Source organism: Lynx rufus, unplaced genomic scaffold (genome assembly GCF_022079265.1).
Source record: "Lynx rufus isolate CCGP_SWC_20201006 ecotype Redwood Valley unplaced genomic scaffold, mLynRuf1.p SCAF_29, whole genome shotgun sequence".
In the NCBI taxonomy this organism is placed as follows: Eukaryota; Metazoa; Chordata; class Mammalia; order Carnivora; family Felidae; genus Lynx; species Lynx rufus.
Window position 1 is genome coordinate 8,249,075 of NW_025814844.1, and position 288,358 is coordinate 8,537,432.

General features: G+C 39.3%; 1 protein-coding gene across 6 annotated transcripts; it reads right to left on the reverse strand.

The window, feature by feature from the left end:
- Positions 1-11,075: 11,075 nt before the first annotated feature.
- Positions 11,076-208,238, reverse strand: ARHGAP28 (Rho GTPase activating protein 28). Of its 6 annotated transcripts, XM_047090295.1 has the most exons (19): positions 207,983-208,051; positions 188,665-188,759; positions 102,332-102,534; positions 91,926-92,143; positions 80,223-80,315; positions 70,914-71,003; positions 60,318-60,402; positions 58,286-58,428; positions 55,565-55,730; positions 55,372-55,463; positions 52,986-53,063; positions 46,875-47,037; positions 40,241-40,323; positions 37,443-37,640; positions 36,982-37,095; positions 28,288-28,344; positions 26,362-26,522; positions 16,701-16,765; positions 11,076-14,533 (listed from the first exon to the last, which is right to left on the reverse strand). In XM_047090295.1, exons 3-19 carry the CDS (start codon positions 102,498-102,500, stop codon positions 14,439-14,441), a joined length of 2,070 nt encoding a protein of 689 aa, XP_046946251.1. In that variant the 5' UTR covers positions 102,501-102,534; positions 188,665-188,759; positions 207,983-208,051; the 3' UTR covers positions 11,076-14,438. The 6 variants fall into 6 exon arrangements, with proteins under 6 accessions (XP_046946251.1, XP_046946246.1, XP_046946247.1 ...); XM_047090290.1 differs by lacking the exon at positions 188,665-188,759 and having other exon boundaries at positions 207,983-208,236; XM_047090291.1 differs by lacking the exon at positions 188,665-188,759 and having other exon boundaries at positions 26,362-26,486; positions 207,983-208,235.
- Positions 208,239-288,358: the final 80,120 nt, after the last annotated feature.

Here is a 288,358-nt window from a genome sequence, read left to right on the forward strand (position 1 = left end):
TCTGAACAGACACGGAGTTCTTACGGATCGTCAGGTCCTCTGAGGTCGCGGCTGGGCTTTAATGCTGGCCTTACCCTCAGTCTCCTGTATTTCATCACTGTATCCCCACCTCCGCGGTCACAGCGGAACCTTCAATAGCCTCATGCCCACCGGTGAGCTTTTTGAGGAGCACCGAAGTGTGAGGAACTCTTTCGCAAATTGTGTTCATTCTTCCACAGACCAGGCCCAGGTATTGACCTGGGACTTCCGTTCTCCTCTGTGTGTGGATTTTCCTGACTTCAGACAATTGTCCTTAGTAGGACCTCAGTGACAGCTGATTCAGGATCGGTGATGAGCTGGTCGTAGCTGACGCAGGCCGAAAAGAATTCCTATAGTAAATGTGAGAGTTCATGCAGTTTCTCCAGATGGGGCTTGGAGAGTTTGTTTCATTAGTAGGTTTTTCAGACTGTCTTTGCTCTTCATGAACGCTGGCATGTCATTTCCTCTTCAGACAAAACTTCTGCCTCTGGTGCATGTAGCTCTATCGTGGGGTATTGGGGGAAGCAGGCTAGCTTCAGGTGGAGGCTTCTGGCATGTCATTTCGCACCTCTGTGTCCTGATATGTCTTCTTTTACTGGTTTATTTTGATCAGTTTATCTTGAGCAAGTGTTCCTCACTAAAGGCAGATGGATAGAGCATTTTCCCCCAGAGGAGGCAGCAGCCACGTCTCCTCTGGGGAAGAATCCATGATTGGTCTGGTTTGGAGGGCACCATCAAGCACTCTACCCCAGGGGCCAGCCAGCAAGTGTGGGCACCTGCGGGGGCCCTCTTCTGATCCAGGTGAGCGCTGGAGTTTCCCTGTTCATTTCCAGAGTCACAGAAGGCAGACATCCTTGCGAGGGTTGTCTGAGCAATGTCACCCTTTGCCAATGGAAGGCCAGGGGCTCTGTCTAGCAACTTTATGCAAGCCCAAGATGCAAGAGAGCACAAAATGGGAAGACTTTCTAAAAACCCTTTTTTCCTAGTTTTAGGCCTTTTTATAAGACTATGCATGCCGATTTTTGTTGGGAAAACATGTTTAAGAAACTTACCCCTCTTGGGGACTGAAATCTGTGTGGGTGGTTTAAACTGTCTGCTTTCTTGACCCACTGTGCTGGTGGTTGGAAGCAGTTTTCTTTGTTTTTTTTAAATATTTTTAAGAGAGAAAGTGAGCAAGCAGGGGAAGGGGCAGAGAGAGGGGGACAGAGGATCTGAAACGGGTTCTGCTCTGATAGCAGTGAGCCCAATGCGGGGCTTGAACTCATGAACCACAAGATCATGACCTGAGCTGAAGTCAGTCACTCAGCTGACTGCGCCACCTGGGTCCACACCGGGAGCAGTTTTCTGTGTGGACCGCGTTGACCACACCGTCTCTCTGGAAGGAGCTCATACTTCCTGTTGCAGAATTGTTCTATAGCAGTAACAAAAGTTCCTCTGTATCTGTCAAAGGCAATGTAAACTTCATCTCTTCTAACACCTACAGCAGTTGCAGGGAAGATCAGATAGGGTTCTTTTTGTCTAGCGCTTCAAGTTTCATTCCCCTCTTAAATTATTTAAGGCTGGCTTTGATAGTTGCTTCCTAAAGAAGGTCAAATTGTGGTTTCAGATCCATTTAGAATTCATAAAAGGAACATTGGCTGAGCTGACACATTCATCTGGAACTCGAAGAAGGCTAAAGCAAAGCCCTATTTATACCCCCATGTGTCCCAACAGGTTGTGTGTCCAAGCAACCTATAGGCCTCCTAAAGTCATTTCCATTGTCACTGTGATCCAGTGCTAACTGTGATCTGGCACCTGTAATTCCGACGACTGTAGCAGTACATGCTGAAGAAACAGTGTGAAGGTAACACACTTCTCTTTCAAACTAGCTTTGAAATCGTTAAGCCTGAGGAATCTTGTACTGTCTGAAATACTGGGAAGGAGCACACAAAGATCCTGCCTCTTTCCAGAAATTGTTCCACTGGAAATTATCATTTTTCACAGGAGTTATTCTCGACTGTCCTTCTTGACAGTCTAATGATCTTAATACTTTCCCTATGGTAAGCCTTTTCTGGCGTTTTCTCATTAATGGCAGTGGGCAAAGCACGGTTCTCTCCCAGGGTCCATTTGGCATGGGAATTCAACGTACCGCCGCCATATTTCAGGGTCTAAGCACAGAGCCCAGGCCTAATGTTTTTTACAGCTTTACTGAGGTATAATTGACATACAATAAACTTCACATATTTAAAGTGTACAGTTTGATGTGTTTTAGCATGCGTATACCTCCCTGCAACCATCACCACATTCAAGATACTGGACATATCCTCATGCCCCTTTGCAACCCCTCTCTTCCCACCCTCCTCTTAAACCTTTAACACGCTATTTCAAAGTTGAAGCCAGAAAGTGGGAAAGCTACTCTTCCCATTCAGCAAGTCTGGTATAATCCCAGCTTCGAGACAAGGTGAGGAAATTATGACATTTACAGACCCAATGTTACTTTTGGATCCAGATGTGAAGATCCTCAGTGAAATACTGGTTAATTAATCAATTATGGAAAAAAACAGGACCAATTACAATTGTATCCCATAGACTTCCCTTTTTATTCTCCAGTGTATTTTTTCACTAAATCTTTGTTCATTTTTCCCCAGTTTTTCTTTCAGTTTCCTCACAGCTTTAGCTTTAGTTGATATTCTCATTTTATCCTGACATTATAAAACAAGATGGCTATTTTCTCATAAGCTCCTGGAGGGGAAATGTGTGCTAGATGAAGAATGGTTGCTAGTTGGTAGCAATCACCCACATTTCAAAATGAAAGGAGCAGAGCAATGAAAGAAGTTATATTCAATTACAATTTTCTTAGTCCCTTCTATTGCTTGTCAATCCCTCGAGTCCCCGAGAAATACCACTGAAGTTGTCAAGGCATTCATTTCCCAGGTACTTCGATTTGTGTCAAAGCTCCTAAAAACAAAGCCTCCTTTACCAGGAGGATAGGGCCCAACAAATAGGTCTTCTGTGATAAAATATTAGATAGACTGAATATATCCAGTCCATCTATGCAGCTGTCTCTAACATTCCTGCTATTTAGGAATGAGACATGATTAAATATTGAACATTTCTCAAATGTTTATCAATTAAGTGCTAACTTAGCACTTGAACTGGATGGCAAGATGAAAATGGAGAAAATGCTCTATGAAAATTGCTAGGACCAGGGCATCTGGGTGGCTCAGTCGGTTAAACATCTGGCTCTTGATTTCAGCTTGGGTCATGATCTCATGATTCATGAGATTGAGCCCGCGTCCAGCCCTGCCCTGACAGTACAGAGAACCTGCTTGATAATCTCTCTCTCCTGCCCTTCCCCTGCTCACACACACTCTCAAAATAACAAGATGGCTAGGACCAAAAGGCATATGTGCACCTTAAAACACTATCAAGTAAAGGGCTAAGTTATGGTACAGTGGGGTAGAAAGGAATGGGAAGGCTCTAAAAAGGTACCTGTAACTAGTATTGTAACTAGTATTTGTAGACTGTATAATAGGAGCACTTCTAACAGCCCAGCGGACAATGTACTTTCACTGTAGTAAGGGGACTGTCGCGGACAGGGTGGGTGGTATTAGGACATGAGAGATCTAAGTTCCCTAGTTGAAACAGGGACCCTGGTGTAACGGGAAAGAGTACTAGGCAGGTCGGGCCTGATTGTGGAGGATCCAACAAAATTACCTCCGGTCCATTTCCAGTCAGCCCCTCGTATAAGAGGCTATCACTTTTCTGATAATCTATCACTATAGATTTTCTTCTGCTGCTGAATTTCAGGTGAATGGAATCATGTAGTACATACTCTTCAATGTTTGATTTCTTTCACACAACACGGTTTTGAAATTCGTATTTTTGCATGTATTTAAAATTCCTTTTTAGTCAGGGGCACTTGGGTGGCTCGGTTAAGCGTCTGACTTCAGCTCATGTCATGATCTCGTGGTTTGTGAGTCTGAGTTCCATGTCTGGCTCTGTGCTGACAGTGAAGAGCCTGCTTGGGATTCTCTCCCTCTCTCTCTCTGCCCTCCCCTGCTCATGCTTACTCACCCTCTCTCTTTCAAAATAAATAAACTTAAAATGTTAAACAGTACCCTTTTTACCCTTTTCCAACTTCTCTCTGGACTGTCAGAAAACACGTCATTTACCACCAGAAAGGTAAGAGAAATGTCTTATGGGAGCCCCTAGCATCCCTGGAACTCCTGATTCTTTTCAATCTGCTTGTATGCTTTGCCAGAGATCTTTGGAATTGAGGTAACTCCCTTGCCTTCCCTGGCACAGTTGATCCAACAGAAATTACAACTGGGCTCAGAACATTCTGGGATGGCCAAAATAAGACAGCATGTACTCCCTAGTGAAGAACCATGGGAATAGATAATCTAGATGTGTCCTTGAAGAGGTTAACGGGGTGCCTAGGAATGACTGCTTCATTAGCCATGGAACAGAAAAAAAAAAAAAAAGCCTCATTTCAACAAGGCAAGAATCTGTACCATGGGAGGACAAATCCATTAATCTTCCCAACAGATTAACCTGATGCCCCAAGAAAGAGAAAGGGTGGGGAAAGCACATCCGTTTGTTTTTCAGTGTCCATTCTCTGTGCCAGGAGTTACATCCAAGGGAATAAATGAGCCATTTGGAATGAAGCCATATTTGTGTATTGTGTGGGAAAGAGACTCAAAAAGAGACAACCCAGTCTGTTCACCTTGAGAGAAGCTGAGAAAGACAAGGAGGGCCTTTGAGCTGCAAGAGATAGATGCAGCCCTTCTAGAAGCGTATAGTCCCCACATTTGGGGCTTGAATCTAGCAGTGAGCAGCAGAGATAGTGCCAGCCCTCACTCGGGCTCCCATCTATACTGGGGGGCTCAGAGCCCTCTGCCCACTCCAGGAGAGTTTCAAAAAAGCAAATGGAGTGCCACGTGCCTACCTAGGGCATAGGCATCTGAGATGCAGGGAGGAGCATGAGGAAGTGCTCCCTGCCCACCTCTCTCCCAGTCACCCCAAAGTCCCCCAATGTGCTCCTGGGTGTGTGACCACAGGGCGCCTGACTTCAACCATGGCCTTGGGAAAAGCTTTAAAGGCCCTTCATCCCCCAGTCCCCGTGTGAGGGAGTGATCTGAAGAACTTCTGTCTGCTGGAGAGTTCAGTTCCAACACAAGAGGACGACGACAGCAACGAAACCTCAACTATTCTGCAGCTCAGCTGGCACCAACCGGTACTGGAATAGAACCCGAATCCTCTGCTGCTGTCCAGTGACAGACACCAGGAAAGTGGAATGTTCTCTAGGATAATGACAGGCTATTTTTAGAGGTAAAATGACAAAATCTAAATGTTGACAAGTTCAAGCCAGAAGGACTTGGGCCTACCTGTGTTCATTTAGGACTGGGATGTGGCTATGCTTTCAAACTTGGTCACCCCCATGGTTTACTGAAGGGTTGATGTGGGCTGTGACAAGAAAGGATCCAAGGGACTCAAGAGTTTTGACTTGAGGAACTAAAAACTGTTGCTCTTAACTGAGATCTTAAAAAACTAACATATGGTTAGAATGGATTTTGGCATAGGGATTTAAAAATTCACTTTGAGACATGCTAAGTATGGAATGTTTTAAAGGGGGATATTTTTGCTAAACTGGATAAAAATTTTGCAGCACCAAGATTTGATGGGTTCAACTATCATGTACTCTTAGTTGATGTAAAAATCCAGCATCTCCAGGATAAAGATAATTGGAGCTCTATTAAGATTAATTGGATATACAGTAAATGGATTGGTAAAGAGATGAAGGGAAGATTGCTGTCTGATGGAAAAAGCCAAATCCTAATGATCATATATGTATTCCTTGTATATTTGTATGCTAATTGGGTTGAAAATACATTATGGAGGGAAAGACTGTAAAAAAAAAAAAAAAAAAAAAGGTTGACGTGACCTTTTCTCTGTCTCTGTGGAAATCTGACCTTAGGTTAACTTTCTGGCTTCTTGCTTCTGGGAACCTGGTAAGAGAATATGTTAGTTGTACTACTGGGGAGCATTGTTTTTAGTAAAAGGTAGATCTTATGATGCAGATCTATGCTTTCAAACCATGAGTTTTGTAACCTTCTCCTCCTGGAACAGAAAACCCTTGCCTCCACATAATGGGCAGTGCAGTGTGTGGGTATGTGGTTCTGGATCTATTGGGTACAGAAAGACCAAAGAAAAAATAATTCCTCAGACTCATCCCTCTGTATGAATTACGGAGGAAGAAGACCCAACGTCAGAGAAACACCTGCGACTGCTCCATGGTGACCTCTTTGAAATCTCCGCATAATGATTTTACATGGTGTCCAAAAGATGAGCGAGTTACTGTTATTTGTTGTTGTTATCTGTTTCTTGTCAAGCAAGCTTTTGAAATTTGTAAATTCTTACGTTCCTTTAAATAGAGGTTGCTAATGGCACACAGGTGTCCTGAGATGTGTTTGTTTGTGAACCTTTTGGTTATAACTATGGGCAAAATGTCATGGAGTGATGTTAACTTGCTAAGCTGACATGGAGGGTGTTAAATGTTTATGTTCAGTATATTTTGTGTTTATTATATGCATCACTATATAATACTTCTTGAACTACTGTATTGCTGAATCAAGAGTTGTAGTGTTAGAGATTATATAACTGATAATATAATTGAGAATGGAATAACTGTGGCTTGCTTGTTAGAACTGGCAGGTTACTTTGTAACTATTTCCAAAACATCTGTTATTTAAACTGAAGCAATAAGTCACTCCTTTAAAATAAAAAGCAATGGGGCATCTGGGTAGCTCAGATCTGGGTGGCTTAAGCATCTGACTCTTGATTTCAGCTCAGGTCATGATCTCACAGTTTGTGGGTTCGAGCCCCATGTCGGGCTCTGGGCTGACAGTGCAGAGCCTGCTTGGGATTCTCTCCCTCTCCCTCTCTCTGTCCTTCCTCCACTCATGCGCACTCTTTTTCTCTCTCAAAATAAAAAAAATAAACATTAAAAAGTAAATAAATAAATAAAATAAAAAGTTGTTGCATCATTGAAAGATTTAGGACACTACAAAATAGCTTCTGCAACCCTGTTTGGCAATGGATTAGTAGAGTGGTGGATTCACTGATTATTAGTGATGGGTATGTTCTTATTGATTTTGGTACTTTTTTTTTTTTTTAGCATTTATTCATTTTTGAGAGTGAGAGAAACAGAGCATGAGTGGAGTAGGGGCAGAGAGAGGGAGACATAGAATCCAAAGCAGGCTCCAGACTCCAAGCGGTCAGCACAGGGCCCGATGCAGGGCTCGAACTCACGGACTGTGAGATCATGACCTGAGCCAAAGCCGGACGCTTAACCGACTGAGCTACCCAGGCGCCCCTGATTTTGGTACTTCTATGTTCAGATCGTTGTTAGGTCATTGGGTTGGAGCCCTGGGGTGGCGTGGAGTGAGATGTAGTGAGTGTGGGTCACTGATGGGAGAGAAGCCCCTGTCATTTAAGGACACAAATTACGCCCCAGCACCGGCCCGCAGCTGCACAGTGAAGAAACTTACGGTGAGGTTGCTAAGCAAATACTCGGAATGAATTACTGTTACCTATAAGCTCATAAGCAAATTGTTAAAAATACACATGCTTGCTAGTTGACATAGTTCAGATAAAACTTTTCAAAAGCATACTCTCCTCATTCCCTTTGCTTCTCACCCCCACCCAGAGCAAGTGTAATTTACTACAGGGAAGATAAAAAGAAACATCTAAGGGGAACCCCAGCATTGCCCAAAGTCCTGATTCTCTTTAATCTGCTTTTATGTTTTTATGTTAAGAATTTTTTTTTTCAAAATTCTACAGAAAATTTCAAGCGTAGAGAATATTACGTTGAATACTGGTATACCTACTGCCCTTCCATCGGAAGTATTTTACTATATTTGGCCTGAAGCATATCTATCTTTCTATTGATTCATCAATCTATCTTATTTTTACACATTTCACAATAATAAATTACAGACACCGATACACTTTCCCCAAAATGCCCCAGGATGCATATCATTACCTTAAGTTCAATATTTCTTATTTGCAAATTATTGTCTTTTGAGGTAGCATTTACATATAATGAAATGCAGGAATAGTAAGTAAACATTCACTGAGTTTTGACAAATATATACATCTTTGTAACCCAAACACTTATCAAAATATAAAACAATACTATCCCATAGAAATGTAATGCAAGTCACATATATAACTTAGAATTTTCTAGTAGTTACACTAGAAAAGTAAACAGAAACTGCTGAAATTTATTTTACTAATACATCATTTTAAATATACAAAATATTAGAATCTAACATGTAATAGTAAAATATTACTAATGAGATGTTTTATATTCTTTCCTACTTACGTCTTCAAAATCTGGTGTGTATTTGGAACACATCTCCATTCAGACTAGTCACATTCCAAGTGTTCAACATGCCCATGTGGCCTGGCCAGTGGTCCTGTATTGGATGGCACATATAGAATGTTTTCATTGCCTGGAAAGGACCCATGCCCCTTCCACCCAGTCTCCATACCCACCCCCATAGAGGCTCCATCGTTCTAGGTTTTCTCCCCTCTCACTGATTAGTGCTGCCGGTCCTACCATTTCATGTCAATGGAATTGTACAGTATGTATCTTTTGTGTCTGGCTTCTTTCACTCAGCATAATGTTTCTGAGATTCATTTATGTTGTTATCTGTACTCAGCAGCTGGTAGTTGTATAATTGGTCTGAGAGAAACTGCTAGACCCTTTCCAAAATGGCTGCCCTACTTTATATCAGCAAGTATAAGAGTTCTGATTCTTCCACCCTCAAAGTGATCAATCTGTTTAATTTTAATCATTCTGGTGGGTATGTAGTGGTATCTCCTTGTGGTTTGTTTTGCATTTCCCTAATGACACATGACGTCGAACGTGTTTATATCTGCTTCTTAGCCATTTGTGTTATCTCCTTTCATGTAAGTATCTGTTCAAGTCTTATGCCCTTTTCAAAAATGTGCTTGTTTTTCATTAGAGAATTCTTTATATATCCTGAATGTCAGTCTTTTGTCAAACATATACTTTACAAATATCTATTTTCCTAATCTATGGTTTGCTTGATTTCTTAATGGTCCCCTTGGATAAGCAGCAGTCTTAAATTTTGTTGAAGTCTAATTTAGCAAATTTTGTTTTCTTTTAAAAGTGTTGCTTTCTGTTCCTAAGAAAGCTTTGCCTATTCCCAAGTCACAAAGCTAGTCTCCTGTGTTTTCTTCTAAAGGCATCATTGTTTCAAGCATTATAATTAATACTCTGATCCACTTTGGATAAATTTGTGATATGTATATCTAGTTGCCCTAGCCCCTTCTGCAGAAAGTTTCCTTTCTCCATAGGGTTACTTTGGCAACTGTGCTGAAAATCAAATGATGATGTAAGTGAGCACCTCCTTCTGTGCTGTTTTGTTTCATTGATGTAGGTGTTGACCTTCATACTGTATCATATTATCTTAAGAGCTGTAGCTTTATAGTAAGTCTTGAAATCCCTCATTCTAAATGTAATCCCTCATTCTCTTTTTGGGGTAAGATTACTTTAGATGTTCTAGATCCTTTGCATTTCCATATAAATTTTATAATTAGTTTGCCAATTTCTACCTAAAAAGCCTACTGGTGTTATGATTGGGATTGCATTAAATCTACAGATCTATTTGTGGGGAACGGACATCTTGCCAATGTTCTTCCATCCATCTCTTCCCACGCAGAAACATGATCTGTCTATACATTTATTTAGCTATTCTTTAATTTCTACCAAAAGTATGTTTTAGTTTTCCCATAAACTTTTTTGATGCTATGGGAAATGGAAGTTAAAACCTTTATTTTCTAATTGTTTGCTAATATAAAAAATACAATTGATTTTGGAGCATCTGGGTGGTTCAGTCGGTTAAGTGTCCAACTCTTGATTTTGGCTCAGATCATGATCTCAGAGTTTGTGAGATCAAGCCCCACCTCGTGCTACACTGACAGCATGGGGCCTGTTTGGGATTCTCTGTCTCCCTCTCTCTCTGCCCCTCCCCTGCTTGCTCACATTCCCATGTGTGCGTGTGCTCTGTCTCTCTCAAATAAATTAAAAACCTTCAAAAAAAAATACTATTGATTTTTACGTAATAGGCTTATATGCCATGACCGTGCTTAATTATCTTACTAGTTCTAATAGTTGAAGATATTCAGCCTTTTCCATATAAATACTCATATCATTTCCAAATAGAGACTGTTTTCTTTTTAATCTTTTGCCTTTCTTTCTTGCCTTTAGCACAAGATATACTGTAAAATGTTGAATTTACAAAAAAATATCATGAATTAGTACTGAATTTTGTCAAATGTCTTTTCTGTATCCATTGAAAAAGTTTTTTTTTGTTGTTGTTTTTTAAAGACACATTAAAAACAACATCATAAGCATCCATTACTATAGTGCCACATGGGTTTTGCACAAGGCCACCATCCAGCAAATGAGTGACAGAGTGGGCTCACACATGTGCCTGCTGACTTGAAAGCCCTGTTGTTGTTTTTTTTGTTTGTTTTTTTGAGAGAGAGAGAGAGAGAGTGCAACCTCGAGAGTAGGAGAGGGGAAGAGGGAGAGAGAGACAGAATCTTAAGCAGGCTCCATACCACCACAGAGCCCATCACGGGGCTTGAACTCATGACCGTGAGATCATGATCTGAGGTGAAATCAAGAGTCGGATGCTTAACCAGCTGAGCTACCCAGGCCCCTCAAAAGCCCCCATTCTTTCACCAGGCACATGGTGCCCTTAGACTGGTGGAACATAAGAATTCTTGGAACAACGTTTTTCTTTTTTTCTCTTTATTTTTATGGATAAATGCAACATACATATTATATTTAACAATGGAAGCCAAGACAAAAGAATTAATATTAACTTTTGCAACGGGAGACAACATAAAACATTGGCATTTCTTGTGACATTAAATCATTTTTTAATCAGATCACACAGTTTTAGAAAATAGTTGAAAAATGGCTGAAAGATTTGTTTTTAAATTAAGGTTATGTGTGTGTGTGAAACCATTTAAAATGTTTGAAAGAAACATTTTAATCCATGTCACACTATTTTTTATTAAGTGACATATTTATGGAAAATAGCTGAAAATGCCTGTCAGAAACTAGGAACTATTTAATCCCACAATATATATTCTTTTCAGGCATGTTAAACATTTGTGAAAAACAGTTGAAATATGCTTGATAGAAAGAAGGGAATTTCAATCTCATGTTGCTTTTCTGTCAAGTGCAATATGGGGAAAGCAGTTGAAAAATGCCGGAAAGCAGAGATGACTCTTAATTCCTACACTTGAAAACCTGCACTGCAACATGGTGAAACACACAAGACAATGACTAAGGGACACGAATTCTCTCAGAGTATACCACAGGTCACAGTTACAGAGTATTTTTGGCTTTAAAGCTTTTGCTAAAAAATATTTTACATCATCAAATGTGTATTATTAAATGCACATTGAAAGCTAACTGAAGTGACTTAAATAATAATAAGACTCAGGGACAGTTTGTAACAAAAACTGTTAAAGTCCATTAATTTTTTTCCCAAGAAAGGCAAGTGAGGTAGTTTATACTGTATACCCATTGTAATGAAATTAACATTCCAGTTTATTTGAAGATCACTGAATCCAAGAATCATATCCTCCAAGAGCTGTTAAACAAAGGGATCCTCTTCCACAGAATGCAGAAAACAATGAGCCAGCTCTAGGTTTATTTTCTGGGTAAGTGTCACTAAAATGTTAACTTCCTCTAATACTTTCCTGGATATTATTTTCCTAAGTGGGAAGCTAGTGAGAACTGAATCTAGAAGCCCGGGATCTGAGTCTTCTCTTGTTTGCAAACATACTACTCAATTTTACTGACTACTATAACTATTTTAAAACAACCCTTGAAAAAGCAAAAATAGTTTCAGTAATTATTTGACAGACATTTTTGAATTGTAATTGTAGAGGTTTGTTTATTCTTTAAGAATAAATTGAGTAAAAAGAACCTCTACTCATACAAAATTAGTCTGTATGTCTACTGGAAGTTCTCCTCAAATCAGTCAGTTATCCTAGGACAAAGAACAAAAGTTGTATCCAAAGATAGTGGTATTGACATGGCCTTCCATATCACATAGCTATTTGAAAGTTGTCACACATCCTTAAATACATTCAGGTGATTCATTTAAAGCTATTTACTCAGCTGAATCTTTGACATCTGACACCACACAAAGGGGGGTAAGAAACTCAGAAACTTACTGTTTTTCACCTGTCATCTGTTACCCACTTATTTCAAAATGATAAGTGGAGTAAATCTCAAAACGTTTAGAACTTATGTATAGGTTCTAATGTGTTTTCAATTCAAAGATAGGAAAATTCTCAAAAAATTAAATGAATACGATCCGTAAATCTATGTAAACACGGTAGAATTTAATGATTCTGAAATATAGGAAACAATAAGAAAAACCAGTCCCTGTTTTCATATGTACACGGAAGTATAAGATAGCTAATTTGAAGATTATCTTCCATGTGTGTGGGCATAAATTACCGCCATCTTATGTCCTGGAAGTTAGCAACTGCATAAAGTAAAATGTTTACTCCTGTAGTCTGAATTATAAAATGATAAGAGCATTTTTTTGGACTCTTGAAATTCATTATGTAAACTTGCATGCCATTGATTAGCCAACCATGGAAAACTGATGAAATGTAGGAATAAATAAAAACTGATAAAACGCATTTATCTCAAAATGGGTTTTCAGGCACAGGAAATAAAAATCCTCAAACAAATAAAATGAATGGATATTTGAGTTTTTTATAAAAATATAACAAAATATTAGTGGCCAGAAACACAATTATCTACATGGTGAATACAAACAATGTTTTAAGAGATATCAAGGCATAATGCAGCATATAAAAGATTTCTTCTATACATGGGCTTCAGTTATCATCACGTTACGTTTTGAGAATTGGTAAGTAGATGAAATGTCTTCTGTATCTGTGAGCAACTTTATTGTTTGAACTGCAAAAGAGAGTCATCTGGGCATTAAATCTCATTAAAATTGATACAAATTCATCAAAATCTCAATCTGTGGATTCTAATCCAAAGCATGCATGTGGGATAAATGAGATTTCTGTCCCCAATTCTACTGACCCTAGAAGAACTGTATCTGCAGTCTCAAGATGAAAGGCAGAGCCGTCTGACCCCTTGGCACATTTCAGATTTGCTCTCCATTAGCTCACGGAGAACTGTATGTCCTCACCAAGTGCCGGTCTGGAAAATGCCTCCACAGGATCTTCACAGTGAGACAGTTTCCAGCTCACCAAAACTGCATCTGATTTTAAAGCCTGAGGCTAGTCCACAGTGCTTGGCCATGTCTATGGTTGATGAACAGAAACAAAATATGCTTTTACAGCATATAAAATCTGGATATGACACTATTTTTCAGTATTCTTGGATAAAGAACAGTTGGATAAAGGCAGTTCTATATTTTTAAATTGGGGTGGCAGAAGTGACTATCTACAGTTGTGAAATATAAAAAATGATATGTTTGATCAGGAAAGGAAATCTGTGTCTGGCACAGAGAAAGCTATTCGTTGAGCACCAGAATCATGAGGAGAAAATAGTGGTTCTGTGACTATTAACCGCGCAGAAGGTCACGAAAGAATAAGGACACCCTCTTTCAGACTAACCTTTCTATACGGATCAGTGCTCATCAGAAAAGCTTTAAAATTATCAATTTTCAATAGTCCACGATAGAGAAATGGTCATTTGCACCAGAATGCTGATAGTCATAATACAGTACAACATACATAACAATACAGTGTTCCTTCAACAGGAGTTCGCCCTCCTCCAATTTGGGAGCAAGTCAGAGCATAAATATTGTATGCATAACTTTAGGAACCGATTCCCTTTGAAAAGTAGATCTGGATTATTTTACAGAGCAAAAATTATTGATATTTCTGGCATTCTTGTTCAAAAAGGTCCACCTATGTATATAACACAGGTATGAAAACAATTCTCTTCTACCTCTTGTCTTTGGTAGCATTTGCTACATAAAGAAGTGTTTCTTATCTCTAGGCATAGGGCCAAATTCATTTCTGATATGAAACCAAAGTACTAGAAATGATTAGAGTTCCACATACTAGATTGGCCTTTCTTCTGGAAGGATCGCATCATCTTTCCTTCACTCTTATCAAGGAATCATAGGAGAAAGCCCCAGCTCAAACAGCCAACCAGTGCCTCCTCCATGGTTCATGTTGACAACGCTGGGAGACACCACTTGGGCTGAGAAACACCAAGAGACTTATTGGAGCAAAGATGTCAAAAGTTGTCTTGTTTTTTTCCCTACCACATGCAGAATCTTCTTGGCATGTGATACATGATAGCTGCCATCCTGGAGGGTGTTTCAAAAACGTGGTTGGGGTTTAATCACCCACTCTGCTTGAGGATTGACATGATATACATCCAATATATAAGCATCTGGATCCAAGCAATGCTGCCCTAAAGGAAAGAGAAAATCAGAGGATGTTTTTGATGGTGCACACTTCTATGTGTGCATGTGCATGTGTGTGTTGGTAAGTTCGAATAAGGCTAATATCTCAACCAAAAGTAAGTAGATACATATTAAAATTTCCTTAGCAAGGCTAGTCGGCCTACCTTCTTGCTTCCTCTATCCCTTCTTTGTTTCTTTCTGACTGTGAAATACTTCACATAAATCCCATGCAAAATTGTGGAAAAACAGAGACATACCAACTACAGGCAAACTGTTCCCTAGACTCACCACATCAAGTAGGAAAATCTGGAAAGAACTTATTTAAGGTATAAACTGATCATTTATAAAATAATACACGTCCTCAAATGGTTTTACAGATAGTAACTTGACCAGGACTAGAAAAGATTAAAATTACGTTCATTTTAGGAACGGTCATTTTGTTTCTTTACTATGGATGCAATGCCCAAGAGCAGGAGACCTAGAAATGATAACAACAACAACAACGACAACAACAACAACAAATCATTCCATGAGGCAAATACATTTGAAAATCTTTATGTACAGTGTTTGAAATGTATACCAAATTCTCAAACAAAACTACCAACATTTGATTGCTTGCTTCATTCACTCATTCATTTATCAAATTGTTCTTGAAAGTTACTATATTCCGGGTACTATTCCAGGGGCTAGGGCTACAGAAATGCATCAGATAATCAAAAACACTTGCCCTCGGGGCACTTACATTCTCAAAGTGGTAAAAGGCAACCAGCAAACTAGCAAGCATAATATAAAGTAAGTCTGGCGGTGAGGAGAACATGAGAGAACAAAAAACCGGGAAGGCACACCTAGAGAGGGTGAAATCCTGGAAGGTCTCTTTGAGGTGACACAGAGGCCAACACCTCCAAGAGGTGAGGGAGGGAGAAATGAACACTCTAAAGGAGAGCATTCTGGGAAAAGAGCACATGCAAAGGCTCCATGGCAAATGTGCCTGGTGATGAGCTCTGCAAGGTTGGTGTTGAGTGGAAGTCTGGATAGAATATGAGAAGCATCTGCATGCTGGTGTATTTAAAGCGATGTGACGGATTGGGCTCACCAAGGAAGTAATATGTAGGTAAGAAGAGCTCTGAGGCCTGACCCCACAGCTTTCCACGTTGAAGGTTGAGAGGATGAGAAGTAGTGGGCAAAAGAGAGTCAGAAGGAGCCACCAGTGAAGTGGAATGAAACCCAGAAGCTTAGGTCGTCCTTGAAACCAGGTGAAGAAAGTGTGTTTTCAAAGGGAAAGATCAACTCAGCAGGCAGTTATCAAGACAGACGAAAGACTGGATTTCACAACATAAGAGTTCTCCGGTGGCCTCAACAAGAGAGCAATTTGGGTGAAGTGTTGCGGGGTAACGCTTGCCTGGAGTGGTTTCAAGAGAGAACAAGAGGGAGAAATTGGAGGACAGACAACAGCTTTAAGGAGTTTTTGCTGTAAAGTGGAACACTGAAATGGAAGTGGGCTGGAAGGGGGTCAAGAGAGATTTTTGGAAATTTCTCTTCACAAAACTGTTCATGCAGTTGGAAATAATGCAGCTGGGAGGGAAAAGTTGATGGTGCAGGAGAATGGGGGACTGGAGCAAGGCTCCGAGTGGCAGGCGGGGACACGAAGCGAGGTACACACAGAGGTGCTGGCCTTCAGTGGAAGCACCGGTCGTTCATCCAGGCTGTGCAGGGTGCAAGCAGAAGACATGGACGAAGGGGAAGGTAAGGACACAGATGAAAGCAGAGGGTATTTCCCTTTGATTCCTTTTTGCTCCCTCTCAGGGAAACAAGAAGAACGAACCCGGGTTGAGGGTGAAACCAGGAAAGTTCAACAAAAAGGGTGTCACGATTTCAAAGTTCCATGATGTTTCTCTGTTTTGCAGGGATCTCTAGGAAGAGACTTGCCAACTCTGAGGCACATTGAAAAGACCCACAAGTCTACTTCATGTCAACTGGAATATTCACATGTAAAATTTGGGTATATTTTAGGAAATTCATACAAGTGTTCTCACATGAGATTAAAAAATCAGAATCTTACTGATTTTGAATTTGTAATCTAAGAAACCGGTAAAATGTGCTGTTACAATAATAGCATCACATTTCTTTTAGAGTAATCAGAGAATTTAGGAGTAAAGACCGTTAGAGAATGCTTACCTATATTTCCTCCAATTTCATATAACCGTTGGTTCTGAATCTTAATGCATTCTGACGAACCATAACTGAAAAAAAAGAAGGCAATGTAATTTTAACCCTGTTCTATGATCTGAGGTAAATCTGTGGATTAAATAACCATGGCAACAAACAATTCCTTCTGCCTTGAGTGAAATACACCCACAAATCATTATTACAATTGAAGTTATGATAAAAACTTATTATTATTATTATTATTATTATTATTATTATTTTACTTGTTTGACACAGACGAACATTCAAGGCACAGAAAGGATGGGACTATCTCAAACCAAGACGGATGCTGCTGTCCCCTGCAGCAACCTGGAGCCCATTCTGTCCCCAACTGACAGCTTCATTTAAGAGAGTAAACTGTTAGAGACACGCCAAGGCTGGCTAAGGAGCAGCTGGATGTTTCATATTGCCTTGTCATGGGTCACATTACTCTCGGTTCGAAAGAAGTCAGGTTTCATTTCTCTTTTTGCCAGAAACTGAATGGGATTCTCTCCTCTGTCCATGCCATGTTTCTAAACTTGCCTAAAGCTTTTCAGACTGTCTAATGTTGACTTCATTGCATGTTTCTGCTCTATGGTGAAAGCAAGTCAGAGAAAATAATTGCCCAGTTTAATTTCAGCATCCTGGAATACTGCAGTAGAAAAGTCTAGAAAGACCATTGCTGATCTCCACCTACATGAGGAATGACTTTCAGCTTGGTTTCTTCAAAAAGATTGCCTTCAGCTCTTTGTGAGGAAGAAAGATGTGTGGCCTATTTTATTGTTTACTTAAACATTTTGAGATAATTGTAGATTTGCATGTAGTTTTAAGAAATTATACAGGTAGATCCTGTCTACCCTTTACCCAGTTTCCCCCAATAATAACATTTTGCAAAACTCTAGTTTGCTACCACAACCAGAATGTCAACACTGATTCAGTTAAGATACAGGATATTTCCATCATCACTAGATCTCTACCTTTTACAGTCCCACTCACTACCCTCTCCATCATTACTACGCTCATCCCTTGTCCCTAGTAATGTCTACTCGATTCTACATTTTCTAGAAGCTTCTAATTTCAAAAATGTTACACAGAGTAAATGGAAACAGAGTACAGAGCTTTTTTTGTATTCGTTTTTCTTTTCTTTTTAAATATAACTTATTGTCAAGTTGGCTTACATTCTGTATGGGCTTTTTTTTCTAATCAGCATAAATCACTGGAGACTCACCCAAGGTGTTGCATTTTATTGATGAGTAGCATGCCATGGTATGGATGTACCAGTTTGTTTTTCACCTGTTGAAGAACATCTGGTTTTCTTCCCCCAGTTTTTTACTATTTTAAATAAAGTTGCTATAAGCATTTGTGTTCAGGTTTTTGTGTGAATATTATCTTCATTTCTTTGAGCTAAATTCTCAGGAGTGTGCAAGCTGGATCACACGGTAGTTGCATATTTAGTTTTATGAAAAACTGTCAAACTGTTTTACAGAGCAACTATAGCCTTTTACATTCTCACCACCAATGTAGGAGTGATCCGGTTTCTCTGTATCTTTGCCAGTATTTGATGTCATCGTTATTTTTTATTTTAGCCATTCTCAGATGGTTTAATGACAGTCCTTGTGGCTCTGCATTTCCCTAATGGCTACTGAACATGTTTTCATGTGCATATTTGTATCCATATATCCTCTTTAGTGAAATATCTGTTCACATCTTTTGCTCATTTTTAATTTGGATATTTTTATTGTTGAGTATTGAGTGTTCTCTATATATTCTAGAAACTAGTCATTTGCTGGATATAAGGTCTGTATACATCCTTAGTTTGTCTTTTCAACCATTTCACTGAGTCAGTATATAAGTTTTCAGTTTTGAAAGATGTCCAATTTATGGATCATGCTTTTGATATCAACTTTAAGAACTCTTTACTAGCCCTACATCACAGAGGTTTTCTCCTGTTATTTTCTAAAAGTTTTATAGTTCTACATTTTAAATTTAAATATGCACTATGGGTTAATTTCTTTTCTTTCTTTCTTTTTTGTCTACAGATATTCAACTGCTAGAGCACCATTTATCATTTGTTGAAAAGGCTGTCCTTCAGCCATTGAATTGCTTTTGTACTTTTGTCAAAAATCAGTTATTAGAATAGTCACATTCATAGAGACAGAAAGTAGAAGAACAGTTACCAGTGCTTGGGAGAGGGAGAAATGAAGAGTTATTGTTTAATGGGGACAGAGTCTGAGTGCGGGATGATAAAATCTTTCTGGAGACGGATGGTGGTAATGACTGTGTAACAATGTAAATGTACTTAATACCATTGGAATGTACACTTAAAATTATAAACTTTATGTTATGTGCATTTTTATTTCTTCCTTTAAAATCTGTATGCCTGCTTGCCCACCCACCCTTCCGTCATTCTTCCCTTCTCCCTTCCTTCCTCCTTCCCTCCCTGGCTTTCTCTCCTCCTCTCCCCTCTCTGCCCCTCTCCCCTCCCCTCCCTCCCTCCCTCCCTTCCTTACCTTCCTTTCTCTTTCCTTATATTGAGTGGCTTCATCCTCCAATAGTATGTTGAACACAAGTTACAAGTAGTGTTTTTTTTTTTTTTAAGTAATTTTCTTGATCTTGGAAGGAAAGCATTCAATCTTTCATCATTAAGTATGAGGTTCGTTATAGGTTTTTATAGATGGTAGTTATCAAGTTGAGGAAGTTCTTCCCTTTTGCTAGTTCACTGAGAGTTTTTATCATGAATGGGTATTGGATTTTGTCAAATGTTTTTTTTCTGTATCAGTTAATATGATCTATGATTTTTCTCCAATCTGAGGATGGATTACATTACTTTCTGAATATTGACCTAAACTGAAATGAATCCCACTTGGTCATGGTGAGTAACTCCTTTCATATATGTTGGATTAGATTTGCTCATGGTTTGCCTAGGACTTTTATCTCTAAGTTCATGAGAGATATTGGTCTGCAGTGTTTGTTTGTTTATTGTCTTTGGTGTCAAGTCAACACTAGTTTCATAATATGAGTTAGGTAGTGTCCCTTCTTCTCTTCTATTTTCTGAAAAAGAATGTGCTAAATTGCTGTGAATTCTTTAAACATCTGCTAGAATTCTCCAGTGAAACCATCTGGGCTTGGAGATTTCTTATTTGGGGAAACTTTTAAATTAAAAATTCAGGGGTGCTTGGGTGGCTCAGTCGGTTAAGTGTCTGACTTCAGCTCAGGTCATGATCTCACTGTTGGCAGGTTCAAGCCCCATGTCAGGCTCTGCGCTGACAGCCTGGAGCCTGCTTCAGATCCTGTCCCCCTCTCTCTCTGCACCTCCCCCCTCACTCTCTCTCTCTCTCTCTCTCTCTTGAAAATAAATGTTAAAAAACAAACAAATTAATTAATTAAAAATTCAATTTCTTTAATGGCCTCAAAACTATTTCATCTTGGTTGTGTTTTGGTAATCTGTAGTCTTAGAAGAACTGGTCCATTTCTTTTAAGTTTTCAATTTTGAGCATATAGGTTGTTTATAATATTTTCATATTATCCTTTTAAGGGAAATATTACATACAGTGATATTTTTTGCTTTAAAATTAGTGATTTTTTTTGCTTTTCATTTCTAGAAGTTTATCAATTTTATTGTTTCTTAAAAGAACCAGCTTTTTGTTTCACTGATCTCTATCATTTTCCTGTTTTCAATTTCACTGATTTCTGTTCTTCTATCACTTCCTTCATTTTGTGTTTATTTTGCTCTTATTTTTCTAGTTTCTTGAGGTAGAAACTTACTTGATTATTCTGAGATCGCGCCCTCTTTTTTTTTTTTTTAATTTTTTTTCAACGTTTTTTATTTATTTTTGGGACAGAGAGAGACAGAGCATGAACGGGGGAGGGGCAGAGAGAGAGGGAGACACAGAATCGGAAACAGGCTCCAGGCTCTGAGCCATCAGCCCAGAGCCTGACGCGGGGCTTGAACTCACGGACTGCGAGATCGTGACCTGGCTGAAGTCGGACACTCAACCGACTGCGCCACCCAGGCGCCCCACTCTCGCCCTCTTTTTTAATGCAAGCATTTACTGCTATACATTTTTCTCTCAGCATGGCTTTAGCTGCACTGTTTGGTAAGCTGCAGTTTTATTTTCAATCTATGTACTTTAAAAAAATCTCCTTTAACACTTCCTCTTTGACCTGTGGAGTTTTTACAAGTGTGTGGTTTAATTTTTAAGTATTTAGAGATTTTCACGTTGTCCTAATGTTACTGACATCTAGTTTGATTCCTTTGTGGACAGAAAAGATACCTTGTATGATTTAAATTATTTTAAATTTACTGAGGTTTGTGTTATGGCCCATGATATGGTCTTTTATAATTACACCTTGATTTATTTACAGAATTTTTAAATATACTACTTTGTATTTTGTGTGTGTGTGTGTGTGTGTATGTGTGTGTGTGTGTGTGTGTGTGTGTGTGTGTGGTTTCTCAGGCATTACAATACACATATGTAACTTATCATGGTCTACTGGGATTGAGGTTTTACTACTTTTAGTGATGTGTAGAAACCTACTTCTGTCAGTTCTCTTTATCTTCATACTTTAAGAATAAACATTTAATTCTATTTATTCTTAGTTCTTTGAATTAAAAATAACATAAGTTAAAGGAAGAAGACCACTAATGCATATATTATTTCATTTTTAAAACAGAAAGATAATCCTGATATTCTAGCATAACTAAACTTTACCTATTTACTTTGAAATTACTTTACCATTAATAACCAGTAAGTAGTTCTCCTAATTGGTAGAACCCTAACAAATTTTACAAATAAACCTAATTTTAGAACTTTTAGATTTACTTAAAAATTGTGAAAATAGTATAGACAGTTCCATATTCCCCACACCTGGTTCCCCCTATTATTAACATCTAACATTAATATGGTACATTTGTCACAACTAATGAATATAATACATTGTTATTAACCAAAGTTCATATTTCATTCAGATTTTCCTAGTTTTTACCTAGTATCTGTTTTCTGTTCCAGAGACCCACCCAGAGTATTGCAATATATTTAGTAATTATAGTTGGTTGAATAGTGTCCTTTCCAAAATTAATGTCCACCTGGATCTTTAAGAATGTGACTTTATTTGAATACAGGGTATTTGCTGATGTAATCACTTAAGAATCTTGGGATGAAATCATCCTGGATTCAGAAGATGCCCTAAAATCCACTGAGTCTTTACTAAGAAGGGAAGAAGACACAGAGAAACATAGGGAAGAGGATGATATGAAGATGGAGAGATTGAAGTGATACGTCTATAAGCCATGGAATGCCAAGGATGCTGGCAACCACCAGAAGCTAGGAGAGAGGCATGAGAAAGACTCTCCCTCAGAGCCTCCAGAAGGAACCAACCCTGCGGACATATTTGTTCAGACTTCTGGCCTCCTGAACTGAGAGAATACATTTTCTGTTGTTTTAAGCCAGAAGGCTGAGGTTATTTGTTATGCAAATACTGGGAAACTAATACCTAGTCATGTCTCGTTAGGCTCCTCTTGATTCAGTTTCTCACCTCTGTCTTGTTTTTGACATCCAAGACATCCTGTCTTGTTTCAGGAAGACACATCAGGTATTTTGTAGAACATTTCTAAGTTGGGATTTATCTGATGTTTTTCTCATGTTTAGGCTGAAGTTATATGTTCTTGGGAGGAAAGCAACAGATGTAAAGTGCCATTTTCATCATTTCTTATCAAGGGTACATACTATGAGCATGACTTAGCATAGTTGATGTTAATCTTGGTCACCTGGCTGAGGTCAGATTTCATGACTAAGAAGTTGTTCTTTTTCTCTCTTTACATACTGCAATCTTTGGAAGGAAGTCACAATGCAGACAATAAGGGGTGCTGAGCCTAAACCCTTCTTAAATGTAATTACCTTAAATATGTCCTCTACCTACACTGAGCAGCATATCAGATGTAAAAGTTTTTGCTTCAACCATTAAATATGATTTAAGAAATGCATAACGAGTAGGATAATCTCTTACATTTACTACTGTTTACCTATTCTGATGTTCTCTTTTCCTTTCTGATGCTCCAAGCCTTTGTTAACATTTTCTTTCTATTTAGAGAACTTCCTTTAACCATTCTTTATGGTAAGTGTGAAAAATCTTAGTTCGGCTTCACCCAAGAATGTCGTTTCCCCTTCATTCTGGAAGGGTATTTTTTGCAGGACTTAGAATTCAAGGTTGACAGTATTTGCTTTCAGTACTTGGAAAAATGTTATGCCACTTCCATCTGGCCTCTAGGGTTTCAGATAAGAAATCTGCTGTCATTGGAATTGGTGTTCCCTATAAGAAAGCCATTGCTTCTCTCTGAATACTTTCAAGGTTTTTTTCTTTGTCTTTAATCTTTACAAGTTTAATTACATTGTTGTGCCAAGGATTTCCTTTGGTTTGTCTTATTTGGGTTCACTTAGTTTCTGGAATATGTCAGTTTACACCTTTTGCTAATTTGGAATGTTATCAGCCACTGTTTATTCAAATACTTTTTCCGTTCCTCTCTGTTTTCTCTACTTTCGGTGCTGCAATGATGCGAATTGTTAGCTTTCTTATTATAGTCCATGGATCCCTGAGACTATATTCATTTTTTTAGGTCTGTCTTCTTTGTTCAGAATAAATAATACTAGTGATATGTCCTCAAGTTTACTGATTATATCCTCTGTCAATTCCACTCTACTATTGAGCCCAGCGAGCGAGTTTTTATTTTAGTGATTCTATTTTTCAGTTCTATAATTTTCATTACATTCTCTTTATAACTTCTATTTGTTTGCTGAGGTTTTCTATTTTTTCATTTTATTCAAGAGAATCATAGTTGCTTGTGGAAGCCTTTTTTTTTTCCTTTGAGATGGCTACTGTAAAATTCTTGTCAGATTAATTCAGACATCTGATTCCATTTAGCACCAGCATTTGTCAATTGTCTTTTCTCATTCCTATTGTGATTTTCCTGGGTTTAGGTATAATGAGTGATTCTGTACCATACTGCAGACACTTTTGATATTATGAGACTCTGGATCTTATTTAATCATCATTTTTGGCAGGCAGTCCTGTTGAAGTATAGCACAAGGTCTGGGTGGGTGTGTATGTTCAGCTTTTTGCTGGGCCCCACTGACACCTGCCCAGTGAAAGTGGGACACCAACTGGCACCGTTCTGCTGCCTCTGATTGAGGGTGTAAGATCAGCCGCCTGCTGGGCTCTGCTGCCACCAGGGAGGGGAAACAGAAGGCTGCCTCAAGCTGCTTTGCTGCTGCCGGGTGAGGGTAAAGCTCAGCTTATCGTTGGGCCATACTGACTCTGAGGGTGGGGTGAAGCTGGGGGATACTGTCTGCCTCGCACAGACTCGTCAGGTCTCCCCGCTGCTGGGTGGAGGTGCTGACACTAACGTGGCTGGGATCTGGATCACTAAGGGATTCTGCTGGGTGGGGCATGCACATCAGTGGCCTGCTTGGTCCCACTGAGACCACAGGCGTGATGGTGTGCTCTTCCAGTTCCTGTTTGGTTGGAGTAGGGTAGGTACTGCCAGAATGGTGCTTTGTGGTTAGACCACCCTCTCCCCAGTCCTTTGGCTGGGAGCAGGCTCTTCTTGGAACTCTTTTATTGTCTGCGTCTGTGCCACGTTGGAGGTTTCTGCAGTTCCTGCCTGGATATGTGGCAGGCAATAAGGAAACCCAAGAATTCACCGCCATGTTGTTTCAGAGGCCCGATGTCCTTAGGTGGTCAGCACTCGTTTTTCTACCTTTCAGTGTCTTCCTACACTTGTCGTTAGGTTATGTCCAAGGGTTTTCAGTCCTAAAAGGGAGGATCTGGGAGAAGGAGACTTCTCTCTTCTTTTTTTTACTTAAACAGAGCAGCCTCTAGTGAAACAGGCAAAAATGGGCCACTTTACAACTAAACTGAAATTGGCCACAGTTCTAACTGGTGAAGAAAATGGACTGGACAAAATCTGTTGAAGAAGTTCATACAAAGAATTTGCATCTGTCTGCAGTCACTGATTCTGACTTACTTTTGCCAGAAACATTTTCATTCTACAAAAGGTCTACGTGACAGCACAGAGGCAGTTTTGTCATGCATGTGACTAGGAATCTATTGTGTGTTCAAATCCCCCCAGTGGAATTTCAAGTCTTTCTATTACCATCTAGTGGTAACTACTTATGGTGTCTTCACAGTGAAGAGAAGTAAGTTTTTGGGGCTCCTGTTGGCCCCTATTATTTTCTTTTTTTATATAGTACATACATAATATGCACATATCCTACATAAAAACACTTGAAGAATTTTCACAAAGTGAACATACCATGTAACCAGCCCCCATAGTCCAAAAAAAGAACTTCTTAGAAGCCACTATCATGGCTTCTTGGTCACTATCCCTTCCACCCTTACAGAAAGCCACTAACCTGGCTTCTAATACTACAGGTTACTTCTACTGGCTACTCCTGTTTTTTTTTTTTTTAACTGAAATATTTCTATCAAGTTAGTCGATTCTTACACGTATGAAATATAATATAGAAAGATGCTTCATACTCTTTGCCCACTTTTCCCAAAATGGTAACAAAAATACAGTATAATGCTAGTTAGAATCCTGACATTGATACGATCCACCCATCTTCTTTAGATTTCCCATTTTACATGTACTCATTTGTACGCACGTGTGTACTAAGTTCAGTACAACTTGTACAGGTTCTTATCTACCACCAGAGTCAAGATACTGAGCAGCTCCAATATCTCCAGGTCCTTGTGTCACCCTTTTATGACCATACCCATCTCTCTCCCATGATCTGCCCTCCCCAACTTTTGGCAACTGCTAATCTACCCTCCATTTCTAAAATTTTGTCATTTCAAAATGCTATATAAATGGAGTGTTACGGTATGTAACCTTTCTCAACTGGCTTGTTCCCACCCTCAACATGGGTACTCCTTTTTAGTATGATTGGAAAGCTTCTCTTTAAGAACCTCCATCAGTTTTACTAGAAACCCTCAAACTGTACCTGCTGTCCAATGGACAGATTTAAACTAGTGCTTCTCATCTTTTAAAAACCTCAGGGCAAATGTTTATCCTTTAATAAGTATGCCTAGACAAAAATTATCCTGATTTATGGTGTTTCAAGATGACTTAGGGCAAATGAGGAAAGGATTTTTTTTTTTTGTAAATAGAATTCTGATCTCAAGATTAATTAGCAGTAGGTTTTAAGAAAGACAACAGCAATGATGCCCGTTCAACTACATAAGCTTTATGTATAGGCTTTATATATAGGCATATTGAAGCCCAGTGAAGCCTGGAATGGTATTCTAGGTATCTATAAAACTAACTTGCTATATTTTTTATTCTAATAGAAAGTAAACTCATTGAGTAAATGAAACCACCAAGATAGAAGCTATCTATTAAGAATTCTATTTGTAGAAATTTCTTCAAAAAATACCCCTCCCCAAAAGAAAAAGAAACAAACCAAACATTTCTGTTATCAACAACTCTATGGTCTACTTAATTTCTTTCTCTACTTTTCACTTACTCTATTGGTAAAGTCCCCAAAATAACAGGTTCTAATTTTTCAAAAAGGCCAAGTTTGTAAATGCCTGGGAGTTACTTATCTGATAAAAGATCATCTTCCTTGTACAGAGACCTATACTCACTTTTACTCACCTGTTCTCATATTGAAATTTTGCCAGTATGTCTTTGGCTTTGGTGTGACTATTGAGTTGAATGGCCATGGACACCTTAGAGAGAAGCGGAGCATGGACCCTTATGACTCCTTCCGGCACGTCAGACTGCCAATGAGGAAAAATTCGGTACATTCTGTCAAACTAGGATGAATATCGCTTTAATGATTGCACTTTAAAGATGTGAAAATCAGTGGCATTATGAATTAGGAAAACATGTAAATAAGACCAGTATTTAACCAGAATGAAACACTGCTTTCTTTTTAACAGGAGATTCACTAATGAGTAAACTTAACCTGGGATTTTACTTTTGTTACATACTTAAGGCACTTGCTATAGTCCCTTAAAATAATAAGACAAGTAACACTAGGTTATCACAAAATCTCATGTTTCTATCAGTTCATTTTGTGCCCTAAATAAGCTTACTTCAAGCAGGAGTCTGTATTTCAGTATATTTTAAGAAGAGTCACCTTCTGAAAAATTTGAGAATCAATTAGAGAATACAGCTTTTTAAAAATCCTTTTTCTTTAGTTAGTAACAATGATTGGCTGGCCCAAGTTGAATTCCAGATGGGGATTTAAAACTTGATCCCTCAAAGTGTGCTGATAACACTCTGAAGAGCAGGTGTGGACTGCTGAGCATCTCTGCTTTCATATGACAAGACTGGCCTGGAGACCTACCTTGGAGCTCTGATTAAATGAAATAGTCAGAGAATGGCACTTAGGTCTAATTAACATCAACTGATTTTTTTTCAGGACTGGAAAATTTCTTTTGTTTCAAAATTTGGAATGTTTTAAAACGAATTCTCCATCTAGATATGAATGGAAATAAATTTCTACCTGAGGATCTGGCTACTCTTTAGGCATTTTATCAATTTGAACATTCTCAAAAAATGGCATTGTTGATATAGAAAGTTTATGTTGAACTGACTCAATATATACCCTAGAATGAATATATTATGGAAGGAACACCAAGGATTGCTGGCATCACCAAAAGCTAGGAATGATGTCAGAAACAGGTCCTTCTCTCAAGGCCTTCAGAAGGAACCAACACAGCTGACACCCTGATTTCAGAATTTTAGTCTCCAGAACTGTGAGAGAATACATTTCAATTATTTTAAGCTGTTTAGTTTGTGGTGCTTTGTGACAACAGCACTAGGAAACTAATAGAAAATATTTTAAAATACAGTCAGTTCTTACGGTCCTTTTCTACTATTACCAGCAAGAACCAGGATGGCATGCCAGGGAATGGATGCTGAGAAAGTTGGACTTGGTGGGGGGAGGTGCAGAGCATCCCCAGAGTCTTGGAGTCAAGACTATACTCCTAAAACCCTCTCTTGGTCATTTCATGCCCTTCCTCTCCCAGCTCCCCAGAAGCCTCTGTAAGATAAATTCCACATTCCTGACATTACTGAACCTGTGATCATAATCACATTTTCCCTATTAATATTTATAGTATTCATACTTGCGTACAGAATGCCTAGCCATACATTTTGAGTCATAAGTTAGCATATTCTCTCCCTATACTATTCCTTCATGTGCCACATGAAATGCTAAGTCTGAAGGATGTTTCATGATCAAATTAAAAAAAAAGATATGGTACAGGGTGCCTGGGTGGCTGAGTCGGTTAAGCACCCGACTTCAGCTCAGGTCATCGTCTCACAGTCCGTGAGTTCGAGCCCCGCGTTGGGCTCTGGGCTGACAGCTTGGAGCCTGGAGCCTGCTTCAGATTCTGTGTCTCCCTTTCTCTCTGCCCCTCCCCCATTCATGCTCTGTCTCTCTCTGTCTCAAAAATAAATAAACATTTAAAAAAATTAAAAATAAATAAATAAAAATGATATGGTAAATATATCCAGAGAATATCATGTAGGGAGTTAATACTTAGGAAAGGAAATTACTTATTTTCTTACCATTCTTCTTGAAGAGGGTGATTTTTGTAGTACCTTTGAAGTCTTGGGGCTTATAACCTAAATAAAACACATTTAGTCCTCAGGATTAACATTAGGAAAACGAGCACATGCTGCTATTAGAAGTGTAAATTGTCACAGTCTTTATGGAAAATATTTGGGGAATATTTATCAAAGTATAAAATGACCCAACAATGTCACATCTGTAAGTTTATCCTACAAATATACTTCATTTGTGAGAAATAATGTCTATACAATTTTGTTCACTGATGCATAAATCTTAATAGCGAAAGGCTGGACATGATCTCACCTTTCACCAATATGAATTGCTTACATAAATTAAGTTACGTCTACAGGATATCATGCAAAAGAAGCAAAGAAGGCTTTGTGAACTGATATAGAATGAACACCATGATTTCTTAAGTCGGTATAGCAAGACAAAGGACAACATTTCATGTATATTACCGTTCATACTAAAAGGGGGAAGAACACTATTGAGAATTCAGCTCAGCTATCCATGGTGTTGCTGCCTTAGCATCCATCTTGTTTGGCCAAGCAGCCTGCAGTGACCTTAAATGGACAGTATTCCCTTGTGTAAGCCTATGCCCTAGATAACAGCCCATGGAGTCACAAGCAAATCATAGAGTGCTGTTATGACTTTCCCTGTAGCCCTTCTGATCAACAGTCTCCCCACCTCCCAAGGTTGTGCCCTTGTGTGAGCCTTAGATAAGACCATAGTGGGATTCACAAAAATCCCACTCTTTTGGTTTGAATTGACCAAATTGGCCTTAGCCTGGGAACCCCAAAGCATTGCACCCATCGACTCTAACCAAGGAATGTGCCCCAGGTGCTGTGGCTCAGTCTACTTCTTGCCTTGACATGCACTTACAGCTCCTTGGGGGCATGCTTTATACTTCCTCCAGAACCTCTGAGTAATAAACTTTTCTATTTCAATTTCTCTTATGGTTTGTTTTTGAGCTGTGATTCACCACCCAGTGCCTTTGTTCCACTTAACAAATGTTAATTTAACAACATCATAAGAAACATATATTTATATTTGCTTGCATGTGCATAGTGCTTCTTTGGAAGTATATATGCCTGCATATTCCTGGGCACACCCACCCTATCATGGTGACATGATAGTAAGCTCATGGAAGCTCATGGTAAGCTCATGGAATAGACTTCAGTAGCCACACAAAACAAAGAATTCAAACTTTACGAAATTAGCTCAGCAGAAAAGTAATTAAACAAAGCAACAACAGCTACAACAAGAAGCAAGAAACCCTGGGGAGGAGGGGAGAATCTTATTTCCAGAGTTGCCACATTATAATATTTAAAATGTCCATTCTGCAACAAAAAAATTATGAGACAGACAAAAAACATCAAGAAAACGTGGCCCACAGACAGGAAAAAAGGAGTTCCAAAAGTTTCAAAAGAAACTCCTTTAGGAAACCCAGACAATAGACTTGCTAGAAAGAGCCTTTAAATCAGATATTTTAAATATGTTCAAAGAACTAACGGAAACCATGTTTAAAGAACGAAAGGAACCATGAGAACCATATCTCACCAGATTGGGAATATCAAAAAACAAACAGAAATTATAAATAAGGAATCAAATGGAAATTCTGGACTGAAAAGTCCAACTGAAATAAAATATCCACTAGAGGAGCTCAACAGCAGATTTAAGGATGCAGAAGTAAAAAATCAGTAAATCTGAAGATACGTCCATTGACACTATCCAGTCTGTGGAACAGGAACTAAAAATGAAAAAAATAAACAAAACCTAAGAAGAATTATAGGATAACATCCACCATGAAGTGCACCAACACATACATAATTAAGAGTCCCAGAAGAAGAAAAGGAGCAGAGAATATTTGAAATAATAATGGCTGAAAACTCCCCAAATTTGCTGATAGACATTCATCTATCGATTCAAAAAGCTCAACAAACTCCAAATTGGATAAATGCAAAGAGATCCACAGGAAAATACATCATCATCAAATTGCCAAAAGACAAAGAACCTTGAAAGCAGCAAGGGAAAAGCAGCTCAATACACACAAGAGATTTTCAGTAAGATTAACAGTGATTTCCCAGCAAAAATCACGAAAGTCAGAAGACAATGGGATAACACACTCAAAGTGCTGAAAGAAAAAAAAAAGCTGTCAAGCAATATTTTCTCTGGCAAAACAATACTTAAAAATTAAGAAGAGGCCTTCTAGATGCCATCCCCCGAGAGCTGCCTGTGTTGCCCACCCATGGTCAACCCCTCCATGTTCTTTAATATTGATGTTGCAATGTTTTTCCTTTGAGCTGTTCCAAATTCAACAGAAAACTTTCATGCTCTGAGCACTGGGGAGAAAAGATCAGGTTACAAAGGTTCCAGCTTTCACAGATTATTTTGGGATTTATGTGCCAGCGTGGTGGCTTCCCGTGCCATAATGGCACTGTCAGCAAGTCTACCTATGGGGAGAAATTTGATGATGAGAATTTTATCCTGAAGCACACTGGTCCTGGCATCCTGTCCATGGCAAATGCTGGACCCAACACAAAGGGCTCCCAGTTTTTCATCCGCACCATGAAGACTGAGTGGCAAGCATAAGGTGGAAGAGGGCATGAACTCTGTGGAAGTCCCAGAGCACTGTGGGTCCAGGAATGGCAACACCAGCAAAATCATCACCACTGTTGACTATAGGCACATCTAATAAATCTGACTTATGTTTTGTCTGAACCACCAGACCATTCCTTCTGTAGCTCAGAAGAGCACCCCTTAACCCCATCTGTTTAAAACAGCCTATGATCTTTGTGCTCTTGACACAGTTCTTTAGCTTCCATATTTTCCTTATCCCCCTCTAAGTCCAGCTGATTTACAAAGTTAAGTTTATGATTATTAAATAAAAACTAAACAATCAAAAAATGAAGAAGAAATTAAGACATTCAAAGATAAATAAAAGCATTCCTAGTAGTACTGCCCTAAAAGAAATGTTAAGATAATCAGTCCTTCAGGCTGAGATTAAGGAACACTAGATAGTAACTTGAATCCGTGTGAAGAAATAAAGAACACCAGTAAAGAAAACTAGGTAGGTAAATATAAAAGGAAGCATTAATGTATTTTTAAAAACTCCGATTTTTTTCTATCTAATTTAAAAGAAAAGTGCATAAAGCAATAATTATAAATCTGTGTTGATGGGCACACAATTTGTAAACATGCAACTTGCGGCAAAAGCAGCATAATGTAGGAGATATAGAGGTCTCTAGGGAGAGTATTTATATACTATTGAATTGAAGGTGAAATTAATATGAACTAGATTGCTACAAATTAAAATGGTACTTGTAATTCCCAAGGCAACCACTCAGGAGATAATTCAAAAATGTGTAGTAGAAGAAATAATTGTTTCTTTCAACAAAAATATATAGTAAAATAGTTTAAGTAGTATATTAGGAAACACTTATACACAAATGAAGGCAGTAATGGAGGAATTGTGGAACAAAAATCATATAAAACATACAGCAAAAAAAACCCCACAAAGAATTGAAAGGATAAATAGTTCTGCAACAGCTAGAGACTTCAATACCTCACTTTCAATAACAGAAGAACTAGGCAGAAGATCAGAAAGAAAACAGAAACCTTCATCTAGACATAACAGACATCTATAGAACACTAGCAACAGCAGAATCTGTTTTTCTAAAGTACACATAGAACAGTTTTCAGGATAGACAAAATGTTTTTCAGGCCATAAATCTCAGTGAATTTAAAACTACCAAATTAATATAAAGTATATTCTCCACCCACAATGGAATTAAATTAGAATTCAGTAACAGAAGGTAATCTAGGAAATTCACAAACGTGTGGAAACTATACCGTACTCTTAAATAATGAATGGGTCAAAGGAAAATTAGAAAGTACTTTGAGATGGACAAAAATGATACACAATATACCAAAACATATTGGATAGAACGAGAGTAGTTCTCAGAGGAATATTTATAGATGTAAATGTCTACACTGAAAAAGAAAGAGCTCAAGTCAATAATCTAACTTTCTATAGTAAGAAACTAAAGAAAAAGGACAACTAAACTCAAACAAGCTTAAGAAAATAAATAATAAAGATCAGAATTTTAATAAGGAATAGAGAATAGAAAAACAAGAAAATCAATGGAACAAAAGCTGACCCTTAAAAAAAATCAATAAAATGGACAACCCTTTAGCTAGACTGATGGTGTAAAAAAGAATGAAGATTCAAATTATTACTCCAGCATATAAGCAGGGACATTACCACCAACTTTAGAGAAATAAAAAGAATTATAAGGGAACACCATGAACAACTTAGATGCTAATAAATTATATGCCAACAAATTAGATAATGTGGATGAAATAGACAAAATCCTAGAAACACACAAACTCTCAATACTGGCTCAAGAAGAAATAGTAAATCTGAATAGAGTTATAGCCAAGTAAAAAGATTGAGTCAGTACTCAAAAAAATTCCTACAAAGAAAAGTCCAGGACCAGATGTTTTCACTGGTAGGTTCTACTGTAACACCAATCATTCATTCTTAAACCCTTCTAAAAAACAGAAGGGGGGGGGCGGGAGGGGGTGCCTGGGTGGCTCACTTGGTTAAACGTCTGACTTCGGCTCAGGTCATGATCTCACAGCTTGTGAGTTCAAGCCCCACTATGGGCTCTGTGCTGACAGCTCAGAGCCTGGAGCCTGCTTCGGATTCTGTGTCTCCCTGTCTCTGCCTCTCCCCTGCTCGTGCTCTTTCTCTGTATCTGTCTGTCTCTCTCTCCCTTAAAAATAAATAAACATCATGGGGTGTGCCTGGCTGGCTCAGTTGGTTCAGCATCCAACTTCAGCTCAGGTCATGATCTGGTTCGTGAGTTCAAGCCCTGCATTGGGCTCTGTGCTGATAGCTCAGAGCCTGGAGCCTGCTTCGGATTCTGTGTCTCCCTCTCTCTGCCCCTCCCCTGCTCGTGCTCTTTCTCTGTATCTGTCTCTCTCTCTCTTAAAAATAAATAAACATCATGGGGTGTGCCTGGCTGGCTTGGTTGGTTCAGCATCCAACTTCAGCTCAGGTCATGATCTGGTTCGTGAGTTCAAGCCCTGCATTGGGCTCTGTGCTGACAGCTCAGAGCCTGGAGCCTGCTTCAGATTCTGTGTCTCCCTCTCTCTCTGCCCTTCCCCCGCTTGTGCTCTGTCTCTTTCTTTCTCAAAAATAAACATTAAATTTTTTTAAATAAATATTTTTTAAAAATTAAAAAAAATAGAAGATGGAGCACTTCCTAACTCATTCTAAAGGCTAGTATTTCCCTGATACCAAAGTCAGACAAAGACATGACAAGAAATTAAAACTATAGATCAAGATCCCTTATGAATGTTGATGTAAAAATCCTCAAGCAACCTGTCTAGTAGCATATTAAAAGGACTGTATACCTTGACCAAGTAGGATTTATCCCAAGAATGCAGGATTAGTTCAATAAATGAAAACCAGTAAGTGTAATACATCATATTAATAGAATGAAGAGAAAAAACCCAATGATCATCTCAACAGATGAAGAAGAAGCATTTGACAAAATCAAACACCTTTTGATGGTAAAAACACCCAACAAATTAAGAACAGAGTTTTCTTGAAGCCCATCCATGTTACCACAAATGGCAAGATTTTGAGGGCATCATGCTAAGTGAGATAAGTCAGACAGAGAAAGACAAATACTGTATGATCTCTCTTACATTTGGAATCTCTAGTTCATAGATACAGAGAATGGACTGGTAGTTGCTGAGGTGGGGAATGGGGTACAAGAAGGAGAAATGGGTGAACTGTTTTTTGTTTTTGTTTTTTAAACTACATAAATTGAATTTTAAAAATGTAAGAAAAAAAAAGAATGGAATTTTCTCAAACCAATAAAGGCAATCTATGAAAAACCCACATACAACATCATACTTAATGATGAAAGACTGGGCTTTCCCCTTAAGATCAGAAAAAAAACAATGATCTCTGCTCTTGTCTTCTTATTTAATATTCTACTGGAGTTCTAGCCGGGATAATTAAGCAAGAAAAATAAAAGGCACAAAGACTGAGAAGAAAGAAGGAAAATTATCTCTATTCACAGATAACATGACCTTATATGTAGAAATCCTAAAGAATTAATAGACATAAAACCAAACTTTTAGAGCCAGTAAATGAGTTTAGCAAAACTGCAGAATACAAGATCAATATACAAATATCAGTTGTATTTCCATACACAAACAATTAGCCATCCTAAAATGAAATTAAGAAAAACAATGCCAAGGACACCTCGGTGGCTCAGTTAAGTGTCCGACTTCGGCTCAGGTCATGATCTCGCGGTTTGTGGGTTCAAGCCCGGCATTGGGCTCTATGCTGACAGCTCAGAGACTGGAGCCTGCTGCAGATTCTGTGTCTCCTTCTCTCTCTGCCCCTCCCCTGCTCATGCTCTGTCTCTCTCTCTCTCAAAAATAAATAAACATTAAAAACAGAAAAAGAAAACAATTCCATTTGCAATAGTACCAAAAAGAATAAAATACTTAGGAATAAATGTAATCCAGAAAGTGTAAGACTTATATATCGAAAACCATAAAACATTGTTAAAATAAATTATAGAAAACCTAATAAATGGAAAGATAACCCATTTTCATGGGCTGGAAAATGTAATATTATTAAGATGGCAATATTTCTCAAATCGATCTACATATTCAATGAATCTCTATCAAAATCCCAACTACTGTTGTTTTTTTCTTCCAGAAATGAGAAAACTGATCCTAAACCTGATATGGAAATTAGGGGACCCCAAATAACAAAAGTTATTTAAAAGAAAAAGTTGGAACTCTTAATTTTCAATTTCAAATCTTAAAACAAAGCTACAGTAATCAAAACAGTGTGTTGTTGGCATAAGGAGAGACATATAGATAAATGTAACAGAAGTAAGAGTCTGGAAATAACTACTACATCTATGGTCAATTTTCAAATGGTCAAGACCATTTGTTGGGGGAAAGATTCGTCTTTTTAACAAAAGATGCTGAGATACTGGATAGCTACATGCAAAAGAAAGAACTTGTATACTCCTACTTCATACTACAAATAACTCAAAATGGAAGAAAGATGTAAATGTGAAAACTAAAACTAGAAAATTCCTGGAAGAACACAAAGAGTTCAAATCTTCATGACCTTAGATTTGACAAAGGATTGTTTGATATGACAACAAAAACATGACCATCAAAAGAAATAGTAGATAAATTATACTTCATCATGACTAAAAACCTTTGTGCATCAAGGGACACAAACAAGAAATTGAGAAGACAACCCATGGAAGGGGAAATAATATTTTCCAATCATACATCTGATAAGGGACTTGTATCTAGAATATATGAAGAACCCCTACAACTTAATAGTAAAAGGACAACCGAATCAAAAATTGGGGAAGAAGCTAAATAGACTTCTCCAAGGAAGATCCACAAATGGCCAACAGGCACATGAAAAGACGCTCAACATCATTAGTTTTCAGGGAAATGAAAATCAAAACCACAATGAGGTACCACTCTATGCCACTAGGATGGCTAGAATAAAACTTTCTGATAATAAGTTTTTGTGAAGATATGGAAAAATCTAAATCCTCACACACTACTGGTCAAAATGTAAAAATGGGGCAGTTGCTTTGGAAAACAGTCTGGCAGTTCCTCAGATGACTCAACATAGAGTTGCTTTATTACCCAGCATACACCCAAGAGAAGTAAAAACATATGTCCACATATAAACTTAAAAATGTTTGTAGCAGCATTATTCATAATAAGCAAACAGTATAATCAACCCAAGTGTCCATCAATAAATGAATGGATAAAAAGATATGTGGAAATCCATATAATGGAATACTGTTTGGCCATGGTTCATGGATGAACCATGAAATATAATGCTAAAGAAAATATACCAGTCACAGAAGACCACATATTATATGACTTAATTCATTAAAAGTCCCAAATAGGGAACTGTATAGAGACAGAAAGTGGATAAGCTGTTGCTTAGGACTGGCAGGAGGAAATGGTAGAGGTGTGCCTAGGGCGATGATAGCCAAAGGGTATGGTATTTTTTTCCATGTGATGAAATGTTCTAAGGTTGACTGCATTGATGATTTCACATATCTGTGAATATACTAAAAACTATTGAATTTTACACTGTAAATAAAAAACTGTATGATATGAGGATTGTATCTCAATACAGTTGTTTATTTGTTACACAAACTATGCTAAAGCAAAAATTCTTTGAAATGCAATGAAGATTAAAGACTAATCTTGAAGACTAAATATTCTTTTATTATCCAATCACTAGAGAAATCGTTCTCTATTTTTTAGACATACTAGATACTGGAATGCCCTAATTCTAGTTCACACGGGACTAAAAGGTTGACTTTTATCTTTTGTGAGAACCATTTTAGACTTAAGTACTTCACAGAGTATTAAATAATCTTCCAGATAGACCTATTTCAAGAACTTAAACCAGAAGCACATATTTCAACAAAATGGAAAGACCACAATACTCTGTTATGAACACCATTTCCATAATGTTTATGGTCACAAGACTGATATTTTGTGAGAATATTTTGGTTATAAATTACAAGCTACTTTGTGTTATGCTTTGAGGAATAAAAACCTGGGCAGTAACAACATTTGCGCCCTTAGTTTCTTGCCATTACCTCTCGTTCTATGGTCTTCCTCCTCAGCAGCTTTCTGACACTTGGGAGCTGCTTCTTTAACAGCATCGTAGCTTCGTTCATTCTTCTGACTTGCATGATTAGGAAAGATGGAACCTGGAGAAGAAACACTACTTGAATCGAAAGGAAAGTGTTTGGATTAAAACTCCCCGGCAGACTCCATCTTCAGTTATGGTAACTCCTTCTGGCCACTCAGTATCCTGGAAACAGACTGGCATTTGTCTTTACATTTTAGAGAAAATGAGAAGCACTCCTGTCTAAGAGGGGAAACATATTCAGGAACAGTCATGAAAGTATTTACAAAGATGCCACAGGCAGCCTGGGATGATCTTCTCATATTTCCTCCTGTGACTAAGGGTATCGCTCGCTTGTGGAGTCTTTACATTTCCTGGGTGCTGGTGGACTTCCAAAGAAAACATCACAGACATCACACCGTTACTCACCTTCCACAGAATCTTTTGGTATTTAAGCATTAGGCGGATGATGTGGGCTGCAGTGTTTGCTAACTGTAGTTCTTCATAATCAGAATGTTTGCTTCGACTGAAGAAAAGGTTTGGTGCCATTACAGTAGAAATGTTCCATACACTCATTCGGTTTTTTGATTCGTTGGCAATCACTTTATTGAAGAATGTCATGAGGGCCTAGCAAGAAACGGCAGTCACACTATTGTAGATTATCAAAAAGCACCACTAGGTGCTGTCATTCATTTCTATACCCGTTCATGGTGCCCTCTAGAAAACTGTCAGAACTACAGCATGGCTGTATAGCATGACTAAATGTGTAATGCTGTCCCCTTTATTACTTAAAAGTGCTAATGAGATATGTGAACTGTTCATTCAATTGTCTGCTTCATGAAAGTATTCCATTTTTATAGAGTTTATTATATTGGAGTCTCTATAAGTAAAAGTTTACATTGTTTTATTTTCTTTATCCAAAATGAGGTTGACAAATATTAAAGTTATGTAGTAAAACCGGGAAGAGGAAACACTGCAATTCAAATAAACTTGAAGTGAAGTTTTGTTATGAAGGAAGAAAAGGAATCCTTAAAAACACCTTAATTAAAATAAAAATTAATGTTTATTTATTTTTGAGAGGCAGTGAGAGAGAATGAGCAGGGGAGGGGCAGAGAGAGAGGGAGACACAGAATCTGAAGCAGGCTTCAGGCTCTGAGCTGTCAGCACAGAGCCCGATGTGGGGCTCAAACCCATGAACTGTGAGATCATGACCTGAGCCCAAGCGAAGTTGGATGCTTAACCGACTGAGCCACCCGGAACCCCTAAAAACACCTTAATTTAAAGCATTGTCATTGAAAACTACTTACTGTTTCCTTGGGAAAGGAAAACCCATTAAAAAAAAATGTGTATCTCATTAGTCAGTCCAAATGTAAACTCAATTGAAAAATTAAAAAATTTTACTTTCTGGGGGTCATTTTTTCATGCTTTTCAGTTTTCAAATCTTCAGCAGACCAAAGGGAAATGCTTACATGAAGTTGTTCTTGGCATTTAAAAAGAGAGAGAGAGGGAGAGAGAGCGAGGGGGAGATTTGAGAAAGCTTAAAGTTTGGCTAAGCCACCAAAGTACAGATACTTATCAGAACCGTCTGAAATTCACCAAGAGGGCTGAAATCTTTAAAAAAGAAAGAAAAGAGAATAAAAGATATTCTTTAGTTTTTCAAGTTTGAATCTGCTGTAGTATTCTTAATGAGAAAATGGGTAGCACATACTAGTAATTAATAGTTAACATTAATTTGAGGGTTTATTGTGAGCCAAGCATTATTCTTAATACTTCATATATATCACTGACTTTGTCATCATTACAAACCCTGTGAAGTGGGTACTATTATTAATTCTGTTTGACAGGTGAGGAAGCTAATGAAAAAATTAAAGTAGCTTCACCCAGTGTGAATTAAGTAAGTGGCAAAGCCAGGATTTGACCTGAGGAAATCTAATTCTTGAGTCAGAGCTCTTGACCTCTACCACACCAGCTTCAATCCTAGATCTAGTCACACTGTAGAGTGGGAAAAAATTTGTGTGTGTGTGTGTGTGTGTGTGTGTGTGTGTGTGTGTGTAACCTCTTCACCAGTCCCATGATGTTTTTGAGGATCTTGTTAGAAAAGTATCGAATTACTTATTTCTGAACAAAATATCTAATAGCAGATGCATCCTTTTTTCCCTTTATATATAAAAGAACATTGTTGAACACAAACCCCAAAAACAAGCTAATAAATTTCCAGCTTTTGAAAAATTATTGAATTACATTAGACACAGACATTCTTATGTCATATCCAATTCCCATCCTTGGGCTGAGGATATGATATAATTGACATACATTATAATTGACCTAGATATTTTTATTAGGTAGGAGGAAAGGTCCTCACCAAATTGAAATGTCTGATAAGAGGCAGCAGAAAGAATCACCTTTGTTTTCAAGCGTTATGTTTACTGGCCTCAAAATTACGGGCTCTTTCCAGCTCATCTTAACTCAATTTCATTTCAAAGATTCCAAACACCTGTTGTACTTATAACAAATTTCCCACTGCATACAGAATCATTACAAAATAACAAGAGGACCTTTTGATTTTTGCCAACATACAGCAAAGAAATAAATCTGAAATAAAGCAAAGAATATTCGGGAGAATAATGGAGTATGATTCGATTACATGTTCTATTATATATTAATGGAGACATTATTTTTCTGAGTCTAATTTTCCTAATCTGTAAAATGAGGAGACCCTATCGGGTGATTTCCAAAATTCCAAGATCTTAGGATTCTTTAATTAAATTATTTTTGTAAACTTTAAGACCCAAACATTTTACAAATTTCATTTAAATCAGTGATTTCAAATTTCCTCCATGAGTACACTCCTTGGATCTTTTGCCACTAGACTGGAGTGAGCAGCTTATAAAGTTTTATATTCTGCAGCTTACATAATGGTCTCATTTACTTCCAACATTACGTGCTTCTCCTCCTGCTAACCCTAGCCTGGTGCCGGGCACTAGACAGATACTCAGTACCTCTTAATGGGTTGAATGAATAGAACTGAAATGTTCAAAGAAGATTCCAGGATTTACATTCTTTCCTGCCTTCCTCAGGAGAACACCAGTGGGAACGCGCAAAGACAATTATAGGTTGGCAGTGTGCTGAGCTGGCTTAGTCAGTTGTCATCTTGGGTTCCATTTTTCCATTTGAACCATTTTCTCTAAGAAGGGCCAATCACAGACCATGAGGTTGATACCACATACCTGAGCTGTGTCCCTGTTGGCATCAGGCAGTGCCATGACCATGAGGTGTAAAGCTTGAAACTGTACTTTGATGGGAGGCCCTCCTAACAAGAAAACAGAAATAACCACACATTTTGAACAACACTGAAGCATTCTGACAGCATTTCTTCCTAACATCTGGTGGCACAGGAGGGCTCCTGACAGCTTTCAGTGGTAAAGACTCAGGTTTTGTGCCCAACAATGTAAATTTGTTAACGTAGACAAGAGCCTCAGTCTATCAACTCCTTTTTCACATCCCATGATGCCACTGTAGAGACAGGTGGCCAGTGAGAGCCTCAAAATAATTCTAGATTTGTATAACATTTCCCTTTTCAAAGTACTTCCAGTGGCCCTGCTTTACTTGTATGCTATAAACAGAAGGTTTTTTTTTTTTTTTAATTTTTTTTTCAACGTTTTTTATTTATTTTTGGGACAGAGAGAGACAGAGCATGAACGGGGGAGGGGCAGAGAGAGAGGGAGACACAGAATCGGAAACAGGCTCCAGGCTCTGAGCCATCAGCCCAGAGCCCGACGCGGGGCTCGAACTCATGGACCGTGAGATCGTGACCTGGCTGATGTCGGACGCTTAACTGACTGCGCCACCCAGGCGCCCCATAAACAGAAGGTTTAAAAGCTCAAGTCAACAGAAAGTAAATCTTGTTTCCACATGATGAGGCAGCAAAGTATAATTATTAGGAGCACAGATTCTAGAACCAGGTTCAAATCCTGCATCTACTACTTAGTTACTGAATGACCTTGGGCAGGCTATTTAAGCCCTCATTGCTACTATTTTACCATCTGTAAAATGGGAGTAGTCATACCTACCTCACTTGGTTGTTACAAAGACTAAATGAGTGAGTATGTATAGCGTTTGCATCAATGCCTGTACATAGTTACCTCTGTATGTGTCCGTTCTTTTTATTATGATTAATGACACTTATTCTAGATCTACAGTTGGATCTCCAGAGATTCTTGAGTATTTTATTCCTGGATAATGACAGAAGATGGCGCCAGAGGGCTGGCATTCATACTTGAGTATTCTCAAAGCTGGCTTTTTTCCCCATTTTAGGGAAAGAATTTTAGGGATTCCATCCACAACTGGATAATCCACAACCAGCTGTGCTGAAAATGTAGAGCATATCAGAGCATTCTAGGCTTTTCTTTGTCTCTCTGTATTCTCTTCACAATGGTCTCTTGGTGGGGAGTTCCTGAAGGGAAGCATTATGTTCTAGCATCCCTGGAGAGTTTTCAAGTTGAAGGAAAATCTATTTATATTCAGTGGATAAAAGGTAGTCAACTGCCTGTAAAGCTACTTAGCTTTACAGCAGTGGAAACACTCTTGTGACAAGCTACTGGGTTACAGGAGATGGTGCACATCCTAGTTAGCAGTAGATGACTAATGTATATAATCATGTAACAGACAAACAGTTGGGAACATTATTATAGGGCTGTATCATTCTCTTGGCATAATCCCCATGTGGATTTTTGGAAATTTATGTAAAACTTGTAAACAAGAATGACACAGGTTCAGGATATTTTTGAAAATGGCCAATGTACACTGATGTGAGTTTACCTGATTAATAGGAACTATCAGGAGCATATCTCAGTATAAAGCACTGAGGGACACATAAGGCATTATTTTAATGCATAAACTGCAGGCTAATCTTCTCATGCAACCAAAAGTGTTCTTTGGCTGGCTGGGGGAGCAACAAATGTAGCTGCAGGTTCTGTATTTCTACTAATTTCAGAGCAATTATGAAAATACTTTTAAGACTAAAACTCTGTAAACTGGCAAATAATCTATTTTCATTTTATTTAGGTAACTTGCCCCTACACCATTCGTGGTTAACCGTTTTGTAGTTAATTCATTTACTGCACCCTGGTTAGGATTATTTTCCCAGGAAGTTATTAAACTTTTCATAAAAGCATCTAACACTTGATGGATGAACTATTAGTGTTTTAATTTTGTGGACAATTTTGGGGCTGAGTTTGGGAAGAGAAAGCAATTACACTCAACGATTACATTCTCCAAACCCCATTTTAGAGAATAAAGAATGGCAGCTTAAACACACGTATCCAGAATTTCTTCCTTCAGAAAATCTCGTTATAACTAGAACTTACACTAAGGTAGCAAAAAGGCCATTTTCCCTGCTGGTAGGAGTCCAGAACTCTGGGCTTCCTGTGGGGTCGGCTGCTATCAAATCAATCACTGCAACATAGTATTTTTCACTTTCAAAGTCATACAAAGAAACGTGGACTCCTCTGTGAACCTTTTCAGGATATTTTCCAGATTTTCTCCCTTCAATGAGGTGTACTGGCTGCGGTCAGATGGGGAACAATGATGCTACAGAAACTAGTGTATTTGTATACCTTTCTTAATAGGATTCTCTGACCAGATCTGGCATAATTTTATAATACCAAGAAGCCACAAACACAATAAAATCCTCTGTGGCACCACTTTGTTTTAACGAAATTATTTAGTATATACATGACAGATTAAAGTAAAGATAATACTTCTGCAGCCCATTTTCCAGGAGAGCAAACTATGCAAAAAATCCTATTTTGGGGGGGCTTATAAACTGAAGGGAGGAACTCTTGCTTCTGTATGGCTGAGTAAGCTCCTTCCTGACCAATCCTCCTGAAGGGAACTATAAACGCTGGACAAAATACAAAAAACAACTCCCTAAGGCAGTGGAGAATTAATAAAAGCAGGCAGATTCAGAAGACTGGACACCTGGAATTAGAGAATGGCACAGGGAGAGTTTCCCACTTCTCTAGCTTTTAGTCTGAGGTCAGGCTATAGTCAGTATTGCATGAGGTAGCTAAAGCTCCAAAAGAAAATTCCAGTCTTTCTGTCCTCAACAGCTAAAAGACAGGATTCAAGATGCCTACAACCACTGGGAAATTATGGGCAAAGGCCCTGATTCTGGCATAAAGTCCTGGCTGACCTAAACCAAGAATGTATGGAGTAGCACAGGTAAGGATTAAATAACTAGACTGATGGTTGAGCTGCTTCCAAAAGACCACTGGCAATTTGAGTTCAATTTGGGTCGAAATAAATGGTTGGCTTAAATACAAACAAACAAATGACAAAAACCATAACAGAACTCCAAACCTCACTCTTTGGGGAAATTATGGAACACAGAGCCTCCAAAACACAATATTTACACTGTTCAGGATACAGTTTAAATTTACTTGACATGCAAGAGTGGTGCATTCTCAAGGGAAAAGACAATCAACAGAGACCAACCTTGAGATGACCCACATCTGTGGGGATTAGCAGACAAGGATTCCGAAGCATCTATCATAACTATGTTCAGTGATGTGAAGGAAAGTATTCTGATAATGAATGAAAAGATAGGCCATCTCAGCAAATAAATAGAAAATACTTAGGGGCGCCTGGGTGGCTCAATCGGTTGAGTGTCTGACTTCGGCTCAGGTCATGATCTCACAGTTCGTGGGTTCAAGCCCTGAGTTGGGCTCTGTGCTGACAGCTCAGAGCCTGGAGCCTGCTTTGGATTCTGTGTTTCCTTCTCTCTCTGCCCCTCCTTTACTCACTATCTGTATCTCTCTCCTTCAAAAATAAACATTAAAAAAAAAAAGAAAATACTTAAAAAGGAGGCAAGAATATGACAAAAGAGGCAAAAATATCCAATGAGGAAAAGATAATCTCTTCAACAAATGGTGCTGGGATAACTGGACAGTCACATAAAAAGAATGAAACTAGACCCCTGCCTTATACTATACACAAAAATGAACTCAAAATGGATTAAAGACCTAAATGTGAGACCTGAATCCATAAAAATTCTAGAAGAAAGCACAGGCAGTAATCTCTTAACATCAGCCATAGAAACACTTTTCTAGATATATCTCCACAGGCAAGGGAAAAAGAGCAATATTAAACTATTGGGACCACACCAAAATAAAATACTTCTGCATAGTGAAGAAAATCATCAACAAAACAAAAAGGCAACCAACTGAGTGGGAGAAGATATTTACAAATGGTATATATGATAAGGGGTTAGTATTCAAAATATATAAAGAACTTATATAACCCAACCCCCCAAAACCCCAAATAATCTGATTTAAAAAATGGGCAGAGGACCTGAACAGACATAAAAATGGCCAACAGACACGTGAAAAGATGCTCAACATCAGTAATCATCAGGGAAATGGAAGATCAAAACCACAATGCGATATCACCCTACACCTGTCAGAATGACTAAAATAAAAAACACAAGAAATTACAAGTGTTAGCAAGGATGTGGAGGAAAATGGACCCTCGTGCACTATTGATGGGAATGCAAACTGGTACAGGCACTGTGGAAAACAGCATGAAGGGTCCTAAAAAAATTGAAAAGGTAAATACCATATGATCCAATAATTCCAGTATTCAACTAATAAAAATAAAAACACTAATTCGAAAAGATATATGCACCCTATGTTTATTGCAGCATTATTTACAACAGCCAAGACAGGGAAGCAACCCCAGCATCCACTGATGGATGAATGGATAAAGAAGATGTGGTGTGAAAAATAAAATAAAATAAAATAAAAAAAACACATCTGTGATGTGTGCATGTATGTGTATATACACATTCGATGTATACCATGTGTGTATGTATTATACATACAATGGAATATTATTCAGCCATAAAAAAAACAAAATCTTGCCATTTGCAACAACATGGATGGATCTACAGGATATAATACTAAGTGAAATAAGTCAGAGAAAAAAAGGGTCACATAATTTTACTCATGTGCAATTTAAGAAACTAAACAAATGAACACAGAAAGAGAGACAAACAAAAAACCAGACTCTTAAATATAGAAAATAGGGGCGCCTGGGTGGCGCAGTCGGTTAAGCGTCTGACTTCAGCCAGGTCACGATCTCGCGGTCCATGAGTTCGAGCCCCGCGTCAGGCTCTGGGCTGATGGCTCAGAGCCTGGAGCCTGTTTCCGATTCTGTGTCTCCCTCTCTCTCTGCCCCTCCCCCGTTCATGCTCTGTCTCTCTCTGTCCCAAAAATAAATAAACGTTGAAAAAAAAAATTAAAAAAAAATATATATATATAGAAAATAAACTGGTGGTTGCCAGAGGGGGGTGGGCAGGGAAGGGATGAAAAATATAAAGGGGATTAAGAGTACACTTATCATGATGAGTGCTGAAAAATGTATGGAATTATTGAATAATTACACTGTATACCTGAAACTAATATAACACTGTGTATTAACTATAATTCAATTTAAAAAAAGCACCAACTAGAAACTCTACAACTGACAAAACACAGTATCTGAAACACAAAAAGAATGAAGCTCTTTGAGAGTTTCTCTCATAAAACAAAACACTACCTCATACGAAGAAAAGAGATACTGGTCACAGATGGCATGTGAATTAAAGCTTAAGAAAAAAACCTGCCTTGCCTATCATATTCTCTTCTATGAAGACCCAAAGGATTATATTATGAATCTGGTTTAGTTAAAATTTTTACAGACTTAGAACCTATTAATATTTAGGACAAGTTTTGCCATAAAAATTAGAACCTGGCCATTATTTTCTTTCTGGTGGTTTTAAGGATTTTATACTTCTGGTAAACCTGCAGAAAGCTGTAAACTGGCAGATATAGATATCATTTGTTAGGCTCACACAGTGTTTTCACATTTGAATCTGTGGCTGATATTTTCAAATTAACAGTTTCCCCATTAAAGTGTGGATTTTGGCTCTCACTCCCGCATGGTAACCATTATCTGGAGTTGAGCAGTGGCCAACCTCTTTATATGGGGTGTGTCCTTTCTGTTTGTCCCTGGTGTTTTCTGTCCATGTGGAATTGCCATTTATTTAAGGTTTGTACACAGTTAGGCTTGTGACCCCCGAGTTCCTCAGGTTAGCAGGCAAAGCCCCCATCATGTAGCCCCATTCTACTTTCCTAAATTTCTCTTTTGTCACATCTCTATAATAGTCAACCCTGAGGCTGAAACCATGCCAAATTATTCCCTCACTGCCAAATACAACACACACTTTCCAGTTTCCATGCTTTTATCCAAGTTCCTCACTTAAGGCCTAATCTAGGGGACTGTAATTTTCAAAAACACTATAGTGATATTGTAATTTTCAGAGACAAAACATCTTCTGTGTAGCCTATGTTGTGTGTTACACATCATCAAACCCAGGACTTCAGATTTAAAGAAAGGAGAGACCTTCTATATTTGGAAGGACTATTACACATGAGGCACAATTCTAGATGTCTTCATTCAATAACCATATCAACCCTGACAAGCAATTATTATACGTAATTTGTAGGTACAGCAATGAAGCTGAGAAAGGTTGATTACATGGCTAACAGATGGCTGAGCACGAATTCAAATCTCAAGAGCCTGACTTTCAACATCTTCTCTTTTAACAATTACAAACCCTCTAACTTTTATCTACCAAACTTAATATATAAATATGAAAAGAGATGATTGTCTACCATCGAACTCAATACTTCACTAAGCACTTCCAGGAAATAGCAAATCTGTACATTTACGACCACATGTGATTATGCATTTTTCTTCTGCTCTGTGGCACTTTATTGACCTGATATGTCAGTCCATTCACACTTAACTTCTTCTACCTACTTTCCATTAGAGTGATGAAGGCAGGTATATATTCCACGGGGAAGAGAGAGGTGGGTAGTTCTCTGAAAAATGCTTTCAACATTACTGCAGCTTCTCTATGGCACATTCTGTCCCATTTAAATTTATCAGAATTAAACTTGGCATCCAGTTCTTCACGGTATTGCTGAAAATCAAGAAAAACAGTCAACATTCAAGGCGTTTTTTTTTTTTTTTTTACCACCTGACCCCCTTTTTCCCTTATAAAAACTGTCATTACATAAATTATTTTTGTAAACAGATTGAAAAGCCAACATCTCCAAAGCCTTACTTTTTCAACATAATTAATGAACTGAAATAGCTATTTCTGAATGAATTCTTCTAAAACCTTTTAAGAATAATGTTAATATGGGGCGCCCGGGTGGCTCAGTCGGTTAAGCACCCAACTTTGGCTCAGGTCATGATCTCGTGGTTTGTGGTTTTGAGCCCTGCGTCAGGCTCTGTGCTAACAGCTCAGAGCCTGAAGTCTGCTTTGAATTCTGTGTGTGTGTGTCTCTCTCTTCCCTTCCTCCACTTGCTCGCTCTCTCTCTCCTAGAAATAAATAAACATTTAAAAAAAAGAAAAGAATAAGGTTAATCTTGGGACCCTTGGGTGGCTCAGTCGATGAAGCATCTGGCTCTTGATTTCAGCTCAGGTCATGATCTCATGGTTTGTGAGACAGAACCCCATGTCGGGCTCTGTGCTGACAGTATAGGGCCTGCTTGGGATTCTCTCTCTCCCTCTCTCTCTGTCCCTCCCCCATGCACACATGTGTGCACGTACAGTCTCTCACTCTCTCTCTCTCTCAAGTTTTTTGTTTCTGTGGTTTTGGCAGAATATCACCTATCCCCACAGGATAAATGCACTGATTTGACAAAGCCTTCACTACCCTTTTTTTTGTCATAATCTCTTCTTTCTGCCATCCTTGTCATCTACTTCTAAATTAGAACAAGAATGTATGCCTCTCAACTAGTTCTCATGCAGAACAAAAAATATCCCAATAAAGGAACTCTGACCTCACTGCAACATGCAAATCAATGACATCATCCTGGAGCAGTTACAGTGAAGTTTTAAGCCATGTCTTCCACATGTTTGCATGCTTGCCCAATCCTTCATAAGGTTTGGAACACTGTGTAAGTACTTTAAAAAAATTACTAAGCCTCCCTAAGTTTTAGTTGGGTTATACATTTTTCTTATGATTCATTTGATTATCAGTGCCACCATTCTCCACGATTCTTTTTCAAAGCCCAACTCATATCCTACTAACCCCCTTGAACTACATACAGAGTTTGCCTATTAATACTAGGTAGTTGTGGTCAGTTCCCCAACTGACACTACTCCAAAGAGAGAATTTTGAAAACCCTCAGTTTCTTTGAGGCCTCTGCTTTATTTACTGAGTGCTTTGAGTCACACACAGTCAGAGTCAGTCTGCGCATCCGACCTTTCCCAACCAAGTTGCTGCTCATTAACCAGCCCAGACACTAATGCTCTCATCGTTCCCCAAGCCTGCAACACTGGGGACACTCTGGCAGGACACATTCCTTACAGAGACAGACATGATTCCAAGCCACCCTCTAGCCCTTACTAATGACAGCAAGAGGAGATTTTTTTTCTTGTCCTTGAGAAGCTCTCAATCTAATAGGAATAATAGAGCAAATAAAGCAATGTTTTGCTGATAAATACACTCTGTAAAGCACTGAAGCATACATATAAAGGCTTTCCTAGAATAAAAGAAGTAGAGAATAGACTGGGCTCTGGTAAGAGGAGGATGCATGAGATCCATTCTCTGCCTTTGGGCATCTTGTGGTCCAGTGAATGGGACTGTCTTGTGAGTTCACGATGTAACTCAGAGCACATACTAGATGCACTGCAACCATGAAAGAGGAGAATCTAACTCTTCTCAGGCCAGCTCTCGAGTCTGAGGAGCTTGTCAGGGGAAGAAGAAACAGAAGGATACTCCAAGACAGCAGAAAGCGCTCTAGTCGTGGTTCACATGCAAGGAGACCCACTGTGTTTGGGGAACTCCAATTAGTTCAGTGTTGCTGAAGCATCACGGGCAAGGAGGAGAGAGAGAGAGTTGAGGCTGGGGGGCAATCCAGAGCCGACCCTCAGGGGACTGAACTTTATTCCATGGGCCATGAGGCAACAAGGAACATGTCCGAGCAAGAGAACAACAAGGTGAGATTTATCTTTTCTGACAACCAGATGGGAAAGTGATTTGGAGGAGAATAGAGCTTGGTGCTGACTGGGGGGAATGGACTAGAAGCAAGGAGATTAACTACTGGGCCATGGCACCATTTCTGGAAAATGGAGGACTAACCTGGATAAGCAGCCAGAAGACAGAAAGAAGAGGTGGCACTGAAGAAATGCCTGAGAGAGAAAATTCTCAAGAATCAGTGATGGGTTATTCAGAGGAGACTTAACAGTCCAAGATGACTCTGATTGCGAGCCTGCGTCATGGGTAGATGGAGGTGGTGTTAACAAGAAGGCCAGGGAAAGCAGCAAATGACTTACATCCATTGCCTGGTGCCACTGCCACACAAAGCAAAGGGGAAACAGATTTCAAGGAGACAGGAAGCACCAGCGTGAACAGAATAATTCAAATTCATCTCCCACGTCCCTCTGCTGTAGGAAGCTGTCTGAAACGTAACGTGACTACCATTCTAACCTGTCAGCTGTTCCCTGCGGCTTAAGAGGCAACATGGCTCCAGAACCAAGAACAGGCTCTATGACCAGACTCTTTAGGTTTTCCTCCCAGTTCTACAACTGACTAATTCTAAGGCCTGTGCCCCACATTTCTGTGTAATAGGGATATTGAAATGACTTCACAGATTAAATCAGATCATACAACGTAAAGCTCAGGGGAGAGGGCCTGCCACACAGTAAGCACTCAATAAATGCTGGCTGTTCATAACTCCCCCCTCCTGTTGGTCTGTAATAACCTTTAGTATTATTACTATGGGAAGCCCATGCATATGCAGTTATTTGGGTCAACTATGAGGTAAGTCTTCATCTTGTCTGGATGGCTAGTATAAAACAAAACTGAGAGAAAGAATGTCCTCTCTTCCTTCTGACTAAAGCAAACTGAGGGACATAGGGGCAGAGCTAACATTTCCACGGCGGTCCTAAACATGAAGCCATATAAACCAGGCGTTGGATTTAGTTTGCCAAAGACAGGAAGCATTTAAAGTTTAAAGAAGTCATGTTTTCTGTCCAGTGTTAATGAGAAAACTAGGCAAGGGTCAGATGCCACGTCCTTAAATCTGCTCTGAGCAAATATACAACCTGCTTCCATTTCAGAGGCTGTTTTATGAAAATGTAAATGACCCACCTTCAGCTTCAAAAACCAGATCAGGAAGGGAAACTAGCAGACCAAGTAACATAATTATGAAACACTGAGAGCAGCTAGTCACAAAAAAAGAGAACCTCGCATGTCAAACAGTCTGCCTTCTTCCATAAAATGTATTCCCTAGTGTTTGGCTCAAATTTCTGTCATTTTTGGAAAAGAAAATCATTGGAAACACCAAAGCATTAAATTGGTTCCAAATGATCTGAGGCCTCAAATACAGAAATGGGCTCCACTGCTGTGTTCCCTGTGCGGTCAAAGCTAGCAGCTGCCCCCCAGGGCTGTGTCCCTGTTCGTCTCACCAGGCCCTGAAAGCACAAACCTGGGCTGGATTGTTCATAACGATACGTTAGTGTTAGCATCATCCATTTGGCACAATTCGAGGATAATTATAATGGAGGGTTTTTTAACTGTTTTTCCCGAAGCACATTCCTAGAAAAACTAGTCTAACAGATGAACTTACAAAAGTAGTTTAAAGTTTGAACAAAGGAGAGAAATAAAGACCCCTTTAATATATCAAGTTACAATGTCTTTCTAACTACGATAGTCCCGTTTCTGTTCGCTGGCCCAGATTTCTTTCAGATTGGTTTTCCTGGAGCTCAAACCATGAAAACATCTGGATTACATTTTCAGACTAATAAGAGATGGAAGAAATAGGCTGAAACTACATAAACCCGATTAGGGGAGAAAAGGGACTTTTCCCTAAATGTGGTTCAGGAATGCATGTGCCTATAAGAACACTCTTGAAGGGATTATTAGCCTCTGGCAAGCATTTTTCAGTCAAAGATTAGCTAAAGAAAAGTAACTTGTGCTATGGTGTTAAACTTGGTGCACACAACAGATGTTGTATAAGGCTGACTCCTTTTGATTATTTTGAAAAAAAAATTTTAAATCATTTCCATTACGTTTTACACACACACACAGAGGCCAGGAAGAATGTGCAAATGCAGCTTCCCAATTATGGAGAGAGGTTTAGGGGAATGAATTCTAATTGTGTCTAGGAAATTTGTTTCTCTGACTTTCCTTTGGTTCTCTGACCCAACAGATATGACAACTTTCATTCTCTGATTCAGGGTACATTTAGGAACCATACCCATCAGAACCTGAGACAAAAAGCAGACTCAATTTAGGAATAATAAACCATGGGGTACCTGGGTGGCTCAGTTGGTTAAGAATCTGGCTCTTGATTTCAGCTCGGGTCGTGATCTCCCAGTTTGCAAGATTGAGCCCCTTGTCGGGCTCTGCACTGACAGCACAGATCCTGCTTGGGACTCTCTCTCTTTCTCTCTCTCTCTCTCTCTGTGCCCCTCCCCTGCTTGTGCTCTGTCTCTCTCTCTCTCAAAATAAATAAACATAAAAACAAAGAAAGAATAAATCTTGAGGAGTCATTAGGATTTTTCTTGCCTTTCAAATGACCTTGTGTCAGCACTTAGCAATCCCCATTCCCAGGGAGGTTACAACTCTCCAAAATGCCCTAATCCCTTCTGCCACTGGCAAAGTGTGGTGCACTGCTCAGATCTCCCTTGCAAAACGAATTACCTGCACAAAATAATGCAGGTGACTCCCAGCCAACCGACTCCCCCCACAGTTAACACCAGCTCTTCTGCCTCATCCCCTTCTTCACAGGAAGCTCAGCAGTGGCCGAGTGCGGTGAGGAAGCTGGCATCTGGCCCCTCCGCCAGGTGGGGCAACAGGGAAGGACAGCATCAGCCCTGCATCTGGTCTGAGGCATGGCCTTCCCAGTCCTGCAGCAACTCTATGCCCAGAGAACCCTCTTCTACTCCTGACTCCACCTCAGAATCTTCCAACAGGCACAGCTTATTTATTTTCAGTTTCAACTGACAAAAATAGCTCATCACACCTCTAAATAAAAACTCTGAGATTTCTGATACAAATAGGATTGCCCAAACCATGTACCAAAATGAAGTAATGAAGAGATGCTCTTCTACCTCTACACACTGCAACCAAGTTAATTTTTCCCTCATCCTGAGACTTTTTTACTCAAGGACGGACTGTTTAAAACTGCTCAGGTTCTCACGTCTACCAGCCAGGGGGTGATCTGAGAAGAGTGGGGCTCCTTCCTGTGATGCACCCCCACCACCAGAGACTAAGTGGAAGGTCTTACTGGAAATTTATAAGAAAAGCTTTTCAGTGCTTCTTTCCATTATGGTACTGTACAGTTTGCCACTATAGAGAAGCAATAAAGCAAAGGAAAAGGAATCATGTTACCTGGGTGGTTTCATATGGAGAAATTAACATCACCTTAAATGGAACTGGGCTGAGTGACTATTCCGGTGGTGACCACCATTCCTACATATTCTTGTAAGGACATTCATTAAAAGGAAAGCCAAAGAATGTTTCTCAGTTCAAAGCAACTGATAATGGCAACAGGGCTCACATAACACTGGGTTGGTGAATTCCATGACTGAGAGGAACACAGCCAACTAAAATGTTTAACCCAGAAAACAATGCTGGGACATTTCAACTTTTCCAAACTAAAGAAAGATAAGCGGCAGTTTTTGATGGTGAATTGGTATGTTGTTTCGCTGTTGTTGGTTTTTTAGTGTTGTTGTTTTAATTTAAAAGGATATAAAACATTTAATCATAGGTATCCAGGAACACGAGGATCAAGTGGTCCTATCAACAACAACACAGCTACAACAACAACAGGGGACTTGCAACCTGGGGCCTGTGTGAACCAGGTCTAGCTGGCTTAGATCTCCAAATAGAGAGAGAAAACGTTCAGTACCTTGACTTTGGCGGTACATCCAGAAAGTCGAAAAATTCCTTCAGATTCCAGGCCTGATTCCTCAACTTTCTCAAAAAACTAGAAAGCAATGATATGTTATAAAAATAAATACCTCCATATAATTATAAACATCTGAAATAATAATGATGGTGACAACAATCAATAAATTACCATGCATATATATGTGACTGGTACTTGAATGTTTCGTTCAATGTTTACAACTGCCTCTGAAATCAACAGTAGCCTCCAATTTACAAATGAAGTGGAGACTGAGAACCTCCTGGGGGTTTCCTAAGACCACCTTCAAAAGTAATGGCTCTTGACCACTAAAGTAGGTGGCCACTTGCCCACTTTAAGATCTGACTACTCTATCTCTTTCTGCAGATGGACCAATAGGAAAGATTCTAAATTTGCTATTATCAGATGCAACAAGTTTAGCTGAGAGACTACAGGAATCCTAGAAATATGACCAAGGAGGTAGAAATTGTAAAGGTTTATACCTCTCATGAGTTCCCATGGCGATGATGATGATGATGCTGTTACAGTAATAATAATACCTAATGTTTATGGTGCACTTACTGTGTCAGATACCCCATTCTCAGAACTTTGCATCTATTAACTCATGTAATCCTCACACTGATCCTATAAGGCAGGTGCTAACCATACCCCCATCCAACTGCTGAGGAGACTGAGGCATGGAAAGGGTAAAGGACTTGCCCCTATTCACATAACACAGGAGGACCCAGAGTCTCTGCTATTTTCCTTTCAAGAAATAATGGTGCCTGGAACTAAGGTAGTTCTTGTAGGGTATGGAGAGAAATGGATATTTAGGCCAAAGAAATATGTCCATAAAAAAAGACTCTCCCATAGGAGTAGACGAATAATACCTCTAGCTGTCTTCAATGAGGAACTCCTGACCACAGGGGGAGTAATAGCTAACATTTATTGAGTTGCTAACATGGTATAAATCCAGATTGAGCTGAACTAGCATTTATTGTGCACCTTCCATTTGCTAAGTTCTGTGCTAGGTTTTTGCATCTACACAATAATATAAATTCATGTGCTGAATCTTCTCAGCCTTAGATTTTTTACGTATTGTTTTCAAACTCTGTCCTTTACACAGAAGACAGAAGTCATAATTCTATTTCGAGGAAGGAAAGAAAATCTTAGTGTCACCATGGACTTTGGCTGTGGGTGTACGCTGTGCTCCCTCTGACCCTTCCTCCTTGCTGGCTGTGTGTTCAAGGGCAAGGTAGCTTATCCTTTTGTGCCTTGGTGGCCTCAGCAGTAGAAAACACAGTCCCCTCTGGCTGCTCGCTGCTGACTCCCCATGCTAGGATATGGATGGTACCCACGCAGGAGAGGTGCCCTACAGATGCCCCCGTGCACACTGGCATATCACCAGCACCCTTTAGCTCTCTCTCATCATCATCCCCCGTCTTCATCAGCAGCAATCAATCAATCGATCACCTGACTTCAGGAGTAGCTCAATCTGAGGCACTGGCAACAAAGTTCAGAGAGAACGCAATAAACGGACATAGCATTGTTATGGTGAATAAGATAAGTGTTATGCTTCTTCAGTCAATTATTTTCCTATATTACTTAAAAACTCAATTTAAAATGCAACAAGATTTGTGTTTAGGGCTTGGAATTTTAAATGTGCCACTGGATGTCACTGTTGAATAAATGCACACTTGGGTAAACCCAAGTAAATTGTTGGCTATAAAACACATGACTTAAATCGGGTATTGAGCAATCATGGTCTCAGAGATATTGGCAGATGACAGTTCAGATAATATCATTTTTCAAAACTCCCTTCCACCAAACTTCTTCTTTGTCTAAATATACCCTATCTCCGTAGTGATACCTGAAAAACCACCAGAAAAGCTGATTTTTAGGCTTTATTAAGCTTTGTTTGGTGAATTCATTTAAATGATTATACATACATATTTAAAAACAGCCATCCTGTGAGATAGCTCAGCAAATACTTGTATAATTAGTCAATGTAATAGCTGATAATTAATGGTCACCTTATATTCTAGAGAGAATAATCAAATACTAACATATAACAGACAAGTAACCTTTAGAAACTACTGGAGAAAACATAACAGAAGGAAGCCATGTACAGAGTATCTGTGTCCATCACCTGATGCTTTAAGGTCAGACAGTGTCACAAGCTCCACAAGATCACAGCAAGGCAAAGTGGCCCCAGTGCTGTGGGGATGTTATGGGGATGAATAAGCAAAGCTGAAAATCACCAAGGGCCTGAGGCTTAAGAGGGCTTTAGTGTCTCTAAATCTAAAAGAAAACTCATCAGCGGGTTTCCAGATACCAAGCTGCCAGCATGAGGCTCTATCCTTTCCCCATTCATTTACATTCCACTCACTTTTTGCAACACCAGGGGAACCTTCACTCCAGGATCCTTCTTTCGGTCATTGTCCAACAGGACTGTGAGCGGAACTCCAAAAATCCCAGTGTCTTCATTGTAAAATGGGCAAGAAAGAAAGAAAAAAGAATCAGAAAAGCGCTTATTCCAGTGTGCCAAAGAGTTAAAATCAGAAGAAACCTGTCTTAACTACCTCGTCCTTTTACTCTCTCAGTTTTGTTTCTTTTCAGCTGGATTCCAAAGGCATCAAAAAAGGCAGTCAGTTCAATCAGAGACAGATGGCGGATCTTCTTCATATCTTCAGAAGACAGGTCTCCTGCTTCAGTTAGACCGAATCTGGTTTTCTGGACAATAAATTTCTACAATACATATGGAGGATATTTATTTTTTTATGGCAAAGGAAAAGTATCATCCCTTCATTTAAATGTCACCTGGGCATCCTAAATCTGTATAGCAAAACATGCTACTTGTAAGAAATCTGTGAGGAGCAAGCTGTGTCATAGAAAGATTATGAATGGTTTTTAGAACATTTGCAGAACGCTCTTGTGCTACATTAGGAACAAAACAGTGGACTGAAGTGTACTACAACATTATCATCACAACTGTGAAAACGTGTTTCTTCGAAGAGACATCCTCTGTTGTCAACTGATGTCCCAGGCACCATGTGGAATGTACCTACCACAGGCACAAGTGACCCAGGAATATAAGGCACAACAGCTAAGTGCTCCCAGAAGAGCTTTTGATGTATCTTTTTGGGGGTGGGGGACCATCAGTCCTTTCATCAGATACAATCTGTTTTCTTCTACAGACTCTAAAAGACGAACGAATCTCCCCACTGAATCTCACTGCACATGCCTGCTGAGACAGCAGTTACTCTACCTTGAAAATCAAATCGAGAGGACTCCAAATATTCCTAAAAAGGAAAAGTACATAGAAAGTGCCAAATAATCCTCCTATAAGTTTTGAGACAATGATATTGCTATATTCTCTATTTCCACAATAGGAAACAAAATACAGCAAAATGAAAACAAAAAGTCTTTGACAATCCAAAAATACTTGTGAAGACTAACAAGTAAGACCTTTTAAAGGAGAGATTGTTCTCCTATAATAACCACAAGTATGCTTTGTTCTCAAAAAACCTGCTATTGAAACAAATGCTAAAGTAGAAAAATCCCAGTTATTTCAATTACAAATCTTTGTACGTTCTCCATAGGGGCTCCCTCAATTAGAGCTTTCTTGAGGTTTTTAAACCAGCCACTCATTCATTCATTCGTTCATTCAGTCAACAACTGTTCTGTGGAACCTCAAGTATTTTAAAATTAAAACAATAAAATGCAGAATGTGGTTTGGGGCAACCTTGTCCTATAAAAGCTGAGCTGTTTTACCTTCTTTCTGAGACCAAGGTCCCACATAACGGTAATATACAGCAACAACAATAGAGACAAGAACTGCAATTATTCATGCAGTAATTACCACTTGCTAAATCCCACGCAAAGTTCTTCATCAGAGACTGACCTGCACCCCAGATGACCCAAATCTCAGAAGGCAACAGACAGCCTGGATGAGGGAACTGGGGACTAGCATCCTCTCTTGGATGACTCTCCGTAAAGATTGGGAGGGATGCCCCTGAAACCAGAGTCTCACTGGATTTCCTTTTTGCCCCAGAATACTCTTATGCCCTACCAACATGGAAACTGCTTAGGGACCAGGAGGGGCTTTGGAGTTTGACACATGGAGGTTTAAATCCTGTTTCTACCTCCTATTTGTTGACGGGCTTTGGATATATTTCTTAACTTCTTTGGGCCTCAGTTTTCTTTTTTTCTTTTTTAATGTTTTTTTCATTTTTGAGAGACAGTGTGAGCGGGGGAGGGGCAGAGAGAGGGAGACACAGAATCTGAAGCAGGCTCCAGGCTCTGAGCTGTCAGCACAGAGCTCGACACAGGGCTTGAACTCATGGACTGTGAGATCATGACCTGAGCTGAAGTCAGACACTTAATCATCCCATGGGCCACCCAGGACCCCATGGGCCTCAGTTTTCTCAGCTGTAAAATGGGAGCAGTCACAGGGTGATTACAAGAGGATACCTAATGCAGCACCAAGCTGGTAGAAGGCACTCAGTGAGTCTTACAGTTCTTGCTCTGCCCTCCTGCTCCCCTCCATCATGGGGAGGTTGTCTGGGAACGGTCTAGGCTACCTAGGCAAAGACTCTGCCAGTTTTTATATGATCCATTCCTTTAGCCATGAAACTGCCTGAGCCCTGCTCATCATGCCTCCAGCTCTGATCAGCATAGAATATTCAGGGCTCTACATCATGAATGCTTCACAAATGCATTTATCGAGTAGCCAATAGATCAATGTAACATATTTCTTATAGTGGGCTTTTAAGAGAGAATATCCTGGAGATATATATACATACATACTGAGGCTTTCAGGATAATGAAGTCTATAGCTCTACTTGTCTATTCCATAATAATAATATAAACTCTTGAGTCTATATTTGATGAATATTTAGTACCCCTCCCATTAAGTGCTCACTTCTTATTGTAATGACTGTGACTTTGCAGTACCCCCTTCTGATATGTGGCTTCTAGAGGCACAACTAGGTATACAGTTAGAATCTGCACTAACCTATAAGTAAAGTAAGGATATAAAGTGCATGAAAGCACACAAGCCAGGAAATCCTATTTCTTCTATAAAACAGTATTCAAGCGTATACCCTCACAACTCTTCCTCAACCCAGTCCTGTTAGGCAGGCTGTGCACTGCACAATAAATGGTGCCCTGGTGTTATGCAACACCAATGCCTGACCTTTCCTCTACACACAGATGTGGGTTTTGTTTTGTTTTAAATACTAGTTTGTCCCATGGAAAAGTTACAGGAAGTTACTGGAATAATCATGAAAGGCTTTACATACAGTTAAGGCAAAGTCCTCTTTCTTAAATTCGGACTTCTTAAATTTGTTTCTTTTTGGAATCTCTGTAACCATTTCTGAATAAGATACTTCGAAGGACAGCTCTTCAGTTTCTGGTGGAATGTTCTTTTCCAGATAAACATCATCTAAAAAAAAGATGCATAATATTTTATAAGTCACTTAATCAATTACAATCATTTCCTGTAAAGTAAGTACAAAATATTTATAAGTTAACTTATAGGCATGTCAGAATGTTTACATCCAAGAAAGCATCAGACTCACTCAGAGGATTTCAGTTAAAGGATAATGTGGGGTCATCAGATTTCCATATGAATGAATTTCTATAATCATTATCCAAACAAACTTTCTATTTCATCTGATGTTTTCATAAGATTAAATCATGAGATTACATCTCATGAAAGGCACTAGAGGATTACTAGAGGAAAGCCCACAAATGAGGTAGATCTATGTTACCATGATATTACAGTTAAGTCCACCTAAACCCAATGTTGCCGCTACTGGGGAAGCAGAAGCTTAAGGCAGAAGGAGGAAGGGCAGAGACCCCACTACACTTCCTGCCTAAATTCATTTCTCTTATTGTTTTTCCCAAACTATGGGATTTTTGTCTCCTAAGATGTGTTCAAATTAAATTTGGACTTCACTGCTAGGTTTGTTCTGGTAAATTCATCCAAATTCTTAGGATTTGATTTGGTTACCTGACCTTGTGTGCTGTTTATTAAGAAACAGCCCAATGGGTATAATGTCCCACATAAATATTTTCCTTGAGGTAGTTTGGAATGTGAGACAATAGATTGCTTGACCAAAAAAAAGTGAATCCAGAAATCATCTGAGTAACCCTAAACTCTAATGTCTGACTAAGATTTTGGCTTGCCATTTTTTTTTTCATTGCTTGGAAAAATTGTTCACATGCAATGAAAGACCAATTTGATTACAAAAAAGAGAACTCATCTTTTCTACCCTCTTCTATAGACAGTGACCAAAGGACAACCAAATAGAACAAAAGGAACAACAATGAAAAGACATAAGAGAAGACCTAATGAATCTTATATTAAAACCTAAATGGGAAAATTTGCAAATCAACAGTTTGTAAAGTTCTGAACTGAAATACTGATTAGTATTAGTATTTTGATTAAAAATACAATAAATGAATGCAGTAAAAACTTAGGAAATGGCAAAGGGGGAGTTTTGATGTTCACTCCTCATACAGAGGCTTGCATTTAAAGTGGAAGAAGATGAATTGTTAAATAATACTCTAATTTCTTATAGCTCTATACATAGATTTTTTTGGAGAGTGGTGATTACAGTTCTCCAAACCAACAAACCACCCCCAGTAGACTTTTATCTCTTAGAGGTGTAATTTGAACTGAATAACAAACATCAGAACATTTTCATCACCCCTACTCATTTGAATTCAGAAGTTAATGCTGAAAGTATGAAGCTCTGTTGTATATAAGAAGAGGCACATATTTAAGGAAAGGTTCAAGGACTCACCAGAGTAGGGTCTTGAAGGAGCCTACTTCCTATAAGGAGGATTTCGGATTCCATACTGAGCCCCTGGAGCATGCCCAATGCTCAAGTGGAAGAGGCCCAGTTAAAAGCTAAGCCTGTAACCTCGTATGTTATAAGCTTCTCTGGTGCTGCTTACACTTGAGCGTAAGTAGAGATTTCTGGAAGTGTCCTACTTCCTGGACCACTTGTAACTATTAAGCAGATCCAGATTACTTGTGAAAGAGACCTCAAATCAAAGACACTACCCAAGTGAGTACTTTCTAAATGATGTGATGGTGGTGAAGGAGAAAAAGATTCTGCTTCCAATTTGGCTCAATTAATTTTGTCTGGTGTGACAGAATGGGGTGTTTGGAGCTGGCAGAGAGTGAGTGCTAGAGTGACAGAATCAAAATGGGAAGAAAAACACACACTCTGCCTTGACAACGTTACTGGTAACTGTGCTGAGTGCCAGAACAAAAGCAAGAAGACACAGCCTAAGTTCAATAGAGAAGGAGGTGTCGCTCACCACTCACTGCATTCTGAACTGACTGTCCAGGGTCTGGAGATCCATTGGAATGAACTGGTAGAGCTGGAATGGTCTCAAGTATAGACTGTGAAACAAGGGAAGATGAACACAAGACATTATATCATGTAAGTACGGACTGCCTCACATGTCAATCTGATTTATGTTCTGCAGTTTACAAAAGTTCTTTTCACACCAAGCAATTCTTGATTTCATACAGGGCCTGCACCTGATTTTCTGCTCCTTTGTTCAATCCAGAGCCATACAGCTCACACAGGCTTCTCAAAGGAGAACTGTGTCAAGGTCAAAATAACTGTGTCTTCTTAGCTCTGGAGAATTTGCTGTTCATACCCTTCCTAAGATGTAGAAATTACAATGCTTGATGTCACACAGTTTGACAATTACAGTATTTGTTATTTTTGGTGCAGTAGCCACACATTTTAGGCTTAAATTCCAGGTGATGGGGGCACCTAGACAGCTCAGTCAGTTAAGCATCTGAATTAGGCTTAGGTCATCATCTTACAGTTCATAAGTTCGAGCCCTGCATAGGGCTCCACACTGACAGCGTGGCAGTGTGGAGCCTGCCTGGGATTCTCTCTCTCCCCTTCTCTCTCTCTGCCCCTTCCCCACTTGCATGCATTCTCTCTCTCTTTCTCTCTCTCTCTCAAAATAAATAAATAAACTTAAAAAAAGAATTCCAGGTGATGACATAGCTACATGGCTAATGGAAAGGACCCTAGGGCCACACTGCTGGAATTCTAATCCAGGCTCCCCCACTTGTTGTGCAACCTTGAGCAAGTCACTTAGGTTCTCTGTTGGTAGAATATTCAAAGAGTTATTATGAATTTCACATGACTTGTCCTGTATAAATTACATCAAATAATATCTGATACACACTGAGCACCATATGGGGGTTGGCTACTGTTGATGATTAACATATTAATTCCTTCATGACAAAATAAAGAGTGATAATAACTACCAAAAGCCTAAGTATGCTCTTCTAGTCCAGCTTCTAATTTGCTAGTTTCTTCACTGAGATCCTGCCAAAGCATTGCCCTCCCCTGCAATATTGTTAGAAGTTGAGTATCTTTGTAAAGCAAGTCAATTGCTCAAGTCTGGAAGGGTACTAGTAAAAAAAAAATTACACACAAATCTATCATTTCTGCCAATATAGATTTGAATGTGGGAGTTATTATCTATGAATGTGTGTGACGATGAAAATCTGCCATTCAATCAGCAATCTTTTCAGTATAAAGTCTGTTCATTTTTTCCACAGAGCCTGATGTTATTTCTTTTATTCTTTTATTTAGCAATTACTGAACACCTGCTTCATGAAAGATCCTTTATCATATGCTACAAGTTACACAAGGAAAGTCTCAATTTTTGAGCCTTGTGTGTTCTTTTTCCTATTTTATTTCAAAGGAGATTACACACTTGTAATTGTGTAAAAATCATGTAAAGACATGGCCAATTATTAAAACATGGATGCCCAATTACTGGAACTGGTAGGAGAATGAAAAGACATAAAAAGGTCTAAAGCCACACAATTTACTGCCAATCAGATTTCTGGTGGCTCTAAGAACCAATCTGTACACTAAAATCCTTAAAATGATATGGACCACTTTTCAGTGGTCTTCTGAAGTTTTCAAAAAAAAAAAAAACTTTCTCAAACTTTTAAATGACTCACCTATGGTAGACAACAGTCTTGAAAATGGAGAGGCATTTATTTACAGTCTGAAACTGATGGTTTGGGATGTTTAGACCCTAGTAGATGCCAACTTCTTAATCTGTGAAGTGGAGAAGTGTCCACCTGCTGAGTTGGTTTACTTGGCCTATAGCCAACCTACTGGACTGAAGGCATGCATGCCCTTTGTAATGTAAACTATTCTGGGACTATCTTGGGGGAGGCAGAAGTTTAAACTGTGATCCCTGCTCTCGAGCTATTCATAACGAGGAGTAGAGAGTAACATTTATGGAACATTATTGAAAAACGGTCAACCCGCTGTTAAGAGCTAATTTCTTCTACAACACAACTGTGTGTTTACTGGAGGGTAATGGAGAAGGAAGAGGTGCAGCCTGGAAGGGTTTCACCCAGAGGTGGGTAAACTGGAACTGGAATTCAAAGCTTGATGGAGAGGACTTACAGAGCCAGAGGAGGCTGGCACAGGCATTCAGACCCGAAATAAAGTTAGAAAGTTCAGGTATGGAAATACCTGAAACATTTCAGCTACCAACCAGGAGAGACTGGTTTACCAGGAGTTGAGGCAAGGTATTATAAAAACCTGAGAAATAAATTACTCAAGACAGTCAACTACAATTATGGAAGGCTCAGAAAGCCAGGCAGAGGAGCTGAGACTCTCATAAGGGTTAAACCAAAACAGAACAGAACAAACAAAAGAACATTTAACACAATTCCCCATGTTAAAGCAGGGGAATGACATGGTAAGAATGAAAAAGGAAGTAAATCTGCCAGTGAATGGACCTTGAGTTCTGAAGTAGGTTGAGTGAAAAGGCTAGGTGCTCTGTATTTATAGTTTTAAAACATCCATTCACCCATTAAACACACTAACACTAGCATCGTTTTTAAATCTTTACTAGTTATTTTAATATATTTCAAATGTTAATGCCATTCCTATTTAAAACACACTTCCTCTGCTTGTCGATAACAGATCCTACCATTTCCCTATGTGCCTGACCACAAGAGGCTGGGCTTCAATGGTAAGGAAAAGCAACATTTTCCAGCCAGTGAAGCTTGCTCTGCTGTCCAAATCATGTGGCACTGGGATTGGAGAGTATAACTTATGGGGGATAATGATTTTTCAATTCCAACCTGTGAAAGGTTGGCACTACCGCTGGAGTTCTTTCAAAACTAGACTTTGACTATATGATATTTCCTTCACATTACAGAAACACCATACCAAACATTTTCCATGTTCATTACTTACAGGAGCTGTTTCTGACCTTCCAGACTGGCTGTTTCCTTTTTTCTCAAGGTTTGAGTGTGTGTGTTATAACTCTATGTATACAAGTTGCCTTGAATCAATACAGGTAATAAGGTTCCCCTTCTTCCTCTTCTGCACCTGACATCAGAACTGATAAATCTACATCTTACTAAATTCTCCAGAACTACTCTTTTTTTTTTTGAGATTGAAGTGTAATTAACATACAGTGTTATATTGGTTTCAGGTGTCCAATATAACGATTCAATACTTGTATACATTTCTCAGTCCTTGTTGAAGTTAAGTGTACTCTTCATCCCCTTTATCTATTTCACTCATCCCCCTGCACCTCCCCTCTGCAACCCCAGTTTGTTTTCTGTACTTAAGAGTCTGGTTTTTTGTCTCTCTTTTTTTATTTTGTTCATTTGTTTTGTTTCTAAAATTCCACAGATGACTGAAATCATATGGTATCTGTCTTTCTCGGTCTGACTTATTTCACTTAGCATTATATCCTATAGGCCCACCCATGTTGTTGCAAATGGCAAGATCTCATTCTTCTTTATGGCAGAGTAACATTCCATTGTATACATATATGCTGCATCTTCTTTATCCATTCAGCTATTAATGAACACTTGGGTTGGCTCCATATCTCAGCTATTGTAAGTAATTCTGCAAACACAGGGGTGCGTATATCTTTTTTAATTATTTTTTTCTCTTTGGGTAAATACTCAGTACCCTAGAGATATACTTAAATAAGTCACATTCACTGACAAATATGCAATCAATTTTAAAATAAAACATATAATAATAATTATAAAATCTATCCAAATGTGAATTTAAAGGCATTCCAATGATATCTTAGATTAAAAATTAAATCACATGTGAAATTATAAGCTAAATGTTAGACAATAAGAACAATAAACTCCAAAAATCCATGATAAAAGCTAAAATATTATTCAGAGATTAATTCTTGGCCTTAAATGCAAATAAGAAAGATCAAAAATAAGTGTTTATAATCCAAGAGACTAGAAAAAATTATACAAGACCAAGAATGAATGAAAAATAAAGATTAAATAAATTAACACAATAGAAAAAGTAGGCTTCAATAAAAAAGACAGTCTTTTTAGCACATAATGTTGGGAAAACTGGACAGCAACATGCAGAAGAATGAACCTGGACCACTTTCTTACACCATATACAAAAATAAACTTAAAATGGATGAAAGACCTAAATGTAAGACAGGAAGCCAATGAAACTCTAGAGGAGAAAACAGGCAACAACCTCTTTGACCTTGACCACAGAAAATTCTTATTAGAAAATTCTTATTTCCCCAAGGTAGGGGAAACAAAAGCAAAAATGAACTATCATCAAGATAAAAAGCTGCACAGAGAAGGAAACAATCAACAAAACTAAAAGGCACCTGACAGAATGAGAGAAGATTATTGGCAAATGACACATCAGATAAAGGGTTAGTATAAAAAATCTATAAAGAACTTATCAAACTCAACACCCAAAAACCAAAAAATCCAGTGAAGAAATGGGCAAAAGACAAGAACAGACACTTTTCCAAAGAAGATATCCAGATGGCCAATAGAAACATGAAAAGATGCTCAACGTCACTCATTATTAGGGAAATATAAATCAAACCACAATGAAATACAACCTCACACCTGTCAGAATGGGTAAAATTAACAGCTCAGGAAAGAACAGATGTTGGTGAGGATGTGAGAAAAGGGGAACACTTTTGCACTGCTGGTGGGAATGCAAACTGGTGCAGCCATTCTGGAAATAACTATGGAGATTCCTTTTTTTGAGAACAGAGCTACCCTACGACCGCAACTGCACTGCTAGGTATTTATCCAAAGGATACAAAAATGCTGATTCAAAGGGGCACATTCAGGGGAGCCTGGGTGGCTCAGTCAGTTAAGCATCTGACTTTGGCTCAGGTCATGATCTCACAGTTGGTGGGTTCGAGCCCCACCTCAAGCTCTGTGTTGACAGCTCAGAGCCTGGAACCTGCTTTAGATTCTGTGTCTCCCTCTCTCTCCCTGCTCCACCCCCACTTGTACTCTATGTCTTTCTCTCTCAAAAATGAATAAAATATTTAAAAAATTAAAAAATAAACAAAGGGGCACATGTACCCCAATGCTTATAGCAATGCTATCCACAATAGCCAAATTATGGAAGAAGCCCAAATGTCCATCAACCAATGAATGGATAAAGAAGATGTGGTATATACATGCAATGGAATATTACTCAGTGATTAAAAAGAATGAATTTTTGCCATTTGCAACAATGTGGATGAATCTAGAATGTATTATGTTATGCAAAATCAGTCAGAGGAAAAGAAATACCATTGATTTCACTCATTTGTGGAATTTAAGAAACAAAACAGATGAATACAGGGGAAGGGAAAGAAAAGATAAAAACAGAGAGGGAGGCAAACCCTAAGAGACTCTTAAATACAGAGAAAAAACTGAGGGCTGCTGGAGGGGAGTTGGGTGGGGCGGAATAGGCTAAATGGGTAATGGGCATTGAAGAGGGCACTTGTTGGGATGAGTACTGGGTGTTACACGTAAGTGAAGAATCACTAAATTCTACTCCTGAAACCATTATTACACTGTATGTTAACTAACTTGGATATAAATAAAAATATAATAAAATAATTAGAAAAGAAAAAGTAGGCTTCCTCAATTAAAGGAAGTGATTTCTTAAAAAATATTGCTGATACAGACAACAATTTACATTCTAATTGGGATAAAAGACATAAATATTAGAAATAAAAAAAGGGCAAATAGCTACCTCGCAGAAAATTTAGAAAGTGTATGCCTAAATAAATATGTGTATATATTTGTATACATGTGTGTACCCACACTCAAACATCTACATATATTAAAATGATAAATAAATTGGATATTTTGCTAGAACATACATTACCAAAACTCATACCAGTTGGAATATAAAGGAATATAACTTCAAAACCATATCCATTGAAAAAGTAAAGCACTATATCTACATTGATGCCAGACCTTGGAGGTTTCATAAACAAAATGCAATACAAACTTATATATAATACCTTTTATAGATTATATATTTACACCAAAATTTAATATATGGCTCCAAAATACTGAAAAAAAAAAAAACAAAAAAACAAAAAACAAGCTTCTTAACACTTTCATACCAAGGTCACTGTAACTCTGTAACAATGGAAAGAAATTACATATATATATATAGGCTAATCCCATTTATTAGAACAGTAGTTAAAAAGGCTAAAATTGGGGTTCCTGGGTGGCTCAGTTGGTTCAGCATCTGACTTTGGCTCAGGTCATGATCTCACGGTCCATGAGTTTGAACCCCACGTCAGGCTCTGTGCTGGAGCCTGCTTCGTATTCTGTGTCTTCCTCTTCCTGTACCTCTCCTCTGCTAACGTTCTATCTCTCTCTCAAAAACGAATAAACATTAAAAAAATGTTTTTAATGCTAAAATAGTAGTAAATGATATATTCTGCATTGTAATAAAAGAATAATGTAACACAATAAGTAGGGTTCATTTTTATCAACAAAATTATAGTTCAATATTAGAAAGACATCAATAGAATTTCCTTAAGTAATTGCTTCAAGATGAAAAATATATTCATTTTAATAGATGATGAACAATTATTTTATATAATTCAACCTCCATTTCTAATAAAAACAACTAGAAGTCTCAGAAACCTAGAACAAATAATATTCTACTTAACAATGAAACTTAAAAGAATTCATGAGAAAATCAAGAACTTATTCAAAGATCCCCATAATTATTATTCAATATAATCAGTGATTGTGATCGGTCCAATTAAACAGGGAAAAGAAATAAAATGACTAGGGATGCCTGGGTGGCTCAGTCGGTTAAGCCTCTCTTCTGACTTCGGCTCAGGTCATGATCTCATCATTTGTGAGTTTGAGCCCCACATCAGGCTCTCCACTCTCAGCACAGAGCCTGCTTCAAATCCTGTCTCCCCATCTCTCTGCCTCTTCCTCGTTCTCTCTCTCTTAAAAATAAAAATAAACATTAAAAATTTTTTTTAAAAATGACTATTTTAAAGATTGAGTAAAGAAAACTTTCACTATTTCAGATGATATCTATAAATTATAAAATCAAATGAAAAGTTCTTAGAAGAAGAATTTTCAGAAAGTAAGCTATAAAATATACTCTCGTGAGAAATCCAAAAATTTACTTACCTTACAGTGCCGCAAAAACAAACTAGAAGGTATCATAAAAAAAATCTACCATTAAAATATCAATGAAAACTATTAAGTTCCTAAGTAATTAATCAATAAAAAATGTATAAGAAAGAATATTATGAACTTTTATTGAAGAACAGAAAACATAAATAAGTGGAAAGACAATTACTATTTCTCAGTGGGAAGAGTCAGTATTTTAAAATGTGAATTTTCTCCCCAACATTAATCTTTAAATTCAATAAAATTCTTAGTGAAGTCCTAACAAGATTTATTTAATGGCTGGTTATAGAGTCATCCTAAGCTCATTTGGAAGTAAAAATTCCTGAGAAGAAAGAAAATTTTGATCCAGAACAAGGGTGAACACACCCCAACAGACATCAAAAACAAACCACAGAGTCATAGTAATTAAGATAGACCTCATACATACAGAGGTTTCAATTATCATAAAATAACATTTCTAATGTACATAAAAGATGAAAGATTGAAAAAAAATTGATCAAGCCAAGGTTATCCTTTTGGAAAAGACCAAGTTAGGTTATCTACTTTATACCATTTCACAACGTAAACTCCAAGGGCAAGTTGTTGGGGCCCTCTGAAGTCTTGAAGATGACAATGTAATGTCCTTGGGAATTCACCCTGCCAAGTAAGATATACTTTACAGAAGTCATGGCCAGGACCCCTGAAGTCCTTGCTACCACTTCACTGAATTACTAGAAATCTTACCATCTAGAAGAAACTGCAGAACCAACCTGGGGTGCCAATGCCTCCTTATAATCAAGAAGCGGAGAGGTCAAAATGTATTTCCCCGGTGGTAAGAAGTTCTAGAACGATTTTCAGTATAGGTGCAGTAAGGGTTAAGTTCTCATCTCTCTAGCAACTAGCCAATTTGTTCAACATTTCTAAATAAAGATATCTGAGTAACAAACCATCCAAAGTAAGTCACACTGGAGACTGATACCAATCAGATTTTTTTGAGTCTCAATACTGCTGACACTTTTATTTATATCATAATTAGCATTCAATCAGTTTTCAGAAAAAAAAAGATTTAGTTTTTTTTCTTTCCTTTTAGAAAATCTGAATGATTAACTTACTCCAGGAAACACTATCTATAACTGCTACACAAGACCACTGTCTTTCTCTTATACTCTCAAGCTTTCAAGTATCCTATTTGCAGACAATATGTGCCTAACAAGGATTTGGTGAAGGAATGAATGGATTAATGAAAACCTAGAAAATAAGGCCTACCCAAAATCCTCCCCCTCAGCAACTCAATTATGTAACCATTCTGCTTCAAGTGCTACTTGGTGTGTGCATGGAACCACATGCAGTCCTGTGTTGGCTTTTATAAAATGACTGGGACAGTAAAGTCAGCTAGAGAGAGAGACGAGTAAGGTGGGTCAGGAGTGTTTATGTTAACTAGAAGACGTGGGGGATCCTCAGTAGGTGTTAAACAAGGCTCTCACTTATTTGTATCTATCTATCTATCTATCTATCTATCCATTCATTCATTATTTATTTTACTTTTTATTTATTTATTTTTTAATATAATTTATTGTCAAGTTGGATAACATACGGTGTATATAGTGTGCTCTTGGTTTTGGGGGTAGATTCCCATGATTCATCACTTATGTACAACACCCAGTGCTCATCCCAACAAGTGCCCTCCTCAATGCCTTGCATTTTTATACATCAATGACTTTCAGCTGTGGGAAGGATGAATTTGAGGGGTATAAGCTGAAGTCAGGGACAGATCACTTAGGAGGCTATCTCAGTAATACAGTAAGATGATGCGCTTCTGTACTAAGTAAGTAGTTACAGGAAAAGAGGGGAGTAGAAATATTCTAGAATGTAGAATATTCTGGAATGCAGAATATTCCAGAATGTAGAATGTAGAAATATTCTTTTTTTTTTAATTTTTATTTATTTTTGAGAGAGACAGAGCACAAGTAGGGGAGGGGCAGAGAGAGAGGGAGACACAGAATCTGAAGCAGGCTCCAGGCTCTGAGCTGTCAGCACAGAGCCCTATGCGGGGCTCGAACTCATGAACCGCGAGATCATGACCTGAGCTGAAGTCTGACGTTTAACTGACTGAGCCACCCACGCACCCCTAGAAATATTCTTTATAAGGCAAAATCCATAGGTCTCAGAGATGAGCATGTAGAGGGAAGCATGCAGGTAGAGTTGACGCTAACGCTTAGGGATGGTACCCTGGGCACATGGTAGCATCACCAGCTAAGAGAATATATAGGATCCTATGCAAAGCTTTAGGCAGGAGTCCCCAGTCACAGGCGCACAGCACAACTCTGAAAGGTCTATTGTAGGTAACTCCTGATTTTAGTAGTTGTCAGAGTGTGTGAATGACTTACTCTATTTTCAGCCATCAGTACTGGAGATTATCTCTAAAACAGAGACATCCTCACTCATTTGCATTCCAATGCACAGTCTTAAATAGGAAAGTAGCAGCTGAATTTAAAGCCAGTAGGTCAGACACTGTGGGTAACCCCTAACCTATCTGTGCCATAACCTGTAATGCTATTTATAAGTTACCCATCGACAAAGACACTCGCATTCTTTTATGCTTTTTATAGATCACTGTAGCAAAGCAATTTCAAAACCAAAACTCTGAAAACACAATAGAAAAGCTCCTTCACCTGGGGCTAACAGCTTTGTCTCTCTGAACAGTGGGGATCTAATGTGTTATGCATGTGAACATCAACTATCCTTTCTCTCAAACTGGACGCCAGATGACAAACTACTGCCCAGAGGGACTTGTAAATGCGCCCCCTCCATTTGCCTGACTAATGGGCTCTTGCCTTCCAATCATCCTGTCATCAAAGAACTGCTATCTCATTTACCAGGGTCTCTCACTTCTTCTGGTCCATTGTAACCCCCCTGCCAGAGCAGCTACAGAGAGACCCCAGGCGGGGATCCCCAGTGGTTCTGGGGAGGGGGAATGATGATACTTTCTGAGAAAGAAAAGTACAGAATCTGTCTGAATTGGAGGATTTATATGGGTGTGATCTAAGGCTGGAAATGTAGGCAACAGTGCCTTGAATGAATATCAGGATGAGGGCTTTTTAATTTATCCTGCAGGTAAGAGGACCTTTGGGTCAAATGGCAGAATTAGGCTGGATCACTGGTGTGAACTCAGCCCAGAGGACCAAAGGTAAATTCCTCCGTGCTTGATACACGTAGAGAACATCCTTTGTTTTCTGACCATAGAGGTATTAGTTTATGGAGCCCTCTTTTAAACTAAGATCTAGTTGTTCCTCAGTTTTGAGTCTCCTACTTCCTAACTGTTCCAACACTGGTGGGTCTACTGGCAGCTGCAATCTCAGTTCAAGTTTTTCTTATCTGTTTTGAGGAAATTGCTTCTTCTCGCCTTGAACTTGCAGTTTTGCCCTGATGTGCAATTGTCTTGGCATGTGACAACTTACCACAGAGCCACTCCTGGGAACTGTAAAACTCCCTTCTTCATCTGGGGACCCATCTGACAGGGCGATACTGTTGAGAGAAGCATCATCTGGCTAGACGGAGAAAGGAAAGTACCATTCTTATTCAGGCAGACACTTCTAATGTGTTTGTGTACTGCACTATGTGTATGTATTTAGATGTGTGTGACAACATACAAAGTCGTGACTGCCTGGGCAGCCCTTCAGGGAACATTACCGTGAGTGCCTAAATGCGAGGCCCTCTGGCCGACACTGGACAGACGCTGGCCCCTGTAGCAGGCACTGCCGTTGCCCGCCACAAACTCCCTTTGCTTTAACAATGTCTTGGTGTGGTTCCAGGGAGTTAAACCAAAGAACTTCATTTCCAGGATTCTTTGTGGCTAAGAGTGATCACGTGACAAGTGTGGTCCACGAGATGCAAGTGTAATTTTACCAAGAGGGCTTCCGGAATGGCTGAGGCTTTCCTGACCAAAAAAGAATCTGGTCAGCTCCTGTACACTCATGACAGCACCGCAGATGACAGCCTACAGTTGCCGGGTATCTTGCTCGAATAAGCATGATGGCCACAGCAAAGGACGGCAGGGGCAGAAGATCAAACCCACCTGGGTTTGTGCAAAGGTATCAGGTGAATGCCCTGTCAGACTTGGACCTCCAAATCTGCATGTGAAGCAAAATAACTCCAACACTTCCATTACACATGGCCAAACACAAACCTGTCTAATCTTACTTTTTAAACACACCCTATGATTATCTTCTGCAGTGATGAGAATTCAGCAGCAACAGCACCACGTTATGTTTATAAAGCTGGAAATAGATTTTTGCTTTAGCAGACAATGGCTTCACTAAAATTTAAGACATAAATATTCTTTTCTTTACTGAAGGAACCTTACTGCAAAATACGATGCATTTGATACTTATGAATACATACAGTATTCTGTCTTTTAAAAAACTGTTGCTCACCTTGCTTGACCACATTTTCTAAATTTCTTTTTTTTTGTAATTTTTTAACGCTTATTTATTATTGAGAGACAGAGAGAGAGAGCTTGAGAATGGGAGGGGCTGAGAGACGGGGAGACACAGACTCTGAAGCAGGCTCCAGGCTCTGAGCTGTCAGCACAGAGCCCAATGCAGGGCTCGAACTCACAAACCGAGATACCATGACCTGAGCCGAAGTCAGATGCTTAACCGACTGAGCCACCCAGGTGCCCCTCTAAATTTCTTATAGAGGACAGGCATTACTTTACAAGGTGAGCAAAGGACTTTTTTTTTTAAGGGACAAATAAAACACAAGAACTAGTATAAGAAATTTAAGTCAAGATGGTGAACTGACAATTATCTACCCTTCCTATCCCCAATCACTGAAATGGCAGAAAACATATAATTTCTTTAAAGGAAGACATTTTTTTTAAAGGACGACATTTTTAATAGCACTGGGAACCAGTACAGAATTCTACAGCAGACCAATTCATAGAAATTTGTAGATGAAAAGAAAATAGAATTAGTTTGGTAAAATAAAAATCTTTACCCCTGAGCAGCATGAAAGAAAATTTCCAGAGAGGGAGAAGAAAAACAAACAACACAGAATTGTACAAAGACTAGGAAAGAGTCCCAGGTACATAGTTAAAAAATGTTTGCAAAATAGGAGCCAAGCAGACCAGCTCCTAAAATACGTAGACAGCCCCTAAATATAACCGAGGAAACCCTCCCAAAATGTAGTCCAAATAAAATGAACTAACTACCTTGGGCGGTGGGTTCCTATTGTGAGTATAAGGGTCTGAGAGAGAAGGAAATCAGGAGACCACAACAAAAGTCATGGAGGGGAGACTGAAATGAAGTCAGCTTTGCCTGTAAGTAATGACTTAGGTCCTTCATCCTTCATCCTTGGCATCCTTCGCATCTGGGGACAACGTTTACCAACCTACCTGCCTCCTCTATGCACCTTAAAGCTAAGGACACTCCACTCGCTCACAAGAACACACAATCAAAATTTTGGCCTTCAGCCCCGAATAGCCAAAGTAATTTTGAAGAAGAAGACCAAAGCAGGAGGCATCACAATCCCAGACTTTAGCCTCTACTACAAAGCTGTAATCATCAAGACAGCATGGTATTGGCACAAAAACAGACACATAGACCAATGGAATAGAATAGAAACCCCAGAACTAGACCCACAAACGTATGGCCAACTCATCTTTGACAAAGCAGGAAAGAACATCCAATGGAAAAAAGACAGCCTCTTTAACAAATGGTGCTGGGAGAACTGGACAGCAACATGCAGAAGGTTGAAACTAGACCACTTTCTCACACCATTCACAAAAATAAACTCAAAATGGATAAAGGACCTGAATGTGAGACAGGAAACCATCAAAACCTTAGAGGAGAAAGCAGGAAAAGACCTCTCTGACCTCAGCCGTAGCAATCTCTTACTCGACACATCCCCAAAGGCAAGGGAATTAAAAGCAAAAGTGAATTACTGGGACCTTATGAAGATAAAAAGCTTCTGCACAGCAAAGGAAACAACCAACAAAACTAAAAGGCAACCAACGGAATGGGAAAAGATATTTGCAAATGACATATCGGACAAAGGGCTAGTATCCAAAATCTATAAAGAGCTCACCAAGCTCCACACCCGAAAAACAAATAACCCAGTGAAGAAAGGGGCAGAAAACATGAAAAGACACTTCTCTAAAGAAGACATCCGGATGGCCAATAGGCACATGAAAAGATGTTCAACGTCGCTCCTTATCAGGGAAATACAAATCAAAACCACACTCAGGTATCACCTCACGCCAGTCAGAGTGGCCAAAATGAACAAATCAGGAGACTATAGATGCTGGAGAGGATGTGGAGAAACGGGAACCCTCTTGCACTGTTGGTGGGAATGCAAATTGGTGCAGCTGCTCTGGAAAGCAGTGTGGAGGTTCCTCAGAAAATTAAAAATAGACCTACCCTATGACCCAGCAATAGCACTGCTAGGAATTTATCCAAGGGATACAGGAGTACTGATACATAGGGGCACTTGTACCCCAATGTTTATAGCAGCACTCTCAACAACACCCAAATTATGGAAAGAGCCTAAATGTCCATCAACTGATGAATGGATAAAGAAATTGTGGTTTATATACACAATGGAATACTACGTGGCAATGAGAAAGAATGAAATATGGCCTTTTGTAGCAACGTGGATGGAACTGGAGAGTGTGATGCTAAGTGAAATAAGCCATACAGAGAAAGACAGATACCATATGGTTTCACTCTTATGTGGATCCTAAGAAACTTAACAGAAACCCATGGGGGAAGGGAAGGAAAAAAAAAAAAAAGAGGTTAGAGTGGGAGAGAGCCAAAACATAAGAGACTGTTAAAAACTGAGAACAAACTGAGGGTTGATGGGGGGGTGGGAGGGAGGGAGGGGAGGGTGGGTGATGGGTATTGAGGAGGGCACCTTTTGGGATGAGCACTGGGTGTTGTATGGAAACCAATTTGACAATAAATTTCATATATTAAAAAAAAAAATTTTGGCCTTCAGAAAAATTGATCCACTCAAGTGCAAAGGAAACATACAGCAATTTCCTAATTGATTAAAAATTAGTAAAGTCCTGTGCTATGATTCTGCAGAGGATTTTGAGAGCCCACAGGGCTTGTAGTTCCACCTGAGAGTGTGCTGGTACCTTCTGCCTTGTGGAACACTTTCCACCCTATGCCTCCTTGGGTGGAGTCTTGGGTGGATCACCTCACCCTCTTGCTGTGACAGGATTCTCAAGGACAGTGTTATGAGGGAGGGACTAGGGAAGTGGATGGGAAAAAACAACCTGGATCCATAGTCTTGGTACAAAGCTCTCTCTGCAGTGGATGCAAAACCTAAAACCTAAACCCTAAAACACTTGCTGCCACCTAATGGGAGATATGCACTTTCCTGATCAGATGGTTCTCACACTTGGGCACTTCACTGTTTGTGTCACTTATTATTACACATTCTAAAAGCTGGCATGTCTCCACTTAAGAGGTTTATATTTGAAAAATAACTGGAAAAAAAAACCTAAATATTTATATCTTAGTTGATAGTGAAAATACTGAAAAAAAAATTTTTTACATGGTAGTCTGTTGTTTTTCTGTATGAGCTTACCCCCAAGGACCAAGCTTTAGCTGACGACATCCTCCACTTGGGAGACACACACAAAAAATTAGTTTTTGCTGTTGCTTCTCCCTATAGATGCTTTTTTTAAAAGATAGAATTTAGTTAGGGGCGCCTAGGTGACTCAGTTGGTTAAGCGGCCAACTTTGGCTCAGGTCATGATCTTGCAGTTTACGAGTTCAAGCCCCACGTCGGGCTCTGTGTTGACAGTTCAGAGCCTTGAGACTGCTTCAGATTCTGTGTGTCCCTCTCTCTTCTCCTCCCCTGCTCATGCTCTCTCTCTCTCTCTCTCTCTCCCTCAAATTAAAAAAAAAAAAGAATTTAGTTATTTTTGATTTACCTATTATTTCTTTCTGAGTTTATGAGCTATGGGTGATGGCCTGTGGGTAGGTTGTCTGCCAAAAATCTAAATTACGTTGCATCTTTACCCAAGAGAAATGATGAGAATACACATCCTTTATATGATATGAATGTTCATTGTGGTAACATGCATAATTGCTCAAAACTGGAAACAATCCAAATGTCTATCAACAGATGAACAGATATACCAATAGTATATTTATGCAATGGATTATTGGTAGTAATAAAAGGACCAACTTCCAACACATGTATCAAATGGATGAATCTAAAAATTATTTTGAGTGAAAAAAAGACAGACACAAGAGTACATTGTATTCATAATTCTACTTATATGGAAGTTAAAATCAACCTAAGGGTTAGAAATCAGCGCAGGGCTTGCCTGGAGGAGGGGCAGGAGGAGCAGGAGGATAAGGGAAAGGGCCCCAAAGAGATTTCTGGGGTGATGGAAATCTTCTCTGTTTTGACTAACTTGTGGTTATGTGGGTAAAAACATATGTTAGAACCAATTGAATTCTACACCTAAAACACATGTATGTATTGTTTGTAAATCTACTTCAGTAAAAAAACATAAAAATATTTTGATTCCTTAAAAAAATGTAATTCTTTGCAGTACCTGGGTGGCTCAGTTGGTTAAGCGTCTGACTTCAGCTCAGGTCATGATCTCACAGCTCACGGGTTCAAGCCCTGCATCAGGCTCTGTGCTGACAGCTCAGAGCCTAGAGCCTGCTTCAGATTCTGTGTCTCCCTCACTCTCTGCCCTTCCCCCGCTCACTCGCTCTTGCACGAGCATGCTTTCTCTCTCTCTCAAAAATAAACATTAAAAAATATATTAAAAAAAACAAATGTAATTCTTCTCTTCAGAGTGATTTAAGGGGCTATGGCTACTCTGAACCAAGAGCCCACTGCTACAGTAATGGGAAAAAAGAAGACTATGTTTACTGAAATTCAGAAAAAGAGTGAGATAAGCTACAATAATACCATCATGACCAAGAAAAAACTATTAATCTGCAACATAAAGATGAAGAAATCCAAGCAAACAGGCTAACAGGAGAGGAAATTTTGGAGGTACTGAAATTCAAGCAAAGAGACAACCATCTAACGTGTGTTCTAGAAGGCTGGAAACACAGAAAATGGGGAGAAAATAATGTAAAACATAACAGAAGACAGTGTGCAGAAACTGGAGGAAAAAAAAAAGTCCTTGGATAGAAGGAACTTGCAGAGCAATGGCCAAAATGAATGCAGTAAAGGGCAGATCCTCATGATGGTTCAGAACTCCAGCAGTAAATTCAAAATCAATTAAAAATGCCAAAGTTGAGGGGCGCCTGGGTGGCTCAGTCGGTTAAGCGGCCGACTTCGGCTCAGGTCATGATCTCACGGTGAGTTCAAGCCCTGCATCGGGCTCTGTGCTGACAGCTCAGAGCCTGGAGCCTGCTTCGGATTCTGTGTCTCCCTCTCTCTCTCTCTCTCTCTCTCTGCTCCTCCCCCGTTCATGTTCTGTTTCTCTCTGTCTCAAAAAAATAAACGTTTAAAAAAAAATTTTTTTTTTAAAAATGCCAAAGTTGAAAAAATTTGCACGGTGAACAAACAAACAAACGAAACCACTTACACATAAAGGAATGAGATTCAGGTAACCAAAATAAGAAAAGAAAAGAAAAACAATAATATAAGAGTACAACATTCAATGAGCAATAAGAGGAATTCTGCCATAAAGGTTTTCCCTGACAGCTAAGGTCTTCTGTTAATAAGGGTCACTCATTTTACACATATTCCAATCAGGAACATCAACATGGTATTCAGAGTCTGCTGGATTAAATCCGTACGTTACAGTGGCAGCATAAAAGGAAAAAGTTAAAAGTTCATGCTAATGCTGCATTGCATTGTACACAGTGGTACCAACCTTGGCCTACCCACCATTGGTTCCTTGTTTTGTGACTAAAACAAACTCCCACTTGTTTAAATCAAAGTTCTTTAGATTTTCTTTTCCATGAAGCAAACGCAGATGTAACTGACATTTTTTAAACAGATGGTATGATGATTGTATTTTGCAGTAAATTATGAATCAATACCAAGTGTAGCCATTTGATTTCACTCACTTAAGACATTGGAAATATACTAGATGAACTGCTTTGCTTTTCGACTAGACTAACACCTCAAATGACTAATTCATTTATGTGGACTGCACATTTTATCTATATAAGGAGTGGTCTGTAGAGTAGGTTTGTTGATGGAAGACTGAGTTGTAAGACTTGTCAATGCCCAAATTCAGTGGCATTTGCAGTTCAGAGTCAAGGGTCCACCACATATAATACATAAAAAGACTATTTCTTTACTTAATGTAGCTTGTTGCAAAAGAAACACTTTGGATATTAATAAAATCATAATATATTATATGAACTCTGTTTTAAAGGTTTATTTAGGTATAACCTACAATTAACTGCCAATATTTAAAGAGTAAAAGCATGCATTTTGATGTCGTTTTGAGAAATATTTAGACCAGTGAAACCATCACCATAGTCAATACAGTGAACAAAAGGAGCACACCAAAAACTTTCTTATACCCCTGTCAAACCTTCCTTCCCTCCTTTCCTCACCCATCCCCAGGTCTCCAGGCAATCACAATCTCCTTTCCCTCACTATAGGTTAGTTTGCATTTTCCATGATTTACAGAAGTTGAATCTTTTTGGTCTGGCTTTTTTCACATGGCATAATTATTCTGAGATCCATCCATGTTGTACATATTAATAGTTCATTGCTTTTTATTGCTGAGTAATATTCCATTGTATGGATATACGAGAATTTGTTCATCCACCTGTAGGTAAAAATGGTCGTTCCCTGTTTGGGTCTATTACGTGAGAAACATTTGTAAGTAAGTCTTTGTGGTAATATATACTATGTATGAGTAAAATGGCTGGGTTTGAAGTAGGTATATGCGTAACAGTTGAAGGTTGCCAGGGGTGCCTGGAGGCTCAGTCGGTTAAGCTTCTGACTTCAGCTCAGGTCATGATCTCCCAGTTCATGGGTTTGAGCCCCGCGTGGGGCTCTGTGCTGACAGCTCAGAGCCTGGAGCCTGCTTTGGATTCTGTGCCTCCCTCTCTCTCTCTGCTCCTCCCCCCGCTCGTGCTCGCGCGCGCGCTTTCTCTCTCTCTCTCAAAAATGAATAAACATTAAGTTTTTTTTAATATTTAAAAAAAAAAGAAGTTGCCAAATTATTTTCCAAAGTGGATGGACCATCTTACACTACCACCAGCAGGGCAGCAGCAGATGAGAGGGTCAGTCCTGCATTCGGCAGGTTATGTAGAGACACCTCCCTGTGGCTGTATTTGCATTTCCATAATCACCAGTGATACTGAGCACCTTTCATGAGGTTAATTTGCCATCCTCATATTTTCTTTGGTGAAGCATCTGTTCAAATCTTTTTCCCATGTTAAAAGGTGAGAAAAGACCAAACAAACCTTTACCAATGGAAAGCTCCGGGTATGTTCTTGAAAGAGAAAGTTGATTTGTTTTCAAAAGTAAAGGATTTGTGTAGTTAAGTTAAGGGAATCAAAGGTCAAATACCAGCAGGGAGCAGACTGGGGATAATTTTTTTTTCTTTTTTTTTCTTTTTTCTTTTGGGATAATTTTTAATATCAAAAGAAATCTTGTGTTATTTCTGCAAACAACCGGGGTTATATTCTGGGATTAAATGGGAAAGTTAAGTCAGATGATCCAAACTCTCTTTCCTAAAACCTAATAGAGTGAACAAAACATAACTAAAAAATAGGAAAAAAGATTCCCAGCAACATTCATATGAGGGGTGATTGGACAGAGATGTTCCAGGAATAACACAAATTCCTTTCTACAGTCCAACTCCCTCTCCATCAAAACTGCACTAATGAAGAAAGCAAATGGAGAAAATTTTGAAAAAGACAACTACCATCATGTCCAAATTAGGAGAGAGGACAACCAAAGGTGTGAGTAACCACAGGTGAGCTCAATACATGCACATTCAAACAAAGACTCCCCTGCACCATCTCAGCAGGGAGGAGGGAACCTATTGGGATTCCCCATTCTGCCTTTTGCTAATCTGGGAGGAAGCCAGGACAGGGAACATGAGCATGGAAAAACAAAAAAGAAAACACTACACAACCTCCACCAAAGGAGAGAAAAGACTGCTTGAAGGAGTGTACATAGAAATATGTGAGAAAAGGCTCTGGGCTGAACCGTGAATAAAGTAAACTTTCCTGGCTGTAAATGGATATAAGCTTGACCCTTCTTGTGAGGCTTGCCTGACTTTTCCCTCCTCTGGGTCAGCTGGGAGAAGAAGTGGGGATGGGTAAAAGTAGGGAGAGGGAGAAGGGAAAAAGGCACTGGATACCTGGGGTTACATGTATGGTCAGAAGAAAGGTGCCTGGTATTCACCCTGCACTGGGAAAACAATAGAAAACCTGAGGACACCTGCTTCTCCTCCAACAGATGGACCTATGACTCGATGGAACTAGCACTTATGAGAATTTTTTTAAATAAAAGAAAAAACAAAGAAACTAAATCTGCCCCAGAAACGGCCTACCGTCATTGGTTTTCTGGGTATTTATCTGTTTTTATAGAGCATGCAATTATTTGTGAGCTTAACTATTAAACTTGGGTTTGTTTACTGCTGAATGTTTTCCTATAAATTGATTAAAGGTAGATAGGTATGTTGACAGCTGTGGCTGTCCAGTCATCTTAATTATGGTGCACTGTTTTGAAGTTTTGCCTGATTGTCTTGGGGAAAAAAAATGGCCTCTTCATTCATCCCTACTCCCAACTTTCCTGCTATAACTTACCAAGGAATCACTTGTTTTCATAACTCCTGGCAGCTCTTTTTCCTCCTGGGGACCATCCAACTGAGCAGTATGATTGTCACAGGTATCACCTGGCTAATAAGAGAAACAAAAGCCATTTTTATTCAGGCATATCTGTCCCAACATGACTGTTTATTCAATTATTCATTACACAAACTCTATAAATGGATAGCCATGTGGTGATATACAGAGTTAATGACTGACCTGTGCAATGTCAAGGGCATTTGCCAGTTCATCCACAATTATACTGATCCTCATAAATACTGTGTACTATAGCAGAAGTTGGTCTCAAGAGCAGACACTGTTAATTAATTACCTGCCAAAATCCACTTTTATTTCCTTCTTAACTTACGAATATCATGATCTGTTCCAAGATGCTACATCTAAACTAAAAAGACTAAAGTGTGATCATGTGATGGTTATGACCAATGAGATACAAGTAAAATCCTACTTGGTAGAGCATCCAGGAAGGCTAGTATTTTCTTGTTTAGGTGGATAGAATTTGCTGGCTGATGCTTCTTCCAGAACATGGACATGATGCCTGTGATGCCCAGGCATTAAATATAAGCCTATAAGCATTAAATATAAGCCCACATGCTGCGTGGAGCAGAATGGAAAGATGAAAAAGTCGGTAGATTCAGGCTAGGGATACCAGCCTCAGACTTCTTATTTTATAAGGACAATCATCTCTAATTGTCTAAGCCATGCAGCTTACTGATAAAACTATGCTACTTTAAAATCAGACTTTATGACTTTTGGTAATGACTTATAAATCAACAAAAGTAGTCAGTTTTTTTTTTCAATTAAGAAACTGGAAATACAGTAGATTGATGGTCTCACAAATACACGTGACTGAACCAAACATTTCATTCCCATTCACTGAATATTGTAAAAGCTCTGATTTTCATTATGCAGCAAGTATATTTGGAGACTATTCCAATTGTGATCGATGGCATTATAGGCTTTGTGCATATGCTCTAGATTTTTAGCAGCACTTGTGATATAATGGCATTCCCCCAAATAAGATGCAATTATTCTATTCTATGATTGAAGCAACATTGTGCCAAATTAAACACACTGGATAATAGTGAAATCATAAACTTCTACATGAAACTTCAGAAACTGTTATTTTTAACCTTGCTTTTCCATATTTTCTAATTTCCCCCAAAGTGTACGCATTATATTCATAAGAAAAACATACATCTGTTTTGAAGTGAAAACAATGTTAATGAGGCAATACAAGAAGCCAGGTCAGGACAGAGGACTGAGGGCACACCACTCCCAATCACTCAGAATTAGAGAACGGGATTGTAAGACCAGCTCCAAATGGCACTGGAAACCAACAAGGTGTACTAATAACAGGTGAGAAATTGTTAGAAATTCCTGGGGAATAAGACATAAATAACGTATTTCATAATTGCACAGATTTTAGCCTAAGAACAGCATAAAACAACACTGCTGGCAAGGAAAAGATAAATCTACAAAAAGCGAACAATCAAGTAACCTCAGTGTGAAAATTAGAAAGGGTAGGATGGGGCCCTAGCGGAACAGCTGCAATAATTTATCGTAAAATGTTTTGTCAATGGAGAGGCCAGACAGACCTCCCAAAAGCTCCCTTTACACTGAACAGCAGGCAGCAACTAAAAGCACTCTGGGTCCAGTGAGCCACCTGCCATGGGTAGTAGTCCCAGATCAGAACTAAAACAGACCTCAGTATCAGGTTACTCTGGGCCACCATGAAAGACATGGAAGGGAGAATAATGGAAAAACATCAGTTTTGTCTTGGATAGCAAGAAATGAAATCATTTACCACTTCTCCCTTTGGTGTATGCTTGCATGTGTGTGTGTGTGTGTGTGTGCGCACGCGCACGCGTGCACACATGAGCATGCATACTCACCCGTATATACAGTGAAACTAACTTCCATTCACACAACGTTCACATACCTTACTCACTTACACAGTACCCGAAATCAACCTTCTTATTCGATAAAGAGTCCTTTGGGAAAATATCTATATCATGGCAGAGAAATCATACAGCAATGACATATCTTAAGTAATTAATTAGTCAATCTAGTCCATTAATAAATATAAGTCAATCACTAAGAACCATCAGGCACCGGAGAAAATCAATGTTAGGAAAAAGTCACTCGTGGAGAAAAAAAAAAACATTCTAAAAAGGTACCGTGACAAACATTCTGTGAAAAAGAATTGAGAAAAGGGAAAAGGCTTAAAATGAATTAATTTCAGAAATATTTGAGAAAATATTGCAACCATAAGTCAGGAGTAACTATAAAAATAAAGGGAAGTGAGTGAAAAAGGAGTTCTTGTCAATTAGCAGTATGACTACTGAATTAAAAAATCAATAGAGGCTAAATTATAACCACTCATGGCTAAAAGGAGAATCAGGGATTTACAAAATGACATAGACAAAATCTACTAGCATACAGAACAAACAGAAAAAAAAGACAAGGAAATATAACAATTTAAGAAATATAGAAGTTTAATATAGAGGCAATAAAAGGAAGAATAGAGAAAATGGAAATGATGAAATAAAGAAATTCTGGGAAGAGAATGGTCATAACTGAAAGAAAAGTAATGTTTTTCAGAAACAAAAAGCTGAGTGCTGATCATGATTAAAAAAAAAAAAAGATTTCATATCCTTATGGCAGTTCAGGTTTCTAACACTAAAGATAAATTTAAGGGGCACCTGGGTGGCTCAATCAGTTGACAGGTCATGATCTCAGGATTGATGAGTCTGAGCCCTGCAAAGTGTTCTCTGCGGTCCGCACAGATCCTCTGTCCCCCTTCTTCTCTGCCCCTCCCCCGCTTGTGCGCATACATGTACATGCTCTCTCTCAAAAATAAAAACAAAACATCAGAAAAAAGATAAATGCAAAAGGCTTCCAGAAATGCAAAAATGAAAGGATACAAAATAAGATGTAGAGAGAAATCAAACTTCTCAACATTAGCACTATATGAAAAAGCAAACATTAATATTTAAAAATTTCTGGAAAATTAATTTAGGGCCTAGCACTTTGATACTCACCAATTTAGGATTTAAGTTTTTATTTTTTTTAATTCTTTTTTTTTTTTTTAATTTTTTTTTTTCAACGTTTATTTATTTTTGGGACAGAGAGAGACAGAGCATGAACGGGGGAGGGGCAGAGAGAGGGAGACACAGAATCTGAAACAGGCTCCAGGCTCCGAGCCATCAGCCCAGAGCCCGATGCGGGGCTCGAACTCACGGACCGTGAGATCGTGACCTGGCTGAAGTCGGACGCTTAACCGACTGCGCCACCCAGGCGCCCCTTTAATTCTTTTTTTAATGTTTGTTTGTTTGTTTATTTATTTATTTTATAGTGAATATAACTTATTGTCAAATTGGTTTCCATATAACACCCAGTGCCCATTCCAACAGGTGCCCTCCTCAATGTAGGATTTAAGTTTTTAGGTATGAAAATTTAGTATCCAGAGAGATTTCTTGCCAGATTCGCTCAAAGGATAAAAGGTACAATCTGCTAAGAAGCTGTAACATTTTGTAATATGTATGATTATGCAAATTAATATTTTTACTGTTCTCTGTAGTCATTCTGCTATGTTAGCCCTCACCATCCTCCTGGGAGAAAGAATGGTACTCCCTTTCTCATTCTATAAACTGCTCAGTAGTTCAGAGCAGGGCCTGGAATAAAACTTTAATGTCCTCTTCCGTCTTACTGCTAGATTTCTTCGATTGTTCGGCACCACAGTTGCCCCTTGATTCACCTTTAAAAGGTGATAAGACCTTCCAGGAATTGAAATTAAAAAAAATAGTGAAAAAAGGGAAAAGAAACAAAATAAGTCTAGACAATCACGGGAGTCCATGGTTAGGATGGTGTGTTAAGTGTGGCAAGTAAGACTTCAAATAAGCCTCTCTTACATGCTGCCTTGACACCTGGTAAAAGCAGAAGGGCCATAAATGGTCTAACTACAAGCCTCCGTCCCACTTTGCTGCTCCCTTATATAAGGTCCCCTAGCAGAACAATGCTCCTTATCCAGGAGGCCAGACACAATTCCTGCTTATCCTTCAGTAGTAGCTTTCAGTTCCCCATCAGCCTGTGGAATTATTCAAACAAGCCAATCACATCCTCCCATGGGAACCACGGGGAGCCGTGCTCTCTTGATACTATACAGCCTGCTTGCTACAACCCTTGGTTATTCACTCTGTTCCCAAGTGCACCCCACATGTAGCTCTGTGTGGTGTCTGGTGTCCTCCTAACCCAAGCTGTGAGAACATGTGACAATAAATTGCTGTTGACCTTCTCTGTCCATTGTCAGGTGTCAAGCCACCCCTATAACCCTAGGGTGGGAATCCCTCCCTTACCTACAGGGTAAAGAGGAGGCGATTAAAAGAGAAGATAGAGTCAGCTAGGGTGAAACCTCATAGAAATCCATCATTTGAAAACACTAGTGTCTATTCTACCTGCCCCTCCTCTGGTGGTCTGAGGAGTCAGGGGCAGACAGAGAGGAATCACAACTCAGATCAAGTGTCCTGGTTGGAAGTAAGGTATGTAAGACTCCCTGTAATTCAGGAACAATCTAAAACCTGAGGACACTTGCTGCCAGCTCAACAGAAAAAGTAAAGACTTCTGACTAAATGGAGTTAACACTTCTATGAGAAATATAATGAAATTGGAGGGAAAAACAATTAGAGACAAAATCTACAAAATGGGATTGCTCCCAGCTCCAGCTAACCACATTCCTCCTCCAGAACTTGACCTACCCTCAGGCAACAGAGGAGCAGCCAGAACATTGGGCCACATCCAAACCCTTAAGCAGCATTTGCAAGCGACAAAGGGCTAGCCTGTATTAGGACAATTTTTTGAGATCCAGACAGAATGTCCTACATAAAGTATGTATAAAATGAAAATAAACTGTACAGAAACTAAAGATCATCATCAGCATCATTATTCATCAGATCAAAAATGGTACAAGGGTCATTCTTAAAACAGCAAAAGAATCCCTCTTCCTCTACTAGGAAGGAAAAAAAAAAGTAGAGCTAAAGAGAAGGAAACATGAGTCATACCAGAGGAAAGTCTCTCACCATAAATTTCTGCTGCCATGAGTCCAAGTGGAGGCAGATGTCAATAACTCCATGTCTTTCTACGTCTCCTACTCTGGGCACCTCACTTCAGTAAGAGGACCTAGGCCTTAGGCCAAATGGTACAGATGATGGCATGGCACTCAGCTCACACACTCACACACACACACACACACACACACACAGGCCTTCCACTGAGATCACTTCATTGGCAGTGATGAGCTCAGGTTAGCCCTTTTTGAAACTTTGTACTAAGATAGACAAGGTGGGCTCCAATGAAACGTGTTTACCTCCTGTGCTAGATAGTGCACTTTCCCCACCTCCTGTTACACATTGAAGATGCTACGGTGCTGTCCCCCAACAAAATATCTACCTGTAGAAAATAACTGAAACGTCAAGTATTTCATATGTAGAGAACTAAATTAATATTGACAGATACATGGAGAGTAGCAGAAGGTCTTCCACTACATGTTCAGCAAAAAGAACCAAAGTTTAGCTGATGACCCCGCTGACATTTTGACTTCTGGCTGGGGCTGGAACTGCAGCTGTGGTTTTGTTACTCGAGGTGCAGACAGGCCACAGAGTTATTTGTGGATTTAACTATTTAATTATTCATTCCTGAATTTAAGAGTCTTTGTTTCCTTCTTTGTGACAAGGCAAGTAGGCATTTTGCTCAAGTTCTCCCGACTGCCTTGAAATAATTACTTTTTCTAACCTCCTTACTTTCAAGTCCCCTTGCTTTATCTTACCAGTTGACCATTTCTGCAGGGAATTGCTGATATCACTTCTTCATCCAGGATCATTTCCAAAAGAGGAGCTGGGATACAACAAAAATCATCTGGCTATTGAGAAAAATGAAAGTGCATTTTTATTCAGTATCTTCTCCCCAGTGTCATTGTGCATTCAGTCATGAGCTCTGCATGACATGTGTCCATTCACATAGACGTGTGGGGACATCCATAGATTTGCCTGCTGTGCACTGATCACCGCATGTAGCCATCCATCAGCCAACACTGAGAGCCCATTACATTCGGGGCACAATGACAGACACTCTGGTCTCTGTGGAGTATACTGTCAGCTGTTTACTCCAAATCCAGTCACCTGCCTTCCTTAACAGGATCCTGATTTTTTTTTTCTTTTTCAGGGACTTTTGTGTCCAACTAAAAAGGGTCAGTTTCTTAGGCTCTTTTGAAGCTAAGGATGATCATAAAACATTTCTGGGCAATGAAAGGTAATTGGAATTCTACAGAGTAAGATTTCCAGGACACTAAGGTCGGGGAGACAGAGTAAGATGGTTCAAGTTCCAGGACCATGGATATAGTGCTAGAAGTAGCCCGGCCAACCTGTAAGCAAAAGGATGAAGGTTGCATATGAATGACCAAATAGGAAGACAGGAGGAAGATGGATCCATGCTACTGCAAAGGAACACCTACCTTACCTTCTTAAAGAGAGAAAAATACACCTGTATTTGTACAACTCATGATTTCTTGGGTTTTCTGTTACATGTAGTAAAATGTATATACAGGTGATATAATCAAGTTTTTAACAACAGGGTGCATGACTATATTTACACAATTATGTCAGTCCCACCTCTGACTAGTTGTTTATCAATTATGAAATTGGAAATAAATTAGGCTGACTATTTTACTCAATTAAATGTGTTACTGAAAGGAACGTTTGATTCACATCTTCTAAATATTAGAAACAAATGTATTTGGGTCCCAGAATTCTGCTCATGATGAACAGTACTGCAGATCCTGTCACATACATCCAGAGGCTGATTTAGTATTTGTGATTTAGTGCATAATAGCTCTACTAACACAGGGGTTAAATATTTTATTCCTTTACAGTTAGAATTCCACTGAAAGCTTTATTTATTGGATATTTAATTAAATCATAAAATTTTATTTGGGCCCATAGAAATAGTCATTTTTCACCTTGCTTGTTCATATTTCCTAAGTTTCCAGTAAAGATTATGTACTATTTTTATAATAAGGAAAAACACATTTTTTGGAAGGAACAAATATTACTGAAGAATCAGCACAGAACTGGGTCAAGATAGCAAAATGAACATACTGCTTTCTCCTCCCCCCACAAATCACTCAAAGTGTCAAAAGAGATACCTTTTTCAAAGAGGAGATCTAGAAACCACTAAACATTTCCATTAGCAGAACAGAAATTGTTGGATGTTCCTGGAAGATAAAAAGCAAGCAAGAATGGCTTGATAAGGGTAGAGGGAAATCTCGGCCTGAAAAAAGTTACAAGAGAAAAACATATGGAAGATAAACGCTCATCTAGAAAAAAACCATATAATCAACATTGAGAATAAAGAGAGCAGTAAGGCATCCCCAATTCAGAAGCCAATGGCCAAAGTGACCGAAGAATGTTTTTCTGAACAAAGCAGCCAGGAGAGCTTCCCTCCCTCTAACACTGAACAGCGGGCAGCAGCTAAATGCGATTCCAGGATAAAACCCAACAAGTGTCCTCTTGTTGACAACATGACCACTTGCTTTGGTGGGGCGGGGTGGGGGTGTGTGTGTCCTGGTATAGTGGTCCTGGACAGAAAGTTAAATTGCCCTTCATTGGGGCCTTCTGAAAGAACACAGGAGTATAAGAAGGCAAGTTAAGCTTGCCTGAAAAGCAAAAAAAAAAAAAAAAAGTAATTCTTTAAGATTATCATTACTTTTGCATTGATACTATATTTGTGTGTCTTTAAAGTGAAGTGTGACAGCTGACTGACACATTTCACCACTCACACAGGTCCAGACTGCTATCCACTAGGAGAGTTTTAGGGAGAAAAGAAGTCTACGTAACTGCATAGGAAATATACAGTCATTACTTATACTCATCAATCAATCAATCAATCAATCAACCTAGCCCTGCATTAATAGGAATTAACACCCAAATATCCAAAATCAACTGAACAATAGTAATGTAATGATGCCAAAAGTAAGCAGATGACCCTGAAGAAAATAGTAATTCAAGGAAAAGAAGACCACCTTGGAATTTAAGGTTTAGGGCTATTGCAGCCAAGAAACAAGAACAGATCACTAAAATAAAGAGGAAGTCAGGGGAAAGGAGATGCCTCAGCAAATTAACAATACGGCTGTTAATTTTTTTTTAATTAATGAAAGGCAGAAGTATTGATACCACCATGAATATACGATGGTATTATGGTATTACAGTAAGTTATGGATATAAAAAAATGAAGTGGAAAGGACAGCCACAGATACACACAAACCAAGCCTGGAATAACAAGAGAACATTTAAGAGATACTGAGGTTCAATCCAAACAATGCAACAATCATCTAATGGGAGTTCCAGAAGGAGATAAGTGACAAAAGGAAGGGAATAAATACTGGTTTTAAATGTTAGAAGGCAAAATGCAGAACCTGAAGAATGAGTGAGCTCTCATACTGAAAGAGCTCTTTTAGCGGTGACTAGGATGAATGTTTTCAAAAGGTAAAACTGGTGAAATTGCAAGGTTCCAACAATAAACATAAAGTTCAAAAAACTTCCACATTTGTATATAAAGGAACTCACTGCTCATTGGTGGAGATACTGTGCTTCCCATAGACCAACAGTACATGAGAGAAGACAATGAATGAGTAGCTCCAAAATTCTGGAGGCAAATTATTCTGATCGTGGGATTCAGTGTGCAAAATACATTAAGAAAAGAGGAGTGTAATCTACATATCTATCTTTTAAATTACTGAATTTATATCTTCACTAGGTAAGTACACGGGGTCAGATTCACATGCCTAAGATTAATGCAAAATTACCTTATGACACTTATGATGTTAAATCTTCATTAAGAAAATGAAATGGAAACTTTAGGTGATTTTCTATTAATGTACGTAAATGATGACAAAGAAAGAAACAGCATAGGAGAGGATATGTGTGTGGGGGGGGGGGGGAGATAGAGAGAGAGAGAGAGAGGCATATAGAGACAGGGGAAGTGAAGGAAGGGGAGACATTGAGAGAGACAGACCAGGGCTGACAGATACTTTGGGCAAGAGAAGGAGGGAGGGATGAATTGGTATTTATGCTGTCAAATTCAGATAGGAAATTTTAAAAGTTTAGGTACTTTTCTAAGAAACTTCCAAGTCTACTTGCAGAAGCAGATGCTGATTTTTTTTTTTTTTAGGAAGAAAGTCTGTGAAGATGTTTATTAGGCCTGATAGACCTGTAAACTTACCATATTTTTTTAAAGCGCTAGATTTATGTATTTTTTATGAAGAACAATCTGAATTTTGTAATGCCAGGCTTTCACTGACTTCCAGGTGCTGCGCTTCTATGGACAGCACAAAGACCTCTACTCCCTAGAATATATGGATTTCTTTTCAACCACTCTCCCTGTTGCACACCCATTCTCTATTCACTTCAGAACTGGGGCTTCAGCAGCAAGACTGGAAGGGAGAAGAGGAAGGTGGGCAGGGGGAAGAGCCCCGGGGGAGCATTCCCTTTATTTACCACAAATATGGTCCTTTCTCTGCCTTTGCTGGAGTTAAACACTGGTTTCCTGCACCTGCATGTTATGGAGAAGTAACAGATCTTTCGTTTCTTTTTGTACTTAAAGCCCCAATGAGTAAGTGCCCACTTTATACTTCCCTTTAGGGTCTGTGGGAAGACCACTGTTTCTATGCATCTAGGAGTCCAAAGCTTTTGGAAACCTAAAGACACACTGAATGCATTTTCTTCAGTACCTGCAGGATTCGAAGAAGCTATAGATAGTTAACTGTTTTGCAATTTGCTAGGGAAGAGCAAAAATCTTAGCCTGAAGTAGTTGGAAATAGAAATAAGAAAGGAAGCATGTAGGTCAAGTTGTTAGGATTCTCTGAAGACGATCTGAGACATACATGTGAAATGACTCAGGGAATTTAAACCAGCAGGGTAAACCTTTTCTTTCATAGGCACCTTGGCCAGGACTCACATGGCTGAAGCCCTTGCTTCAAGTTGTGGGTGTTACCTTGACTCAACTACAGCTACAGAAAATCTCACTTCCAAAAAGGTACGGGTTTCAGCTAGATTGAAAGTTCGATCAGCACAGAACTCAAAATGCACTGCCTCAGGTATATAATTATGTACAACAGAAGATTCTAGAACTGTACTGCTCAGTACATTAGCTGCAAGCCATATGTGATGATTTAGATTTAAATTAATTAAGATTAGGGGCGCCTGGGTGGCGCAGTCGGTTAAGCGTCCGACTTCAGCCAGGTCACGATCTCGCGGTCCATGAGTTCGAGCCCCGCGTCGGGCTCTGGGCTGATGGCTCGGAGCCTGGAGCCTGTTTCCGATTCTGTGTCTCCCTCTCTCTCTGCCCCTCCCCCGTTCATGCTCTGTCTCTCTCTGTCCCAAAAATAAATAAACGTTGAAAAAAAAAATTAAATTAATTAAGATTAAACAAAATTAAAATTTCAGTTCCTTACACTAGCTACACATTGGACACACTCTAGCTACCCATATTGGACAGCACAGAATTAGATCATTTATTTCCATCACTAGAAAGTTCTCAAGGACACTGCTATTCTAGGGCATTATTAACACAAACGCAAAGGTTAACCTGGAAATGTGAGCTACCCTGGCAACTACCCAGTGTGATGAATATATCTAAGAGAAGACTGGACTTACAGATAACCTAAAATAACTCAAAGTGGAGGGTGCCTTCAACCAAGCCTCCTACCCAAATATCCTTGAAGTTTTAATTTATGTCATTATTGATATTACAATTAAACAGATAAGAAATGTAAATCAGAGTGATTAACTAACTTGCCCCAGGCAACTCTCTGTAACTGCAGAAGAATATCCAGTTTCTTTTTTCTACAGACTAATTATCCCCAAAATTTGAGAATCCTATTTGCATAGAGCCTAATATAGGATCTTGCACAGAGAATGTATCCGGTAAGTATTTGTTGCATCAATAATGCAGTTATTGATTTCAGTGATGCAATGAGTGAATAAATAAATAAATGAGTGGTAAGGCAGAGCTAGCAGCAAAACCGTCCTAGCAATAGGAGAACATGACTAACACCATCAGAAGTAAAATCTGTGGCCATGGAATTGCTAAGGGTAAGCTGGAATTTCAACTAGCCATTTCTCAGAAAACATGTGATGCTTCCCTTATGGTTTTTTGAATCACTCTCTTGCCCACTTAATTAATGTTGGCATCTTTCACTTTTTACCATTTTAATTTGAACATAAAGACTACCCTACCCACTCTCCCACTCCAACCTCCATTTAAAATTAACTACCCGAACTTGCTTAGAATACTTTGGGCCCACTTCTCTGGGGCTCCTTTGCCTGTCCACAGAATTTCCATTCAGTGTTAGATTTAAGTAAAGGCTCTGTGTATCCCATCTATAAAGATTTGCTCCATTACCAAGTAAGATATTCTCCAACTCAACCAAGAAGGAATAAAAAAGTGTTGAGGGAGGCTGCTGTAGGAGAAGGAATGATCGCTTAAGTTTCAAAGTTGTAAAATTTGCACTCTTCTGTCTGCTTTAGTTTTCTCTAAAAGAGAATGGCCAACTTTTTCTAATATTTTTTTCACGTTCTCCCCATCACCCCTAAATCAAAGCAAAACTTTTGAGCCAAGTTCATTACTTACAGGAGATTCGCTGACTCCAAAGATGTCTCTGACATCCCTAACAGATTGCTTGTTCTTTTTTCTCATGGTTTGGGTGTAAGTATTGTATCTCTTTTTCACTGCAGCTGCTTGGGTTCGAGTCAGCGTAGAGAGCAAGGCTTTGCCATCCTCCTCTTCATTACCCGAGATCAAGGTTGATAAACCCACATCTTGCAACCACTCTGCTTCGAGTTCTCCTTCTGTAAAATAACATTACCAAGGAAAGGTCAGAACATTCTCCATTTAATTAGATGGCATGTATATCTATAGGCCTGTGCATATCAGTGAATAAATAGTAAACACTATATTAAGACCAATCTTGGACCCTGAGGGCAAGTTAGGTGAAATAAATCAGACAGAGAAAGACAAACACCATATACCACTTCTATGTGAAATCTTTAAAACACAGACACACACACACACACACACACACACACACACACACACACACAAGCTCACAGATACAGAGGTAGGTGAAATGAGTGAAGGGAGCAAAAGGTACAAACTTCCCGTTATAAAATAAGTAAGTCATGAGAATGTCATGTACAGCATGGTGACAATAACAGTTAATAATACTGTACTGCATATTTGAAAGTTGTTAAGACAGTAGATCTTAAACACTGTCATTGTAAGAAAAAAAATTCTGTAACTATGGTGATGGATATAAACAAGACTTATTGTGGTGATCACTCTGCAATGTATACAGATATCGAATCATTATGTTGTACACCTGAAACTAATGTTATATGTCGACTACACCTCAATTAAAAAAAAACACCATCCTTTTTTCCAGGGTAATTGTGGGAAAGACCTATAGGAATTAATGAAAAGTCTGTATGATATTTTTTAAGTAAGTCAAATTTTAAAGTATTTTCTGAGAGAGTAAGGTTAATTGGCATATTTAGTAAGGTAATTTTTCTTGCCAGAAAGTTAAATATAAGCCATATCTGGACTCCCAATTTCAAACAATGATAAAATATGAATACTTAAACTAAAACCATAATAGAATAAGAATGGCTTAGTGGGGTAGGAAAAGGTTTTTCAATCACTCAAATGCTGGTTCAAATCCCAATGACACCGTTTACTAGGCAAACAGCTTTGGAAAGTTTTTAGATATCTCTAGGCTTCTGTTTTGTTGGCAAAATGGAGGTAACAAGATGTACTAGGTGGCTATGATGATGGTTGTATCAATTTATTCATGATAGATGGCAAAGAATCTGGAACAGAGCATGAATTCAATAGATACTCATTCTCTTTTCTACATAGTCTGAACATTAGGTAAGTAATCTTTCCTTTTTTTTCAGAAGTCAATTAAAAAGTTTAAAATTCATCATAATGAGGGTTAACTGATATTGAAAATTACATGTGCAGAAATAAAAAAAATTAAGAATAACAACATCATGGAACAGAAAATCCACTACAGATACATTTCCGGGAACTATGCTAAACAGGCATTACCTGAATGAGATTTGTTTAAAGAGCAGATCAAATTGATTTGCAAATATCCTGTCAAATCATCAGTCTAAGAGGCTTGGACCCTGCTCACATTATTGTATCACATAAACAAAGCCTTCTAAATGCACTTTACAGGAACTTCTCAGCGAGGCAATTTTTTGGTTTTTTTTGGTTATTTTGTGTGTGTGTGTGTGAGTGTGTGTGTGTCTGTATGTTTATTCATTTGCTTTATAAGTTATCCCTTTAACAGAAAATGCAAAGGTAAACATAAACTTAGCAGCTCTGATCCAAAATAATAAACATTTTAAATTAGTCAGTTATGACTTGGAAATTGTCTTTTACTTAGGCCACAGATAAGATTTTCATTTTTAAGACAAAATTTACAAATACAGTTCAATATGAAAGTTTTAGAATTTGGATTTTTTCCCCTCCAACTCTGTAAGCAGTAATGAAAGAGTAGATGGAAGGAGTTAGAATTAACAGACACTGGGGTGAAGATGATCTAAATCCTTGGACTCAGACTACAGAATCTGCAGAACACATATTTTCCACAGGAAAGAAATGTCTTCAAAATCAATATTACTCCTGTAACACTGCTGAATTATGGAATCACAATCCTGTGCTCATTCCTCCAGTTACCAAATGTATAACTTTCACATAGAATACTCCTTCGAATTTCAGCTACATCTATTCAACTACCTACTCAACAGTTACTTGACTCTATCAGTCGCACACCACACTCAACAAGTTCAAACCTGAACACATATTCTTCGTTCCCAACTCTAGGCCTCTTTCAGTATTCCACATTTCAGTAAGTGAAACCCACCGTCCATCTAATTTAGCAAAGTAACTAACCTAGGACATGTTGTTGACATCTCCCTCCTTTACACACAAATCCAATATGTCACCAAGTCCTTTTTTTTAATATTTATTTATTTTTGAGAGAGAAAGCGCAAGCAGGGGAAGGGCAGAGAGAGGAGGGGGACAGAGTAGGTTCTGCTCTGAGCACAGAGAGCCCAATATGGGGCTTGAACTCACAAACCTTGACCCGAGCCAAAGTCGGATGCTCAACCAAATGAGCTACCCAGGCATCCCTATCATCAAGTCCTTTTGATATTAATTCCTTATTATTTCTCAAAAATTTCCACTTTTATTTGTCTTCTGCTCTGACCTTGGCCCAAACTTGGCCCCTCTCACCTGAACTACTGCAGTTGCCTCCCAGTTTTTCTTCCCATTCTTGATTCACCCCTCCAATCCATGATCCATATTGTAACTAAATCAGACCTTTCCAAATGCAAATAGAAGCCCTTTCCTGAAAGGTCACAGTTCTTCCTTGCTCTTGGGATTAAGAATAAAACACTTGGGCAGCCTGGGTGGCTCAGTCAGTTAAGCATCTGACACTTAATCTCAGCTCCTGTCTTGATCTCAGGGTTGTGAGTTCAAGCCCTGCGCTGGGCTCCGCACAGGGAGTGAAGCCTACCTTTAAAAAAATAAAAAAATAGGCAAAATAAATAAAATAAAATCCTTCACACGGCCCACAGGACATGAAGCTGTTGACCTTTCCGGCCACAGCGTGTACCATGCTCTCTTCATTCTCCCCTCACTGACAGTACTTGTCTATGTTTGGTTGCTCAAAAGCCCCAAAAAGCCCCATTATATATTTTGTTACAAGGCCTTTGGACATGCCAATCCTTCTATTTGGACTCCTAATAATTGTCCATTCAATCTTTTAGATCTCAATTTCTATATTTCTTTCTCAATGAAGTCTTTTTTTCCTGAATCCTTCAATCAGTCGGGCCCACTGTTACCCATCCTAATCCTGCTGTGTGTCTTTTTCTTCAGATAACTTTTCCCCCAACAGACATCTAGGTATATCATTTCATTAGTTATTTTTTTCCTCCTAGGTTATAAGCTCCATTAGAGCAGGGCATTTCTGCCTTTGTTTATAACTCTAACACCAATATTTTGCAATGCCTGTGAGAAGCAGGTACATATATTTGTTGAATTAATTAAATCCCAGTTGAAATATTTAATTATTCTAAGTGAGAAAATGAAGAATGCAAAACATCAACTTTCAAAACTGAATGTAGCTGTCACACATACCATTCTGTACTAAAAATCCACCTAGCTAGTAACTTTGTTAGAGAAAGATACCAAAAAGGGAATAAAATCTTCTAGTAAAATAGAGTAGCTCGTAGAGAAATAACAGTTCTGCGTATTAACAGTTATGAACTCTGAACTAAGTACATAAAATAACTATTTGAGGGTAATGGAGAAGAACCAAGTGTAGGCAGAAACTGAAAAATAATTAAATTTTGATACAAGAAAATGTACTGTGTGAGATTCGTACCTATACAACTTTTCAACTGAGTCCTTTCCCAATCCCTACATTACACCAGGGGTAGAACACAACTGAAAACCACAGTCTTATTTATTTGAAGAGTCAGGGGATGCAATAAGGGATTATTACTAGGACGGCTGGAAAGTGAGGGGCACATTCCTGTTAGGAGGGAGCCACACAGGACAGAGCTCCAAAATCTGCACAAACTCTGATCAAATCCTTAACTAAACATTAAACCAAAAAGGCATATGTGAGACTCCAGCATCCTATTGAAAAACAGCAGCCAAAAGGGCTAAAATAAATAAGCAAGGTTACAGAGAGTGCACAGAGCAGAAAAGATGGTGTTGTGAGGATGAGTCCAATCTATGAAAACTGCTATGAAATTAACTCCCTTTAGAGGAAGATAATGGGATACAGAGTCTCTGAAATATATCAACAATGTTATAATATTACATTCTCAATGATGTTACAATAGGTAGGATATAATAAAAAGGAAAACAAAAAAAAATGGACTAATTTGTCAAGAGAAAAGGTCATCAATAAAAAGTGACTCTGAGAGGACTCTGAAGTTGGACAAGGACTTTAAGGAAAAAATTATCATGAGGGAATAATTAATTCCAGCAAAGAAATGAAAAATAGAAAAAGTGAAACTAAAAAAAATCTAAAATTCAAATTATAAAATTAAAACATATTAAATTTAAAAAATTGCTGTAAAGGCTTAATGGTGTATTAGAGACTTTAAAAGAAAGGGCTGGTAAACTTGAAGATGAAATCAGTAGAAATTATTCAATCTGAAAGAGAGAAAAATATTTTAAAATATTTAAAACAGAGCCCAAGGGACCTATTGGGAACGGTTAAGTATTGTAATATATGTATACTTTGAGTTTCAGAAAAGAGAGAGTAGTAAAGAAAAAAACATATTTGAAGAAATAATATCCAAAAGTTTCCAAAATTTGTTGAAAAACCAGTTAGCTTAACTAATACAAAGTAGGTCAAATACAATAGAAAACTGCACTTAGGCATCCTAAAGAGAACCTGCTGAAAACAAAGAGAGAAAATTTGAAAGCAGTCAAAGAGAACATATTACATATAGGGAAGCAACAATATGAAGGCACTGAGTCCTTATTAGAAGCAGTGAAGATTAGAACATAGTAAGATGATGTTTAAAAAATCCTGAATGAAAATAAAAACCTGTCAACCAATAATTATATGTCTAGCAAAAATATCCTTCAAGAACAAAGGTAAAATAGTCATTATCACATGAATGAAAACTAAGAAATGTATCACCAGCAAACTTGCTCTGTAATATATGCTAAAGGAAGCTCTTTAGGGTAAAGGGAAAAGATGTCAGACGGATACTGGATATTCAAAAAAGAAGTAGTGGAGGGGCACCTGAGTGGCTCAGTCAGTTAAGCACCTGACTTCAGCTTATGGTTCGGGAATCTGAGCCCTGCGTTGGGGTCTGTGCTGACAGCTCAGAGCCCGAGCCTGCTTCAGATTCTGTGTCTCCCTCTCTCTCTGCCCCTCCCCTGCTCTCTCTCTCTCAAAAACAAATAAACATAAAAAAACAAAATAAGAAAAGTAGTGGAAATGTTAAACATTCAGATTTGATTTCTTTAAAAGACATATGGCTACTTCCTCCCTCAAAATTAAGTCTTAAAGCCTAAAGATATTAGTTAGAGCACAGCAAGGCAGTCATTTATGCAGAAGAGCAAGGATGTTAGCCCAAGTGGGATGAGCAGGGCAACTATGAAAAGGAGAGGGGAAATTGACAACATATAGAGGGATTAATCAAATATATATATATATATATATATATATATATATATATATGAAAGCCACTGTCTAAGAAGGGAATCACAAACACAGAAGGAAAAGTAGAATTAACCTAGATGATTTCCAGATCAAATATGGAACACTTTCAGTATCAAAACAGATTATAGTAAAAGATAACCCACTAACAAATAACACACTAAATAAACCAGGAGCCCATTCTGATATAAAAAAATAATATGGGGCACCTGGGTGGCTCAGTTGCTTAAGCTTCTGACCTCAGCTCAGGTCATGATCTCATGATTCGTGAGTCTGAGCCCCACATTGGGCTCTGTGCTGACAACTCAGAGCCTGGAGCCTGTTTCAGATTCTATGTCTCTGTCTCTCTCTGCCCCTCCCCTGCTCATGCTCTGTCTCTCTCTCTCAAAAAATAAATAATAAAACATAAAAAAGAAATAATTTGACAGCTTGATATAGAATATTTTATTTCCACAAAATATTTATTTTTTATTTTTATTTTTTTAATATGAAATTTATTGTCAAATTGGTTTCCATACAAAACCCAGTGCTCATCCCAACAGGTGCCCTCCTCAATACCCATCACCCACCCCCCCTTCCCTCCCACCCCCTATCTAGCCTAAGTTTGTTCTCAGTTTTTAAGAGTCTCTTATGGTTTGGCTCTCTCCCTCTCTAACTTTTTTTTTTTCTCCTTCTCCTCCCCAATGGTCTTCTGTTAAGTTTCTCAGGATCCACATTAAGAGTGAAAACATATGGTGTCTGTCTTTCTCTGTATGACTTATTTCACTTAGCATAACACTCTCCAGTTCCATCCATGTTGCTACAAAAGGCCAGATTTCATTCTTTCTCATTGCCACATAGTATTCCATTGTGTATATAAACCACAAGTTCTTTATCCATTCATCAGTTGATGGACATTTAGGCTCTTTCCATAATTTGGGTGTTGTTGAGAGTGCTGCTATAAACATTGGGGTACAAGTGCCCTTATGCATCAGTACTCCTGTATTCCTTGGGTAAATTCCTAGCAGTGCTATTGCTGGGTCATAGGGTAGGTCTATTTTTAATTTTTTGAGGCCTCCACACTGTTTTCCAGAGCGGCTGCACCAGTTTGCATTCCCACCAAGAGGATTCCCGTTTCTCCACATCCTCTTCAGCATCTATCGTCTCCTGATTTGTTCCTTTTAGCCACTCTGACTGGTGTGAGGTGGTATCTGAGTGTGGTTTTGATTTCCACAAAATATTTATTGATCACAAAGATGAAAGTAGTAACTTCACAGGGAGAGACCTTGTTAATACCACCTGAAGTGATTCAAGTAGACATCATCATTAATGGGAAAATCAAAACTATATGCCACCTGATAGGATGCAATGAAAAGAATACAGACAGCATCATGATCTGCAAAGATGCAGAGCCTGAATCTGAATCATCAGATTTGTCTGGTGAGACAAATCCAAACAGAGGAATATTCTACAAAATAGCCTATAATCTTCAAAAGCTTCAAGGTCATATGTGTATATATGTGTATGTATGTATGTATATACATTATATATATATATATATATATACATATACATATATACATATGTATGTATGTATATACATTATATATATATACATATATATATGTATGTATATATATATATATATATATATATATATATATATATATATATAAAAGCCCTGAGAAACCACTCTAGATGTAAAGAAATAAAAGAAACATGGCAATGAAGTACAACAAGTGATTCTGAACTGGATTCTTTTGTTATAAAAGATAATATAGGAAATATACCAACATTTAAATGCAGTCAGGATTGGATAACAGTGATGTATCAAAAATAATTTCTTGGGATGCCTGGGTGGCTCAGTCGGTTGAGTGACTGACTTTGGCTCAGATCATGATCTCACGGTTCATGGGTTCGAGCCCTGCATTGGACTCTGTGCTGACAGCTCAGAGCCTGGAGCCTGCTTCAAATTCTGTGTCTCCCTCTCTCTCTCTGCCCCTTCCCTGCCTGTGCCTGTGCCTCTCTCAAAAGTAAATAAATAAACATTTAAAAAAAATAATAATAATTTCTTCATTTCAGTAGTTATACTGTCATTATATACAGAACAGCTGCACACACACACGCGCGCGTGCACACACACACACACACACACACACACAGACAAATCCATAATCCACAATCATTGGAGTTGGAGATTTTACCAACTTCCTATCCATAACTGACAGAATAGACAAAAGTGTATGTGTATGTGTATATATATTTTACAAAATTAAAACATATAATATACATACATTATATCTTAGATATATTCTATAGATCTAAAGACCTAAGGTACTTGTGAGTAACAGGGGCAATTGGCAAGTTACTTTCAAATGGTCAAATGGCTCCAGACCAAAAAGAAGGTTATTTAAGTTGTATTTGCAGTTTTTCTGTAGGTTTTAAATTGTTCCACAATAAAAAAAAAATGTATGTTCATATAAACAGTGCTGTATTGATGGTGGTACAACATGTGTAGATGTTACACACCTACAACAGTACCAAGCGCTGTTGCCTATAGCAGGAGTTGCATGCACCACCAGAAGCTAAGAGAAAGGAATGGAACAGAGAAGCTGCTGACACCTTGACTTCCAGTCTCCACAACTGCAAGAAAGTAAATTTCTGCTGTTTTAAGCCATGGGGTTTTGGGGTACTTTGTTACAGCAGCCCTAGGAAACTAATACAAACTGCCCAGTAATAAAAGGAGAGGAACTACTGATATACCAGATGAATCTCAAAAACACTATGTTCAGTGAAAGAAGTGATAGAAGCAAAACCCCAGGGCACCTGAGTGGCTCAGTTGGTTGAATGGCTCAGTCGGTTAAGCGGCCAACTTCGGCTCAGGTCATGATCTCACAGTTTGTGAGTTCAAGTCCCGTGTTGGGCTCTGTGCTGACAGCTCAGAGCCTGGAGCCTGCTTCGGATTCTGTGTCTCCCTCTCTCTCTGCCCCTCCCCTGCTCTCTCTCTGTCTCTCTCTCAAAAATAAATAACAAACATTAAAAAAATATATTAAAAAAAAAGCGAAACCCCAAACTAATCTATGAAACAAGAACATCAGAATCATGGTTGCTTCTGGCCAGAGAACAGCAGTCATGGGAGTGACAAGATTGGGGAAAAGCATGAAGACATTTTCTGAGTTGACTGAAATGTTATCTTTCTTGATTAATGTGAGGCTACAAAGTTAGCATCAGTCAAACATCACTGAATTGTACACTTAAAGTTCTGTGTGAATAGCTCAAGGGGAAAAATCTGTAAATAAATACGAAAGTCTAGTTAATAAGTATGTTTTTTGTAGAAATTTAGGTTAGCAAACCTGAAAATATTTTCTGTGTACTCTAGGTTTGAGCAAATGATAGTAGAAACCAGGTGTCTCATTATTGGAGGAGTTATAAATACAGAAAAAAAAAGAAGAAGGCAACAACAAATCTTGTGGTGGTGAACTGGAATGGAAGGTTATGAGTATGAACTCATGTTTTTTTAATACAGATAGCTAGCTAGTTTGAAAAAAGGGATAAAGAATAAAAGGTATTTTCCTTCATGTGTCTTTCTATCTCTCTGGATCTAAAAAGGCAAGATGGAAGGGTGTAGGTAAACGGAGTAAGAATACACCACACTGATGGAGACGGTTTCCTTGAACGGATTTTCATTCAATGTGTGGTGGGACTTTTATTTCTAATGATTTGTGACATATACTAATTGTGGTGCACATAAACTACTATTTTTCAGACCTAAGAAGGACAGACTTACAAGCAAAGGAATGAGGAGTGAAAACTTTTTTTTTAATGTTTATTTTTGAGAAAGAGTGAGAGAGAGAGAGAGAGAGAGACAGAGACAGAGATAGAGACAGAGAGAGACAGAGAGAATGTGTGCATGCAAGCAGGGGAGGGGCAAAGACAGAGGGAGACAGAGAATCCCAAGCAGTCTCCCAACTGTCAGCACAGAGACCAACTCAGGGGATCATGACCTGAGCCAAAATCAAGAGTCAGAGACTTAACCAACTAAGTCACCCAGGTGCCCCAGAATGAAAACTTTTTAAAAGTTTTGGTCATTGTCTTGAGATTAATCACTGGCTAATGGAAACATTCTTAGGTGGGTACTTACTTAACTACCTTCAGTCTTTCTTGGATATCTTATATATTTACTTGGTGATAGAGAGCAACTGAGATGACCTATACTTTTAATCCAAAGGTAGTAATTTAGCTCTTTTTAATAGTTAAGGACAATTATATTTTTTTTAGTTCTCAATCTTCTGTTTAGTTTCACTAAAAATTGGTATATTTGACATAGCTTTTACTTTGAGAAATACAAGATAATCTATTCCTTAAATACATTAATACTAGTAGATGCTGCAAAACCAAATATTTTTTTCCTCTACAATTATACTGGCATCTTTTTTCTTTCTCTTTCTTTTTTTTGTAATTAATAGTCAAGTGTACAAATGTAAAAGCCATCAAAATTAGAATACTCAATCTGCCAGATGATAATGAATCAAATCAATGATAGGCACAGCATGCCTAAGCAGTGATACGTCAGAAATCAAGTTGGATGTTGACAGCTCTTCTTGTTAGGACATGTCACTGTTTATAGAAGCCACCATGAGCCAGTCCAACAGATATAAATGAGTGGGAGCTTGTAGCTGATATGCCAAATTCTACTGATTTCATTTGTTAAACTACTACTAGAATGATTTCCATCTGCGAACACAACAAGACATACGAAGAAAGATAGTAAACACATGGGAAGACAGATCCAACACCTTACCATCCACAGGCTTGACCTCAGCTGGTATCTGCTCTTCCTGTGCTCTCATGCTACTCTCTTTAATGCTTTCTATTTCCCGCAAGAAGTCCTCCATGGAGGTGCTGTCTATGGAGGCTTGTGAGTTGGAACGGTTAAATGCAGGCGAATGTAGGGACTCATTGGAGAGCATTCTGTTAATTCTTCGGCAGCGAGGAATAGATTTTCTGAGGAAAGAACAATATCTGTTTTTAATAAAAATTAGTGTCTTTTAATGTTACAAATCATGAAATAAAATTTATGTTTAAAATCAATGGAGAAATAGAGTTAAGTGTGATAGAGTGGGCTTTGAGAGAATAATCTCCACTCAGTGGTGGCCCTTCTTTTTTATTCCCTATAATTCATAATGATTCTCTGGCCATGTAGGAATCACCGTGATAATACTTTTTATAATTTTCACACACTCACAAAGCATGCAGTTACTTGTATTGGCCAAAGCATAGAGTTTAGGGCAATATCTCTGATGAATACAGATGCAAAATCCTCAACAGATTATTAGCAAACTGAATACAACAATCCATTAAAAAAACCATTCACCACCAAGTGGGATTTATTCCAGAGATTCAAGAGTGGCTCAATATCTGCAAATCAATCACAGGATATATCACATTAGCAAAATAAAGGATATAAACCATATGATCATCTCAATAGATGCAGAAAAAGCATTTGACAAAATCAACATCCACTCATGATAAAACTTCTCAGCAAAATATAGAGGAAACATAATAATAAAGTCCAGATATGACAAACCCACAGCTAACATCATACTCAATGGTAAAAAGCTGAAAGTTTTTCCACTAAGATCAGGAGCAAACCAGGACGTCCACTCTCATACTTATATTCAATATAGTACTGGAAGTTCTAGCCACAGAAATAAGATAAGAAAAAGATATAAGATGCTTCTAAATTAGTAAGAAAGATGTAAACCTGTCAGTATTTGCAGATGACATGATACTATATAGAAAACCCCAAAAATACCATGAAAAACTATTAGAATTAACACAAGAATTCAATAAAGCTGCAGGATACAAAATTTACATACTGAAATCTGTTGTATTTCTATACACTAATAATGAACTAGCAGAAAGAGAAATTAAGTAAACAATCCTATTTACACATGCATCAAAAAGAATAAAAGACCTAGCAGTAAATTTCACCAAGAAGGTGAAAGACCCCTACTCTGAAAACTATATGACACTGATGAGAGAAGTTGAAGATGACCCAAATAAATAGAAACATACACCATGTTCATGGATTGGAAGAATCAATATTGTAAAAATGGCCATACTACCCAAGCAATCCAAAAATTCAACATAATCCCTGTCAAAATAACAATAGTATTTTTCACAAAACAAGAACAAATAATCCTAAAATTTTTATGGAATTTTAGAGATCTCAAAGAGGCAAAGAAACCTTGAGAAAGAACAAGTTGGAGGTATCATGATTGCAGATTTCAAATTATATTACAAAGCTATAGTAATCAAAACAGTATGGTACTGGCACAACAAGACATGTAGATCAGCGAAACAAAATAGAGAGCCCAGAAATAAGCCCACACTCACATGGTCAGTTAATCTATGACAAAAGAGGCAAGAATATACACAATGGGGAAAAGAGAGTCTCTTTAATAAATGGTGTTGGGAAAATTAGACAGGTACATGCAAAAGAATAAAAGTGAACCACCTGCTTACACCAGACATGAAAATAAACTCAAAATGGATTAAAGACTTAAATGTAAGACCTGAAACCATAAAACTCCTAAAGGAAAACATAGGCAGCAAACTCGTGGACATCAGTCTTAGTAGTATTCTTTTCAATGTGTCTCCTCAGGCAAGGGCAACAAAAGCAAAAATAAACAATTGTGACTCCATCTAACTAAAATCTTTTGGACAGTGAAGGAAACAATTAACAAAGCAAAAAAGGCAATCTACTGAATGGGAGAAGTTATTTGCAAACAATGTATGTGGTAAGGGGTGTATGGTACGTACTAGAAAGCTGTTTGTGCAAGCACACCCTGAATGTCTGTGTTAATCACTATCTTGAGAATGCAGAGATCCTATCTTCCTTCTATATTCCCATCAAACAGAATAGGTAGAAGAACATGTTGTTCAGTATTCAAGGTTAGGAGATCCAGTGGTGGCCAACCCAATATCTCCCTTGTAACAAAGAATGTCTGGATGCTAGGCCTCAATCTCTTTGGAACACTGGCTGTGCATGGAAGGGAAGGGCTACAGATAGTTGGTAGGCTAGTTGCTACACTATAAAAACTTATTGCATGTGGATTCCAGAAGTGGATGCTTTGTCCAGTTGGCCACTCCTGGATTTCCTGTATGTAAGTTCCCCAAATAAACCTATGTCTTGATCTCTGTCTCTAAGTCACTCTTTTAGCCTTGCCAGACCATCATCTACCCTTGGCTTAGAGTCTGCTGGTGTGTGGCTACACAAAGGGTTAAAATCCAAAATATATTAAAACTCATAAAACTCAATACCAAAAAAAAGTCCAACTAAAAATGGACAGATGATGGGGCACCTGGGTGGCTTAGTCGGTTGAGTGTCTGACTTTGGCTCAGGCCATGATCTCGCAGTTCGTGAGTTCCAGCCCCGTGTCAAGCTCTGTGCTGATGGCTCGGAGCCTGGAGCCTGTTTCAGATTCTGTGTCTCCCTCTCTCTACCCCTTCCGTGCTCATGCTCTGTCTCTCAAAAATGAATAAACGTTAAAAAAATTTTTTTTAAATGGGCAGATGACCTAAATAGACACTTTTCCAAAGAAGACATACAAATAGCCAACAGACACATCAAAAGATGCTCAACATTGTTAATCATCAGGGAAATGCAAATCAAAACCAAAATGAGTGACACCATTTTGACATCTGACACCAGTCACAGTGGCTAGTTTCAAAAAGACAAGAAATAACAAGTTTTGACAAGGACGTGGAGAAAAAGGAATGCCTGTGTACTGTTGGTGAGAATGTACACTGGTGAAGCCACTACAAAAAAACAGTGTGAAGGTTCTTCAAAATTTTTAAAATAGGAATACCATACAATCCAGTAATTCCACTTCTGGGTATTTACCTGAACAAAATGAAAACACTAATTCAAAAAGATATATGCACCCCTATATTTATTGCAGCATTATTTATAATAGCCAAGATATGGAAGCAACCTAAGTGTCCAGATGAATGGATACAGAACGTGATGTATATATGTACACATGCACACACACACACAATATGGAATATTATTGAGACTTAAAAAGAACAAAATCTTGCCATTTCAACAACATGAATGGACCTAGAGATTATTATGCTAAGTGAAATAAATCAGAGAAAGACAAATACCATAGGATTTCACTTATATGTGGAATCTAAAAAACAAAACAAATGAACAACAACAAAACAGACTCTTAAATACAGAGAACTGATGGTTGCCAGAGGGGAGGAGACTAGGACCATGGGTGAAACAGCTGAAGGACATTAAGAGACATAAAATTCCAGTTATAAAATAAATCACAGGGATGAAAAGTACAGCAAGGGGAATATAGTCAATAATATTGTAATAATACTGTATGGTGGCAGATAGTGACTACAGTTATCATGGGAAGAATTTTTGTAAATGTTATAAATATATAAATGTCAAATCACTATGATGGACACCTCAAACTCATATAATATTGTATGTCAACTATATTTCAACTAAAAGTACATACAGTAAAAGTTAGCTTTGGAAAAGTATCTAAGATGATGACAGAGAAGGTGTAAAAAGTTGGCTGCTCACACCCACTAGGATGGCTACTATCAAAAAAAAGAGAAAGCAAGTGTTGGCAAGAATGTGGAGAAAATGGAACCCTTGCTCACTGTTGGTAAGTCGAGTTTCTGTGGACAACAGTATGGCAGTTCCTCAAAAAATTACACACAATTACCATTTGATGCAGTAATTCCACTCCTAGGTATATATACCCAAAAGAATTGAAACAGGGTCTTAAAGAGAAATCCGTACACTGTGTTAATAGCAGTGTTATTCCTGATAGCCATAAGGTGGAAGCAACTTTGACAGATGAATGGATAAGTGAATGTGGTCTATACATATAATAAAATATTATTCAGCCTTAAAAAAGAAGAAAATTCTGATACATGCTATCACATGACTAAACCTTGAGGACATTATCCTAAGTGAAATAAGCCAGTCACAAGACAAATGCTGTATGATTCCATTAATAAGAGGTATGTACAGAAGTCAAAATCATAGAGACAAATAGCAGAGTGGTGCTTTCTGGCTCTGGGGGGATGAGGAAATGGGGAATTTTTGTTTAACGAGTATAGAGTTTCAGTTTTACAAGAGAAAAAGAGTTCTGGAGAGGGACAGTAGAGGTAGTTGCACAACAATGTGAATATACTTGATACCACTGAGCTAGCTATATGCTTAAAAAATGGTTGGGGTGCCTGGCTGGCTCAGTCAGTTGAGCATCCAACTTCAGCTCGGGTCATGATCTCATGGTCTGTGGGTTCGAGCCCCGCGTCGGGCTTTGTGCGGACAGCTCGGAACCTGGAGCCTGTTTCACATTCTGTGTCTCCCTCTCTCTCTGACCCTCCCCCGTTCATGCTCTGTCTCTCTCTGCCTCAAAAATAAATAAACATTAAGAGAAAAAAAAATTTTAAAAAAAATGGTTAAGAGCGGCAGTGCCTGGGTGACTCGGATGAGCATCCGACTCTTGATTTCAGCTCATGCCATGATCTCAGGGTTGTGATATCAACCTTAAGAGAGACCTTAAGATTTTCTCTCCATCTCTGGAGCACCTGGGTGGCTCAGTCGGTTAGGTGTCCAACTTTGGCTCAGGTCATGATCTCATGGTTTGTGGGATTGAGCCCCACATCAGACCTGTCTCCCTCTGTCTCTGCCCCTCCCTTGCTTACTCACGCTCACTTTCTCTCTCAAAAAATAAACACTAAAATATATTTTTTTAAAAAGATCCCCTCCTCCCTCTCTCCCTCTGTCCCCTCTCCCCACTCACACTCTCTCTCTCTCTAAAAAAAAAAAAAAAAAAAAAAAAAAAAAAAGTTGATATGGTAACTTTTATCAGAACTATTAAAAATTGAAAAAAAAATTTAAGTTGGCTGCTTAAATACTGAGATAGTAGTGTGAGGAAATAATCTGTAACATTAAATGGAAAAATCCTACATGAGGATGAGGAAGGGGGCACCGACCTGGAACACAAAGACCCATACATAGTGAGTTCAGGGAGAACCGGATCACCGCTACGGGCAGGGTCGGACCACTGAGGAGGGCAGTGCAGACTCCTGAGATCTAGAAGGGCCACAATAGGGCTACCTCCAATCTAGCAGATACACAGTTGAGCAGAGCAGGGAGCAGCTTCATGGGGCACTTTGTCACAGGGCTGCTGCGAGGACTAAATAAGTTAGCACATGTGTACATTTAGAACACAAAAATATCCAACAAATGTGAGTTTAAAAAACAAGAGGCACAGTGGGGGAAATACATGCGAAAATGCTAGAATTCTGGGAAATTTTTGAGATTTGCATAAAAATAAAATGAAGTATTTTTATGTGAGGTGGTGATGTGTTAAGTGACCTCATTGTTGTGGTAATCATTTTGCAACACGTCCACATATCAAACCAACATGTTGTGCATCTTAAATTTAACCCAATGTCATATGTCAATTATATCTCAATAAAACTGGAAAAAATTCAAAAAATATTTCACTTCTATGGTATCTGATTGACAAATCTCATACTCCCTGGGAACAATGTTTGATTAACAAGAACACTTTGGTTCTGAACCATGAATAACTGAGCTACTTTATGCAGTATGATCTTCTAATCTTGTTCTGACATTATTTTTTTTCTTCTTAATTTTCCAATTTGGAGTGACTGTGCACCTTCTTTCAAAGAACTCCAAGCCTGCCTTGTTCTCCCCTGGCTCAACTGGAGTTGACCAAAACGCTGAGACTACCTCTTCACCAGTGTGCAGGCCGAGCTGTTTCACCCAAAACAAGAACTCCCAGATGAAAAGAGGCCACTGTGGCATTATGACTCACTTAGGGCAGTTTCATTTTTATATGCAGAGCAGCAGAGGACTGCTATAGAATTTAGCCATGTCCTATAGCATATGCAAAGCACACTGATATGCAGGAGCAAACAAAGAGACAGGGGAATAAGAAAACAAATCCGCGTGCTCAATACTGTCTCTAGGAATCCTACATTTCTAAATCACTTTTAGCAAAAGTTTCTGGCATTTTACCACTGATCCTGACACTACCATACTGTTAAGCAGTGCGAGTTTTGAACATCAACTGGCAGGGAGTTAGCCAATTTATTTTTAAAACTCAAAGCATTTCAGAAAATTATGAACTATCCCTTTTATTTTCTTATGCTGTGAATTTTAGGCAGCTTTAACAATTGGGTGGTAAGAGTTTTCTACTGAATTCTTTATAGTCTGAAAGACACACATATTCTTTTTTTTTTAATGTTTATTTATTTTGAAAGAGAAAGAGCATGAGTAAGGGAGGGGCACAGAGAGAGAGGGAGAGAGAGAATCCCAAGCAGACTACAGGCAGTAAGCGCAGAGCCCGACGTGGAAACCATGAGATCATGACCTGAGCCAAAATCACGAGTCAGTCAGCTGAACTCATTTAACCACCCAGGTGCCCGAAACATATATATTCTAATGGTAGAGATAGAAATCGACACAGGTATCATGATGGCTGTAGCTTCCTTCATTATTTTTTATGCTTTGAAGACTTTTCCCTTTTGCAACAAGACCAATACTGAAAGCCACTAACTAATTTCCAGAATTCTAGTATAGAAACAGCTTATAAACCGTATCCAATCACCACTGCTACACAGCTTACTACCCTTCATATACCATATTCAGAAGCCCAAAACCTTCTCTACTTATGGGTATTTTTTAGGTTTATATCTTTCAAAAATGAATGTGCTTGACTTGTGAAAAAGCTACAGTATTAATGACAGACATGGACCAAGTTTTTTTTGTTTGTTTGTTTGTTTTTAGTGTTTATTTACTTTTGAGAGAGAGAGAGAGAGAGAGAGAGAGAGAGAAAATGAATGGGGGAGGAGCAGAGAGGGATGGAGACACAGGATCCGAAGCAGGCTCTAGGCTCTGAGCTGTCAGCACAGAGCCTGACACGGGGCTCGAACTCATGAACCATGAGATCATGACCTGAGCCGAAGTCAGATACTTAACGGACTGAGCCACCCAGGTGCCCTGTCATGGACCAAGTTTTTAAAAACTATAACGCAGTACTGAAAGCATAAAAGTTTAAATCATACATAAGTTATAAAGTGGAAATTGAAGGTCTTCTCCATCTGTATCACATCAGTATTTGCCTATAAGCTGCTCTGTTTCCCCTACTCAAAAATATGTCATGGATATATTTTCCATGCCAGCACAGAAATATCACCTCAATAACTGCATGGACTGGCATAAGTTATCTTAGAAATTAAGCAAACACGCAGATATATCCAGGCACTGAAAATGTCTGAAGAAGTGAGAAACTTGAGAAAGAATAAGTACATCTTAGAAGATGAGGAGCAGACACATTTAGGGCTACTAACGACAATTTTAGTTACAGCACACAATTTCTTACTCATGCCAAGCTTACATTGGTGGAATCTCAGAGAAGAGATCACCGTAACATTCTGCTGGGGTAGGGGAATCAAATGTGAAATCCAGGTCATGAGTATCTGAGTAACACATTGGTTCATTCTGAGGTAATCCACCCAAAGAATCCTATAATTGCATGATTTTTTTTTTTTTTTTTTTTGGCAAAGAAGTAAGACAGTATTTTGGGGACAAGCACATTTGGAAGAGTTCTCGCTTTTTCAGTTAGGGATCCAAATATTTCCCTCTTCATCCCAGGGTGCAGTAGGGACCACGACCTACCAGTCTTAAAGCATTACATAATTATGATCCTCAGGCTCATCCAACACTTTGATGAGTCTTTAATCTGTAGCTTCATACCTCACCATATTAGGATAAATAGAGCTTAATCTTCATAAACTGTTTGTATTTTTTAAATTCCAAAACAATACCAGGAAAATATTACTTGAAACACAGACGGTAATTGTATCACACAGCAACTTTTGTTGGGAAAACAGCATTAGGTTTCAAATTAGATTTTGAGTGCATGGTGATTTCCATGAATTCAAAGTGGCATTAAAAATTATTTTATTATTCCATTTTTCCCTCCATTATTTTTCTAGATATAACTTGTATTACATTGTAATGATCTGTAACTTCTTATTGTCTACACTGAATGAGTATTTCGTAACTTCAAAACAATGTAAATACAAGAGTATAATTCTCCCTCCACAGATCAACTGACTTTTAAAAAGTCAATAATCTTTTTACAAATCAAATAAGTAGTCTTTTATATGTATCCCTTCTGGCTCTCCTTCTTTCTGCATGCCCCTGTACCCATAACAGATCATTTGTTATCAGCTTCGAGGACTTCATCTGGCACTTCCTCTATTTTACCTTAGCATTTGTCATACTGTGGACCTGGTGGCAACAAACTCCCTCAGGTTTCTTTCTGAATACGTCTTTAATTCATTTTTGGTTTGGTGAATTTTTTTTACTGGGCACAGAATTTTAGGCTGGCAGTTTTTATTGTTGTTTTTCAAAACCTTTTAAAGATGCCATTCCATTGTCTTCTGGACTCCTGAATCTGATGAGAAGTCCATTATAATTTTTATTGAGATTCTTATAAATACAATGTCTTTTTTTCTCTAGCCACTTTTTCATAGATTTTCCCTTTCTCTTTGTTTTTAGCAATTTAATTACGAAATGCTTACACTGGGGTTTTCTTTGTATTTATTCTGCTTGAGGTTTACTGCGTTTCTTGAATTTGTGGGTCAATGTCTCTCATCAATTTTGAAGTATTACCCATCTTCTCTTCAACCATTTCTTTTGTCCCATTCTCTCTCTCCTCGTCTCTTGGAACTCCAATAACATGAATGATAGCTATTTGATATTGTCCCAAATGTCCCTCATGGTCTGCTTTGCCTTATCCTCCACTCCTTCTCTGAGCTACAGTTTATTTTCTACTACTCTGTCTTCAAGGTCACTTTTCATTTCTTCTATGCATCTAGTATGTCTAGCCAGTGAATGCTTCAATTCTGATATTGTGGGGTTTTTCATAATACATATGTCAAATTAGCTCTTCTGAGAGATTCGATTTCTCTGTTGGCATTATTCATCCTTAATCCATTCTGTCCAACTTTTCCTCTGATTTCTTTAATATATTATCATTATTACTTAATGTATCATCATATCATCATTATATATCATCATTATCATATTATATTATCATTTAATATATACCAATATAATATATCATTATCATATTATCATATATCATATCATATAATATCATTATCATTTCTTTAATATATTATCATTGTTACTTAAAAGTTCTTATCTCATAATGCCAACGCTTGTGCCATCAGCGTGCCTGCTAACATTGATCAAAAACCAGTCAATTGTTAATGGGGGCCACATTTTCCTTTTCTTTTACAAACCTCGTAACTTTTTGTTGTATGACATTTATTATTTTTTAAAGGAGCTCTAGAAAACTGGAATAAATAGTAATTTCCCCCAGAAGGGCAAGACTTTTTCTCTCTGTCCGGTAGTTAGAGTGAGACACAGATCACTTCACTCCAATCAGGAGCTGAGCGGGGTCTGAGCTGTATTGCAACTTTAACTAGTTGTAGGTTACCTCTAGTTCTAAATGCTTTAAGAGTCCTGTGTGTTTACAGGTTCTTCCCTCCAGGAGGGCTATGCGATAAACACTGTGGGACTCAGAAATCTCTCTGTGCTTTAGAGTCTAGCCCCCAGCCTCCTGTGTTGTTGCTCTCAGAGCAAAAATCCCAAATGAGAGGATTATCAGGTGTGGAAGACCCTGTACCTGGGCTTCAACAGATTCCAATCTGCTGTGCCAGTGCACACAGCCATTAACAGCTGCACTGGTGTCTCCTTGCCCCTGCAGATGCCTTCTGCCCAGGCAGGTATGATTGTCTGCCCAGCACTGCATAGACTCAGGGGCAGAAACGTGCCCAGGGAGGGAAATGACTGCTGGACTCTGTCACCTAGGAAGAGCTCTGCCCTCCGTGGAATTTAGCTCCTTTAGACATCGTGTCCGCAGCATTATACTACAGTGTTTATAAAACAAATGATTTTTACATTTATCCGTTCTTCTCTAGTTGTTACAGTAGGAAAGACGGTCAGCCACCACCTAGTCTACCTCCTAACTGTTAGTGGAAATCCCACAGAATGTTGTAAACATCAGATTTCCTTTAACATTGTATTTGCTAATGAACTGCTAGCTCTGTCTAACCACAAGTCCAAATTTTCTCAGTATATGCCCCAGAATATTTTTAAAAGACATACTTCTTGCTAAGAAATACTCTATGGGCCCTTATTGTCTCTTATAAAGAATTTCACATATAACAATTTACTACCATACACATTACATCATTTGATCCTTACATTAACCCCACAAGGCAGCCAAAGCAAAAATTCACATTTCATTGAGGGAAAGAGTTACTGACAGCAAAGCGGAGACACAGAACTTCCCACTACAATTACAATAAAATGCAAATGCTCTTCTAGGACTTCATGGCCCAGCACGTTCTGTCCTCAACCTGCTTTTGCAGTCACACCTTAGATCACTCTCCCCAGCATTAGCACTAGGCATGCTAATCTTTTCTCAGTTTCTTTAAAAAGCCAAGCTGTTTCTTCTCTCAGGAAATTTTCTCTTACTGGTTTTTCTGCCTGGAACATTCTCCTATTTCCATGCCAAGATGCTTCTCATCGTTCAGCTCCCAAGGTAAATGTCACCTCCTCGGGGGATCTTTTCCTGGCCATCCTAACTTAGCATTCCTCCAGTTATCCATCATCTCAGCTTTCTGCACTTTCTTTTTCTCATCCATCAACAACTTACACTTCATCTACTCACTTACTTCATTTTTCTGGAATGATTTTCCCCAGTAGAATATAGAGGAACCATGTCTGTCTCATTTACACAGTATCTGGCCAGTAACAGGAACTCAGAAATATTTGCTGAATGAATGACTATTGACAATGGAGCCAGAATATAAATTCAAACCTTTTCAATACTGTCCAAATGCTTTCCCTAACAGTAATCTTTCTTAATTTCAAAAGTCCCCTCAGGTATTAGTGTATCTGTGTATTACTATACATATCTTTGTACCAGAGAAGAAATATGTGGTGATTTAGAGAAAAACTGTGAAGCCAGCTGGCCCAGGTTTCAATGTGGGCTCTGACACTTGCTGGATCTATAACTTTGCACAAGCTATTGAACCTCTGTCCCCCACTGCCTAATCTGTAAAATGGGAATATTAATCATACACATGTCCTGGGGTTATTATGAGGATTAGTGAGGATTAATAATATGTGAAATGCATGGCACATAGTAAACCCATATGTAAAGTGACTGCTATAATTTAATTTTTTAGCATGCCTGTAACTAGATTTATGTTCAGGCTATTATGGAGGGCACTAAAATATCTCTAGAAATAAAATGAGATAAATAAAACTGTATTTATCAGAACTTCTCTCTGATCCAACCCCATCCCCAAGCCTTCTTGTTTCCTCAACTCCCTTAAGTTCTGGCCAAATCACATCAGAAAAATTCTTCCCCATGGTTTCAGTGAGATCTTTTGTTTTCTTAAAATAAGTGCTATTGCTTTCTCTTCTCCTTCTCCCTTCTTGGAATGTAGACAAGATGACTGATACTTTAGCAGCCATCTTGCAATGATGAGAGAAAAGCCAAGAAAATTACAGTGATCAGCCTCGATATTACTGAGTCTCAGAAATAATATCAGATGCTGCCTATCTCTGGTCTTCTAGAAATGTGAGAACAACAAGCTCCTATTTTTGAAGACTACGCTAATCTTTGTTGTTGTCATTATTATTACTTCCAGCCCAGATAATTCTCAATGATATAACTAGAAGGAATACTTTAATAAGTCATTTAGAGTAGATTATATGCCTTCTCCACTCCACTAAGAGGATTATTCAAGTAAGAATCCAGTCAATAACCTGCCTCCTAAAGGAAGGTGTGTCTAATGTAATGATCTTCAATATTAAGAGCTGCCAAATTATTAGCCTAATCTCATGTCTTGGTCTGGCCTTGCTCAGTGTACTACAGAGTTAAACTATTCCTGCTGAAGATATCCCTACCTAAATATACAAGGAATATAGTCACACTGTTCTCAAATCAAATATATTCCAAGAATATTAGGAAGAATATACCAAAATCAAAGATTTCCCCTTCCTCTTTCTAAAAGAGGATTGGATTTTCCATTGTCATTGTCTTTATTATGTCAATGGCAGCACAGCATGACCATCCAGAGACATCATCTTGGCTCCTGACCTCAGTAAGGCTTTGCAGCAGGGCTCTTGCAAAGTGCCATTGCTCACTCTGTGGGACAGACCCTAGCTAGACACAGTCCCGGTAATGCAGCTCTTTGTCCCTTAGCTCCCTCAGGAGGCCACTTAGATAAAGTAAAACGACAAATCCCTTGTTTTTATGCACTGGCTTCTCAGCAATCTTTGGATTCTAACATGTGTATAAACAAGCTCAACTTGGATGTCTTGCAAAAAAGCACTTGAAAGGCAACGGTGATAAAGGGAAGCTATAGTTTCAGAGTAATAGAAGCAAGAACACACAGCAGGTTCCCACTCTCTTTCTCAGGCTCAGTGACTCTGTCTTTCAATATCATCTGGCATCCTTCATTCTCTTCCTGCCATCCCGGTTTTCTGTTCTTCTCCTGGCCTGCCTCACCCCTCTTTGGGGAACAAGAATAAAGCTGATGAAACCACTCCATCAAAAGGTAAGCAGGTCTGCCTGAACCTCTCTGTTGGCAGGAAAAAAAAATACAGAAAAATGTGTTTGTAGATTAGGTGGAGGCTTAAAACAGCAAACAAATCTCAGTCACTCATCAGGGAATATTTGAAATGGTTTTGAAAGCTGGAATTTTGTTAACTAACTGAGGTTCCTATCAGCAATTAAATTCTTAAGCATGTACATAACACCTCTGAGCACAAGCACTGGGCTAGGAAGGGCAAACGTTGCAACATGGAGAGAACAACTTCTAACCATTAAACACTGAACCCCAGGAACTTGCAAGGTGGGGAGACTTTAATGGGACAACAAGCTCTTCTGCAAGAGAGAATGATGAAATCTTTTTTGAGGATGGATGGGGAGAAGAGCATGCTTTTCTGTACTTCTAGCTATGAAAGAAAGTCAACTCCACATGCTTGACTTTGAAAGTAATCTATGCCAGGGCATATGGGTAGCTCAGTCAGTTGAGGGTCTGACTTTGGCTCAGGTCATGATCTCACAGTTTGTGAGTTTGAGCCCATGTCGGGCTCTGTGCTGACAGCGCGGAGCCTGGAGACCATTGGTTCTGTGTCTCCCTCTATCTCTGCCCTTTCCCAGTTCATGCTCTGTCTGTCTCTCTCTCAAAAAAAATAAAAAATAAATAAAAAATAAAAATAATTAATTAATTAAAAAAATAAAAATAATCTATGTCATGTTCTATCTACTGCTTTATCAAAAGACACCACTAGTGAGAATCAATGCTTATATAGCTACCACATAATTAGAGTATATCACTTATATGGGCATATATAAACACACACATGACAAAATCAAAATATAATCTTTCTTCAATTTCACCTACTTTGGTTGAGGGAATGGGGAAATAGAGACTGATTGCTAACAGGTATGGAGTTTCTTTTTGGCATGAGGATAATACTCTGAGATTAGATAGAAGTGATGGTATCACAACTTTGTGACTATATTAAAAACCACTGAATTGTATACTTTGGTTTGTTTGAATTGTACACCTTAAAAAGAGTAAATTTTGTTATATGAATTATTCATCAATTAAAAACTGTATGAGAAAAAATTACCTTTTTATTAAATTTTGATAATTAAAAGTGTTTTGACACTGATAACACTAAAGGCTGGTGAGAATGTGGGGCAAGAAGTATTTTCATTCACTGCTGGTGGGAATGCAAAAAGTACAGGTGCTTTGGAAGACAGTTTGGCTATTTCTTGTAAAGCTAAACATATCCTTATCATACAACACAACAATCGCTCTCTTCAGTATTTACTGAAGGTGAAAGCTTATGTCCACACAAAAACCTGCAACATCGATATTTATAGCAGCTTTATCCTATCCCTTAGTAGGTAAATGGATAAACGTGGTACATCCAAATAATGCAACATTATTCAGCGCTAACAGGAAATGAGCCATCAAATCATGAAAAGACATGGAGGAAACTTCAATGTATATTTCTAAATGAAAGAAGATGTTCTGAAAAGGCGACATACCATATAATTCCAACTAGATGACATTCTGGAAAAGGCAAAATTATGGAGACAGTAAAAATATCAGCGGTTGTCAGGGGCTGAAGGAGAGCTGGGAGGGATGAACACATGGAACACACAGGATATTTAGAGCAGTGAAAATACTCTGTATGATACTTTAATGACGGATACAGGTCATTACACATTTGTCCAAACCCACAGAATGCACAATACCAATAATTAACTCTAATGTAAACTATGGACTTTTGGGTGATAACGACGTGTCAGTATAGGGTCATTAATGTAACATGCAATACTCTGGTAGGGGATGTTAATAATAGGGGATGCTGTGCCTGTGGGAGGCAGGAGATATACAGGAAGTCTCTGTATCTTCCCTTCAATTTTGCTTTGAACCTAAAACTGCTCTAAAAATATCTTCAAAAAAATATTTTGGGATTTCAAATAAGTTCTAAAAATCAAAAAAGAATCAAGTTTTCAAAAAAGGGTCATGGATGGAAAGACACCCCTATGAAAGGTTCTTTGGCTGCTTGGAGCAAAGAGTAATAGTCACAGATGGGAAACAGTGTTACCTGTTCAACTAATAATCCTCTAAATAGGTGACAGGCTAAAATGGCTGTTTTTAAGGCACAGGAAATCACCAAGTAAGAACGCTTTATGTTGTATTTTAAAACCAATATACAGTTTATGAGTTTGATGTAGATATTGATTTTGGTGAAGCTCAGTCAGTCCCACAAGTGACTCATCACATTATCCTCAAAGATAAGTTAAAATTATTAGTGGAAAACCAATTTGGTGACACCTAATCATTACTCAGAAGCTGGTATTTTTTATTTGATTAGGAGATATCCAGGAAAAAAGTATCTATAAAATAGAATGTAAGCAAAAAGAAGCTTTCCCTTGCTCTTTAATAGAATTCTATCCTTTCTACATTCAGTGATATATGTCATTATAACAGTTTTAGACATCTATGTTTGGTGCTTCTAAAATTACACTTATCCAAGAAATCTAGATAAATAATTTTTTTAAAGATTGTCTTTTTCATTCAAAAGCAAGTTATACATTCTCTCTACTGTTTAGTACCAAATGTCAGTGTGTATTTTTATTCTGTGGTTTTGAAGGGCCTGCTGTGGCTGGTGTTACTATGCATGACTTGTCAAAGTAACTAACCAGATGAGTCTCCCAATCTGGTGTCATCTGAAAGTTTGCCTCTCTGGGGCTGTGACGATTTGCTGGAATGCAACCATGTAATCTCTTTTCTTCCACATCTCTGGTCTCTATTTATTGGTGCTATCACCTAGTCATTCAATGGTCAGCCACAAAACACGAAAACTCTATTCTGTTGCATCCTTATACTTTTTTTCGATTTCTTTTTTGTCTGTCGCCCTTCTTCAACTCCAAAAGTTCAACCATAGCAGGACAAAATCATAAACAAGATCAAAGGGATAATTGGGTAGTCCCTCTGCTTGGAGCCTCACGTGGTCATTGTCACATGCACGGGTTTTAAACAGCTCTGTAGTCCATCCTGTTAAAGGTTTTCCTCAGCCTTTTTCCTCATGAGGCAATAACAGCTCAACTTTAAACTACTCAGTAAAAATCCAAGGTGAAATATAAACCCAACTTACTAAATTCTGGCAGGAATGAGTTGGTCATTTGGATGAATAATTATCTCTCAATTCTTTCTTTCACAATACATTTTCCACACTCAGACTTATTTTATTCCATGATGGTTTTAGTTCTATGGGGTCCCCTTGAACAATAATAATTTTATGTTCCATTTGTTTTTACTGGCTAACTTTAAGACGGCTACCCCTAACTTTTGTATAAACAGCTTTAAATTGGAAAGCCATAATAACTAGGGTTTTCAATGAGACAGAAAAGCTAGACTTGGGGATCTGAGAGGGAATTTGAGAAATACTCAAATACATCACATTTAAAAAAATGAAGCTCCGAGAAATGAAGTAACTCATCCAAGAGCACATAGCTAATTACTGAGAACTACAACTACAAATTTAATCTCCTGATATCTAATTCCATGTTCATTTTCCCCTAGTCACCAGTCTCTTGATCCATTTACACTTTACATTCTTCACTCATTCACCCAGAAAAACCAAGAGCTTCACACTTTTACAGTAGAGGCTATTCTCTTTTTTCCATTAATGTATTTCTTAAAATGCAAATGATAATCAAGTGGATCTTTTTATCAAAAAATGTTGGAATTTCCGTCCCCAAAGTTTTCATTAAAGAACAAAGATGTATGCAAAGGTGCTTCACAAGAGAGAAAAGAAATTTAGTACAAATTTCTCTAAAAAAATCTGAAAGTAAACTAATAAAGCTGACAGGTGTAACAGACCAAATACACTGGTTATATTAAGTTGTATATAAGATACAGATACCACACATAAAAAAACAACTGCTAAATATCTGGTCTAAAAGGAATATATTAGCACTATTAAATATAAATCCCATTGTTAATTTACCCATTGGTTGGCATTTTAGAATGTATTAGAATTTCTTGAAATAGTATCAGTAATTCTTGTATTTTACTTAAAACCATTTGAGGAACTAGAAACTGAATTCCATTTTACTCGATTTTCCTTGTGGCATATAGAGACATTTCCCAACCCAGCCAGGTTGAAGTAAAATAATAAATTCTAAATTCACATTTTTATTACAGTTGCTATTGGTAATCATCATCATCATCAATCAATTAAAGGTATTTTCAATTACTTGTCTACCTCACCATCTCCAATTTACTTATAACATTGTTCATCCTAAGATAAATTCCTTCAGCAAACCATTAAGAGGCAGCAGTCGGAGCACTTCACATGCTTTAAAAATGCCATACAAAACAACTGTCAGAATTTAAGGTCATCAAAGTCCCCCTCACAGAATGACAGGAAAGGCATAGACTAGTAACCCGAATGCCCACGTTAAATGTGAAGGTAAGAGTTGCAAGTTCCACCAAAAGAGAATCAAATAACTAATTTCATAATGCTTGACTTCATGTGGTGGGGGCTCTTGTTGCCAATGCCTCTGAAGCTCTACCACGTTCAAGATGAATAGCTTGAGTAGTTCAGTACCTAATCTCTAAAAGCAGACAGACAACTATAAACCCCAGATCAACAGTTTATGCCCTGGGGAATGGAGAGTGATTACTTTTCTGTCATCTTAGAGGAAGCTTTTTCTTTCTAAGAGGAGTAACCCCAGCAGGAAGTTTTCCCTCTCCGAAGGCTTCCTATCCACTCATTTGCAAGTAACGTTATCTTCTTTCTTTACCACTGGCTGGGATTAATTATGATAATCAGTAATTCCCTGAATACACTCTGTTGTGCCCCAAACTGTTGAGCTTTTGTCCCTTTAAAGAAGAAATACAAATGACACAAATGACTTAGGTCTTTCATTTCACTGTATTTACTTGCATTTATTTACAAAAGAAGCTGAGGCTTTTTTGGTTTTTTGATGAATGGGCAAGAGTTTTCATTTTCCATGAAAAAGCTCCTTCTTTAAAGTAAAAGAATACCAGATTTTGCTTAACAGGATACCTGTATTTAAGTAGAATTATAAAATGAAATTCTACAAGGGTTCCTGCTAGCCGATATATATAGCACCTCTGTATGAATTCAGTAAAGTCTATCCTCTCTGAAAAAATGTGGTTTGGCTAATGGAGCAAAGCTCAATCTCTGCCCCACTTGACCCCTTGGCATTCTTATTCAATAAACAACCTCTACAACTATTTCCATTGACCTTGAATTTTACTAAATGACTCATAGTTTCCCATTTATTTCCATTATAGAATTCTTCTAGGAAAATGTCAGTCTCCAGTCAAACTTTTAAAATCACATCTTTAACAACAATACCAAAGAACAGTTTTCTTAAATTTTTGGTAAATGTGGATATATAATAATTCATTAATGAAAAATGAGTAACTATGGGAAAGGTTGTGACTATTAGTTATGGCTACTTGAGTAACCTTTTGGGAAATGTGCTCTTTCATAAAAGATTTTATTGGTTTTATTATTCTAGAAAGAAAAAAGGAAAAGAGGCACTATGTATTTCTCAAAAGAAGACATAAAAATATATTGTAATAGAAAAAGAAATAGATCTGTAGTGTTAAAAACTCCAGGATGATGGTAAGTGAAAGCTTCCTGAGAGCCTCTCCTACACACCTCTGCACTTCTGAACATAATAAACAGAAAGATGTAAGGTCTGCGGTACTAGGAAGTATATTTGGATGTACTTAATAAACACATATTAAAGGAGTGCTGCATAGCAAACCCTTAGAAAATGTTTACTGAATGAACAGAATAGACTTTGCAAAGGAATGGAGGCTGGACCATTTCCACTTTTAAGGAGCGACCGCATGATAACTAGCAAATTCAAAAAGCATAACGATCAGCCAGTTCAAAGATGGTGCCTGCCCCTCTTCCTCCTTCCCCCAAACTACTACTTCTCTCTAATCTACCAAAAGAGTTACCAAAAACATTCAGAATCTTACATTTTAATGATTTATTCATTCATTCAATGGATGCTTATTACATTAACACACTATTGAAGAAACTTGGCAAAACATGACTCTAGTTTCTAGCAACAAGATTCAGAATCCAGGAATATTCTTCAAGTGGCCAAACACTGTGGATACTTTTACAGTCCAACTGGACTAGTACTTTCCTTTAAATTTCACTGGGTTGATGAGTCTTTCTTCTTGAAACTTTACTCCAGTGGCTCATAATTTCACTCCGTGAAAAATTTCTTAGGGAACTTTATAAAATGCACATCATTGGTTCCTACTCACAGAAATTTCTATTCAGATTTGGGGAAAGACCTGAGTGTATGTATTTTTAAAAACACCACCCGCCATGCCTAAGTAATTCTAGTGAAACACAACTCTGTCTCCTAGCAAGACCACTCTGTCCTGATTCTCATTAAACCTTTCCAACCACTATTTCTTTGTGTACTTTCTGAATCCCCTTTAACCACCAATCCCTATATATATCCCTATATATCTCTCTCAAGGTTCTTCATACTCTATGATTCTATATAGTCTAGACTCTTCTCCTTCAAAAAAGCTCTTCCTATGTCAGAGTTTAGCCTTGACCTATGTGCTAGTATCTTTCCAGTCCTTAACTCCTTTCCTGACTACTCTCTCAGACTCATCCAATGGCATGCTGGACATGTCTACCTGGATGTTACAATGAGACTTCAGGACAATGTCATACATTGTGTCCTCAACCACACATTGTGACCTACAGATTAAGGACTAAGTGCCTTTGCTCATGTTTTCCCTATGCTTGGAGTCTTCCCTCCCCTCCTGACTTAAGATCCATTTTAGGTGGCTTCTCCTGAAGGAAAGAATTCCTCAAACCCATTCTGCATTCCTCTCAACCTGGGCTGATGGAATTCTGAGCATACTTCTATCTATGCACTTACTGGCAATTCCATGAAAGCATGAAAGACGTAAAAGCAATTTGTATGTGACTGCCTTAGAATTCACACGAAGATACAGACCATTAAACTCAAATACTTCCTCTACTCAGCTCCAACTTTCTTAACAATCAGCCAAAATTTTGGTTTGGCAGCAGAACAGAGAAAACTAGATTTCTGCAAAGTATCCAAGAATTTAATCTGAGAGTGATTTAGAGGTGAAGATGAAATAGGAAACATATGCATAAAGAGAATAAAAATGTATTGCTGACTACAATGACTACAATATGATGATGATGATGAATAATTTAACAAATATTTATTGGGTACCTATTAATACTAGATATGAGGTCCAAGGTGCCAGACACTATTCTAAATACTATAAATACAATAAACCAAAAACTTAGCCCTCATTGAGATTTTATTCTAAGAAGGATGCATTAAACTAAAACAAATACTACTGTATGTACTCATGCATGCAGATGTGTAATTAGAAATTCATAAAGTGAGCTTCCATCTCCAACCATGAGAGACCAACAGGGTTCAGAATTACCCTACTTCTGTAAGCAATAGGAAACTGGACAAAAAAGGGAAGCGATTGTTTTTAAACTTAAGAACAGGCAGTGCAGGACTGTGGTGCCTGGAGAAAGCAAACAAAGGCAGTGAGTCTCCCAATGGATATGCCTATCTATTTGGAGGCAATTTCACAGAGAAAGAGATACTGAAGATAACCCAGCAGCAGTCTCAAAGAGGAAAAGGAGCAGATATCAAAGCTCAGAAAGGCCAAGTCAACTAGAATTTGCTTGTCAGAGTACCAGAATGGCAGGATCTAGAAGTGAAACTATTCCAGGCATCAGCATGGACACTTTGGTTAAACACTTATCAGGACTCCAGAACTGAACCTTCACAAGAGTAGGTGGGAAAAGAACCAGGAAGCTTTAATACAAAAAATTTCCAGAGTTCAAACAGGGCCAAGAAAGTGGTGTGTATACTAAAAATGTGTCAGGTGGACTTCTGCTTTCACCTACAACAAAGCATCAGACTTCACATAAGCCAGGGTAAAGGGGCATGGAAGAACAAACAGGACACACAGTAGAAACCTTAGAAGGCTCATGTCTTATTAGTAGGATTGGATTTAACCTAGCAAGAGGCTACTTTAGAATGCATTTGCCCCCCCCTAAAATTCCACCAACTGTCTGTCAAAACAAATTTGTGAAGTCTTTAAAAAAATACAACAAAATCTGTCAAGCCACAATCTAAAATTCACAAGTTCAACTAGCCAATGAAAATTAATAGACATATGAAGAAGGAATAAAAAGTGACTCAGAATAAAGTCAGCCAGTAGAAATACACAGAGATGATGGAATTGGCAGGAAAAAAAAAAGTCAAAACAGCTATAAGGAAAATATTACAAACACTTAAGGACTTAAAACATGAACATAATGCAGAAAGAAACAGGAGATACAAACCATGAAATTTCTATACATAAAAAATACATGTGAAATAAAACTTCCACTGGGTGGATTAACAGCAGATTCAACATTGGGAAAAAAATCAGTGAACTTGAAGAAACATCAATAGAAATGGCATAAACAGATGCACTCAGCTAAAAAGAAGCAAAATAAATTGATAAATAAATAGAGCCTCTGTGACCAACACAACATAATGTGACCACAATATAAATGTGCTGACTTCCAACCAAGATTAAGTAGCAGGAACTAGATTTACCTCTTGCCTAAAATAAAGAAAACACACACACACATACACATACACACACACACACACACACACACACACACACACACACACTACTATATTAAAAGATTCTCAAGATTAGTGAATGACAGTAGACCAAAAACAGTGATCTCAAAAAACAGAAAACAAACAAGTTGAGTCCTACAGTGGCCCCAGATTATGGCCTAGAGAGAGCTTCCAGGTCATGGGTCAGTAACAGGGAACCCAGCTAAGCCTGCTGGTCTGGGTTTAGGAAACGGAGCTAGAAGTCAAGGAAGCCATGGAGCTCACAGGGCAGGATAATGGAGAGGAGAAATCTCCAGATGGAGAGAACTCTAGAGATTTTCAAGAGGATTCTACTCACATCTTCAGTTTTCATATATGGAAACTAGCCCAGGCCAGGAGTCACCAGAGGAAAGGATCCCAGTAATCACAGAGGGCTGGGAATAGTTTGTGTTCTCAGCAACTAAAGTGAAAAAGCTCATGGTTTATAGGACCTTGGATGAGGTACTCAGAAGCATTTCACCTCTACAGTAGGGAGAATTTTTCCTTAGATGAAATACTACTCTGGTCACACCCAACAAACCTTAAAAGCAAGACACAATAGGATCAAACAGTTTCCAAATGCCAGAAAAAAATTCAAAAATACTTACAGAAATATAAAAATATCCAGCCCCCAAAAGATAAAATTCACAACTTTAATTCCAATTAAAAAAAAAAATTACCAGGTTAGCAAAGAAACAGGAAACTATGGCCTATAATGAGGAGAAAACTCAATTAATACAAACAGACTTAGAAATGACATGGGATGATGGAATTAATAAACAAGGACACTAAAACAGTTATTACAACTTTCTCCTGTATGTTCAAAAAGCTAGAGGATGGGGGTGTCTGGGTGGCTCAGTTGGTTAAGCATCTGACTTCAGCTCAGGTCATGATCTCGCGGTTCATGAGTTATAGCCCTGCATCAGGCTCTGTGCTGACAGCTCAGAGCCTTGAGCCTGCTTCAGATTCTGTGGCTCCTGCTCTCTCTGCCCCTCCCCCAATCACATTCTGTCTCTGTCTCTCTCTCTCTCTCTTAAAAAATGAATAAACATTAAAAAATTTAAAAAAGAAAGAAGAAGCTAGAGTAAAAGCTGACATGTTAAGTGAACACAGAGATTTTTTTAAAGGCCCAAAGAGAATTTCCAAATTTGATGAAAACTTTAAAGCCACAGATTCCAGAAGCTCAATAAACTCAGAGTGTAAGAAACACAGAGAAAACTACTGTGACACACCATAATCAAATTGTTTAAGCCAGATATAAAGAAAAAAATTTTTTAAATCAGAGTGAAATACAAAAACAGTATGTAAAGAGGAACAAATAAAAGAATATCAGCAGATTTCATGTCAAAAACAATGCAATCCAAAGAGCATAGCAACATCGTTTAAATACTTGAAGGAAAAACAATCAACTTGCAATTGCATATTCAGGGAAAATATCTTTCAAAAATTAGATGGAAATCAAATTTTTTCAAACATAATAAAATTGAAAGATTCATTAGTCACAGAACTTTCCTTCAAGAAACATTAAAGGAAATCATTCAAGCAGAAGGAAAATGATACCAACCAAAAACACTGATCTATACAAAGAAATGAAGAGCAGAAGAAATGGTAATTAAAAGACAAAGATTGTCAGATTAGATTGAAAAACAAGATACAAAAAACACTGTCAACAAGAAATGTACTTTAAATATAAAGACACAGGGGGCACCTGGGTGGCTCAAATAGTTAAGCAACTGACTTTAGCTCAGGTCATGATCTCACGGTTCATGAGCTTGAGCCACACATCGGGCTCGCTGCTGCCGGCACAGAGCCAGCCTTGGATCCTCTGTCCCCCTCTCTTTGACCCCCTCTCTATACTCCTCCCCTGCTTGTGCTCTCTCAAAAATAAATAAACATAAAAAGTAATAATAATAAAAATAAACATAAAGACACAAACAGGTTAAAAGTAAAAATATTTTTGGGGTGCCTGGGTTGGCTCAGTCGGTTGAGCGTCCGACTTTGGCTCAGGTCATGATCTCGCGGTCCGTGGGTTTGAGCCCCGCGTCGGGCTCTGTGCTGACAGCTCAGAGCCTGGAGCCTGTTTCACATTCTGTGTCTCCCTCTTTCTCTGACCCTCCCCTGTTCATGCTCTCTCTCTGTCTCAAAAATAAATAAATGTTAAAAAAAAATTTAAAAAAAAAATATTTTTTAAAAGTCATGCTGAAAAGATTGAAAGCTAGATGGCTCTATTAATAACAGAAAAAGTTGATTACAAAGCAAAAAATATTATTAGAGATTAATAAAAATCATTTTATAATAGAAAAAAGGTCAATCAAGAATAAATAACAATCTTAAACTTTTAAACTGTACCAAATAACAGAGAATCAAAACATATAAAGCAAAAACCGATGGACCAGCCAAGAAAAACAGATAAAAATTATAATTACAGTAAGAGATTTCAAAACCCCTCTTTCAACAGTGTGGAGAACAAGTACAGAGTAAATCAATTAAGTATAAAACGAAACTTACTTAATTGAAAATTAAAGAACACTCCACCTACCAATATCAGAATACATAATCTTCTCAAGTATGCATTTACCCATATAGATATTTGGTCCATTCAATCAGTGTCAATCAATTAAAAATAATTCAAGTCATAGAAACATATTCTTTGACTACAAATGAATTAAATTAGAAATCTACAGCAAAAATACATGTAGAAAATCCTCACAAATTTTGAAATTAAATAACAAACTTCTAAATAACCAATGGGTCAAAAAAGAAAACAAGGTGAAAATATGAACTATAAAAGTATTAAAATACAGCATTACAAAAGTTGTGGGATACAGCAAAAGTAGGGGTTGGAGGGAAATTTATAGCACTAATCATCGGTATTAGAAAACAAGAAAATAGCTATCCAACCAGTGACTTCAGCTTTCACCTTAAAAAAATCAGAAAAAGAATAAATTAAACCCAAAGTAAGCAGAAAACAAATAACAAATCACTGAAACCAAATGCTTATTGTTTTAAAGATCAATAAAATTAATAAACCTCTATCCAGACAGATGAGGTAAAAGAGAAGACAAACTAGCAATGAAAAAGTGACATGAGTACAAATTTTACAGATATTAAAAGGATAATATGAAAATATTATAAACAACTTTATGCCAGTAAGTTCAACAACTCAAGGGTGCCTGGGTGGCTCAGTCGGTTAAGCCTCCGACTTTGGCTCAGGTCATGATGTCGCAGTTCAAGAGCTGACCTCCATGTCTGGCTCTGTGCTGACAGCTCAGAGCCTGGAGCCTGCTTCAGATTCTGTGTCTCCCTCCCTCTCTCTCTGCCCCTTCCCCACTCACGCTCTGTCTGTCTCTCTCTCGGAAAAATAAATAAACATTAAAAAATTTTTGAAAAAAAAATAAGTTCAACAACTAAGATGTAAAAAACAAATTTCTTAAAAGACACAATCTACCAAAGCTCACTCAAGAAGACACAGATAATCTGAGTAGCCCTGTTTCAATTAAACAAACAAATTGAATTTGTAGTTAAACATCTTCCTACAAGAAAATTCCAGGTTCAGGTGGCTTTACCAGAGAATTCACCAAACATTGAAAGAAGAAATAATACCAATTCTACACAAATTCTTCCAGAAAATTAAATAGAAGGAAACATTTACTAACTCATTCTATGAGGCCAGCTTTACCCAAATACCAAAACAAGGCAGGTGAATAGATGAGAAGAAAGCCACAAATACCCTCCATGTATGCAGATGCAAACGTTCTTGACAAAATTTTAGCAAATCAAATCCAAGAATATTTAAAAAGAAAAATGCATCATGACTAAGTGGAGTTCATCCTGGGAAAGCAAGGATGATTCAACATTTGAAAATTGTTAACTCATTTAATTCACTGCATTTAATTATCATCATTTAATTATTTAACAGAGTAAACAATGAAAATCACATGATCATCACAAGAGATACAGAAAATCACAAGAGATACAGAAAAAGCATTTGACAAAATCTAGCATCCATTCCTGTAAAAATAAACAAACACTTTGCAAATTAGGAATAGAACTACCTCAGCTTGTAAAGGGTATCTAGGAAAAACTCCTAAAATCATATTTAATGAATGCTTCCCCCACTAAGATCAAGAACAAACCTGGATGACTGCTATCACCACTTTTAATCAAGATTGTGCTGGAGATTCTAAGCAGTGTATCAAACAAGAAAAAAAAACTAAAGGCATCCAGATTGGAAGGAAGAAAGTAAACTATTTTTACATGGAGATATCATGATTGTCTAGGTAGAAAATGCTACAGAATACAGAAAAAATACTACTAAAACTAACAAATTAGTTTAGCAAGTAACAAGATAAAGACCAATATACAATGTTGTAGACAACATACAATACAAAAAGCAATTGGATTTCTACACATTAACAGTGAGTAATTAGAATCAACATTTAAAACCAATACCATTTCCAAAGCATTAAAAATGTAAACTACATAGGAGGATAAATCTGATAAAAGATGGGTAAGACCTGTATACTGAAAACTATCAACATCGCTAAGAGGAATAAAAAAGACCTAAATAAATGGAGAGATATAACTGGTACATACATGGATTGGAAGATTCACTACTTTGTAATATTAATTCTCTTCAAATTGATCTATAGACTTAAAGCAATCCCAATAAAAATCCCAGCAGGCTTCTTTGTAGAAATTGACAAGATTTCTAAAGGTCATATGGAAATACAGAGAACACAGAATAGCCAAACAACTATGAAAAGGAAGAAAGGAACAAAGAAAGAAAGAAAGAAAGAAAGAAAGAAAGAAAGAAAGATCAGAACACTTATAAAGCTACAAGAGAAAGCGATATAGTATTGACATCAAACACACTGAGATCCAATGGAACAGAATAAAGCCCCAAACTATATCTGCACCTATGCTGTCAACTGGTTTTCAACAAAGGTGCAAAGCAAATCAGTGAGGGAAAGAATTTTCTCAATAAGCAGCGCTGAAACAACTGAAGATCCACTTAAAAAAAAGAAATAAAAAGAACTTCCATCCATATCTCATACCATATACAAAAATCAACTCAAAATGGGTCATAGACCTAATAAAAACCCAAAAGCTTTTAAAACTTTCAGAAGGAAAACATATAAGAAAACCTTTATGACCTTTGGTTAGGTAAGGATTTCAAAGGTAAGATACAAAAAGCATGATACATTAGATAAAACCTATATAACGTGGACTTAAAATCTGCTCTTCAAAGATACCATTAAAAGAATGAAAAGAATGAACTTTTCTACAAGAAAATATTTCCAAATCACATATCTCATAGTTGACTCCAGAATATTTAAAGAACTTTCAAAATTGAATAATGATAAAACAAGCAATTGAATTTTTATAATGGACTAATGACTTGAACACTTTACCAAAGAATAAAACTGTACATGTTGTTGAGAGAAAGATGAGATGTTGCGTAAACCAAGAATTAAAATAAGTACCACTTTCTCTAAGATACTGTCCCTGATCTTACCAGACGAAAATTATCTGCCAATATATGTCACTTACTGTTGTGTACTACATTGACTTGAGCATATGACTCACCTAAACTATTAGTTTTTAAAACTACTTGAAATTAGAAATTACATTAGATTTAATCGGACATCCCCCAGCATATCATAGTTCTTCACATGATGCCTGCTTCATCCAAGTAAATATCACATGTACAGAGATGGAAAAATAGTAGGTATATAGGGAAATTCCTTTTTAAGTGAATGTTGTAATGAAGAAATATGTTTCAGAGAATTATTTTATAGGTTGAGTCATTTTATAATTTCTCTTAATGTTCCAGAAAATTCTAAATTTTATTAAACAAGTAAGAAACCTATGTTCTTCTTCCTTTTAAGTTTAATACTTTTCCTTTAAACTCAAGACTTCATTTAAAAAAAAACAAAACTTGTTTTTATAAAACCATTATCTGAGGTTAATCACTGTTCTCTAATTTCCTCTCTCTCATGGACCTCCAAATTGTAGAAATCAGTTCCAGGCAGTGCCAGCTCCCAAAAGATAACAAAGCTATGCTATTATGGAAGAGAAAAGGAAACAGAAGACTGAGGAGGCAGAGAAGGGGAGAAATACCACATACAATTTCACAGAAATCCAGAGTCCTTAAGTTGTATGTACTGCTCCAGAGACAACTGCCAGGATGATTCTAGCCTCAAACGATATTCTCAAGACAGGGACCCAGGACTTGACAGCCATCTTTTTTTTTTCCAGTCTCAAAGTGACAGAGAACAAACTCCAAAAAGCATCAAAGTGACCTAGGTTTTTTTCCATTTCTCAAGTCTTGCTTCAGGTGGGGCAAGGCCACCTGATGCCAAAAGGGAAAAAAAAAACCAAAAAAACAAAAAAACAAAAGGAGCTGTCTTCCACAAAGCAGGACAGATTTTGAAAACGGGTATATCTTACACAGAAAGTTAACCTTACATAACACCTGAACCCTAACAGACAAACAGGCAGGGATCTATTAGGCCTCCAAAGTCTATTTACTTTCAATAAATATTTATTGGACATAGGCATGTAAGTTTTGCCACTCTGCTGAGCTCTGAAATCTGCCTGCATAAACCTTATTTTATTGCCATTATCAGTTTCCAGAGCTCTCTACCAGCTGCCACCCTGGCTAATATCTCATTTTCCATTTGTTATTTGTTAAATTTATACTTTTAAATTAATTTTTAATGACATGTAAAATCACAGAAGACTGTGTGTGTGCATATATATATGAAAAGGAGAAAGAAACACAAATAGATTCCGACAGACATTGGACTTTGCTCCTTTCATTCACCAAAGGCCTGATGGGACTTTGTTAAACAGGTTAACTTGCTGATCTCATTATTTATAAGAACTATAGGATATTGTAATGAGGTGTTTTTGAAAAGCAACAACAAAGCTGAACTTAACAGAATTTAGAAAGGAAAAAGGGGTGTGAAACATTAACTTTAAAAAAGTGCAGTTAATTGGTTACCACTGAATTTCTTAGCCTACATGACTACCTAACCTTTTCTGAAGAAAATGAGTAATATGTCCAATAGAAAATGTTGTATTCAAATAAGTGGTTATTGATTTAGAAGAGGAAGCATTTTGAAGGCAGGGGCAAGAAGCTTTTAGAAAAGAAAGATTGATCTGTAAGGAAGGGGCCAGTGAGAAATGAGCAAGGCTGCCAAGGGGGCAGGAAGGCATGGGTTCAAGCTTAGCGTAAGTCCTGTTTCTCTCAGTCAGGAGTACAGAGAGGGAAGATGAAGATTTGTAATGTAGGAAGGTAAGCCCACATGGTCTCTATATTCTCCCCAAAAATGTATATACATATGTGTATATTTTTACGCATACATAGACATCTGGGTGTGCACATGTACATACTGTGTTACCATTTATCAAGAACTTTCTGGTGAGTACTTGCTAATGGAGCCTTGCTGGCTGTCTACTCCTAGGGTCTATTGCTCTTGGTAGGCACCTGGACCTAAGAGGTATTAAATACCTGGAATATCGCCCTTGCGTGCTCCTATACATTTTGTTAACCATTTCCATCCATCCATTTACCAGACTGTCCTCAAACACAGAAAATGCCTATAGGTCTTAGATGTGATAGTTTGGTTTTGCCACCTGCTATAATTAGAACTTAGACTTCAACATTATACATGAAATATAAGGGTATAACTGTTACCTGGCTGTATGTTTTAAATCTTTCCTTACGATGTCCCAGGCATTGGTCTGGATCTCACAAGTGCTTAGGGAGGCCCAACCTCTGTAAATATCTGGTCACCCTTTATGTGAATGAATGGGAACTTAGGGCCCCAAATGCCTTTCACCTTAAGGGTTGGGCTACACCCAGCTAGCCCAATAAAAACGTGGGACGTGACCCAGAGCAGGGGTCAGTGAACTACATGTGGACAATTCCTGTCTGCTGCTGCCTTTTTAAAGACAGCTTTACTGACACATAGCCACTCCCACTTGTTTGAGTATAGTCTATGGTCACAGTCACTTGTGCTGCAGTGGCTGAGTTGAATAGTTACAAAAGAGATCTTATGGACCACAAAGCTGAAAATATTTACATCTGGCCTTTTACAGGAAGCCTGCTGACCCCTGACCCAGAGCAAATGAATGTGTGCAGGGTACAGGCTGCTGCCATGTGCCTGCCTAAGACACAGCAAGAGAAATCCTCTCCCTTCCCCAGATCACAAGAACAGACCATTTCCTGAGCAGCCATGGCTGTTAGAACAACACTCTCCCACTTCTCCACCAGGAGCACAGGCTGTACCCCACTGGAGCTCTGAGAAACTCCAAGACCTGACTCGCCTTGCTGGACCTTGGGAAGGACAGGAGGCTCAGTGAAAACTTGCTGGTGCATTTTTCGTACTGAGTCTGAATCCTTGTAGAAAAGCCCATTCATCTAGAGAGAACAGTGCTCTGAGCTCCACTCTTTGATTTAGAAAATTAGTCTTTAATAAAACAAATATGCAAGAAAATACGCTAATGGCAATCTGTGAGAATAAGATTTCAAGGCTTCAGTTGATTTCTTCAGAATGCCTGTTTAAACCTGCTTAATATTACTTCATGCATCTAGGAAAAAGGATAATTGAAAAGTTAAACTGGTCATGTAATTTTAAAAGGTGTGTATTTTTACATATACATAGGGGCTCAAGTTCTGTTAAATGACCAAAAAGCAAGATCGGAAATATAAACTTTAGATCTGTTAGTGAATCTTAGGAATGTATAAGAAAAACTTAAAACCACTGTGACTTTTTAGTATCACAACCTAAGGAACACAAGGCACTCTACAACAAAATTACTGGAGCACAGATGTGTCTGCAAGGGACCCAACCTGATGTCATGGGCCAGTGGAGGGTGAAGCTCCTCCTGGCGGTACTGATCAGTTCTAACACCCCTCTGCAGCTCACAGCACCAGTGCCTCATTTTCCTATTACGTGCTGAAGGTCAATGAACCAATTCTCAAAAGTGGCAATTTCTCTAGCATTTCTGAAGTGGGGCAAAAACATTTAAGCAAAAGCCACTGCGATTTACTTATCACATTATGAAGGAAAAAAAAAAATGGACCTGAACAAAACTTGCTGCTCTATTATGAAACTGAGTTTGTGGGGCAGGGGCAGAGGGGCTGGGAGAGGAGTATTCATCATGTGTAGGGAGATGTGCTGTGAAAACTAAGAACTTGGAAGCTATTTTAAAGTGCAGTCAGTTTGCTGTATATCTATTTTGCAACATCTCAAGTCTAGGATTACACACCATACACATTCTCTTAAAGAGAAATACTGTTTGACTTTAAGAGGGAAAATAGCTTAACAGTGTTTGTTATCTAATATTTTTGTTTTTCCTAATTGAAAATGAATAAAGAATACAATTAACTTCATGATTATATAAAATGTAACCCCTCTCTCCCCTTAATAACCACTGCATGAATGACCTAATAGAGGCTTGAGCAAGTAAAGCTCAAGTAACTCTCACAATGATGAATGAGTCCGGGTGTAAAATTTTCCATTCATGTTGTGAATTATATTTTCTGAAGTCCTTCTTAATTACCCTTAACCTTCGTGGGCCTCCCTGAACAAATGATGAGTCTAGATCAAATCCTCAGCATACTGGAATGAAACACACATCCTTTACTAATGACAGCAAACAGAGGGTGACCTGCCACCTTTTAAATATCACTGCCAAGAAATACATACTGTGCTTTACAATTCATGGTGTGGATTCCCATGGAACTGAAGTGGGGGAAGGAAGGAGAGCAGAGAAAGCCATTTAAACGGTTCCCAGAAAATTAACTATAATTCTGTATTCTCATTCACTCAGAACATACCCCCCAGAACCCTGGATTTCACTTTTATTCCACATTGTTTCTATTCACCTCAAGTGTGCCCATTTCCCTTAGGCAGGGGAAGGAAGAAAGAGGAAGAAAAGATAAACATGAAATGAAATAGAGGTATATATAAGATTATCCACGGTCTGAACACTTAAAGTAACCGTTCATAGATACACTGGAGAAGCAATTTCCCTCATTTGTCATTACTGTGAGCATAAGAAGACCCTGCCTATTCTTATATTCCAAGGTCTTCGATATTAAATCATGGTCCAGGAGGCGCCTGGGTGGCGCAGTCGGTTAAGCGTCCGACTTCAGCCAGGTCACGATCTCGCGGTCCGTGAGTTCGAGCCCCGCGTCGGGCTCTGGGCTGATGGCTCAGAGCCTGGAGCCTGTTTCCGATTCTGTGTCTCCCTCTCTCTCTGCCCCTCCCCCGTTCATGCTCTGTCTCTCTCTGTCCCAAAAATAAATAAACGTTGAAAAAAAAAATTAAAAAAAAAAAAAATCATGGTCCATAACAACTATGGATGCTGTATTTTATGGTATTTTAGGGTTTCACATTTATCACATCTCATATGTATTTTAACTATGAAGAAAGGTAAGCCTCCGATGTTAAGTGACTTGTCCAAGGTCACATGACTTAAAATTGAATGGTCTTTCAGGAAGATCTGTGGAAAGATTTTGCACCCAAAATGATCGGTATAAGCGACACAAAAATCATCCAGAATAAATGAGGCATTTCTTTCACGATCCTCATTATGTTCTGTTTAATGTTTAAAATATAAGTTTGTTGGGGCGCCTGGGTGGCGCAGTCGGTTAAGCGTCCGACTTCAGCCAGGTCACGATCTCGCGGTCCGTGAGTTCGAGCCCCGCGTCGGGCTCTGGGCTGATGGCTCGGAGCCTGGAGCCTGTTTCCGATTCTGTGTCTCCCTCTCTCTCTCTGCCCCTCCCCCGTTCATGCTCTGTCTCTCTCTGTCCCAAAAATAAATAAACGTTGAAAAAAAAATTAAAAAAAAAAATAAAATATAAGTTTGAACCAGGTAATTAGAAGCATCGGCCTGGAAGCAGCTTTTAAGGAATAGATTTTGTGCATAAGCAGGCTGAAAACTGGCTAGATCAGAGCCATTGGTAAGGGGAACTGCAACACTGTGTGTCTAATGAATTAACCTAAGAACCTATAGTTGAGAGAGGACAGAGGGATTGGAGCGATTTAGGTAGAAACAGTGGACAAACTGTACCATATGACTAGGGAGAGAGAACCACAGAATTCTACAGAGGTCATGATTGCTACACTATTACGTTATTTCCCCTCTATTTCTTGCTTAGGCAGAACTCTAAAGACTAAAAGAACTCTAAAGACGAAGAAGGACCATTTGACACTGTGAACCTATGCTTCTCTCTTGGACTTCTCTCTCTCCATAGGGAGTGTTCTGGAATGCTGTGGGAGGCCTTTTTGATAATTGCAATGACTGGGGCTCTTTCTGGTATTTAATCATCAGTGCCAGGAATGCTAGGAGTCCTACAATGCAGTGGACAGTCCTGTACCAAAAAAGAATTGTCCTGTGTCACACATGAATTTCAAATACCCTGCTGGATATTCACCACAGCTGAAAGACCTGTTTATAATAGTTGGAACCTAAAGCCTAATTCAGCTAAAGTATTTTTTATATACTGAATTTTCCATCGACACAATTACAGTATAAATTGATAGGAAACTGTATTTACTTTTTTAATTTTTTAAGTGTTTATTTTTGACAGAGAGAGAGAGAGAGACAGAACACGAGCAGGGGAGGGGGAGAGAGAGAGGGAGACACAGAATCAGAAGAAGGCTCCAGGCTCTGAGCTGTCAGCATGGTGCCCGACGTGGGGCTTGAACCCATGAACCGTGAGATCATGACCTGAGCCGAAGTCAGACACTTAACTGACTGAGTCACCCAGGTGCCCCAGGAACCTGTACTTGCTTTTGTCTGAATATTCACCATTCTGGAAATTTATGTCATGTGCAGCGATACAGCTCATGTGGACTCGTCTCTACTTGCAGCATCCCCAACCATGGTACTTCTATGTATCAGAATAACCATTTGACTCTTTCCTCATGTCATCTCATTTAGTTACATCCCAGTGTTTACATATCAAAATACTTATTATATAAAATAGAATTTCATTTTCTTTATAGTATAGTTGGGCTATTATACTGATTTTTAAATTATGGGCATTGGTATATTATATTATCTATAAATTTCATTTGGGGATGGTCAAGGAGACAATGCGTCTGATAGAGTTGACAGCCAGGGCTTTAGACCATTTTTTCTTTTCTGGAAAATCTCACTCCTGGCCTCTGCAACAATGCTAACTCCTGGTTTTCCCAATCACTCTTCACCTATTTTCATGGCTCCTCTTGTCCCCAACTCTTAAAAGCAGCAATGTTCCCCTGAATTTCCTCCCCCACCCCTCTATTTTTACTGACATCTCTCTCCCTCTTGTATGACTCTGACCAGCACTTTCTTGCCAAACTGCTCTCAAATCTAGACTGAGTTTTCCACCCCTTTTTCTGATTTCACACCATAATTTTAGTTGCCCACTGTATACCACTTGGGTTTTCTCCCAGTACAGTCTCTCAAATGCAGCTAGCTCCACACAGAGCTCATTTTCTTCCCTGCAAAGTCTATTCCTCCTATATTCTCTTTTCCCTTGGCTGGTGGTGATATAGCTTACCAAGTCTGCCAAATTAGAAAACTGGGATCATTTTAGACCAATTCACATTTTTTACTGCCCGAAAGCAATTGTTCACAAAATCCAACCAAATTATCCTATAACTTGAGTATTTCTAAAATCTAAAGCACAAGTTTTTTATACTTTTTCTGAAATGCAATACAGTAGCATTGAAGTCTTAATGTTAAGTGTGATTTAACTCATTAATTCTACTTTTTATAAGCCTATAGAAATAACAGTTTTAGACAACTTTAGGCACAAAGATGTTAAATATAAGGTTATTTATGAAAATTTGGAAACAACCAAAAGGAAAGGATTTGTTTTTTTACTGTGCATCCATACAAAAATGATTCTGTAACCATTAAAATTACGCTAATGGAGCATCTTTATTATAACAAGAAATGCTTTTCACAGTGTTAAATGAAAAATCAGGACCTAAAATTACCTTTACCCTTTAAAATATGCAGAGAAAAGTGGAACAAATCATTAATGGTGGCTACCTCTCATGAAAGGATTGTAGATTATTTGTATTTTCTCTTAATGTTTTTCTGTGATCTTCCAGATTTTCCACAAGGTTCATGCTTTTCCTATAATTATTTTAAGTCCTTTTCAAGTCTCATCAATGGTGCCTGTACCATAGTTCAGCCTCCTAATGCACTTTCCTTGCTTCCTGTTTCCTTTCTCTTCAGTCCATCCTCCAGCCTACTATGAAATGAATCATTTCAAAGTGCAGATTTGTTCATGGAGCTCCCTTTTTGCTGGCTTCCTACCATGCAAAGGTCCAGGACCAAATGAGTAAGCATGTCATAAAAAGGTCAGACAGCCTCTCTCCAAGTCTGTTTTTTCAGCTTCATACCCTGTAATTCCTCACCAACAAACACCTTCCCACTTCTGCTTGAACAAGCCATGGACTATGGCATTGTTTTGCAAGGATTTTTCTTTGACAGGAATGCCCCTTTTTCCCCTTTGCTGCCAGGTCAAGTAACATATCTATCCTTTAAGATGCAATTCAAATGCCATTACTTCTCTGAAGCTTTTGCTGACAGTTGGGAGCCATTTACACTCTCCTCCCAAACACTGTTATGGATTCTGTATTTTAGCACTTATCTCTTGGTGTAAGAAAGAGCCAAAGAGAAGAATTCCTCTTTGTGGGAAAATACTGTGTCTCAGTCATTGTTGTATCCCAAGCTCTGACACACAGTCTGGCACACAACAGGCACTCAGAAAGTATTTGATGAATGACCGAAGTAATGAATGCAGCCCAAAGCTGTAGGAAGAAAAACAACGAGTACCTCAGATGAGCAGCTGGCCTGGAGAAACTAAAGGCGAGCTATAGTTTCTGACTACACAAAAGGCAGAAGGAACCAGAATGTGTTGAAAGTAGAACTACTCAAGTTAGTTATAAAGGGAAAATGACAGATGGGTTATGCAGTGATTGATAACTACTGGAGATTGCTGGAAAAGATGGATTAAACTATTACATTAAAAAATCTCTTGTGCCTTCATATTTGAAATACAAAAATCTTTGAGAGTTGTGCCTAACACCTTTAACAAAGAATCACAACTGTGATTAAAAACAAAAAAGAATCATAACTGTGATTAACTGTGTTTTTGTGTAGTAAAACAAAATAGCCACGGAATGCCTCTGGGAAGCTGAGACACCAGAGTGATGTTCAAGGTATCATCTCTTTGCACATTACAACTTTTTAAAATCTTAATGCCTGAGCTATATTCCAGATCAACTGGGGCCCAGATATTCACCATTTTTTAAAAGCTCCCACAATTGAGAATCACTAACCTATATAAAAACAGTTTCCCCAAATGTAGGCTGCATCCCTAAAAGGAAATAAGTATTTTCATGATTATGGTCACTGATAATCTCATTCCTAAAAAGAGAGCAAATGACATACCCTTGGTATTAAAGAAAAGTAAATAACAATGCAGCTTAAAGAACTTCACTCAAGGGATGTTAATTTTTATTTTAGTTGATTTTTTTTCCTATTCTCAAAATACATCTTCAATACAAAATTCAAACCTGAATAAATGATCATATTGGAATACTATATTCTAACATCATATTTCGATATTTTAAGGCCAAAGGAAAAAACTTGGAGAATAAAAAATTTTATGGTAACAAATAAGCTCTAAGAAGAAAATTTGCTATTTTAGGGATTTTCTTTTCCCATAGAAAAATTTTAATAGCTTTGAACGGCAGTTCTTGGGGTCAGGAGATTGTTTTAATCCTTTTGATCAAATTTTAAATGGTACAATCTCACATTATTTTTAAGGGATTCACCTATCAATAGAGGAACATTGGCATGATTGTTTTGAAGAATGAAGAGAACTCTGGTCAGTCACCCTAAGTGGACGTGTGATAGGGGGTCAAAGAAGGGCAACAGTGGGGACAGTGAACTGGAAATGAGGCTGGTAGGGTAAACTGAGTTCCCACTATCCTGTCCTGAGGGCTGTTTTCCTCTGGGTTCTCACATTTTACCCTCAGTGTTGCCAATTGTCCTGACTTGGGTATATACTCGTCCCCTTTTAGATTCTGGCATAGTTAGGAAAATTTTCTTTAATTTTTCTTTAAGTGTATATGAACACGATAGCTTTTCAAAACAAAAAATCCTTACTGAAAACTAGAGAATGGTGGGGGAAAGAAAATGAAATGGTAAAAAAAAAACAAAAACAAAACAGGAAATCTATAGCAAGCATATAATAAGCATATAATATATAAGAAGTATATATATATATGAAACATATATATATGAAACATATATATATGTATATATATAAAGTGTATATAAAATAAGCATAAAATGGTATAAGCACATGACCAATAGTGGCTAACAGTGAACTTTAGCTGGTATAAACTGGCAACTCTATAAATCATTATCCTGGTCACTTGATCTCAAAATGCTGTTTTGTTTAACTGACTTTTCCTCCTCCATTTAAAGATAAGCACCTTGGGGCGCCTGGGTGGCGCAGTCGGTTAAGCGTCCGACTTCAGCCAGGTCACGATCTTGCGGTCTGTGAGTTCGAGCCCCGCGTCGGGCTCTGGGCTGATGGCTCAGAGCCTGGAGCCTGTTTCCGATTCTGTGTCTCCCTCTCTCTCTGCCCCTCGCCCGTTCATGCTCTGTCTCTCTCTGTCCCAAAAATAAATAAACATTGAAAAAAAAAAAAAATTTTAAAGATAAGCACCTTACTCCCAATCTGTCCCACCACAACCTCCAATAACATTCTCCTTATTTTATTTTTTTAATATTTATTTGTTTTGAGAGAGAAAGGGAGAGAGTACACAAAACATGCAAGGGAGGGGCAGAGAATGAGAGGGAGAGAGAATCCTAAGCATGGTCCTCAGCGCAGAGCCTGACACAGGGCTCAAACTTATGAACTGTGAGATCATGACCTGGGCCAAAACCAAGTGTCGAACGATTAATCAACTGAGCCACCCAGGCATTCCAGACTTCTTATTTGAAACCATTGTGTTATCTCCTAGGGGAGTATTTTTCAAAAAATTTTTAACCTCAACCCCTATCAGGAATAGAATATATATATCTATCCAACACACACATACATCACACATGCAACAAATATAAACTTCATGGGAATCTCATTATGTATGACATACTATGACATATTTCCTTTTCTATTCCATTTTTTCAAATACTGATAGCTACCTATTAAATTGATTGCATGACCTACTACTGGGTAGTACCAGCAATAGTACTGAAACCAAGCAAAACCTGAAGATTTCCACCTTGTCTAATGCTCACATTAACACGAAGCTCATTTACACATCGAGGGCATAATCCCCTTTGTCAGTTTCTCGATTCTGTCCACTTCTCTGGAATTCTCAGAACCTACCGGTTGGTTCGGTTATGTCCTATATAGTAAGGACGATGAGAAACCAGGGAGGTAAGAATAACAGAGCCACAGTCAACTGTAAGTGCTGACAGACTCCAACCCAAATTCCAGCAGAGGAAGCAGAGAGCAGGGAGCAACATGCACTGGTCTAAGGCAGCATCTGGGCTGAAGAAGAGAACGCTGGGCTCCAGAATCCAGAATGATGAAGACATCTTTTCTCTTGTCACTCAGTTCTAGTGCCAGGAAGAGGTGGCAAAACTGGGTGAAGAGTATGTTTTGAGTAACACTCTGGTCCTCTTGAATGAATCGATGATTAAATCAATATTCACAGGCCTAAGCCAATCTCCTTTTAAAAAATTCATCATTGTATAAAAAAACTGTCCCCCACTTTACTTGGGTAATTTGGAACCTGTGTTATTTCATTTACATGGATTATGCAGAGACTTGAAAGGAAACGTTACTTACAGGTGACAAAAGATGGGGGTCTTATTGGGAACTCCTAAGGGAACCCTTATGAAAAGGGCTTTAGATTCTTTAACAAGCAGTGAAATTAATTCCAAGAACAGCTTATGAGGTAATTAGTAGGGTTTTTTTTTCTCCATGAATTTCCTTCCAGAAAAAATCAGCCCCTTAATTTCTTTAGGGCCCTGGTTGTCTGTAAGCATCAATACAAATGGCTCTGACTCCACAGACTGCTGACGGTTCCTGGGAGAGACACTGCTATTTGTCAAATGTGACATTAGGATGAAGTGTGAGGACAGGGGATTACAATTAGATATCTTTAGTCAAGGTTGTCAAATGTGACTAGAATCAGAAAACACGATACTTTCACAGGATTTTACAGGGGAACTTCCTCACATTCACCAAGCATATTCATACTTAGTTTGGTAACTCTGGCCTTTGTTTCCACCTCATTTTGTTCCTATCTCCTGCTGTCTTGGCACTGACTATGAACATGTCTTCATTCCTTTACTAAGTCCAGTTGAAAGCAGGCATGCGGTGCCTCATTCTTTGTGCCCTTAACATCTATGACAGTACACACTTGGAGTTTAGAATGGGTTTAATAACCCATTACATGAACAAATAAGGAGAGGGATATAATGGATGTGAGTCTTGTTATGGAATGGAGGGTGGGGTGAAGGTTGAGAGCAGGGCAGGAGAAGCAAGGGGAGTTATGGACTTTCCCTAGATATGAAAGAGCAAGCAAGTTTAAACACAACAGGGCTCCTGGCTACTTACTCCCTTAGGAGGAAACTTATTTCTAGAGCAGGGCTTCTCAATCTTTAGGGTGCAGAGAAATCACCTGAGAATCTTGTTAAGTGCTTCTGATTCATGACTCTGATTCAGAAATCTGGGGCAGAACCTAAGAGTCTCCATGTCTAACAAAGTTCCCAGGGGTTACAAAAACAGCAGGTCCACAATTTAGACACACCTCAAGAAGCAAGGTGGCCTGGGACCTGTGCTCTAACATCTGTAACTGCATCAATTTGAGGTCCTGGGAGGAAGCAGATAGCAAACTCAAACAGAGAAACTGAGATCTTGCCAAGATATGAGCAGTTTAAGGGATACCAGCAAGAAAAAAAAAAAATTAAGGAACTTAAGGCTAGCGACTGGGAGAATGAGCCATCACCAGCCCCAGACCAAAACAAAAGGGGGAAAAGGAAAGAGAGGTTACCAGAACTAAAGAACTTTGGAGCTGGGACAGGAAGAGCAGTGTTCTTGAGTATCTTAGGTAGAAGAACACAGATACTTCCCAGAGTGTGAGAAGTCTCACTCCTGTCCTAGCTTCTGATATCCTACCCCTACGGTGAATCCCACTGGCCAGACCCAACTGGGACCTTGAGGGCAAGGTTGCAGGTGGGGGGGGGGGTGGGTGTAAGTGACCCCCAGAACAAGAAAGAAGGGAGAGTAGACTGGAAGGCACAGGGAGCTATCCAGCAGAGGAACTTTGACCAATTTAGCTATTATTCCCTATGGTTAAAAGTAAATACCCTTACAAGTGAGCCTGGCCTTGTCTAAGGGGGCTCTAGATAAAAGACTGCCATGAATCCCTTTTGCTTCTGTTAGGCAATCTTTAGGAAGAAAAGAACCTCAAGGAGTTTGGTAAGTAGGGGCAGCTTTAAAGATAAAAGAAAAACAAGCTGAATGCCTGAGGCAGAGGCAAAAAGGAAGTGCTGGGAAGGCATTAAAAGACAGCTCTGGAAGTTAAGAACACAGTGGCCCCTACAGACCTTGGAGAAACAGGACTGGCAGGTTGGGGGTGGGGGCTGGTCTCAAAAACACTCTATCTAAAATCCTCCAAATCCTTTTTAGAATTTAAATGCAATATCACTGGTAGGTTTCCAAGATTTGGGGAAGAAAGCAGACCCAAGGAAAACCAGAAACAGTAAGCACTATGACTAAATAGTTCTTAAGAAAACCCAACCAGAAGTCTGGAAGAGAAATTCAATTATAATTATATGCATGTGTGTATGAGTATATACATGTACATACACATATTAGATTCCTCATTAAAGCTTCAATCAAGGCTCTTAGGAAAACATTAAGAAATGGAAAGAGCGACATCTTCATCTTTGGGTTTTCAACATGTTAAAAACCCATATTCTTTTACCCTAAAAAGCAAAACCAGTGTCTTTTCAGCCCCCACCCCCCACCAGGGATGTGCCTTGTTCCTCATCAGTAACAGTAGGACAATATGAAACACAACAGTCCTTCCAAGGTGTGACGTCAGCCAAAAATGCCCAGAATCTTAAGAAGTGAGAGCCCAATCTGGATCCCGACTGATGAGTCAGATCTGAGTGCCCTTTGCCAGGATATGATACAATGTCGACTGGCGCAGTCCTTCTTCACCATCTCCACCCCCTTCCCCAAACCCATATTCCAAGAGATATGGGGTAGTTAGTTCACCACTGGCCCCAGGGGAAACTGCAAGGAGAAAAAAAAAAGGCAAACAAAGATTTCAAATTCTTGGTTCCAGTTCAAATGAGAGACAAAAGTTGTTTTGAAAAGAGATATAAACTGGCAGAACAAGTTTTTTGTTTCTTGTGTGTGTGTGCACGTGTGTATATATGTGTTATGTGTTTTCTTACCACTCCATTCTACACTGGGAAGATGGGAAAAATTTGGAGAGAAAAAAAGAGTATTATAGGCCATCAGACCATGCATTCTGTGATCTGTCCCCAAAATAAAGCTCCAGTGTATCAGAGTGGGATTTGGGGTCAGCACAGTTTTCCCACAAAAGTTTGGGAGGATCTAGCAGGATGTGTGCTTTCTGCCTCCCTTCTTTAACTGTTAAGGGAGGCAGATGCAGAGACACCCTGTGTGGCAAGGGTAGGAAGAATGGGTAGGAATGAGCTTGGTGAGCTAAGGCAGTCAGGAGTTGTCTGTCCTGCCTAGGGGTGCTGATTTAGTTGACAGAGAGAAAGAGGAGAGTGACTGATTCTCCATCTGGCTGGAGATAAAGGTCCTGATAGCAGGAGCCACCAAGCAGGTAGTTCGTAACAAGGATCCAGGTGGGAGGTACACCCATGCCCACAGAACCATAGACGTATCCGAGGAGCTCCACATCCAATTCCATCAGAGTCAGGGGGTCAGTTTGGGGCTCTGAGAAGTCAGGGGAAAGAGAGGAGGCTGAGTTCAGAACACAGGTCCCCTGACTGCCTCTACAGCAGTACTTAAAGCAACATCCAACAAGGAAGGGATGGAGGGGAGACAGAAAGATCCTGAATATTCCTGAGTCTTAACCAGAAGAAACTTAGAAAGCGCTAAATTGAATGGAGCAGACTGGCTGTGGCTGTAACTAGATTAACTTTTTCTGCTATCTGTCAGAAATGGGGGATTAGAGTTAGAATATAAATTTCGTTGCCAGAAATGAAGAAAATTATATCCTGTGACTGTGAAATTCATGTGCATTACAAGACTGATTGATTTTCCTCAGCCTCCATTTCTTTAATGTTATATGTGAATATTCAGCTAAGGTCAAATTGTACCCAGAAGCAGCAGCCCCATGGTCTGACTTCTGCAAATACCAGAGGAGCAGATTCTGGCTGGCCATCTGGCCTTGACCTTGGATCTTACCTGAGCTCTAATTTAGAGCTGGGGTAGCTTTATAGGTCCAACCGAGGCTCAAGAAGCGGGCCCGGCCTGGAAGCACGTGGGCTCAGGCAGGTCCTTGGTCCTTCCTGAGAGATGGAATGCACCATCGGTCCCTGCTCACACGAGTCAACATGCTTCCAGCTCCGCTGCTCACAGGAGGGGCCTGACCCCTCTGCTCGCCTCTCCTTTCCAAAGTTTTGCTGCAGCCTCTTATTTTTTCTGCAGTTTACCAAACAACTCCAGTTCACAAAAATATCTTTTATATAAACTAGGGACTCTTGGGTTCCACATCAGTGACATTTTGGGTTCTCTTTGACTTACTTTTGTAGCAAGATGAAGTCCTGCCAGAGGTTTGTTAGAGGTTTGTTAGAAAGATGCACATTAGCCAGAGTCATTTTGAAGCAATAAAGAACTGTCAGGGGTTTACATAAGTCTTGACAAATGAATTTTTACCATTAACTAACCCATTTTCCCAATAGTGAGGATGTTCAAAATGCTATACACAAGGAGACCAATATTTCTGCTGTCCACAAGGACTGGCCAGCATGACCTTTGCCCTAGAACCAGGGCAGGTATTGTTCATAAAGGGCTGTTTAGGGGATTACAGTATACCCTTACCCTGGGACCCTGGGAATTATATACTGAAACTTTGTAGCATTCTGATAAAAACAACATGGAGAGCCCAGAATACAAGAACTATGTTGGTATGTTGGTTTTATGAAAATCGAGTAGCTGCAATGGTAAAGGCTCTTGCAATCTGGTTCTACCCAAAGAAATGTGAAAAACATATGTAACTCCTGAAAATGTCTAGCTTGCCAGGACTATTATTCATTTTCTATCATGCAAGTTCCATAGCCCTGATCAGCAGGCCAAGGAGGATACATGTGCTTACTTGCAGAGCTTCAGTATTTATCTCAATATGCAGTTTAGGGGATTTTCACCAATAACATAATGTAGGGTTGTGTTTTTTTGAGAGAAGGATAGAGAGCAAGCAGGGGAAGGGCAGAGAGAGAGAGGAAGACAGAACCCTAAGCAGGTTCTAAGCCATCAGCACAGAGCCCGATGTGGAGCTTGAACTCACAAACTGCAAGATCACGACCTAGGCCAAAATCAAGAGTCAGATGCTCAACCAACTGAGCCACCCAGGTGCCCCAATATAGGGTTGTTTTTATACACAGTACACAATGCACCCTTCAATAGTGTCTGGGCCCAAACTAAATTTGATATTTATGATGGCCTACAAAAAGGCCTGGGCTCTTATGTCTGCATGATTGTATGGCAAGAACATTAAATGAAAAACCTCTACTATAAAACTCAGGCAAGCATTCTTTGAGACCTGGGCTGGAAAGAAAGGAAATGAACACACCATAATTTCAACAGATGGATTCAGATGTTCTGACTCCTGCTTAAGTTGCGGAGTTAGGCCAGCCTTCTGCTTACGGATGTGAAGTAGTGATTCTGTACGAGGAAGCGAGGGATATCCTAAAAAAGTAGTCTTCCAGATGCATTAGAAGGAACTGCTGTGATAGGGCCATATCCCCTAATATCAGAGAATCTATTATTCACAGGACCATATAGTTAAGAACTGTATTACATTCAGGAAAGTCTGATTAAAAACATTTCCGGAGAATGCAACACTCACAAAGGTATTGAAAACAGAATAAAACAAAGAAAGTAATCCTAGTCAGGGCACCTAGGTGGCTCAGTTGATTAAGTGGCCTACTCTTGGTTTTGGCTCAGGAGATGATCTCACGTTTATTAGTTTGAGCCCTGTGTTGGGCTCTGCGCTCACTGAGCAGAGCCTGTTTCAGATTCTCTGTCTCCCTCTTTCTGGCCCTCTCACGTGCACGCATGCTCTTTCTTTCTCAAAAATAAGTAAATGTTAAAAAATTAAAAAAAAAAAAAGAAAGTAACCCTAGTCGATGTGCATTAATACTCAGCAATTACCCAACATTCAGTAAAATACCTACTGAACATCCTCAACAATTCTATGAAAAATATTACCAGTACTATTAAAATTTCTTTTTACAGATAAAAAAATAAAGGCTTAAGGAGAGTTTGTCACTCATCTGAGGACCCATAGCTGGTAAGAGTAAGGTATCAGTCAGATGTAAGATGTAGGATTCAAACTCAGGCAATAGGACCCCAGAACCAAAACTCTTTGCCCTGTGCCTCAGGTATTTCCCCCAGGCTACCTGCACTATTGTTACCTCTCTTGCAGTGGTCACTAATAGCGGTCTATGAATAGGCAACATGGCCGGTTTTCAGGGAAGTTCCTCCTCACTACCAAAAGAGCAAATCACAATAGAATCAAAGCGCTCATATAGTTCTAGGGCCTAGGAAGCTACCAGTCAGGTATCCAAGACGTTTCACAAGAAACTTGGAGTTCATTAAGGGATTGTTGGACATTTCATGTGGATTATATCACGGCACTAATTTATTTTAAAACTAGAAATGTAATATGCAAACTTTACGAAAAAAATATCCTAAAGTAAAGCTGGGACATCTAACGACTGATTTATGAGTGAGTTATACATATCTCCAGACTATACCACTCTTTAGTCAATTTACAGAGAGAAAACTATTTCCCAAGTTCAGAGTCGATCAATCCTCTGCGAGTGATACTAGTAAAAATCAACAGCTAATAGCTTAGCCCCTGTCCAAGAAAGCCAACATAAAGAACAGCTTATAGTCATGTTGACAAAAGATTGGGAAACATCTACTCCAATCAAAGAGTCCACAGTGTAGCCATCAGATTAAAACACCACTAAGGAGGGTCAAACCTTCAATATTGGGTTTTGTCCCTCATCCTCTTCCGACATCTCTTTACTTGCAGTACCTGAGCCCCTCCCCATGACCATATCCATTGTTGTGGCTTCACTTACTGGCTGAGGATTCTCTACTCTTTGGCCAGATCACTCTTGAGCTCAGATTCTTCAGGATGTCAAATCATCTTCATATGTTCTCCTTTACCTGAAACTCATTATGTCCAAAATCAGCCCCTCCTTTTTCCCAGCCTCAGGAACCACATCACTACAACTCTGACATTTTTCACACCTCCCCCATCTTTGCCCACCATACTGGACAGGTCCATAAATTGGGCCAAATCTGAGAGACACATCTCTCAAAACATCTTTTTTTTTATTTAGTTGTATATCTAGTATACAAATTTATGATATATCAGCTACTGCACACCTAACTTGTCTCCCAATATCTTGCTCTGCCATTTTAATATCCTTTACATAAATCTGCAAAGGTTGCTTAAACAACAATTATATAATGCCATTCTTTTGTTAACTGTTCCAAACTGTTCCAAACTCATTAGCCGGTATAAAAGTATCTTTACAACCTGCCTTAGCTTACCTTTTCTAACTCATCTTACCCTACTCTAATCACAATTGCTACAATTCATCCATAATAATCTAATAAGGGATCCTTTAAGTAGGCTGGTAAACAGGAATCAATGACAACAAGAGAGTATAGTGGTTAAGAAAGAGGGCTTTTCAGTTGGACTGACTGATGTGAACTGAATCACAGATTTACCACAAGTAACTTATGTGTTCACTCTGAGACCTGACCTTCCCTTGTCTCAAAAAAATGGTTATGATGGTTATAACCATCATAATAATGGTTATAACATAACCATATATAATGGTTATAACATAAGGTTATCATCAGAACTAATTAAGATAATCTGTTACCTATTATAATACTTCCTCCTCATCAGATATATCTAAGAGCAAATTTTCAAAGAAGAAATACTTTGTACAAGTATATTATTATTAGTTAATTGTTGTCTTCAAGGCTTATATTCGTTAGTTTCTAGAGGTTCTTGAAGAGACAGTTTGGAAAGAGAATTGAAATAGTTTTGTAGCAATTAAGAAACATCCTGTTGAGGCTCTTCTACTACCCAGTTTTCTATGCCACTGACTTAGTAATTCACTGAGTACATAACTATAATATGCCCATATTATATTACCTTCATTACTGTGCTATATCTCCAAATATACCTAAGTACAGAAATTTCACCTTCTACTTCTTAACATCCTAACATAACCTCACCCAACACAGGATTTTTGGTAGACCTTCAATAAGAACTGAGGTCCGAGTGAGTTATCAGGTTACAGATTGCTAATCCTCATGATAAATACCAACAGCTAAATGCATGAGTTTCTGATGTTGCTTAACCAGGACGTTTTTTTCAAGGGAATAAAGATTATACTTCATAAAAGGGGAAAAAATGCTTTACAATGCCTTTTGTCATGCTGTACTAAACAAAATGCAAATCAGCATAAACCCATGGGCACACAAATTAAAATTAAGCTTTGAGCAATTAACCATTTTATAATTGCAATGTTGAGAAACAGTTCATAACAGGAAGACCATATTTCTCCAGGTTATCTGCACTTGATACAAGTAAATGTGCACAGTGTTTATAAAAATGTTGACTAGTATTTGACTGCAAAAGAAAAAGGCTGTGAGTCTGGCCACTAGTTGGAGATCATCTCACAATGCTTCCTTAGAGAAATGTTCCTCTCTAATATTCTGTCTCCATAAATTTACAAATGTTTTCTCTGACAGACATGTTTTGAGGATTCAAAAACTTGTGTCCAGGGGCGCCTGGGTGACTCAGTCAGTCAAGCATCCGACTTTGGCTCAGGTCACCATCCCACAGTTTGTGAGTTCAAGCCCCACATCAGGCTTCGTGCTGACAGCTCAGAGCCCGGAGCCTGCTTCAGATTCTGTGTCTCCGTCTGTCTCTGCTCCTCCCCAACTCATGCTCTGTCTCTCTTTCTCAAAAATAAACATAAAAACAAACAAACAAACAAACAAAAAAACTTGTGTCCATAAGTTATTCTGAACTTCATCATCAAAATTCAATTTATTGAGTACCATAGATATGGCTGACCATCATGAGCAATTACTATATACCAGGCACCATTCTAAATACTTTACACATACTCACTGGTTCGATCTTCACAATAACCCTATAAGGTAGGCACTACTACCTCCATTTTACAGATATGACAAGTGAGGTTTAAAAGAAAAATTCACAAGTCCATGATACAATATTAATAAAGGGTACAACCCAGATTTACACACAGCCTATCCATTCTCAGAGCCTCTGCTCTCACTCACCATATCATACATATTGCACTCCTAAAGTAGAATTCAGTACATGTTAAGAGTTTTAGACCAAGCTTTGGGAACTGAAAAGAAGGAAAAATTACTCCCTATTAAAGTTCCGGAAGGACCTCAGGGAGAAGGATGTGCAGGATGCTGACTGGTTGAGATGGAATAGGAACAATGTGCATTCTGGTGAACACAGTCACACAGCTAGGCAGGTGCAGGCAACAGGGTGGGATGGACAAGGAATCTGATTTGGCTGGTGATGCAATAGAAAGCATAGCTGTAACAACTCTTCAGTTTCCACAGGAGGACACGATGGGGTTTTAATTACTGGTCTATGCAAAGTTCTCTCAACAAGGTAACAGGAGTAGAGACATTCTTTGGGAAGATTAATTAGATTTTTTTTTGAAAGCTTAGGAATTTTTTTTCTCAGAAGATCATTTTCCTTACTTCGTCTAATAGACTATTTTGGATAATAATCCAAAAATCAAGAACTCTCCACTGGGAGGCCTACTGGACTGAAACTAACAGGATAAAGCTTAATAGGAATGAAGATGAAGTTTAGAAACTTCAGCTGTACATGTTTAGGATGACTGCTTCCTGGCAAGAGTACAGTTCATATGAAAAAGATGAAGAGATTGTGGACAAATTCAAGGTCAATACAAGCTAAAAGCTCTATAAGGATGCCAAAAAGACTAAGTGGAAGGTAAGCAGCATAGCAGTATAGAAGTGTATCACACAGAAAGGGGAGATGATTATCCTAAACACAGCAGAACTGGAATTCAGCTCTGGGCATCATTCAAAGGGTAGAGGTTGACAGTCGAGACTGAATTCAGAGCAGGATTGATGAAGACAGACAGTCAAGGAGCTGTACCATACGTAAAAATGTTCAAAGTACTGGAGAAATTTAGAAGCATGATCACGATCTCCAAATATTTCAAGAACTGTCTTGGGAAGAACAATCTGTTTAGACTCACGATACAAAAATAGAACCAATGAGAGGATAATATAACCAATGAATCATTAATACTAAAGGCCAGTTCTACATTAGCTACACAGGAGGGATGTTACTGAGTTACATACAGGAAACAATCAGTGTCCAATGGGCATCTACAGGCTAGCCAAAGACAAGATAATGCTTTTCAAAAGGAAGTTCACCTTGGGGTGTCTGGGTGGCTCAGTCAGTTAAGCATCCAACTTCAGCTCAGATCGTGATCTCACAGCTCATGAGTTCGAGCCCCACGTTGGGCTCTGTGCTGACAGCTCAGAGCCTGGAGGCTGCTTCAGATTCTGTGTCTCCCTCTCTCTCTATCCCTTCCTCGCTCACGCACTCTTTGTCTCTGTCTCTCAAAACTAAACAAATGTTAAAAGAAATAAAGAAAAAAAAAAAAGAAAGCTCACCTTGCTGAACATGGGAGTATATAAATACTAAAACACAGAAACGGCAAACCTACTCTTCGGGAATTTGGAGAAGAGGTCAGAGAGAGGGGAGTGGTAAGATGGGAAGAAGGGAGAAAGAAGGTGTGGAATGTGAGCTGGACTTTGACAGATGAATTTGTTTACAATCCAAAGTGGTCAAGTAACTGCCAAAAAACCAAATCTGCAGTAAACTGAATTGTAAACAGGTTACTGAAAATGCTCAGTGAGTCCACTTAGGGCTTAAGAACATACAATAATTCTCTGTAACACATTCCTTCTCAAGTGTGTACAGTTCATAGAGGGTAATGTGATCCTTTCCCTTCTTTTCTTCCAACAGTATCCCCTCCACACACACGTGCATGCATGCGTGTGCACAGAAGCACCAAAATGTATATATATAACACCATGGAAGAAGAATAGATACTACCTTCTCCTTCAAGAGAACAGGTCAGAAAAGGAAGTAAATATGATCAAAGAACAAGAGCGCCTGGGTGGCTCAGTCAGTTAGGCGTCCAACTCTTGATTTCAGCTCAGGTTGTGATTCCACAGTCTTGAGAACAAGCCCCGCATCAGGCTCCATGCTGAGCATGGAGCTAGCTTGCTCTCTCTCTCCCCTCTTCTTTTTCCCTCTGCCCCTCTCTCCCACTCCCACACAGTCTCTCTCTAAAATTAAAACACACACACACACACACACACACACACACACACACACACACACACAAACCAGAATGGTCAGAGAACAGAGAATATGGGGGCCCCTTTAATAGGAGAAATGGCCTCCCTGGATTGTTCCTAATCCTGCAGTGACTTCCACCAACACCTCAAAGAGTTTTCCTATTATCTCCGGACTGGAAAACACAGTAACAAATTTTGTCATTCACTCAGCATCGTGCGGGAGAAAATGCCCAGGCTTCAGACTCAAACAGATTTTGGTTCACGTTCTTGCCCTGACACTCATCAGCTGTATGAAATGTGGGCAAGACACTTGGCCTCATTTTGCCTCAGTCCCCTTACCTGTCAACTGTGAATACCCATTTCTGCATGAAGTTTTTTGTGAATATAAAGGAAACAGTATTCATAAAATGCCTGCAACCACTCTATGATTCTACTCCTACCATTACCACCAAAACCTACAAGTCGCTAGTGGCGAATGTTTTTTTTTTTTTTTTTTTTAATGTTTATTTATTTTTGGGACAGAGAGAGACAGAGCATGAACGGGGGAGGGGCAGAGAGAGAGGGAGACACAGAATCGGAAGCAGGCTCCAGGCTCCGAGCCATCAGCCCAGAGCCTGACGCGGGGCTCAAACTCACGGACCGCGAGATCGTGACCTGGCTGAAGTCGGACGCTTAACCGACTGCGCCACCCAGGCGCCCCAGTGGCGAATGTTTTGATAGCTCAGACATTTCTGAGACTTTGGAAATGACACTTCTTGAAAAAGCTCAAAATGGGCTTATCTAATATTGGCTTCTGATTTCTTCTATTTTATACATTAGAAAGCAGTTTTGCAGGGATTGCAACCTCTCAGTGGTGAGGGACATCCACAGACTTCCCTAATTTGAAAAGAGACTAAGCTTCGGGGTGTTTTGTTTAGGGATAAGGCAGTGGGGGAGGGAGAGCAGCTGAAGCCAGGGATGGATAAAGTGATAAACCTTGTCATGCTTTATAATTAAAACATACGAGAAGATTCGTACCTACTGTATAATTCGAGGTTGGCAAAGAATGTAAGACAATTACTATACAATATGCTATTATTTAAAAAGAATCTTTTCAAGTAGGTGAACGGTCTGTGAGCGTCCATTTTAATTCTACTGCTACGAAGCACTCAGTGTTGAGCAGTCACGTAGTTCCCGTGGACACCCTACACCAGCACGCAGCAGGCTTGGGCTGCCGTGGGCTTACTGCCTCCACATCTCCAGCTCTCCTTCTGAAGTTCATGGAGGCATTATTTGGGATGAGCTCTGTAAGTCATGGAACAGGAAGAACTTAGTCCAGAAGTTTCAGACAGTTATGTACTGCTTTAGTACACAAATAACTGAAATATTATGTCTTTTCTATCGTTTTAAACAGAATAATGGACCTTCCATGTCCAAAATAGTGATTTTTGTAAAGCACCTGGTTGGATTCTTGCGAAGTCTCCACCAGAGTGACGTGCATCTGGGTAGGAAATGTCCCTTGATATAAGGCCCCAATTTTACTACTATGTATATTCACATGAGAAATTTTAAAAGTTTACATCTTTGTGTTCATTTAATTAAATACTTTAACATACAGAGTATTAAGTACACTAATCTTTCTAGCTAACAGAGACAAGACCTGTTTACTCTGCTCACTTACAGGGGGCAGAGTTTGCTTGGTCCCTGAGCTTTGTAAACCTATCATTTATTCATCACTAAAGTCCCCTGGCAATGAATGGCCATCTCATCTGCACTGACGTTGTCCAAACACTGCTCTCAATAGTTGTCGTCCCCTGAAATAATCTACAGCCTTCGCTATCACTAAGAAACCATTCCGTTTTTCTCAATCTCCCCCTTCCTTCTGTTTAGATAAGCACTTGGGGGTGTCGATTGTTCGCGGTGCAATCTTCTTTCAGTGAATGGTCTTATCAGGAGGTCACACTACACCTTCAGAATAGCTGAAGGGCTGTTACACTCTGTCTCCCAAGATGGTGGTGAATCGCTTCCCCATGTCTTTACTATAATGATATTGCACATCTTGACTGAGTTGCCTTCACACTCTGCTTTTGGAAAATTTCCAGGCAGGGTCTGCGTTTACGTCAGCAAGATGGATTCAAAACACCACCTCTGGGGTTTTAAACGGGCTTTGAAACACATTCCTGCACTGGGCTCAACTCAGGTCAGTAGGAGGCCTTCCAGTAAATCTGTTACTTCACTTTGTCATTCTACTTAATGCAGAGGGGTACTGATTTCCTCGTAGCTCATCTCGTAAGTGGTTTTACTTTTCTACAATTTCTGCCGGAACCTTGGCTAAAAAGCCTCACATTATTATGCCCATTTTCTTCAGAGCTCCTTATGTTTAAAGATTCTGCTTGCTTAGGTAAGCTAAACATGGTTCTGTTTTCCATCTGATTCTTCTTCCTTCAGCTTTAGGATCATAAAAATAAAGTCCTTTTTTATATTTTCAAAGTTAAATACAAGCCTTATCTTGTTAAACTTGCCGTTGATTGGAATGGTTACTATTCAATTGATCCCTTAGTTTATAGTTTAACAAGGGCCTTACAAAATTCGTAACAGATAGGACATGTACCACGGGGGTGGGTCAGGGGGCAGTTACTACATGCAGAACTCTAGGAGCTATCAAAACAAAATTATAGAATGTCAAATTTAACAACAATTTCCAGATATAATACAAATCCCTTACTACTTACAAGACTTAAAGTAAAAGAAAGACTCCCTTATTTAGTAATAATCATCAAAGCATGGAAGTATACAATTATTTTCACAAACAAATGAGCACATCAAGCTACCGCCACATCCTGGACATTATGCTGGAAAACATATCCCCTATGAGGGACCTTGGTTTTGCTCACCACACTCTGAAATCTAAAGGTAAAACTAAAAGGAAAAAAAAAGCCCTTATCCCTCTACACACTTACTATACAAGAAAAGCAGTATTTCATCTAAATGGACTTTCTTACCACACTCCAATCTAAAAAGACAGTTCAATAGGGCTAAAGTAGAATTTACCTCTGATTACAAAATACAGTAGTAAAACAATTTTAAAACAATAAAGAAACTATAAACACAGTGGCAAAACAAAAGATGATGCTACTTAACTAAAAAGAACCTAGAACAGTCTGAAGCAAATGATTCTAATTTGAAGGAAATGAAATTCAAATAAACAACAAAACCACCCTTCCTAATACCTCCCCTTCCTCTGAAAGACAACGCAAAGGACAAAAACAAGGGAGGAAGAAAGGAAGAAAGGAAGAAAGAAAGAACGAACGAATAAGGAGTCACTGCCAAAGGGGCTCTGTGGATAATAATGCTCTAAAAATTAAACATGAAAGTAGGTTAATAGACACTGTGGAATCCTTTCTGGGAAGAGCATGCATTTGTGTTTCTTGAAATAGACCTTCTGCTTGCCGTGAATCAGACTAATGGATGGCTTTGAGGGTACGCTCTAACACAGGTACTGATTTCTCCAAGAAGGTGCATGAGGGAGGAGTATTAGGAGGCCGGGAAAAGATGAGAAGAAATGGACAAATGTGGCACACAGAAGTCGCAGGCACAGTACTTTTATGTAGGGCACGTACATAATGGGCACTCCACCCACCTGGCTTCTCTAGGACCAGGGCCACAAACACAGCTGCTTCTGCTTGGCGCGCACACAGCTGCTTCTGCTTGGCGCGCCTTCTCCCAATGTGGAAAACAAGAGGAGAGACTCAGCAGCCTGACCAAAGAAATACATGAATTCCACTAAAGAGTGGAAGCACTTGCTTGGGTAATGGAGGCTACCTCAGGAGATGTTTCCAAAAGTAGATGATTATCAGGAAAGACTGGATTGGAGTTTAAAGGCTCCTGCTCAAAAGCAGGAGAATCAAAAGATCTCTAAGACATTAATTTTTATGCATCTATTAAGATTCCATTTTAACTAGTCTTCCCAAATTAGTAACAGTACTTATGTGCTCTCCTTCTACAGTTGAGCTTTAGAAACTTACATCCACACTGTAACAAAAATCTTCTTTGAAAGGATAAAAAACCAGTTTACAATCGCTTAACATTATGTACCTATAACCCACTAATAAAACCATAAGCCCCACTTATACATTCACTTAAAATGGATTTTAAAAAAGCTACAGCAACCATTTACCTACCCTCTTCTCTCCCTTCTTAAAAGAATCAGTCTGCGGAAAGAAGCCTGCAGCCCAAGTTACTGATCTAGGAAGTGCTCTGTACCTTACCTTTTAGGAGGTTAAAAGTCTCACGGATGATATTCTTAAGGGAGAAGCATAGAACATCTGTGCGACCGTGTGTCCTCATGGCCCAGAGGTGGGGAGGCCATCCTCCAACCCACATCCACCACCACACACCCTCTGAGCACTGCCTCCCCCTCCGGGACAGGACAGCACTAGCTGCCTCCAGCTCAGCCGCCAAGAAACAAAGGGTATTGGAGTTTCTTGTCTAAGTGGTAAACTAATTCCCACTGCACGGTAACTATTTAAAGAAATAGTGCCTGCAGGACAGATCTGCCTCCCAGCCTTCCTGTTTGTGTCCCAGCTCCAATTTTCACCCATTTCCTAAGGAAGACTGCAAAGTGTAATCAGCCTCAAGAAGCCTGAGATTTATGAAAACCCGTGGAGTGTGTGAGGGCAATTTTTGGACACAGTCTCTCCCCCTTTCCTTCTTTTCCCAGCTAAGCAGATAGGAGGCTTTATTAAAAGTACTTCCAAAGTCAAAAGCAAACACACTGTATCTAGAGTGATTTGGTGAGTCTTGACTCCGGAAAGATTTTAAACCTGAAATGTAGAAACAAAAGAATTTGTAGATAATTATTCCAACATGTATCAAGTAGTAATGCAGACAAAAAACCATGCAACTTAGGGTCAGAAGGCAAAGGCTTGATTCAGAAAACCTTTGCAATTTGCTAGCTTTAAGTAAAGAAATTCATCCAATCTTCCTGGGCCTTCCATATGAAATTCATCCAATCTCTCTTCTCAAAGCCTCACTTTTTTTTGTCTGAATAAATGGGACTAATAACAAGCACTTTATGTGTCTACTCTGAGAACCTCATAACTGTAAAAGACCCCATATTTTGCCTTATATAAAAGTCAAGATCATGCTGTCATTGCATCATGGCATCCAATTTCCCAGCTGCTATTACATAGTATCAGACATCAGTAGCTGAATGCAATGACCTAATACATCTCTCCTCTCTCCAAAATTATATTATGTATACATTTGTTTACTTGTGTATTGTCTGACTTCCCCAATGGTAATGAATACTTAATAATGATTCCCAGGACCAAGAATAGCACTTAACATTTATTAACCTGCAATAAGTACTTGTTTTTAAATAAATGAAGAGATAAATGCATAATTTCACACAAAATAAACCACAATGCTCTACACACAGTAAGCCTATAACGAATACTTACTGAATTAATGAATGAACCACAATTTTTTTCTCTAGAAAAACATCCCAGGAAAAATGCAATGCTATAGAATTTTAAGACAAGTTGGAGCCCTTAACAACAGTTGACATAAATACAACTCTATGTTTTGTTAGATCACCCTGTTCAAATATATGAAGATGGTTAATGTACAGATTTTTTACAACATGGATATGAGGTACAAAATCGGTATGAATTAATTCACTGACAAAGAGTTTAGCTTAATTTAGAATATACCTAAAATCCTTCCTCAGGCCTGTTTCTGTTAAAAATGGAAACTCCTTTCCTCTGGTGCCCTTCATGTCCTCCAGCGGTGGCGGTGGGATGTGATAAGGACTCATTGATTTTTTTAAAAGCATTACCCAGACAATGAGGATACAAATGTGTGGTCTCTTGTAGGTCTTACGATCCAACTGCTAATGTTTAATATAACATAACAACATGCTGGGAGACAGGATAGTCTCAGGGATCTGAAACAAGAGATTTAGTTTTGAGCCTTCACATCATTGCCTGAATCCAGTTCAGGCCAGTTCAGGCCAGTTCAGGCTAAGAGAGACTAAAAATCAATTCTTTGATGGCTGCCCATTAATCTACCATGCGTGAAGATGACAGCAACTCTAGTGGATACTTGTCCATCTTATAAAATTACCAAGAGAGGAAAGATTCTGCATCTTAACAGATCACGTGAAACATAATTCCCTCTTACTTCTAAGGAGTTCTCTTGCGTTGCTTGGGAAATAGGACCCTCCGCACCCTTTTTCTCTCCTCCCTGCCCTCTCTCTTGGCTCTCTTGACTTTATAGACAGAACAAGAGCTTATACAGATCTTTTTGCAAGTGTTAAAAATGGAAAATAAAGATTTAAAGTTTCTCACTCTGAATGAAGTCATTTTGGTTCCGCAATATGAGGAAGCATTTCATAATCACTGAACCTAAAAGTTGTATAGCTTTTGGCCAACGAGAAAGAATCCCTGAAGAACTGAGCGTGGTGGTCAAATAAAAACAGAATTTCCTGCCTTTAACAGGTTCCGATACTCCGTTTTTCTGAGCTCAAAGTTTCAGACACTGTGACGCGTTGTTTTCCACATATCCCCTCCTTCACCTCGCACGCAACTTCCCTGGGGGTAAAGGCCTTTTTAATTGAGTAATTACAGATTCTAAAGAAGTTCTGAAATAGATTTTTGACAGTTTCCAGCAGCAAGACTTCCTCACCTTACATGTAGCCTCTAGCCTGACAAATACCAGTCTACAGGGAGCTTGTAAGTTCAACTACAAGGGTTATCAGATGTGGCTTAAATGCCTCCTGGAACATGTACATTTGACCCTGGGGGAGGGGAACAAATTGTGGAAACTGCCATCCAACAGCCATCTAATGTAAGAAGAACCTTTGGGAGACCCACCTGGAAGCCCAGACACCCTCCCCTGGGAATGCTGATGTACCGTCAGCCATTTCCTGTAGAACAGCTTTATTGCCCTGGTTCCTGGCAGACTTAATCAAGATATCACTGTGTATTAGACTAGCAAATAAAAAGATAACTTCAAGTTACTGACTGGAAGGTTTTGCTATGTTATTAATATTATTATTTGAGACTACCATGTATCTTATTTTAATAAACACTTATGCTATAAAACATAAAATAAATCTTCTAAGGGAAGATAATTTATAGGCATGACTAAAAGGAGCAAACATCATGGAACACATTATCCCAAAGTCTGCCATTAAGTAGGCATATACACTGCACAACAGAAGAATCACGAATTTTTCCTTTTTGCCATCTGTTGTTTTATAGGACAGCTGATTTCCTGTGAGCTGACTCTAGCGCCTATGATTAATGACGAAGAAAGTAAGTAAAAAAAAAGTTACATCAAAAGATCAGTCTTGGGGCGCCTGGGTGGCACAGTCGGTTAAGCGTCCGACTTCAGCCAGGTCATGATCTCGCGGTCCGTGAGTTCGAGCCTCGCGTCGGGCTCTGGGCGGATGGCTCGGAGCCTGGAGCCTGTTTCCGATTCTGTGTCTCCCTCTGTCTCTGCCCCTCCCCCGTTCATGCTCTGTCTCTCTCTGTCCCAAACATAAATAAAAACGTTGAAAAAAAAAAAAAAAAAAAAAAAAAAAAAGATCAGTCTTATTGACAAGGAAGTATTTCAACAGCAAGTTAATTATCAGACTATTTCTTTTCCAAAGTGAGAGATAAAAATGATATTTGCCCCTCCTTTTCTCCCTTTCAACTTGCTCTAGGCAGGGGTTCTGCTAAACACTGAAGACCTAAGATGTGTAAGCATAGGGTTCCTATTCTCAATCAACTCATGAACTGGTAAGACAGGTATAGAAGTAGCTATGGTACAAAGGTAGTGTGTACTAAGGGGGAACGTATACCTCAATATCAAGAGTGCAGGGCACGAAGGAAGAAGGACATAGGTTCAACTGGCTTTGCCACTTGCACACTGCGTGAGCTTGGGCAAAGTTAATACTTTTACACTTTGCTTTACTCATGGATAAAACAGAGGTCATATTAGTGCCTGCCTCCTGAGACATTTTATAAAAATAAATGATTTAGTACAAATCCCTAACAGAGCACCTGGCTTTCAGAAGTCCTCAAATAAATAGCACTGATGCTGAAGAAAAAGATTAAAAGAAATACTTAAATTGGGTGCCTGGGTGGCTCAGTCAGTTAAGCGTCTGACTTTGGCTCAGGTAATGATCTCACAGCTCGTGGGTTTGAGCCCCTCGTCAGGCTCTGTGCTGACAGCTCGGAGCCTGGAGCCTGCTCGGATTCTGTGTCTCCCTCTCTCTCTGCCCCTCCCCTGCTTGTAACTCTGTCTCTCTCTCACTCTCTCAAAAATAAATAAACATTAAAAAAAATTATATATATAAAAAAATAAATACTTAAATTGCCATGAACATTCAATAGAGAAAGGAAGTTCCATCCATAAATAAGAGACACAGAATTTTTCAGCCAGGACACTCCTCTCTTGGAATAGTTTGAATGTACAGGTTGCCCTTGATTTATGATTGGGGCAAGGGTACCTGGAAAGAAAAGGGCCCACTGCCAGTTGCCTTACCCCCTTTATCTCCCAGTTGCCTTACCCCCTTCTTTCTGAAATGCCCAACCACAGTGCTGTGTCCAATCTTAGCCTGTGCCAACCCAGGGCATAGTAAATGGCCTTGGAGTCTCTGCAAAAAATCGCTTCTTGTTCAACAACAGAATGTTCTCAAAGGCTACCTTATGTAAAAGAAAACATCCAGAATATTCATAAAAACTGAAATTTCTGGTTCTCACCATGATGGATTAACTGGGACTGCAGTAGCCTTCCTGCCATACAATTAGAAAACTGGATAAAATATGTGAAAAACTGCTTATGAATGTTAGAAGAAAGTACAAGATGTGATCCTGAGAGAAAGGGAACAACTGAGGTGAACTCTGTAGTTACCCCAGCTTCCATCCTGGATGCACATTCCAGACTGGCAGGGCAGTGACAGGAAACCCAGGAATACTGGGGTCTGAATTAAGGGGACACAGAACAGAGTTCACAGAGGCTAAGGCAGATGGAATTTTCTAGGACAAGTATAAGACAGGAAGGAGCTATGCAGACAAAGGGCTCAAGAAATCCATATATGGGTCTCCCTGAGTTTGTTGCTAAATGGTAAGTCACATATAAACAGGGTTAACTTCACAATGCTGGACAAAAACCAAGTGAGGATCTTTAAGTTAAAGGATTCACAGAGTTTGCAAAGAGCAAGGAGACACATGAGTTTTTAATTTTTTTTTTTTTTACATTTATTTATTTTTGAGAGACAGAGAGAGACAGCATGAGCAGGGGAGGGGCAGAGAGAGAGGGAGACACAGAATCAGAAGCAGGCTCCAGGCTCCAAGCTGTCAGCACGGAGCCCGATGTGGGGCTCGAACCCACGAACCGTGAGATCATGACCTGAGCCGAAGTCGGACGCTTGACCGACTGAGCCCCTCAGGCACCCCCACATGAGTTTTTAATAGTCAGACTAGAAAGTCTACGTTCAGCGCCTGGGGATTCAGGTCCTAACCCCAGAAGTATCTTAGTAGTATGAAACTTTAAAGTATCAGTTGAGTTGTAGGGCTAAATCCACCATACAGTAAAGGCTACTGCAGACAAACAAAACACAGATCTAGTATTCAGTAAAAAAACAAAACAAAACTATACATACAAAGAAGCAGGAAAATGAGACATAGAAACAGACTCAAAAGGACAGAGGTGAGGAATTGACACACAAGACAATTATAAATATGCTCAACATATAACAACAGAAATGAAAAATGATTTGAAATGATAATATACTAGATGCAATTATCAGGACATTGATTAACTTCAGAAAAGACCAGCACATTTGAAAGACAATACAGAAAATAGTCAAACTTCAACACACAGAGGGGAAAAAGGGCTGCAAAAAATGAACAGAGTCTCAGTGATGTGCAGGATGACCCCAAGTGGTCTAACACATATGTTACTTGAGTCCTAGGATGGTGGGGGGGGGTAGTCACAGGATAAAAATGAGATAGAGAAATAATGGCTGCAATTTTTCCAAATTCAATGAAAACTACAAACCAGAAATCCAAAAAATTCAGTGAACCCCAACAAAGATAACACAAAACAAAGATAAAGGGAAAACATCAAAAGCAGCAGAGTGGAAAAAACAGACGTGATGAACAGAAGAGCAACAATAAGAATGACTGCCAACTTCTCATTAAAACAATACAAGCAAAGAGCAGTTGGATGACATCTTTAAAGTGCTGAAAGAAAAATGAAAAGGTCATCCTAAAATTCTATATCCAGTGAAAAATCGTTCAAAAACGAAGACTTCATAAATACTATCTTAGATAAACAAAAGTACAAAGAATTCGTGGCCAGCAGATCTGCACTACAAGAAATGTTAGAGCAAGTTTTTCATGAAAGAAAATAATACCAGATGGAAACTTGGAACTGCACAAAAGAATTAAAAGTGTGGAAATTTGTAAATATGTGAGCATATGTAAAATAAAAGCATTCCTTATTATATTTCTTTAAAATATAATTGTTCAAAACAAAAAATAATAACAATGTATTATAAGGTTTTTGACATATGTACTTAATAAAATGCATGACAGTAATATTATGAAGGATAGGAAGGAGAAAATGAAAGCATAAAATCATAAAGTTCTTACGTACCACATGAATGATATATTATTTGAAGGTGAAAAGTGAAAAGCTAAAGTGGAATACTGTAAACTCTGGAGTAACAACTAAAAATAATGAACAAACAGCTATAAGAATGGAGATAAATGGAATATAAAAAATATACACAAATAATCCCAAAAAAGGCCAGGAAAGAGAACAGATGGGATAAATAGAAAACATATAGCAAGGTAACAGATTAAGCCCAGGGTACCTGGGTGGCTCAGTCAGTTAAACGTCCGGCTTTGGCTCAGGTCATGATCTTGTGATTCGTGAGTTCGAGCCCCGCATCAGGCTCTGTGCGGACCGCTCACCTGGAGCCTGCTTCGGATTCTGTGTCTCCCTCTCTCTGTCCCTCCCCTGCTCACACTCTGTGTGTGTGTCTCTCTCTCAAAAATAAATAAACATTAAAAAAAATTTTTTTTAAAGATAGTAGATTAAACCCAACTACATATGCTGCCTACAAGAAACACACTAATTATAAACACACAGAGTAAAATGATGGACTAAGTTTACCATGCAAATATTAAGCCAAAGGAAGCTTGGGTGGCCATATTAATTCAGACAAAGCAGACTTCTGTGGTAGTTTGGGTCCCAGGGAAGCAGATGTCAAGACTAAATTGGAGGTTCAGGAGACTTATTTGGGGAAACCATTTGTGAAAGACAAAGGTGAGAAAGAGCAGGACTGGACAGGGAAAGATCTTCAGATATGATTGCTCATCTGACACCGGTGAAAGGAGAGAAAGGGAAAGAAGATTTGGGTCTGGAGGGCCTCAGGCTGCAGTGCAAATGGGAGAAAGTCTCAGCCAGGCTGATGGGCAGTCCCCAGCAGATACAGCTCAGTAGAAGAGCTGGCATTGGTCAAAAATGGCCCAACTCTAGTACCCTGTTGTGCTCCATCACGAATGGGGAGTGTCCTGGGGAGAGCATAGCTACAGCAGAAATATGTGGCAGATCCCAAAAGTATGGCAGCTAAAGTCATGGGCTAAGTATACTACTTTTTGGAAAGGATGTCTGAATAGCACAACTCTATGGCAGGCACAACTTTGAAACAAGGGATATGACTGAGGACAAAGAGCATTATTTCTTCATGAGAAAAAGCTTATTTTATAAAGAGAACCCAACAACCTACCCTTAAATATGGATACAATAAATCACACTTCAAAATATTTGAAGTCAAAACTCTCAGAACTGAAAGGAGAAACGGACAAATCCCAGTTACAGCTAGAGATGTCAATACCTCTCTCTCAGTAACGACAAGTAACCAGAAAATTGGGAAAAATATAGAAATGTTAGACAACAGCATCAACCAAATTAACTTAATGGATATTTATTGAATACTCTCACCCCAAAGGGTGGAATACACATTCTTTTAAAACTCACAGTGCACATTACCAAGATAAACCATATGCTTGTCCATAAAACCAATCTCAATAAATTTTAAAGGACTTAACTCATAAAGTATGCTCTCTGACCATAATGGAATTTATTTAGAAATTGGAAAAAGAGATCTAGAAAAGCCCCAAATATTGGGAATTAAACAATATGTGTTTAAATAACCCAAAGATCAAAGGAGAAATCCTAAGGGGGAAAAAAAAAACCTAACTGAATAATACAAAAACTACAGCATCATCACACAAAACTACACAATTCAATATTTGTGGAATGCTGCTAATGCAGTCCTTAGAGGTAATACAGCATTAACTTCTTATATTAAAAATATGAGAAGTTAGGGATGCCTGGGTGGCTCAGTCGGTTAGGTGTCTAACTCTTGATGTCAGCTCAGGTCATGATCTCATGGTTCATGAGATCAAGCCCCACGTGGGGCTCTGCACTGACAGTGTGGAGCCTGCTTGGGATTCATTCTCTCTAAATAAACAAACAAACAAACAAACAAACAAATAAGAGAAGTCAATAATCCATGATTAAGCTTCCATCTTAGGAACCTAGTAAAAGAAGAAAAAGTTAAGCCCCAAATAAATCAAAGAAATAATTAAGAATGTAAATTACAGAAACAAAGAGTAAACAGGTAAAAAAAAATAGAGAAAATAAGTTTTTTAAAACCTGGGTTTTGGAAAAGAGGAGTGAAACAGATAAATTTGTAGGAATTTCATCAATAAAAAAGGAAAGAAGACATAAATTACCAGAATTGTGGAGGAAATAAGAAGATTATCCTAAAAATCCTACAGATAGCAAATGAAAAATAATGGAATATTATAAACAATCATATGCCAAGAAATTCAACAGCTTACATAAAATGGACAAATTCCCTAAAAGATATAAATTACTAAAACTGACAGCAGAAGAAATGGAACCTACCCATATTTGTTAAAGAAACTGAATTCATAATTTAGAAGCCTGCCACAGAGAGCTCCAGGCCTAGACGGCCTCACAAAATCATTTAAAAATGAAAAAATACCAAACCTGCACAGGAAATGGGAGGTACAGGGAACTCCTCTCAATCCACTGTAAGAAATCAGAATTCTCCTGATAGGAAACCCATACAAAGACATGACAAAATCTAAAACCAACAGACCAACACTGTTCACAAACACAAACACAGAAATCCTCCACAAAACAAGAGAAACCAAATCTAGTACTAGCTGATGACATCTCGTATCTGACTGCTAATGTCTACAGCAGTACTACCGTTGTGTCATATTTTTTCTAAAAAAATTTTTTTAACGTTTATTTATGTTTGAGACAGAGAGAGACAGAGCATGAACGGGGGAGGGTCAGAGAGAGAGGGAGACACAGAATCTGAAACAGGCTCCAGGCTCTGAGCAGTCAGCACAGAGCCCGACGTGGGGCTCGAACTCACGGACCGCGAGATCATGACCGGAGCCGAAGTCGGACGCTCAACCGACTGAGCCACCCAGGCGCCCCATATTTTTTCTTATGTCACTATAAGTCTTCTGTTGGAGATAAAGACTTAACATTTACACTCGTCATTTGATTTAAACTCAATAGTACAGACCCTCCTGGTTAAATACATTGTTACACCGGCTAAGATGATGCAATAAAATGGCTGGTACACAGCAAGTGCCTGCAATTTTTTTTTTTTTTTTTTTTTTTTTTTTTTTGAGAGAGAGAGAGGGAGAGAGAGCAGGGGAGGGGCAGAAGGAGAGGGAGACTGAGAGAGAGAATCTTAAACAGGCTCCACACCCAGCTCAGGGCTAGAAGTGGGCTCAATCTCACAACATGAGATTATGACCTAAGCCGAAATCGAGTCAGATGCCTAACCAACTGAGCCATCCAGGTGCCCTATAGTGCCTACAATTTCTTTTTATTTTTTATTTTTTTAATGTTTATTTATTTTTGAGAGAGAGAGACAGTGACAGAGTGTGAGTGGGGGAGGGGCAGAGAGAGAGAGAGAGAGAGAGAGAGAGAGAGAGAGAGAGAGAAACAGAGTCTGAAGCAGGCTCCAGGCTCTGAACTATCATCATAGAGCCTGACACAGGGCTCAAACTCAGAGATCGTGAGATCATGATCTGAGCTGAAGGTGAACGTTTAACCAAGTGAGCCAGCCAGGCACCCCAATACAATCTCTAATGCTACCATTTTTTAGCAACTAGGTTGGGCTATAACATGTAGTTAGTCAAATAATTGCTTGCAGACTTGAATTGATTAGGCATAGCGATTCTATTAAAGTGACATCTTAAATACCCTTGTTGATAATATAGAAAAACTAATGACAAAGCATGCAGAGTGACCTTACAAGAAGTTATGATTGATTTGAATTCCAAGGCAGGCTTGGAAACAGGATCTAAGGGTCTCAGCTCGTTCAGTGGGCTAGTATATCGTTCATACCCAGTTGGTCAGAGAGCACACTGCAACCTCAAAAGGTAGAGCCTTGAAGCTTCTGAAGATGAACAGGCTACTGCAAAACGCCAAGGCCAGCTTAGTCCCTGGCTAGGAACCCCTTGACTATAGCAGGGAAAGGAGACATCCTCTTGTGAACTCAGCACTCAGGCCTCTCTATTAAGACACAGTTTATTGTCTCGAGCTATTCCTGTGGTGATTAGGAACAATCTGATGGCAAAGATTAATGGTGCTTTATCCTATCTGTGTATATGGTGGAAGTCTTGAAGTTACTTTCAATTTTCCCTTAGCACAGATGTAAACATCGCTATTGCACGGAGTCAAACTCACTTTATGACTAAGAATCAGTATTAGCTTTACTTGTTTTCCTTTTCAGTTGCTAAAGCAATGGGTGATTAAGATAGTAGATTATATAGTAGACTCTTCTTCGGGTATATTCTGGAGATCTACCTGAATACCCAAATTTGCTAATATAAAAATGTTTTTCACAGGCCGATGGCTATCTTACAACTTACACTTCTTATCCTCATACCACAAATAAACTTTTCAAGTTTCACTAGTTTCACTAAATTTTTTTTTCACTTAAAGATGTACTGAAATGGTCAAACATCACTCTGTTCATTCTAAAACATTCACAGTGGGAACTTCGTGTCTGTGTGGACTCCCGATATGAATGAAATTAGATTTTTCTCCTGTTTAAAAAAAATTTCATAGTGGGCTTATTTATATCATGTGTATGTAAACTAATGCAGAATTTTACTTTCTGACTAAGAACAGCTTCACTTCCTGTTTACCTTTATCCCCCACACTCTCAGTCAGGTAAGTTTCTGCACACTCAAAAAGCAGAAAATAGGGGCGCCTGGGTGGCGCAGTCGGTTAAGCATCCGACTTCAGCCAGGTCACGATCTCGCGGTCTGTGAGTTCGAGCCCCGCGTCAGGCTCTGGGCTGATGGCTCGGAGCCTGGAGCCTGTTTCCGATTCTGTGTCTCCCTCTCTCTCTGCCCCTCCCCCGTTCATGCTCTGTCTCTCTCTGTCCCAAAAATAAATAAAAAACGTTGAAAAAAAAATTTAAAAAAAAAAAAAAAAAAGCAGAAAATATAAAGTCATAGTGAGATTCAGATCCCGGCCAACAGTTAGAATCACTCTTAGCTAAGTGTCTCCCCATTAACCACTCCTCAATACACACACACCATGCAGTTCATTTCATAGAACTTCCAACAAATAGTAAAACAAAATGGATTAAATCCATAAATGCCCATTTAGATTGCTACATGATGGGTATTTTAAGAAGAAAAATGCTGACAGAAACCAATGTTATTGATCCTATTGAACATCGAGGTAAAGCCAGTCACCATTTCGACTATTTTTTATACATCAACATTTGTCTTTTGCAAACGAGAAATCTTCCCATAGTGGCAACAATGCCAGATTGTAGTAGTTTAGCAATGGACTTCATCTTTGTAGGTAAATGCTCTATCACAGAGGTTTCTATCTTAGTATCAAGGGTACTTGTCTTGTCCAATTAGGCTATATACGACCCATAAACACAAAACAACATAAGCCTTTTATTTATAAAGTGCCTTTCTTCAGAAATACCGACTTATCTGATTTCCACATTTTCTTGTTCTAGTTCTATTAAGTAGTAATAATGGCAGTATAACTGATTAAGGCAATTTTTCAGTCAGCTTTACACAGTGGGGGCAGGGATGGCAGGGAGGGAGAGAGAGAGGCTAAGGAGAAGGAAATGGAGAGTAAATTCATCCTCGGGCCTAAGTAGAATCTCAGCTAACAAAGGCATGCTTCATTCAGATTGGTTTAATGCTGACGTAGAAGAAACTATTCCTTCATTCAACAAATGTCCTTACGAATCTACCAGGTACCAGGCCATGTGGTGAAGACAAGAGATACAATGAGCAGCAAAGACAGACATTCTCAGCCCTTTTCAAGACTGCTCTCTGAAAGGGAGACCAATCATACGGCTGCAATTAAAAAAGGGTGATAAACGTCATTGCAAGTGAAGGTTTCCCTGAGGAAAAGCTGCCTGAGCTGGGATTGGCCACATGAGTAGGATCCAACTAGTGCACAGGGTGGTGAGGTTGATGGCCAGGAGAACAGTACAGGCAGGACAAATGCGGCAGTGGGGAGTGTGGGGCATCTGAGCAGCTTGAAGAAATGGCACGGGCACAGATGGAGCTGGAAAGGTGGATATGGCCAGGAGATGTGAACCTTCCGGCACGGGAAGGGTTTCAGTCCTTATCCATAAACAATGGGAAGCCATTAAAGATAACTCTAAGCAGAATTTTATTATTGCCTCCTCAAGATTTTTTCTGTACAAGTACACTACGAGAAGCATGGAAATCTTAATGAAAATAATTCCCATGAGTCTTCCAATATACAGTGTAGTGTATAACACAGTTCCTTTTAACATGCAGTAAAAATGACTTTATGCAAAGAGAAGACTTAGGCATAATTTTCATTCATCAAACAAATATTTACTGAGTACTTCACTATATGCCAGGCATGATTCTCAGACATGATTCTTGACATTCATTAGTGAACAAGAAAAGACCTTCACCCTCAGAGAGTTTAACTCTAGTAATGCAGATAAAAATGATAAAGACAAGAAATAAGTAAGTTACGTAGTAGTTAAGAAGATAGTAAGCGACATGAAAGTAAGAAAAGATGAGTAGGATTAAGGAGGATCAGAAGGGTGGGAGGAGCCAGAGAGAGGCAGCCAAGTTACCGTATTATAATTAATTAAACAAGACCTCACTGTAAGATGAAATTGGTACAATTTTGGCTGAACAACCCAATTTTAACTGTTTTTGCTGAAATGAAAGAATAATTCTAGTGCCATTTCTAGACAAACTTCAAGTTTAATCTCTGAGACAAAGAGATCAAAGGAAATACTAGCTATTGCTCAAAACTTACTGCTTCTGTCTTTTCTGTCTTGCAATGGTCCTTCTATTAACAGTAACATTTTGAATACTGACTCATGATTTTATTGCACTTTCAATACGGCAGCGATTTATTCATGAGCAAAAGAAAACCAGCCTCACCAGTGTCATAACTTCAGCTTTTTCGGCTGGCAAATGCTGACAGATTTTTATCTTCAATTCAGTCCTTCTGCCAGTAAGGGTAAAAAACCCAAAAGACACCTCACAGTAACAGGTATAGCAGGAGAGGGAAATGAAAGGTGAATGTATATTACTAAAGTAATAGTACCTGCATAATCAGTGCAAAATTATTAATTAGCTAATACCCTTAATTACAAGCAAGCTTTAAAATGAGTTTTAATACATATCAAAGATACCAACTCATCTCTTTGGAATAAAAGTCTGGAAGTGAAACTAGAGCTTCCTTGACAACACAAATGGTCCCAAATGAATACTGAGAACAAAAGAAGCAAAATGATTGTCAGAGGAAATGTGCTCTAAACCCAGGACAGCAAATAGTTCTTGTTTACAGTAAGCTGTGAACAGCCAGCTTTGACTATTAGCAGTTATGTGCCAATGACTATTAACTCAACTACGTAGTGAGGGCATTAAGTCACAGGATGATTGTTGCTTTTATGCTGTACTTCCACTAAAGCTTGATTTTATTGCCCATTTTCCACAGCTCTTAGGTAGGCTTCGGTTGTAAACAATAGACTTTGGTAATTCTTCTACAAGAAACAAACAATGCAGCCTATGAGCAAAGCCTTTATTGTTTACATTTTATAACATATACACTATAATATCGATATATATTCAACAAGGGAAGAACAACAAATTTAAGCACAATTTTCCATTTACAAGTTATGTGAGTTATATGCCGTACCTACTAGATTATGTCTTTAGTTTTGATCATTAGTGGCCATTAATAAATGAAACTACTTTTATTTTTCTCAAGTGTTGATGTTTCTTCTATTAGGAAGCCAAACTTTCTAGTCTAGACTTTCATAGGGAGACATGTACAATCAAGATGCCATGCTGGACTTAAAATAATGATAGCAATAGTAAAACATTTTCGATGTTTGCTAGGTGCCAATTAGCATTCTAAGCACTTCACATATACTAACTAATCTCATCCTTGGTACTACCCTATGAGATTATACTATTACTAACATCATTTTACAGAGGAGGAATTGTATAGCAAGGCTTCTGACTCTGTAAGAGGCACAAAGAGGTTAAGTAATTGGCCCAAGATTGCACAGCTAGGCTTCTGATGTCGTATGAGGCACAGAAAAGTTAAGTAATTTTCCCAGAATTACACAGCTAGGCTTCCGATGATGTTCGAGGTACAGGAATAGACAGCTAACCTCTGCTGCTGGACAAACTGATGAGTAATCTCCCTCTGTGCCAGTTTACTACCCCTGCTTTCACATGGCAGGAATTTATATTTCTACAAGTTTTCTACTCCTGGGAATGATTTTTCTGGGGGGGGGGGGGTCTCTATAGGTATAATATGCCGAATCAGGAAAAATATAGCATGAGGAAACAGTAACATGGCTCTGTGAGCTTCTTGGCCAGCAGGTCAACTTGCCGGGATGAAAAGCCTCTCTAATAATACAGTAGCACACTCCCAAGCCTACCAGTGCATCTGCAAGCAGCACAGTAAGAGCCTGTGAGAAGGTGTTACATTGACAGGTAAGCAAGGGTAGAGCTGTGTCAGGCACAGATGCCTGGTTTCCGGAAAGACACCAATTCAGCTCTAAACACAAAACTTGACAATCCCCATATCTTAGAATGAGAAAACGATGCTACATCTATCTACACAACCTCGTTCTGTAAACCCATCCATATGACAAGAACAATCACACTTGCTCGGGTGTTCTCTTTGAAGAGAAGACCTGCAAGGAACATGTCATCACTGGATGATGTTATTTGACTTATGGAAAGGGAAAGGGGAGAACACAAATATTTACTGAGTTCCCAGATTGGGCCAAACACCATGCTACAGGTTCCCATTTCTCTAATTAAATTTTGACAATCTACCCATAAAGTACATTTACAGCGTTATGTTATTCTCCTTGTTTGTAAGGAATAGAAAACCTGAGGGTAAAAGGGTTATGTGAATTGCCTATGTAAATCTAAGGGGAAGTCAGAGTACCCCCTCAGATAGGTCAGACTCCAAAGCTGGCACCACACCCACACTGCCATGGCTCTCCTGCCTCAGATGGGCATCTCCGTAAGAGGCGGTCTGCTTCTTTTGGAAGACTAGATTTTACATCATGGTCAAGGGCTGAACTCTGGGGTGAGACTCCCTGGGTTTGAAACCTAGTACTGCTGATGACTAGCCATGTAAACCTGGCAAGCCACTTGACTTTGGTGTGCTTTAGTTTCCCCAGCCATAGGTAACAGTACCTATATTGTAGGAATGCTTTGAATACTAAAGGAGTTAATATACATAAGTCTTTCAGGTAATGCCTGGCACATAAATGCTCAATACATGTATTATTAAGGAAATTCTCTGCTGTTAACATAAACTACTTGCAAGCAAGTATCACATCTGAAGTCAAGTATTACAAACCTATTGCATCCCCACTGCTTCATATAATCCCTGATAACAAAATAGATGTTCAATATAGTTTGGTAAATAGATGAATATCTAGACCAAAGGATTATACATAAAAGTTCTTAAAATGGCCCAATCTCATCTGACCTGCCATTACCTCTCTCACATCATCTCTTGCTATATGCTGCCTTATTCTCTCCACTCCAGTAAAACTGGCCTTCTTGCTATTTCCTGGAGGGAAAAAAAGGCACCCTAGGGCCTTTGCACTTGCTGCTCCCTCCAGCAGATTAGGTCTTCTTCAGATCTAAATTCAAATTCTTTTCCTTGGTAAATCTCTCCCTCCCACCTCATTTTAAATTGCAACAACCCCTCATCATCCAGGTCTCCTGGCACCCCTTTCCTTTGTCCCTCCTTCATTTCCCCCCCACTATGCTCATGTATCACAACACACTACACACTAAAACGTAACTTGTTTATTTCACGTATTTTCTGCCCCTAGAACGTGAGCTTCATGAGAGCAGAAAATTATCACCTATTTTGTCGTGTATACTACTATACCTTCAGTAATGAGAAGAGGGCCTGACAAGAAATATTTGTTGAGTGGTGAATGAATACAAGCCATTAATTTACTAAAGATCTTTATTTCAATTTTGTGTGAGTCTGAATATAGAACTGCATTGTGATGCATGCTGGGAAAATAACAAAAAGACTGATCTTTGGGTAAAGATGGTGATGAGATGCTAGTAAAATATAAACGCTCCTTTTCTAGAAAGCTACTTTGTATGTAAGTTAAACTGGTATTTCAATTCCTGTATTACATCTATATTCATGGAAAGCAGAGGAAGTTACCTGTTTTGTGGGAAATGAAAAGATAAGTGTTTTGTTTTCCACTAGCACACATGGTAAGTAGACACTGTTAAGCTTTCTCTTTGTCTGAAACTCTGCATTTCACCTAAGCTAAATGTCTTCTTTTTTTCAATCAGCAAAAGTAAGATCCTCTGTCATGTTTTTTTTTTCTTTTTTTAATGTGTATTCATTTTTTGAGAGAAAGAGAGAGACAGTGCAAGTGGGGGAGCTGTACAGAGGGAGGGAGTCACAGAATCCGAAGCAGGCTCCAGACTCTGAGCTGTCAGCACAGAGTCCAATGCGGGGCTTGAACCCACAAACTGAGAGATTATGACCTGAGTTGAAGTGGGCCACTCAACCAGCTGAGCCCCCAGGCGCCCCCCTCTGTCATGGCTTTCTAATCGGAAAGTCCTAAGGGGAAGAACACAAAATTCCCTGTGCCCTGACGAGGTCCTACCAAAATTCACTAAAATAACAGGTACACAAAAATGCTTTCAGCAGAGATGTTACCCACTCCCACCCCTTGGGGAAATCTTTTAAAGTCTTACTTCTTCATAGATTATTGTTTTATTGATCTGGATATAAAAAGCCTAAGACAATACAGATGATATTAATAAACTATGCTTTTTTGCAGATTCTTTATAAATACAATAGACCTAAAAATGCCTGTCCTGTGTCACATACGTTGCAGTACAGATAAGTATAGTAGGTTAGTCTAAACATTTATTATATTTGATATGCTATATAAACAATCCTCCATAAACACTGAATTTAAAAGTTAATGCTCAGGTTTTCTTTTTTCTGTTTCTTTTTAAAATTCCAAATCTCATTTATCCTTCAAAACCCTACCAAAATCTTACTAAATCTCCAAGCTATCTTACCAGTTTCTCTCACTATTCAGAGTTAAACACTTACTGTTGGGTACCATTAACACCTGTATTCTAAATGACTTATTTACATACTTGTCTCTCTTTGAGATTATGAGCTGGAGGGCAAGACACTTACCTGTGTGTATACCAGAGCCTCGAACAGTATGTGGCACAAAGTAAGTGTTCAATAAATGTTGAACTGAATTACTGAATCGAAGTAAGTAAATAAAATGAAGTCACACCAAGAATAAAATAAAAATAAACTCTAGTGTTAGAAAGTAGGTATACTTGGATTCCAGCAGTATTAACTTTTAGAAAGTCACTTTTGATAATGATCTTTTTCTCAGAGAAGTTTTATATGTGCCCCCAAAATTGTGCAAAATGATGAGCTTTACCTCTAAGTGGAACTGTATTTGTTTCACGTGTTTCTCTCAAGCACTCAGCTGCAAAAGGCCACCGCCTCCGCAAAGCTCTTCTATTTCCCCAGGTAGGAATGGTTGCTGCCTCCTTTGTGCCCCAGGTCCTGACCATATTCTACCCCAGCCCCTTTCTCCTCCACTAAGTTTATTTGCTCTCACATCTGCCTCTTTCACTAGACTGAAAACCCTCTGAGGGCAGAGACTCTTTTCTTCTTATCTATCCCTGTTAATTGGCAACACTAAATGCTTAAAAAAATTCACCCCCAAAACCCCCCCAAAAACCAAAACACACACACACACACACACACACACACACACACACACACACGTTTCTCAGACCTTGAACGTTCAATTTTGAACTAACCTGGCTCAGCTCTTACGGGGGTCCCAGATCTGGACACAGGCCCATTTGCCAATGTTAAGAGACCCTGAATTACAGGAAGGGCTTGTGAAATCCTAGAAAACATGCCAATCTGCAATATTTTTCTTTCTAACATCAAATCATTCAGTAACAGAGCTTTCTGCCCTTCATTTCACTGCAGCTATTCAGTCTCACTCTTTTATGTTTATGTGGACCCTTTCCATGGATTTTCCAAATTAAATTGTGTACAATTAGATTTTATCACCCATATCCTAAATTTCTGAAGAAAACTTTCTTTAAAGTTTCAAAAGAACAAAACAGCCAAAGGAGAGTCAACCAGATGTAGGGATACAGAATGGATATGTAATATTTCTTGATAATTGCCTGCTTTCATACTTTCCTTCCCTGACCCCAAGAGCCAGAACTGCAAGCACCGTAGCGAAAGAAGAGGGAGAAGTTACGAGACGCCATGCCCACTTGAGTCCTCTCAGCCACACCCCTGCCCCTTCACCCTCTCTCCCTCCTAAAAGAGCACCGCTGCCATTCTCCTTCCCTATCTGCAGGCCACGCAGGACCTCTCTAGCAGCCCACTCGCCTCAGTCTCGGAGCTGGGAGCATCCCACAGATATCAGGAGGCCACACGCTGAGCTGGACACTGGCCAGCAGATAGGCAGGAAAAAGTCCAGGCAGAGTTGTGCTCCTGGAACTTAGAGACTAGCAGAGAAGAAAATGAAACAAGTATTTGCAATATGTTAGACGAATGCTATGATAAGGTAAATAAAGCTAAACTGGGGTTATACTCAAACACTTGTGTTAAGAATATTCTACCTTGACAAGAACTGAAGAAAAGAGACTGGGTCTTTTGTACATGAGTGTGTGGCTGATAGCTCCTCTCCTCCCCAGTTTTCTCATCAGTAAATGTAGGATGACAAAACTACCTCCCTCTTAAAGTAGTTCTGAGAATTAAATGCGTGGCACCAGGTACAGCACTGTGAACAGGGCCTGGCCCACAGTGAGTGTCCAATGCACCCCTGATGTGATGTGTCTCATGGAAGGGCAGCCAGTCTAACCAGGCAACGTCTGAGATGAAGTGGCTTCGAAGCTTAGTCCTGAAGAATGGGAGTGGATTCACTACAGATACATTACTTTGCTAGGGCTGTCATAACAGTGTTCCACAGGGTGGGTGGCTTTCACATAGAAATGTATTTTCTCACAGTTTGAGAGGCTAGAAGACTAATATCAAAGTGTCAGCAGGTTGATTTCTCCCGAGGCCTCTCTCCTTGGCTTGAAGATGGCCGTCTTCTCACTGTGTCTTCATGTGGTCTTCCCTCTGTGCCACTATGTGTCCTAATTTCCTCTTCTTGTAAGATTAGTCAGACTGGGTAAGGGTCCACTGGAATAATCCCATTTTAATTCAATTACCTCTTTAAAAGCCCTATCTCCAAATACAGTCACATTCTGAGGTACTGGGTGTTAGGACCTCAACATATGAATTTGGGGGAACACAGTTCAGCCCTTAACAGTGGGGAAGGCAGGGAGAGGCACAGAGAAGAGGGCTGTTTCTAACAGAAATATTACTATTAAATAAATATTACTATTAGAAATGTTACTATTTCTAACAACCTATGAATTGAAAGAGGATGGTATATGGGTGCCTAGGTGACTCAGTAGGTTAAAGTGGCTCTTGATTTTGGCTCAGGTCACAATATTACAGTCCTGGGATGGAGCTTTGCACTGAGCATGGAGCCTGCTTAAGATTCTCCCTCTCCCTCTGCCCTTCCCACGCTCGCATGCACCCTCTCTCTCTCTCTCTCAAAAAAAAAAAAAAAAAAGAGGATGGTGTAGCATGTTGCAAAGAAACTGAGTGAATCTAAACCCTTTTACAGTATAGATTATAAAGAGGGAATAGCGAGAGCTGAAGCTAGAGAGGGAAGGAGAAAAAAAATCAGGCCATGGGGCCTTACAAGAGAGCTTATATATTAAGCAGTGGGATTTTATCCTCAGGGAAATGGGAAAACATTTTGGAATTTCAAGTAAGGTGCATATGTGGCATGACTGAACTCCATTTTAGAAAAATCATCCTGTCTGCATTATAAGGAGTTTTTTGGAGGCAGAGGGAGCACCTGGGAGACATTTGTTTTGTTTTATTTTGTTTTGTTTTGTTTAGGGGGGGGAGACATTTGAAATAAGACAGGTGAGAAAGACTGATGGCTTGAACATGCCGTGGGGAAGAAACTGACACACTCTGGAGAGCTAATCAATGGACCTTGTGATTGATGGGGAGCAGGGGGAAAGGAGAATGATTCCCATGGTACCAGGAGGTGGGTAGATGATGGTGAAGGAAGATGACAAAGTCAAACAGACATTCTGAATTTGAGAAACCTATGGGACTGCCAGGAGATCACTGGCTGTTGATAGTACCTGTTGCTTATTAAACTCTTATTATACGGCACAGGATGTGTCAAGAACTCTACACATATTATCAAACACCTTCCTATAAACGAGGAAGCTGAGCCTTTAATGAGATACTCAACCATGGCACCACATCCCTTCCACACCCCAACTGCCCTCACTGCCACCCCTAGGGACACCACTATCTTGACCTCTGATACCATAAATTAGTTTTGGCTATTTTTGTACAGTATATGAATAAAACTGTACAGTGTATGCACTCTTTTGTACATGTATCCATGCATTTTAAAGTCTGCAGTCTAACCTGGGAAAAATAAAGGTTGATGTAAACAGAAACATAAGTATAATCTCATGAATGCATATTCCCATATCCTAAGGACCCCTAAAATGGATATATAGTACTTATGCATTTAATTGCCAGGTCAAATCAGTAACATGAAATGAATCCAGGTAAGAACAAGGCCCATTTCGGTGTTGCATCCCTTTGAAGGCACTTGGTCACTGACCCAGACTAACTGTAACAAATCCCTTCATATAAATTAAAGATTAGAATGTAAAGCAAATAGTAATGGTGAGAGCAGTTTTAAAGGGAAAGTTCTACTGCAATACTTAAAGTAAATGCAGGTCAGTTTTGGATAATAACAAATTTGAAATCAACTCTAATTATTGCTTTAATAAAGTAATCCCTTTTTCTAGTTAGGAATCGTTCACACTGCTAAGGAACTGACAGTAACCTTAGAAAGTGTTTTGAATGTTTTTAAAACAATAGAAATGTCAGTAAAAGATCAACTTTTTACTAGTTTTAAAAATTCTTTTCTAAAACAATTCCACAGAAGTTGTGCATTTAACTTTCAGTATTTTACTCTATGATCAATATACTATATAATTTTACTATGTGCTTGCTGAATTCTGAGTTTGTTTCTGACCTGGACCTAAGAATCTCTTGGTGGGGTGGACATTACAGTCTTATTTTTAGGATAAGATCTTGCCTCTGATAGTTCTCTTATGAAATTTATTATTTTTACTTTTAATCACAGTATAAAAAACTGTTAAAAATTTTACTTGGAGGATGAAAACAATCACATCTGCAAATTTATGGCTATCCAAATTTTACAGATGCTGAACATTTGTAAGGGGGGGAAAAGCTGTAGTTCTCCACAAAAGTTTTGTCTGTTTGAACTTGCATGGGCACACATAGTTATGATATAATTCCATTGCAGAGAATATTCACATCATCTTTTGGCATAGTGAATCCTCTGTGTAAATTCCTTCTGCAAATCTTTTGATACTAAGTTCCTCTTACACCCCTAAAATTCCTGATTGTATTCTGATGTCTCTCTCCCAGAAAAGAACCAACAATTAGCATAACTTCTTGTTGAACCAAACAAAGTTCTGATTACAATCTTAATTAATCTCCTTTTGAAAAAAGAATCAACCACCTGTGACCAAAAGTTTGACTGCAGGACATTCTGACTTTAAAATCCATGGGGAGCAGCAACTTGTGCATGAGATTTAAAGTCAGGTTATTGTTTAGCGGAGGAATTCTACGCTTGAATGTGAAATCCTAGTCTCTCTCTGTATTAGCTTTAATTTTTTTTCAAGGTCAGATAGCTAAGAATCTGTGAACATGTGCAAATGTTACCTATTTTTTCCTTTTCATTTTTGCTCTTGTAATTTCCACGTTTATTTCCTGTCATTGATGAATTGTAAATTTCAGTTCCTTCACTCATTTAAGACTGATGTTCCATTAACATCTCTGAGTTACTTAAAATTCTTAATCTCGTGGTAGAGCTCAAGCTCTGAATATGCATCTATTTAGATATTTTTAATATTGTTCTTATTTATATATATGTATACATACATATTTATATTTACTTTATGTATTTTAAATATTTATATAAATGAATACATACTTGTATATTTTATATATTAATTATATCTACTTTTATATATATTATATTTAATATTTGTATATATTTTAGTTAATCAATCATACAGGATGACTTGGTAAAAGCTATGTATTTTAAATATTTATATAAATGAATACATACTTGTATATTTTATATATTAATTATATCTACTTTTATATATATTATATTTAATATTTGTATATATTTTAGTTAATCAATCATACAGGATGACTTGGTAAAAGCTAGCAACATTTTAATAATAAATTAGAGAATCACAGAAATGAGGATAGTTATCACAACTTTATATATAGAACAAAAAAGGTATAAATCGATAGAGACCATCCGAAGTGGGGCTTTTACTGATCACTACCAGGATGTTCTAAATGAGAATTAGAATTTCCTTGTGCATTGCTAAGCTTTTCTTTTCTGAAAAATCTAACTTTTTCCAAATTTGCCAACCAAATCTTTAATAAAACTTTGTGAAACTTACTTAAGTAATTGTGTCTAAAAGCATTAGAGTAAGAACTAAATCCACATCTGCTAAGATATCTGAATTTGCCTCCTTTCAAATTATATATAAGGCATCAGTGGTGGCATAAAGATGAGAAGAAAAGAGAGTAAGCACTGAAAAGAAAAAGCCCACTCCAAGTATTACATTTTAATTGATTTTAACCAGTATTTTATTCAAACTTACATTATACAGTGTCACATGTGAAGTATGATTAAAAAAAAACTTTAGTAAAAACCCAATTTCCACATTATTTTAGAACAAATCTAAAGCAGTCTTATGCCTTACCTGACTCTTACAAATAAATTATTATTTCCTATTTTGCCTTTGATCTTCTCTGATTAAAGACCACAACTCTTGTTTATCTAAGACAATCAGTGGACAGATACACGGCAAAAGAAAAAGTCATAAATACCATAAAATCTCATTTTCAGGTCTGTCTACCTATAAATCTTTAACTAGACCAGCCAACTAGGAGAAAAACTAGATAATTTGTATTTCCCCTTCTCTCCCTTCTTGCCTCCTGGTATAATATTAAAAAGCAAGCAAGCAAGCAAGCAAGCAAGCAAGCAAGCAAGCAGCAGACTCTATCTAGAGCCAACTCTATGCCCTATATCAAAGGAGAACAGAGCAAACTTACTTACAATGTATGGATCTTAAGCATTCCACCCCATTCCCATTTCTCATCTGATACAATTACAGTTAAGTCTGACACAGGAATTTCTTACTTTGAATCTTCTAACAGCATTCCTAGCAAACCTACAATGCAATGACATATAGCCATCCAGGCACCCCTCTGTAATTGCTTAATTTTTAATTCAATGGGATAAATAGGTAGAACACCAACCACTACTTAAATGATCTTTTACCAAATCTGTAAGAATTTTCCTTCCCTAGGGTAACATCAAGACAGTTGTAGATCTGGGGCACCTGGGTAGCTCAGTCGGCTAAGGATCCGACTTCAGCTCAGGTCACGATCCCACAGTGTGTGGGTTCGAGCCCTGTGTCGGACTCTGTGCTGACAGCTCAGAGCCTGGGGCTTGCTTCAGATTCTGTGTCTCCCTCTCTCTCTGCCCCTCCCCCACTCATGCTCTGTCTCTTTCTCTCAAAAAATAAATATTAAAAAAATTTAAAAAAAAGATAGTTGTAAATCCAAGCTGTGTATTAATCACCAATATGTCCCTATGATTCCTAACTCAAATCCTAACTCCTAATATGCAATGCTGGCCAAGTTTCTGCTCTCATTACATCTGCTTCTGATGCATCCCTCTAGAGATGTTTGACTTCTTTAGGTTCTGCTCCATGTGTTTCCCTTCCTGTCTTTCAATCCTGCTCTGGTCCCCCATCTTCTCCATGTATCTCCACAGAATACATAACAGGGCTTTCTCCTGTTTTCCAAACTTTACCATGTTACAGAATGGCTCACTCCACTAATCACTTTCCAAGCGCCCCAAAACTACTGCTATTTTCCATTTCTGATAACTATTAAACAGGAAATATTCTCTATAAAGGGTCAGAAAGTATATTTTAACGCTAGATATTTCTGTAAGAGTTATTTTCATTACTCAGGTTTTCAACACATCTGTGACAACATGGATGGTCTTAGAGGAGATGATCCTAAATGAAATGTCAGAGGAAAACAAAAACCTTATGATTTCACTTATATGTGGAATATAAAAAATGAAACAATAAAACAAAAGCAAAAACAAAACAGAAACAGACTCATAGATACAGAGAACTACCTAGTGATTGCCAGAGGGGCAAGGAATGGAGGTAAAGGGAATTAAGAGGTACAGCCTTCCAATTATAAAACAAATTAAGACACAGGGATGTAATGTACAACATAGGGAATACAGACAATAATACTGTAACAACTTTGGTGACAGATGATAACTAGACTTATCATGGTGAACATTTCTTATGTATATAAATGTCACATCACTAGGTTGTACACCTGAAATCAATACATATTGTTTGTCAATGATTTTTCAATTAAAAAAAAAAGGAAAAACGGGAGAAAATAAAAGTTAGTTACAATGGGGTATTTCCACTGTGCTAGAATAAATCAAGGAGAAAGAAAAAATAGGTGAAAAGTTCTTTTCAGTAAATCTCTAAACAAAAGGAATAATTTCAACAGCCCCAAGCAAACTTCAGTGTCACACAGTCAAGGCCAAAATGTTCCAAATAAGATGAGGAGGTTAAGACTATGACCCCGTGTCTGTGATACTATATGGAATACAGGCATTGGGCCTGTGTCCCCAGAAGGTATTATATATATATATATATATTTACATATTTACATTTATATCTGTGAAGTTAACCTTATCATAGTATAATTTGTACATCATAAAATTCACACATTTTAAATGTACAATTCAATATTTTTAGTAAATTTAACTAGTTGTACAACCATAACTATAATCTAATTCTAGAACATTTTCATCAAATTATTTTGACAATCATAATGGTTGCTCAGATATCTGTTCTTTTGATTTGAGAAAGCTGAATTTCTTACAAGTCTTGTGTCTAGTTCAGTGGGATGTTTCTATGTTAGCCACAAGTGTAGGCTTGGTCAGACTGCTGTGGATCCTGAACAAATAGTAAAAAATGGTGTTTTATTTCATTTATTACATTTAGATTTTTCTAACAGGGTTTTCCAAGATATACTGTAGGGAAGGGAAAAAGATATACTGTAACATTAACTAATATATTTCAAGTATGGTTGTATAAGACTGACTTCAATCCTTCATTTGCAAATAAACATTTTGATTCTTTAAAAATAAAAAGGTGGAACAGGGAGAGGGGAAAGGGAAGGAGAGTAGGAAGTGATGATCAAAGGACTGTGCAAAACATGAATGGTGTTTCATGAGGGGACAAGTTGTTAATTCTTATACAGATCTTACTATGTGGCAGTTGATGTTCTAAGGTCTTTACTTACATTGATATCTTTACCTCACGAGGGGTCTGTGAAATAGATGCTACAACTATCCTCAGTGAGGAAACTGAGGCCCTGCAAGGTGAGATAACTTGCCAAGGTCCCACAGTCAGTAGAAGAGCCAGGCTCCTCACCCATGCAGCCTGGTTCCAGCAGTCTCACCTTTCACCAGATTTGTTCCTTTCAAACCTAACATAGTTGATTATTTCAGCATCGGTGAGGCTGAAAGTTAAATTAGCAGTGACTTGTGGCCAAAATGCCCCAATTCTTTTGTGATCAATACATGAACCGTAATGGTTGAGACACATACTAATTTAACTGATATTTCTAGTGTATATTGGCAACATAAAGAAACTGCTCAAATGCTGTCCAGGAATGATATTCATTTTAGAAAACATGGGATACATTTTGTATTATTTGGATTCAGGCTTAGGGTGACCATATGTACTGGTTTGCTCAGAAAAATCCCAGTTTATACCTGTTGGCCAGGCATGATTATATAGCACCTGCTTTTGCTTTCAAACTGTCCCACATGGACAGTAAAATATATAGTCATCCTACTCATGCACAACCAGCGTAAATGGAACAAGTCAAACTGCATAAAATTTATATCCAATCTCTTTATTACATTATTTTTCATGCTATTCTTTATAGCAACTTCAGAAGCCACTGGTATATCCCAACAACAACAATGGCTGTCCAGCATTTATTCTGTTTTCATGTATATCTTTTTCTTATTGTATGATCCCATCCCCAAGCTTTCCATTCAACAAGATTCTTACTCTTAGTTATTTCTACCTATAAAATTCACTAGGACTACCGATTATCACCAAAACTTCTAAAAGACAAAACCAATACAAAACAAACACCTTTCTTCCCCATCTCAAAATATATATAATAAAAAAGTTTCTATGAACCTAAAGCTATATGAAGTTATCTCTGTAAATGCTACCTTATATTCATATATGCTCATAAAATGGAGTGTTCTATCGAACTTGTCTTAACATGTTACAGGATCTGATTCATCCCCACATGAATTTTAAAGTGTCTTTTATTCATTTTCTTAGATGAAATATCTGCATAAAGCTGACAAGTGCTGCATTTGGTTTTAATAACTGTGATTCTTTCATTGTCTTATCCTAAAATCAGTTGCTTTTACCATTGTGAACTCAGTGGTACCTCTTCCCATTTCTCTGCCTCTTCTTTCAAACACTTCACTTCCCTCTAATCTTTCTGCCAAATGACTGCCTTTATTCCAGTACTTTCTATTCTATGATAACCACCCTAATGACATGTCTTTCCTAAGGACTCCATGGTCATTTTTTGGAAACAAGCCATTATTCAATCTCACATTCACATTATGCTTCCCATAACGCTGCTGACTCAGAAGCTGCCTTAGTAGGCCTATGCTTTCTCCATGTTGCTTAAAATTTTTCTGAAAAAACTACTTACTTATGGTCCCCTTATGCAAACTCCCTGACCTCCTTCCCTTTGGGTCAGATTCATCTATCCACCCGGAGGTATAATCTTCTTGAGAAACTCAGCTGGCAAATAAACCTCCCCAGCCTCTGGGCTTCACTTACCATATTGATTATGAAGATTCTTAGGAAACTGACCTGCAGAAAGAAGGGAGGAAATTCCTGCCCTTGAACTGAGGCACTGGATTCTATTACTTTACTGTTGTCTCATTCCACATAGTTACAGATGGTGGAGGGTATAACCAATCACTAATTCTGGAAAGCTGTTCCACACCAGTGTGAATTAGTATGAGGAAGACAACTGTCCACTGTATTCTGCTTAATGGTTTGAAATTTCTGACAGTTTTCTCCCTTTTTTAGCCAGCAAAGATTCTTCAGATCTCAGTTTTTAAGCTTACCCTGATTATGATACCCAGCACATAACTGTATTCATCTTTAATTTCCCTATAATGTAGCTTTAACCATGATTTAGCTCCACTAAATGGTCTCAGTTATCCAAAGACAGGTTTAATCTCCCTATGATAATGACATATCATTAAAGGGCTTTCTATAAAAGCAGTTTGAATGTGTGGTACCCTTCTGGAAGAAACTGCAATAAGGTCTGAAGATCACATTTAATAGGAAGAAGTGGAGTTCATTAAAGATGTAAAAAAGAAAAAGTATTTACAGTTTCAGAGTCACATGGGCCAAAGATAAATTACATATTTCATTCTATAAAAATATTTTAAACAGTCACTTCTTCCTAATTATCTGTTACCTTGCTCCTTTAAGAAAATGGTCTCATTTGAGATAAGTAGACATCAAGAACAAAGATGAAATCATTGCAAACAGAGAATCAATTGTGGCTTATATTTTAGAGCCATTGATGTGATACTTAAGCACAAGTTTAATAATTTAGGCCCAAATTTGACCAAATCTTTATCATGAAAAGTGAGCATGGTTCTTTGTGCCATCTTTATATACTTAGGCTCCTGGAAGAATTTCAGCAACCTCTTTGTCTTTTATGGACAAAGAATCTACTACGACAAAAATCAGTATGCTCGAGTGAAATGCTTCCAGATGAAACTGGACCACAGAGTGAGAAAGATGCAGTAGCCATGCTTCTGAGAAGACCATCAGAACTCAAAACAGGACAAAAATAAGATGTCTCAACTCATTCCATTCTTCCATATATTGCCTTTTAATTTAATTAAAAATATTTATTTTATTAAGAATGATTTTTAAGAGTCAATCACAAATCAAACATCAAACTATGTGAGGCTTTATATCTGATGTTCTTCCAACTGTGGTCTGCAGTTATAGAACAAGGGGAAACTTTACAATATGAGAGTAAATCATAAGATTGCATTATCCCCTTGAGTCAATTATACAGATAGGGAACAGAAAATATACATATATATTTACATATTATATAGTTACATATATAATATAAATATATATATGTATATATATATAGTTGATCTCAATTTTCTCTCACTGAAAACATAATATGTATTCTATTGTCACTTTGCATTAGATAACATAGGAATACCTTAAAAAAAAATTTAAAGGCTAACATGAAGGAATTTATTTTTAATTTAGACAAGAAGAGTCATTCTCATGTCAAAGTATTTTTTTTTACTTTAAGCTTTCACAACTGTAATACTGTACTGAAAATAAGCAGAAATATTCCATAGTTCCTTTCAAAGACTCATTCTTTCAAAAAGAAAAAAAAAAGTACTATTTCCCACTGGGCACATAGATAGCACCAGTTCCTTATTTCTCTGTCCCCTCTCAAATTATAGCCTAGACTCAGAATCACTTAACTAAGTGACATTTTTGTAAGATACAAAAGTTACTGGTTTATTAGGAAAGGTCTGAGCTCTATTTTTACCTAATACTCCCAGGTATAGTGTTTACAGCAACAACAGAAAAAAAAAAAAGTAACCAATCACTGGGGCGAAGACAAAAATAAGTTGAATGATTATGAGCACATTAAGAGGAAAAACATAAACCCATAACTTGGTGCGAGGATACTGACTGCATTTCTTAGGAGCCTAACCTCCGCATTCCTGAACCGTGACCAGAGATGATAAAGAAGTGTTGAGAGGAACAAGCGACCTCATTGTTACCTGGCTGTGCTCTTGAGCTGACAGGAGGCAAAGCCTGTGTGTCACCACACAGCAATCCCAGGCTAAGAACTGACCTCACCCCAGATGAGAAGTTTCTAGAGCCTGTTTCACAGCAGTCTTTTCTGCTTAGACATGGTCCTCTTTGTGCAGTGGTTGAAGTGGATTTAGCAATTGGTTTTGCTGAGTCTGGAACCTCTGTCATACTACATGAGGTCTGTGTTAATGGAGGACACAAATGGTTTCAGATGTGGACAGAAAAGACTGTGAGAGAGCAAACTAGAGAAAGAGGACCAAGAGAAAGCTCAGAAGGAAATCTGAACATTAAGCAACAGTTTGTTACTGACTTGTGATGCCAGTGTGATGCCAATCAGAATAGGTAGGAGGGTCTGTTCTGCTGCCTGGTTTGAATTTGTGTCTGAGGACACAATAATTGATGATAGAATTCATAATCTTTTGAAACAGTTCCAGAAATAGTGGTTGCTGAACTCAGTAGGGGAAAGAATTCCATTTGGCCCCACTCATATTTTTCCTCCAAGAGTAGTAATGGGGATTAATAAAAAACATGGCAGAGTAGAAATCTTATTAGTCTACCAAAGGTAAATGGGCACTGGCCAATTTGTAAAGGGAGCTAAAATTAAATTCTTAATATGATTTAATGTCAATTAAATGCTTACAATAAAGAATGACCACCCTGAAAATGAATCTATTTAATAGTTAAAATATAATCAAATTGGTCTGTTCTACAAATGTAGCCCTCCATCCTTCCTAATTAAATCCCTATTTTATGAGGTTGGATTTGCCAGATGCTTGGAATTTTTTTAAGTTTTGGAGATATGTCTTCAAAATGGAAGGGACTTTGCTATTTTTTGTAATAGGAAAATTGGCTTCTTGTCTTAGCAATTGACAATTAACTTCATAACCCTAGAGAATTTCAAAGACAAAATCCAACAAAAATCAGAAAAGAAAATTAAACAGCAAAAAGCATGATTTAGACAATTACAGAGAGACAGCATTCTAGTATTTTGTAATCAATCTATGTTGCTGCTCTTATTAGTTCTGGCAGGGCCACCCCCACAGAGAACCAGTGGATACTCCAGACAGCCCAGTGGAGTAGACGTGTGTCTGTGATATCCTCTGAATCATCCCAGGCTACTGAGCCCTAAATTAGATGCTGCATTTTAACAGGAGACATATTATCTCCAAAAAGAGGGACTGTCGCACAATGAGGTCATGGAAATTTTACTTTTACAGTGCAGAAAACAAAAGCATTTCCTTTCTCATTCACAATTCACAGCCTGGGACTGTTTTTATTTTTGTGTGTTTTGGGTTTTTCTGTTTGTGTTTTTTTAACAAGCTAAACTGGCAAAGTGAAAATATAAGCAACTGGAACCTGACCTTGATTATCATTTCCCTGTGTTTCTTCAGGGTTCATTTTCTATTTCTTACTTTATACAAAACTGTCTTCTATAATCAGTTTTATAACCAGAGTCAATTATTTTGTTTTTCAACTTTGAAGAAGAAACTTCATGCCATCCCCTTCCCTCCATCCCATAAATATTTACAGGACATGTTGCTGGGTACTGAGATCATAAGGATAATGGCTCCAGATCTTAGGGAGACAGGGGGCAGCTACAGAGGAAACATCATAATTATTTTTGGAATAATAAATGGAGGGTTGCAGTGGGCTCTGGGTTCACTGGGAGCACAAAGGAAATAACCTGGTGCCGGATGGAAGAGAAAAGGAAAAGGTAGCCAGGCAGGATTCCTGGACACTGTAACCTGTGACCCAAAGACCAAAGATCATAGCCCCTAACCTGGTGAAGAAGAACGGCGAGAAGGCTCTTCAGGCAAGGGAAGCAGGGTACGCAGAAAGGGGGCACAGTGTCGTGGTTAAGAAGCATAGGCTCTGGTATGTATATTTTACCACAATTTTCTTTGTTTTAATTTTTTTTAATGTTTATTGTAAGAGAGAGTGTGTGCGGGCACACAAACAGGGGAAAGGGAGAGAGAAGAAGAGACAGAAGCCCAAGCAGGCTCTGCACCATTAGCACAGAGCCCAATGTAGGGCTTTAAACTCACAAACCGAAGATCATGACCTGAGCCAAAATGAAGGGTCAGTCACTTAACCGACTGTGTCACCCAGGCATCCCACCACGATTTTCAAAAAACCAGCAGCAGAGGTTTTGGAGGGAGGCCACTATACCTCACTTGGGCAAATTATTCACCCTCTGGGTCATTTCACAATCTGTAAAATGAGAAGCAAAATAGTACCTACCTCCTAGGAGTAAAACCCTTGGGACTTTAATTCACGTAAAGCACTTGGACCTGTGCTAGCTTTATAGGAAGCACTAAATAAATGTTAGTATTTATTATTCTGTATACAGACCCAGAGATGAGAGAGGGCAGGGCACCTTCAAGGGCATGATGAGTTTAAGTTGCCTTCTCTAAACAGGAAAGTCCAGTAGACAGAAGAAAGAATCCAGAAAAGAAAACTGGGCTGAAGTTTATCTTTAAAAGTATTTTTGAAAAAAACGTTTGCTGTTTTCTTTTTTAGCTATACAAGATGATGGATGTTAACTAAACTTGTTGTGACAATTATTTCACAATATAGGTAAGTCAAATCATCACACTGTACACTTTAAACTTAGTGCCCTATAACAATGATCTCTCAGTAAAACTGCAAAACAAGAAGTATTTTAAAAAATTAATGACATTTTAAAGATATCACTTTTTCCTCCCTGAGGTCCTCACTGAACTTTAAATGTATACTGAGGGTATATCTTTGAAGCCATCTATACGTCAACTGCTACTTAAGAACAACCTGTCAGTACAAAATAATTATGTCTTCCAGCATGAAAATACCCCTTTACAAAGAGCAGGCTGATCCCCCCACTCTAACTACGACTTCTATCCCAACATCTGAGAAGGAGGGCACTTTTACATCTATGGATGCCAAACATTCCCACAAAAACCCGTATTTGGTTTCACACACCCCATTTGATAGTCTGTGACTAGAGGAATGTTACGTTATGATGCCACATGTTATATGGAAAGGCATGACAAGAGGACAATATGAGACAATGTAATGAGTCCTCCCCATAAAATAATGGTACAGCAATATTAGAATATTGGAGGCTTGAGTTACTTACCATCTTAGTTTCCTCACTGGAAAAGTAAGGCTAGATGTTTTCTAAGGACCCTTGGGACCTCAAATGTCCTGTAAACTACTTGATGAACAGGATGTCTGGAATCAAGGAAGAACAGAAAACCCTGAGTAAGAAGGAATATCTGTCCAATCCAGAAATCTGTCAGATAATGCTACCAAGGAATATTTGTAGGAAAGGGTGATATTTTATTTGGCTGTTATGTCTCTAACTTTCCTAGAAAGATACACTACTAATTTACTACTCAGACTTCAGCTAACCTTTTTTCAGTCTCTATTTTGAGTGTAGTGCAGGCTACTGAATAGATAATGTACAAACAGATGAGATCAGTTGTTTGCTCTGATTGACTTCTAGCTCAAACATTTTTTTGCCTCATGTTGTTATGATTATATTGGCTAGAGATGTACTAAAAACTTTATCCCTAATCTCAGAAATGCTTCATTTGCATAAACAAACATTTCTCTCTGTCTTGGCACACAAGAGTAAGGACTGGTGGTCACATGTACAGATCACACACCGCATGGGATCTGAGGAAAGCACTAGAAACACAGAGCAGACTCCCAATAAGGAAAAGGGCTTTGGACTGTGGGTGTGAGGGTCAAAAGGATCATTTCTTTTGTCTTCCTATTAGACAACAATTTGCATAATTTCTACCCATCGTATGTGAAATACTGAGAGGCTTCCACTTCCTCTACACCTTCCTTGAGAAGTGGCTAAAACTCAGCACCTTCTTATGCCATAATCTCATTAGATGTTGATGCCAACATTGTTCACTTCTGAGAACAGAAATATCCTATTCAAACAGGTATTAAATCGTAAGCCTAGGCACTCTGAGGCTCGGCCCAGTCAGCTTTCTCACCTTGGCCCGAAATGCCCAAGCCACAGACACTGCCCATCCAGAAGTGTCCTGATTATAGGGAGACAGAACCAAATGGCAGCCTCCCACACAGCAGGCATTCTAGCTGGCCCCCAGGTTAGCCTGGGCTATTTTTATATTGAATTTGCCTTCCACTTGTTCAAAGCTAATCTCTAGGTACCAGGGAAACAGCCCTCTCAGGGGATATAAAATGATCATAAGACCTATAAATATAAAGATCCCCAGGATGAAGGAGGGGGGCGGATTTTGAAAGCTAATTTGACCAACATCTTCTTAACTTGTGCTTCATGAATTACCTACAAATGCAGGCAAATGTGCACAACATACATATGTGTAGTTTTCACAGGGGCCTAAACCTTTTATTAGATTCTCTAAGAGTTCTGTGATTTGAAAAAGCTAAGAACTACATGATAAAAAATAGCTCTTTTTAAAAATACAAGTCAAGTCCCCAAGCCACAAGTAACAGGAAAACATAAAATGCATCACTTTTTGCTTTCATTTAAATATCTTTGAGTAATGAAAATAACTCCAAATTAAAAGACCATATCTGCTATATATGTTCAGTTTGTGAAAAGCTATCTCACTTCAATAGTTCATCAAATAATTTTGACAAAGTATTCACAATTTGATTTTAAGTAAATTCATCCTAAAACCAGAAACAAACAAAAAAAAAAAAAAACAAAAAAAACTTCCTGAATGGAAAACAGTTTCCCAAATTAGGTACTGCTGCAGTAAATGGATCATTTAATTGAATACTTGCTGAATTTCAGGTCCACTCATGGTTGGGTATGTGGAGAATTCTATTCTAGGGGTAGCATCATTCAAAGAAGGCAGAAAACCTGTAACGGAATCTCTTTATCATTTTCCCAAAACAAACAGGGTTGCATTCCATTACCCCAGCAGCCATGGGCTTAACTGCAGCTGACCAAATTTGAGATGACCTCCAAAATCTGTTCTTAGTAACATTATGGTCTTCATGGAATTGCCAAAATGCCGGTGGGGGTTGGGGTTTCAATAGGGTTGAGTTTAAGTCTCCCCCCTCTGCCTGCCCTGTCTGCCTCTTGTTCACACACTACTAAAACTCCGTCACCCACGATACCCAGCTGTGTCATCCAACCACAAGGCAAGTTAACTGGGGTAAGAGCTGTCTATGGCTCTACTAAATGTGAAGTCTGAAGACTGGGACTTTGACCGAACCACTAGGATTCTGGTGTATGTTTATGATTATTATTAAGCCAGCTACCTCCAATGTGTAAGTTAGTTTCTATCAGTTATTTGACTGGGAGGGTACATCAACTGAGAGTTCTAAAAGAAGTTTAGGTTTAAATCTGATTCTTTCAAAATTAATTCTTCAGTAAGTTATATGGTATCTATAAAGAGTTGAAGACAGGGGCGCCTGGGTGGTGCAGTCGGTTAAGCGTCTGACTTCAGCCAGGTCACGATCTCGCGGTCCGGGAGTTCGAGCCCCGCGTCAGGCTCTGGGCTGATGGCTCAGAGCCTGGAGCCTGTTTCTGATTCTGTGTCTCCCTCTCTCTCTGCCCCTCCCCCGTTCATGCTCTGTCTCTCTCTGTCCCAGAAATAAAATAAAAAACGTTGAAAAAAAAAAAATTAAAAAAAAAAAGAGGTGAAGACAGCCTCCCAAAGTGAGGTATTTTTATTAATTTATTTTCATTGCTTTGGCTAAAACAATCGGTATTTCTTTAATAACTCATTCATTAAGCCAACCCCATTTCACAAATAAAATCCTGCAAATGTGGGGACAGAATCTACTACTACTTCCCTCACCAATCCTCAGTACCTCCAAGCTGAATTACTGGACCCTTCCTCCACCTTCTCTTTGACCACACCCCCATCCATACACCAATACATGCACATCACACAGTACATATCCACATGCCTTTTCTTCAACGAAGCAAATCCTGTATTCTCTCCCTTAGTGAGATCAAACCCCGCACTGGGCTCCATGCTGGGTGCGAAGCCTACTTAAACACGCACACATACACGCACATACACACAGAGAAAATATTCAACGACATGCTCACACACCTCTTGGAAGTCTCTGCTTATTCAAATTGCATTAAATTTATCCTAATTTTGTACCAATATAAATAGAAATATTAAATCTAGTATACATAATATGGATAAAAAAGTAAGTTACCAATGAATGCTCTCTTTAAACTAGAACAAAAAATAAAAATAAAGTGCTGTGGGAGCCTTAAATGGTATCCAACATTCCTATTAATTGGGCTATCAATTTATGATCATTTGAAAAATCAGTTCTGCTTACTGGCAGGCTCTCTTTTTCAAAGAAAGGCTGAAAGACAAATACTTACTGATATACTGATACCGACTTGAAGTAGGCTGGTTGAAATAAACCAAACTCTACTTTGAGTAACTGAAGCTACTAACAGTGAACAACAACTCGTGCTTACTGTACAGACAGCTTAAGTACCCAAGAGATCAACTAAATAAGCAAAATTAAGAAGGGGAAAGGTGTTATTATGCAATTAGTACAGATCTAAAGCCATGTTTCGGTTAAAAATCTAGGATTATCTAATTACCTTCATTTCCAACCTACTAAGAGAGAAAAACAGAATTAAGTGTTCAAAGAATCCCTAGAGATCAACTAATCAATGGAACCCCTTCATTATCCAAATAAAGAGATGGGTGTGAACTGAGTTTGATCCAACCATAATCGTTTCACCCAAAGTGCACATGGAGTGGTCTCTACCTCCTTGAGGAGACTCACTTCACCCAGCCTCAGTGGTACCAGGAAGTGGCTGCTATGCCTTTTCCTCCCACAAGCTCTTCTGCCAAAGATACTTCCTGCTCACATTCCTCCTACTGACCTGTGCTCATCTTTTTTTTTTTTTTTAATTAGTTGACATCAAGTGTTGAATTAGTTTCAGGTGTACAACAGAGTGATTCGACAATTCGATACATTATGAAATGCTCACCATGTAAGTGTAGTCACCATCTGACACTATACAACATTATCATCATATTATTGACTATATTCCCTATGCTGAACTTTTTATCCCTGTGACTTATTTACTTTATAGCTGGAAGCTTATGGTCATTCTTGGAGACTTTATTTAGCTACAGACTCCTTTGAAGCTTTCCTTAACCACTGTATCTCTCTCACCAACCTAACCCGGAGTGGCAGTTGAACATTCTCTGCTCTCTCAGAGCATCCCACACATTGTTCCTCAATCGTTCTTTTCACAATTCAAATACCGAGTGTCCACACTGGGCCACTGGGCTAATGCTGGGGATACAGAGGGAGAGGCAGCATTTCTGTCCTCAATGAGCTGCACTTCAGAGGCAGATGAAATAACCTGTTAACCAGTCCATCTGGTCTCATTGAAGGATGAACTATTAACCATTTTTGTAGTCCCAGAATCCAATATATGGTATACAGAGCTTAAAAGATGCTTGTTCAACTTCACCTTTATTGTGAAAATTGGAGTTTAAGTTATTGTTTTAATGAGTAAAATAACCCTTACGCAAAATTTAATCTTTAAAATGGAGGGTTTATTCAACTGCTCTTCATGATCCTTTTCTGACTTTTATGTGTTGAGGCATACTCATTTACAATTGTCACCAGATTTTTTTATTAATTATTCTTCACTTCATAGCATATTACCATGAGTTTATATTAAACTATGAATAAAGGCTAATTCAGTGGTTTCTGAGAAAGCAGGTAGCATATAAGGTCAGAACAGTATATTCCCTAACAGAATACCAATTCAAGATTTCTAATACTTCTAGGGTCAAAAATAATAGCAAATTCTGAACATATAATCATATAGTTGAGAGATTATTATTATGAATTGTTCATATATATATGTATATATATATATAGATAGATAGATATAGATATAGATATAGATATAGATATAGATATAGATATAGATATAGATATAGATAGTACCTAGCTCTGTATTAGACCAGGGATACTGAGATACTGAGATGAATAAGACATGGCCCTGGAAATCAACAAATTATTGGCCTTTACAGAAGTCAGCTATAGAAGCACTGCTACTAAGTAGAGGGTAAGTGAAATGCTAGAAGAATGGATGAGGTAGAGAAGGCACAGAAAGGGACATGACCAACTTGATTGGAGGGGGAGGCAGCCAGGGAAGAAGATGTCACAAAATAAGTAATGCTGAGATTTTAGAAGACCTCCTTGGTAACTCCCCAACCAAAGGACAGGTCACATGTCCACATTTCAGCCTCCACAACCTTCCCTCTGCAACCATTTAAGACTCTACTGAGCGCCAGGCCCTTGGATGGGGGGAGGGGAAGGTAGTTAAAAATTCTGCAATGAAGAAAACAAATTATGTTCTTGTCTTCACAGTGCTTATCTACTACTGTGGGGCTGGGGTTAAAGTTTTATCCGATATGCAAAAATCAACGGATTTTAAGTAGAACCAAATGTGTTTGAGTCTTGCATTTTAGAAATCTAGGTTTCTTTCTTGATTTTGAGCGAATTTTTCAGCTTTTTGGGGGTAAGTTTTATAAGCTCCCCCCCTACAGTCTGCCTTTTCTCTCTCTGCACCTTCCCATAAGCTAAGTTTTTATAATAAGTTCTACTTGCTCTATTTCCTCACCTCACTTTCACCCTTAACCTGCAGCAAACTGGCTTCCACCTCTACAACTTCATTAAACCCACTCTAGCCAAGATCTTCACTGCTATCCACCCAATAAACCCTGGGGGGGATCTTCAGTCTTAACATTTTTGGTCATTTAGCCACTCCTCACACGGCTTTCTGCTCATTTTAAACCTAATGCCTTGGTTTCCAGAATGCTCCTAGTCTCTTGATCTCCCAATGCTCTGCCCTTCCCTATTTGGCACTGCTCCCCAGGTTTCTATCTTTGTTCCTCTGCCATCTCTACAGACACTCTTTTCTCCCCTGCCAGATCGCACGCACGTAGTACTGGTTTTAATTCTCTCCTGAATGCAGACATCTCTCATGAATAAAGAGCTTAGAATTTCCAGCCTTGATTTCCCTCCCAGGCTGCCAGCAGGTAGAGCCAACTACCAGCTGGACATAGACACTTAGTATAATTTTCAATTTTCACCTGCTACACTCATCTCCCCATCTACAATCTGCTCATCCACCAGAATTCTCAATTTCAGTTAATAACACTCCAAAACAGAAACTCAAGTAATTTTCTGCTGGTCCCCAGTATGCATTTAACCATCAAATACCAAGTCCATTGCTTGTTCCTCCCCCAGAATCTATTACTCCCTTTCCTTTGTATTCCCACAACCCCTTATCATCTTTACTTAACAATGGCATTATCCTTCTAAATTATTTCTCTACCCCCAGTCTTGGTCCCTCCTTAAAACAATCTTTTACACTCCAGAAAAATAAGAAGACTGCAAGCAAACTGTTGTAAGATTACAATTATGATTTTATGGATTTTAATGCAACAACTCTGAATCCAGCTTAAAATAGTAAGAATGATCTGAATTGGGTATGAACAGTTTGGAGATGGAGAGTGGAAGAAACAGAAGAGAGAACAAACCAGGTTAAAATTTGGTTAACTAAAGAGAGTTCCTTCTTAAGACACATAAAAAAGTCCTTCCATGGACTCTAAAAGAAAATGGTGCTAATTTTTTAAAATTCCCATAATAAGAACTATTTTAGAGTCTGGATAAGTATCATGTTTGTTTAAGATTGGTATAATAGAAATCAGCTTCACTCGGGCTTCTGCTAAGCAGTGACTCATGTTGTTTTAGCTGGTGTTGACTCACTGCCCCACAAAGGATGACACAGCTTTAAATAGGCAGAGCATGGCCTGCTTTTTCCAATTACATACTTCCAGCAACTAGAAGAGGCAGGGGTCCTCCAGAGCAGAGCTTTCTGCAACTAAGCACAATTGAGACTTTACAAAAACAGTTGCCAAGTTGACCTTGTAATCACTGAGCTTTATAAATGAGGAGGGAGAGAAGTTAAGTTGTGGTATGTTAAAAATCACAGGGGCCAGGCATCCTCTGTTTTTCAAAACAAAATCTGCGGAAACTTACAGTCAGCTCTTTTCCCATTTAATTGCTTACTCTATTGAGGTCAGCAAATGTTTTCCTTTAAGATTCCAATGAAAAGCCACAACAAGTGTGTTTTCAAGACTGTCCACGTTAACTTAGTGAGATAACGTAGGGGTAGCTACAACCGTGTTTGAAAGGAAGCTAAGGAAATGCCATTCTCATAATTGTTGCCACCTTTTCTCTGCTTCTGTACCCTTAATGTTTCCCAGTGAGAAAGCCAGTTTCCCCCACTGCCATGATTTCCACACTGTTAACCTGACTGCTCCCAGAACACATGAGACCATGTTGTGGGCCTGAGTGGGTGACCAGGGGTCAGCAGAATGAATTCAGAGTCTGGCTCAACCAGTTGGTTATTCCTTATGAGGCTCTCGGCAAGACACTTTCCCACACTTTGCTTCCCTGTTGTACCACAGAGAGTGTTCCCTGCAGTCCTTACTCATGAGGAGTCTTTCATGATGCTTCATTCCTATTTGTAACACACTCTGAACTCCCTGACTGGTTAAGAATAGTTAGAAGAGGGGCGCCTGGGTGGCGCAGTCGGTTAAGCGTCCGACTTCAGCCAGGTCGCGATCTCGCGGTCCGTGAGTTCGAGCCCCGCGTCGGGCTCTGGGCTGATGGCTCAGAGCCTGGAGCCTGTTTCCGATTCTGTCTCCCTCTCTCTCTGCCCCTCGCCCGTTCATGCTCTGTCTCTCTCTGTCCCAAAAATAAATAAACGTTGAAAAAAAAAAAAATTAAAAAAAAAAAAAAAAAAAGAATAGTTAGAAGAGACTCCTAAAGACACAGCAGTTAGCAGAAATGTCCGAACCATGCTGTTTATATATAACTACAATGACCGTCCAGTCTCTGTAGTTCTGGTGTCCCAAGAACCTAAGTTTATCAAAATGAATACCTTGCGAAATAAACACAAGTGCACACAGCCAGAGGCCATTCTGACTCTGACCTCTCCAGACGACTCAAGTCCAGACGACAGTGGGCTCCGAAATAATTTTCAAAACAGGAATCCTCGCTCGCAGGACAATTTAAGTCGGCATTATGCATGGTTCCAAGATCACTGATGGATAAGGGCTATGCTTAGACTTAGGGAAGGCGAGGCATGGCTCAGGGGTCTGGATTGCCACAACCTACCTTATCGTATCTAAATTTTTGAGCAAGATTTGGAAAAAACTTATCTTCACAGAAGTATGGTCTAAGATCTGGATTAGTCTCTTGGTTGGTTTCAAATCATGACAAGGCAAAAACCTGACTGAATATTGGGAGAGAAAATAGGAAAAAACCCCATTAATTCTCATGGAGTATTGTTTCTCAACTTGCATTAAGATTTCTTACACTGTAGCATTTTTCACAGAACTGTAACAAAAAATCCTACAATTTATATGGAACCACAAAAGACTCTGAATAGCCAAAGCAATCTTGAGAAAGAAAAAGCAAAGCCGGAGGCATCACAATTCTGGACTTCAAGTTATTTTACAAAGCTGTAGTAATCAGAACAGTGTGGTACTGGCACAAAAACACACACATAGATCAACAGAACAGAATACGAAACATGGAAATAAAGCTACAGTTATAAGACCAGTTAATCTTCAACAAAGCAGGAAAGAATATACAATGGCAAAAAGTCTCTTTTTTTAATTTTTTTAATGTTTGTTTTTGAGAGAGAGAGAGACAGAGACAGAGAGAGACAGTGCACAAGTGGGGGAGGGGCAGAGAAAGAGGCACAGAATCCGAAGGCCCCAGGCTCCAGGCTCTGAGCTGTCAGCACAGAGCCCGATGTAGGGCTCGAACTCACGAGCCATGAGATCATGACCTGAGCCAAAGTTGGGCACTTAACCGACTGAGCCACCCAAGTGCCCCAAAACACAACAAATGGCGTTGGGAAAACAGTTCCACTACATCCATAAGAATGAAACTGGACCACCTTCTTAAACCATACACAAAAATAAACTCAAAATGGATTAAAGACCTAAATGTGAGGCAGAAAAGCATAAAATTCCTAGAAGGGAACACAGGCAGTAATTTCTCTGTCGTCAGCTGCAGCAACATTTTTCTAGATATGTCTCCTGAGGTAAGAGAAATGAAAGCAAAAATAAACTATCGGGACTACATCAAAATAATAAGCTTCTGTAGAGCAAAGGAAACAATCGATAAAACTAAAAGGCAACCTACTGAATAGGAGAAGATATCTGCAAATAACATATGCGATAAAGGGTTAGTATCTAAAATATATAAAGAACAGATACAACTCAATACCCAAAATACAAATAATCCAATTAAAAAAATGGGCAGAAGGCATGAACAGACATTTCTCCAAAGAAGACATCCAGATGGCCAACAGACACATGAAAATATGCTCAACATCACTTATCATCAGGGAAATACCAAAACTACAATGAGATATCATCTCACACCTGTCACAATGGCTAAAATAAAATATGTAACAGGGGCACCTGGTGGCTCAGTCAGTTGAGCATCTAACTTCGGCTCAAGTCATGATCTCACAGTTCGTGGGTTTGGGCCCTGCATCAGGCTCATTGCTATCAGCGTGGAGCCCGCTTCAGATCTTCTGTACCTCTCTCTCTCTCTGCTCCTTCCCAGCTTGCTCTCTCTCCCTCTCTCTCTCTCAAAAATAAATACATCTTAAAATATATATATATATATGTACACACATATATATACACACATATACATATACATATATATAAAACAAGTATATACACGTATATATACATAAAACAAGTGTTGGTAAAGATATAGACAAAAAGAAGGGACGCCTGGGTGGCTCAGTCGATTAAGCATCCAACTTCAGCTCAGGTCATGATCTCACAGCTTGTGAGTTCAAGCACCACATCAGCTCTGTGCTGACAGCTCAGAGCTTGAAGCCTGCTTCGGATTCTGTGTCTCCCTCTCTTTCTAACCCTCTCTTGCTCACACTCCATCTCTCCCCTCCTCAAAAATAAATAAACATTAAAAAAATTTTTCTTTTTAAAGATGTGCAGAAAAAGACGACTCCTGTACTGTTGGTGAGAATGCAACCTGGTACAGCCACTGTGGAAAACAGTATGGATGTTCCTCAAAAAGTTAAAAGTACAACTACTCTAACTCTAGTAATCGCACTACTGGTATTTACCCAAAAATACTGATTGGAAGGGACTATGTTTAGAGCAGCATTATTCACAATAGCCAAATTATGGAAGCAGCCCAAGTGTCCATCAATATCATCAATAGATGAATGGATAAAGAAGATGTGATGTATGTGTATGTATGTATGTGTGTGTGTGTACATATATATATAATGGAATATTATTCAGCCATAAAAGATAATGAAACCTTGCCATTTGCAATGACATGTATGCAGCTAAAGTGTATAATATTAAGCAAAATAAGTCAAAGAAAGACAAAAATGAACAAAAAAGCAAAGGAAAAAAAGAAAGAGAGACAGAGACAGAGACAGAGACAGAGACAGAGACAGAGACAAACCAAGTAACAGACTCTTAACTATAGAGAACTGATGGCTACCAGAGGGGAAGTGGGTGGAGAGATGGGTGAAATAGAGGATGGGGATTAAGGATCACTTGTGATGAGCACAGAGTGTTGTATGGAAGTGATGAATCACTATGTCGTACACATGAAGCTAACATAACACTGTATGTTAACTATGCTAAAATTAAAAAAAAAATTAATTAAAAAATAATTTATTGGAGCTTTCCCCAAAAGGAAGAAAAAAAATTATGAAGAATTATGTTGTGGGTCCAATTTCAAGGAATGAAGTGAAAAGCATATTTTTAACCATAGAAATCTAACTTAGTAGTTAAAGAAAGCAATTAATAAAACTAAATGAAAAGTTCTAAGAGCTAGTTACTAAGAACATCAACCTAAGGATTAAAAGATTAAAAATTACCCTCCCCCACTTCTGCCACCACTCCCTTCCCCCCCCCAAAAAAGCCACAGGAAGATTTCCTGTTACTAATTGCTCACTGTCTTGGTCAAAATGAATGACTTTTCCAGCATGTTTTGTCTACTTTAAAGTACTGTTACCTAAGATTGCATGAAGGGCAAGAATACAGCTTTTAAATTAATGGGAAAAAAGTTCCTAACATTGCACTTGCTTCAAGTGATAACAAAATGTTTCAAACTATTTCTATCCACTCATACTTAACCCACCAATGCTTATTACATTAAAATAGAATAAAAATTACTGCAAAAGGAAACACTAAATCAAAACTGAGTATCTGTAACACCTACTATGAGAAAGTTGTAAGTTTGCTAAGGAGGACACAATAATAATACTGTCCCTCCTCTCAATTAACCTATGATCAAACTGAGACAGGAAAACACTAAATCCATAATATACTAAATGTTTCAAGATTTAAACAATAGTTTTGGAAGGGCTCAGTGGGAATCATTATCTCATTGTGTGACCTTGGACTACTTCTCTGTGCCTTACTTTCTTCCTACTTCCCAGGACTGTTGTAAGGATTAAATAAGATAATGTATTTGTTAAGCTAAATAAGTTCTCAATAAAAATAGGCCTCTAAAAAAAAAAAAAAAAAAGAAATGACATCATAGGACAATACGTGATTAATTGCCAAATGATCATTCTGTCATGACAGATGAAAACTCTCTGGCTACTACTGTTAAGGAAATTTTCTGGAAAGAAGTTTAGTCCTTACTTCTCTGACTAAATTTATTCTCTTTTGTTTGGCTCTTCATTTCCAGCTACTTATATATGGGTTTAGTTCCAACCACAGAGGTATTAACTTTAGTTACTGTGTAAACTTTTAGGTGTGGTAATGAGGTAGAGAAAAGTGTCAAGGGAAGAGATCAAATGTCATTAACTATAATGCCAATTTTGTACTTTCAACATTTTTTCTAAGCACCTGTCAGATATCTCCACAGATCTGAAAATGTAAATACACTGATGGACCTTTGCATAAAGGCAAATGTATTGGCAGTGTTTTCTAAATTGATTTTCAATAAATGAAAACTGAATAGGAAACTTTAGAAGGATTCTTTTCTGTATACATTACAGATGTACAAAAGTAAACTTTGTGGCTAACCAACCACAACATTTAACACAGATGTAAAAACTTCTCTCTTATCCATAAGATAATCAGCACCCTAACTTAGAATTACTAAAATGGTATAAATAAATCTCAAGTGTTTGACAATTTTAAAAATTCTGCATACTTTAGCTTCCTGTCCTCTCCATTGTGTGCCTGTTTGCAGTCATCATCTATCAATCTGAGGGATCACAAATGGAATGCAGAGGTTTAATTAGTTTTTAAGAGTAACATGAGACAAGGCAGCCAGTTCTCTGAGTGATACTTAGTATATGTTCTTCCACCCTTGGAATCACTGAGCACTTAATGCCTGTCAAAGGGACAGTTTTACCTATAATATTCACTTATTCAAAGTGATGTAACACATTTGATACTGAAAGAATGTGTCATAAACCCCAGATATTTAAGATGAATATGTGGTGAAACCATCTACTACTTTCTTTAGCTCCCATTATAGAGACCAAAGTAACCAGATGCATTATTATTTTGTTCTGAAGTTCATCCTCTAGTAATCACAAAGAAACGGGCACATGAGATTCCATGGGTGAAGAGTGACACATTGTACAAAACTCACTAACTCCAGTAACCAGAACACAACAAGAAACTGAAAGCAAACAAGCAAACCAAGAAACACTCCAGAAACTGAAATAAATGCTATCAAAGTCTTGTGTTAGATTATGCATTCTGGTCCTCTGAATAGCATTTTCTTTACACAGTCCTCACAACCCTGATTATCCAATGAAAAGTAAATCATAAAGCATGTTAAAATAACAACATTAAAAAGAACATAAGTATGACTAAAGGGTTTCAAGACTGCCTTGGGAAATAACAACAACAAAAATATTTAAATTACTAAAGACATAAAACAATACACCAATGCAGGCTATTTACTATGAAGGCAAGTAAACTTTCGCATCCCAATAGGGTGCCTTTACTACACAGAGCACTGTAAATTATACTGTCTTAATGATGACAGTCATTCATTAAGAAAAGGTTCATTTCTGTCCTAGGTAGGGGTATGCATGACCTTATAGTTTCATCCAAAGAGGCTTAAAACAAACTCTATCGCTTAAATGGATAACCTTATTTCTGAAATTTTCTTCTGAGAAACATTTTATTCTCTTCCTCTGCTCCATAACATTTAACTTTTATTTTTTGCTAGAACTGATGATATCTAGAGACCACAGATTAAGAAAACAGAGAGTAAGAACTACTTCAGAAATGAAATAGTTTGATTTAAGAGTGGAATGAGAAGGCATTTTGATCATATGTGAATTAAATGTTTACTTTAGTTACAATACATTTGCAAAGGTTCAAATAACACCTCAGGGACACTGGTAAAGGAAAAATGTTTTCCAATAGGTACAGACATAGTTCTAAGAAAACAGATAGCCTCAGTTAATACCTCCAGGCAAAGTGGGATTTAACAACTACCTCTCTTATTTTAATTTAGTAGCCTTCTGATTATTTTTCTCCTGACTATAATAAAATTTTGCTTCCAAAAAATCATGAAACTTTGAAAATTAGGGAATAGGTTTTATAAACTCAGACCAGATTATGGATATTAAACCATTTTTTATATTTGGTTGATTTTTAAAAAAATCTTTTTTTTTTTTTCAACGTTTATTTATTTTGGGGACAGACAGAGACAGAGCATGAACGGGGGAGGGGCAGAGAGAGGGAGACACAGAATCGGAAACAGGCTCCAGGCTCCGAGCCATCAGCCCAGAGCCTGACGCGGGGCTCGAACTCACGGACCGCGAGATCGTGACCTGGCTGAAGTCGGACGCTTAACCGACTGCGCCACCCAGGCGCCCCTGAAAAAATCTTTTTTAATGTTTATTTATTCTTGAGAGAGAGAGAGAGCGTGAGCAGGGGAGGGGCAGAGAGAGAGGGAGACACAGAATCGGAAGCAGGCTCCAGGCTCTGAGCTGTCAGCACAGAGCCAGACACGGGGCTCAAACCCAAAAACCGTGAGGTCATGACCTGAGCTGAAGTCGGACACCCAAACGACTGAGCCATCCAGGCATCCCAGTTTATTTGCTTGATTTTTTTAAAGGAAAGGGAGATCAAACAATAAAATAAGAGAGAATACTGAATATGCATTTTATAGTATATAAAATACATCAATGTAGAAGAATTGAGAAAAAAAATCAGTAAAGTTTGAGAAGAAAACAGGAAATATTTCATAATCACAAAACATCTCCCCCAAGTCATTTATTAATTACATAGAGGAAAATAGTAGTTCACCAGTAGAGAAACCCAGCAGACACCATTTTAACCAGGTGATCAGAGCCAACATCAACATCAGTGAGACAGATCACCATCACGTCCCCTCCAAATATAGTGCACTTGAGAAAGGCCCAACATCATCCTGTGGAATTCTTACCCAAAATGCACAATCTCTATCTAACCATGAGAAGATATCACACCAATCCAAATTGAAGAACTTCCTACAAAACAAGCAACCAGTACTCTAAATGTGCCAAGGTCATAAAAGATAAGGACAGACTGTCAGAGATTGGAGGTTTGGGAGGCAAAATGAAGTTCAACATGGGATCCCAAGTTCAATTCTACAACAGAAAAAGTGATGAAATCAAGTTAAATCCATGGTCAACCATATGCACCCCTGTTAATTTTTCAGTTTTGATAATCAAACTAGGGTTATGCACAATGTTAACATTAGGAGAAACTGAAGGAAGTTTACGTGAAATGCTGTACTACTTTTGCAAGTTTTGCAGAAGTGTATTATATCAAAATAGAAAGTTAAGAAACAGTTATCTATCCTCATGAATGTGATCCCACAACGCCCTAGATCCCTGAATTTTTGTGAATACATTAAGGATTAATGATCAGGGAGAAGAGAGCAGGTTAAAAATGGACAGAGCAACTGGCCAAATGTTTAGCCAAATGACATGATCAAAGGAAATGTGCCAGATGTTTTCCAACAGCTCCACATATGGAGGCACCTACACTCAGCAGGGGCCCCACTGTAGAAAGAAACCAGAGACACTGACTCTGGTTTTAACCATAACATAAAAATGACCCATAAATATCTTATCCTCTCATAAGAATCCTATTTTGATTACTATTTCTGAATCTTCTAGAAAAAGTTTTCAATAAAAAGTTTCTGCCCCAGATTTTAGTGTACTTCTGTATATGTCCAGAAGCTCACATAGTCCTATATAAGTACTTAACTGAACAAGAGTTTGCACCTTGAAATAAACGTTTTAATTAATTTCCATCCAGGAAAGTACCAATAAAGATGGCGCTAAGAGTTGCTAAATTTAGTTTTTTTCCACAAAGTACAATAGTTACTTTCTAATTATCATTAATTCCATTTTAATCAAATCATTCCTGTGACTATGCACAGTTATAATATTACAAAACAATATCCCCTTTACAAAAATTTTAACATTGCTATAGAACTAGAATTCCTAGGATAACCTTGGTTAGCTTCTTTTATTTGTTTTTGAGGAAGAGCTGGTTCTCTTCCTCTTCTATTTTTGTTCTCTCTCAGGAAGTTTATGGTATAACAAAATGAACATCAGAAATACTCATGGACATTTTATACTGTACACTCACCAAAAAAATCATATATATTTCTTATGTGTAACTTAGAGAACCTTTCAAGATAGCCAGCTTTATCTTCAGCTACCTTTCATTCTGTAAGTGAAATAATTTTGTATGTATGTTAATATTTTCACTCTGGATTCTGAATAAGGGTCTAGAAGCTTAACCTCTCTAAAAAGCACAGGACTGTAAAGACAATCATTTAACAGAACTAAGAATTTACAATCCTTCATTCTCTTTCATCATTTACAAATAGAATGTAAAGATAGAATGTTTGTGAAATAAGGAATCACCCTTCCTACTCCCAACAAATACTTAGTACTCGAGTCTTTTTCCTCCATAAATAAATTTTGGGGATAGGTACCAAAAATATTTTACTCTCCTCTTTATATCAACAACTGTGATTAAAAGTGATAGCAGTAGGGGTGTCTGGGTGGCTCAGTTGGTTGAGCATAGGACCCTTGATCTTGGCTCAGGCTCAGGTCATGATTTGGGGTTCGTGGGATCGAGGCCCAAGTTGGGCTCTATGCTGACAGTATGGAGACTGCTTGGGATTCTCTGTCTCTTACTCTCTCTGTTCCTCCCCCACTTGTGCTCTCTCTCTCTCAAAATACTAAACTTTATTTTTTTATAAGAGACTCTTTCTTTTCAATGTTTATTTATTTTTGAGAGAGAGAGCTTGCACAGAGAGAGGGAGACAGAGTATCCGAAGCAGGCTCTGCTGATAGCAGAGAGCCCGACAAGGGGCTGGAACTCACAAACCGTGAGATCATGACCTGAGCCAAAGTCAGATGCTTAACCAACTGAGCCACCCAGGCACCCCAATAAATAAACTTTAAAAGAAAAGTGGTAACAGTAATAATACAACTACAGAGTCGTATTGGATACGACTCTAAGCAGTTGAAGCAACTTACCCAAGGCCACATGGTAATAAATGCCACAGATGATGTGTGGGGTCCAGGAGCCTGACCCCAAGCCTGAGTAACTGGCAAGTACACTTTATTCTGGCTACTTAGTTTAATAAAATAAAATGGGCAGTCCCTACAGAAATTAAAGTAGCCACCCAGCTTCCCTGTTGAAGAGTTACAGGGGGAGGCATGTAATGGAGCAGCCATTACTCAGCTTTAGCCAGTGCTAGCAGGTAGCAGCAGAGGCCTGAGTCGCTGGATCCTTTATTTTTTTATTATAATTTTTAATGAGAAGCTGACAGTCCAGATATACATCTGAAGCCCCTTCATTTCAAAATGTTGCCACTTATTCCAAGTTTTTTTTTTTTTTTTAAATAATCCTATTGGTCTGAAAGACAAAGGGCCACATTCTCAAGGTAGGGACCTTGTCTTATCCATTCTTGTATTACTGAAGCGTAATGTGTGGCTGGCACATAGTAGGTACAAACACAGTGACTTCTGTTGTTTAAAATCCTGCCATTTTATCTTGGCCATTTTATAATCTTGGTAGGAATTCATTAGTTTATTCAACACATCTTTACTGAGCTACCACAATGTACCAGACACTGCTCTAGGCACTTGGGATACAACAGTGAACAAAAGAGAATAATGAAGAGAGAGACGCAAAGAGAAAGAGAGAGATTGAGATTTTATTTTAGTGGGAAAAATAGGCCCCCCAAAATCAAAAGCACATAAAGTCAGATAGAGTGGAGGCTTGGAAAATGAGAAAATGGTTTGGTCTGAATTGAACCTTCGCTGCTCAGAGCTCAAGAATGATGATACAATAGTCCGTGTTTCCTAGTGCCATACTGGTCACTCCTCCACAAATATGTTACACATATGTAAGCAATTTAAAGGAAAGCGTATTTTTGAAAGAGAGAGTCCTTTCTTCATAAGTAGAACAATACGATCTTGCTCCTTGGCTTGAAAGGAAGTATTGATCAGTAGTTAGTGAGTCAAAGGTTAATAACTCGGTCCTGATTATTTCTGTTATCAGACTCATGATTGATGGTGTCCTCCGGCTCCTTGTAAATACAGGAACTTCTTTTTGATTGTTGTTACTGGGAACCAAGGAATTAAGCTATTCTCTTGTGATTTAGTTGCAGGGGACGGGGTCAACTATCTCCTGCATCAGAGAGTGAGTGGTACAAAGGTTCCTATAGAGAGGGTGCACACGGTCACCAGAAATGAAAACTTGGAGCAACATAAATCTAACTGGCAACCGTATGACAAAACACTAACTATGACACACAACTCTTTTGCTCTCATGCATTATCATTCCACAAGACCACATGCTGAGTTAATGGAACTTCTCCTCCAGTTTGCTTTGGAAACGGATGTAGTTTCGGAAGGCCCAAATGGCACAATCTGGCTATTGCTCCTAGACAGCTGCTGGGAGTTACAGACAAGACAGCTACACCACGACCATCTAAAAATGCACAAACTAAGCCCTGCTTCTCATCAACTCACTTATATCTATTTAGTTATTCATAATCTGAGTAATTAGAGTCAAGGATAACGTTTAAGAAAAGAAAGCACCCTAATGACAAGTAGCCTTTAAAACAATGTGCTCCTAAAGCTGGAAGAAAAATGTTATTTTCTTACTGTCTTAACATAAAAATAAGATTTCACTCAACTTGCTCTTTTTAGAAGAAACAATATTGTCTTTGTTAGTCAAGCCCAACATAGATCTCATGCCAATGTAGTTTGTTCTTCTCATGGATACTAGCCAAAAGGATATTCCTTGAAATAAAATCACAATCTGTTGAAAGCCTCACCAATCAATTAGATTAGGAGACAGAAGTATTCATTATCACATAACTAATGATAAAAGTATGGGAAAAAGTAAATGAAAATGAGGATGCAAAAAAGCACATCAACCCTCAAACTTCCCACTTGTAAAGAAAACCATTCACCAGTGGATCCATAGTAAACAAATAGCCACATTTAAACAAGCAAAACTTCCCCTAAATATGAGTCAGATATCAAACCATCTCACTTATTATTGTAACACTTTTGTTCTGCCCAGGGAACTTTCCTAAGGGTCTAACATCTTTGTTTAGTTAATGGAAGTCACATTGGCCTTGATCTTGCATCAAACAGATGAACACTGATACAGAGTAATTTGACATAGATCCCTGCTTTATTAAACCTAAAATACACATAATGAGATGATTATAGACTTCTGTTGACCCAAAAGAAATAAATTATAATTGCATTTACAGCACTGGGTCAACATCAGTAATAATAAAATAATACCAATATATTTATACAGTTGAGTGGTTTTTAAAATCTAGAAATAAAATTGTCTTTTAGAAGTCTACTCAGATTTATTTTTTAGAGACTCTCTCCAGCTATGTTTTAGCTCAGGTGGCATGCAGTTAATAAACAAACTCAACAGTATTCGAGGATTTAGGATAACGTATTCAAAAATTTCCCCTTTTCTGTTTGTATCTCATTTCCAATGATTTTTTTAAAAATAATCTCCAATATGTCAATGGGTGAATTTGGCAGAAATGAGGCATATGCCTACTTATCATCAAGTTGTATCAAGAACATAGCTCCGCTGCTAACCTCTGCTAGCCAAGGACCTTAACCATTGCCGGCTGAGACTTCGTGCACTTCCCACTTTCAATCAAGGACAATACAAAGAACAGGAGGCTCACTCAACCAGTCCACCAAAACTTGAAACGACAATGTGACGGTGCTCTCACGCCCTGGCAGAAAACACAGCTGGGAGGTGAAAGCCCCAAGCCCGGGAAAGCTCTGCTCCCTTCGGAGCAGCTCTGGGTACCTGCTGCCCGGGTGGCTGGCGGCGGCCCTGGGCGCACAGCGCGGCTCGGAGCTGGGCGGCTGAGAGCGAGCGTACGAGTGATAGGCGGTCAACACCACGCCGCCCGAGTCCTCCACTTCCATCGTCAGCCGTGCATGTCCCCGCTCCGGCCCGAGAACAAAGGCGGGGACCAGCATGGACCAGCGCACCGGGGCCCGGTCACCAGAGGGGTGGTGTGGCCGGTCCAGCTCCTAGGTAGGGGCTAGCTCCCGCAGCTGTCAGGGGCGCCCCGGGAAGCCGGCCCCGCCCGCGGGGCAGCCCTATTAGCAGGGACTTAAAGACACGCCCACGAGCCCCGCTGGGGGTGGGGGCGGGGAAAATGCTGGAGGCGGGGAGGGCGGGGGGCGGCGGTTAGGGCCGGGGCTGGGGGTGGGTGGAATCCCTGTTTCTAGGAAACTGGAAACCCGCTGTGATCCTTCGGGGCTTGGGCTAGCAGCTCTAGCAGTTCTTGCTTTGTTTCTTTTTCTTTTCCTTTTCTCATCTCCCCCCTCCTCCCCCCCTCCCCCGCCCCTCCAAACGGGACGCTTATCCCATAGCTAGGAACATTTCCTGCCTGGCAGCAAGAAGTGAGAGAAAGAAACCTTGCCTTGGGAGCCTGGGCAGAGAAGGAGAGGGGCCCGGTCTACAACGTGTGGTCTCCGGAAGAAAGGGAGTAAATGTGACACTCTCTCATTTAAAGCATTCACATCAAAAATTGAAGAACCGGATTACGTTGCTGTGTACTTGGTCAAGTTACAATAAACTTGATTTCCTTTTGGGCAGGTAACTCCCTCTTACAGCAAGCAGAAAACCTCCCTCCCTCACCCTCAATACCACTGCAACCAGACTCTTACCTCACCCCACATCCCTTTCCTCCCAATCCTGATCAAATTAAGATACTGCTTTCAGTTTGTCTGAAAATTAGACTTGATTATCTGGGCTGAATACATGTTTTTTCCAGAGGTCTTTATTTAGGGGAGAAAGGTATGGCAGGGAAGCAGGCAAAAAGGGACATAATCAGAAATGATTTTCAATGATTTTACCTATATAAGACTAACAGCACAAATGGAAAGACAACATTCTTTTAACAATTTAAAAAGGGAACCAAAATATGCTAGAGGCCCACAATGACTCCATTTTTCACACTATGACAGGCTGTTTTACCTGTTGTCTCTCACACTCCCCTGGGAGCTAGGTGGGGGGGAAAAGAGAAGACAGTTTACCCCTTACTGAGGGGTGACCTAGGTCATGCTACTAACATCTCAGAATGTTTCTGCATCTGTGAAATGGGGAAAATAATATTCTCTTCATGGGGTTAAAAGCATCACATACATGGTAGGTTCTCAAGACCTGTTGGTTCTCCCTGCTACTTCCTTCACATTATCAAGAGAGACATTTATTTTCACTGTACTTTCAGAGGTTGGGAAAGAAAAAAAATTCCAAAATGCTTCTTAGAAAATATTTGTTGATTAAAATGGTTGGATGACTAAAATACCCTTTATGTGTTGGATCCTGTTCATTAGCTCTTTAAACAGTTCAAAGGGATCAATAGTATTATCCCAATTTTATCAATTAAAATTTACCAAACATCAGCGTATGGAAAAGGCACATACAAAGAATGCTTCATTCTTCAAAAATTTCAGATATAAAGATGTATCTGTTTACCTACTGTGTTTGATGCCAAATGTATCAAAACTAAGATAATACTTTCTTAAAATGTAAAATAAATTCATAATGTAATTATTGAGACATATCTACAATGCTTCATCTAAAACTTTGGGACCAGATAGGTTTCAGAATTTATAAATATGTTTTATTTTGAACGGTAATTTGATACCATTTACTATAGTTTGGGACAGAACTCTTTATTCAAACTTTATTCAAACTATAAAAGCCTCACATTTATTCAGATCAGGTTTGTCACCAAGTAAGTTTTGGCACTAAACTTTTTAAAACCATGCAATTTTTAAGGCTTTTTGCATTTTGGAATTACCATAAGGAATTACAGTAGTGGAACTTTTTCTGGACATGGAATTTTTCTCCTTGGCATTTTTTTTTTTCCTGAACTATAGGCTCGGAATTTTAAATACTTGCAGGGCATCTCCTTGTGAATATTTTGACCATAACTCTGCCCCAAGATGTCCAAAACTACAGTGGTACTCCCTCATGCCAGCTTCAGTGGCCCAGGACTCCGTCTTATGCATTCACATTTTATTTTATTTAATTAATTAAAAATTTTTTTTAAATATTTATTTATTTTTGAGAAAGAGAGACAGAGTGCAAGTGGGGGAGGGCCAGAGAGAGAGGGAGACACAGAATCCAAAGCAGGCTCCAGGGTCTGAGCTGTCAGCAGAAACTGATACGGGTCTCGGGCTCAAGAATCAGAAATCATGATCTGAACCCAACTCGGATGCTTAACCGACTGAGCCTCCCAGGGGCCTCTATTTTATTTTTAAAGTTTATTTACTTATTTTGAGAGAGACAGAGACAGCATGAATGGGGGAGGCTCTGAAAGAGGGAGAGAATGCTAAGGAGGCTCCCTGCTGCCAGCACAGAGCCTGACCGACCGTAGGGCTCGAGTCCATGAAACCGGGAGGTCATGATCTGATCCGAAACCAAGAGTCTGGTACTTAACTGACTGAGCCACTTAGGCAGCCGCCCCTGCATTCACATTTTGGACACCCTGAATCACTAGGACTTCTCCCTCCAATCTCTCACATCTGTCATTTCTTTCTCAAAATGTCTGCCAACAATTCCTTTTATTCCCAATGCTGTAATCTTTGTTCTTATATCACCATCTCTTGCCAAGCTCACAGCTATCCTTCTTCGACATAGATTACTTCCAACCACTTTCTTCTTAAACCCTCCTCTTCAAAGTGCTGGTAGAATGACTCTCCCAAAACAGTTCCTCCCCTTCTCGAAAGCCCTCAGTTTTAACCCACTTGCTACAAAATAAAGTCCAAACTCCTTTGAATAGGTGCTTATTAGTCTACTTTGATCGCCTATTACTTTCTTACTCCTAAGACCCTGTGGCCCAATCACACAAGCCTGTCATTTTCCTATCTAGAAATCCTAAAAAACCCTCTACCTACTGCCATGAAGCCTTCTCAGGTGTTCCTAATTCAAAGTCACCCCTCTTGCTTATGTTATAAGAACAATCTCACTCTGCCACCTAGTTAGAGCACAGTCAGCCAAAACCGTGCTCCATGAACACACTCTGCTACTGGGCCCGTGGCATAAGTAGCTACTAGATCATAGTGGTTTTTTCCACTGAGCCCACATATGGCCAAGAAAGCCCTCTTGAAACAGAGCCTCCAACAGCAAGGCAGCTTTGAGATGAAACTATTTGCTAACCTAGGATTGCATTATTATTTGCCAACAAATTAAAATTAGTGTCTTTTACTAAACTGCAAGCTACCGGAACGGCTATTGTCACATTTTTGTCTCTGTACTCCAGAGCCCATAGATTTTGCAGAGTAGGCAATCAACAAAGAATACTGGTAAAATAAATGAACGTATGAATCAATGAATGAAGGAGAGAGCACTCTTTAGTGCAGTACTTCTGATCTTTCAGAGTAGCCAAGGAATTATACTACATGATTCATAAGCCTGTAAGGCCCTATAAGCTCTGACTGCTAGCTAAAGGAAAAAAAAAAAACGTTTCACTTGTATGTATTAATATTTTCTTGAATGTAGGCATATACTATTACTTAATAAAATACAACTCTAAGCATTCTTGAGTGTTTGAGTTTCAGAAAGACGGTAGAGGGCATATATTGAATATTATACAATACACTGTGCAGGACATTTTCCTTTTGCCCTCCAGATCCACTTCCCACCCTCACTACCCTGTGGGGGCCCCAGCAGTTCACCTTCTGGTCTACACCTCTAGGCTCGCTTGCCTCTGGTTTTAGGTATGGTGCCACCAAAGAAAGGCACCAGCGGGACATCTGCAAGGAAGAGGAAAAGCCACCCTGGGTATGTATTTCCCAGACTTCTCTGCTGGATTTGCTATCAGCTGGCTCCTTCCACCTTAAGGCCATAGCTGCTGACAGTGGCCTCTTTCCAGGCTGTTCTCTCTGGATTCCAGTAATGCTATTTCTACCTAGCCCTTCAAACCAAGGGGTACTTACTCACATCTCCTGGTGCACTAAGTAAACCCTCCTCTGGCCCTCCTGTGCCATCCCTTTTGGTCCCTCAAGCCACACACAGCCTTACAGACAATCCCTTTACTAAGCTCTTCTCATTCACTTGTGCTGAGTGCCCCCATCTCTTCCTGCTAAGACGCTGACTGATAGGTATTCCCACTGAGATCTGGGGCAGTATCCTATAAGCAAAAACATTAGTATATCTTCAGCAAACTGTAAAAATACACACACCAGGAAGAATAAATACAAACGATAAATAGCCTCCTGTCAGTTCAGGTGATTTATCACTAGATAAGTTCAGGTCCGAACAAGTTTTACAGTCATATGATTCATGAAAAAGCTTTTGGATTAGAGAGATTTGGGGATTTTGGAATTATAGATATGGGACTGTGGACCTGGTAGAATCTGTTAACATTTTTGGCATTCTGGGAACCACTGGACTAGGGGTTCACAGCACAAGTCTGTGACAGCTGGCTCAGCAGCAGAGTAACCAGGGACCCTGGGACCCTGGGAAGGACTATCCATCTGGGAATTGGGTTCCCAATTCCCAGTCTACCCTATAGTGGGCAGTGGGCCTTCTGAGCACAGAAATAGCACTGGCACTTGGAGTAAAAACAATGGTAGAGGGAACATTCTAGTTTCCTGTGCATACTGCTCTGGATGTCACTGCAGCAGCCAGCACTGGACCCAGAACAGGAGACCTGGGTGTCAGCACCAGCTCTACCACCAACAGAACACAGGACCCAATCAAACTGCTGAACTGCAGACCTGTTTCTTCACACGTAGAAGAAATAAAACAGCCTGCATTTATGGAGTACTTACCATGTGCCTGGTTCTACTCTAGGCATCAGAACCTCAATTCATGAAATGCTCACAGCAGCTTTCCGACAGAAGTATTACTGTTAGCATCTTCATTTTACAGTTAAAGCAACTGGCTTCATTAACTTGTCTGAGGTCACTCAGGCTAGGACATGGCAAAGCTGACACTCAAACCCAGCGAGTCTGACTCCCTGCATCCAGACTCTTGTATTTCATTTCTCTTTCATAAAAAGGTTTCCTGAGATTCAACATATACTCCTTCTTTATACTATAATGAAATGGGTGTTCAGATTTATATTTCTTTGTGGCGGCTTTCCATAAACGTATCTAGCATTTAGGAGGATAGATCTTACTAGCATATAGTAATACATGAAGAGTGAATTACATGTATTTTCAATGCACAGTAGTAAGGTAGTTCACAATTTCTTCATATATAACAACAGTTCATTAACTGCTCTTGGAATGTGTTGAAGGTTAATTCAGTATTTCAATCTACCTTGTAAATTTGTCAGTCAATACACACATATAAGGCATTAGAGAATATCATCATATAGGAACCCTAGGTGCACAAAGACTCTGTGCTTTCCAAAGGAACAGAGGAGGCAGAGTGGTAGACCAAAGAGGGTTAGACAGAGTTAAGTCTGAATTATGAATTTGCTACTTACTGCCTGTATTACTTTAATTTCTACTTCAATTTTCGAACTAAGACGTAGGGAATCTTCTCTGACAGTTGATGGGAAGATTAAAATGAGAGAGCGTCTTTAAAACATCAATCATAATGCTAAGCAATCTTAGATGTTCAAGAGATGTTGGTTCCCCTTTCTCTTTTTTACTATCTCCTGTCACCTGTCCTCTACCTCCACCCTTCCAGAAGCATCATTTGAGTTCAAAGGTCAAGAGTAAACAACCTGATCTTAGGAATTCCAAAGGCATTTCATAACCTTTACTGAAAGATGAATCAGATTCAACTCACAGAATGACTTAGCCTCACCAACTCTGGCCCCTGGGTGTAAGTGATACTACAGTAAGTATTATGAAGTATGGTGATATTCCAACATATTCAATCCTACCAGGAAAGGCAAGAAAACAAGAGCATTTATGCAAAACGTTAACATGGACAAAAGAAAAGTGCCTCTTGTGGCCTTGCCTGCTTATCTGCCCAAGCTGCTTCTGGAATAATCGCTTACTACCAGAACAGGAAAACAGCTGCAGCAGCATGAGTCTTTGGAGCTGTTGGCTGCCGAGCTCTTAGCAAGAGGGCTTGAAGTTACATAGTCACTAGTCCTATCTTACAGGAAATGAAGGCACAGTTCTCTCCTACCTAGGGGGACATGTTAATTCTGTCAAAACTCCACTTTACATGGATTCCCACTTCCCCAACATTCTCTGGAAAGATTGGGTTGGGGTCCCTAGGTGGCTCAGTCATTAAGCATCTGACTCCTGATTTTGGCTCAGGTCATGATCTCACGGTTCGTGAGACTGAGCTCCACGTAGTTCAGGGAGGATTAGGCTGCTTGGGATTCTCTCTCTCTGCCCCTCCCCCACTCATGTGCTCACATGTGCTCATGCACACGCATGCCCACTCTGTCTCTTAAAATGAATAAACTTTAAAAAAAGAGAGAATTTTTGCATCAGACTTATAAAAATTGCATTAAAATTTTCCTTCTCAAACTGCCCTTGTCTAAGATTATACTAAATCTTTAAATGAATTTGACGAGGGTTTTTTTTGTTCAGATATCTATTAGAATTAAAAAACAATTTTTTAATGCTTATTTTATTCTTGAGAGAGAGTGAGACAGAGGATTTGAAGTGGGCTCTGCACTAACAGCAAAGTGGGGCTTGAACTCACAAACGGTGAGATCATGACCTGAGCCAAAGTCGGATGCTTAACCAAGTGAGCCACCCAGGTGCCCTAAAATTTTTATATGCAAGGATTGCCTCTTCTTTGCAAGTTCTTGTTATCCTGAAGTAGTTCTCAAAACTTATTGGCACTAACTAAATTATTTTCCGAGTGCTCTTATTACGACAAAGAATTTTTAGACTGCTCTGATTTTCCTATTGCTTTCTTAGCATCTATTTTTAAACAGATACCAAATCCTACTCTTCTTCAGTAACTGTTCTGTGCTCTATGATCAATTTGGTCATTGGGTTAAGCAGACTTAACCCACCTTAACTCACCACAAGAACCCGTCAGCCATGTCAAGACTCATGTTATTTATGTGATGGACATAACTGAGTCACTTAAGTGACTTAACTCACTCCTACAAATAAACTGAATCATTATTGATTGGAATTAAATCACTACCAATACACCCAAGCAGAGTAGGGGAAGAAAACAGATCAGCCACAGACATTTGGTCTACAACAAACTTGCATTATCTAATACTTTCTGCAGTGCTATATTTTGCAATTATGCAAGGGTTTTATTTATTCATCCTTCTCTCCATCCATCCCAAGAATTTACCATCATCATTAGTACCTACAATGTGAAGTACCAAGAATGTAAAAAGAAATGCAAATTTGAAAGCATGTGTCTCTGCCAGAGGTAGGAGCAGGGCTGGAGTAGGAGGTCATCAAGGAACACTTCCCAGGGGAGATAATGCTAGAGATGGGTCTTAAAAGATGAATAACATAACAACTGGCCAGCTCAGCAGTAGGTGTGGGCAGTTGGGGCGGATGAGAAGGGTATTTCAGAAAGAGAGAAGAGACTGAAAAAAAGGCAAAGACGTAATAAACAATGTGACACATATAGGGAAACACCTTTAGTTTAGCTTTGCTGGACAGTAAGATGTAAAGAAGAGAATGCTGGAGATAAAGCTAGATTTGGAGGCCAGGCACTGGGGGTGGGGGGATCTGAATGCTGTGCAAGGTGTTTGAACTTAGAAGTTTGGATGAGAAATCCACTGTAGGTTTCAAACAGGGTAGTACTGGGATCCACTTGTGCTCTTAAATGGTCCCTCTGGGCTCTGCACAACCTGTCTGCACTCAGCTTTTCTGACCCACATCTCCTGCACTTCCCAGCCTCCTTTGGAGAAGAATGTATGCTGGAGCCCGGAAAAAAGAAAGCCGGTTGTAAATGGCCAGATGCTAAGCCTCAAACGGAATCCTAAGACAAAGCCAAAGATGGATTTTAAATAGCTGTTAAGAAGTTTAGCTCAATGCCTCAGCGAGGAAGCTGAGAAAAGAACTCTATCAGTCCCCTCTCCCTGTCACTAGCTCATTACTACAGATCAGTTACCTGTTTTATTTACAGTAACCCAGGCAGGACAGACCACCTGACTTGGAAAGTGATGAAATAAGCACATCAGGTTTCCACTGAGTTGAGGAGGGGAGAACAGGTCAGCGAGATGCTCAGGGAGCAATATGGCATGCAGGGCTACCAACGAGGAGGGAAGGTTTATTATGAGAGTTCTCTGGTGGCAAGCCACAAAAACATTTCTGATTCTGAAACAAGGAACAATGTTTTAAAAAGATCGTGAGACTGTCACATGATGGGAGGTCAAAGCTTAAGAACAATGTTTGGGACAGAAAAGAGAACACAATCTTGCCAGAATACAGTCCTGCCAGGATGCTTCCTATAAAATTAACCAATTTTGACTTCTTCCCCATCTTTGCTTCATTCTTCTCAGGATACAGAATATCAGAACATTGCATCAGATTGGCTGTGCTTAGGTTGCACACTTACTTTCCATTAGGCAGTCTCTGGGTGTTAAAGAAACAGTTGGCTGACGTGGACTTTAGCAACTCCTTTGCCTTCTATAATGCTAAGCTAGCCCCCAAGATCACACACCATGTTGGAGGAAAGTCCCTAAATTGACATCTGGGTGCATTTAGGTAGCAGGAGTGGATTCTGAGACACCCACAAATAATCAGTGTTTATTAGAGTAAGATTTGGTGAAGCCTCAAGCAGGCAGAGCTGGCCAGAAAGCACCAGCTAAGAGGCACGGTCAGGTTGTGGGGGTAAAGATAACTAAGAGCTGAGAAGGGAAGAGATCTTACAGAGAGTGAAGTGGAGAAAGAACACACTTGCCCACCTTGCAGTTTTGCCTAGATGTGGCCCTGAATATGGAGGGTCTTATTTCCTGAAGGTCACAAATCAAATGGACCTGTGATTTTGTGATGAGAATACAATGGTTCAAATCTACATTGACTCATCAGTTCTCAAATATGGCTCAGATTACATCATTTAATGAAATTTACATGAGCTGACCTGAGTCACGTGGGTCTAGAGAAGTATAACTGAAAGTATAATTAAGTAAGTTTGTGAAATGGTGGTTAAAAATAGTAACAGTGGAAGGAAGGCAGGGTTTGAAGCAGGACAGACATAGAAATAAACTCTGTTTCTTCCATTTAGTGCTGTAGGACTATAAGCATTTAATTAATCTCTCTGGGATGTGATTTTTCTCATCTGTAAAATGAGATGGGAATATCTACCAGACAGAGTTGTTGGCCAGGATTTATAAAGGAAAACTTATAAAATCGCTGCGTACATAATGCTCAATAAACATATATTCCTTTTATTATGCTATGCTTCCAAGAAATTGTTACTCTACCTTCTACTTTATTAGCAATACCTATTTGAGGTTCCAGGGAAATTCAATAAATTCTAGCCACCATTATTAGTCAACCAAAGAAGATAATTCAATATACTCCAAAGACTATAAATATTTCTACAGAAAGGATTATGACTGTGTTAACAGAGCCATGCATTGACACTGAGCAGAAGGACTGTTTGTTTATCAGTTGAAACATTATTCAGTGATGTACCTAGTTATTACTGATTATTATCCAGCTCCAAAAAGTCAGAGAAAGCCTGAATGGCTCGACATCTCAGGCCGGAATCCTGGCATGCCCCTGAAGAGGAAGTTTTGATTCACAGCACTGGTATTCCAGATCAGTCACTTCTGGTTGGTTTCTCAGAAGGCAGCTAGCACACTTAGTAAAACATCTGGTACAAGGTAGGCTTAAACAATACTTAAGGAATAGGAGACCTCCTCCACTTAATCCTCCATTATTACACCTGCAAATGTAAAATGAAACTATAGGTCTGCTACCTGACTGTGCCTTTCTCAAAAAAAAAAAAAAAAGAAAAAGAAAAAAAAAGTGGGAGGACTGGACAGTCATAAGAGAGCTGTGCCAACGGGCCTCAACACTAGAGAAAAGGATGCTGTGTACCTCATGCCCCTGCAGTTGTGCAATGCAGCCCCATTAGAATGGCTTCAAAAACAGGAGTATAAGGCTAAAAGAAACAATAATTGTAATAAAACTTGTGTTGGAGAGAGGCCAATTCTGATCTCTGCACTGTCACGTGACAGCCAGAAGACTGTATATTATATTGATTTATATTTCTTCCTGATCCCTTTCTTTGGAATATCACCCCAAGTGTCTTTTCACAGGAGCCTTCCTTAGGCTACGTGGTTTGGATTGAGCACTCCTAGCACCCCCCACCTCACCAGTTGCCACAGAAGTCAGACCTGGGTGTAGGAATGGGTATTTGACCAAAGCTGGCCCACTTCCCTGGGACCTCTGCCAGATCTTCATAACAAGATTTTTTTTTACTCTCTCTGTAAGGATAGTGCAACCCTGCAGCTGCAAACAGCCAGCTTGCTACCCCAAAGTTTGTGTGATATATGTTGAAGACAAGAAGAGACAAAGATGCTGGGGACCTTCCTAACAGCATAGTTTGACCCTATATTCTAAGGCATGTCTGAAGTAAATACTACCACTTCTTTTGCTGCTTAAGCTAGTATAAGCTGGGTTCTTCTATCTGGCAACCACACAGCCAGCACTCACAGGGCCGTAAACTGTTTCTTCCATTTAATGCTGTACGACTATGAGCCTTTACTCAATCTCTCTGGAATCTGATTTTTTTTAAAGCACTTGACTCACTTATCCCCACAACAACCCCATGAGGAGTTACCCTCATTATCATTCTCTCCACTTTGCAGATGAGAAATGGGAGCACAGAGAGGTTAACTCACTCGAAGTCACGTATCTAGAAAGAGACAGAGGTGGAATTCAATCCAGGTAATCTGGCACCAGAGTCCAGGAACTTAGCAACTACGCCGTGCTGATTCTTCATCGCCCAGACTAGTATCATGAACCTGGGGGACAAGCAACTCAATAACTCTGAGCCTTCCATGTAAGGAGCAAATACACAACATTTTATCAGAGCAGGCTCTTAGTAAATAGTGGTGATTGCAGTATTTGTACTAACCTACTTCATTCCAATTGCTTCATTCTGAGTGGTGCTTGGTTGGGGGAAATAAATGACCTTATCTTTACAAACAGCTTTGGGGATTTGGAATGAATGCTGGGTTCTAAGAATCATGATAGCTTATTCCCTAAAAACAAGTAACAGTTTTATTCCCTTCCACAGAGAAAGAATGAACCACAGTTTGGACCTCATAACTTGAGTGTGTCTGTCCTTGTCGCCATCACGTGTAGTAATAAATGGTCACTTGAGGTTTAGAGGTTTTTTTAAAAATCCTCTCACAGTGATTGAAAAAAAGGCTGAAGATGATGAGATACTTGAGAAAGAATTAGTATACCCTTAACAGTGCTTCAAAGAATTCAGAATCCCTTTGTTCTGAATTCTTTTCAACTGCTAATGTTGGAAAAGGGGTATATTTCCTAAATTAGATGAATTCCTGTTCTCTACAGATCACAAGTCTGATCCAAGTGAAATATAATTCTAAAGGTAATGTGAATAGTAGAAATTTACCTTCAGATAACTGCAGTCATTTAGAGTATGCTCCTTTTATGGTTTTTGTTTTTTTTTTCCCCCCTTGTAGCTTCCCCATTCTTATTTGGATCTGTTCTCTGCAGACACAGGACAAATTGGCCACTTCCCTCTTCCTGGCTGGTTTGCCCTTCCAGGTCCCTCTGGTGAAGAGCAATGTGATCAGTGCTGAGGCATTCCTAGGTGGAGTCACTTGGCTGTAGCTACTGAAGGGAAAACCCATCCCATTTATGTCCCTAATTATAAAACCAGCATGGGGTGTGGGTGAGATACTATATACAGTTCTAGTTGTTCTATTCATTCATGTATTTATTCCTTGATTCACTTATTACACATAAGTTTACAAATTTATATATTTCTTGAGAGCATCTATGCCAGACAACATTCCTGGTTCTGAGGATACAAACTCAGTTGAAATAACATTATGAAATTTCTTCGTATGCTTTCATTTTGCATTTCCCAATAAAATATTCTTCCTGTTCAGCCAGAGAATAGAACTGTTTTAGTGTGACTTCTCCAAAGGAGAATCATGAGCAGATCAAAGAAGGCCAACATGATCTCATGGCTAGCAGGTGACAGAGCAGAGATCAGAACTGGCCTCTCCCTCCAACACAAGTTTTATTACTGTAACTATTGTTTCATTTAGCCTCACACTCCTGTCTTCAAAGCCATTCTAACAGGGCACAACTTTAGGGGCATAAGTCACACAGTATCCTACTGTCTGCTTCTGAGGATCTTGGCACTGCTCTCCTATGATTTTTGAGTCCTCCTACTTTTTAGAGGAAGTTGCAGTAAGATAACAGTCCTGTACTTACATTTTTGAATTTGAAGATATAGAAACTGATAAAGTTGTCATAGTTGGAACAGAAAAACAGCTAAAGCTTTAAAGTCAGATTTTCACTTTCAAGGAGGGTCCTTGAAGGACGTTCCAGATATCTAGCCAAGAAAACTAGGATTTTTATGACTAGAGCTCAGCACTTGAATTTCCTAAATTGTAAAAACTTCCCATTAACATCAAACCAAAGTGTGAAAGATTGAATGTGGAGATTTTTAAACCAGGACAACTAAGGCTGCACACAGTGATGTAAAGAGAGAGCAGCATTGCTTCCACACAGAGGGGGCTTGAAAACTCTCAGATCTTGGGAGACATGGTAAAGAGAAAATGGAATTATACTCAAGGAGTATATCCAATCTGCCCCTTCCTGGCTTAAATCCATGGGGTGCAGAGTAATAGGAACAGCATGATTGAGTATTCAAGGATGGAGAAGCTTATGTGCCATCCCCACCTGAAATTCTGGACAAGGCCCCCTGCAAAGAACCTAAGATGACCTCCCAGAAACTGGCATGGAAGACCTAGAGAGGACCAGTAATTTCCCATGGCCCCCAGTGAGAAATGACTGGCAAGCTCTCAGAGGAATCACTATAGCTGAGATGAAGTGACTTTGTGGCAGAGGGCCTCATAGTTGATAGCCCAAGAGATCCCCAGAGCCGGCAAGATCTGAGGTGGGGTCCTATGAGCAGGGCGGAAATGTTAGGGCTCCCAAGGAGTACTGTAGGGCTCCCAAGGAGCACTGCCTATGCTTACAGAGTGAATAAGGAGCTCCACCAGCAGTGGGGGCAATGTGAACAGTCAAAGACTAAAGCAGATGAGCCAAGTCTGGAGGCACCAGACCCACAATGTTACAAATGTCTCCTGTACCCAGACACAATCTCAGGATACCAAGCAAAAGACAAGAACCCACCACAGAAAAAAAGAACCATAATGGGAAGTTGGAACTTAGAATGACTGAGCTTAAATTGTGAATTAAGTGATTTCCTAAAAAAGACATCTTTAAACCAAAATGCTGATTATTTTTGAAGTGGTATAATAGAGTTGAGTTTAAGGACAGATGAATAAAGGTACACCTTCTGTAAACTGGGCTTGTGACTGTATTCAAAACCCACTACATGAAGATAAATGAGATAAAATTCCTGCTTTAAGAAGCATATAATCTTGGGATGTATTATAAGGTGAAGCATCGAAGCTAAGAGTTTTCTGCCTTACAATTTTGCATATAATTGGTCTTGTCATTTTATGAATAAATACATTTCATGCTTGTAAAGTGGGCCTATGGGGGCTAAGTGAGAATAAAGCCTAGGGCCAGAAGAACTAATGTTCTACTGCAGAAATATGTCATTTGAAGGGTGCCTGGGTGGCTCAGTTGGTTAAGCATCAACTTCGGCTCAGGTCATGATCTCATGGCTCATGAGTTCGAGACCCAGGTCGGGCTCTGCACAGACGCTCAGAACCTGGAGACTGCCTCAGGTTCTTATCTCAGTCTCTCTCTGCCCCTTCACTGCTTGCACACTGTCTCTCTTTCTCTACCTCTCAGATATAAATAAACATTTAAAAAAAGAAAGAAATATGATGCCATTTGAGAAAAACACAGTAGAGCTGGATGAAAGCCCAGTAAAGGACAATCGAACTAATCACCAAGTTGAGAAAGATGCTTGACACAAAGAAATATTACAAAGATAAACCAGTCAAGAAATGAAAATGCTGAGATGGAACAGACTGATGTCTCTGTTTTTCCTAAAATATCGCAATCATCATAAGCCATTACTGGATTACAATCCAAAAAAATAAAAAATGGGTTGGCTAGCTCCAGAGTCTGATTCACTTTGACAATTTTTTTGACCTAATAAACCCCACATGATATCAGAAGTAACATGATCTTAGGTGTCTTTTTATGTGCTATGGAGGCAGGCAAGGTTCATATGGTATGTTTATTGGTGTTGCCCAGTTAATGTCTCAGCAATGGAGGATCTGTTTCGGAACAGCCTCCAGTCAAGGAAGGATTTTCCTCCAAAATACTTTAAAACCAGACACTGAGAAAACCCAGATGTGACGCAGAAGAATGCTTATTACCCAATGAAATCCCAGCCACAGCAACACTGTCCACATGGAGCACCTTGGGGAGAGGTTCAGAGAGCTGCAGATTTGGACAGTCACTCCCAGGGCAGACAAGACAAGTGCTACAATTCAGCGTGGGCTTTGGGAAAACGCATAAGAAATGGTTTGATTTGGTACCTAGGTCTTTGAAGCAAGAAGCAAACATTTCAGGACAGAGCAGATTTTGAGTTATGGCAGCAATCTGAGCCATGTGGCAGAAGAGGTGGCTGGGGCAGCAAGGCCATTCAATCATGCTAGATAAAGCACTGTCATCAATTCCTTGGCAAGGAAGAAACAGACACCTGTATAAAAACATACTCTGCTTTCTTTATAGTTACTGGTTGCTTTTACATGTTTGAAATTGTAAGGAGATCTTATTACAGAGTATGGGTTTAGTCATTCTCAACAAGTGCTTTTGATGTCTCCATAAAAATCTAAGTTAAATATCCCCGTCTGCATGGATCCTGACTGGTTATTAAAATCGAGATTCTGGTAAAGAGTGGCAAGGACTTTTTTTTTTTGATGAGTATGCTAAATGGGATATACTTATTTATGCTTCTACAGCTCCTGTCCCCTATGATCTTTCCAAGCTGTACAATCTCACGGTGATTTGAATCTCATGTGTATCTAGGCTGGAGGATGTGATTTTCTCCGCACACTCTTCTAAGTCAGCATCTAAGGCCCCCAAACTTGTGCCAGTGGTGTGCTGGAGCTGATTTGCGTTGGCTCATAAAAGCTGGTTATTAAATTTTTAGGAATTCTGTGAGCCAGTTGTTAGACACAGCTGTTACTAAAATTAAATTATATAAACTTACAATTAAATAAATTACATTTGAAACAAAGGTAGGAAATACTAATTATTTAATTACATTTTGCTATTTTTATGCCTTTAAGGCTATTTACGTCTGTTGTTCCTGAGAGTGGAAATACAGCACAATGGTGTGCTACTGTGCATCTCTTCCCGGCTCTGCCGTCAGTAACATCATGTCAGTAGTTTGAAATTGGCCATGATGGAGGTACTGAGGCTAAGAAAATTAGCAAATTACTACAAATGAGGGCTTGTTTTGCTGATTGTCTAGAATTTAAAAAGTGAAGAAGAAAGTGTTCACAATACAGATTAAACCTACAAGTATGTTGTATCTATAGCCACTATGTTATAAATAACACAAATAAACAAAGAAATATTCTTCCATTATTCAAAGACATTTTCTGATTCAGCAAAATGACTCATGTTATCTACAAAACAGTGATATTCTGACACAGGTCTTGATTGTTTCACTGTTGTCTTCCTGATTAACATAGATACAAATATCAACCAACATACATGTCAGAATACACTCATTCATCAATTGCTACTATAGATTACCAACAGATAGAAGGGTTCAGTCAAAAAAAAAAAAAACAACAAAAGCATTTTATGAGAATCAATTGGTTATATGGAGGTTATAATAAGGATATAGTGTATTTATTATTTGTAAATTGTGTGGTACACATCCTATATATAAAATTCGTAATAACCTTATGAATAAAACACATGCTTTTTTTCCAGAGAGACAGTTGTTAAACATTTACCAGAAAATCACTGCCTGTGCCTCATTCTCATATAGGGAAAAGGGGGATTGGTCCATTTTTCTCTGTTAGTTTTTTTTTTTTTTTTTTTTAGGACAGTTATCTCTTTTTATTAAGAAATATTTAATTTCAGATCTCTGCCCATTGGCCCTCTGTTGTTTTCTATAGGGTCAAAGGAGCTTGGCTTAAGTGCTACTACAAGGAAAAGAAGGCAGTAATTACCTATTTTCCTTACAATTAAAAGTGGTTTTTAAGGATGAATATAGCTGATCCTTGAACAACACAGGTTTGAATTGTGTGTCCAATTATATGCAGATTTTTTTATAGCACAGTTCTGTAAATATATTTTCTCTTCCTTATGTTTTTCCTAATAACATTTTTCCTCTAGCTTACGTTATTGTAAGAACAGAGTATGTAACACAAATAACATACAAAACTATGTAATAACTGACTGTTTATGTTACTGGTAAACGCTTTCCAGTCAACAGTATGCTACTACTAGTTAACTTTTAGGGGAGTCAAAAGTTACAGGCAGATTTTCAACTGTGTGGGGGATGGGGCAGGGAGCGACGCCCCAACCCTTATGTTGTTCAAGGGTCAACTAACTGTATGTACACACTGCATTATCTGTGCTAATAATCAAGCTGACCCTAATTAGTTGTGCCTTTGAAATTATTTCTATAGGAGTTTGAAAAAGATTTATATTTGTGATGTTTGAAAATGACCAATTTGTTTTGTTTTTGTTTTTTTGTTTTTTTTTTTTTAAGAAATCAGTGTGTACTATGAAAACCAGAGTGCCTACATTTTAAACCCAGATCTGTAATCTACCAACTCTGTTATCTGCTTAGATAACCTCCCTGTATTTCAGTTTCCCCATCTGTGAAATGAACATGGTAATGGAATCTACTGCATAGGGTGGTTGTGATAATTAGATTAGTCAATGTGTATAAAGTATTTAAAAAAGTGCCTAGCACACAACAGAAGGCTTGCCATTATCATTACCACTGCTATTACTACAACTGCTGCTGCCGCACAAAGGAGTCAACTCACTGACTTAAGGATATTAAAAGTAAACTGTAAAGAGTCCTGACCTTAGATTCGTGCTGGTGCATAAAAAGTGGCTTACCAAAAATCACACAACTTGTAGTATTAGAATCCAAAACGATGTCCCATTATGGTTCTTCTCTTGTTAACTCACTGGCTTCTTTCTGAGCTTTTTTTTTTTTTTTTTAATTTTTTTTTTTTCAACGTTTATTTATTTTTGGGACAGAGAGATACAGAGCATGAACGGGGGAGGGGCAGAGAGAGAGGGAGACACAGCATCGGAAACAGGCTCCAGGCTCTGAGCCATCAGCCCAGAGCCCGACGCGGGGCTCGAACTCACGGACCGCGAGATCGTGACCTGGCTGAAGTCGGACGCTTAACCGACTGCGCCACCCAGGCGCCCCTCTGAGCTTTTTATTTATCTTCACTAGTTAGTCAATTTCCAGAAGTGATGTGGTTCTTTTATGAAAAAGAATGCTTTTATCTAAGTATACTTGGATGCTCTATAGATGCATTTTCCAATATGGTAGCCACCAGCCACATGTGGCTACTGAGCATTTGATGTGTGACTAGCATGAACTACGATGTAACTATAAATGTAAAACACAAACCAGATTTTGAAGACTTGCTATGAATATAAAACATAAAATACTCATTAATAATGTTTATGTCGGTTACAAGCTTAAATTGTAATATTGTAAATATACTGAGTTAAATAGAGTATGTTATTAAAATTAGTTTCACCTGTTTCTTTTTACTTCATATGGCTTCTAGAAAACTTAAACCTATATATGTGCCCCACATTTATGGTTTGCATTATATTTATATTGGACAGTCCTGCTCCATGCAAGAGTAATCTTTATGTCCAACTTTGAAAGCTGAAAATACTGCTTTAATAACCCAAGAAGTGTTCTTTGCCTCAGTTAAAAAAAAAAACTAATAACTAACATCCACCTAGTCATCCAAGGTAGAAATCTAAGAGATACTGATGACTCTTCCTCTGCCCCACACACAATAATGGTCGAATCATTCTCAAATCTATCTCTCCATCTCTATCCCTTCTGCCAGTTCCTTCCTTATCATTCCTTATTTGGACGTTACAAGAATCTTCATGCCACTCTACCTGGCCACAAGTCTTGGCTCCCCAAATCCGTCTCCTACACTGCTGCCAGGATAATATGTACCTAAACACAAGTCATGTATAATGACACTCTCCCGAGAAAGGTCCTTCCTTCCTTTGCTTCTTAGTACCAAGTTCAGTGGCATGGCACATCTCCACTTACCCCCATGGCTTTGATACTGCTTACTTTTCCAGTCTCATCTCAATTCCTTGCACATGCTACCTTTGAAGTGATATACAGAAATTCTTAATTATGCACATTCTGGGGGTGCCTGGGTGGCTCAGTCGGTAAGCATTTGACTCTCGATTTCAGCTCAGGTCATGATCTCAAGGTTCCTGAAATCAAGCCCTGCATCAGGGCCTGCTTGGGATTCTCTCTCTCTGCCCTCCCGTGTTCATGCACACAGGCATGCGCACATGCGCTCTCTCTCTCAAAATAAATAAACATGTTTTAAAAATATGTACATTTTGTTAGGTATTAGGTTGTTGTGGGGGTGTGGGGAGTGGAGAGGAATGGAGAAGATGACCTGGGCAATGGTATGAAATGTTCACTTATTATATTTATAAACTCATCGGTAAATTTTTTTGAATGAAATATAAAACATAGACTCAACATCCTATAAGGTGTCCTGGCCAACGTGTTAAAAACAAGAGTAAAAAACAATTTGTATGGTTTATCTGACACATCTTAACATGATTCCTCTGGTTTCCTCAAAACTGTGACATCCTGAAATGAAATCCTGTATGAAAAGAGTTTGGTGCCTGGGACATATTGTATATTTAATTCACAATCACTTTCTACCCCTTTGCTCATATCTTCCCTCCACCAACCCTACCCCCATCATCCTAAGTCTCTAGGTAGAAGTCCAGGAGGTGAAATCCAAATTTTCAAAAATAATGGATGATTTACATGGGAAATCACTTTCAAGGGCTTTATCCATGTCACAGACCAGTGATTACCAAGGAGCTTAAATATGTTATTGCATGGAAAAGCCTTATTTGTTGAGAATAGTGAAGAGAGGAAAAGAGGAGCACATGAGGCAGAGTAGGCAATAATTGGAAAAACAGGGAAAACACATCTCATGCCTGCTTCCTTCCTGACAAATTAAACAAGAATAAAGAAATCATGTGAATGGCCAGGTTACCTCTATATTTCAAAAAGCATATACCTCAATATGGAGATACATTGGAGAATTTCATTTAGTATTAACATGACACTTTCATCTTGATGAAAAATAATCTGAGTCTGGCTAACATTCTCAGTACCTATCCTGCCCAATAACTATCTTCACACTCTCTAGTAAATTCTAAAAATTAAAAAGTAATTATATAACAACTGATTTACACACTTAGGTAAACCAATAATTATGGAAACATCACTGGGACCTTGATGAAAGTTGCCATTTTCACCTTGATAATGCCTAGATTTTTTTTCCTTCAGAGATGTACAGTCATTTTTTTTAATTTTTTTTTTCAACGTTTATTTATTTTTGGGACAGAGAGAGACAGAGCATGAACGGGGGAGGGGCAGAGAGAGAGGCAGACACAGAATCGGAAACAGGCTCCAGGCTCCGAGCCATCAGCCCAGAGCCTGACGCGGGGCTCGAACTCACGGACCGCGAGATCGTGACCTGGCTGAAGTCGGACGCTTAACCGACTGCGCCACCCAGGCGCCCCTTTTTTTTTTTTTTTTTTTTTTTTTTAATTTTTAAGATGATACGAATTACTTAATAGTCATCACCCTTGTGACTCAGTACGATCGGTACTCTGATGGATTATTTGGAACACATAATTAATACTTATTTGCACAGTTACCAAAATGAAGACACATTTACACAACTGAACTTCTCCTTTATTTGACAGCTGGTCAAAAACAAACATTCTCATAGGCTTTGTTATTAAGCTGCCTATATTTGTAGAATCTGCAAGTCTGAGAAATATTTAGAATCCGCCTAATTATCCACCTTCAGACCCAATTTAGGCACTCAATTCAATTCATCAAGAGGTTTTCCCTTTTGCTCTCAAATCTAATTCATCAGACTTTTATACAATTCTTGAATAGCCTTTAAGCTTTCTGGAAGTTTAACCATCAAAATGACACCCCTGGCTAATTACCGCCCTAAGACGCTGATTTCCTATGTCAAAATTACCCACTTTGAGAGAGTTCTGGCACAGGGTGGTACTTGCTCGTAACTGGATTAAGATTACTCACGTTTCTGAAAGATTTAGCTTTCAGAGCCCTCACTGGGCAAGACAAGATGAGATCATCATTCTTTTCTGGTTCCCACAAGTCATGTTTTTCAATATAGAAAGTTAAGAGGATTTTGATGTAAAATTTATAACTATTTCTGTAAAATAGTGGTAGCAGCCACACTAGAAGTTTTATTTCTCTGAGGATGCTAAAATAAAGTCGCAATGATGTTGCTGGGATTTTCCCCTAGACTTTGCTGTGTTTCCAACACCCCATATCCTCACCTGCTCTCCAATCCCAATCCTTCAATCCAGGGAAAGTCAAATCATGCCACATGGGCCAAATCTGGACTGCCACCTGTTTTTGGTAAATAAAATTCTATTAGAATACAGCCACACTCGTTTGCTTACATGTCTATGGCAGCTTTCATGCTGAGTAATTAGGACAGAGATCATATGGTCTGAAAGCCTAAAATAATTACAATCTGGCTCTTGAGGATAATGTTTCCTGACCTTAGATCTAACAGGATCACTGAGTCTACTTTTTCAGCCCTTTCTTCTCAAAACATGTATGTGGTGGATGACCAAGTCAAGGGAACTCTTCCGCATTTTCAAGAACACAGCAAATACTTTCAAGCCACAAAATGCTCTTTGCTAGTAATACCCTCTTTTACCTTCACTTTCTTGAGTTCCTACCTATCCCCTAAAACTCAGCTCTAGTGTCATTTCACTTGAGATTCTTTTCTTGACTATCCCGTGAAATAAAACTCTCATATCATTTTATTCTATTAACGCATTTGTCTCATTCTCTTTTTAAGGATATCTTTTGTGTACTCAAGTACATCAATAAGTTCATTTAAAGAGACTTGATTTCTTTACTATATTATCTTATCATACAGACTCATGGTATCTATTTATTCAATTCTTAAGGGCTGTTGTGAGCTATTCTTCTTCTAATAATAGCACTTTGATACAGAGATATTATTGTATACAACTCTGTATTTCATTTTCCCCAAATCCTCCTCCAATCCACCCCTGACACTCCCCAGGTAGCCCAAAGCACAGTGCCCAGTTTACCATGTAAGACAAATTCCAAAAGGATCAGAGATTAAATGTAAAATATTAAACCACACCAAGTACAGCTGACCCTTGAACAGCATGGACTCGAACTGTGTAGGTCCACCTATATGCAGATTTTGTTCAATAAATATACTACAGTACTATAAATGTACATGTTTTATCTCTTCCTTTTGATTTTCTAAATAAAATTTTCTTTCCTCTGGCTTACTTTATTATAAGAATATAATTTACAATACATAAAACATACAAAATATGTGCAAATCAACTGCTTATGTTATTGATAAGGCTTGCAGTCAATGGTAGGGTCTCAGTAGTTACGTTTTTGGGCAAACATCACATGCAGATTTTTCACCATATGGGGGATAGGCTGGTACCTCTAACCCCTGCATTGTTCATGGATCAACTATACTTCAAAAACCATGGATGAATCCCTTTATAATTTGATAGTGGTAAAAACTTTCCTAACTATAACCCAAAATTCAGAAGGAGTAAGAGGAAACACTAATAAATTTGATTATATAAAACCTTAAAAACAGGATTTTTTTTATATAGGAAAGGCAACATAAGTAAAGTAAAAGCACAAATGACAAACTGAGAAAAAATATTTGCCATTTCTATCACAGAAAAGGGATAATACTCTGAATATAAAAAGAGTTTCTAACAGAGAAAAGAAATAAGCTAACACCCTACTGAAAAATGAGCTAAAGATATTAACAGATAAATCAGAAAGCAATACAAATAGTTCTTAACTGTATAAGAAGATACTCAACCTTACTCATAATAAGAAAAATGAAACCTAAACTACAGTGACCTAATAGGACCTGGCAACAAATAAAAAAATCTGAAATATGTTCATGAGACCTTAGGGAAACAGGCATTCACATACTGCTGATGGGAATTCAAAATGGTACACTAATGGGGGAGAATTCGGCCTCTTCTAGCAACACAGCTATGCATTTATTTTCTAACTCAGCAATTTGACATCTAACAATTTAATCAAAGATATACTGGCAAAAGTATGAAAAGATATATACAGAAGGTTATTCTTTATACCACTTGTAACAGCATAAACACGGGAATAACCCAGGTGCCCATCTATAGCAGAATGGGTGAGCCCACAGAAAACTATGAAGCTATAAAAAGGAAGGAGGAATACTTCTACATTATTGCTATGGAGAGATGCCCACCATATATCATTAATTGGAAACAGCAAAGTGCATATGGTATATGTCTGCTATTTTTCAGAAAGTTGTTTTTTTTTTTAATTTTTTTAATGTTTATTTCTGAGAGAGAGAGACAGATAGAGTGCAAGCTGGGGAAGGGCAGAAAGAGAGGGGAACATAGAATCCAAAGCAGGCTTCAGGCTCTGAGCTGTCAGCACAGAGCCCAATGCAGGGCTTGAACCCATGAACTGTGAGATCATGACCTGAGCTGAAGCTGGATGCTTAACCGACTGAGCCACCCAGGTGCCCCTTCTTTTTTTTTTGTTTTTAAAGAAGTGTTTTTTAATGTTTATTTATCTTTGAGAGAGAGAGAGACAGAGAGAGAGGGAGCAGGGTAAGGGCAGAGGGAGAGCGACACACAGAATCCGAAGCAAGCTCCAGGCTCTGAGCTGTCTGCATAGAACCTGATGTGGGGCTCGAACCTACGCAGTGAGATCATGTACCTGAGCTGAATTTGGACACTTAACTGACTGAGCCACCCAGGCACCCCAGAAATAGTTGTTTTTCTTAATCCCGCTCCCTACCACCTATACACACATACCAACAACAGCACATAACTTCCAGAGAAGGACTGCCTGATGCCTCAATTCACTCTGGGTCACAAAAGCAGAAGTGAAATATTCTCCTACTACCGCCTCTCATTCAGTTTGTCTAGTAATACTCAGAAACTTCACAGGCAACAGGGTCTGTAGTACTCAGCCCTTTATTTTAAAAATGTTTTTAACATTTTTTATTCATAATTGAGAGACAGAGAAAGAAAGCAAGCAGGGTAGGGGCAGACAGAGAATGAGAGAGAGAGAGAGAGAGAGAGAGAGAGAGAGAGAGAGAATCCAAAGCAAACTCAAGGCTCTGAGCTGTCAGCACAGAGCCCGACACGGGGCTCAAACCCACAAACTGTGAGATGGTGAACTGAGGCGAAGTCAGATGCTCAACCACTTAACTGACTGAGTCACCCAGGTTGACCCAGTACTCAGCCCTTTCCGACCTGACCTGGGGAACGTAAAGAGCTTTTCAGACCAAATGGATTCAGTTATTTTAATCTCGAGTTGACCAGGTCCCAAAACAAGGTCAACTTTTTCATAATAAAGTTTCATTTATGAGGAAACTGAGGCACAGAGGGATTAAATAAGTTGTCCAAAGTCACATAGCTAGCAAGAGGCAGAGCTGGGATTTGAACACAGGCTTGGCTATTTACTATACTCTGTCACCTCTCTATTCAACCCCTCTCATTTCAGTTCACAATACGGGCTCCCTTTTTCTTTATAGCCAAATGTCACATTTCAAACATATAAGTCAACTTAAGTATATGGCAATTTTTAAAATATCTTTGAACATGTTCTTAAAATCCAGATAAAAGTCTTCAGAGCAAGGGTCAAAGGGAAGTTAAGAAAAGTAAGTACATTGAGTTAAACATACAATTCTTTCCAATGCTTCACAGATGGTTCCCTAACTGTTCATTTACTTAAAAAAAATATATGGGGCAAATTTTCTCAATCTGCTACAAATTATAATGGCAAAAACTCATTAGCCTAAAAAAAAAGTCGCAGGTTTATTGGCTTATATGAGCACGTATCATTTTATTTGCCAAAAGCTCACCTCCCCTCAATTCAGCATGCAAGCTGGCTCATAGGAGATTGAAGAGTACTGCTCCAAGACAGAATTTTGGGCGTACAAAGGTGAAAACATAAGCCCATTCCCAGTACATGCCCACAGGAGACACATATGAAAGGCAGTGAATATGCCACGGCAGAAATTTTGTAAAATGTAACATGACTATCATCTGTACTTTTTTAAAATTTTTTTTTGTTTTTTCAACGTTTATTTATTTTTGGGACAGAGAGAGACAGAGCATGAACGGGGGAGGGGCAGAGAGAGAGGGAGACCCAGAATCGGAAACAGGCTCCAGGCTCTGAGCCATCCGCCCAGAGCCCGACGCGGGGCTCGAACTCATGGACCGCGAGATCGTGACCTGGCTGAAGTCGGACGCTTAACCGACTGCGCCACCCAGGCGCCCCTCATCTGTACTTTTGAAGACAGATTAGAGACAAAGTTATATCACCATATAATTCAAGCTTATGGCAGTCTATTTTACAATTAAGTCAAAAAATGGACAATGACAAAGAGATAGTATCTTACACCTCTCTGTGGCTGACCACACCCCTCCTCCTCTCAACTGCATTCTCTACCCCTGAAAGCTGGCACTGCCTACAAATAAAAATATATTGAAATTCACTTAAACTCAAGAGATTAGTGATACAGGTATTCTCGTGCTAGAAGGCAGTATCTAATGAAAAAAGGTCTTTGTAAGTCCTGTTCAGTTAGACATTATAGGAACAATGGAAGAGGTAGGCAAAATTCCTTAACCCATTAAGACAGATATAGGATATCCCCAAGCAAAGTAAAAATTCTCTTGATCGTGGGAAATAATAAAACAATTTTAAATGGTCTTAGGAGATCTTAGTGCAAGGGGGTATTTAAATTAGTGGGAAAAAAATCCAGTGAGGGTTATAAAGAACCAATAATGTAATCAACTCGCCTGCTATTACGACAAAAACACAATGAAAATGTATTTCAGTGCAATATTCAGGATAGACCAGTGGGAAAAAAAAAGACAGAAACGAGGAGAAGTAAAGACCATCACTTCAGGCCTACCTCCATTACCATTTCTGTAACAACAGCAACTATGCATGAGACATTCTCTTGAATCACTCCAGTTTCAATTATTCTGTATTCCTGTTTAGACACATTCATCTGCACTCATCACATGTTGTGTTTTGGGTTGGAAAATGTTGTCTTCAAACCTACTTGCACCTAGATCACAGCTGCACTCTTGTTGTAGTCCCAGGTCCTCCTTCCTGACCAGTAGCTGGACAAAAGTGACCTTTTGGCTCCCCTGCCATTTGCCCCTTGTCCTCCCCCACACCCAAACAACACCAGCCCCAATACGTTTTGGCACTGTAACTCTACCTTCCCTCTCACAGTGACAGCCAGGATTCCCAACCTGACCAACCTCAGCCTTCCAGCCCTGAACTGCTCTCAAGGCTATAAATCTAATCCTATCCCCCACCTCAACTGAGAAAACTTAGTTTGCTTGGCTCTGTGCCCCAAACTCCCTAATACTCCCCAGCTGTTTTTGGCCACAAGTTCCCTTTCCATAAACCTGAACAACAAAAAGACATATTTTAGGTACTTACCTATCCAGCTAACTTTAGTTCCTCCCTCATTCTAAAAGGTTCTCTCACAGTGCAGTAAAGATGAAGAAATAGTGAAGGAAAAATCAGTTCAATTGCTGAAATATTTACTGAGCATCCACTCTGTATGTTCTATGTAAGCACTGTACTCTACACTAGCTGATAGGGGATGGGACTGACACACCCCAAATGAATGACATACACCCCTCACTCTCAAAACCCTTAGAATTGAATGGGTAGGGAGCAGGGGTGAAAATGGGTAGGGGTGATTCTTACATGAGATAATCTAGTTTCCTCGAGGAATGAAGTATAGAGGGAAAGGATAAACCATGCTTGCCTCTCTCTGTTATGAGCACCAAACGAGAAGCAATAGCTTCTGACCAGAAGACTGGGGAAGTCTCATTGGTGGAAATGGCTCTGGAATCAGACCTGGAAGAATAAGGAGGATTTCAATAGTGGACAATGAAAGAAAGTACAGGAGAATGTTCTTGGTGCCCCTGCCTATGTGTACAGCCCCCTAAAATCTCACTACCCTCACTCATTTTCCAGTGGGCAAGTATATTAGTTTGCTAGGCCTGCTATAACAAAGTCCCACAAACTGAGTGGCTTAAACAAATTTCTTTTCTCATGGTTTTGGAGGCCAGAAGTCTTAGATCAAGGTTCCTAGCAGGGTTGGTTCCTTCTGAGGGTGGTGAGGGAGAATGTGTTCATGCCTCATGCCTAGCTTCTGGTGGTTTGCTAGCAATCTTGTCATTCCTTGGCTTGTAGAGAGGTGGTGACCCTGATCTCTGCCTTCGTCCTCACACGGTTTGCTCCCTGTGTGCATATCATTTTTCAAACGTCCCCTTTTTATAAAGACACCAGTCATACTGGATGCAAGCCCACCCTAATGACCTCATCTGAACTTGATTACCTCTGTGAAGACTGTTATCTCCAAATAAAGTCACATTCTGAGGCGCTGAGTGTTAGGAGTTCAACTTAAGAACTGAGGAAGGGGAACACAACTCAACCTGGAATAGGAGGATACTTAAAGTACATACCAATAGGTGAATATTATATTAATTTTATTATTAACGCTAAAATATAGTATGTGTATATTAATTGATACAATTTATTTCTGAGTAATATAGTTGTATTAACACTACATTTATTATAAATGTGATAATATATAATATATATAATAACCTGAATCTTTACTGACCACTTACTATGAGCTAAATTATTTTTTCAATATTATTTCATTTAGTCCTCACAACATTCTATGAAAAAATTCCTATTTAACGATAAGGAAACTGTTATTTAGAGAGGTTAATAAATTGCACACAACCACAGGTTTGCAGGCAGCAAAGCTGAAACTTGCACCAAGGCCTATGTATTTCCATCCTCAGAACTCTAATCACTGCACTAAGTATGGTATTAACATGCACATACATTCAGCAATGGACAGCTGTAAGTAATAAAATGGATTCTTCTGTATGGCTTGTGAAAATTACTCTATATTTACATATTATGTAGATAAATTAGAAAGATTCCTCTTAGCACAAAGGCATTTTAATATTCACAGATTTTTGTTAGGTGAAATATTGGTCTTTTGCAAATTCTTCACCTCGAATCCCACAGCACCTTGAAGAAACACCTCAAGTTTCATGTTTTTAGAGTGTCTATTTCTGAATAGACAAGAAGGGCACATTTTATGCCTACAGATTCCAAGTCAACAAATGACTTGTTTTCTTTCCACGAGAGGTAAATGAACAAAGGGGACAGATAATGTATTACTGTACAAGTAAGATCCAAATAAAAATACTAGAGAACCTGGCTCCTGAACAAGCGATAAGAGGTTTAATACCATCTACTCTTACTGTAAGTCCCGTTAAGAGGACACCAAATTTAAAAGGGAGGAAACCAAACGAGGGTATTTTCATCTTTCTGTTTGGGTAACAGGAGTTCTATTGAAAGAGAATCAAATGGTAATAATACTTTAGATTTTCATAGTGCTTTTGAATTTTCAAAGTGTTCTCACATATTTTATTTCATTTGACTATAATTACCCTGTTTGGTGGGCAAAATAAGGGCAATGACCTCCAATTTACAGATAAAGACACCAAGGCCCAGAAAGTTTAAGTGGCCTCCCAATGTGACCTAGCTAATAAACACTAACACGCACACGCACGTGACCACACACACACACACACACACACACACACACAGATTCCATACCTTTAGAACAGCTTTCTGTTATCCCCTGGGAATGCTAACCTTTGGGAATAGCATGTAGCTCTTTAATGTCAAAAGTAAAATGACTTATGAAGCTCTTTATCAAGAATCTTTTGCAAAAGATGCTGAATTATTTTTCAGGCAAAATGCTTATTAGCTGTTAATCACAGTGCTCCTGATAGATCATTATATGATTTCATGAATGGCTACCAAGTATCACATGAAAACAATGAACTACAGAAAAAAATAAAACACCACTAGACCATATCATTCATCCAAGGTACTGGAACATAATATTAATTTATTCACTGACTCAATGAATGAGTTGAATGTTGAGAAACTACCAGATGTTAGACATTGGGCTACATACTAGGAATACAACAATGAGCCAAAGCAAAATCATCCCAGCTTTGTGGAGTTTACTATCTGGCATGTGTATAGTAAGTGTGTGCATGTGTGTATATGGGGGGGGGCATAACTATATACTTATAATTAAAGAAGTATGTGGGTGAACTTCACAAGGACCTATAGTGGTGGGGGAGGGTGCAGCAAAGCAGAAAAGATACCAGGCGGAGGAAACAGAGTGTGCTATGGCCTCAAGTTGGGATGGGACATAACACACTTCAGGATATAGATGAATTGTCTAAAACAGTCACCTCTACTTTCTTACTTCTGTTTCTCTCTTTAACACTCTTCATTCAGGTGTCCATCTCCACCACTCCACTCAAACTGTTCTTAAGGTCAACAATGACCACCATATTGTAAATCCAACAGGCACTTCTCTTTCACCTCAGTCTCTCACTGGCATTCAAACTGCTAGTCATCCCCCTTTCCTCTCGAAAAAACTGAAAACAATTTCTTGGCTCATCTTCTGTTTTCTTTGCTGGCTCCTCTTTTGTCTCACCTTTAATATCGGAGCCCTAGAGTTTAATCCTAGGTCCTTTATTTTTCTATATTTGTATCTTTAAAAGATGTCACCCAGTCACATGGCCTTAATCCCACTTAGGTTGTAACTCTCAAGTACATACCTCTAGACCTGATTTTCCACTGAGATTCAGACTCTTACACGTAATTGCCTTCTCAACATCTCCACTTGAATACCAAACGTAGCTCTTAAAGTTAACATGGGCAAAAAATTGATTCCCAATTCCTCAAATCTGCTATCCTTTAGCCTTCTCCACCTTAGTGAGAGACTCATCCCTCATTCTTCTCTTTCCTTTACCTCCATGTAAATATATTTGCAAGTTTTCATCTCTAAAATACATCCTATAATCATTCACTTCTCTCCACCTTCAATGCTATCACCCTAATCCAACTAACCAACTGCAGAGAAATGACATATTCCGTAACTAGTCTCACTGCTACCATTCTTTCCCTCTTTAAATCCAATTCCACATGGCAAACAGATGTTCCTTTTAAAATGCAATTCAGATCACTCCACTGCTCTGCTTGAAATCCACCAAGGACTTTCCCTTTCTTGGAATAAAATCCAAATTCCTTAACTTAGCCTACAAGCCTTTCAAAATCTGGTCCAAACCCACTTCTTTGTCCTCATCTTCTGCATTCTTCTACCTGTGGTAGGTGGAATGTCTCTCCCACAAGATATCTACACCCTAATCCTTGGAATTTGTGAATATGTTACTTAATATAGCTAAGGGGAATTGAGGTTGTGAAATTAAGACTGTAATCAACTGACCTTAAAATGCAAAATCATTCTGGATTCTCTAGGTAGTCCAGTAATCAGAAGGGTTCTTAAAAATAGGACAAGGAGACAGAAGAGTCAGAGAATAAGATGTGATGACAGAAACAAGGTCATCAACATAACACAATATAGGACTCACCCCACATTGCTTTGAAAGCAGAGGGTGAGGGCCATGAGCCAAGCAGTGTGAGCAATGTCTAAAAGCTGGAAAAAGCAAGAAAATGTATGTTCCCTGAGAGCATTCCCTTAAAGAGGAATGCAGTGCTGCAGACACCTCGGTTTTAGCCCACTGAGACCCATTTAGACTTCTGACTTCCAGAACTGTAAAACGGTAAATCTGTGTTGTTGTTGTTGTTGTTGTGTGTGTGTGTGTGTGTGTGTGTGTGTGTGTGTTTAAGCCACGATGGTAATTTGTTACAACAGTAATGGAAAACTAATATGCTACCTCACCATGGACCAGCCACACTGGTCTATTTCATAAACAAACTTGTTTCTGCCTCAGAGCTTTTATCTTTGTTATCATCACTCCTTGGAATGTTCTGTTCCCATATACTCACAAGGCTGACCTGGCTTCTTCTTGTCATTCTGAGCTCAGCTTCACAGAGAAGTCTTCCCTGACCACCCAGTGCCAGGTAGCCTGTCGTCACTTTCTATCACATTACGTTTTTTTTCTTTGTAGAATTTTTGCCCTCTGAAATTACCTTTGACATTTATTGGTATGGTTGTTTGTAGCCTAATTCCCTACTCTGGAGTACAATTTCCATCAGAATAGGGTCCCTGACTTTGTTCACCATTGTATCCTCAGTATCTGAACAGTATCTGGCACAAATTGTATGCTCAATCATAAATGTTGCCTGCTGAATGAATAAAACCTACTACGGGTGAAGTATAAAGAGTGATATAGAAAGGGGGTGGGAGAAGAGGCTGGGGAAGTAGACAGGGGGCAGATCATACGCTATCTTAGAGTCCTTGTTAAGAACTTTGAACTTCAGCCTAAAAACATTGAGCAGCCACAGTAAAACTTCTGACAGAGAAGCAATGTATTCATACTTCTGATTTCAAAAGATTTGGAGACAGATTGGAGAGGGGCAGTGATATAAGTGGATGTAAGGAGAATAAGTAAGAAGGATGCTTTGGGGCAGTCCAGGCAAAAAATGATGGTAAACTCAGACTTATGGTAATAGCAGTAAAAAAGCTAATGTACTAGAGATATAATTTGGAATCAAAATGAATTAAGACTAGGTGATAGATTGAGATATAAGAAGTCCAAGTGAGTATATCTCAAGAATGACTTCCAGATTTATATTCTAAGCAATTTAGGAGAATATGATGTCAATTTCTAAGAGGGGAAAACTGCAGAAGAAGCAGGCCGTGCATACATCAAGGGGAAAGATCAAAAGTTCAGTTTTAGCTTTGTTAAGTTTGAGTTGTCCTCAAGACATAAAAGTGGAGATATTATTCAGACAGCAAAATTTTGAGCCAGGAACTCAAATTAGAAGCAGTGGTGGTGGATAATGTGTTCTTATGATAAAAACACATGGGATTGGGTGAAATCATCTAGGGAAACTGCATGAAGAGAGAAGACTGGAGACACTGCAAGTTCACCTGTACTGAGAAGCCTTACCAATGGTGCTCACTGCACCCAGAAAGCTGTCCATCGCCCAGCAGGAAAGATGCCTGCTTATACTTTGGGAATTTTTTCAGCCCATTTAAATTACCATGGATGGAATTCCCTCTTTTCCACTCCCCTCTGCACATTTAGGTAGAGGAAGGGCCAGCAAAGGAGACATTGAAAAGGAGTAGTTAAGGTGATCGAGGGAAACCAGAATTTCATTTCATAGAATCTATGATAATCCCTCCAAAAAAAGAATACGTAATAAAATAGGAATTTATGTGGGCTAAATGACTCCTCCCTTGTCAGAGCATTCTGAAACCAAAGCCTCTCATCCCAGGCTAAATGCTTCTTGCCCTGGATGAAAACTTAGGAACCATATATCTCAAAGAAACATCATTCTTGATGCAATCAGTTTTCCTACAGCAATATTATCAAAAGGATGAGGGGAGGGGCACCTGGGTGGCACAGTGGGTTGAGCAACTGACACTTGTTTCCACCCAGGTCATGATCTCACAGATGGAGCCTCATGTCTGGCTCTATGGTGACAACTTGAGGCCTACTTGGGATTCTCTCTCCCCCTCTCTCTGCCCCTCCCCTGCTCACATTCTCTCTCTCTCTCTCTCTCTCTCTCTCTCTCTCTCTCTCTCAAAATAAATAAACATTTTTTTTAAAAAGGATCATTTGTCAGAAAACCCTCCTCTCTAGGTGGATGTTCCTGGCAGCAGCTAAATTCAAACACCCTGATCTGTTTCACTGTGGAGGTCAGATGACACTTCCCAATTTCCTCATTCAGAGGTTCTCAAAGTGGGAACCCTAGAGTTCCAAGGACCCTTTACAGGCAGTCTGCAAAGGGTCTGTAATACCAATTATGTTATTTTTTTTTAATTTTTTTTTCAACGTTTATTTATTTTTGGGACAGAGAGAGACAGAGCATGAACGGGGGAGGGGCAGAGAGAGAGGGAGACACAGAATCGGAAACAGGCTCCAGGCTCTGAGCCATCAGCCCAGAGCCCGACGCGGGGCTCGAACTCACGGAGCGCGAGATCGTGACCTGGCTGAAGTCGGACGCTTAACCGACTGAGCCACCCAGGCGCCCCCCAATTATGTTATTTTTAATAATACCGAGATGTGGGGTGCCTAGGTGGCACCTAGGTGCCTAGGTGTTGGTTAAGCATCCAACTCTTGGTTTCTTCCACTCAGGTCATGATCTCACAGTCCGTGGGTTCGAACCCTGCACCCTGCACCCTGCTCTGTGCTGAGGGTGCAGAGCCTGCCCGGGATTCTCTGTCTCCCTCTCTCTCTCTCTGCTCCTCCCTCCTTCCATCTCTCCCTCTCTCTCTCTCAAAATAAATAAGTAAACACTTTAAAAAAATACCAAGATGCTCCTTATCTTTTTCAATCTCATTCTCTCTGGAGTGTACAATGAAGTTTTCCAGACTACGTGACATGGGATATCACAGCAGACTGAATGTTGAAGGAAACAGAATATATTAAAGAGATAAGCAAAAATGTAATACAGTGCCCCTCTTTGTTTTGTAAAGTCATTTTTTCATAAACATATTAACATGTAAGGGGTTCACAGGGCACCTGGATAGCTCACGTTGGTTGTCAGTTGGGTGGTGGACTCTTGATTTCTGCTCAGGTCATGATCTCTTGGTCGCTGGGATGGAACCCCACGGGGAGCTTGAGCTCGGAGGCCCCTGGGAGGCGGGCTCCCGGTTATTAGCTGGGAGCCTACTTGGGGTTCTCTCTCATTCTCTTTCTCTGCCCCTCTCCCACTTGTGCTCTCTCCTTCTCAAAATAAGTAAACTTAAAAAACATGTAAGGGGTTCATCACTGAGTTTTAACTAAACTGACATTTAAAACTTTCCCTGTTTTAATTTCTGACAGTAAATACTAACAGATAAAACCCATATGAACAGAAGCTCTTTGTTCCTCAGTAATGTTAACTGTGTGAAGAAGTCCTGAGACCAAAAGCTGAAGCACCCTCCTAAAAGGCCACCAGGATTCCGAAACCTGGGACAAAGGACAGCAGGCTCCCCATTCCCTCCTTCTAGCTAGCAAAGGCTCAGTAGCACCAGAACCTTAGGAGGCTCTTCTCCATGAAGCCCCAGCCTCCGCCCTGGATGCATCACGGACGCCCAGCCTCACTCCAAGCCCCCCCCCCCAACTCCAGAAGCCCGGCCTGCCCCTCACACCACCAGCCGCGGCCCCGCCGGGATCTCCGCACCAAGGCCCGGGCACTGCCAGGCCTTGAACGGTCCTCGGCGGGAACGGTACCCACGGGCGGGAACCACCGTCTGGCCCCGGGGGCGGCCGGGGGTACCACCGTCACCCGACCCGTCCGCCTGCTCACCGGGTCCCGGGTCTCAGGAGTCACACGATCCGGCCGAGGGCGCGACGGCAGCGACCACGCCACAGCCAACCCTGCGCCCGTCCCTCGGGTCGGCTTCCTCGGACTCTTGAAGGAATATGCGGCCCCGCGGGGTTCTGCAGATTCGCCGTTCTCTCCGCCCGTTCGCTCTCTTTAAGCACACAGAGAGCGGGAAAACACGGGGCAGAGTCCTTCAGAGCTACGCCGTTTGGGCCACCGTGGTGAGGCGAGGACCTGGAGGAGTTTGAGGACCAGAAATAATGACGCCCCGAGAACCGGACGCGCAGAGCTTCAGCCTACTGGCCTGAGGGCGAACCCACGACTCTGAGTCTGCGCAGTAGAGGTGGTGTAAACTCTCCCACAGCGCCCGCATTGCACGTGTCTACGGCGTGGGGGCGGGGCATCCTCAGGCCGGGGCGGGGTCAGCAAACTGGGTTGGGTCTAGCACTGATAGGTTTGATAGGTGAAAGCCAAGAGTACACTTTGGTTTTTTTTTTTTAGAGGGTGGGAATATATTTTAAGAATTAAAAACAAATACTCTAAGGAGCAGAGCATGGCATGTATAAATATATACAATAGCTGTAAAGAGAATAGAGCCAGACTACCCTTGCAAAAGAGGATTGTATACGGGGAGAAGTGGCGTTGGAGGAGCAGAATCAATGTTAATACTTAGTTCAGCTTGTGTCAAGAAAGCCCTGGGAATTGCTTGAAGTCACCTGGTGTCCACTGTCTGTCAGTGTCTGAGTGAGCACCACCTTCTCCTGTCCTGAGAAACCGCAAAGCAGCGGATGATCCAGCAGGAAAGATTCCTGTCTGCACTGAGAGACTTTCCCCAGCTCCTGGACCACCAAGGGTAGAACAGTGGATACCCCAGGGGCACTGGTGGTGCGAAACAGAAAGTCCCTACCGCCTTGACATGGTTGGGAGTTAAAAGACCCGGCTCAAGATTTATATCCCTCTCCATTCCCAGACCCAATCTGGAACAGTGGTGAAGCCCCCTCCTTCTCAGGGAAAGGGACTTGTATCCAGAAGGTCATGACTGAGATTTGCTAACAGGCCAAGGAAAGACACTTAAGTTCAAAAGAGCTAGTCAGAGCAGGGCTGAGCAGAAGGCTCTGGGAATTTGAATTTCAAAGGCAGTGGAAAACTTCAATAACTCTCAGAGCAAAAGGGGCTGTGTCTCACAAACTCTAAACAATTCTGCAATATCAGCATCTCTGTCTCTACTCTTGACACTCATTAGTAGATACTATAAATATAATATATATATACACACGCATACTAGTATAGTACTCTCTCTCTATGTATATACAGTACTCTATAGTACAGTACTATATGTGTATATATATATAATACATAATATATATAATATATATATAAAATCAAAGAACTATTAGCAAATTAACAAATTATAGTTCTGATGATCCTTCTATTGTTAAGTCTAATGATTTTCATGTAAACAGGGATTTTGGATAGATGTATATACATTAAAATGCAGTCACCTACTGGCCTTCTAAATCTAAATACAGATTTAGAAGCAAGTGTCCCAGTAGAGATTCCAATTTTCATGTACCAAATTTTCATGGTCACTTGTAGTGCTAATCAATGCAGGATGTCTTGCATTAAACAAAATATTACCTGTTTCAAATGATAACCTTCATAATGAAAATGCAAATCCTGGTTTGAAATTCCTGGGCCAGCTATTGAAAAGCTTTATGTATGTAAGATCAAGGCACATTACAATACACATAGTTTTAATGCACAGGAAAATGTGAAGAAAGTAGCGTATGAAATGTCTAAAGTACATTCCTGGATGTCATAAAAGCATTTGGCGATCACTAGTATTGCATCCTGGCAACTTTTCAGAAGTTTGACAACTCTCAAAAGTTTACCAATACACATGAAAAATTGAGTGAAGTCAGCCTGTGTTATGTTCAGTCCTGTTCAACTTTTCCTTTGCTCGTGTGTTTGAGAATGCAATAAGGGACTTACAAAGCTGTGTCACAATATATAGCTTGACACCTGGGAGACTCTTTCACCTTACCAGATTATAAATGTTATCAGTTATCATTGACAGTGACAAAGAAATTGTGGGATGTAAATGGATGACCGCGTTCTTAAAGCACAGAAGCCGCAAGAGCAAGCAATTTATCACTCACTCCTTTGCGGAGTCAGCACAGCATTGGGGGCTGACAGAGAGCCTTGAGGAGCCTGAGATCCAATACCAGTTTACACAAGGGAAATACAATCCCAAGTCCCCAGGCCCATGAGGTTTCTTAAAAAATGAGAACTGTCGCTGGGCTCTGCCTCTTAGGTTAAACATTATCCGGTAATGATTGATGCAGAAGGAGAGAACTGCCTTGAAAGGAGGTGAGAAAGATGTGCACCAGAAGAACAAGCAGCATTCTTATCATTTAGAGATTGACAAAATATGACAATCACATGGCTTCCAGGTAGAAATTTAAGGTAAGTGGCATAATGGTTAAGTATCAGGACTCAGGAGTCAAACTGAATTTGGATCCTGGCTTTGTCACATCCTAACTTTTTGAATTGAGTAAGTGAATTTCAACGTATTTAATGGGGATGATAATGATGACATGATAAAGAACTAAATAAGAAGATGCATATCAAGCACTTAGCACAGTGCCTGGCACACAATACATGCTCTAGAAAGTATTGGGCAGGCAGTGACAGGACAAGGCCACCAGGAGTGAAGTTCTAGACTTAGCCCAGGTACAAGTATTGAACTCATCTCAGCCCCATGATGGGCCAGATGTGAAAGGCACACAGTCACAACACAGACTGCTGTTGTAATGAAAGCAGAAGTGAAGGGGTCACGCACAGGAGAGTGTTACAGACTACTGGAGGATTCAGTCCAACGCGAATCCAAGATACAGACGATCATAGGTTATTTGGGCTCCGTGAGGGAAAGATTGTTGGCTTTACATGATTTTTGCAGCCTCAACCACCCAGATTTCCAAAGGCATAGTGCACAGAACCTAGGACAGGGTCACTAAACTGGTCTCCACTCTTTATTGGCTTCTAGCTCATTTGAATTTAGGCGTGTCATTGAACCTCTCTGCTTCTTCAATCAACAAATGAAGGTGATAGAATTTTGACTACTTGCTTAATACATTTTGTTAAGAGTACAGAGAGAATAATTTACAAGCATTTTGAGGAGGGACATGAGTTTAAGAGATACAGGAAAAGAATACAATTCTAAAGTTTATTATGAGATCAATAGCTATTCTTTGAATTGAATTGAATATTTCACTGAGGTAACAGCTGGTGGATATGCATAACATGCACATAAATGAGTAGAATATACATGTAGTTATGCAATCAGAGCTATGTATTTAGAAGCAGGTACCCTGGGGTCCAGTCCCAGCTCTGTGTCTTTGAGTCAGTTCAGCCTTCTTCTCTTTGGTTTCCTTAGCTAAAGAACAAAGACCATAAAATCCTAACTCACAGCATTATTTTTGGAAAATCAAATGGACGTGAATGGACAGTTTATGATTTCCAATAAAAATTACCATGTTCATAATTATTATCAATAGGCTATTTAAAAAACTTTTGATTGTAGTAAAATGCACATAACCTAAAATTCACCATCGTAACCATTTCTAAATGTACGTTTCTGTAGTGTTAAATACATTCACATTATTGTACAACCAATCATTAGAACGTTTTCATCTTGCAAAACTGAAACTCTGTACCCATAAGATAACAACACCCATGGTCCCTCAGATCTCAGCTCCTGGCAACCACCATTCTCCTTTCTGTTTCTATGAATATGACTACCCTAGGTGTCTCATGTAAATGGAGTCATACAATATTTGTCTTTTCATGACTGGCTTACTTTGCTTAGTATAATGTCCTTAAGGTTTATCATGTTTTAGAATTTCTTTCCTTTTTTTTCTTTTAATGTTTATTTTTTGAGAAAGAAAGAAAGACAGAGCATGAGTGGGAATGGGCAGAGAGAGAGGGAGACACAGAATCCAAAGCAGGCTCCAGGCTCCCAGCTGTCAGCACAGAGCCCGACGTGGGGCTTGAACTCACCAACTGCAAGATCATAACCTGAGCCTGTGTCAGACTGAGCCAACCCAGGTGTCCCGGAATTTCTTTCCTTTTCTAGACTAATATTCTTCCACAGAATATTAATGTAAATACTTTTCCTTCTTTTTTAGTGTTCATTATTTGTAACTCATTTGCCTTCTTCTGGCAATATTTTAAGCTTTGCCCTGTACCCATTTTTATATCTTTAAAATGTGGTTTGGGGCGCCTGGGTGGCTTGGTCGGTTAAGCGTCCAACTTCGGCTCAGGTCATGATCTCACGGTCCGTGGGTTCAAGCCCCGCGTCGGGCTCTGTGCTGATGGCTCGGAGGCTGGAGCCTGTTTCGGATTCTGTGTCTCCCTCTCTCTGTGACCCTCCCCCGTTCATGCTCTGACTCTCTCTGTCTCAAAAATAAATAAACGTTAAAAAAAAATAAAAAATAAAATGCGGTTTATTGAGGCACCTGGGTGGCTCAGTCAGTTAAGCGTCCAACTTCAGCTCAGGCCATGGTCTTGCAGTCTGTGGGTTCAAGACCCGCATAGGGCTGTGTGCTGACAGCTCAGAGCCTGGAGCCTGCTTCGGATTCTGTGTCTCCCTCTCTCTCTGCCCCTCCCCCACTCATGCTCTGTCTCTCTCTCTCTCAAAAATAAACATTAAAATTATAATAATAAAATAAAGTAAAATGTGGTGTATTTATCACAACCAACATGATAAACTCATTCCTTTCACATCAAGTGTTACTGTGCTTCCTTCTAGGAGCACCTCTTTAAAAAAAAAAAAAAAAATGAGGAGCCTGACAGTAACTATAATAGGCTAGTAGTGTATCAACTTGACATAAAAAGCATTTCAACAAATTTGACATGATTGATGATAGAGCCTCTTAATTTAGCTGTGCAGAGAGAAACTGTTAAGATTTGGCGTGTCTGTCACTATCCTCAAGGAAAAGCCATTTTTTACAGGACCTATCATGACTGTTATTATAATTGATAACATGGTCTAAAGCTAAACTCTAGTTGTTGCTGTTTCTGCAGAGAATAAAGTTTGCCTAAACAAGAAAGCATTTATTTTACAGGCATACCTTGGAGATATGGTGGGTTCAGTTCCAGACCACTGCAATAAAGCCAGTATTACAATAAAGCAAGTCAAATGAATTTTTGGCTTCCCAGTGCATATAAAAGTTATGTTTACACTATCCCATAGCCTACAAAGTGTGCAATAACATTATGTCTTAAAAAAACAATGTATACACTTTAATTTAAAAATGCTTTTGCTGCTAAAAAAAAAAATGCTAACCATCATCTGAGCTTTCAGCACATCATAATCTTTTTGCTGGTGGAGGGTCTTGCTTGCTGTTGATGGCTGCTGATCCATCAGGGTAGTGGTTGCTGAAGGCTGAGGTGGGTATGGCAGTTTCCTAAAAGAAGACAATGAAGTTTGCCACATCTATCGACTCTTCCTGTCACAAATGATTTCTCTGCAGCATGAATGCTGTTGGATAGCATTTTACTCACAGTAGAGATGGAGTCAATCTTCTCAAACCCTGTTGCTGCTTCATCACCTAAGTTTAGGCAATATTCTAAATTCTTTGCTGTCATTTCAAGAGTCTCCATAGCATCTTTACCAGGAGCAGATTCCTTCCCAAGAACCCACTTTCTTTGCTCATCCATAAGAAGCAACTCCTCATCCATTAAAGTTTTAACATGAGATCACAGCGGTTCAGTCCTATCGTCAGGCTTCACCTCTAATTCTAGTTTCCCTGCTATTTCCACCACATCTGCAGTGACTTCCTCCACTGAAGTCTTGAACCTCTCAAAGTCATCCATGAGGGTTGGTATCAACTTTCTTTCAGACTCCTGGGAATGTTGATATTTTGACCTCTTTCCATGAATCATGAACGTGCTGAATGGCGTCTAGAATGGTGAATTCTTTCCAGAAGGTTTTCAATTGACTTTGCCCAGATCCATCAGAGCAATCACTATTTATGGTACCCATGGCCTTATGAAATGTGTTTTTTTAAATAATAAGACTCAAAAGTCAAAATAACTTATTGATCCATGGACTACAGAATGGATGTTGTGTTAACAGGCATGAAAAAATGTTACACTTGTTGGACATCTCCATCAGAGCTCTTGAGTGACCAGGTACATAGTAAGTGATATATTTCAACAGTGGGCTTAAAATATTTAGTAAACCACATCATAAACAGATGTGCTGTCATCCAGACTTTACTGTTTCATTTATACAGCCCAGGCAGAGTCGATTTAGCATAATTTGTATGGGTCCTAGGATTTTTAGAATGGTAAATAAACATTGGCTTCAGCTTGAAGTCACCAGCTGCCTTAGCATCTAACAAATGAGTCAGCCTATGTTTTGAAACTTTGAAGTCAGGCATTGACCTCTCCTCTCTAGCTCTGAACTCCTAGATGGCATCTTCTTCCAATAGAAGGCTGTTTCGTCTACGATGGAAATCTGCCATTTAGTGTAGCTACCTCGAGTAACGATCCTAGCTACATCTTCTGAGTAACTTGCTGCAGCTTCTACATCAGCACTTTCTGCTTCACCTCACACTTCGAGGTAATGGAGACGGCTTCTTTCCTTAAACCTCATGAGCCAACCTCTGCTAGCTTCAGACTTGTCTTCTGCAGTTTCCTCACCTCTCTCAGCCTTCGTAGAGCAGAAGAGCGTTAGGGGCTTGCTCTGGATTAGTTAGGCTTTGGCTAAAGGGAATGTTGTGGCTGGTTTGATCTTCCAATCCAGACCACTCAAACTTTCTCCGTAAGAGCAATGAGGCTGTTTCACGTTCTTATCATTTGTTTGTGTGTTCAGTGGAGTAACACTTTTAATTTCCTCCAAGAACTTTTCCTTTACATTCACAATTTGGCAGTTTGGTGCAAGAGGTCTAGCGTTTAGCCTGTATTGGCTTTTGACTTGCCTTCGCTAAGCTTTAATAATCATCCTGAGCTTTTGATTTCAAGTGGGAGATATGTGACTCTTCCCTTCATTTGAACATGTAGAGGCCATTGTAGGGTTACTCATTAGACTAATTTCAATAGTGTTGTGTTTCAGGGAACAGGGAGGCCTGAGGAAAGGGAGAGAGAAGGGGAATGGCTGGTAGGTGGAGCCGTGAGAACACACACATTGTTTATCAATTACATGCACTCTCTATATGGGTGTGGTTTGTGGCACACCGAAAACAATTACAATGGAAACACCAAAGAGCACTGATCACAGATCTCCGTAACAGATATAATAATAATGAAAAAGCTTGAAATATCATGAGAATTACCAAAATGTCACACGGAGATACAAAGTGAGCAAATGCTGTTGGAAGACTGGAGCCACTAGACTTGCTTCAGGCAGGGTTGCCACAAACCCTCAATTTGTAAAAAATGCAGTATCTGCAAAGGGCTATAAAGTGAAGGGCAATAAAACAAGGTATGCCTGCTATAATTTTTTGCAACTGCTTCTTAAAGGAAAATTATCCCAACACAAATATGTTTATAGAAAATAGTATTCCACAGAGATTTGTTACTGTATTCTTTCAAAGATTTTAAGAAATCATCTTATTTCCCCCCTTTATTAGCAAGAATACTTTTATGTAGCTTTCTTTCTTACTGCAGACAGAAAGCTTAAAGCTACTCTGAAATCTTTCTGAATTATTTCTTAGAATTGTTTGGATTTTTTTTTTATTCCAAATAAGGAAACGTCACTATTTCTTTCTCAGTTTTTATTTGCCTGTGGTTTGAACTGTTTTCCCAATGGGAAATATATCCATATACAGAGAATGAAAGAAATTTGAGATAAATATCAAAGTGCTTCCAGGGAGAAGTTTAGACCTTTTCTATGTCTTGGCTCACCATTTCCCACTGTAGTGTTCTCTCTTAATCTGAGCCAATAATTTCTCTGCCTCTTTTAGCAAACCAGTGTGAATGATGCAAAGCACAGCATCAGTCACCATCTGGAAGAAATTCTTCTCATGGGCGGTTTATCCAGTGTGCTGAGGCAGGGGTGGTAAGTCCCTTGGTGTGGGGTACCCAGGATCCTCCCCCTTAGGCTCAGCCAGGTGACTGGAACAGCTCAGCCTCACTTACCCTACTGGCTGCTTCTCCGTTTTGAGATTGCATCTATACAATGACTTCTTTTTGTCTTTTTAAAAATTTTTTTGATGTTTATTTATTTTTGAGAGAGAGAGAGACAGAGACAGAGCATGAGCGGAGGAGGGGCAGAGAAAGAGGGAGACACAGAATCCGAAGCAGGATCCAGGCTCTGAGCTGTCAGCACATAGCCTGACATGGGGCTTGAACTCACAGGCTGCGAAATCATGACCAGAGCCGAAGCCGGGCATTAACCAACTGAGCCACCCAGGCGCCCCTATACAATGACTCCTTTATTCAAAGATGCTTTATCTACCGTGCCATACTATCCCTCCAGGAAGAGCGAACACCTCCTATAGCAGAAGGGAAAAAGCAGCAATAATCCCCTGGGAATCTACCCATGTTAGAAATATCCACTGCCTATATTCCTATGCCATGTCACCAAGGTGTTCTCAGCTCACCATCTTTCTTCTCCTAGGAAAAGGAAGATGGCTTAGACAGCCACCTGTACCAGCCACCTGTTGGCTTCCTTCATTAAACACATATAGGCTGGGGCCTGGCCTAGGGAAAGATGGCTTACTTCCAAAAACTGTTGGCAATTCCTAATTATTTGCAAGTATTTTTTAGCTGCTCGTGAGCTGAAACCTTTTAGTGTAACATTTTCTTTTTTCTGATTATCAGAGTAATCCAATCCTACTTCTTGTCTCTATCCCGGAGGAAAAAATCTGATATGTGGCTAAACATTTACATACTACTTTATCACATCATTATTTGTAATATCAAAAAACTGGAGATAGCCTTTTTTTCAAATTTTATTTAAAAAAATTTTTAATGTTTATCTATTTTTGAGAGAGAGACAAAGACAGAGTGTGAGCAGGAGAGGGGCAGAGAGAGAGGGAAACACAGAAGCAGGCTCCAGGCTCTGAGCTGTCAGCACAGAGCCCGATGCAGGGCTAGAACCAGGAACCTGAGATCATGACTCGAGCCGAAATCGGATGCCTAACCTACTGAGCCACTCAGGTGCCCCAAAACTGGAGATAATCTTAACATCTAGTAGGGAAATGCACTGTAACATCCTGCTTTTGTTAAAAATGGTGTTTTAAAAACTGAGGATAAGTAAAAGAGCTTACCATACAATGTTAAGCAAAAGAAAGAAAGAAAGAAAGAAAGAGCAGGATAAATGACTGAACAGCCAGTATCAAGTCAAGTTTAACACATGCACATTCATATGAGTGCACAGAAAAATATGGAAATGGGATATACCCAAATGTTGTTATTTTCTCTAGGTGATGGGGTGGTGATATAATCTTTATTTTTTCCCACACATTTACTTGCATTTTCCAATTTCTCTACAATGGTCACGTATAATCATGAAAGGGGTTTTTAAAAATATATGCTTATTATTGAAAATTTGGAAATTACTAAAAAGTGATGTGGGGGCCCCTGGGTGGCTCAGTCAGTTAAGCATCTGACTCTTGATCTCAGCTCAGGTCTCGATCTCAGGGTCGTGAGTTAAATCCACGTTGGACTCCATGCTGGTTGTGAAACCCAATTTAAAAAAAAATACCAAAAATGACATAAAAAATAAAGTGAAGTTACCCATAGTCTCAGTATCCGGACTTTAGCAGTTTAAAAAAAAATGTGTTTTTTTTCTCTGATCTCTTTTCTATATGTATACAGTGGAACTCTTTACAAAGATTTGACACGCACATTTTAATTGATATATAAATAGTACCATCCCAACCTCTGCTCTCCTCATCCAATTTCCTTCTCTAACTCTACCTTCCTTCCTCCCTCTTATAGGACTCATGGGATTACTTGGGACCGACCTGGATAATCCATACTAATCTCTCACTTCAAAATCCTCAATATTTCAACATCTCTATACTTTTTCTTAACAGGCTTCTGGGATCAGAACATGGACATCTTTGGAGGCACATTATTCTGCCTGCCACAGAGATTAGTCATCAATTAAAGCTAAGTGTGAAAGCCATCAGGACTCCTTGGCAGCATACAAAGAAATCCTCATTTCCTGCAGCTAGAGAACAGAAAAAGCTGAGGATTAGTTTGAGGGCCTAATTAGAAGACTATCAGAGCTCTTAGCCTGTCTCCTCTCTGTTAAAGGCAAGTGCCCTCCCTTTTATCTGAAGAGGAAACAGAGGTCTCTGCCATGCAAGACAGAACATGCTGTAGTATCTAACCCTATTTTCCTCCCTGGTCATCGGTGACCTAACCAGAGTTAATTACAATATAACCTCACTGGAGAAGTGTTGGATCTGTAAAGAGAGGAAATTAATTGTACTCCAAAGAAGCTGCAGCATATTGCCAACAAAGACCATAGGAAGCAAGAGAATTTGAATGGTTCTGTGTCCTGAGGGTGCTTGATGAGGAGAAGTAGAACATAAAGTTAGTTAGATAAGGGAGAGTTTATTTGGCGATGTTGCTAACACACTGATAGGGTAGTACTTGAAAGCAATGCCTTACATTAAGTGAACTAGAAATGCCAACTGTCACAGCAGACTATGGGAGAAGGGACCCAAAAGCTTGGAGAAATGGGCATTCTAGAAAGAACTTACTACGTAAGGACTAAAATCACACCATATATGGCTATGCGTCAAAGGAGGGCCCAGAGGACATTCCATATATCAAAGTGATAAGGAATGAGCATCACAGAGATACTCACAGGTGGCCATCCTCTGTAGGCAAGGCATCTATCATTAGATAGAAAGTGCTGGTACAAAACCACACTCTCAGATAGCAATGGGAATGATAGGATCTTGAAATAAGAGTCTGGCTGGTGGTGCTTCAGTATCAGAAGAAAGTGGGTGCCGTTACCATAAACAGCAAGGTTGTGACATATACAGGGTTCTGAACACCCCTTGGGATTTGATAGATAACATGAAACAAGAGTATGTCTTAATCTGTACAACCAAAAGAAACCAAAGATGTATGATCAAAACTGAAGGAACACACCCAAATTCAAAGTCATAATCCCTTGCCCCGTTTCCAGACCTGAGCCAGTTTCATATCCATAGTTCATTGACTAAAGAAATCTTAGGTCTCCAGAAGAAAGGACCTTGCTATACAAGTATACAAAACATCTCCCAGTTCTCCCCACAAAAGACATATGGCCATTTACTCAAGTAACTATACATGTTGAAAGGGGAATGCCAGACATTTCAAAGACTGTTGGACACAGAGTCTGAGCTGACACTGAGATATGAAGACTCATCACGGTCTCTGTTAGAGTGAGTTTAAGAGATCCAGGTAACAAATGGAGTCCCCGCCAATGTCCAGCTCACAGTAGGTTAGTCCACAGATGTAACCAGTGGCAATTTTCCCAGTTCCCAATTATTTAATTGGAATTTTCATATTTGATAAATGCATTATTATTTCATAATGATAACACATATTCGGCAAATGGTGAGAACCTCACATTGGTTCCTTGGCTCATGGGGTAAGAGTTATCATAGTAATCAAGTCTAAACAGAAGCATCTGGCACAATCCCCACTCATCTACCACCGTCACACACACATACTCCCTGGCCAAAACAGTATTTTGTAGAAAAAGCAGAGATCAGGGCCACGCTTACAGACCTTAAAGATATAGAGGTGGTAAACCCCCTCTCCATTTAATTCATCATGTTGAGATGTTTAAATGAATCCTGTCAAAACCAGTATAAACAAAATCAACTTTGTAAATAACCTCAAACTTCACTTTAACCAATGTTGACTTTACTTCCTCTATTAGTTTTTATAGACCAAGTATCACTACCACATATTCTCCACATAAATTGTTAGTATTAGCTAAATTCTGGTTGATGCACCACTGAATTTAAGACTAGACAGAAATCAAGTAACTTAGTCTCACTGGAATCAAATTTGGCACGATATCCCCATATCAACCAGGAAGACAGACTTATCAGACAACTGTACTATAATCTGCTCTACCTTTACACTCAAAAAATAAGCTTCTCATTCTTTAAAGTGGTTATTTCTAATTTCACTTGGAGAGCAAACATGAATTCATATTCTAGGAAAGCCTGTCCAATCAGATAATATCTTAACTACGGAAGGGAAAATAATAAGAATAACCAATATGGACTCGGAATGCAGGGATATAAGAAATGCAGAGAAGAGAACATGGCTCATCAGACTTCAGTTTATTCGTCAATTTTATCTTTTGGGGGGGGGCAAGCCCTCAAAAGTCTTTATTAAGGATCTAATACATTCTCTAATGATTCTATGTCAATTTTCTTACAACTTCTGGAGGGAATAGAACAGTGATTATAACCTGATATTGAATCTCAGCTCTACTAGTTAGTAGCTGTCTTATATGGCAAGATACTTAAAGTTTATGGCTCTATTTTATAGTCTAAAAAATGGGACTGACACTACATGGCTCACAGGATTTGTATGAATATCGAATGAGATAATATTTGTGGATACTTAGCATATTATCTGTACATAGTAAGTGTTCAGTAAAGTTTAGCTATGGTTGATGAAATTATTCTAATGATAACAATGATTTTCCATAATAAGGTTGAGTTTCTACTTTAAATGTCTTTTGGCTAAAGGTGCCTGGGAGACTCAGTTGGTTAAATGTCTGACTATTGGTTTTTGCTCAGGTCATGATTTAATGGCTTCATGGGTTCAAGCCCCACGCTGGGGCTCTGTGCTGACAGTGCAGAGCCTGCTTGGGATTCCATCTCTCCCCCATCTCTCTCTGCCCCGACCCCACTTGCACTGTCTCTGTCTCTCTCAAAATAAATACATAAACTCCAAAAAAGAAATCTTAAAAAAAAATCTTTTGGCAAATGCAAATCAATTTGATTTGGCTAAATGCAAATCAAAACATCTTTTGGCTAAATGCAATCAAATTTTTGACTGCAATGATAAAAAACCACATTATTACTTTTTGATTTGTGGGAAATTTCAGAAAGTGAAACTTCCTAATGCAAAATTTAAAGGTTTTATATGAGAGGGATAGGAATTCTTTATTAGAACAAAACTGTTGTTGTTAGAAAAATTGGAGAGTATTCTTTTTAATTTGAGTTTATTTATTTATTTTGAGAGAGAGAGAGAGAGAGAGAGAGGGCAGCATGAGTGGAGGAGGGGCAGAGAACAAGGAAGAGAGAGAATTCCAAGCAGTCTCCATGCCATTAGCACACAGAGCCCAATGCAGGGCTTGATTCCCACAAACTACAAGATCATGACCTGAGCTAAAATCAAGAGTTGGATGCCCAACTGTCTGAGCACCCAGAAACCCCACTGGAGACTATTCTAATTGATTCTAATTAGCTATCTCATAGACTTTAATGTTCTAGCCAAAAATTTTCTTAGAAATCTTTTCAATAATTTCCGCTTCAGTCCTGTAGCTTTCAATTTGGCATAGAAGAGGATGCAAGTCCCTACGAAGTGAAATTTGAGAAAGTGTTTGGATCATAAAGGAAGACAGTGTTTCTCTTCATGGAGAAAGAAAGTGTATCTTCAGTGTGCAAAATCGACCTGCCTGAAGGTTGAAGGCTGAATTAGGGAATTTAAGAATTCTTTTATCACGACATACAACTTACATACAGAACCATGCAAAAACAAGTAAACGTCACCCAAATCACGAAGTGTAATTATCACCTAGGAAACCCGAGATCAAGAGTGAGAACATTATCAAAATCCCAGAAGCCTCGTGTGTTAATATCCCAATCATGAAGCCTACCCTCATTTCATTGTTTTCAGCAGGACAGTTGTTCTGAATAATCTAGCTGGCCATTTCCAGAAATGGAAGTTCTGAGTGACTTTCAGAGGTCTCTCTTAATCTTCCCATTTAATAATGAGCTCAAAAGTGTGATCAGTATGATTACACTCCCAGGTAGGTCTCTGATGTCACAAACGAGAGCTACATACACTAAACTGAAGGCCAATGATTTCCAGTGAGCATCAGTCAAAACTCAACTGACTTGAAAAAAAACACTTAAAAATCCTTACATAATATTCATGAATGTCTCTCATGATAGGGTCTAGTTGCTTGAAAGAATTACTAATGGCTTCCTCTTTCATTGAACCTGGCAGATATTTATTACACCTTATTTCCTCCCTCTCTTCTCTCCTGTCTCCCCAAAGCGCGCTCTCTCTCACTCAGTCAGTCACTGAGCAATTCTTCAGGGAGCTCTGGAGACTTACTGACTTTTACATCTGAATGTTAAATTCCATCATAAACAAAGACCCCTTTTCCTATTTATTTTGCCCCAGTTTTCTGGAAGCCTTAAATGATTCTTGGCTTTTGTACATCAGTCTCAGGGTGATGTCTTCCTTTCCCCTTTGGAACTTCTTAAAACAAATCAGCATAATTGTGTCCACTTACTCCTTTAGCATCAAGCCTTTATTCTAGTCTTTCAAACCACCAATGACCTTAGAAATGTTTTCTTCACATTTTTGTTGACTCTTTATTTTTAAAGCAAGTAAAAGCAAGCAATCCAAATGTTAGATTATTTTTATTAACAAGAAGACTCATGCTCCTCTCCCAAAAAAAACTTTCTTTCTGAGAGGTAAAGGTCTATCTGACAATAACACTAAGTGCTTCAAATATAATTCCTTAAAATATAAGACTGCCCTTTGTTAGGAGAAAAACATAGTCAAAGCCATCATTATTTAGCTGAACTGTGTCAGATGAAATGCATCTTTTTTCTTCTCTCCAAGATCAATATTGTACCATACACAAGAGGAAAACTGTATCCATATAGACAAAAAGGGGCTTTTCAGAATGAAACATGAAACATTAGATGCTCTGTTTCTCTTAGTAAAAATATAATTTCTACTCTGGGAAGGGTAACATAGTTACCATGCAATAGTTGCTTAAAATCACAGGCAATGGTCAAAGTCTGTCAATTCCACCTTCCACGAGAAAAGAAAAATCATTGCTTGGGTATGTCCAATGGTTTCCAACATATAAAGTGAATTTTTTGAGCACTTCCCCTAAAATAAGTACTCATACTTGCAATAAGAATATTCACTACCATATTTCTTCTTTAGAATGATAAATTCTGAAAGCAATCTAAAAATTGATGAAATATTCATTAGGAGTAATGTTTACTTTCTTCATACTGTTTTGAACTTCCTCAAGGTTAAAATTAACTGGTTGTTTTGTGATATGGATTTTACCAAAATTTCAATCCATAGAAGACTACTTGTACTGCTTGATTTTTCCCCATGAGTATACGTTATAATTGAAATCAGGAAAAAAAAGTAAAATTGCCTTTATTTCAGAAAAGCATGATCTGGCTAATTGATTTAGTTCTTCATTTTGTTTCAATAGTAACAAATTGGCCAGAAAGTAACAACCAGAGATTTAATGAAAGAATCACCATTGGTGTGGACTATGTACATGTCTCAGAGATGGTCCTATACTCCAGTTTGCCCAGAAATATTTTACAGCAGATTTTGATTTGGGTGTTTCTACCAAAAGTTTAAAAATTTGCATTAAATGTAAAAGACCAAATGACAAATAGCTAATTATGACTTGATACTTTTATGACCATATTATTTCTATGTTGTAGCCTAAGCAGAAAGTTAGGATTAAAAATGCAAAAAGCACTTCGATTTCTTGCCCTCTTGATTTTTCTATGAACCTATTTGGAAGGCTGCCAAGCATGTGTTCAACAAATGTTTTATACTGGAAATGCTTTGCCATAATCACAAACTGATTGAATAACTGTGATAATTTAAGTGTTCTTTTGTTCATATGCTTCAATGTTTTGTTCATTTGCTTGAAATATGTGCTTTGCTTTTAGCTAAAATCAGGTTCATATGTGTCAAAAAATAAAGAGCTGTATATTTCCATAGCCATAGTCTTGTAACATGAGATCTGTAAAAGATTTGAGAAATAAGTTAATAATCGCTTGGCTATATATGGGATATGTTTTCATAGTAAGAGCATTTGATTTTGGTCAAATTCATGTCAAAGAAGAATTAGAATTAATTTTAACTTTGGTATGCCTAAAATATGGACAGCCAGATTATCTTAATAGGAAACATATTTTCACATTCACAATTGCTTATTCTCAGGCACAAAGTTTCCATTTCAAACACTGCAGCCCCGTACGGCAAATCCCTCGTTTATCTGAAAACTTCAGCTATCCAGATCACCTTTGAGAATCAGGAAAAGAAACAAAACAAACCAAAACGAAAAAAAGCTTGTCAACATCAAACTCGAAGCCACAAATCCTCGGCACATGGTAGAAACTAGTGATGTGGACATTACAGTAGCCCAAGAGGAAACAGCAAAGCTGTAAAGCAGGCATCACGATCACGATCAGAATATTACAGTCTGGGGTACGGTAGGATCAGTGTACTCTTTAAGGGCACCAGTGCGGACTGCAAAATATAATAATGGATATCTTAATGATCCTGATTATTTGCTCCCCAAATGCACATCCTGCAACAGTGCTTGGGTCATCCGTGGCTCTCAATGCTCCCATGGATTGACTGTGGCATGCCACTCATAAAGTATGCGGACAGCAATTCTAAAGGTGTTCAGAGCAGGGAAGGGTCATCCAATTATGTACCCTCCTCAGTGACCCTGGTCTTATCTCCACTGCCTATATTTATAGGAATTCATAGGATGGAAACACCAAGAACACAATTTGCCTTACAAGTGAAAATATGGTGAAAACACGGATATATTTTGACCGGGAGCATTTTCGTTATTTATATTATGAGACATTTCCAGGTTTTCTTACGGAAGGCAAAAAATCAGTCAAAGACACATAATCAGCTGTCAAATATAGCTCACAAATGGATACTGTGATTTTACATGTTTACTATTAGGTTCCACCAAAAGAAAGGGGATTCAGGTGAGTTTGTTTTCTAATGAGCAAAAGCATGGAAAGGTCAAGAAAAAGATACAGGGATATCCTGTCTGGACTTTGCAAAGAAGGCTTTCTTTCTTTGCAATCACAGAAAGTTAGAAAAAAAAGACGACTATTAGACCCATCACCAAGCTTACAAGACCTCACAGGCAGCAGGAACGTCCCCTTGCATATGACACATGTGGCCTCTGGCCTTGCTGCCTTAGCCACAGATAATGAAGCGGGAGCACGTGGGAGCTGGTAAAATAAAACTTACAGAAAGTTAGGCAGAATTGACAAGGGATTCTGTTTCGTTGAGGGCTTTTTTTTTTTTTTAACTGAAAAAAAAAAGTGAAATTTCAGCTCAATTCATTTGGTGGGGTTGATATTTTATAATGGAGATGTTTAGCATTTGCTTTGTCCACTGCAGGAGCAAGGCATGATATGTTTTTCTTCTTATAGCTGTTGGGAATTTATTGCCGGTGCTAAAAAAAGCAACATCTTTGTCACTCTGCTTTTGTGTGGATTGGGTAACCCTGGAGTAAGTGATTAAGTACAATGTCCTCTCTTGCTGAGAGGTAAAGAAACATGGGGTTCACATGCCTGCCTTTTTACATCTAGGATCACGCTGGAGCTCATAACAGTCTTGATTGAAATCATGTTATTAATTTTGTTTTGGATGAGAATACTCCATTTTGAATATTCAGACATTTTCATAGAAGGCAAGAAAATGATGAATGCAAAGAGCAGCCTCCCTCATGAGAGCAGAATAGGAGTGCTAGGTCTTACTAACAACAGAACGTGCCAGAGAGGGGCGCCTGGGTGGCTCAGTCAGTTAAGCATCTGACTTCTGTCGGCTCCGGTCCTGATCTTGTGAGTTGTGAGTTCGAGCCCCACATGGGGCTCTGTGCTATCAGCTCAGAGCCTGGAGCCTGCTTCAGATCTGTGTCTCCCTCTCTCTTTGCCCCTCCCACACTTGCACTGTCTCTCTCTCTCTTTCAAAAATAAATAAACATTAAAAAAATAAAAATAAATAATAATAAAAAAGAATGTGCCAGAGGAAAACTAAACAGTTATAGGTTTTCTTGAATGTACCTTCTTTCTTCTTGCTTTCCACTACTTAAGCTGTCTTTTCTCCTCAGTGAGGCATCACTAAAGCTGCTAGGCACACTGGGATGGCAAAGAGGTTGATAGCTAGCACTTAAACTTACTATGAATATTGTCACTGGGAGAATGCCAGGGGGAGCAGAGAGGACAGAGACAAGGAAGGCTGAAAATGAATGAGGAGGCAACAGGAAAGAATGAGAAAGTTGTTGTTTCTGTGTATTCTGGTATACAGATATTAATGGTGTTTTATATCAATCAATGGTTATCAAAAGTACTTCTTTTAAAATTCTTGGTGTTTGAAAGACTAATTCCAGACTCAATAATTAGCATATTTTTGTAAATATTATTTACACTGCAGTTGTCAAGTGTGCTATATCCTGCTTCAATAGTCAGGAAAACATTAGCAAAGATTTGCAATAATTCCCTAAATTAATTTGTTTTAAACTTCTGTTCTCTGAAACAATTAGCCCTCCCTGAGCACAGGTCCCAACTTCCTGAACCCTCAGCTCATTCATGCCTCCCCCTCCTTCAGGTCTTTCCACTTAGATGCCACTTGAACTAGAAAACATTCCCTGAAACTCCCAAGCCCAGATTCAAGACTACCAGCATGTTCCATCAGTGTCCTACCCTTCTCCACTCTGAGCCCTTAACACACTGTAATAGAAGGGTCCACTCATCTGTCTTGATTCTCTTCTAGACCCCAAACTCCACGAGGACAGGAAAGGGATAGTTATGGGCATGGGTTCTGGAATAATAAAAACACTTTGTAGTGCATATTTGTGCAATGTGTTAGTCTAAGCACATTACACGTGCTAAAGCCTCTAATCTTCATAACAGCCCTATAGGAGAATGGGGCAGAGGCAGATTAACTTGCCCAAAGTCACACAACCAGCAAGTAGCAGATCCAGAATTTGAACTCCCGCCTTTGTTTCCAGAGACCATGCTCCTTACCATAATACACTGTTGCCTCTGGAATCAGAGCGTCTTGGGTTCTAGAACAAAGTCAGTCACTTACTAGCCATTTTACCTGGGGTAATTTCTTATCCTGAGTGAACCTCGGTTTTTTTCATCTGAAAACTGAGAGTACATCACAGAATTTCCTTCAAGAAGTTGAGAAGATTCAATGAGATAATGCCTCCAGTAGACAGTAGATAGCGTATTCAGCATGGTACTTGACATAGAATAAATACTCAATGATTATTTCTCTGCTGTCTTTTTATCCTTATTCTTATTATTCTCATCCTTCTTTTCCTCCTCTTCCTCTCTTTTTCTTTTTCTCCCCCTTACTCTTCAGAATTGGGTCTGCAGCTCTGAGCAGAAGATGGACATATAGGAGACATTGATAAACATCTCATGAATGAAGGAATAAGGGAATGGATGAGTGAATGAATGAATGAAATAGCAGGCAAAATTTCTTTGATGCCAATTTGCATCTTCCGTGTGTCCCAGCCATATATTTTCCACCTCCACGGCCTGAGAGCAGCCTGGCTGTAACAGCTGCAAGCCTGGATAGGTTTGGCCTCCCAGGCACTTGTTCTCCTTCCCAGCAGCAAACTCGGCTAAAGAACAAAATCTTTCTAGGCTAAAAATGTATGACTTGGTTAAAAGTGGGTGAGAACTCAGGCTGTCCTAGAACTATCAAGTCAATGTTCAAGGTCCATTTGCAAGAACTTTGGAAATTCCTATAATACCAAGAAATACTGTTTAGTCCCAAATTCTAAATTATAATTGACCTTTGCACGATATGGGGGTTAGGCACCCTGACCCCTCATGCAGTAGAAAACTCATTTGTACCTTTTGATTCTCCCCAAACTTAACTACTAATAGCTTACTGATGACTGGAAGCCTGACTGATAACAGTTGATTAACACATATTTTGTATCTTATATGTATTATATACTGTAGTCATACAATAAAATGAGTTAGAGAAAAGAAAATGTTATGGGTGCCTGGGTGGCTCAGGTCACGATCTCAGCGTTCTTGAGATCGAGCCCTGGGTAGGGTTCTTCACTGACAGCTGTGGAACCTGCTTGGAATTCTCTCTCTCCCTCTCTCTCTGCCTCTCCCCTGCATGTGCTCTCTCTCCACATAAAAAAATAAATAAACTTAAAAAAAAAAAGGGAAGAAAGATAATGTTATTAAGAAAATCCTAAGGAGGAAAAAATACATTATAGTACTGTACTGTATTTATCAAAATAAAAATTCATGTATAAGTGGACCCATGCAATTGAAACCTGTATTATTCAAAGGTCAACTGTATTCAGTTTTCAAACAACCTCAAAAATTTGCATTAAATCAACATTATGGATATATCAAAATTTTGCTAAATTAAGCTAACAAGTATCTTGCAAGGCCATTACCATGGTATTATGTTATTGAATATTAATCTTGAACAAGAATAGGAAAAGAGTTATTGTAATAATTGCTTAAATTTATATGAAATCATTATTTTTTTGGAGTTCACAGCCCCAAAATAGTGTCAACATCTGAAGCTGCCAGATTATATTGGGCTAAACATGATTAGCACACATTCCTCGCTGAACGCACCCAAAGGTTAAACATAAGCCAGAAACCAACACCAAATGCAGCTCAGGCATTCCTGAATCAAATACCTTAGTGAAGAAAAATGATAAAATCTCAGGTCTTTTCATTCTTGGCAAGTATGTCTACATTTTTTTTCTAGTGTTAGGTTGTAGGGAGAATTCTTATGTATGAGGAATTTCCCACGAAGTGGTAATTGTCACTGATGTGTGTTTTCTACTGCTCCTAGGTCAATTCACCAAACTTGCCTTGTTCCCTAACTGATAGGTATGATTCCTTTGTCTTTTCCCCCTGTGCTCGTGCTTCCTTGTGTGGATGGGAAATATGACTGGTGCAGAGATGAGCATAAACAGCGTGCCCACTGGAAAAATCACATGGGAGTCTGCTCAACTGGGCTGTTTTCAGCTGGGGTTTTGCTAGTTCTTTGTATGTTAGTTCCCTTTGTTGCTCTCTTTTTGATATGGTTCTAACTGTTCCTTTTTTTGTGGTCATTGGGGGTGGTTTCATTTGGGAGAATATTCAGTTCCTGGCTTTCTCTTTTGGCTTCTTCTTCTTCTTCTTTTTTTAAATGTTTATTTATTTTGGGGAGAGAGAGAGACAAAGCACAAGTGGTGGAGAGGCAGAGCGAGAGAGGGAGACATAGGATAGGAAGCAGGCTCCAGGCTCTGAGCTGTCAGCACAGAGCTCAACGTAGGGTTCCAACCCATGAACTGTGAGATCATGACTTGAGCTGAAGTCAGACGCTTAACCGAATGAGCCACCCAGGAGCCCCTCTCTTTTTGCTTCTTAATCCCAATTGGCAACTGAAAAGGAATCCAAGTTTGTGTGGAAACGACAGGGATTTCAGGAGAGTCTCTCCCCAGGTTGTTTACAGTTTCCATGTGGAACTTTCAGAACCACAGGCAGAGACCTGCCCTCTGTACTAAGTGTATTGCAGCTCTTGTAGACTGAGAGAATGGGCCCAAGGGAATGAATGCCTGTTTCAACTCAATTCTTTGGCATTTTATACTTGTCTATTCCTTTCAGGAGAGCCCACTGGCCTTAACCATATTTGGCGTGTAACCAAAGAAATTGAAGATTTATCTCAAGTTTTAGTACATCTTTGATTTTTTGGCTTCATCCAATGCCGTGAAAAAGGTAATAGAACCTCTGAGGAAAAAAACAAAAGTCACAAGGATTCAGACTCAAACATATCAGATTCGTGGAAATCCCTGTCTTTCATCTGCAGAGGGTTTTGAGTAAATATCTCTGACATTATCAGGTTCTTATCTATTTACCAGAAATCTGTATCACTAGCTATTGAAACTGAAGCAATTTCCAAGGGCTCCACAAATATATAGAGATTGAAATACTTAGCTTTTTCTTTATGGAAAACTTAGTTGCTTAAAATCAGATTAATTAAATAGGAGCACCTGGATGGCTCCAACTCTTGATTTCACCCGACTCTTGCTTTAGGCTCAGGTCACGCTCTCAGGGGCATGAGAGCAAGCCCTGCACCGGGCTTCTTGTTGAGTGTGGAGCTGGCTTAAGATTCTCGCTCCCTCTCTTTCTCTGCCCCTCCCTCACTCTCTAAATAAATAAATAAATAAATAAATAATTTTAAAAATTAAAAAAAGATTAAATAAATCACAACCAGTGACTTCTATTTTAATTATTAATGGTTCATGTCAACATGGGCCAGGCCTATGCTAAGTTTCACAATGTATTTTAAAAATTAGGTGTAGATGGGGCGCCTGGGTGGCGCAGTCGGTTAAGCGACCGACTTCAGCTCAGGTCAGGATCTCCCGGTCCGGGAGTTCGAGCCCCGCGTCGGGCTCTGGGCTGACGGCTCAGAGCCTGGAGCCTGTTTCCGATTCTGTGTCTCCCTCTCTCTCTGCCCCTCCCCCGTTCATGCTCTGTCTCTCTCTGTCCCAAAAATAAGTAAATGTTGAAAAAAAAATTTAAAAATTAAGTGTAGATAAAAGAAATACGATTCGATAAACTAAAAATAAAAAATTTACTCTGGGAAGTGTTTCGTTTCAAAATACAAAGTTTTGTTGTTTCATTGTTAAGAGCAGACCAGTCTCTCAGGAAAGGAGTTTCATCATGTTTCATACCTGAAACTAATATAATGTTATGTGTTAATTATAACATAAGGAAGGAAGCAAAAGAAAGATTCCTAAAATTGGAGCTATACTGCAGGGAAGAAATTTATAGAATAAAACCTCTCTGTGGTATATATATGCAAAATTTCTGTTTGAGATATAAATGATATTTAAAGGAAGTGTTAGAATAAAAACAGAATAACTTAAAGCAAAATCTTTCAAATAATATTGCATCTGTTACTGAATGCTTATAGAGTGTCTGAGGCTGGAAACCTGAGCTCGGAACAATATGTAGGGATCACAGATGTGGTCCCTGTGCAAGAAGAGATATAGCTGGAAAGTGCAAAGGTCAGACCTACAGCGAAGTCTTATTATATATAGCATGGGCTTCTAGAAGCAGTCTGCCTCCCTGACACACATAACATGCACCACACACACACACACACACACACACACACACACATTTTTTTCTTTTCCTTTTATGATGTTATAGTGTTTGGGGTTCCTTAATCTCAAGTTCCTATTAATTCTCACCTGTTACCCCTCTACTAATTTATATCCTTCATTTTAAGAGTCTATGTATCTATTTGAATATTATTCTATGTGCTTTTAAAGTATTGTTTTAGGGGCACCTGGGTGGCTCAGTGGGTTGAGCATCCGACTTCGGCTCAGGTCATGATCTCACGGTTCGTGGGTTCAAGCCCCACATCGGGCTCTGTGCTGACAGCTCAGAGTCTGGAGCCTGTTTTGGATTCTGTGTCTCCCTCTCTCTCTGCCCCTCTCCTCCTTGTGCTCTGTGTCTGTCAGTCTCTCTCTCTCTCTCTCTTTCTCTCAAAACTGAATAAAACATAAAAACAAAATAAAATGAAATATTTTTTTAATTTTAGGTACAATCCACCCCCCAACATGGGGTTCGAACTCACCACCCCAAGATCAAGACTCGCATGCTCCACCAAATGAGCCAGCCGGGCGCTCCTACCTCCTTTTAAATTGGGACTTGATTTATGCTCTGACTCTCTTTGTAAATTCTACCCTGGTGGTCCCAGAATCTCAGCGTGCAGGGATCATTAAAGGCATCTGTTCCAACCTCTGCTTGGTGTGGGATTCCTGCTTAATTTTCCTCTCAAGAAGGCTATTGGCTTTGTTGCTTAGAGAAGGAAGTGAGGACTGCCTTCACTCCAGGCTTTCAAATCACCGCTGGAAAAGTCCTCACAGTGTATGCCCACCCCCCCTATTTTCAGTTCTTCTCATATTAGTCTCTTTATGGCCTACCAAGTGACTTCCTAAGTAACATTTTTCACTGTATTGTTGCCCATGCTCCTTTCTCTCTCTGTCCTGCTTCGCCTTCCAACCTTCCCCATCCCTCGAAAAAGGCTTTAAAAACAAAACCCTGTAAAATTATCCCTACCAAGTACTTATGCTAATCTAAGTATAGACCAGCTTCCATTGATAAGTGAGCACATAGACACACATACCACATATACACACTCCACATACACAAACACCACACCACACCCAACACACATACACCACACCACACGTCATACACACACCCCCCACATACATGCACGTGCACACGTAAAGCACATACACGACACACAGGTATACACTGTAATACACACACGTATGCTACACCACACATATACACACATACGTCACACCACACGCACACAAGTCACACACACCATACACATATGCATACACACCCACACCACACATACCACGAACGCACATGTACATATATATATATATATATACACATATCAGTTTCCTAGCATCAAATTTTGATCCACCATCTGTTTCCTTTCGTCCACGAAGAACTTTGACCTTTTCACATACATCTGGCTTTACAGACATTTGCAAAGGAACCAGCGTGCTCAACATGTAGCATTCTGAGCCTTAATTAGCCTTGTAGACATGAACGCCCCTAAGCTCCCAATATCAGGGCTTCGAGCAGTCAGAAGGCACCCTTCACCTTCCTCTGGTAAAGGCCTGGGGGGGTCACTGCTCTGATTTCTTCTTAGCCCTCATCTTTACTCACAAGGGCAGTAAAATTAAAACAGAGGTTGCAAAATGGCAGCCTGCCAGCAGAGTCTGGCCTTCAGATACATTTTGCATGGCCTGCCCAGAGGTTTAGAGATAGTTTAGTTGGTGGCCACCATGTACAAATGAGGACATTTTACTTAAAAATCTGGATATCTGTGCATCTCAAACAAGTCAAAACTTACACCCTTAGGGCTGTATTCCTTCTTCCCAGCAGTGGGCAATGTAACTCCTGGAAAACACAGGTGCGCTCCCGGTTCCTGGCATCCTCAACAATTCACTTTCTCTTACATCTATCCTACAGCATCCTATTGCCTTAACTCCCTGACCCTTCCTTAGAGGCAAGGGAGATGTTCCTCGGACACTTTGAGTCTGGTTGCGAACTGATGTGGAGAAGCAAACAAAACCTTAGATGAGTCACAAGTGGTGATAGGTACTGATGGTGAAGGTAGAAACTTTGGAAACATGGACAAAACAGAGTCAGAGCTCCAACCTGAGTAGCTTGCGCCTTACTGGGGTAAATCCCATGCAAATAACCTATTCACAAAAAATCATTAATATAACAAAGATGGAAAATTGGAGGCAATGAAATGTGAGGCGGGGGGACTGCTGTGTGCTTCCTAAGCCCCAGTTCCTTTCCTTTCTGGGCACTTCACCAGACTGCCTATCTCAGCCTCGCCTGCACTTGGATGCATCACATGACCAAGAACTTGGGCAGAATACAAGGTGCCACCTACAAGCTCCACCCCAAAAAGCTTCTCGCACAATCTTCCCTGCTCTCTCTTGGTCCCCAACCTCTAATCAAATGGAGAGGACACCAAGGACCCAAGCAGAAAGAAGATAGGAAGGAGTCTGGGAAACAGCCCCCAGGCCCATCCCACTCCCCCACCCCCAAATTCCAAACTCCACAATGACCTGTGACTTGAGTGAGAAAGAAGCATTTGTATTCCATTGAGATGCTAAGATTTGGGGGATGTTTGTTACAATGCAATGTTTGTTACAATAGTTACAATAATACAGAAGGCTCAGGAAAGCCAAGTAGGAAATGGATGGAGTAAAGTGTTCCTGTTCTATGGTAATGACTGCTAATAAGCATATCTGTGCCACCAAAGAGATAAGATGAGATCCCAATGGAGGAGCTTAGGTCCTTAATAGGCTAGAAGCCTTCTGCTTCCAGGTTCCAGCTCCCTGCCGAACAGTAGCCGGAAAGCTGCGGATGTGTTTAGGAAATCTTTTACACAAAATTACTCCACACAGCTGCGCTTTTCCTGCCCGAGTGGAGAGGAACACAGAAAGGGAAAGCCCATCTGTTTGGTGACTGTGAAAGTGCCTCCAGGCTCCCAGGTAACACATACCTGAAGAGGGGAGCAGAGAGGCAATCATGATGAGACTTAATTTTGCATTAGAAAAGTGTCTGAACCCAGTGGCCCCCTAGAGGGATACACAATTCCAAGCTAGAACTCTTTATTAGTTTAGTACTGTTGAAGAGATAGGAGTTTTGAAAATCTGATTTACATTAGCCTTCAACTAGGGATATGTTTTCCAATAGCAAGTTTTCCCTTTCCTGTCGTGTGGCGACAACTTAGTGGGGGTTTCTAAGGGTTTGGCAATTTGTTGAGATAATTAAGAATAAAGGAAGAGATGGCATAAAACTAGTTCATTATTTTGGACTCTTTTTTTTTTCTCTCTACTAGCTATGGGTTGTTTGTAATAGAGCAATTTAATATAGAACATTTTAACAGTAATGATCTTATTTCTTGGGGATTTGTCCAAAGTGAGAAGGTGGTCTCAAAGTGGTTCCAGCTCGGTAGGGAATTGTGTCCTGGAAGCAAGGTGGATTGTGATCCTAAGAAAGGCTGAATGCAGGGTGACAATCCCAGTGTTTAATTCCATCCCAGGACACAATGCCATGGAAGGGTGTAGACCCCAGTCTGTCTGAAGGAAGCCCCTTGGTTAAATTATCTTAATGTGTATGCTCAGCCTCTTTGAACACAGTGAGGAAGGTCAAAACAAAGACGTATATAAGAAAATTAGTAAAAGAGGGATAGATAAGGAGAACGAAAGTTTTCCGTAAGGTTAGCATAATGGCTTTATAATGGTTGCCATAATTGGATCAAATCTGGCTCTGGGCTTCCAACAATGTACACAAAGAGGGCATGACAATTGTAAAATCTTGCTCCTAGTCAACAGAGACTGAGTCTTCGCTGGCCTCAAATTCTAAAAGAAAACTTTGGATCTGGAATGTCCTGTGGGCATCGTTGGGTCACATGACAATCTCCTTAAATACAATAATAATAAAAAAAAGAAGTTCACTAAAATATATGTTGAAATTATATTCACTGTTTTCTTTTATGGTATCTAAAGCAGAGTTAGGTATTTAAAGAACTGTTTATTGGGGCATAATATGACAAATACAATTTTATTTTATTTTATTTTTTTACGTTTATTTATTTTTGAGACAGGGAGAGACAGAGCATGAACGGGGGAGGGTCAGAGAGAGGGAGACACAGAATCGGAAACAGGCTCCAGGCTCCGAGCTGTCAGCACAGAGACCGATGCGGGGCTCGAACTCACGGACTGCGAGATCGTGACCTGAGCCGAAGTCGGCCGCTCAATAGACTGAGCCACCCAGGCGCCCCGACAAATACAATTTTAAATGATCCAAGGGTGCTCCTCTATGTGATACCAAGTGTCTGTGAAGCATGCACTAGGTTTGGCTCTTCAGACACTGTCTACAGAGAAATGAGCATAGGCTCACTGACATTTTATAGTTCAAGGCATTTACCATTTACTTTGGAAAAATCCCACTGGATTCAGGCAACCCTGTGGCAGGTGACATTATAGTCGGTGATGCCTTATGTGTGTAAGGCACATGTCAGGGAGTGCACAGTCACCTGGGCATAGTGAAGGAAGAGGCATTGTAGCTTTTTAGTTCCACGGTTCAAAGACCTGTTTTAAAGCATAGATTTCTTAGAGACTGAGCTCTCAGGTGTAAAAACGTAATAAAAATGGAAGCCAGGTACCAAGCAAGCACTTTGCATCTGGCATTTCATAGAATGTATTCAACAACCCTCTGGTTTCAGTATTATTGGTGTCTTTCTATCAACGACGATTCTGAGACTCATTGTCTTGTCTGAAGGTTACAACAGCTAAGGAGCAGATGAGGGAATAGAGGATGTTAAATAACCAGACCAAGGTCAATCAGATTTAGGGTAGCAGCCTTGCAATTTCAACCCAGTCAAATCCCTGCGCCCATGCTCTGAACATCTAGTTTATATAGTTTCCCCGCCCAAATAGTCTTATGCTAGAAGAAAATAAATGCAGTTTAACAGAGATCCCTCAAGCACATTGGCTCAGAGTAGCATCCATATTTCTGAACATGAAAAGGTTAAGGGGGAAGGGAGCAGTACAAGAAAGGATCAGAAGCAAATCAGGGTAAGAAGACGCCAAAGAATTCTGTTTCCCTCCTTTATTTTCTAACTTTCCACCAGCAAGTATGCTGATGTTGGGGTAGGGTTGAGGCCAGGACTCTGGCTATCCTAAGAATCACATTTCTCTTCAGCCTGACCAAGACACTGGGATGAGCTGAATACTCTAAGCTCCTTCATTACCAATAAACCTTCAAGCTACATGTAGACTATGCGTATGGAAAAATGTTTAAAAAATATTTATACATTTTTGAGAAAGAGAAATAAAAAGTGACAGAGACATAGCACGAGTGGGGGAGGGGCAGAGAGCAGGGGAGACACAGAATCCAAAGCAGGTTCCAGGTTCTGAGCCATCAGCACAGAGCCTGACATGACACTTGAACCCATGAACCACAAGATCTTGACCTGAGATGAAGTTGGATGCTTAACTGACTGAGCCACCCAGCCACCCTGCATACATGTGGAATACTTTAGAAACCTTCCCCGTTAGGGTTAGTCTGTAGATAAGTGAATGAGTGCTTGAGTAGCCTACAGCTTTTCCCATGCCCTCCGCAAACATGGCTTCAAATTTTTTTAAAGTAAGGTTTTTATTGTCTCTACAAAAAAGAGGCTTTCTGTTTATTTCAGGTGAAAGCGAATTACCTGAGAGTTAGCAAGGATGAATTGAAGAATGGGTTGTTATCTAAAATTGAAAATTTTCTCCTTGGCTTATCTTCCATTAGCATATCTGATCACTCGTTTGTTTATTTATCCAACACTTACTGAGAAGACCCAGCATGCCCCAGTGAACTTGGAGTGCTATTCTGAGACAGAAAGAATAACTGACAATTTGTAAAATAGATCTCTAGGGCCAGGTGCCATGGTGTGACTCCAAATTGGGATGGGGGGACATGTGGATTGCTGAGGACATGAGGTGGGGGTTGGTGCTGTAGAGCAAACCAGAGAGACTCTGATTAACAGTGTGCCAATCCGTGGAGATTTTCTGTGGAGAAGGACCAGTCCAAACATAATGAAATAAGAAGATGGAGAGCCAAAGACGAGACAAATGGGGCATTTACTTGAAGGGGTGAGGAGGGGAGGGTTGGAAATAGGAAGATGAGAGATGAGACTAGGTACCAACAAACTGAAGGGCAGGTCAAGACCAAATTCAGAGAATGCATCCCATCCCCTGCCAGGCCTTCCCTACTGAATGGTTCTTCCAGTTTTTTTGAAGCTGGAAATGTACTTGTGAAGAAGTAAACTGCTTCATGTCGACTGACCTTGGTGAGCGAATGCAGTGCACAGAGTAAAGGAGAAAGAGTCAAGAGTGCAAATGACAAGAGTCAAGAGTGTATGGGGAGGTCTGCCTACACAGTTGGAGGAGCCTGTGGTACATTCAGCTGGGGTTTCCAGTGGGCAGGTAAAAATGTGTTCTCGTGTTCAGGAGGCGTAGATGCAAAAGTCACTGACCTACGGGCAGGGCGCCTCCTACAAAATACTGTTCTGCTGTAGACCCCACGCTGACGGCAGGTGATCTGTGTGCATACCAGCGTGATGGGTCGCTAAGTTTAAATTCCATTCCAGGATTATGATTCTGTGATGCTGTGTTTCAGTTTCCCTTTTGGTCCCTCATGCCATAGGAAAAGAATTGGTTAAAACATTGCCCTTATACTCTTGCATTTCTCATCTGCTTTCAAAGAATTATGTACATTGTTATGGAAGAATGCCCTCTTCTAAAAATAAGCCTATAAAACTCCGATGAAGCATATAATCTACATTGCTGCCACTGGAGGTTTTTGGTATTTCACCCAAACCAGGGCAAAATAAACTCACACTAAGAAATCTGACTCTTTACTCTCCTATTTTTAATCCTCCTATCATAGAAATTCCTGGTTTGGGGAAAGATGGTTCGCAGAAAGCTGACACGCTTACGAATTTGAATAAGCAGATCTAGGAAACCTCATTTTGGGGAGAGAAATGTGGAAAAAGCCACATAAACTCTTGCCAACTCAGCTAAGGAGAGCAGACAGAAATGCTGCCCTGAGATCACCTATTAGGAAGGCAATTCATGCATTTGTGCCCTGCCAGACCCCTGCAGTCTTCAGGTGGAAACAAACATTGAGAAGGAGAACCACTGCATTTTACATAATGGGGAGCCATGCAGGAATCTCATTAACAACTGCTAAGAAGCAATGCATGGGAAATGGTCAAAAAAAGAGGTTAGAGAGGGAGGGAGCCAAACATAAGAGACTCTTAAAAACGGAGAACAAACTGAGGGTTGATGGGGGGAGGGAGGGAGGGGGGGGTGATGGGTATTAAGGAGGGCACACCTGTTGGGATGAGCACTGGGTGTTGTATGGAAACCAATTTGACAACAAATTTCATATTAAAAAAAAAAAGACTCATTTATATGTCAAAATGTTCCTGACTTTTATTTTAACAGTGAATAACCTCTAAGCCAGGGAAGTGGGGAATAAAGCATTTCTGTTTGCAGTTTTACACTGTTTCCTGCTTGTTTGTTCCCTTTGTCTCTGTCCCTCTTTTGTTCTAGACTTGTGTTTTTATTCTGTGAGATTTGCTACCACTTCTGTAAGCAAGCAAATTGTAGAAATGGATTACTGATGCTTTTGGGACTCGTCTTACTGGGCAGAACGTGGTCAGGATGCTGATGTCTGTAGTGTAAACCTCTGGGTGCAAGCTCTGTGGAACAACCCCCAGTCCCATCTATCCTGGCCCAGAGCAGGTCTCCCACTAGCAGGGCACCAGAGAGGCTTGTTACCCTCTCTTCTGTCCCTGAATCCTTATTCCTGAATTTTAGCTCCTTCCCCCTTGGTTGTTGTCCCCCCCACGCATGAAACCCTGTCACAGGCTCCCATAGACAGTTAGGAAATGAGGCTGAATAAATCCCCTGCTCTGGAGGTGAACTGGGGCTCTCCACCGAGGAGGCCCTGTCCTGGAAAGCTACCTTCCATATCGACAGCACCACCTAAGTAAAAGAATAGAGCTTTGCTTCACCGTCTTAAAGCTCAGGCTGTAAGGTTTGAAAGATACATCAATTCCAAAAGCCAGACTTGCAGTTTTGCAACAGATGAATCAGGAAACTGATCAGATACATACATGTAATTAGGGGCACTTTAAAATCTAAGCAGCCTGATTTAAGCACCATTCAATAGGGATGCTACTTACTGAAAACTGGGTGTCAGATTCCACACAGGTGCTCTTTCAAAGATGAAGAAAGATCAACAAAGATGTGAAAATGTGAGCTGGGGGTAAAACCACCTTGGCAGATAATGGACAATAGGACACCCTCACCCCTGCCCACTGCCACCATCCTGATCAAAGGAATCTCAGCTTTCTTACATAGCTTCTTTTGATTTCTACGTTCACAAAGAAGGTCCCCAATAGCTTAATCCTGGCTGGGTTTCTCACTTGGGTAATCTGCTCACCATGTCTCTGTACCTTCGGTCATTTGGCCCGTCTGTGCGTGCTGCAGGCTTCTTCTGTCTTCCTCATCAGCTCTGGCAGTCTCTCTACAAACCTTGCTCTGGGTGCTCTCCTGCTCGATGTCACTGGATAGGAAAATAGCACCCCTATTCCAACACTCTTTGCCCCTCTCCCCTAAAGCCCGTCTAGGCCAAGGGCTTTATTCATGGCCTCTATTCAGGCCTGCCCCGGACCTCAGCTCAGAGCAGAATGAGTACAATTGCCAACTGTGTCCTCCTGTTTCAGATGACCATCATTCAGAGCCTACAAAAGAGATGTTTTTCTAGGAACTCATAAAAGAAAGGCAAAGGGCCAATGGAGAAATGAAAATGATTAAAATAACCTTAAACAATAAAGTGTATACCGTTCAAAATAAAATATATACTTAAACCTTCCTTTCCATATGAACACTGTTAAATGTCGTGTGATGTGGGTCTGGTATTGTCGATCTCTTGCCGAAACAGCCAATTAAGTGTGGCAAAGGAAATCGGGCCCCTGAACTATAGCCAGACTTTCCTCTGTGTTCATGACTGTGCCCCACCTGGTTCCCATTCCCTTGGGCCTGCATACCAAGCCCTTTGTCTCGAGTTGTGGTTTCTCCGTGTTCAGACTCTACAGGCACTTCATCTATCATTCATAGAGTTTGAGCTATCTAGATTCTACAAGCAGTTAGACAAACCCCTGCAAATCTCAAACTTAATTGCTTTTGTTTCCACCAAATTACTCTTAGCAAAATGTTAGCAGGAGCTGTGTGTTACCCACAGAGAGATTCTCTACTTTCAGGCTGAACTCTGCTTTAAAACTCCTTGGTCCTGACACTTTTGGAATAAAGTAAATGAGTGAAGGTGATCAAAAGGCAAAAACTTCCAGTTATGAGATAAATAGGTCCTGGGGATGTAATATATAGTCGGGTGAGTATAGTTAACGGTACTATATTGTATATTTGAAAGTCACTAAGGAGGGTAGATCTTAAAAGGTCTCATCACGAGGGAAAAAATTTTGTGGCTATGTGTAGTGATGGCTGGTAACTAAACTTACTGTGGTGATCATTTTGCAATATATCCATATATCAAATTATTATTTTGTACATCTAAAACAAATATGATGTTAAAAATAAACAAAACTAATACAATGTTATATATCAATTATATCTCAGTTAAAAAGATTAATTAATCTTAAAGAGAGACGGGGAGGCTTTGTAAGACCAAGTGATAATAATGTATATGCCCCTGAGGACCGATAAAAATATTTTAAGTGTAATAGATACTTACCGCAAAAAAGTGAATACAAATACATTCATCAATCCTTAAAAACAACAACAAACATCCCCAAAAGTTCTTGGTCATAATACTTTCTAAATTCCACTACCAGAAATAGTCCCTGGGCCTGGGGACCTGAGACTTTGCTACTGAATCATTTCCCACCCAGGCTTTTTCATGCTTCCTTGGAATTCTGCTCACTACGTGAACCAGGAAGTCTGCTCCTTGGTGCATGCTGAGATTTGTCCGTGGCCTCCGCAGGAGCGCACGTGGTTCCCATGCTCCTGAAACCCTGGATACCACTGACATTACCTCATCTTTTCTTCTCTCTCATTTCCAAAAGCATAGTGGCTCCTTCAAAGGTGGTAAGAAACAAAGCGTGAGTGACTAAAAGGCTGCATGTTCCAAAATGTAAAATACCCGAGCAGGAACCCTTTAGACACCACCTAACACATTCCTTCAGTGTCCTTTGTTCCATCAGACTACCTCTCCAGAGAACATACCGAGCACATTCCTATTTGACAGTTTGATTTGAGTGCTATCATTTTAATGCAAGATATCATAGCTTTTATTTTTTGTAAATTTTTTAATGTTTACTTTTGAGAGAGAGAGAGAGAAAGAGACAGGGCTCGGGCAGGGGAGGAGCAGAGAGAGAGAGGGAGACACAGAATCTGAAGCAGACTCCAGGCTCTGAGCGGTCAGCACAGAGCCCAACCCGAAGCCCGAACCCACGAATTGAGACCATGACCTGAGTGGAAGTTGGGCACTTAATTGACTGAGCCACCCAGGTGCCCTTCGTAGCTTTTATTTATTTATTTATTTAAAAAAAAATTTTTTTTTAATGTTTATTTATTTATTTTGAGAGACAGAGCATGAGCAGGGGAGGAGCAGAGAGAGAGACACAGAATCCGAAACAGGCTCCAGGCTCTGAGCTGTCAGCACAGAGCCTGACGTGGGGCTCGAACTCACAAACCGTGAGATCATGACTTGAGCCAACGCCGGACGCTCAACCGACTAAGCCACCCAGGCGCCCCTCTTTTATTTTTTTAACTGAGTGATTATTGGTTAAATTCTCACATGACTTCATATTTTACCACCAAGTATTTTTTCTTTTCTTTTTTTTTTTTTTAACATTTATTTACTTTTGAGACAGAGAGAGAGAGAGCATGAACAGGGGAGGGTCAGAGGAAGAGGGAGACATAGAATCTGAAACAGGCTCCAGGCTCTGAGCTGACAGCACAGAGCCCGACGCGGGGCTCGAACCCACGAACTCTGAGATCATGACCTGAGCCGAAGCCGGACGCTTAACCGACTGAGCCACCCAGGCACCCCACCACTGAGTATTTTTTCTATGGCAAATACATGTATGGTAATGAGAAAATGTACCTTGGTAATAAAGTTGTTGTTGTTTTTTTTTCTTACAGGAAAATGCTCAGAAACATTGCTATGCCAGAAATGCAATGTAGCGTGGTGAAAGTTTCCATGCTAGTAATCCGTTTTAGCCCAGATTTCTAAAAATCTGAACCTGAGGCAAAGCTCTTGCGCCAATGTTCTGTTTGGGGGTGCAGTCTCAGGGAAGCAAGAAAGCAAGGGAGGGAAGGAGTGAAAGCTAATATAAACAGGTATATGACCGAACTGGCCAGAGCTTCTCAAAGAAGCACAGCTGCTGGGGCGCCTGGGCAGCTCAGTCGGTTAAGTGTCTGACTCTTGATTTTGGCTCAGGTCGTGATCTCACGGTTTGTGAGTTTTTATGAGTTTGAGCTCCACGTCAGGCTCCATGCTGACAACGCAGAGCCTGCTTGGGATCCTCTCTTTCCCTCCCTGTCTGCCCCTACCCTACTCATGCTGTCTCTCTCTCTCTCTCTCAAAATAAATAAGTAAACATTTTTAAAAAGTTAAAAAAAAAAGAAAGAAACACAGCTGCTCACTCAGTTGCTCTTTGAGGCCTGAGTCCACTGGGGATAAGAAGGCAAACATTTCATGGCTAGGCTCTTCCTAACTTCCGGGTTATGGCGCTCAGCCCCTCCAGCAGCTGCTGGAGACTAGCTCTTCTATGGGTCCATGCCAGGCCCGTGGGGCTGCTGTGGTGACTCCTACAACGGCAGATGCAGTGGGGACCATGCCTCAGCCTGGCCCTCATGTCCCAGGAGTGCCTGGAAGGATCTCTGGTGTCAGAGGTAATGATGGGGCAATGAAGGCCCCCCCCCACCCCCCCCACCAGAACTTCAGGACTGTGGGAACAACATGAGCTGCTCTGGGAGCCATGCCAGCATCCCAGTGGAGGCCTGGGAGCAAGCAGATGTGGGCAGTGGTGTAAACCTGGTCTGACACAGGAGCACAGGAGGAAGTAGGTGTTACCAATCCCTCACTTTTGGCTGTGTGGCTTTGAGCAGGTCAGCTAAACTTTTATGCCCCAGTTACCGTGCCTGTGAATCCTCCGAAGAAGAGGAGTAACCTTGAGACTGTCCCTGTGTGCAGATACATGGTTGGCAGATCTCAGACCTAGAGAGGTATAAGCTTATCTCTTGTATTGGTAGCAGGATCTACAATACTCTGGTCTAACACCCTCATTTCTTACATGAGAAAGTCACAGAGAAGGGTCTAGGTCTTTTAGTTATATCATATAATATTTACAGTTGGCAGAGAGCTTTCACACTTACCGTCTCACGTGACCCTTTCCACAGCCCTCAAAGTACACGTCAGCTACCATCTGCATCCAACAGTGCTAGAAATGGAACCTTTGCATGTGGACACCAAAGCTAAGGATCTTTCTATTACACTTTGTGTCCTATTTTTCATGCCATCCCCTTCCAGCTCAAGAAGGCATGCCTTTCTAATGCATTCCAAACAACCCATGCTTTGTTGTCTAAGAAGCCCAGTGATTTCCTTCCCATTAACCCTCCCAGTACTTAGTGGATAACACGTTCTAAATACTTTAAGTATTTTGGACAATGTGCTTGATTTATGTTCCCTGGCAGGGGTTGGATGGGCTGGCCCAGGTGGTGTTAGTTCCAAAGGCCAGACTGTGACAGAGAGAACACCTATGATTATGGCACGAGTTATAACATGTTGATATTGACTAGTCCCAAGACAGGATGCCAAGAATCAGAGCTGGGGAATCATATTTGGAGATCAAATGTGCCATCAAGCCTAGCAAGGCCAGAGATAGGATTCAATGGCCAAGGGATCATGAAAGGAGAGCTCAAGGAATAAGGGATTGAGATAAGGGAGGGAGGAAAATCTGGGTAGATAATCAAGATGAGATGGTGATGGGTTTTTGAGGTATTCAGGAATGTACAGCATGGCTGAGCTGAGTCCATTTGAAGAGCCAGCCACAGAACAAAAATAATGCATTTTTTGATGCCTAGTGGAAAATTCCAAATTTGTTTGTTTTTTAAGTTTATCTATTTATTCATTTGTAGACAGACTACACATGGGGGAGGGGCAGAGAGAGAGGGCAAGGGAGAGAATCCCAAACAGGCTCCTCACCGTCAGCATGGAGCCAGATGCAGGGCTCTAACTCACCAACCGTGAATTCATGACCTAGTGGAAGCTGGACACTTAACTGACTAAGCCACAAAGGTGCCCCTGGAAAATTTCAAATGTGATCATTATTTGTACCATGGTTACTTTGGCTATAGAATGAAGGGCTCAACTCTTAAGGCTTGCATTTCATAAAGAAATGCAAATTGTCAAGGGTGCCTGGGTGGCTCAGTCAGTTGAATGTCAGACTTCGGCTCAGGTCATGATCTCCTGGTTGGTGAGTTCAAGCCCTGCATTGGGCTCTGTGCTGACAGCTCTGAGCCTGGAGCCTGCTTCGGATTCTGTGTCTCCCTCTCTCTTTCCCCCTCCCCTGCTCATGCTCTGTCTCTCTCTCTCTCTCTCAAGAATAAATAAACATTAATAAAAAGTTTTTAAATACAAATTTTGTACATATTGCTAAATCACAAGATTGTGTAAGTTAAGTATCACACGGGCAATATAAACAACATACTCTAGTTATTCAGAGGGATAAAAAATCTGAACTTTGAATTTTAAACCATAGGTTTTTGAAGAGAAGTGCATCACACTTTGTGAAGATTTACCAGGAGGCAGAATACACAAGAGACCAAAGATGAAGTGACTGAGACAGAGAAATCACTTAGAAGATGATGATAATAGTCCACATATGAGGACAGAAAGGTTTAATGTAAGTCATGGCAATAAATATATTTTGTATACACACACTTAAGGTCATCCCTTCATATTTTGTTTCTTTAAGTAATAATGTCAAAGATAAAGTATGTTTCATTCCTTAAGTTCACACCCAACTGAATACCCTTGAAGCCATCTCCCTTTATACATTGGTCAAGCTTTGTTCAGGGGGGTTTGGAAATTGGAAGGCAGGTGTTAAATAAGAGAGAACAATTATAGAAGGAGAGAGTATGGTAGTATGTTTGTGCCTGCATGAGTTTTGGGACCAGACACATCTGAGTTCAAATTCTTTTACCAGTTGTAATCTTGGGCAAATTACTTAAAATTTCTCTAAACCTTTATCTCCTCACCTATAATACGAAAATAAAAAATTTCCCTAGTGGTATTAAGGTAGGATTTAAATGCAACTAGCTATTCTTCCTAGATAACCAACACTCTAGAAATATAACCTGGGGGAGCCTGGGTGGCTCATTCGGTTGAGCGTCCGAGTTCAGCTCAGGCCATGATCTCAGAGCTTGTGAGTTCGAGCCCAGGCTGACAGCTCAGAGCCTGGAGCCTGCTTCAGATTCTGCGTCTCCCTCTCCCTCTGTCCCTCCCCTGCTTGCACTCTGTCTCTCTCTCAAAATAAATAAACATTAAAAAATTTTTTTTGATAAAAAAAGAAAGAAATATTACCTGTTATTTCCACGGGACCGTTTAAAACTTCACATCTTTGTCATTTTACATGATAATGACACTACTGGAAGGTTATCTGGAATTATGGACCTCTCTGGTCCCACATGGAGCATGACAGTGTTCTCATCCTGTTACACCAGGTGAAGTTGTCATAAAAACGAATATTGCATCCATCTGTTTCATGTTGCAAATATTAGTTTTAAATTATAGTATGTTCCTCATTTTTATAGTTGAAGTTAAGACTTGTTAACTCGATTTAACATATATATAAACGCAAAGTAAACATTTAAATCCACATTATACTTCTTAGTATAAAGCTCTAACACTTAAAACGAACTAGTTTCAGAATACCAGGCACAAAAGTGTATGCTTATGTTTTAGTATCTTATTTTTAATTTTGGTATTAAATATCTTATATTTTTATACCGTAGTATCTTCCTGAAGCAATTTCTTCTACATATGTCTGTGTGTGCATGTGTGATGTACATAGTTTTGGTGATTAGATCTGAGACATGTGTGAAAATAATTAGGCCTCAGAGAATGTGAAAGAGGATTACCTGTTTCTCCTTCGGTTTCATGTGACTAAGTCCAATCAAGAAGATTGTAACCCTGAAAACACTTTGATGCAGAAGTGTGGCCTGAGGGGGGAGGGGCACACATAGAGTCAAGAGAGACAAAGGCTCGGGAACAGAGTCTTTAGGACCTGTTGGGTGTTCTGGTCTCTGACCCGTGATGACTGGGTACAATAGGCAGCTAATGGCGCTCAGTGGTCATTTGGTGCTCCAAAGCCCTTGTCAGGGAATATTTATTCAATAGTCCTTTTCATTCCCAGGGCGCCTGGGTGGCTCAGCCGGTTGAGCGTCCGACTTCGGCTCAGGTCATGATCTCGCTGTCCTTGAGTTTCAGCCCCGCGTCCGGCTCTGTGCTGTCAGCTCGGAGCCTGGAGCCTGCTTTGGATTCTGTGTCTCCCTCTCTCTCTGCCCCTCCCCCGCTTATGCTCTGTCTCTCTCTCTCTCTTTCAAAAATATAAATAAAAAAAGTTAAAAAAAATTGTCCTTTTCATTTCCTATATGCTCTGTCTCTCTCTCTCTCCTTCAAAAATATAAATAAAAAAACGTTAAAAAAAATAGTCCTTTTCATTTCCTATCCCCCAAATTGGCTTTAAATCCCAGTGCCCATATCCACACAAAGACAAAAACTCTCAGATTAATATCAGTCTGAGACTACTGAGCTGCTATTTATCCGTACAAGTCAGTGTTAGTATCTATCGGTAAAACAAATAATCACCTGCAAGAATCCACAGTTTCTTTTTTAAAGTTTATTTATTTATTTTGAGAGAGAAAGAGAGAGAGAGAGTGTGTGTACGCATTCAAGCAGGGACGGGCAGAGAGAGAGGGAGAGAGAGAATCCCAAGCAGGCTCCACACTGCCAGCGCAGAGCCTGACTTGGGGCTTGATTTCACGAATTGTGAGACCATGATCTAGGCTGAAATTAAGAGTTAGAAGCAACTGAACCACCCAGGCGCCCTAAGAACCAACAGTTTCTTAAATGTCAAAATCCCCTCTTCTATAAAAAGAATGAGGGAAAACGCCAACATATAAAAAAAGTTTGGGCCAACTAACCCCCACCTCCTCTAATTTTATGGTGGTGATCAGCATAGGTGATATCTGTGACATGTGTAATGTGGTATGGAAAAACCTATGATTTATTTTGCTGACTTTTACAGTGGTTTGTCATTGGCATTCAAATGGGAATAAAATCATAAATAGCACTTTGAAGATAGTGAAAAGACAGTTATAATTTTTTCCATCCGAAAATAAATAAATAAATAGATAGATAGATTGGCTAGCTAGCTAGATAGATTGAGTTAAGTCAAAGAAAACTTCAAATAGAAAAATGTTGGTTTCCAGCACCTTTCAAGCCTAAAGTATATTTCATATCCATTGGCTCAAACTTGTGGAGACTGTAACAAAGGAGACAAGAACAACAAAAGAAACTTCTTGAAAGGCCTGGCTTATTCAAGACCTTGCTGGATACTGAGGATGAAGTTTAATGGTCTGTGATTCCATGGCACAGACCACCTAGTTAGCATCATTGAATGCCTTTGATTAGCTTGGCCAGAAGAAGTAACCTACTGAACCCCGAGTAGATGTGGCAGACAGAAATCTAAACATAACCCAAAGCAGCAGAGTCATAGGCATTAACCTTCCACAAATATTTACTGAAAATCTGGCAGCCTAGACGCTCTCCTTCCAGGAGGTTCTGACAAACTAAAGGAGGGAGAAAGAGAGACACGCATGTGACCAACCACAATTTATTTTCACAGGCAGTGAGGAACAAAGAACTAGGAGAACACTTCAAAAAAAAAAAAAAAAAAAAAGGCAATATATTCTGACCAGGGGGTTGGCGTCGTCTGGAAGAACTCACCGAGGTGGTGACATTCAGGGAAGGCCCTAGAAAGTAAAGAAATTCTCCCAGCACAGCAAGGTGGGAAGGACGTTTTGTAGGAGAGTGGGAACAGCGTGCACAAAGTTGGGCAGCAAGTGGTCCCATGTGGATGGAATATGAGGGGTGGCTGTAGCAAAGTTGCAGAGGGGATTAAAAAGTGCCATTTCCGATCGTATTCTGGAGTCTGAATGCCATGTTAAGAAATGTGGGCATTATTCTATAGCTATTATGAAATCATTGGATCATCCCCTCATTCAACAGTATTTAAAAGGGCCTGCTATGGGCTAGGTACAGGTTTTCCTCTTATCAGAAAGCACAGCATTCCCATGGCATCCAAAAGATATCGAGTCAGGAAGCGATTGCCATTTCCTGAAAGCGAAAATCTTCAGATTTCTTTCATTAGCAAAAGCCGGTATTAACGTAGGTGTTTTGTAAAAACGAAATGGTGTAAGGCCACTTTCAGATAGCAGGGGAAATCTGCACTATGTTAGTTTCTGAAGAGAAGGTATGTTTACTTAGGGATAGTCTTGTTTCGTTCATTTGCACGTCCATTATTAAAATGATGGAAATCGTCTCTATTTTTGGAAAGTACTTAAAGTTATCAGAATTTTGAACAGACAATTAGGGGTTCCCCCCACCGATATTTTACATAAAACTGTAATTTTTACGTCGCCCATGATCTTCTGGTTCTTACCCAATGTCAGGTAATTACTAATTGCTTTCTTAAAAATATGAAGTATGCCAGAATAAAAAATATGTTTGTATATTTTTATAACTCTTTTCAGTCCTTTGGGATTCCTGTCTATTTAGGAAAACCTCCATGTCTTTCACTGACATATTTATGACGCCAGCGCTCATGTTTTCAGGAGAGAGGAAGCAGAGAGGGGTTCCTGGGGCGGCCGGCCCCCTTGCGTGCGGCTCGGGGGCGACCTGTGGTCCCATCAGAGCACGCAGCTGGGCAGAAACTGAGGATCAGATTCACCCGCACCCACTTCCCTCAGGACCATTTTGAGTGTCCCCTTCCTTGGGGAGGGCTTGCTCTCCTGGCACTCCCTTCCTCAGCTTGGTCAGGGCATGGTTCTTGCCAGAAAGACTATGTTGAGAAAGTTGGGGATGTTTCTAAAATCCTTTCTTAAGAGAAAGGACAATAATCTTCTCTCAAGGGGCACATAATCTAACAGGGAAAAAAGGCAGGCCAACAATCCCAACACAGTTAGTTAAAGGCCAAGGCAGAAGTGGAAATATTGGGAAACTCAGGAGACAAGACAGCCTGTAAAAAATAAGGGAATCCTGGGGCGCCTGGGTGGCGCAGTCGGTTAAGCGTCCGACTTCAGCCAGGTCACGATCTCGCGGTCCGTGAGTTCGAGCCCCGCATCGGGCTCTGGGCTGATGGCTCGGAGCCTGGAGCCTGTTTCCGATTCTGTGTCTCCCTCTCTCTCTGCCCCTCCCCCGTTCACGCTCTGTCTCTCTCTGTCCCAAAAATAAATAAACGTAGAAAAAAAAAAATTAAAAAAAAAAAAAATAAGGGAATCCTAACCACCGCCACATTACATAGGCAGTTTCTCTGTAAGTGCTGGGAGCTACTGTGTTCTATACACACATATTCACTGACTCTCACAACAACCACACGAGGTAGGGGCTCCTGTATTATTGTCCCTGTTTTATGGGTGCTGAATCCGAAACCGTTTGAGCTGCCAGACCATAGGGCCGGTAGGCAGCAGAGGTAGGATTTGAAGCTAGAAGTCTGGCATCGAGCCTGTATGTTTAACAACTTTCCTGTTTTGTCTGTGAAGGAGAAGCTCAGTTGGATAAGAGGCTTGTGAGGTGAGAAAGCAGAGACCTCTGAGTGGAGCTGGTTGGAGGAGCTCATATTCCGCAGGTTGAAGCCACATGGGGCCCGGGGAGGGGAGGGCAGTGAGCACAGCTCAGCCTCTGGGGCCAGGACAGGGGGAAGGGGGAAAGTGGGAAAGGGCCGGGGTGGCCCAGGAGAGCGTCCCCAGGCCTGTCTAGACTCCAGGCTTCAATCACCATCTGTCAACACAGTCAAACCCAAAGAGCATTTCGGGGACAATCATTTCCTGACTTGATATTTATAAGTTTACAAGGTCCTAATTGTTCTCTTTCTCATACCATGCCAAGGCAGAGTATGTTTATATCTCCAAGATATCTCCAAGATACTGCAAGAGGGGGTCAGGGAGTTAAGATGTTGTCTGTGACCCTCGCCCAGCTTAAGGCAACCGTGAAGAGACTGGGCCCATCTGGGTGGCAGAAACTCTTAGGCCTCAGTGGGCACCCAGCGCCCCTCTACCTGCCTGACCTCATCACTTGCTCTGGGATGCATTGATGTTTCCACCTCAGCCACTCCCTGCAAAACACATCGCCGCTCTGCCTGAGGGCCTTTTGTCCCCTAGGCTTTCTCCTAAGGCCTTGGGCTCACTGGGCCTGAGGTGCAGCCTAACAGTGTGTGTTGGGGGCTGGGGACCCACAGGTCGGAGGGTGCATAAATACCCCATTTCAGGCCCTTCAGGTGGGGAAATTCTGATGTGCTTTCTGCAAGCTCCTGGGGTACCTCCAGGGTTGAGCCCCCCCACTCCCCTCCCTCACAGCATGAGTCCAATGTTCATTTGTTCCTCTTCCTCTGACCCTTTCTCCAGCTCCCTCAATCTTCTTTGCCGGGACCACCTCCAGATAAACTACCTGCACCGAATCCTCACCTCAGGCTCTGCTTTCAGGAGATCCAAACTAAGACGATTTCTTTACATCCTGTTGAGTTTCCTCCTCTCAGCATTTCCTTCACTACCTGCCCGAGAGGTTCTCAGGCTGCCACAGTAGCCAATAAGGGAGTCTAACGTGTCACTGACTTAAAAGAAAATGACGTCCTTTTTAAACAAAGGAAGAAAAAGCTGTTGGTGGCTTGTAAGCATTGGTATAGAGAATCACTTTAATGAATGTTCCACCCTGACCCTTGAGATTTCTGTTGCTAAAATAAAGGAAAGGAAATGGAGTATATGACTCCACTGGTCATAACCTGAGGGGTCTGTAGCTAGAGTACCAATCCCACCCCATCCTGACCTCTTGGTGGGTTTTTGTGATTGATTATCCAGAGCAGGGGTTCCACCAGATTTGAGGATCTGAAGATTTGGTGAATATCTTTACTCCTAAAAGCTTTTACTTCATTGAATTGTTTGTTTTCCTTCCTTCCTTCCTTGCTTCCTTCTTTTCTTTCATTTCTTCCTTCCTTTCCTTCTCTTTCTCTTCTTTTCCCCTTCTTTTGTTTTCTTTCCCTCTAAATCCCAAACTAGACTCCTCCAAATCCCAGTATTCTTAAGGCATGTGTGTACCTGTGTGCGAGTGTACATGTAAGGAGAATGAGGCAGTCAGTGGGGAGTCTCAGAGCCCAGGGGAGTCACTCTGGTCTTAGGTCTTCACTTCCTGGTTTATACATTCAGGATGGAGGGAGAATGAGACAGATGACCTTTAAGAATTGTTTTTTCTTTTTCTCTTTTGGTTAATGTTTATTTATTTATTCGGAGAAAGATAGAGTGTGAGCAGGAGAGGGGCAGAGAAGGAGACAGAGACAGAGACAGAGACAAAGAATCCCAAGTGGGATCTGCACTGTCAGTGTGGAGCCTGATGCAGGGCTCGAACTCTCAACCACAAGTTTATGACCTGAGCTGAAATCAACAGTCAGAAGCTTAACCGAGTAAGCCACCCAATCGCTCTGACCTTTAAGAATTCTTTTTTTTTTTTTACTTTTTTTTTTTCAACGTTTATTTTATTTTTGGGACAGAGAGAGACAGAGCATGAACGGGGGAGGGGCAGAGAGAGAGGGAGACACAGAATCAGAAACAGGCTCCAGGCTCTGAGCCATCAGCCCAGAGCCTGACTCGGGGCTCGAACTCACGGACCTCGAGATCGTGACCTGGCTGAAGTCGGACGCTTAACCGACTGCGCCACCCAGGCGTCCCTGACCTTTAAGAATTCTTATGAAATTCTATGATTTGGAAGCAGACTCAACAGCGAAATAAAGCTTCTTCTAAAGTAATAATGAGGCCACACTAACGTCTCAAAGAACAAAATTAAATTGTCATCTGCTGAACATGAAAAAGGCTTGGTTGGAGGCAGTAGTTAGTAATTAGCAGAGCCTTCCAAAGAAAAGTTTGAAGGTTAAAATGGGAGTACCCCAAATACAAGGGGAAATACTGAAATGGCAGTAGCAACTTCTGTCAGGACCCATCCCACAGCCTATTCTTAAAACGTCTTTCTCCTAACTGGCCCTCAGCTAATTCCTGCTGATGTGCTAAGCGATGCTAGCAGGGAGATTTAACTTAATGAGGAACTCTTAAACCTCAAAAAACCTTTAAGATCAGAAGAAATAACGAGCTCATGGAGCGAATCCAGGCATGGTGACAGGCACGGGACAGATAACTTGACAGAGAGAGGAGTTTGCATGGCATCATTAAATTTACATCTTGTAGAAGGCTCCTAATCTGGCTACTTGTAATACCAGACCACCGCAGCCACCGTCAAGCCTCTGCTTGATGAGGTGGGGCATCAGAAAGCAAATTATTTAATTGGCCTAAACCTGCACTCACCCACAAAAACCTTGAGAATTTCATGGAAAGACAAACATATTTCAAAAAGAAACTTTGAAGCTGAAAAATTCAAGCAGGCTGCTATTTTCCTGCATTGAGGGTGAGCCCACATCAGCAGCCCCGGGCTGTGGAAGAGTACTGCTGAGGATAATCGGTATTCCCAGGGCTGTGGTGGTGGATGATGATTTACTCTGAGACCTCTCAGCCCAGGTGCCCGAAGCACTGACAGGCGTGCTGACAGCATGCTCACGGCAAAGCCTACTAGGACATTAAAAAATAATAAAACCTCACTTAGAAAGAAAGGAGAAGCACAGTGATGTTCAGGCATGTGCTTCAGCACGATAAAGTAAAAATGCAGTCCATCTGATGGCCTTAAGGTGAACCCAGAAAAGCCCTTCATCCTCACTATTGTTTTGTTGGCCCAGACGTGATAGTTTACCGGGAAGAAATGTACTGAAAAGCCTCCTCCTTCTTACGATGTTGTCCATATTCGAGAAAAGAGAAAAAGACACGGAAGAAATCTGGTTTCAAACATTCACAAGAATAAGTATTAGTGGCTTTTGCTGAATAACAAACAACCCCAGAAGTTAGTGGTTTCAAACAACCACTATTTATTTGGAATCATTCATGATTCTGGAGGGCACCTGGGTGCCTCAGTCGGTTAAGTGTCTGACTCTTGGTTTCAGCTCGGGTCATGATCTCACAGTGTGAGTTTGAGCCCCACATAGGGCATTGCCCTGACAGCATGGAGCCTATCTGGCATTCTCTTTCTCCCTCTTTCTTTGCCCCTCCCCTGCTCATTCACTCTCTCTCTCTCTCTCTCAAAATAAATAAATAAACAAACTTAAAAACAATTTAAAAAATCATTCATGATTCTGTGAGTCAGCAATTTGGGCTCATCTGGTGGCTCTTCTGGTCTTGACTGGGCTCCCTGTGTGTCTGTGGTCGGCTGTGAGCTAGGTAGCCTCTAGGTCCACAGCTGGACTGACACAGTCAGGAGCAGCATAGTCTGAACGTAAGTACATATAACAAGGGGTGAAGAACTGTGCCCATTTCGACAATTTAACACAGATACCATGCTGTGCCTATAGAAGACAAAAAATATTAAAAATGAAAAAGAAGAGAGAAGTCTTGGCGTTATGACTACTTTATTTTCACTGTTCTACTGGAACAGAATCAATTCTAAAATAAGTCTGTGGGACGCCTGGGTGGCTCAGTTGGTTGAACACCCAGCTTCAGCTCAGATCATGATCTCACGGTTCATGAGTTCGAGCCCCACGTTGGGCTCTGTGCTGACAGCTCAGAGCCTGGAGCCTGCTTTGGGTTCTGTGTCTCCCTCTCTCTCTGCCCCTCCCCCACTCACTGTCTCTCTCAGAAATAAACAAACAGTCAAAATAAATAAATACATAAATACACAAATAATAAATAAAATAAGCTTGTTTGTGTTTTCTTTCTCCAGCCTAAAGTCACCTTAGCATGTAACATTATATAAAGTTACATCTAATAAGCGTAGAATATAATATAAAATAATACTTTTAATTTATTTTGTCTTCTTCCTATGACTTTACCAC

Coding starts and splice junctions, on each gene's coding strand:
- ARHGAP28 (XM_047090290.1), bottom strand. CDS start 208,158: ATGCTGGTCCCCGCCTTTGTTCTCGGGCCGGAGCGGGGACATGCACGG. Junction 92,144..102,331: donor TGAGGTCAAGCCTGTGGATG/GTAAGGTGTTGG, acceptor GTTATTTTACAG/AAGGAGAACTCGAAGCAGAG. Junction 71,004..80,222: donor TGAAAACAAGTGATTCCTTG/GTAAGTTATAGC, acceptor TTCTCCGTCTAG/CCAGATGATGCTTCTCTCAA.